This window comes from Semicossyphus pulcher, unplaced genomic scaffold (genome assembly GCF_022749685.1).
Source record: "Semicossyphus pulcher isolate SPU_LCO1_2020_fin unplaced genomic scaffold, fSemPul1.0.p SCAF_3, whole genome shotgun sequence".
Taxonomy (NCBI): domain Eukaryota; kingdom Metazoa; phylum Chordata; class Actinopteri; order Labriformes; family Labridae; genus Semicossyphus; species Semicossyphus pulcher.
In genome coordinates this window covers 22,460,554-22,678,046 of record NW_027211704.1, presented here as the reverse complement: position 1 = coordinate 22,678,046, position 217,493 = coordinate 22,460,554, and the positions used below count along the sequence as shown (strand labels likewise).

At 41.0% G+C, this 217,493-nt stretch overlaps 16 protein-coding genes across 33 annotated transcripts in view; 11 read left to right on the top strand and 5 right to left on the bottom strand.

Annotated features, from left to right (window-relative positions):
* Window positions 1-10,679: 10,679 nt before the first annotated feature.
* On the bottom strand, window positions 10,680-21,502 carry wdr1 (WD repeat domain 1). Its single transcript, XM_069678786.1, has 15 exons — window positions 21,392-21,502; window positions 19,963-20,084; window positions 18,655-18,745; window positions 18,422-18,569; window positions 18,049-18,229; window positions 16,559-16,636; window positions 16,375-16,455; window positions 15,845-16,078; window positions 15,562-15,654; window positions 14,207-14,358; window positions 13,863-13,950; window positions 13,590-13,700; window positions 13,246-13,419; window positions 12,979-13,123; window positions 10,680-11,587 (listed from the first exon to the last, which is right to left on the bottom strand). The coding sequence occupies exons 1-15, from the start codon at window positions 21,405-21,407 to the stop codon at window positions 11,481-11,483; spliced, it is 1,821 nt and encodes a 606-aa protein (XP_069534887.1). The 5' UTR covers window positions 21,408-21,502; the 3' UTR covers window positions 10,680-11,480.
* Window positions 21,503-24,277: 2,775 nt separating this feature from the next.
* idh3b (isocitrate dehydrogenase (NAD(+)) 3 non-catalytic subunit beta) lies at window positions 24,278-32,793 on the top strand. Of its 2 annotated transcripts, none has more exons than XM_069678401.1 (11): window positions 24,278-24,322; window positions 26,707-26,880; window positions 27,126-27,246; window positions 27,357-27,417; window positions 27,504-27,636; window positions 27,906-28,039; window positions 28,164-28,266; window positions 28,372-28,518; window positions 28,729-28,823; window positions 29,722-29,782; window positions 32,257-32,793. In XM_069678401.1, exons 1-11 carry the CDS (start codon window positions 24,281-24,283, stop codon window positions 32,332-32,334), a joined length of 1,149 nt encoding a protein of 382 aa, XP_069534502.1. In that variant the 5' UTR covers window positions 24,278-24,280; the 3' UTR covers window positions 32,335-32,793. The 2 variants fall into 2 exon arrangements, with proteins under 2 accessions (XP_069534502.1, XP_069534501.1); XM_069678400.1 differs by lacking the exon at window positions 32,257-32,793 and adding an exon at window positions 30,575-32,248.
* Window positions 32,794-34,272: 1,479 nt separating this feature from the next.
* Window positions 34,273-62,993, top strand: ptpra (protein tyrosine phosphatase receptor type A). Of its 2 annotated transcripts, none has more exons than XM_069677705.1 (22): window positions 34,273-34,647; window positions 46,253-46,299; window positions 46,564-46,645; window positions 46,752-47,210; window positions 51,574-51,673; window positions 51,881-51,954; window positions 52,452-52,588; window positions 53,255-53,345; window positions 53,589-53,665; window positions 53,767-53,803; window positions 53,901-53,998; window positions 55,016-55,135; window positions 55,355-55,521; window positions 55,627-55,762; window positions 55,905-56,054; window positions 56,227-56,317; window positions 57,166-57,242; window positions 57,397-57,531; window positions 57,824-57,949; window positions 58,101-58,252; window positions 58,626-58,761; window positions 59,485-62,993. In XM_069677705.1, exons 2-22 carry the CDS (start codon window positions 46,279-46,281, stop codon window positions 59,557-59,559), a joined length of 2,541 nt encoding a protein of 846 aa, XP_069533806.1. In that variant the 5' UTR covers window positions 34,273-34,647; window positions 46,253-46,278; the 3' UTR covers window positions 59,560-62,993. The 2 variants fall into 2 exon arrangements, with proteins under 2 accessions (XP_069533806.1, XP_069533804.1); XM_069677703.1 differs by having other exon boundaries at window positions 56,224-56,317.
* Window positions 62,994-66,045: 3,052 nt separating this feature from the next.
* Window positions 66,046-66,519, top strand: gnrh2 (gonadotropin-releasing hormone 2). The gene is made up of 3 exons (XM_069677796.1): window positions 66,046-66,180; window positions 66,270-66,353; window positions 66,481-66,519. Exons 1-3 carry the CDS (start codon window positions 66,046-66,048, stop codon window positions 66,517-66,519), a joined length of 258 nt encoding a protein of 85 aa, XP_069533897.1.
* A 1,047-nt stretch (window positions 66,520-67,566) lies between these two features.
* On the top strand, window positions 67,567-74,262 carry zmat1 (zinc finger matrin-type 1). 3 transcript variants are annotated; one of them, XM_069678187.1, is made up of 7 exons: window positions 67,567-67,705; window positions 70,147-70,253; window positions 70,343-70,426; window positions 70,815-70,950; window positions 71,066-71,359; window positions 72,052-72,142; window positions 72,307-74,262. In XM_069678187.1, the coding sequence occupies exons 1-7, from the start codon at window positions 67,567-67,569 to the stop codon at window positions 73,265-73,267; spliced, it is 1,812 nt and encodes a 603-aa protein (XP_069534288.1). In that variant the 3' UTR covers window positions 73,268-74,262. The 3 variants fall into 3 exon arrangements, with proteins under 3 accessions (XP_069534288.1, XP_069534289.1, XP_069534290.1); XM_069678188.1 differs by lacking the exons at window positions 67,567-67,705; window positions 70,147-70,253 and having other exon boundaries at window positions 70,350-70,426; window positions 70,793-70,950; XM_069678189.1 differs by lacking the exons at window positions 67,567-67,705; window positions 70,147-70,253; window positions 70,343-70,426 and adding an exon at window positions 70,573-70,645.
* Window positions 74,263-77,325: 3,063 nt separating this feature from the next.
* On the top strand, window positions 77,326-81,508 carry cd8b (cd8 beta). Its single transcript, XM_069678792.1, has 7 exons — window positions 77,326-77,512; window positions 78,710-79,069; window positions 80,006-80,089; window positions 80,410-80,499; window positions 80,710-80,743; window positions 80,881-80,931; window positions 81,098-81,508. Exons 1-6 carry the CDS (start codon window positions 77,458-77,460, stop codon window positions 80,888-80,890), a joined length of 633 nt encoding a protein of 210 aa, XP_069534893.1. The 5' UTR covers window positions 77,326-77,457; the 3' UTR covers window positions 80,891-80,931; window positions 81,098-81,508.
* Window positions 81,509-87,408: 5,900 nt separating this feature from the next.
* On the top strand, window positions 87,409-90,205 carry cd8a (CD8a molecule). Its single transcript, XM_069677644.1, has 6 exons — window positions 87,409-87,624; window positions 87,765-88,076; window positions 88,204-88,302; window positions 88,396-88,503; window positions 88,680-88,719; window positions 89,442-90,205. Exons 1-6 carry the CDS (start codon window positions 87,576-87,578, stop codon window positions 89,488-89,490), a joined length of 657 nt encoding a protein of 218 aa, XP_069533745.1. The 5' UTR covers window positions 87,409-87,575; the 3' UTR covers window positions 89,491-90,205.
* Window positions 90,206-90,506: 301 nt separating this feature from the next.
* On the bottom strand, window positions 90,507-129,041 carry cast (calpastatin). 13 transcript variants are annotated; one of them, XM_069677632.1, is made up of 35 exons: window positions 128,131-128,364; window positions 127,364-127,453; window positions 106,108-106,176; window positions 104,035-104,172; window positions 102,660-102,791; window positions 101,921-102,037; window positions 101,533-101,577; window positions 101,345-101,446; window positions 101,165-101,245; window positions 100,602-100,640; window positions 99,741-99,827; window positions 99,503-99,574; window positions 99,318-99,413; window positions 99,094-99,195; window positions 98,086-98,190; window positions 97,842-97,958; window positions 97,601-97,705; window positions 97,363-97,452; window positions 96,781-96,888; window positions 96,576-96,680; window positions 96,324-96,440; window positions 96,082-96,192; window positions 95,840-95,953; window positions 95,442-95,543; window positions 95,063-95,179; window positions 94,863-94,976; window positions 94,613-94,720; window positions 94,408-94,512; window positions 94,201-94,293; window positions 93,750-93,794; window positions 93,477-93,614; window positions 92,671-92,757; window positions 92,032-92,061; window positions 91,668-91,774; window positions 90,507-91,563 (listed from the first exon to the last, which is right to left on the bottom strand). In XM_069677632.1, exons 1-34 carry the CDS (start codon window positions 128,158-128,160, stop codon window positions 91,676-91,678), a joined length of 3,210 nt encoding a protein of 1,069 aa, XP_069533733.1. In that variant the 5' UTR covers window positions 128,161-128,364; the 3' UTR covers window positions 90,507-91,563; window positions 91,668-91,675. The 13 variants fall into 13 exon arrangements, with proteins under 13 accessions (XP_069533733.1, XP_069533732.1, XP_069533731.1 ...); XM_069677631.1 differs by lacking the exons at window positions 127,364-127,453; window positions 128,131-128,364 and adding exons at window positions 113,234-113,284; window positions 124,118-124,233 and having other exon boundaries at window positions 91,663-91,774; XM_069677630.1 differs by lacking the exons at window positions 127,364-127,453; window positions 128,131-128,364 and adding exons at window positions 113,234-113,284; window positions 124,118-124,233.
* A 7,703-nt stretch (window positions 129,042-136,744) lies between these two features.
* Window positions 136,745-150,284, top strand: pcsk1 (proprotein convertase subtilisin/kexin type 1). The gene is made up of 14 exons (XM_069678444.1): window positions 136,745-137,087; window positions 138,089-138,193; window positions 138,288-138,410; window positions 142,597-142,743; window positions 143,749-143,825; window positions 144,315-144,403; window positions 145,105-145,277; window positions 145,572-145,784; window positions 145,908-146,008; window positions 146,132-146,365; window positions 146,962-147,119; window positions 147,211-147,344; window positions 147,472-147,633; window positions 148,196-150,284. The coding sequence occupies exons 1-14, from the start codon at window positions 136,899-136,901 to the stop codon at window positions 148,619-148,621; spliced, it is 2,331 nt and encodes a 776-aa protein (XP_069534545.1). The 5' UTR covers window positions 136,745-136,898; the 3' UTR covers window positions 148,622-150,284.
* A 1,137-nt stretch (window positions 150,285-151,421) lies between these two features.
* On the top strand, window positions 151,422-154,476 carry LOC138606378 (globoside alpha-1,3-N-acetylgalactosaminyltransferase 1-like). Its single transcript, XM_069678844.1, has 3 exons — window positions 151,422-151,711; window positions 152,603-152,665; window positions 152,967-154,476. Exons 1-3 carry the CDS (start codon window positions 151,678-151,680, stop codon window positions 153,923-153,925), a joined length of 1,056 nt encoding a protein of 351 aa, XP_069534945.1. The 5' UTR covers window positions 151,422-151,677; the 3' UTR covers window positions 153,926-154,476.
* Window positions 154,477-158,965: 4,489 nt separating this feature from the next.
* ell2 (elongation factor for RNA polymerase II 2) lies at window positions 158,966-174,603 on the top strand. Its single transcript, XM_069678359.1, has 12 exons — window positions 158,966-159,139; window positions 162,378-162,425; window positions 163,575-163,699; window positions 163,828-163,991; window positions 166,638-166,897; window positions 167,297-167,421; window positions 168,255-168,327; window positions 168,407-169,112; window positions 171,456-171,528; window positions 171,651-171,822; window positions 172,521-172,565; window positions 172,673-174,603. Exons 1-12 carry the CDS (start codon window positions 158,966-158,968, stop codon window positions 172,787-172,789), a joined length of 2,082 nt encoding a protein of 693 aa, XP_069534460.1. The 3' UTR covers window positions 172,790-174,603.
* A 2,527-nt stretch (window positions 174,604-177,130) lies between these two features.
* On the top strand, window positions 177,131-181,863 carry glrx (glutaredoxin (thioltransferase)). Its single transcript, XM_069678909.1, has 3 exons — window positions 177,131-177,399; window positions 178,656-178,787; window positions 181,353-181,863. The coding sequence occupies exons 1-2, from the start codon at window positions 177,193-177,195 to the stop codon at window positions 178,767-178,769; spliced, it is 321 nt and encodes a 106-aa protein (XP_069535010.1). The 5' UTR covers window positions 177,131-177,192; the 3' UTR covers window positions 178,770-178,787; window positions 181,353-181,863.
* rhobtb3 (Rho related BTB domain containing 3) lies at window positions 180,852-203,445 on the bottom strand. The gene is made up of 13 exons (XM_069678908.1): window positions 203,329-203,445; window positions 202,742-202,973; window positions 201,675-201,867; window positions 198,770-198,927; window positions 198,235-198,343; window positions 195,838-196,033; window positions 195,484-195,650; window positions 189,574-189,683; window positions 188,204-188,309; window positions 187,225-187,398; window positions 182,777-182,943; window positions 182,504-182,600; window positions 180,852-181,492 (listed from the first exon to the last, which is right to left on the bottom strand). Coding segments are annotated over exons 1-13 (1,830 nt in total). The 5' UTR covers window positions 203,331-203,445; the 3' UTR covers window positions 180,852-181,373.
* Window positions 203,446-206,140: 2,695 nt separating this feature from the next.
* On the bottom strand, window positions 206,141-208,211 carry rfesd (Rieske (Fe-S) domain containing). Its single transcript, XM_069678078.1, has 4 exons — window positions 208,165-208,211; window positions 207,158-207,318; window positions 206,769-206,803; window positions 206,141-206,484 (listed from the first exon to the last, which is right to left on the bottom strand). The coding sequence occupies exons 2-4, from the start codon at window positions 207,312-207,314 to the stop codon at window positions 206,194-206,196; spliced, it is 483 nt and encodes a 160-aa protein (XP_069534179.1). The 5' UTR covers window positions 207,315-207,318; window positions 208,165-208,211; the 3' UTR covers window positions 206,141-206,193.
* A 751-nt stretch (window positions 208,212-208,962) lies between these two features.
* Window positions 208,963-210,609, top strand: nudt2 (nudix (nucleoside diphosphate linked moiety X)-type motif 2). The gene is made up of 3 exons (XM_069678781.1): window positions 208,963-209,043; window positions 209,734-209,872; window positions 209,988-210,609. Exons 2-3 carry the CDS (start codon window positions 209,749-209,751, stop codon window positions 210,308-210,310), a joined length of 447 nt encoding a protein of 148 aa, XP_069534882.1. The 5' UTR covers window positions 208,963-209,043; window positions 209,734-209,748; the 3' UTR covers window positions 210,311-210,609.
* Window positions 210,610-212,678: 2,069 nt separating this feature from the next.
* ube2r2 (ubiquitin-conjugating enzyme E2R 2) overlaps window positions 212,679-217,493 on the bottom strand; it is a 10,257-nt gene continuing 5,442 nt past the window's right edge. For both annotated transcript variants that reach the window (XM_069678076.1, XM_069678075.1), the window contains exon 6: window positions 212,679-217,493. This exon is cut by the window's right edge and continues 346 nt beyond it. The gene's annotated coding sequence lies outside the window, so the exon portion shown is untranslated.

Sequence of the window (217,493 nt, the reverse complement as noted above, 5' to 3'; positions counted from 1 at the left end):
ATTGTAGTTTTTACCAATATAAAACAATGATCTGGATTTGTTCTGCACCCGTTTATGACTCTACAATGGGGGCCAAGTGTAAAAGATGGGACATGAAAAGCTTCAGTCTGCCACCTAGTGGTTGTAGGAATAGTAACACTCAGAAAAACTGGGCAGCAAACATGATGTGCAGAAATGGAATCAAATTTGATGGTTTCATTCGTGTAATTATGAACTTTTAAACTTTTAATTTGTGTAATTATGAACTTTTAAACTGTTTTAAACTGTTTCTTTTTGGGGTTTTTTTTTGGCCTTTGATGACACACGGCAAAAGGCTGAGGGTGGGAGCGAGCCTGGGGCCGCCACATCGAGGACTATGGCCTCTGTATATGGGCCGCCGATTTTTATCAAACAGGGGTGGTGTAGGGCATTGGACTGTTGGATGTATTTCAAGCTAGAAAAGAAGTCTGTGTGTTATGTCCTTTCTGAAAGTTGAATTTTAAAACAGGGTTTATGGCTGCAAACTAATAAATATCCCAGCAAATAATCCAACATCTGAGCGTTGCACATGTAACAGAAAGGAGATTTCCTGATTTCCTCTCGGGCCCCACTGTTAATAACATTTAATAGCATTGAGTCACCACCCAGAATGTAAATGAGTTTCTGGTTTGATGACTAGAATGTAAACCAGCAGGACTCTGCGTCCTCAGAAACAGGATTCAAAACTGGAGCTGTGGAGTGAATTCATAAGATGCCCGGAGGTGCATGACACATCAGAAAGTTGGAGTCTGACCTTACAAACACTATTTATTCCAACACCAGTTCAAACTAGATCAATTTTATTTTAAGACTATATATCCAAAGCTCTCAGAGATTATTGTGCAGGCACATCAGGTCATAGCGTGTCCTCCTTGTTGATGAATCATATTCAGACCTCTTATCTCCTTGATGATTTTGTCCTGTACATGCTTAAGTGGTGGTTTTTAACAATAAATCTCATCCTGTTTTCTTTAACAGTCTTATGTATCACTCACTTTAAATTTCTGGCCTGGAAAATGTAAACAAAGGCAGCGCGCAGTAAATTGCTTCGTCTGACACCTAACCCCCGCCAGCAGTTTCAGGCTTTAAAAATAACTATATAGAAATACTCAGTGTTGTCGCTGATGGTCTTGTTTGCATTTGAAGGTCATAAAGAGTCATCAGAATTAATTTCAGTCTGTTTCAGTAAAAAACTCCTCACAGGAGCTTTTAGCAAAAATGAAAGGCAGTTGAAAGCCCTTCAAATCAGTAAATGCGACAAGGGCAAGTTTTTTTGTTTGTCATATTTGTCATGATGCAGCCCATGTGTGCTGTGTGCCTGGTGTGCTTTGGTTCTCTCTCTCTCTCTCTCTCTCTCTCTCTCTCTCTCTCAACTGTGTAAACCAGAACTTTGTTTTTGCTATTTTAGTCTCTCTGACTGTCTGTCTGTGTCTCTTTGTGTGTGTGTGTGTGTGTGTGTGTGTGTGTGTGTGTGTGTGTGTGTGTGTGTGTGTGCGTGTGTGTGTGTGTGTGTGTGTGTGTGTGTGTCTCTCTCTCTCTGTGTCTCTCGTTCTGTCTGTCTCTGTCTGACTCTCTGTCTGTGTCTCTTTGTGTGTGTGTGTGTGTGTGTGTGTGTGTGTGTGTGTGTGTGTGTGTGTGTGTGTGTGTGTGTGTGTGTGTGTGTGTGTGTGTCTCTCTCTCTCTGTGTCTCTCGTTCTGTCTGTCTCTGTCTGACTCTCTGTCTCTCTCAATTCAATTTACTTTTTTTTTAATTCAAAGGGCTTTATTGGCACACAATTAAGTAATTAAGTGCACAAAATTCAATCTCTCTCTCTCCCTGTCTCTCTGTCCTTCCCTCTCTGTCTCTTGTCCAAGTGCATATGTGGTTTTCATTGTTGTACACAAGTTATTATTTTTAGACCGTTTTAGCCTCCCTATACATTAGTTTTCAGTAACTTCTGTTGGCACTGAAAGTGATCTCTTTCCTTTGTATTTAGTTTGTATATTGTTTAGTGAAGTTTTTCTCGCATCTCTCTGTGTCTCTGAGTCTGCATCAGGATCCCTCTGCCTCCCTTGTGTCAATTTTAATACTAAAATGAGTCCTTCACCTGTATCACACACCTATACAATATATACAATATATGTCCTACACTGTACATATTACATAGGTAGCAGACACAATGCATGATTTAGGATAAAAAATTAGTTATGCATGAAAGTCAGTTTGACTGACTTTAGAGTGGACGTTTAATAGACTGTCTTTAGGATCCCTAATCATGCAGGAAAAAAAGATGAAGATAAGAAGTTAATTTAATGGTCATTGTTTATCGTCACCTGCCCGTTCCGCGCGCTCGCTGTTTGTCTGTCATGCAGAGGAAACCTGCTTTGGTTGGTGTGTGTATTGACTTTAGGAAACCTCCCTTTAATCTCTGATCAGGTCACGACCCTAACGTTACTTTAAACTTACCTTATCACACATGCACAATAAGACGCACAATAGTAGGTCATTAGCTAATGAATGCAGACAATGATTTGATCCCCTGTCTGTCAAACTGTTTGATTAATGATGTTCTGCCATGTCCAGTCTAAATTAAGCAGCAATAAAGCAATATTAAGTTATATAATGAAACGTACAAAACTCCCAACAGTGACTGTAAGAGTGTACGCAACATAACTCCCGAACACTGCAGCTCTGTTGCCTTTGTCAGAAGTTTCGTCACTGAAAATCTGTTGAAATATTTGCATCTACCTCCTTTGGTAAAACAGCTGCTGCAGCCGGCTTGGATTCACACCAAGAGCAAACAAAGCATCCATTCAAACTTTAAAAAGCACCGCTGCGGTATAATCCAATTGTCTGCTTTTTCGACTTTTCAGAGGCACTTATTTCAAGCTCCTGAAACAATCAAAAAGCAGATTTCCAGCAGCGGATTCTTTCAATGGCACAATCTGTGATTTAGATGCAGACAAAGGAGTCACCCTGCCTCCAAAATCCAAACACAAGACTGGAAATGATGAGCGGCAACGCTGTTAGACTGATGGACAGCTAACAAACAACACCACAAAGTGCATTTTAAGTTATTGCTACTTTTTTAAAAGTCAGAGGTTTATTACTTTAGTTATTTTTGGAAATACAGTAGAAAAAAGTCCTATAATATGAGGTATTAGAAGAATCTGCTTGTCAGTCAATATAAAGTACATTTGAAGACACACGTGGGCGGAATGATAAGGCACATTAAAGATAGGACATTTAAATCATCATCAGAGATTATGATCTGGCGACTGTGCATCACATCCAGTGTGTACATGCAGTGTGCAATAAAGTGCATGAGATTAAACAGATGGATAAGATAATATTTGATTTAGGAAATAAATGCGATGATGATAACAGGATAAGTTCATATTATACAAGCTAAGCGGATATAGCAAAAGTTTCACTTTAAAGTCGAGGTGAAATGAAAGTGTCATTTTAATCCTTTTAGATCACATCCCCGGTAATATTGTGCATCTATTTGACAATATAGGCCAAAAAAAATACAGAAAATCAATTTCTTCGTATTCTTATATCAAAATCCGATCATTTTTTCTTCTGGTAAAACTAAATTTCACTCGTGCTTACGTAAGTTAGCACCAAACAATTTCAACCAATCAATCTGCAACATTTAGCCGCAGAGCACCAAGAACGCTCGGTCAGTTAGCTAGCTACTGCGCTGTGGAGAACGTCTGTCTGCGCCCACTTCTCAACGATCAAATCAAATCCCTCTAATGATCTAATGTCCCGCCTGCACGTCCTGTTTCCCTTGGAAATACGTCACGATACGGAAGCTAGATACTCTCGAAATGCCGTTTTAGCTCGACTTTAACATTTTATTCAAACACACGGACTGAAAAGATTGCTGTAAGGATTTTATCAAGCAACACAGATTTACATAAATGCTGCACTTCCTGTGTCATAAAGATACGTTTTTATTGCAAGCAGGTTGTTACTGATGCTTGCAACAGCCTTTCATACAAACCCTGTTGCCAAAAGTGCATAAATCAGCAGGACAACTAAAGAAGAGATTAAGCCTAATCAACCGAGCTTTTTTAGTTCTGTGGAAAACAGCTGAGAGAAATCCCACAACCTATGTTTCCACTGAAATAGCCACAGTCCTCGACTCGACACAGGTGAAACATGCCTCAAACCGCTGTACTCACAATTACACCAAACTTAGTATCACTGCTGCTATACTCACCCGTGCAAGTCTGTGTGTCCAATGCTCACAATAAGACCACTGACCAAACACTACCCATGCACAATGATCACAACACTGAAGAATCATTAACTATTATGAGCTCCTCCCTTCGTCTCTTATACATCTCTTATCTCTTATGTCACTACAGCGGTCTGAGGTCATCCATACTGCAGGGAGGACAGAAAAAAACGACACATGTGTAACGTTTCATAGAATTTCTGTTCTTTGTAGTGAGGCTGCATTTTACCCAGAAGCTTCCAGCCATGATCCCTTCCGTAATGAACGTAACCAGTCGCATCGCGGCAGCAATTACTAAAATAAAATTAGGTTAAGTTGCAAAAAATGTTCATGTCCTTAAAGGGCACATGGTTCGCATTAATATATAAAAGTAGGACATTGTTTAATCAGTGAGGTAGTCCACAGTCTTATATTTACCAGGAAGTAGTTATGCAGAGACTCCTGCATGATGAGAAGTTGTCCAAAATATGTCCCATGTGATTAAAGAGGGGGTATTATGGTGTTTCACATTTTAAGACATATATAATGTAACAATGTTGGATGCCCAGACTAAACATGGGTGAAGTTTCAAATCTGTAGGTAAAAGTATGTTGGAGTAATCCCCAGGCTTCTCAGCTCAGTCTGCAGGCCGCTGTGAACGCCAGGTTTCACACAGTTTTTTTTCTACATGCTGCACTGTGTGACCTCACAAAGTGCAGCCTCAGCAGGCTTCGGAGAACTGGTCAATCAGAAGAAAGTGAGCTTGTAGGGGCGGGGTTTCTTAAAGGGACAGAGCTGACTAAGTCGTTTCAGGCAGGGGCTGTATGAGGGCCTGCACAGAGCACCAGTGTCAGAAAAACAGTAAATTAACTGTAAATTATGCTAAGCTACTCCACAGTATCACAGAGTGAAATATGAAGCTTGAAATTAGCATAACACCCCCCCCCCCGCCTTTAAAAACCCAGTTAGGACCCTCTGCAAATATTGTGTTTGCTGATCACTAGTCGATAAGACCCATCTACAGTGATGTACATGTGTACTCCAGGACGCTGTGACATCACTGTTGGGTGACGCAACAGGTCCCCCCACGTTAACCAGGCGCTAACCAGGCACAGCAGGTGAAACGCAGCTCAAAACAAACAGAAGCACATAAACACTCCTTTGATAGCATCTCTCTGCTAATGCTAAGACAATGTAATGTTTACCAATGTAACCTCATTAGTTTTTCTTGTTAACATGCTAACATGTGCTAATAAGCACTAAACAAACAAGAAGAGTACAGGCTCATGGGAAAGGCTTTAGTTTTGGAACTATTTGCTCATTAAATTCCATCAATACTTGTCAACACATTTCAGAAACATTGACTGAACCACCAATACATTAGCATTCATCATCTAGGAAACATGGAGTCTGTACAAACATCAGACTGACAGATTCACATTTCTACCCCATGGCACGGTTAAATATTGATACTACATTTTTAATCAACTAAATTAATTAAAGCAAAGTCTGATTTAACTTTGCCACTGCATAAAAGGTCAGACATGTTGTGCATTCAGGTCAGTTACGCAGCAAATATTTACTCCAGCTCTCGGCCTCCATGACGAGTTGCCACTCTATATTTTAGAAGCAATTATTTCTGAAGCAAATAACCCAGGCACTACAAGAAATCATGCAAATCTGTAAATATAAGGGCCTTTATCCAGCAGTCAGGATTAGGGTCAAGTTTCAAATACATAATTAACTCATATGATACATGCACGCAGTTAAAAGGATCAACTTTTCATTCATTGATGTATTTCATGGCTGACTATTAGTAGGAATAAACTCCCGTTAGCAGCACAACAACACTTAGCTTCAGCAGGACTGAATGATGGGAAGAATTAAAGCCCCTTTTGAACAAAGCAGAGTTAATGTAGTCAACAGGCCAGATGTGACCCACATGCAGGCAGACTAAAAACAGTGCACGTATTCCATGTCAGAAAAACTTTCTCCTAACATCTTTGGTTTACAAAGTAGAAAGATACTTTGGAATATTGACCTCTCTGTGTGCTCAAAATGCGGACGCAACTGTTGAGTCACGGGACCCTTATGATGAAATCCAGACTCTTGTCGCCAGAGCAGAGGGAACACTTGAAAGATCAATAAAGCATCTGGTTTCAGCGTGATTCAAAGAATCCAGCTGCAGGGCCTGGCATGATAATCAAAACATATCAAATAACACCAGTATATACCAATAAGTGAATAAATAAATGTGAGATTGAGCCCTTTCCCTCGTTCTGTGCAGGTAAACAAGCAGCCAGTCGTGACGTCATGACCTGATAGAGGTTATTGATTGCATTGATATTCCAGCTCTTACCTTGAATAGCTTTTACAGGATACATCGTGCCGCCGAGGAGTGATCATTATAAAGTTTTGGCCTGCGAATTTATACATGCAATGTTGAAAGAAATGTATTTTGTTTGTCCTTCCATAAAAAGAAATGGAGTGTGCCCCTGCAGCATATCCACGCTCCATTGTTCAGCTGCATTCCTCCACCTCGTGTTCGCATGAGAAACAGCCCTTCATCCCCACAACTGGCTAAAGTCCAGAAAAGACCCCCAGATCGGACGCTCTTTGGATCAACAGAATAGAGCTCTAGTCTATCAGGTGTATTATCCTATAGAAACATGCAGAGTTACAAGCTAACTTCTCTCTACAAGGAGTGAAAACGCCTTAAAGAAGACAAGAGAGAAGTTTTTGCTTCTACAGACAAACAGCAGTTTGTTACAAAAGAGCAGCATGAAAGCTTGGTATTAATACCCCAAAAAGACCAAGACCTCAGGCAGCATCAATGGCTGCTTTATTCTCCCTCGGCCTCACATTAATGATATCGTTGAAAGTCCGTCCTGGCAGCTATCTGTTTTACAAACATGTGAGCCACATGTGAAAGATTACAGTATTGTAAATGAAAAAACATGCCAAGCTTTGAGCACGTGGCCGGAGGGTTGGGCAACTCTTAAGTAAATGTGGTTTGTGGATTAAGCTGAAGACACATGAGGTCGGGAGCTGCCATGGGAAAAAAAAGATATGGCTCAGTAATGAAGCACTTGTAAGATGAGCTCCCCCTTTGGGACATGTTTTCTCAGGCCTGGAGTCTAGGTAACAGAAGGGTTAGGTTTCCCGGGATGTGGAGAGACCTCTGAGTGGGAGAAGAATCCACAGGCAGAGTGCGCCAAAACAACCTGGGATGACACAATATTTATCTTGTACTCATCTGCTCATACTAGACAGGTAAATTAGATATGTGATAGTATTTTCTATCATTACAAAGAGCACAATGTCACTTGCACTTTTCATGTATACACCATCGTCTCTTTGTACACCACATTATGACATGTAACAGCCACTCCAACAATCAATACATTTGTATTTATACAGAGCCAAATCACAACTTAATGTATCCTATGACACTTTACATAAAGAGCAGGTACTCTTTGTAATATTATTCACAGCGGTGGTTCTCCGTGGGTCCGCGAACCATAGCCTGGGGATCCGTGAAATAATTATAATACATTTATAATAAATTATAAAATTGTGCTGTGTCATTAAAAACTGCATGTCTACAGATGAGGACCATTTAGGACCACAGTATGCTGTCAAGTTGAGTCCACAAGCAATTTGAACAATCTGTTTTAAAGTATATAAGTGGTTGATTCAAATTGAAATGTTTTTCTGTTTATCACCATGAAACATGTCTGAAGTATTTAGGTTGATAACTATTACAATACAAATAGTTCCAGTGGCATCTATGGGTGCAAATGGTAGTAAGCATGTGCTTAATTGGTGTTACGATAATGACGGGGTCCCTGGCCCTTAAAAGTTTGAGAAACCCTGTTTTACAGAGACCCAACATTAATCCACCCATGAGCAGGCAACAGTAGCAAGGAAAAACTCCAGACGTCCATCACTGTCTGGATCGGCCACCAAACAGGACAGGAACAAACTGCAGCAGACAGTGAGAACTGCAGAAGAGATCATTGGAACCGACCTGCCCTCAATCCAGGACTTATGCCGGTCCAGGGCCAGGAAACAGGCGGGTAACATCACTGCAGACCCCTCACACCCCGGACACCAACTGTAACACACTTCTTTGCAAATGTAATGATAAGTATTACTGCCCTTGTGTCCAAACTAAGTACACAATTAAAGCCACTTAAATGCTACGTTTGGCAACATTACAAATTTCTCTCCATAGCTCATCAGTTTTATCTCAGAGATCACCTCAGTGAGCCGTGGTGCGCAGCCTCAAACACCGCCGTCAGCAGCTGTGTTAAACATTGACTTCCCCACTGTTTAAGAGGCTATCTGTCAACAAGACCCCACAGAGAACTGATGTGCTGCTGAGACTCTCTACGAGCTACTGAGAGTGGATGAATGGGATAATTGAAAGCCCACAAATATGTACTTGATAGCAGCACTGAATGAAAATCAATTGGAGAAAGAAAACTCACCAACCGCTCCGAGGTCTCCAAATGTCACTACTGAGGCTCCACTAGTAACGTAACTGCAGGCACACAATGAAAAGGCACCGTTATCACACGAGAACTGGCCGGCTAACTTCATTAATTGAGACTGGACATGAACCAAGAAAAGGCAGCTTTTTTTACAGGCCTGTTAATTATCTACTGTACGCAATATGTCTGATAATGAGGCATAATAAACTTCAAAATGATTCAATAACATAACAAGCTTTAGTGCCCATTGAACCTTCACTTTGTTTTTATTATTACAGCAATTATATAATGCGATCAAGTCAGAAGTTATACTGTAGTGTCCTGCTTCACAGTGTGACTGGATAAGGCTAAATAAAACACTTTAAAAGGTACATGACTGTTTATGTCCCACTTACCTTTCTGTCTTCCCTTCCTGCTCTCCTGTCAAACGCCAGCCAAGCTATTATTTATTCCAGAGCCAAGAGCTGCTGCGTCTTTAAATGTAGGTTTAGCAGCATCAGGTTAATATGTATGCTGTGTAGTTATCCACTAACTTGTTTGAATCACAGCCTGACGTGCTTGAGGGGAAGGAGCATCTCCTTTTTTAACCTTGCACCAGATTACTCTTGGCCTTTGGCAGCAAACTGTGAGCATAAACAATGTGAAAGAAATTCAACCTGACTGGATATTTTTCATTTAGATATTTGCCAGATATTTGATGCTCCTCCTTTTTCTCCGGAGCAGCAGGGTTGGAAAGTAAAATCTGACCTTGCGGGCAATGTTTTGCTCTTTTTTGAACGGTGACTGAAAGGCAGTGAATTCTGTCGATGTAAAGAACCAAGAAAGAAAAAGCTTGTTATAATGGTTATTTATGTGAGTATATTTTGGCTTTCATATGTTATTCTTAAAGACCTTTTGATTGTATCTTGTTGCCGAGTCGTCTGAACTTAATTCATAATTGAATCAACCTTTGAAACATACTCTCACCGGTCACTTTATTAGGTATTAGGCGTTTAAACGATGCTCAATTGGTACCAAGGGGCCCAAAGTGCCAAGAAAATATCCCCTACTACACTGTCACACCACCAGCAGCCTGAAGGATGGATCCATGCTTCCATGTTGTCAAATTCTGACCCTGCTATCCGAATGTCGCAGCAGAAATCGAGACTCATCAGACCAGGCGACGTTTTTCAATCTTCATTGAATTGTAGCCTCAGTTTCCTTTGTGGTCTGCTGCTGCTGTAGCCCATCTGCATTCAAAGATGCTCTTCTGCACACTTCGGTTGTAATGAGTGGATATTTGAGTTACTGTCGCCTTTCTATCAGCTCGAACCAGTCTGGCCGTTCTCCTCTGATCTCTGCCATCAACAAGGCATTTTTGCCCAGAGAACAGCTGCTCACTATTTTCTCTTTTCCGGACCATTCTCTGTAAACCCTAGAGATGGTTATGCATGAAAACCCCAGTAGACCAGCCTGTCTGGCACCAACAACCATGCTTCAGACACTTCAGCACCATGTCTTAAGAGGGTAGTATTATACGTAAAATACCACAATATTAAATACTTGTTTATTTCAGGAGAACCATTGTCATTGTAGACATTTTTAATGTAAAAGTAATGTTGTATTTAGTACCGCAGTAATAGCCTCCCAAACTCTGAAGCATGTCAGAGAGGTTCATTTTAAGATACTTGTCAAATATTACTTAGAAAAGGAAATGGAAGACATGAGTTGAAGAGACGATGTTCAATGTTCATTAAAGTGATGTCACTTACGTAATGGCTGAATGACTCATAGAGACACAGGAAGTCCTGTGAAAAAGTGCTGAGACGTTTGTCCACCCTATGAGTAAACCCAGAGTTCAAAGTGCTCCTGAAACTTGCCATAAACTTGTGCTGAAGCTCCTCACTGGACAGCCTGCACATCAATCATGTATTTGACTAATAAAATAAAGAGAGAAAAATCAGCATGAAAGGGAAAATGCATAAAAAGTGTTTTTATTATTATTAATGAATCACTTCTGCTTTGGAAGCAAATGCATAATGACATAAAGAAAAAGAATAAGTGAGACAAGCATAGTGGGCCCAAACAAAAACACAGCAACAACACAGGACCTTCAGCTGAACAGACCGCATCCTGATTGTACACATACTTTGTTCGTTCAGTTCCTATTATTGCTCCCCATTCAGACAGGAACAGCTGTGAATCACACAATGTATGACACCTTAGACAAAGCAAAAAGCAAAAACACACCCACCCTCTTAAACCCTCGAAATAAACATGACCGGCAGCTGCAGTAAGGACCAGTTTCTTCTCATTTCAGGAATGTAACCAAAAGGTTTCATTTCTTTCAAACACAATTTTGCTGATTTAAAAAACAACTTGCTTTTGGTTCATCCGTTCAGTCAGGATGCATTGAGCCCAACCACCGACGACGACTTCAGTTCCAGCTCATTGAAAGCTATTACCTATGGAATGTTGAGCTAACAAAATTTCTCTGGGTCCAAAACGCTCAAAAAGAGATGTAAAAGCACTCATGGTTATATTGTTTGCTTCAACACTTTGTTTCTGTGTAAGTCGAGGTTATTTGCATTAAAGAGACACATCTTGGATCATTTTCATGGGACGATTTCCCAGCCACAATCATTTACAATTCAGATGTTTACAAACAGCATAGACCACTGCTAGACAGTGAAAAAACAGTAAAAACAAAAAAAAAAGAAGGATTGAATTCTACAGTAGTCCTTGTCCCTGGAGAAATGGATGATTAACCGCCTGCAGCTCAGAATGTAATAGTCCACTGCTTGATGCTGGCATCATGGGAGGTGGTGACGAGAGTGTTCTCGTCTACCCAGGCCAGGCCGCTCACGTGGTGCAACCGGTGAGTGTCTGCGGACATCAGAGCATCAAACCATGTTGTTACAAAATGTTTCAACTTAGAGAAAAACATTTGCTAAGTAACAGGGCAAGAAGAGGGAAGTCCAAATTACTATGAGAATGATCTTCATTTTTTTACTTTGCATTATCACTTTTGAGTGGTGGAGGCGAAATGCCAACCTTTATCTAAGGCCCGCGATTGACCCTTCGCTAAGTCCCGCCCCCCTTGGTTATTGTTGCTACGCCTGTCAAGCTTTCGCACCAGCATGTAAATACATTTTCAACTATAACAGAGATGAGAGGTTTTCCAAGGAAAATAATAGCAAATTAATGGAAAAATAGTTCCGGAATATCAGAAAGAAGGACGACAATGCTAATATTTAGTTATGACTCCATATAACTTTCTGTATCTAATATGTTTTAGCCCATTGCTATCAAAACTAAATGATCCCACTTTTTCATTTTGTTTAAAGCGTGTCAGGATATCACTCGCATATCGTGGGCTTGATCCATACACTGGATCTCCTAAAGGCACAACAGGGAAGCTGTTTGCCACAACAATGGCACAAACCAATGGGTGGTAAAATAAAGGCTGTGCCGATATCATCAGTGGTGGTAGCGAAGGCCAGACAGGATCGCAAGCGGAGACCAGTTGACTGACACAATTTCTAATCCATGTCTGACATCTCTCCTCTCGAGTTTTTGGCTTCAGAAAAGCAAAAAATATGTCACCCCCCTCTAAACTTTCAGGACATCTGCTGTCGGACTTGCAGGTTCAATATGCACATTGTTTCAGCATTACTTCTTGACAGGCCTCCCGCGCGCCTGGTTACGGTTGCTAACGTAAGTTTGGACAGTGGCCGTTCAAGGGAGGGGCTCAGCGAAGGGTCGATTGTAGCGAGCGTGTCTCGTTTTGGGATTGTGTCCTCGTTGTTTTTTACCCAGCACAGCTATGTTAAACTTTATGTAGTAGTGTGAGTTTATGTAATATGGTTTAAGTAACATCAACACACTGCAGTAGGCTACACAAGGGATAAAGTTTCTTAGCAATCACAGCTGGTTCTGGCTAATAAATGCTAATAGTATAAAAAAAACTATCAAAACCAAACCATTAAACTACAGTTATTTCCTACTTTTCCTACTGTAATATATACAAATAGAAAACTACATTTGTAGAGGGGATCTCCGTGGTGCATATGTGTTGCAGCAGCCCTCATGGATAATTCTACTAATGGTAAAATAAATTAGTATATAATGATTGCATGTGTGCTGTGTCCTTTGCCTCTCTCTTTGCATGTTATGATATTGTTGCAGAGTGGAGTTACAGAGCTTTTACAGAGCAACCTCTAAGTGCACCCACATAAATCCACGAGTATATGTGTACGTGCGCTTGAATAGCTTACCTGGGAGCTTGATCCTCTTGTCTGAATCACTCAGTGTCCAGATGTACACCATCATGTCCATCCCACCGGTGGCAAAGTGCTCATTGTCAGGTGACCAGGCCAAGGTCACTGGTTTGGCATGGTGTCCGTAAAACTCACTTTTGAGCTGGTTTAAAAAAAAAAAAAAAAAAAGTGAGAAATAATTGTAATGAAAGATAATTAATATTATTTATAGTAAAGGTGACTAATATTGAGGAATGCACAACTGGATGAGAGGGAAAAAATTACCGAGTAGCCGTCAGCCACAGTAAAAACTGAGACAACTTTCCTGTCATCTGTGACAGCCAGAGAGGCTCCATCATTGGAGTAGGCCATGTCTGTGACCGCCCCTTTAACGTCCACAGTTTTACCCTCGTCCTTCAGAGTGTTGCCCTGAACCGAGTACAGGTAGACCTTCCCATCCTGAGCAAAAGAAGAAAAAGTCAGCAGGGTGTCCTGAGCTGGGCGATTGTGACGCAGCAGGACATGTTGCCATTTTCCCCTGAACTCAAAGCATTGTTTGTAAAAGAGCAACCCTGACCAGTATAATGTTTGGCAATCTGTGTGATGTGTGTTCTTAGATGTTCACTTACATTTCCCCCCACCGCAGCAGTGCTGCCACCAGGGTGAAGAGCTCCGACCTCTGGTTCATAGCCGAGACCGTCCAATGTGAAGACTTTCTTGTTGTCCTTGAGCAAGACAACCTGGAAAAGCAAGAGGTTACGAAAGTGGCATCACAATAAGACAAAAAATGTCAATATCAGGTGGATGATGTAAAAACCTTTGAATTGCTAAGTATTTAGTAGTATTATTACAGAGGAAACACTGAGCTTTGCAAAGTGAAGCATTGTTGAATAAGACATTACCTGGCCGATGCACACAGCCAGGGACAGCCCTCCTGATGCTACCGACACACTTTTAGGCTGGAAATCCATCTTCACCACATCAGAGGCACTGAAAACCAACAGCTCAAGTTATTTATAGGATTTTTAAAAAAGGATTGAAACATTTAGGTGGTTACCCTATCGTTGGAGTGCATAGTCATTACATTTAAGGACTTATTTATTACAAAACCAAGCCTGTAACCCTGTCATTTTCAAATGTGTGTAGGCACATCCCGTTTACATCAAAGCTTTATCATCTTCCTGCCCTTCCCAGCCTGACTCCTGACATCATTATAATCCCAGCTGCGACTCGTAACGACCCCTACCTGTACTCCTTCTTGTTGAGGCTGGTGTAGCGCACCGTATCGTCCATGCTGCAGGTCACCAGATTTTCGCTTTCATCCAAAGCCAGCTTGCTCACCTGGTTGCTGTGGCCCTTCCCCGAGAAGCAGTCGTTCTCACCAGTGTTGGCATTCCAGTAATGTGAGGCAGGTGTTAAGGGAAAAAAGTCATCTGGAGATACGGATATTTAATGTCACTGGAAATTTGATAAGAAATTGTGAAGAGGAAGGAAGGAAGTCACTTTTTAACAGGTGAGAATGGGGCAACATGGACTGCAACAGAGAGGTGATCCCTCATCTGAGAACGACACTCAATCAGTAAACTTAAATAATATAACTCTACATTGCTGCATCACTCCACAATGCCTACAGTTGCTTAATACTGTAGGCATTGTACATTTTTAAGTACTACTTTTATAAAATACTCTGTGTATAAATTATAAAGAATAAATTCTGTGAGGTCGAATTTTCAGTCTTCTATTATTGATTGAAATTTTATCCCAGCCTGTTTCAGAGTGTGCGTGTTCAGTCGCCACTTAAGAAGCTAAAATTAGATCCAGACTGTTTGAACTAGTTCTTCAAAAGAATTATTTTGGGCATTTCTGCTTTATGAATTATAGAGACAGACAGGAAAGGTAGTTAAGAGAGAGAGGGGAGAACAGGCGGCAAAGAGCCTGGGTTGGGGTCAAACCCTGCCCCCTGCAGTACGGACTCAGCGCTGATACATGGGTGCAACATATGGGCTACCAGGACGCCCCTGACTGAACTATTTTAGAACAACTTTAAAAACACTGCTTTCTTTAGTAAAATAAAACGCACTTAAGAATAAAAATTCTTTAGAGTCCTTAAGGGCTTCGTGGCCTTTCATTTCACAAAACGTACTTTAGTTTGTAATAAATGTCCTGTGTTCAGCTGCTAACAAAGCCAAACCTTCCATTTCACTTCAGTAGAATTCACGCGTCGTATTTCTGTTTGTGTCCCGCTCTTAGCCGTTGCCTACAGCGAAAAGGTAGTATTTTACTCCAGCGTCTCTCGCTGTTCCTTTCAGAGGGAGGGGCGCAACGCACGCTGGGAATGTAGAATAAGCGAAACCACAAGCTGTTTGTACAACTTTCTCCACAGCTATGGCGCCAATTTCAAATATTATTGCATCCATCAATAACAGAGAACACCAGCTTAGACTGACAGTGTCTTTAAATATTAATCTATGTAGGAGAGTTTACAGTTTGTGGTCTGCCAGAGCAGTTCTAAATGATCACATTTATCTTCAAACAGTCTTTGACTTACGGGCCACAAAGTGACCTTCACCATCATTAATGGCACCATTTGATCCGTGAAAGGATATTGACGTGTCCATCGTGACTGCCCGAGTAGATGTATGGCTGCCCTTCACTTTTATGGACCATCAGACACTGGATGGATTTGCTGTGACCCTGCAGGATGAAAAAGTATGTTTCCAGATAAATGTATAAAGGCACAACTAAAATTTCAAGTTAATTATCTTTAAAATGAAGATGTTTTTCAGAAACTTTTCCTATTTCTCTCCCACAACAAAAAAAGATAAAAATCAACGTCTATTGATAATATCCAGGAACAGCTTCCTTGAGCTCTCAGGAGTCTGACCTTGATGACGCGTATGGGCCGGTCAGGGTTGTTCTTGTCCAGATAGTTGATGTATCCTGACAGGGAGATGCCGAGGAGGTGGTCCTTCTGCCACAGGCAGCCCAGCTGCTGGTCTGTCAAATCAGAGCCCATGTTGAAGGTGGTGACGGCCGTACCTGTACCCACATCCCAGAGCTTCACCGTCTTGTCCCCTGAGGCAGAGATCAGTTGGGAGCTGTCAGGGCTCCAGCTGACCTGGAGGATTTAATGCAAGAGGGATTTAAGAAAACAAGTCGTGATGCTAACATGCATGTAAGCAGAGCGATTGTTTGTTTATTGGCCTTTAAATGGTCGCTAAACAAGAGAAACACCCGTGCTATAAGGAGAACAAAAAAAAAATCAAAGGAAGATTAAAGTTGGTAACATGACGACTAAGAAAAAAGAATCCCTCGTTTCAACAGTGAGAGAAGCATTCTGTGTCCACACACACAAGTTCAAACAAGACAGACTGACAACATATAATCTGAGTGATGTGTGAAAAAACGACTCACCGCATAGATTCCTCCTTTGTGGGCCTTCTCTCCGCCCAGTGAGCTGATGTACTCACCAGTCTTCCCATCATACATAAAAATCTGTGAAGAAATGACACTGCTTAAGAAGACGTTTTCTGCCTATTTAATGCAGCCACTTTCAATTGAGACATCCTTAAATTAAGTTTGATAATCCGTTACTCACCTTGCCGTCAGCTCCGGCTGTGACATAATGTGTTCCATCTGGAGAGTAGCGAACACAGTTGACAAACTGGCTGTGGTCCTTTAGCGGTCACCAGGGAGACGGAGACGGAGAAAAACAGGAAAATTATCCACAAAGAAAGATTCTGCACATTAATACTCCACCTGTTAATCTGTTTTCTACAAGTCTAGCCAGCAAATTACACAAATAAATCTTTTCTTTCAGACTGCAGAAATGTTTGTCCCCTTGTTTTACACCACGGGGGCAGAACCTTGATTTAATTACACAAAAAGTAGGAAAATGCTAATTTAGCACAAAAATGTTCTGCACTTCCCATTACAGGAATAGCAGCAGCCATAACATGCAAACAACGTGACAGATCTCCACAGGCTCACTGTAAAAAGGTACATTTTATAATCAAAGTAGCTCTGGTACTTTAGAAACAAATGAACTGCTGCACATACTGTGCTGTACTGTACAGCCACTCTAAACCCATGTCAGGATATGAGCTGCAAAACAAACTAGTAGTTTGAATTAAATGGTAGCTGTGATTACATTAAAAAAATGATAAGAAATTATTGAATCAATGAGGTAACACGATGTTGATTGAGCCTTTGGCCCACTGATGAAAGCCTTTGCATTTGCAGTATATAGTATTATGGACTGGGTGTCTGTGGCGACTTTGCGGAAAAGTGGCGCCAGGTTAGTGGCGCGTTTTCCATCAGCCAGCAGTGGTTGGTCTGCCAGAGAGGGTAGGCGGAGCTAAGCGGCTGCTTTTCCCGTCTCTGCATGTGTTGCGAGTAAACAGTAATCTACTATGGCTGAACAAACACAGAAAAGATCGATGACTACAGATACAACTTCAAAAATAAGTGAAAATCCAAAGAAAAAGAAGCAAATTTGACGCTCAGATGAACCGCCTGGTTATGTGGGACGTATGCGCCTTTTATTGCCATTAGCTGCCGCCAAATAGAACGAAACTGAGAACTTCGAGATTATATAATATATTAAAAAGTCTGCATCAAAGAATGTATGCCACACTTGTATAGTGAGAAAAGACTATATTCTACAAAAAGAGAGCACAAGGATTTCTAAGAAGAGGACATCATTTTCTGGCTAATTGCTCAAAACGTGTTTCACGTGCCTGCTTTTAGGTCTGTGGCTCTCTCATTCTCAAAGAATGTATGGGGGAAGTGCGTTATGTAATACAGAAAAAGGGAAACAAAGCTACCACTGTCAAAAACCACCAGGTTGAGACAAACTTCAGATGACCAGCGGACATTAAAAAATAAGACAACTGGTGAGGAAAGTCACCGAAAACAGTGTCCAAGATTGATCTTTTGTTACCAACAGACTGAAGGTTGGTCCGACAAGTCCAGCAAAATATACTTAGCATTGACTACTTTGTTTAAACACAAATGACCCTTTCAAAAAGCTGCACAAACACATACAGGGGGGGAAAAAACAAACAAACGTTAACCTCTTAAACTTACATGTTTTGTGTTTTTAAACTTAAAGGGAGGCCCCTCGTAGAAGGACCCAGTGGTGTCATCACTGGCAGTGACAAGGCGGTAGGGGCGGTTCTGCTTTATGTCCACACTGTTGATTAATTTGGAGTGGCCGGAAATATCACCAACTGAGGAGCCAGAGTCCCATAAGATTGCTGCCCCAAACCTGCAAGCAGGAGATGAACATGAACAGGATTGTTCCAGGTTTCTGCCTTACAACAAAGCTCAAGTAGAATTTAGTTTAATTCCAAAAATAACTCTGAAATCTCTAAGTCTAAAAGCTTCTCACAAGTCACTGTGGTGCATTGAGCAACATCCTTTCACTTTTTGAACCTGCATAAAAAGTCCTTAAACTCACTTCTCTCGTCCTTCGCCAACAACAGCAATCCTCTGGTTGTCCCCCGTCCATGCGATGTCCATGATCTTGCCTGAAAAAGGGGTGTACTCGTACTTGAGCAGGTGCTCCTTCTGGGTGGTGTCCCAGATACGGAGCTTTCCAGACACATCTGAAGAATTAAAAACAATTATTTTATTAGGATGTTAAAATGTGATTAGTGCATGCACACATTTGTTCACAGGTAGGTTGCTTACCTCCAGATGCAATGTAGAATCCACTGGGGCAATACTTGGCAACGGTAACGTTGTGTGGATGTTCGGTGTAAATGTCTGCGATAGCTGGGTTCTGTAAAAGACAGGAAAGTATTTATAGGGATCAGACATTAATCAGCGAACCCTAACAATGAAAAACTTGCAAATGCAAATGTTCATTGCTGAACTGAACCGCTGCTGAGTTTTTGTTCACTACACCCTGACATTACTGAACTGGGGCTTCCCTCAACTTGACAATTAAGCCCCTTTCCCACTGGTCAAAAAACCTGGCTTTTTTGCTTAGTGGGAAAGGTTACAATCAGCATTCAGACCTGGGTCAAATGACTGCAGTAGACCTGGGTACGATCGGCATTGATGGGAACACAAAACCTGTGTCGACACGTCTCCGTCCAAGCAGCGCTCGAACATTGTTCCAAATTTGACGCGCCGAGTTTGATACACAGACAGAATGACTAATAGATACAATAAAGACCTAACCACCATAAAATCTTCACTGTTTGCTAACCCTGTCTCCGGCGCGTTTGTGACGACAGATGGTGATGCAGCAGAAAAGAGTATACTTCACTGGCAATGGGAAAAGAGACAATTTATTAGCGGGCGTTTCCAGGTCTAAAAAACCCATGTCAACGCGCTAATCTTGGTGGGGGAATAAAATTTGTTAAATTTAAGGCAGCGCAAACTCTAAGCAGGCTGAACCATTCATGCTGTCATTGCAGCCTGACTACAAAAAAATGTGCATCTACGACATTACAAATGATTGCAAACCTATATTCATTTTGCTTTACAAATAAACGGCACCATTCACACATGGATTTGGATGACAAGTAATGATGAATACATGTGTTGACTATGTCTGCTGTTTCACCATGATGGTTTTACATAGGATGATGGTTTTTTACACAGGATGTCATGAACAATTTCTGCACTAGGCATCAAATCGGCTTGCCATTAAAGGCATACGTTGGCACTGTGCCGGCCAGCTTCTGGAGTGCATCCAGACCACATTCATGACCACTCCTAACGCAAATACCAGGTGTGGTCAGAGGTGCAAGAAACATGAAACTTTTAACAAAAAAAAGGCTAGTGTTATTATAATTCTTAGGTTGGTGTGTACTTACACTATCAGACTCAATTCAGCTAATTAAGTGAAAACAAGCAATTTACAAAAAGGAAGTAAAATGCGATCATGACTGATACCAATAACGGCTTAAACAAGACCCAGGCTGGTACAAACAAACAATCAAGCAAGCTGCACTTGTTAAATATGGTTCTGAAAAAGATGAAAATTACATCAATGTTCCTGATGATGACACACTTCCCGTTGGTATACAGGAAGTTGTTGCCTTTGGGATCCCCGCCGATCACTTTTGCAACTCCCCTCTCCATCTGAGGGAGGCTGGCAAACACATGTTCTAAAAAAGGACAAGAAAGATGATAGGCAGACAGAGAATATAAAGCATTAATACAACTTAAATGTGCATACACTGAAAAAGTAATAACTTAAGTATTACATAAGGAACTGTTTGCAGACAAGTACGGAAACATGAGTACACAACCTGACATCGAATACGTCGCACGGCCTGGGCTATTTTACTGCACCACTACCGTTAGACAGATTAGATAATAGCATGTTATATTAATCAGCAAAACTTTGATTTTGTCCTTTGTTAGCCAGGATTAATGAGGACATAAGATATGATAGCTCTGTCATTATTGGACAACTCAGTACTCAGACCAGTCGTACAGATCTGTCATAGACGTGTTCATTTTCCTCCAAAAGACGATGGGAGAAGATTTGACTGTTCATCACAAATAACTCAATACCAGTAAGACAAATGTGGTTTCATTGAAGCTTATAAACCACTGTCAAAATAAATATTAGGGATATAAATGCCCTTCCTGCCTCTTTTTGTTTAGCACTGTTACTATTTTGTGAAAAGAGTGATCTTTATATGTGATTCCTAATTCCAGATTTATCTTCATTTTACAAATATGTATTGTTCTTATTAATATCTTACTTTATATTAAAAAAAACCTGAAATACAACTATACGGTATCAGTCTTTTAATTATTATAGTTAAGTTGAATATACATAAATGTACTGCATATGTTCAAGAACATACTGTTCAAGAATAGGAGCAGCAATTGAAGACCATAAGATCTTAAGCTGTATCGAGGTTGATGCAATTACAAAGCTTCCGCATTTGTCTCAATAAACAATATTTGCTCCAATCCCCAGCATTAGCGCCACATTAAAATTATTGAACAAAACTTTTAACTTGATGCTGGATCAGCAGAAAAGAACCGAGTGTCCGTGATTTACTTCCTCACTAGATGTTCCTGCTTGTCAGCCAGCCTGTCTGGACGTGTCATAACAAAGCGATGCGAGCTCAACTATTTCCTCACAGTGACGTTAGCTAAACTAGCTAACGCTAACTTAAATAGACGCTCTGCAGGAAACTGCCATTAAGGAAAGAGCATATTCATAACAAACAGTATACATCATGCACAGATTTATATAAAATCTCACTGAAGCCCTGCCTATTTCTAGATTTCGTCTTGCGTGTGTGAAATGTCAGACTCATGCAGCTATGGGCGAGGCTAGCTAGCTACGGGCTACCTGGATGACTAGCTCGTATCTGCTAAATAATATCGCCCAAAAATAAGAGTTGCATTGCTTATTCTCTGCAAAGTTGCCTCTTTAAATAAACAGACTTACTCAGTTCATACGACATGTTCCCTGCTGGTCAGTTGCTAAGCGTTGCTCTTCTAAATGAATGAAATAGTGGAGACAGTGAAGCTCCCCGGCTGCGCACTCCCTGATCACACAAACACGGAAGCGAGTGCAGCTCTGTCTTCGCCTGGCTTTGCCCATATATAGTAAACTCAAATACTACGCTGCTCATGTCAGCCACTAGCCATGCTCTCCTCCCTATGGGATAAATTATCCCTTAATGCTGTCTTTCAGGCCCCAAGGCAGTTAAATCATCTCTTATCTCAAGCAATTGAGATGGCATGGTAAATCCCACTTTGTGCTTCTCATATGCTATCACAGCATCCAGATCTTTCTGAAGTCCTTCGTGCCCTCTGAAAAAAAGTTCTTTACAAACATTTCCAGAAACATTTTAATTGATATCTGGGAAAAAAATGATTGTTTATAACCAAATTGCATCAAGGCTGAACCAGGAATCCAGATACGACAAAGTTATGGAAAGTGAAAATATTATATGATAGATATTTCTCTGAAAGGCTTATTTAAGATTTTTCATTTCTGTTCAAAATGCAAAAATTGATAAGAGACATCTTTAATTTTTCAATTGGATAAGAAAATAAAGCCATCAGGTAAAAGAAAATTATTTTATGGTGCAGAAAATGAAATATCTTTATGTAGACAATATGAGGTTAGTTGTGGATTCGTTTTAGTAGATTGTCATGTCTCAGAGTCTCAAACAGTGTTTGAGACATACGTCATAAGTGTTTCCTTCCTGTGTCTCTTTAAGAGTCAACAGCACTTTGTTGCACTAGCAAAGTTACTGCAGCAAATTACAACACATCAGAAAATTGGAGGACAAAAACTATAACTTTTTTTCACACAAAGAAATATTACATTAGCAGCAATTAATATTTTTTAAATTAATGCTTCAAATTTACTAATAATGTATGAGAGGAACAAAAAGGGAGAGGTCAAACTCAGGGCAGAGTTTCAAACATGTATTTGATTCGCTGCTTTATCTCATGGAAATTCTGCTAGCATGAATAACCAAATTAAGCACAGACTAGGTAAAGGAGAGCAGTTAAACAAATGTCAGGAAGTAGCCTACAGTGTCAGGGTAGTGATTTTAAACCTGATCTCATGCTGTGTGTCAGTCTGTGGCTAGTATCACTTGCCTGGAATAGGATTGGGAACCCCCTAACATATTTAGGGTAGTCTCATTTCAGTGAGTAGGCCACAGCAGCAGCAAAAATGATATTACAACATTCATCAGCATACAGTTTTTAAGTGAATGTCATAAGCAAGAGGCTTATTATAGAAAGACACAAGTGTGTATGAAAATGTGCATTCTCAGCAGTACACATAAAGAGGGACACACTGGGCACCACTAGACATTTTTGGGCCCCCTGAGCTCAGCTCTACAACAGCTTTGACACAATAACTGTAAACCCTGGCATGTTCCAGGGGCCCCGTCTGGCCATGTGCACCCTTAATCATTTAAAGTAAAGCGTATAACCTTCACAAAGTTCAATTGATCATTGAATCGCTTAATATTGTACCATCTAACCTATTTCCTATTTCTTAAACTCTCTCATCTTGTTTAGCTCATTCCTCACTCTATATTTTCATCTTTTTTGTGTGCCATCTCACCTTCAGCTTCAATTTACTATCCTCATGCATTGTAATATATTTATAAACATTTTAAAAAGGGATGTTTTGCTTGTACTTGTACATTATCCAGCCTCTAGCTGCAGATCTCAATAATTTGTCAAACATAACATTATATGGATTGTTTGTTAGTTTGCTTAGTATGTAGCTTCTTAAATGAAATGATAGAAACTATAAAAGCTGTCACAATGTTGAATGAAAGCTTGAGGATAAAATTGCTCTCTAATAAGCTTTTTTATTATTATTCCTCAGGTGTGAGGTAAATGTCTGAATGACCTCCATTTTTAACAACACTCCAAAGACAATCATTATTGACAGATTTTAATACTATAGATAATAATATGTAATGCCCTTTCTGTGGTTGTATACTCTTACATCCTTTTCTTATCTCAGAAGTCTGTTTTCTAGGTCTAAGTACAAGATAGGCTAATAAGCCACCTGTTACAGACTGGTTATGTGAAATGACTGTGTGCTCAAGCCCTTATTCTGACTGCCAATCATCAGGTCTTCTGAAGTGTCCTGGGGCAAAGCAAACCCCATTGGAGGGTGAAGACATTTTTACCTCGTTACATTTGAATATGAATTATTATTTTTGCACAAATTTACAAAACACAAAAAGAAAAGATGACCTGTAACAATATACAGCGCAGGGAGAGACAAAAACCCAATGGGGTTACTTAATGTCTCCACCTAAATAATGTTAAACATTTCACAATTTAACACCAAATTAACACAAGAAAAATAATATAACAACAAAAGAGTGATGGCAAACCAATAACAAAATATACAGTAAATTGACAACAATAATACAAATAGCATCAAATTAAATAAAGTAAAATAGAGAATGTGAGTGTGTAATGTAGCTGTATGTGTGTTAAAGAAAGTTAAACAAAATAAAACATGAATACACGGACAACACTTTATTGGAAGAGTGGTTACAAAACAGCAGTTAAATGGTCTTGAACACATCCAATTCATTTATCATTTTATAGATGAACAGTTCTTTGCCCTGTCGGAAAAGCCAATCCATAATTTGGTACCTTAAAATCGCATTGAAAATTGACCTCTCCAAGTGAGAAATTTAGTTCATGACGTACAATGACAGTTTTGTCTACATGGGGGCACTATAACAAAGAAGTTCTTCTTCTTCTCTTCCTTTGTAGTAGTCAGCGCTCTACCACTGCAGCACCACAGAAGAAGAAGTTTAGTCGCTGCATGCCCGTAACGATGGCGGCCGCCTTGAGAGGAAGCTTGGTAACATTGGTCAAGGTGAGTACATTGATAATGTTCACAAGCCAATTTTAAATATACGTCTGCAGGACGTATGTCTGTGGTTAAAGGTATATTTTGTTAAACACCTGCTACATGTTATCAAAGTGTTAGGAGTCACCGGGTTGTATCACCTGTGTCTTGTTGCTAACCACGAGCCTCCATCATCAACAGTTCTGTTACAGCCCCTGTAGCCTTCAGATACAAAGTGACAGCTAAAGTGCCTTTTGTCAGTGGGTCAAACCTCGGTCGTCGGTAGATACTAGTGATAGAAGTAAATGTCCTAAAAGCAAAGTATTAACATATCTTCTCTTGGGTAACGTTAAGTGAGCTTATGAGCTAAAGTAGCTAGCTAACCTAACCCTGACATTTTAACCTCCGTGTCCTTAGAGAACCGTCCGTTAAATTTACAGTTATAACACATATCTTCTGGGGGCACAAGCTAACTGTCCTCAGAAGAGTCGAGCAGATAAGTCTGTTTGCCTCTTCACGTCCTGCATGCTTGAGATTAGATAACTTTGTTTGAGTCGTCAGTTATCTCCTGCTTCCCCACTTAACAGGTTTTTAACTCAGCAAAAGTCAAAAGAGAAGAGAATTAAGACCCATCGATTTTTGATTGGACAAATCACAGCTTATCATTATTGCTGCTGATACAGTGATTTTTTTGGAGCTGTAATCTAAATGGACCTTTTCTTATAGGATGCTGGACAGCGATTCTACACAGCAGGGTGCTTTATAAAACAAATTACACATATATAGCTGTTGGAGTACGCTCTGCCCCAGAGACTATGTGATGAAACCATTTTAAAATCAGCCCAATTATTGTTTTTTTTCTGCATAATTTGTTATATAAGACAAGTTCTTAATTGGCTTGCATAAGAAAACACATTTGCCCATATATCTAATTGGCAAATAAACGGATGTCAAAATCATCTGACTGATATCAGCTGGGCTCAAAAGTCATGTAGTCTCTCAGGTATCTTAATTTGTAACTTTAAATGCATTTGGGATCCTATTGAAACATGTAGGGTAAAGGTCCCTTTTAGGCCCACCAAAACTTGTTTGCAGACATTTTAAATATATAATATAGATTAAATAAAACATGAATCTCATTTGAAGTTTACATAATTCATTTACACCACTTTTTTGGCCTGTAAATGGTAGGCTATACAGAGATAGCAAGTGACACCTACCACCTCCCCCTTCAGTATTATCTTGACTAATGGGCATCTGTGTGACAATTTTTTTTTTCACAAATGGATAATTATCACATTATGTGTCATTTTATATCATATATCGACACATACTGTGATCTAGACAATTTTCTGCTAAAACAATAAATAAAGTATTTATGCTTAAAATAACCAGACAAGGTTCAGTGGTGCCTTAAAGCAACATTTCTCATGTTATATTGCAGGTTAATTGAAACATTTCCCACTTGGACCAAGCAAATGTTAAATGTTGTTGAAAAATGACTCAAAAGATTATAGATAATCAAAGTAGTTACCAATTGCTTTTTGTAATGATCAAATGTTTCGTTATTGGTTCATTTTTTCGGCTTGTTTCCTGGATGTATTTACCTTTTCAGGCCTTTTAAAATTGAATAGAAAGATTGAAAAAAAAATACCTGGAATTGCTCGCATCTCACAGGCTCTCCAACTGAGAAGAGTGGTCACAGATAGGGATGCACGATATTGGATTTTTTGCCGATATCCGATATGCAGATATTTTACAACTCATTTAGCCGATTACCGATACCGATATTTTTTTCCCGCACATCTAATTACAGAGATCATCAACTCTCTTCTGTATTGGAATTAGCGTACAGTATAATGGTGATACTCTAATCACATTTGTTACAACAGTCGGGTTGACGGGTCTTGAGATGGTTAATCAAGTTTGTAGTGTTGAAAGACTTTGCCTTGGCTCCTCCTCGCATCATCGAAGCTGAGCAGTCATTGCAAATAGCAGTTTTGCTGTCTATTTCGGACACTTTGGAAAACTTCCACACCACGGACATTTTGGCTTCTAACTCTCTCATGCTGCAGGTAGACACACGTGACGTCATCACACTGCACCGCGCAGGTCTTCTTCGCACCAAGGTCGGGCATTTAATCAAGTATGCAGCAGCCCATTATTTTATCGGTTAATTATATTGGCGGATATCAGCGTGTTGGCCGATACCGATAACGTGCCAATAATATCGTGCATCCCTAGTCACAGATACTGCTTTGTTTGAAGGCTGATAATTATAATGGCATCAATATTAAATTAAGAATCATTATAGCCAGAGATATTAAAGATATAACTTCCTTTATACAGCAAAATCACAGAGTTTAAATGTTCATATTTTTCTGTTATTGTGTCTTCTTTCCTTTCCTCAGGGTCTGAGCAGCCCCCGGTGGCAGCAACTGGCCTCTCGCCCTCTGAGTGTGACTGCTGGTCTCTGCAGCCCAGAGGCCCCCCCAGCCCGCGCTGATGCTACCTTTAAGGTCACAATGGTGCCAGGGGATGGAGTGGGACCTGAGCTGATGACCGCTGTCAAGGATGTGTTTAAGGTATATTTTACGACGACAAAAAATAGTTATACTGAAGTTTTTTCTTTTTAAGGGCACAACAGATACGAGTAGAAGAAAATACATTTTAGTAGTAGTCGATTCTTTTCACCATCTGGCAGTTTTATGTTCTTGTTTCATTTGTGTGCTATTCTCTGGTCATTTAAGAGTTATTTATTCGCTATACAGTAGAATCAAGTAGCTTGTATGCTGATCTGAAAGTTGATTTCCTTTTGTCATGTCTCCAGGCAGGAGATGTCCCAGTAGAATTTGAGGAGTTCCACCTGAGCGAGGTACAGAACATGGCTAGTGAGGAGAAGCTGGAGCAAGTGTTGACATCTATGAAGAACAACAAAGTGGCCATGAAAGGTAGTTTTACCCTCTCTTTTGTCTCGCTTTATTTTAACAGAAGTGTATGTGAGATTAAGAAAAAAACAGAATGGACCCTAACATGTGTTTGAATATTCTTTGTCATCCAGGAAAGATTCACACTCCCATGGAGTTCAAAGGGGAGCTGGCTTCGTATGAGATGAGACTGAGGTAAAACAAGTGTATTTTCATGTGTATATTATGTTTCTATTATGTTGTTCTTTTCAAACAACTCAATCTCCCTCTCCATTCCTCAGGCGTAAACTGGACCTGTTTGCTAATGTGGTACATGTGAACAGCCTGCCGGGCTACAGCACTCGCCACAACAACCTGGACCTGGTGATCATCCGCGAACAGACGGAGGGAGAGTACAGCTCCCTGGAGCACGAGGTAAACAACACTCCTCCTCACTGGAGTCATGAAAAGTAGTTTTAGAACCACATTAAGTGGGTTTTTCTTTTAAAGAGGGAGATTTCCTCAGATTTGGCCAGCATTAAATGCAACTGTCAAAACAAGGATGAATCCACTGAACAGCAACAATGAGTCTGCTGTAGTCAGTGAAATGTGTTTTCAGTCTCTTGCAGCCTAGATCATTCATTGCTTAAATATCAGTAAGTATTAAAATGCCTAATTAAATGCCTGTTCTTGTTGCTCTCTAGAGTGTGTCAGGTGTGATTGAATGTTTGAAGATCATCACCAGAGAGAAATCACGGCGCATCGCCAAGTTTGCCTTCGATTATGCCACGAAGAAGGGGCGCAACAAGGTCACTGCTGTTCACAAGGCCAACATCATGTAAGGACGTTGAAAGATCCCTTTTTGCTTTCCGTGTTAGATCTTGGAACAATACCTTTCCATTAATTCCTAAAAAGGTGTTAATTTGGGTCGTCACGTCTTCTCATCCCCGGTCTTATTACAGGAAATTAGCTGATGGCCTGTTTCTGCAGAGCTGTGCGGAGGTGGCACAACTGTACCCCAAAATCAAATATGAGAACATAATCATTGATAACTGTTGCATGCAGGTATAAACATCGTCACACTTCATTCAATCAATAAATGATTTGCAGTTTAGGTTTTAGTTTGCATTTGTATGCAAACGTATCATTGCCTGTGTTACTTTGTTGCAGCTGGTGCAGAACCCATACCAGTTTGACGTGCTGGTGATGCCCAACCTCTACGGTAACATTATTGATAACCTGGCAGCGGGGCTGGTTGGAGGAGCAGGAGTTGTTCCTGGGGAAAGCTACAGTGCAGAGTATGCTGTGTTCGAAACTGTGAGTGTCCACTTTTTTAAATGTTTTACATGAGTTTAGCCAGACAGTCATTCTGTTCAATCTATTTTTAGAGAACAATGTTTGACTCAAAGTGTTAATGGTGCACTGCAGAAAAAAAGCAATAGGTATCAACATAATATTACTATTTATTGAGCTCTAGACTCTTGTCTGGGCTGTGTCCTTCTTGACCCCGTCCCTTTTCTCTTTCAGGGTGCTCGCCACCCCTTTGCTCAAGCTGTCGGAAGGAACATTGCCAACCCCACAGCTATGCTGCTCAGTGCTGCTAACATGCTCAGGCACCTCAAGTGAGTGAACCTCTGAGGTGTCGTTATAAGTAGTACACCACATTTCACACTAGGGCTGCTCGATATATCGTTTAACAATTGCAAGTGCGATGTTCGCATTGCAGGACGTGCCATAGTGTTGCAAATTAACAACAACACGTCAAACTGCTACTTTATTGTTGCTTGGTTCAGAGCATAAACTCGCCAGTTTCTCGTTTTCCATCACTTATCAACAGGAAAAGTCTGTCTGATATCACATTAGTGCAGCTCTTCACCACGGCACAGAGTGAACTTCCCGCTAAGCTGCAGAGTCTGTGTGTCACCTGCCTGTAAACTGTAAACAAGCACGCGATGCCGCTGCTGTCACAGGTCATGTCAGTGGGATGATCGAGGCAGATGCTCCCGTTACGTGAGGTGGCTTGTAAGTGAGTTAATTCCTGGCACATCGTCCTGGTGCTGGTTAACGCTGTGGCCACATAAACGGACCGTTGCAGTGCTGCGGAGTGTTTACTTTTAGCAGTTACACACACACCATGAGGTTGTTCGTGCGAACAGGAAGTAGAGTACGGTGAGCTGTAACGTGTCGCTCCACTCTCTCTATTTTTTCATAAGGGTGTCAGAGTCCCTGAACCAAGTATGTTAAAAGTAGGAGGGGGGTTTTGTTTTGTAAGAAGAACAAATATGATTGTTAATTGTTTATATGTACATACAAACACACTACATCTATCTGGTATAATTTCCTGTATTTTTTTTAAAATCACAATAAATACTGCAGAGCAAGTTGTGACTTCCAGCATCTTGCAGCCCTGTTTCACACTATAACCCTCTCTCCTGGTCAAACACACCCCTCTAGCATTATAAAACATCCAACTGTTAGTCTGAATGAAAACATTTTGATTGTCTCTGTTTTGTGTTGCAGCCTTGAATATCACTCCCAAATGGTGTCAGATGCTGTCAAGAGGGTCATCAAGCAGGGCAAGGTATGTGTGTTTGTTCTACCTGACACCTGACATGACATAAATATGTCTGACAACACTAACAGGATTAACACCGAGAGCGAATGATTTCCTGAACTAAAACCAGTGGGAATATGAAGCCAGCAGGGCTTGTATATCCTACTCATGTCATTGTGTGTTTCCAAATCTATAGTCTGCTCATCAGTTTTGTGGCTCAGGAACTGAAAGCTCAGATACATGGTAAAAAGAAAAATCCTTTATAAATTCAATGACAGGTATCGGCTATCTAAGATGTTTTTTATTGTACATTATTAAGTCAGATGCTAACAATGACACTCGCAGTTCTTGACCTACAAAGCCTACCTATCTAACAACCTGCAAACTATACGTCAGTATGTTAGAGAGCCTTTGAATACTTACTTTTGAGATTGTGTATATACACTGTTTCTCTTGCACTTTTTCTTTCTTTTAATGTGGTATATTTATCTGCTACCAACACAAACTTCCTTGGATTAACGCTCTTTTGCACCTGCTCCATGTTGACACTAACAAACACTGACAGAAACACCAGCATGAAGACGGTGGTTTTATTCCCATATATAAATTCATGGTCAGTTCAGCTCTAAAAATGGTTAACACCTGCTCTTTTAAAGTGGGTGATGTAGTAAAGGCGTCTGTGATTGTGAGGAATATTATTTGCCTGCGTGTTGTCTGAAGTGCCCTTCCTTTCCCTCTTCCCTTTCCTTTAATTTCCTCCTCTCCTTGTACCCCATTACCCTGTGTGTGTGTGTGTGTGTATCTGTGTGCACATCCCAGGTGCGGACACGAGACCTCGGCGGCTATTGTACCACTGGCGACTTTGTGCAGACTGTTGTGGATAACCTGCGACACCGCCCCGTTTACTAAGATGTTTGGTTGCACTCCTCACTGACATTTTCTGGATGTTGCTCTTAACATGACGTGGACGCATGTTAAGGCTCACCTCCCATCTTACTTCCAAATGACAGTGTTGTCCCTTAGTTTTGACCCACCACATCTGTTGCATCCTATTGTATAAGATCTGTGCTGGATTTGCTGATCGATCCAGTGAATTCGACTGTGCCTTGTGCTTTAGTTAACTAAAATAATGAGCAACTCTTGAGGCTTCCTCTCCAGGGCATTTCACATCATCGTTCCTCACATCTACTCCTCATCACTTTCATCTTTAACTTTATCAGTTTTACTGACAGATGAAGATAAATTATTTACTCAACTCACTCCCCCTATTTCCATGTCCCTGTGCTTTCTTAATTGTCTACATGTTACAGCCGTGTTGGCCTTACAGGTTACCTCTCTGCTATCATGAAATTGTCAGAAACGAACCAGAATGCCTTTATCAACAGTTTTACCAGCTAATCCTCCTACTTACCTCACATTTGAAAGATCCAAAGACAGACAGCAAATGTAACTTGGTATACAGAAAATCAACGCAACATCATGACTCACTAATAACACAACATTTCTAACCTACATATTTACCGTATGTCTTAAATACAACTGCTCTGCTGTAGCTTCAGCTAAAACCTGAAATTGTTACTGTGAGTCACTGAATAGCAAAGGCAAACCCGTCCTAATGCAAAATCCATGTTTCCTGCTCTGATATTAAGGATATAGTTAATATTTTAACATTAACATCTCTGCTAAAACTGCCAAAGAAATCTCCTTCAGGAAAACCAAAAATAAGTACTTTCAAGTATGGACTGGTGTAACAACGTGAAAAATATGACAACCAGAGAAAATCTCCTGATTTTTAAGACCACAGTGTTCATACAACTTTTCTTCTTCTACCCTGCTCACTGTTACACTGTAGATTATCTGTTGAGTTTTTAGTCTTGTGACAACAAATGGTCTTGGCAAAGTTTTTATCTATGTACATGGTGCTGTTTGTGCAATTGATGCTCTAAGAACTTAAAACACTGCTCTATCTTATCACTTCATTAGCCATGCTTTCTGTATCTCTGCCCCACTTTTAAACTTCTCAAGTCAGTTGTTTATCATTAATAAAAGATAAAGTAATATATTAGTAACTGCAGTCTTGTTTAAACCTTGGACATAATCATGTCTGGAGAATATTAAAGCTTGTCTAACGTGTGGTGTTATATAAACTTCATTACATTCTGTCTTGCCTTGCTAGCCATAACTATAAATATGAATAACAGACATGAGACCAGATGCATGTTGGACCACGGCATTTCTTAATGTTAACAATTGAAACAACATTTATACTGTATCTGGTTTACAGATGTACACTATTTGACTGATATATATTAATTGGAAAAAAGGAGAGAACATGGTGTATGAAATAAAACTGCTGCTTTGTTAAAGAACACATCTCAGTGATCACACTCTTTGTGTGCAGTTTTTAAAGGCTCTCTAACATGCAGGCCCTGACACTGTATGTGGACATGTGTTGCTGCAGCTGTGAATATAGTAACAAGCTGTCTTTATGTTTGCGACAGGTGCGCACTGGAGACCTGGGGGGCTATGCCACAAGCGACGAGTTCACCCGGGCTGTCATTGCGAACCTGTCAGTCTAAGCATTGTATGTGCATATCTGTCAGCTGCTGAGATGCGCACACGCTGTTTTATTTACCTCCTGTTAACTGATTGTACGCCTACTGAATATTCCAGCCACAGCTTACACACTTCACAACTTTAATGCAGTAAATGTAGATTTAATGCACAGCTACTATATCCATAGACTCTGGTTTACAGTTGAACATAACCCGTTAGCTTGAACATCAAAGGCAGAAAATTTGTGTGTTGAACATGCAAAGTCTTAAAGTCTGTACAAAGTATGTTACCATGCTGCATGCCAGCTTCTCACATTCTGTTCTGTGGCAAGAGCTTGTAATTTCTACTTAATGGTTTTATTTCTGGACATTTAACAGCAGTCAGACCATGATGTATGTATACTTTCATATTATTTATTAACTTCCAATTCCAAGTTCTATTGCTTCATTTATGATGACAGATGAATAAAAAATGAGATGTGACATCTTGTGTGTAAAATCCTTGCATGACTGTTAATAGACGACGGATGTAGGATTTAGTGTGCTCTAGTTGTAGTCATGTCTGCTGCAAGGCCTGTGTTCAAACATGCAAGACAGGGGGACTGGAGAACCTGTACAAATGAAGATGAAAAATTAGAGGTTTCCGGGCTGTGTTAGCGTATGATGAACTTACTATGTGCATGCTGACATATGATCAAATACCCAGAACAATGAAGAAGAAGAAACTGATCAAACCCTTAAAGTTGGCACCGGTCTCTTTTGGTAGGACAGTGTTTATAAAGGCTGCAACTAATAATTAGACCATGTTAGAGAATGGGGAAAAAATGTAAGTCACAATTTTTCTAAACCTTATTCACATATCTTGTAGCCCGAGGTCTTCAGTTTACCTAGAAGTGTCTTAAGTGGCTGGGGAGGAGGGAGCACAGAGAGGGACAGGAAGAGACTGAACAAACTGGTCAGGAGGGCCGGTTCTGTCCTGGACTGTCCTCTGGACTCCACTGAGGAGGTGGATGAGAGGAGGATTTTAGCCAAGCTGACAACTATCATGGACAACCGTTCTCACCCCCTGCATGAGACTGTGTCATATTTTTTATTGCCACCTACTTTTATTTTTTTAATTACTTGAGTACTTTAATTTAATATGTTAACTCGGTATCATTGTAAATGAGGGCTTACCCTCAATGATCTTTCTGAGATATTAATAAAGGTAATAATAATAATCATAATAATAACATTCATAATTTGCCTGTCTCTCGAGCTGCTGCAAAGAGTAAATTTCCCTGTGATCAATAAAGCTTATCTTATCTTAAAATATTAATTTATTTTTAAAATCATTGCCAGTTCATGAAATTATTAATCCTTAGTTTGAGCCCTAAAATAAACATACATTACTCTTCCACATGTGGTAATATTAAAGTAAACTGTAATTACAATATTTACCATTAAATTATGACATCTGGCATTGAAGTAAAATGTTAACATTAAAACTCTTATCTTTCTTTGCAGAGTGAGCTATTATATTGACTTTTATGTTGGTTACATAATTTAAATGTTAAAAGAACTTTAAAGTTCAATATGTTTCTTTTTAACATCCAATCAGTTGGTTTGAATAAAGGCAAAGTATATAACTTAGTAGTTGTTTTATATTAGTGATGCAAAAAGTTATATTTTGTCTTTTCTGGTCAGCTTTTTGTGCATCTTGTTTTTGTGCATCTGTTAATATTAATTGATTGTAAAGCTTTTGTCTTGAGTTAAGTAAAAACCTCAGCCGGCTGCAGTAACAGTGATCTCTATTTACAGACTCTGAGATTGCATTTACAGTGTGGTAGTCACTCTACACTGTGCACAATATAACTCGGCCAGCAGGTGTCGCTGCGGGTTATGGAGAAACCGAGTGGAGAAGAGACTGGGCCTGGCCTGGGAATTTGCTGTTCGCTTCCATTCTTCCTATGCAGACAGACACACAACATGGCGGACTAGAATAGTCGGCCGACGCGCCCGGATACAGCGGATAAACCGTGGGATTTAACAACCAGGAAGGCCAAGAAAGTACACTCGGAAGGAGCCATACGTTTGGGCGAAGTAAGGATTTTTTCGGGGTGCCGTCCTCGCCTGGATTTAGCAGGAAAACTGACTGCGAAGTGTTGGCGGTGTGTCCCAGATCGTGCTTCCCTCCTCTGCTATCACCCAGGTCCCCCCACCCCGCTCTCACTCTCGCTTCGTGGGGTGTGGAGACAGGGGCCGGGGTTGAAAAACGTGGAAGAGAAAGAGAGGATAAATTCCTTCTCGGCTGTTTCCCCCTCCCTCTGGTTTCCTCTGGGCGCTACAGGAGTTGTGGTGAGTTTTCTTGTTTTTGTTGCGCAAAGCCCGAATCCCACTTGTTACAATGTCGCTGTAGCAGCATGTTTCCTCTCGCTGTAACATTGTGTCACCCACAAACAAGCACTTTGTCCCCCACATTCACTCTCACCGGGTACATTACGCGCTACCTGAGTTAATCCCAGGCTCGTGAAATAAGCAGGGTTGTGTTTAACAGTTGTGAGCCTCTTTGTAACGCCTGAACATTTCAGAAGTAGCTCGGAGGCAGGGAGGGATATTTTGGCGAAGGGGGCTCTCAAGAAAAGGGGGCTTACAGATGAGTGCGGCAACATTTTAGAAGTCGTAACTCGGTGTGTTGTGCCAACACGGATGCTGTTGCGCTGGCAGTGGAACAAAGAGGGTCCAGGTCTGTGCTGGCTCGCTGGAAAGTACACTTTATTGATCAACGCTTTGTTATTACACGTTCAGAGAGGGTGGGGAGCTGGCTGGGGTCGGTGGGTGGAGGAGCGGGGGGGCTTCACGCGACCCACAACAGGAATTAGGTCGCCCTAACATTATCATGTAGGGTCTGTCAAATCACAGCGGCTGCTTTGTGTTTCTGCTCTCAAACATGGAGTCTCCGGAGTGTGTATCCCCCCTCACAACCTCTCCCAAAGTTTTTTGTAATGATTAATATTCTCCTCTCTTTCTGGGTGTAACCGAGCATACCATGTCAATGTTGTGGGTGTTGAAGTTCTCTAATGCTTTACTTTTCTTTCACTTTATGTAATGATTTCCCTCATTAGAACATGGAGTATTTCTGTAATGGCTTGTTGGCCACTGGAAATGGTGACACAATTAGATAAGGAATATAAATGAATACAACAGTTGCTTCTCCTACAAGCGCACTGCACCAGGACGGGAGCTTGAATGCATAAAAGTCGCAGAAGAGAGAAGCATCATTCAGGCTGAGGAAGGAGCATGGCAGAGCCGGGTTTGTTATATCTAACACAGCTTCAGATATGTCTGCCTGGAGCTGCTTGACTCATCTTGTCTGGAGCGATTCGCTGAGTAGAAGCAGATATCCTCCATAATGTAAGTGTTGCTGTGCCTTTTGAAAACATGCTTTCCCCTTAAAGGAGGTCATAATGTCAAGTCAGGACCATCAATGTGCAACTAGAGTTGTCAGGATACCGATACAAATATCGGTATAGGCCTCTGATACTGCCTATAATGCGTTACCAGGTATCGGTGAATATGTCAGTCAATGCACCTATGCGATGATTGATACCATATCTAAAAATCAACAGGTTTTAGATAAATTACCATGTGATGATAACAAGTGACAGCAGTGCAGTGCTAGGTGAGGCTATAATGTTTGTTTAAGCTGGCAAAATGTCAGGTATTTTGGAGGGATAATTGGTATCAGCCAAAAAATGCTATCTGATCATCTCTATCTACTGCAACTTGTGTGACTCTCCTTAGTGCTCCAGTATGCCTACCTTGACCTCCGACTGTCAGGCCTGGACACGTCTCTCCCTTTCCCAACATGCTGTTCAACCAGCTCAGGGAAATTTAGACTGTGTGAGGGGGAAAAAAATGCAGAAAACAGGCGGAGCCGTTATCATCTCTGTCCATATCTTCTCCAGCCTATTTTAAGAAAAAGGAGTTATTTCTGTCTTGGGATCCTGAAAGCGTTTCAGCAGAGGAGCCTGAGTGATCCTCACACCACACTTTTCAACATCGGCCTAGTTTCTAAAAATACTCCATATAAAGTATAGCATGAAATCGCCTTGAGGGAACTTTGCGTGAAGTTTCAATGGTTGGATCTTTTGAAGTTACCTCCGCGTTGTGAAATTTCACAGTTTCAGGGTGCTGACACAATATTATGAGCTGTCTCTTTGGGTGGGGCAGGAGGTATATTTTTCTTTCCACCTGTGTGTGCCGACACATTTTGGTGTGGAAGAGTACTGTAACTCTGCCTCTAACAGGATCAGCATGGCTACATTTAGAGGATTATGAGGCATTATGGGGCCTGGTTTCCGCAGCGTTTGATATGTTAGCCTTAATCACAATCATTTCACAATACAGGAAATGAACCTGTGTGATGGTGACTAACCATTCATAACTGAAACCTCTCGCCTGACTTGGCAGAGTGTTCCAGCTTTGTTCTGCCCCTCTGTACATGTTGAGTAGCAATTAGGTAATCCCTTCAAACTAGTGGATAAACCTTTGTTTTACATCCTCCTGATGTGGGATGATTGATGCTTTTGAATCACAACAAATGTAATGGATATGGATAACGGTTTATTTCTTTTATGTGGACTTCAAACACTTTGTAATTAAGATGTGTTTTAGATGTATAAGAAGTTTCTTGTGTAAAGCCCCTTTCCCACTTTCTCACACAAAAAAAACGCTAACGCCCGGCTTTTTTGCGTAATGGGAAAGGCTACAATCGACATTCAGACCCGGGTCACGTGACTCTGCTGGGTATTTAACGTCTAGGCTCCGACCTGGGGACGACATGCTAATCACTGCCCCCTTTCTGGTGCGATGCTATGCTCCGTTGGTAACTTCTGCGACTCCTTGTCATCTCGGCTACAAATTCCGCCTGTTTCCGTCCAAGCAGCGCTCGAACATTGTTCCAAATTTCTCGGCACCAAGTTGAATGAGTAATAAATACGATAAAGACCTAACCGCCGTGACATCTTCACTGTTTACTGACCCTGTTTACGGCGCATTTGTGACGACAGATGGTGACGCAGCAGAAAACAGACCGACAGGAGTATACTTCACTGGCAATGGGAAAAGAGACAATCAGCATTTATTATTGGGTCTTCCTGGGTCTGAAACACCCACGTCAACACACTAATTTTGGTGGGAAAGGGGTATGAGTGTAGGAGATGTGTGTGAATTGGAGCTGTGTATTCTCATTCTTACACATACACTGGGCTCTGTACCAAAACTAGAGCTCCATAAATATTGTCATTGTTATACAGTTCATTTTGGCAACAGAGACAATTATGTTAATGTGACCACTTTTCACTTTTTTTGTGGGTTTAAAATCCATATTTTCTCATTTTGTTAAGAAAAGGCAGAAATTATGAGCGAAACGACACCGTCGATCACTTTGTGTTATTGTCATGCAGTCCATTTTCCTCCCAGAGGAAACTTTGATGTGCTTTTTTAAACAATGCCTTCACGGTGGAGGTCAAATTTAGGTTGGATACAAAACCAGTTGAGAGCTGCAGTTATAAATATTTATATTTGCCCTTGGCATCGGCCTTCGAGCCGGCAAGACCTTTCATGCCCTGCTGTGAAAAATTGTCCAAAGAGCATGTTAGCAAGCTTGACGAGTCTTTGAATGCATCACCTAAGGATGATTCTGGAAGCAGAGGGATTTTGGGAAAGCACTGTCATCATGACTCTGTGAAGTCTCTGAAGATGTTCTCCTTATCTGTCAGAGGAAGAGGAAGAGGGCAGGAGGATGGTCACTTCAGATATGAGGAACTTCACTCATGTAGGGCTGGATATAGAGCCAGTGAAGGAATGTAAAGTGTGCTCACTCGATTACTTTACTTTTTACGTTAGTATTTTCACACATATCAAGAGAATATATAACATGTGGTGTTGTTTTAAATGAACAAAAGGAATCCGATTCACCTTGAAGGGCCAGTTTTTCAACCTCAGTCCTATCATGCTATTATGGTAGGAAAAAATTGCAATTTGGCTCTGTGCCTTTGGAGGACACTTTCCGCTTCTCCAATGGGCCCTGGCTCACTAAACTGCACTTCCTCAATCCGATTTCATGTCTCGTTCTAAATCGTCAGGTTTGAAATGTAGATGTCAGACCTGAAGATTTTTCAGACAAACCACCGGTATATTCTCGTCGTATTTCGGATTCTGTACCGCTCTGAGCCATTGCCTGCAGCGATCAATGTCCTTGACTGGAAATCGGGAGTATTTCACTCCAGCGTCTCTCGCTGAGCCACTCCTTTCAGAAGGAGGGGCGCAAAGCACGCTGGGTGTTTGTAGGAATGTAGAACGGGCGAAACCACGAACTGTTTGTACAACTTTCTCCACAGCTGTGACGCAAATTTCAAATATTATTGCTTCTATTGATTACAAGGGACACCAGCTTTGACTGACAGTGGCTTTTTACAGGGGAGAACTGCTCCTTTAATTGACTAAAATAGAAAGATGCTATGTGTGCCTTTACTGAGCATTTGTAATGTACACCTTTTAAAAAAACTTAAACTGGGGTTTAACAAAATAAGGAAAAATTAAATATTAACTAAGCACTGAGCACCAGCAGCTCTACAAGCCTTAAGTTGATCAAAGAAGACGTAGAAAAGACCGGAGACATGACCAGACATTTGATGCCAACATGCAGGGCTTAAGAGTTTTTGATACTCTGTACCACAGGCAGGTTGTGGACAGTGCCAAAAAAGTATAGAGCCTTAAAGCCGTCATAGCTGCATGTTGGATGTAGATAGCAGTGTTGGAGTGTAGGTTTCAAAGGCAGAAGTGATACTGAGTCAGGTTTCGTTGTGGCCCTTGTGCCGGCCGTTTGGCCCCACACCACACACGCTTCAAGGTCACAGTGGCTTCTGTGGGGAGGCCATGCTTTGCGCCTCCACATCCTCTCTGTGTCCAATGTGGGAAAGCTTGAGAGGCCCCTGGCATGCTCTGTGAGAAACCCCACAACGGAGCAGGCACAGAACAGAGCAGAGCTTCACCGACTCACCGCTTTCACTCATTGAAACAAGTGAGTTTTCTTGATCCTACCAGCCCGGTGGAACCAAATCATCATTACAGGCTTAATAACAGACACAGCGGTCGCTCTTGCCTGTATGATTAGCCAGAATACTAATCCCATGCTTCTCTTCGTCTTTTCATCAACTCACCACCTCATGAATGAAGCCAACAGGAACACAAACCGCACCAGCAGGGAGTAGTATCCCTCAGAAAGGGAAGTCCAGAGGATTGTGGCTGTTGTATGTGGCACAGGGGACGTATAATCTGTGGTCTGTTTCAGAGCAAGAGTCGTAGCGGCCCGGGGTTAGACCTACTGCAGTCTCCTGTGAAGAGAAGCATTCACAGTATTTCTCTTGCCCCAGACCACCCCCCTACTCTCAAGACATAGAAACAGTATTAATATGCCATGAATGGAGACAGACAGACAAGCATTATCTGGCAGTGCAGCAACTAAAGAAGCAGGATGCCTTGTAGGAAGCCAGAGGGAAATATTTCTCTGCATGAATGGTGAAGTTCCCTTGACCACCACCGCTGGTGTCATGTCACTGAGGCCTGCAGGGGTTTGTGTCTGTTTGGTTTCCAGCACACTCACTCGCCTTAGGGAGAGCGGCTGTGAATAATTAATAAGATTTGTTGGTTTTAAAAATAAAACTAAACATAGAGGAGTCCGGAAGTTCTTGTAGTGAAGATCTGGATTAAAAACAAACGTAAAACAACTGATTAAGTAGCTGAAACTAAAAAAAGCTAAGGCTACCAGGCTAAATTATTTTCTTCCACCTTTTGTAAAGTTGGTCTTTATCTTGAGGCGCTCATTACTTCATACCTGTGCAGGCGGAAACGATACTTATTACTACACCTAAGGTCACAGGTAGATAAAAGAGTGCAGTGAAATCCACATACTTGAGCGGGAAACTCTCCATATTAAATGACTACCTTGCAGTGATCTTATGCCTTGGCCTTTGGTTGTCATGGTGATATAATTGGACTTCCTTTATATTCTACCTATAAGTGTTTCTTTCACTGTGTGAATGAAATGGCATGGGAACAGCCCAGCCCTTTCACCACTGTGTGATTGCACTCCTATGAGGTCTGCAGTTGGCCACAGGCACAGAAGAGACTGTCTTCATTAGCTGCTCGGGCTAACCGCCTGCATGCACATTAAGCAGCCCGTTCTGCACAATGGTGGTGACTTTGATGCACAAAGATGTTGAAGTTCAATATCTTGTTTTTCTTGACTTAATATTAGATGTTTAATTTCTAGTGTATTTATGTACATTTCTACTGTTTTAATATATAACACACGCATGTATTGTATATCTTTGTGTTTCAAAGTAAAAAATGCAAATATGCCATTTTTAGTCCTGAGCAAACATTAGCTAATAACCATATTTGATCAAGTGTATTAATAATTGACAACTTAAAAAAGTTGTTCCTCCTACAAAAGTAATGTTCATTTCATGTTCAATTCATAAGAGCTAAAATGCACCTTTGCTTCATTTAACACACACACGTGTTATGCAGCTAAAGCCTAACTGGTTTGGTAGCACAAGTAGCTCATGGTGGCTAATGTTAGCTTATTTGGCATTTGGCAACATTGAATAGATAGAAGCTAGCAAAACTCACTTGTTAACATAACAGCTTCTGACTCTTCTACGTGTACTAACGCTACATGTTAGCATTTACAGCTAAGTAACGTAGCCTCACTGTCACACCAGACGTACTGTGCCGATATACCCATAAGTATGCATAATTAGAGTAAAAGTGAACTATTGTGATAAATTTGATTTATCATTAATTTCAAGCTATGATAGCTATAGCTTTGATTATACTCAGTTTAAAGTTGTAATCGAAGATTTCAGTTTCGTTCTCTTTGACGGCACCTCATGGCGATACACGGTAATTGTGGGAGCACGCTTCAGACAGTGTTGCATGTGTGACGTCCAAGGCTGGCTCCCTTTGTTATGGATGTAACTCTTGGTTTTCCTCGCTGACGGTCGCTTTCATTTTTAGACTGTTTGCCTTCATCTGAGCGTCCAATTTGTTCCTTTTTCTTTGGATTTTCACTCTTTTCTGAAGTTGTATCTGTAGTCATCGATCTTTTCTTTGTTTGTTCAGCCATCGTAGATTACTGTTTACTCGCAACACTTGCAGAGACCGGAAAAGCAGCCGCTTAGCTCCGCCTACCCTCTCTGGCAGACCAACCACTGCTGGGTGATGGAAAACGTGTCACTAACTGGGCGCCGCTTGGGATTTTTCCTGCGAAAGTCACACCAGACACCCAGTCGGTAATACTGCAAATGCAAAGGCTTTCATCAGTGGGCCATGAGCTCAATTACCATTGTGTTACCTCATTTGGGCGATAGATAGTGACTTAACAGACATTTATTTACATGAAAATCTTCAAGATTATTGCTTTAATATACCTTATTTAGAACTGTGATTTGATTATGTTTGCCGTACGGGATGTAACATTAATGTCCTCCTGATGTAAGTTTTACTGGACACTTTCTAGCCAATCAGAAATGAATATTTGCCAAGGCAATGGAATCGGATTTGGTGTACTACTTGTATGACTTGTATTGCTTTTGTTAATCAGGTTAGGTATCAATTGAAAAGGCATTAAAGTCAATAAAATCCTTGTTCGATTTTCTAATCAAACATTTTTTTATTAAAGAAAATGCAATCTACTGAATGCATCACTGTTACATAAAGAGCCATGACAGGATACAATGCAGTCTTAAGTTCAAAAAGTTCTCGATGGCAATCAGGAAACAACTGATCAGAGAAGATATCTTTCAAGCTAATGCGGTTTGTTGTATTAAAAGTATGTGTGTTCTCCTGGGGGGATGAAGGGGTGGAAGGGAAAGGAGCACCACTCATTTTTGATTCCCATCAAAAAGGAAGCAACTGTCCTGTCACATTTGTGTTTTTATTCCCTCCAGTCAAACTATTGATCTTTGCTGCTTGTTTCCCGTCACAGTCTTAAGAAAGCTGTGGCAGTTTTGCACTTGGCCGTAAGGCAGCTGGTCCCAGCGGTGACTGCTGTAAATGGCTGGCTCTATGTGCTCCGCTTTGTCTGAGAAATATTCACATGGCTGCACAAGAGAAGCCCAAAGTCAGGAGAGCATGAGCTGCATGACTACCTTTTAGTTCATTCATTCACTAATAGATGGGCTTGTACATGTTTGACTCTGCGGGGAATAGCGTGATGAAACTGTCGGCAAGGTATTTACTCTCCTTTTTCATTAATCACTGCGACGATTTGAAAAGACAGAAAATGAGATGAAAACTGATGCTTTATCGGTAAAATCCTGGGAAATGGGATTACATTAACAACAGTAGGTATTGAGCCAAAAACACATACAACCTAGTGATTGAATATTTGGAGGGGATGGCTTTTACTTTTTTACTGCATCCTCCAGTGTAAGTGAATTACATAAAGTCATTACCCAGGGTGTCTTTTTATTAGAGACCACTGACAGCACCAGACCTAAAAGTGGCACAAATAGAAGCACTTGCCCAGCACCTCTTAAATTAATAATGTCCTCTACCAACACATAAGTCTCTTAAATAAAAAATCGCCCGCATTTAGACACACACACCCTGTAGGACGACAGGCTCTCAGGAGGCCAGGACACATTAAGATGCATCTCCGGGGAGTTGTAGTCGTGGGTCGACGACAGTCTCTAGATAAAAACCTCTTGGGCTCCTGCAGCATCTGTGAAGTGAAGGTTAGCAACAGGACAGGCTTATATCACTTACACCGACCAGCGCAGTGACACGTCATCCAGCCTCCCTGGATGGCACGCAGAAAGCGGTGACTCATGCTTCATTAAGAAGGAGTGATTAAAAAAATGTTGTTTATGTGAACATACCCATTAGTAACCTTGGTCTACCCCATTAAATTTAACCTAACACACATGGAGACACATGTGTATAACACTAATTTACTGAGAATAATACTAATCACTGAGCTTGTCCATTATAGCTGAGTCACTGCTAATACTGAGGACTGAAGGAGAGGATAGTAGAGGCTTTGGGCTGTGATGTGGTTTTTCGTTTAGGACGAAAGATACACTTGTAGGTAAAAGAAGATAGTACAACTGCTGTATAGATACATACTTTTTTTGCTCACAACCATAGACAGTATAAAAAGATGGATGACATGACAACTCCCTAAAAGTGAAGCCAAAACATTTCTATCGCCCCCTGCTGACTGGCTGCAGTATAGGTGCACAAAATACACGTCAAATAAATGTTTCTCAAACATGGTTTTTGTCCTTATAGTTAGTTCTTATCGTGCTGATTTACGTCCAAGAGTTCATTTTTCGGACAAGTTTATTTTTAATTTATTTGATGCTGTAAAAAGGATGATTGACAGCTTTGTTGACCAATACGGCTCCTGCAGCCGATCTGTTACTGATTAGCAAAATAGAGGAGGAACGCCGAGAGAAAACGTAACTAAAACAATCACTACAGTCACTGAAGTTTACATATCTGCAAACATCTGCTTCAGACCAACACAAGAAGCTGTTCCGCTGTAAAATACGCCGACATGCGGCATCCTTGCTGATTTTTTTTTTTGGTAATTTGACTGTGTTTTGGTTAGCGGAAGTGGCTACAGGCTCTACCTGCCGATCTCTACTGCGCATCTCTGGCTCCAAATGACAGCAGCATCGATTTCGTACAATGAGACCAGATGGAGACGCGTCGTCCATACAGTCATTGCTCACAACTGTCCCTCACTGGTGTAATTTAAGTATCTGCTATTATATTTTAATTTAAAATACAAGTTGGCCAGGATAGCAATATACCTCCTTCTGAGTAAAGAACTGTGTTAAAACTCCTGTGAGGAGTTTTTTGCTGGTTATGAAACGGACTGAAATTAATTCTGATGCCTAAACTTGCTGGCGGGGGGTAGGTGTCAGATGAAGCGATTAACTGTACGCTGTGCGACTGTTTAAAGAAGTTAGGACGCGATTTTTTGTTAAACATTACTTGAGCATGACAAAATCAGCAGAGATAAGAGGTACGGCTTTGTCCACAGGACCAACATCGACACAAACCCAAAGTTCCTCACTGGAGCTTTAAGTGCCATGATGATTTAAAGGCTGTCTGTGGGTTGTATGAGACATTATTGGGGCTGCATGATAGCAACTGATTGACATAAAATTCAGGCAACACATTTTGCAATCATTTAAACATCTTAAGTAAATTTCTTAAGATAAAATACCAAAAAAATCTCTATTCCCGGCTCCTAAGTCATAAATATTTTGGGTGTCATTAGTTATCTAGTATTTACCTTAATATCTGTTCGTCAGCCAAAGCTTCATTTGAAGGCGGCACCTTTGAGAAACAGGCTCTGAGACTATGAAACTATAAACACTACTTGATTCATCACCGATTGAGAAAATAATTAGCAGATCAACCAACAAAGAAAATAAATACTTGCTGCCCTAAAGTTGAATTTAGTCAGTCAGCTGTCAAGTAAAGAATGCGAGACCCTCAGCTGAGCCAAAAAACTTTTCCAACTTTCTCTCACTGTGCTCCAAAATATTTTTATAATTGTACTAAAATCTCTCTAAATGTTCTTGTTGAATTTTTCCATTGTCCGTTTCTCTGAATACGCTCATTGTTTTTCGGAAGCAGGCACTCGCTGGCCAAATGGATGGATGGATGAGCGACAGGGACAGAGGGATAGCAACAATTGGATTTGTAGGTTAATAGCATCCTCATTGACAACATAACTTGCTCATCATGCCCCATTTCAGGCTGCAGGCAGAGCCAAACAGCACTGTGCTAAATCCAGAATGTAAGCACTGCAATGAATGAGCTCAGTTCAAAACACCAGATGATTGGCAACTGGCACTATTAAAGCTTTCAGCACCCAATTTATCCTCTGCCCACTGATGCAATAATCCCTGATGTAAAGCATCAGTTTGTGTGCTGGTGCGCCGCAGCGTTTGGCTCCATGCAGCGCTGAAGTATCTCTTTGAGCACAGCCAGACGGGCTGGATTATTCCTGGGTCAGGACCACAGGATTAGAGCCAGGGATTATCACAGCTCAGTCAGGGAGACAACAGCGTTGTTGGCCTCTGGGATTATACAGAAGACTGTGAGCGAGCCAGGGCGACCACCCGGCCCTCCGTCATGCTTTCTCCAAGTCTGTCTGTGCCCCGGCCTCCTCTCACTCATCCACATGTCAGCGGGTGCGAAGTGCTGATTCACTGCCACTGCAGGAATTTCAGTGTGACACTAATTCTGTTTTGGTCATGCTCCTGGTGATGAATGCGTCAAATGTTCCTTTGGTATGACACATTTTTACGATGGAAAGGGGAAGTATGTGAAGAGCTTGCTGATATTTTTGCATTCAATGTTACAACGACATTTAAACTTCTGTGATTTCTTATGTATGGCTGGGTATCGATAAGGATTTCTCAATTCGATTCGATTTGCAAGGTGCCGATTCGATTCTGATTCACGATTTTTCAAAACTCAGTCCTGTTCTTATGTATGTAATCAAACTTATAATTGACTTTCAATCAGGAATTTGAACAAGAAAACTTGCAAAAATCAAAACATAGGATAAGCATTCATAAATGGTACAATTTCACTAGAAGCCGCCAAGTGATTATATTAGACAATTGCAAAGTCCTGAAATAAAAGTTGAAGGAAAATACTGTGAAACCATTGCACCTGGACACCCCTGTCTCCAAATAGACCCCATGTCTCAGTCTAATGCCGTCCTACTTTATTCACCCTGATGCCGACCTTGCAAAATAATTTTGTAAGATGCAAGTTCTCGTAAATAAATGATATAATTTCCCTCACAAGACGGCAATGAGTTTCCCTGAGTCATGCCAAATGTCCTCTCTTTGCTTTCTAGGACCACGCTGTGCGAATGAGTGATTGATGCCAACTTCGCTTCTTCAGGTAACGAGCGTTAAACAGCACAACCATCATTTCAAATCATTGGAGTGTAGCCTTTAAAAAAAAAAAAAAAAGAACATGTTGGATTAGGATGGCTGATTTAAAATGATATTGTGGATTATAAAATGCATAAATCCTTAATCTCTGTATCTTGATGAAAAAGATCTTTGGCTTAAATAACTTTTGTGATTGTTTCAATGATATTTGTGTTTTGTTTTTTTTAAACTAATACCCTCCTGTCCTTGTTGTTGTGCTTCCTCCATGCAGGGCAGAATGGGTGTGTGTCCCCTGCTCCTGCTGCTCGGCCTAGCCCTCAGGGCTTCAGGCCAGGTTATTGTCCCTGTCACAAGTATGAACCACGTCCACTTACATCTAATTTATTTACTTATTAACATGTGTACATTAAAAATGCTCACTGTAAACATCGCTCAAATCCGCTGTCTTCTTTTCTCCAGGTCCTCCAAATATCACTGCCATACCCACAGACCCCCCTGTCGCACCGTCCCTCAACTTCACAGTTGCTCCCACACAAGCTCCCACCGCCCCACCCACCACCCTCGCCCCACCAGTCATCCCACCAGTAACGACAATAACAACAGCCACCACAGCAACAACCACCACCTCCACTACGAGCCCAGCTGGTAAAGAGGAGGATGCAGAACCTGCAGGTCCCAATGGGTCAGGGCGGTTGTTACCTGTTCCTCCCCAAGCAGCTCCAACCGATGCTCCTCAGGCACCACCTGCCACCCAGCCTCCCCCTCCTCCCATCCCAGCAGAAGGAGACAACGGGACCGCAGCCTCACCTCCAGACACCCCAACTCCATATACCTATATTGATGAGGAGATACTAACTATGGAGACGGAGCCCACCGCAGAACCTGGAATGGACTTCCCCACAGAAGACAGCCCAAAAGGTGAGTGTTTGTGTGAAAGTACATGATCTATTTTAACATCTATGCAGGGAATATTCCCCCCCCTGAAACCCCAGAACTCTACAGTCATACAGGGACAGATCATAGAGACACAGAGATACAGGTAGTCCACCAGCAGTAGCCTGAAACCAGCAGAATACCATGAAGCAACAAGAGATGTCGGGTTGTGATTAGGATGACTCATTTTTGTCTTGAAAGGAAAAACACCCACCTACTATAGTACGAGTTGTTTTATAACTCCGTCTGTGCATAAAACCTGCAGCTGAATGTTAAAAGTTACTTTTCTCACATCCTCTGCAGTTGTACAAACTAATTCAGTGAAGTGTGGCAAATCTCTAAGGCCCAGTTCAGACCCTGTGTCGGTGTTTGCAGAGTCTGTTGTGATAGCTGTTTTTTGGATTCTATTTTTTTGTTCCCATAACTGATTCTGAGACTTCGACATGAGTATTGGAGGTACCAAGTACCCCTCTGACACTAGTGCAATTAATAAGAATATAAATATTATGATGTATATTATTATCTGCTGTATGCGACTAAGCCTGTATGGATGCAATATGATGGCTATAATTCTTGTATAGTCTTGCTCGGTACAATTAAAGAATCCTATCCTTAAAAATAAGCTGAGCTAACTTTAGCAGGCGCCCCTCTCGAATATCTGTTTCCACTGAAGAGCATCAAAGACGCACTGATTTTTAACATGAAACTGCTTTATAGGTGTGTTGCTTTTTTTTTTTTAATTAAGTTTAAAACGGTGGTAGAAGACTGCTGATTGCTGACATTTTGATAATAAGCAATTTTACATGAGAGGGAGTGATCCTGTATATCATCGCAGATAATCACAACCATGATGATATTCAGTACAACATAACGACCTCGCGTGTGACATTGCTTATATGCAACAGTTATACAAGCGGAAAGTAGAAGTAAACAGTAATCATCCAGAAAAGATTAGTTTTTGCTTCAACAACTCAAATAGTTCAACAACTTAACTGAAACTAGACTTTTGTTGCCAAGCAACCCAAACATTCTCCTGCACTCTGTGTCTCCAGGTTACCAGAGATCAGCTGTTTTTGATCATGTACATCCATCTGTTTGTTTTAATTTATCATCAACCAGTGAAATAAGAGTCTGCTGTGTGATCCAGAGGTACCAGCTTGATTAACGGAGACATACACGGTCTGCTGTAATGTTAATTAACAGTATTTAGAACACCTGGCTGAGGCGGAGTGATACACAGAGTGAATGCAGAGCGATGCTCTATATCACCACTCATCGAATGCCTCTTGTCCAGTCAGATTACGTGGTCAGAACTAACTGTTGTACTGTAACTAGCAGTCTTATCTAGCATAACACTGTTGTTGTTAGCTATTGTCCTCTAAAAATAAACCTGAAATCTGTTCTTCTTTGCTGCTCTAAAACAGTTCTTTCTTGTGGCAGCCAAAATATATATTATAGCAGTGTGGGCTATAGTTTTGGAGAATTCAAAACAGTCAATAAGGGGGTAATAAATTATCTTAATACATACATTGTGTAGCATACTTACTCACTGACACTTGATACGGCCTGTTAGTCTGTAAAATAGGCATTCCTGCTATTTGTATTATTTAAACAACTCTAGCCAAGATGGGATTTTCTCTGTTGCTCAGGTTTTATGTTCTCTGTGGCAAACCTGCAGTTGCTGCTAAACATAAAACCTTGGTGACTGTTCTGTAGCTGTTCAGTTTCAGAGTTTCAAACCTTACCCAAGTTGTTTGACACAGTTGTATACATTCGATCTGCCCGTGTCAGAGAGGTTTTTCCTGCTTTACTTACACTATAAAGGTCACCGGGCGGTCATTTTAATGTTTGCTTATGTGTTCCTCCAGAATTTTGTTTGCGCTCCCAATAGATACTCAACACATTATGTTTGCCTGCGAGGCTGCATTTGACCCGCCGCTTTTCATCAGATCATTAAAGACACATTTTAACGCAGCTTTTTTAACAGAGTCTAACTAAAGCAGAAGTGGACTAAAGGTTAATGGGATCAGGATATGACAGGAAAGCACAGACTCTTATATAACCCCTGGAGTACATTAACATCGTAGATAGGTGGTGGACTGTAGAAACACATGAAAGTATCAGGGTGTTTTTTTGTGTTGCTCCATCTGGCTTTGTGTTATTCATGCAGGCTGCCAAAGCAGGAGCAACAGCTAGGAGGAGCGGACAAGTGAGCTCTCTGGTCAGGAGTCGACTTTTAATATTTTAGGTAGTCGAACATTTTTCTGCTCTTAGACTCCATTGTAGCAGTGCTGGAAATAGCAGCTGCATTTGAGCAGTCATCCAGACAGGCACCACAAGATGGATGTTAAATGTTAGAAAAAGGGTTATATATGGAATGCTGCTTTTAATGCTGGCATGTCTGGCTTCTAATGCAATTTCAAGGGTTATTTAGCATATTTTCTAGCAGCTTTGTGTGTGTGTGTATATCTTCCTGAAACATGACTCCCCCCACCCTTCTCTTTCCCATTAATTATTCATATTGCATGATTATAGAGAAATACACATATCACTATCAAATGTCACTAATTGATTTGGTAGGATGTTATTATTATAGAGTATAATAATAGCAGATTTGTTTTGAAGCATCCTGCAGCAGATATGCTGGTACAGAAACGCATGGATGGTGTATTTGAGGACTCGAGGAGAAGTTGTAGAAGTCCAGATAAGCCTTGCACCCTTCTGGTCAGCATAAATACAACAGATGTGCCTGCTCTGCTATATGGTATGTCTATTACATAACAATCACTTTGGGTTGGTAGGCATTATGTAATTGCTCTATTGTCTCTAACTCCTGGCCGCCTGCGAGCCGTGTGTTGGAGAGCTGTGAGCCGCTCTACACGGCATCATGTCCGTCAAGGCTGGGTCAGCTCCGCATGATACCCATAGCCTGTTGCTCTCCTCTCCTCTTCTCTTCAATGTACACATTGTCTGAGAAAGAACGCCAGAAAAAGTCCTGGGAACTGTGCACGAAACTGCAACATGACTGGGCGGTGTTCCAAACTACTTCTTCCAGAAAGAGCATATGGAGCATGAAGTCAAATGACGCATTCTTTGCTGCATATTTTGTCGGCAGTGTTGAGAGCTTTCTTGAATTTTGAGTCGGCCGGTAGAACAGCTGATTTAGTCGTTGCATTGTCCCCACAGCCGTACAGTTTTCTAGAGAAATCTCTCCTTTTGTTGTGGCCAAATGTGTCTTACTGACAGCACACAAATGGCAGCCAGATTTTTGCACACCAAACCCTGGTTGTTGTTCAGGCAAATCTCATGTATTTGTGTTAACTTGCCTTCAAACAGTAACTCGTGTGCGTGGTTGTAACATGTACAAATTGGTCAGCTATTGTCATCTACAGGAGGCATCTCAAACAATAGATTACTCTGTCCATGTAATATCTAATCTGTGATGTTAAGCCTTTTTTCCCTTAGCAGTAGGCCCACATGCCTTATGTGTTTTTACACGAAGAAGGCCTTTCACATTCACACTCTTAATAATTCATAAAGAATTCACACCAAACCTCCTAAAAGTTTCAGTATTTTATGCCATCATGCTGTTTTTGTTGTCATCTTATAGAAGCCAAGGGTCGACCGTCTCAGTTAAACTGTGATTTATCTGCTCACTCCGAAGAACAGCCTGTTGCACCCTCTCCATTTCTGTTTTTTCTTTGAGAAGGCCGATAAAATATTAACACAGAGAACCGTAACGGAGAGGACGCTTGTGTTGAAAGAGGCAGAGGTCACCTTGGCTGTTTTTTAAACCCACATTTTAACATGTTAACAAACTGAAACTCTCTTCTTCTCTGTATGTAAAAAAAAAACATCATTATTAGGACTTTAAAACGCACTTTACTTTTTTTACAGTAACAGCAAGTCCTTTAGCTTAGCTTAGCATTCAGTTGAAGAAGGAAATTGTTAAAACAGAAGTAATCCAGTTTACAGCACCTCTAAAGCTCATTATTTTACATGTTATGTCTTGTTCTGTTGTGGTTTTATGTGTGATTATGTTTGACTATCTGTTATCTGTGCACAGTATGTGCCTTTAGTGATTTTGGTTTTTATTTTGTTTAATATGTTTTATTATTTGTTAAGCTAATGGCTAAGCTTATTAAACATCCACATTAAACATATAACACCCAAAGCTTCTATGGCGTCATGTAACATGAGGATAATCTGGTCATGGCAAAAGAATTTGGCACAACTTTCAAACCAGCACACTGACTCACCTCAATTATTGAGACACTTTTATGATTAAAAAAATAATGATTCATGAGACAAGCCATTAACTCTGACTTTTCCTTCCTCTCTAATGTAGACAACAACCATTCTGATGACATGCCTGTCATAGCCGTCATGGTGGCCCTGTCCTTCCTGCTGGTCATCATCTTCATCATCATCATCCTCTACATGCTCAGGTTAGTCAAGTGTGGTCAATGTTACAGACTACACCCTCGACAGAGACCTGTGGGCGAAGGCCTGAGGCGCTCCTGTTACCATGGCAACGGCTGATTGGCATTCAGCTGTGAGACTAAAGAAAAGTGTTTTTATTGTGTGTGTGTACGTGAGACAGTGTGTGTGTCTCTCTGTGTTAATATGCACTTTGATCTGCGTTTGATTGACAGGTTTAAAAAGTACAAGCAGGCGGGGAGCCATTCGAACTCCTTCAGACTGACCAACGGGAGATCGGATGATACAGGTAAACACCCACACATGCATTAGTGTGTTTGTGTGTGTTTGTACGTGCTTTGTATGCGTCGGCAGATGTGACTGTGCTCTCACTGAGCACTCATTGTCATGTTCTGGGTGGTATCAGCAAATTTGTACAGCCGTCTTGACCAAACTTGTAAGTTTGAGTTGTTTGTGATGAGACCTGATTGATCATGCTCCCCTGACTGATAACATTTCACTGTTTGACTGTTGCCAGAAGGCTTTTGTTCACTGTGATTACCTAACCGACAGGGCTGCAGTTTGCTCTCTCATGCATCACAGTATTGAACCACATCGCCCTCTGGTGGCCATCTTTAGAGACGACACCAACTGATGAAGTCAGAGTAACTTGATTTACTACCAGACAGTTAAACTCTCCTTCTCTTGCCCCCTTCTTCCATGTCTTTATCTCCACCTGTCTCACCCCTCCCGTTCCTTCCCTCCTTTCCTCTCTCCTGCCTCCTCCCTTCCTCCTTGCCGCCGCAGAACTCCAGAGCGTCCCGCTATTGGCCCGTTCCCCCAGCACAAACAGGAAGTACCCGCCTCTTCCCGTCGACAAGCTGGAGGAAGAAATGAACCGCCGCATGGCCGATGACAACAAGCTCTTCAGGGAGGAGTTTAATGTACGGTACACTCAAGCACACACCCTCTGATAACAAACTGAGCCCTGTTTTCACCTTTAACACATATCCCTGTAACGGTATTTCAGATACCAGGGGGTAGAGGAGAAGCTCGACTAATTTGAGGAAATATAAATAATGATCTTATTAAAATATATGTCCATCAAAAATGGTTACAAGTTGGTGTGATGCTGATCTTGTATAACCTTTAAGAAGGCTCAGAGCTCAGCATGTGAGCTGAGACAGTTGTAATAACTTAAAGCCATTTCCTTAGATTAAGACCGTAAGGAAGCTGGCATGGTCGCAGTCAGAGAAAAAATTAAACCAAAAGTAATGGATAATATGGTTGGCTAAAAGTTATAGGTAAGCAGTTAGAATAATAGCAAGTGATGGATAAAAGAGTTATTTGAACTGAGCCAAATCAATCTAAACACAATTAAATTGTATGGAAAAATGATAGAAACAATATGAACTCTTTTAGTGCTACTTAAATCTGTCATATCATATCTATATTGCTCACAGAAAATACATTGATGTTTATTTTTCTCAGTCGCATAGCAGACAAAAGCATGAAACCAACAGGAAGTCATGTACAGAGTCATACAGTGATGTTTGAAACTGTCTGCTCTCTCCCTGTTTTTCTAAAAGTATTTTTTCCTGTGTGTTCAGGCGCTGCCAGTCTGCCCCATCCAGGCATCATGTGACGCTGCCTCCAAGGAAGAGAATAAAGAAAAGAACAGATATGTCAACATCCTGCCATGTGAGCAACAACAGAGCCCCGACACTGTGCCACAAACTGACGCTAACAAAGCAGCACTCAGAGCAACTCGGGTTTTATCTGATGTTTAAAGCTCTTAGAAACATTTATCAATATGATCACAGAATAAATCAGACAGCTGTAGTCAAAGACAGTTTACAAAGATTTACTGAGTTGTACTTTAGTGGTCAGGACATAAAAAATTTTAATGTGTTAAATTTTTGTTTCTCCTGCTTCCTCCCTCAGATGATCACTCCAGGGTGCATCTGTCATCTCTGGAGGGAGTTCCCGACTCTGACTTTATCAACGCATCCTTTATTAATGTTTGTATAAATGCAACTTTTTTTTTTTCATAAAAGAAACAACTCTGCTTTAGGTGTGATGAACTCTTATTTTGTCTCTTCTTCATCTCTTCCTTCTGCAGGGTTACCAAGAGAAGAACAAGTTTATTGCAGCTCAAGGTTTGTGCTTGCATTATAAGCCGAAAAAAAGGTCTAAAAGGGATACAATTATTTTATAACTATTCCTCTGATTAATGTATCCGCCTCGGTCTCTCAGGGCCCAAGGAGGAAACGGTGAATGACTACTGGCGGATGATCTGGGAGCAGAACACGGCAACCATTGTGATGGTGACCAATCTGAAGGAGAGAAAAGAGGTAGGAGAGCCTGAAGTAGAGAGATGATATAGTGTGTGTCTGAGGCTGTTGTATGTAAGGGATAATGTAAAGTGAGCAGGTTGTTATCACAGAGCAGAACCCCGACAGGGTGAGCCCAGCGTGAGTATATACATTATCCCACTTATTACACAGCTACCTACTTACCAAATCAATAATTTGACACAAAATATTGATTTAGAAATGATTATATTTCCGTTTTCTGTTATACTCACACTGAGAGCTGCGTCCATAGCAACAGTTAACTCTAGCCCTCTTAAAATGAGCTAAGCTAGCTTACATTTTCTTTTACATTCCTTCATGCCTTCAGTTTTTGCATCTTTAAACTTTATTGCTTTCTGTCCGCTGTTTTTGTCTCTTCTCTTTTTTCTCGCCGTTTTTCTCTTTTTTTCTCGGACTTCTTTCAGTGGATTCATATGGTTCCAGTTAGTGCTCTGCATTGTGAGCGAATCCCTAGCAACAGTCGGTTCTTCATAGCAACAGTCTGTTTGAGAGAGAGAGAGAGAGAGATAAAGTAATAGCAGACCTCGGAATTCCATAATTAACCAATCAGAATCAAGCCGTCTAAAAAGATTGTATAAAACACAGTTTACTAAGGACGTACTTGTTTTGCATAGAAACTACGTAATGTTGATGTATATAAGACTGGATAACACTGTTTAAAAGCACATGGGGTAAAAGCACCCTGACTGTCTTCATTCATAGGTTTTATGTTTAACGTGGCAATCTGCAGGTTCATTTTTTATCTGTTGGGTTGGTTAAAGAGTTCACTTATCACAGCCGTGTGTGGGTCTCTATGTGACGGCCAGGGCAGACATGAATAGTCTTCAAATCATGACTTTGTATTTTCACTGTATTCAATCTGTCAGAGACAACATTGTTAAATTATATTAAATTTGGGTAACCTAATTGTTGCCCTTTTTTCCACAACTGAAATATAGGCTCTTATTCCCTTGTGTAAACAGTTTTATGAATGTGAAATCACTCCCTGTGTTTCAGTGTAAGTGTGCCCAGTACTGGCCGGACCAGGGCTGTTGGACATACGGGAACATTCGCGTGTCTGTAGAGGACACAATGGTTCTGGTGGACTACACCATCCGCAAATTCTGCATCCAACAGGTAATAACTTAGCAGCGTGGGTACCAGGATATAATTGTTATATTCCGTGTTTACGCTCTCATTTGTTTGTGTCGACTAAAAAAACTGATCTCAATTGTATCTACAGTCAGTAGATCTTTAAAAAAAGTATCACAGACTTTAAAACTTGGGCCGTCACACAAATGGAAACCACCTATTGTGCTGTGGCTTGATCTACGACCTGGTTTGTTTGTGTCTCAGGTGGGAGACGTGTCCGGGAAGAAGCCTCAGAGGCTCGTCACCCAGTTCCACTTCACCAGCTGGCCAGACTTCGGGGTGCCATTCACACCTATTGGCATGCTCAAGTTCCTCAAGAAGGTCAAGAATTGTAACCCCCAGTATGCCGGGCCCATCGTCGTCCACTGCAGGTAAGAAGATCAAGCATTACACTTTTACTTTCGTCTTTTTTTGTTGTGCTTCTTTGTCTGCATGCCACACATGACTCACAACATGCTGTATTTTGTTTCATTCAGCGCTGGCGTCGGGAGGACAGGAACCTTCATCGTGATTGATGCCATGTTAGACATGATGAACACTGAGAGGAAGGTGGACGTGTTTGGCTTTGTCACCAGGATCAGAGCCCAACGCTGTCAGATGGTCCAGACTGATGTAAGTGTAGTGCTGACACACAAAAGGGAATACATCACAGTTTCTATTAACATGAGCTCTGTCTCTCCCATGATGCAGTGTGTTCAGTGCAATGACGTCTTTACTTGCACTCATACTTCCCCTCCTTCTCGCTGCCCCACAGATGCAGTACGTGTTCATCTTCCAGGCGTTGTTAGAGCACTACCTGTACGGAGACACAGAGCTGGAGGTGACCTCTCTGGAGTCCCACCTGGCCAAACTCTACGCCCCCTCACCTGGAGCAGGCTGCAGTGGTCTGGAGGCTGAGTTCAAGGTTTGTAAAGATGCTGTGTTCTAAAGAGACAAATTCCACTCTTTGACTCCTCAGTTATCAGTCCTCTGCAACTTAACCAGTAACGTGAGAACAATTGAAGTAAACGTTTCAATGACATATTTTAACCAAAAGAGTCCCAAGTCTTTAATAATCATCTCGTTGTTTCTAGAAGCTGACATCCATTAAGATTCAGAATGACAAGATGAGGACAGGCAACCTGCCCGCCAACATGAAGAAGAACAGAGTCCTACAGATCATTCCATGTGAGTTCACGGCGAAAAGTCAAATTTCAGTCAAATGAAACATCTTAAATCGTGCTTACTTTTTGTCTGACAATATATTTCTTACCAGTCAGTTTTTATGTTAAAAAATTAATTCTGATTACTCCTTATGACCTACAAAAGTAAACCAGACCATCAGCGAAGAATGATGATTTCTATGTAGTTATTTTTGGCCGACCTCTGGGGTCGGCCCTACACACGGGTCTGTATGTGACAGACTGAGTAACTGAGTAACTGACTGACTGAGTGAGTGACCGTACTTTCAGAGCCGTAGAGAGAGAGAGAGAGAGAGAGAGTTGCGACATCGCAATGGCGGATCATGAAGCATATTGGACCTGCACTGAGGCGACTCTCTGTCTATACGGCTCTGGATACTTTGTTCAGGGAGTAGGCGGGGCTGCTCCTCCGCTGCTCGGCCGCTGTCCTCACCTATGTCCGCAGTGCACACCTGCTTTCAAACACGTTTTCATCGGCCTTATTAGGACAGTCCTTGTAACACATTGCCTACAAAAGCGCACATTGACCTGATGCGGTCAGCCTCATACTAGGTTTTGACTTGCCTGAAACTGCTGGCGTGGAATAGGTGTCAGACAAAGTGATTAACTGCACGCTACCTTTGTTTACATTTTCCAGGGCAAACATTTTCAACACAAACCTGAAGTTCCTCACAGGAGCTTTGAATTCACATTTTCCATTATTAAAAAAACATTGTGAGATTTAGATATTTTAGTTGTTTTAAAAAAAGTTAATTGATAGATAATTGTGAGTTATAAATGTGAGCTGTAGTTTTAAACATTATTATTGTGCATGTTTCTCCTTCCCTCTTACAGATGAGTTCAACAGAGTGATCATTCCAGTCAAACGAGGAGAGGAGAACACAGACTACGTCAATGCCTCATTCATCGATGTGAGTGTAAAAGCCCCCTCGAACAGAGTGGATCATTTCATTTCATTGATGCAAGCAATCGATCAAGTCCTCCTTTCTCCCTCCTAGCAGTCCTTCATTCATCTATTTTTTCCTCCTCTATGGACATCACTTCATTTCCTCTGTCTGCTTTCAGGGTTACCGTCAGAAGGACTCGTACATGGCGAGCCAGGGCCCCCTGCAGCACACCATCGAGGACTTCTGGAGGATGATTTGGGAGTGGAGAAGCTGCTCCATCGTCATGCTCACTGAGCTGGAGGAGAGAGGGCAGGTGTGTGTCTGTGTGGATGTGTGCAGATGCAACCACTAGTGTTAGATGTCGGGTCAATAAGTGGCTAAAATAGAATATTGATAAGAGATGATTTACTCAATGCTAACGTGATGCCACAGGGCTAGTTTAACATCGTAATAATCTGAGCGGAACTCTGTAGACATCTGGTGAAATAAGAAAGCTCCTTGTAGATTATTTAAAAGCTTTAGACATTTTGGCTTTACATGAATATTCAGAATTTAGCATGTCGATTAGCGGGGTAATTTGACCATCACCATTCTGGCTGCTGCAGGAAAAGTGTGCTCAGTACTGGCCCAGTGATGGAGCGGTGGTCCACGGGGACATCTCCATCGAGATAAAAAGGGAGGAGGAGAGTGAGAGCTACACGGTGCGTGACCTCCTGGTCACCAACAACAGGGTAAGAAAGGACTCCGTGAAACATGCAGATAGTTAAATGCAAACGCACAAAAGAGTCTTACAGTCAAAACTATTATAAGTTAATATTGTGCTTTACTGTTTATATCCCATATTTTCAATACTACATTGAAGGCATACTCTTCTTCTTCCAGGAGAACAAGGCCCGAGCAGTGCGTCAGTTCCATTTCCACGGCTGGCCAGAGGTGGGAATCCCCACCGACGGTAAAGGCATGATCAACATAATTGCTGCAGTGCAGAAACAGCAGCAGCAGTCGGGCAACCACCCCATCACAGTGCACTGCAGGTTAGACACACACATACTCAACCATGTGTACTCAGTATGTTGCTGTAACCTGTATGTACAAGTGGAAAAATAATAAGATAATGATGTTGATTGTTTGTAATACTTCTGTAGACGGAAATGCATCTGGCAGCCATGTATGCTTGTGTGTGTCTGGGAAGTAGTTGCAGCTATTAAATCACAGGAAAAAACAGCTCAGAAGAATTGTTCTCTTCTTCCTTGTGACATTTTAACTGCAGACAGAAATGTTGCTGTGCTCCTTTTTTTAGCATGTGCACTCACAGCAAAGCGTCTGTGCGTTTTACTTTTTGTAACGCTTACTGCTGTGTGTGTATTGAAGTTAATTTTTTTCCCGTGTGTGTGTGTGCGTGTACAGTGCTGGTGCTGGCCGGACGGGGACATTCTGTGCGTTGAGTACGGTCCTGGAGAGGGTGAAAGCAGAGGGCATCCTGGATGTCTTCCAGACAGTCAAGAGCCTCAGACTGCAGAGACCACACATGGTGCAGACACTGGTGAGGGGCCATTGAACCTTTTATAGGAAATTACTATTAATTATTCAGTTCTTTGTACAGTTTTTAACCATTGAACCTATAGATTCAAACACTTGATTCCAAAGCCTAAGAGTGTGTTTGCAGGGTTAAAGTAATAGATCCAGATTTTAGAAAATACACTCACTTATCACACAGCAGGTTAGCTTAGCATAAAGACTGGAAGCAACTGGTCCAGTTCTGACAGAGGATAACAAAATCAACATACCACTTATATATATAAGTTGGACTATTTCTTGTCCAAGACCTGTTTCCAGGCAACAAGGGGGAAGTTATTGGTCAAGTTATAGTCTGATTTATAACCCAAAGTAAATTAATGAGCTTTAGAGTTTCTGGATTTGTTTAATTTGATTAGAACCAGTCCAGCTGTTTACCCCTGTTTCCAGTCGTTATGCTAAGCTAAGCTCTCTAGCTGTATAACTTTTATTTAACATAAAAGATACGAGAGTGTTATGGATCCTCTCATCTAAATCTTGGCAGGACAGAGAAGAAAAAAAACTATTACCCAAAGAAATGTGACCTACTCCTTTTAGAGATATAAATGAAGATTTTATATTATTCTTCTGTGTTTGACATGTAGATAAAAAATGGTTTAAGGAACAAAACTCAAACTGCAGCTGAGTGATTTCACAAAATGTAAGCGTCCTCCTGACATGGCTGTGTCTCCCATCCTCTCCCCCTCCTCAGGAGCAGTACGAGTTCTGCTACAAAGTGGTCCAGGAGTACATCGATGCCTTTTCTGACTACGCCAACTTCAAGTAGGGACCTGCCGTGGACGTATGGATGTCCAGACACACTTCATACACGCACCAGAACACACACAGAAACACACACATTACCACGCAGGAAGCTGCATATTTCCATCTGATGGATTTTTTAAAAAGAAAGACTCACAACAGCGTGATCTGTGGATGAGACGAACTGCCCGAAGGAAAAGGGAACAGAGGCCTCGGCCCGGAGGAGGACAGGGCAGCGCAGTCGGACGGAGAAAATAACTGAGATGCCTTCTTGAATATTTTGTAATATTGGTCTTGTTAATACAGCCCTTCACCCCTATTTGCTCCCCATCTCTCCCCCACCCCCCAACATGTATATATACTTACTGTGTTGCATCTTATTACTTTGGTTTCAGACACAGTTTTGAGTTTGGCTGCATTTTCGGGTGGCACCTGTAATGTATTTTATTGGTATATACATATAAATATATAAATATATATGAATATAAATCTAATGCTTTGGAGGCTAGTGTAAAAAAGATCCAGAGTCATGGTAATGATGTTTGGATTTTACTTTTTTTTTTACTTTTTAGGGAGGGACACTTTGAAACATGTTTGGCTTTGCTCGAGCCACGCTGTAGCATCAACGTTCACAGACAAATCCTGGACAAACTCAAGCAGAGCCGATTTCCTGATACAGATTTAATCCCAAAAATTGAGCCAATTACAGCTTCTCCATTGTACGTTTCGGGTGTCAGGGGGCTCAAAAGGTCACTCACTATTGGAGATCAGAATCGCTGTGATGTAGCTCATTGACTCAGGTTGACGCGCACACATGAACACACGCTAAATACCAGGAGCTATTCGTTTTTCCGGAGCATCGGCGTGAGTGTGTGTCTGTTAAAACTGAAGCAGAAGCTGGCAGAGACTACACCGTGTTTCTGACACCACTGTCTGCTGTCTGTCGAGTGCCAAAGTCCTTCACTCACTGGAGTCTGAGACACTCTGCCAACCGTGTTTAGACATCCAGAACAACAAACCTATTTACTCTCTAAGCATCTGTAGCCAACAAAGTCCTGGATTATGGAAGAAAATTATATTGTTGTCTTACTTTCACAAACTATTTTTGCACCCTACTCCGTATATAAATTTAGGGAAATGGAGAAATTGGTCAAGCTTTTACGCAAAATCTGGTCTGTTACAGTATCAACAAGCCAAACAACACAATCAGGACTTGCTCCATTATTGCATCAAACAAATGTTATATACCCAGCATATTTCTTTTCTTGTTTACAGACACACGTCAGTATTTCTTATAGATTGTATCGAGTATTTCTTCCTGTATGGGTTTCCTTGCCTGAATTAACTGTCATTTCTTTTTTTATACACATCGGCCTCACATCGCTACGCTGTGCTGCCACTCTTACAGAATGATCCCCTTTGATTTCCCTCTCTGAACACTGATACTGAAGAATGTTTTCTTTTATTCGAATGCTGTTGCTAACATAGTCCTAAAGAATGGATACATTGTTACTCTAATAGTGGAGGTGTGCCATGCAATGTGTGCTATGATTCTTTTTTTTTTTCGGCTGTCCTTTGAGACATTCAGACTTGAACTACATGGTTTTTTTATAAGGTGAGGTCACAAATGAGGCCGTGCCCTTTTTGATTGTAATGAAAGATGAATAATGTCCGTTAACCGCGGGGCTTCAGGTCAGTCCTGTTTTCAGCTCAGGAAATGAGCGATGCCAGGATTGTTTGAATTTCAAAATTGAACAAATTCAGCAAACAAATCATGTTTAAAAGTTTGATCTCACCCTGATTAAGATTTTAACGCCATGTTATAAGGAATACTTATTTTCGAAGCTATCTTATTTTAACTGAAAACAGTCCTGTTAGTGTACATTACTCACTTAACGCCAACACTCCCACATGTAATTACTTTTATTAGAAGAAGGAGCACAATCAATTTTTAACTTATTGATAGCGGACGCCATTAAAAGAACATGCTGGTATTTCAGGAAAGGTAAATGCTGCGTCAATGTTGATTGTTTGAACACTCATGCACTATTTGCACCAAAATCAAAGCCCTTAAAAATACCCAACCAAATGAGGTCAAAATGATGAAATGGCCTTTGATATCAGAATATATTCAAAATCTATATTTAAACTCTTGAGAAGCTCTTTCAGGTTTCAAAGCCCCGGGTTGAGCCCTCTGTAAGGCCCCCCGCGGGGACTTAAAGTAGCAGATATTTGAATTGACCAGTCACTGAAACCGATCACTGTTTGTGCATCTTCATCGTCATTTCAGGTCTTCTTTCGTTCCAAAGCGTCACAAGTGCCCGCACTATTAGTTTAGGTGCCATTGTGTTCTTCATTTACTTACTTTGTCACTTATTGGGTCTGTACTTATTAGAGGAGGAGATGCTTCTGTCTGTGCTTCAATGACAGGTTTATTGTGTGTGTTTGGATCATGTGATCCTTTTGTCTCACCGCAAAACGTGACACTGTGCCAACCCATAGTGAACTTAGAAAAGTGCCTCACTGGTAGGTTTAAAAAAGCTAATGTTGTGGAATCATTGTCATCCAAGAGCATTTTCCCATCCTGCATTACCTTTCTCAACTATCACCTTGCAGACCGATGACAAACCTCTTTGCATGACGAATCAACAGGGCCAAAATCAACACTAGGTCTATCATCCTTCCTTTTACATTCCCTCGAGTCGCAGACATGTAGACCCCTCGATTGTGCAGATCAAACTAAGAGTGAGCTCACTTTTTAGATAGAGTTGACAGCTTCATTTCATTCCATATCACTTAAACGAGGGGCTCCATGACTAGTAATCGGTTGTGGGTGCCCAAATGTGCGACAAAATTCATGAATTCCCCCTTTAGCTTTATCACCAAGTGAAATCAGTCGTCCCTGTTTTAAGTTCCTTTCTTCCTGCCCCAGTTGAGCATTTTGAATGCCCCAAAAATGAAGACCTCTCTATTTCTAGAGCGTCCAACTCCACTCCTCTCCTCTCCACCTTTTTATATGTCCTTTCTGTCTCCTATCCACTAACACCTGTCCACCTATTGCTTCCTTTTCCAGTTTTACTTTGTCCTTGAACCATTTTCTCCCAGTGGACACTGCCCACTCCCTCTTGTACATAATGTAAGGTTATTTATATTTCATTCCTGTCTGCTGCCTTGCTTATTTTATTTTCTTCTCCCCCTTTTTTTTCCTTTTTAAAAGATGTATATTGAACTGTATCGGGACCATTTTGAAATGTATTAGAGCTGTTTTGTTTTGGCCATTTTTAATTAGGTATAACTGTCTTAAGCAAATCCTATTTTTTAATTTGCCAATGTTTGTTTCTAGTGTTTTGTTATTCAACATTTGAATATATGTATATATAATTATATATATGATAAAATTATATATAATTATATAATGCCAAATGGCCTTTCTAAGCAAGATACTGTTCAAACCTAATAAAGTGCTTGAGATTTTATCATTTGTCCGTATTTATTATGTCTCTAGACGTAATGTTAGGTCACGTGTGTCAAACATTTTAAATGTTCATTTCAGGTCTGAACAACCTGATGCTCATTACAGCTCACTGCTCAATGAAGACTAATGGTACAGTGCTGCAAAATAATTGCCAATCGTTCACGTGATGTATGGATCAGGCAGTCCCTCTGAGTGTTGCTCATGAAGGGTTTTCAATCTGTGTTTAACCTTTGACCCCCCCATCAAATATTAATGTGCTTTTTGCACCATTGAATAATTAATCAGGGAATCATTTAGGCTTACTGTTGAAATGTTTGTGTGGACAGCGAAACCTGGAATCCCCTTTAAGGACACATTATATTTCCATTAAAGCAACATTATTACCCCTGAAGTTTCGGGCATCGCGTCACTGTCTCGCCAACAGGTAATTAGACCAGTCTGAGATTTTATCTTGGCCTCTTGCTCGGCCACTCTCCATTTTCCTCTTTTTCCTCTTAACTTCCCTACCTCTGACATGATGTCTGTGTTGAGAATACCGAGCTAAGACCAGTATCGGTAAGAGTTTCTGCAGGGCTTTCTGCCAGAAAGCTGTGCTGTAAAACTTTCACTTCTTACAGGGAAACTTGTGCTGCATGGTGCAAGAAAAGACAGGCAGGGCAGGGAGTGGGGATGAAAGGGTCATTCTCCCTATAACAAGTCAGTGTACCATCACCAAGTGTTTGAAGCCCTTATTTTGGGATAAAAATGTTAGTTTAAGGCAATTTTATGATTGAATAAACCTGGAATTATTCCGTTTTCTGTACTTTGTTCGAGAAAAGCGGCATTTTAGCAACTCACTGACACTGATGAGAAATACCTTCTTGCTAGTTTACAACACCCGTCCCTAGAAGGGCTTGTAAGAAACTGAGAGGTTAGTAAACAATTACAATTACAATACGATTAAGCACACATTAAAAACATTACATTTCAAAGCTAGACATGAGTGCAGGTTTGTTGTTGAATAATCTGGGATTTGGTAGCTCTCTTAAAAGTGGTGAAGTTTGCAGCAAATTTCAAGTGATCAGGTAGCAAGGTACCATGACATGTTTTGCTGTCTTCCTGCAGTCTTCCTCTGAAAAGTCACGCGATGTTCCTGTGACATGTCTTATCAGCTGTTGTTTATGCAGATTTGAGCATCCTGTCAGATTTGACGCCTGCTGCTGTCCGATCGCTTCTTGAGAACATACAGTATATGCCCTCTCATCCCGGTTCAGTGTCCTTTGGGCCCGTTTCCAGATCTCAATGGCCTACATGATCCAACGGCACTACTTTTTTACGAAGAATTTTAGAGAAGGGCAAATGTAAATTGGTGGAATGTACCTTTAAAATGGAATGACGAATGATCAGGAAAAATGTTGATATGTTCATTTAAATCAATGCTGCAAAAAATCAAATAAAGGTATACTGATGGTAAGATCCAAAGAATATATTAAAGCTACACAGGTTGCACTATTTGCATGACTTTATTGTTTGCATCCTTTGAGTGTGTGCTGGGGCAAATGAACAGTTTTGAAAAGGATGAGTCTGAGAGCAGTGATTGCGTCTCATCTGTGCCGTCATCTTTCTCCAGCCAATCCCCTTCACCAAACAGTCCTGCGTCTGAGTCAACAGCAGCACGTCACACTGTTAGTCACTTCCTGAATAAGAACTGGTTCTGCATCCTAACCTCCGAAAAAGGAAACACCTCTCCTCCTTTAATTGAGAGGGATGTCTTCGGTGGCCTGTGTTTGTTCCGCTTGCCATCGGTTGACCCTGTGTTTCCCCTGACTGAGGGGTCAGAGGGGTCAGAGGGGGGCTGCGAGAAGGGTCACTGTATTCGTAACAGGTGCAAGGAGAGGAAATGGAAAGTATTGAGTTTTACCCTTTGACAAGAAAGTAATGTTTGATTTGAGAAATATGGTTAAATACTGTTAGTCAAAGATCACAGGATCCAGAACCTGTAGAACTTATTGACACATTTAAGATGCTATATAAAGCTTCTCTTGTGTGCACATTTGATTTACTTTTAAGTTTCACACTTTAGAATATATGCAGTGAGGACCACTTTTGAGATATTGTCAATTTCTTTGTCCTGTACTTAAAAAACGAATACATGATGGTGGCAGTATTTACAGGCGGATATGGGTGATGAGCATCCCAGGGGTGTCAGAAGTGTTTGCAGGTGATAATTGGAATTGGCCATGTCTCCTGGACCTTTTGTCCCCAGGGACCCCTCATTTCACCGCTGGGAACAGAGGGACCAAAGGGGTCAGAGATGGGCGGGGCAATCAGGGAATGATAATGGAAATGTCTCTTGGGAGGGGGGCCTTGTAGACTGGTACATATATTGAGGAGGAGGATGAGGCTGAAGAGAATCTCTACAGTAAAACACTTGTGAAAGTGTGAGATAACTTCAGAATCTGACCGACTGAAGAGTAGGCAGAGTGAGCTTCTGGCAGGACGCTGAGGGACACCTGTAGTGATAAAAAGTTCAGACTAAGGTAAGGATCCCTATTTAAACTTTTACAACTTATAATTAACTCTAAAAATAGGCATGGTGGATATGAGAATAAGTATTTAAGGTGAGGTTTAATGGAAGTTTTTCTTTGTTTTTGTTTTAGTGGATTAAAGTTAGGCCTTGAAACTCTATGTTTTGCCTTTCACTATCACATCAGGGGGAAAAGTCTGTTTAAGTTCCAGATGCAATGATGTGTATAGCTGATTGATTGCAAGGAAGCGTTTTTCATTTTTACTACATTCAAATGAGAAAAAAAAAAATATATATATTTTTTTTTTTTATTGGAGCAAAATCATTTAGCCCAAAAATGTTGACTGTTAGCATTATTGTGACTTAGCCTGTGTCTTGATATTATGGAAACATATTCATGTTGCAACTTAGATTAATATTTCAATGTTCTTTTTTAGATTTTCAAAGTGAGATAACACATGATTAAAGATGTTAGCCTCTTATAGTCAGAGCTAATGGAGTGTCAAACTTTGCCATCAGGTGAGAATACAATGTGTGCGTCTCGGTTGGTTTTGCTGCTCGGGCTGCTTCTATGTGTGGGGGCCCAGCTGTCCGACGCCCAGCACTGGTCCCACGGTTGGTACCCTGGAGGCAAAAGGGAGCTGGACTCTTTCAGCACGTCAGAGGTAAGGATCAGTGTTTGTGTGTCAGTGAGCGTATTTTCCTGTCGAGAATAAATACTCATCTCCTCTTTCTTTAATACTCTGTTATTCAGATTTCAGAGGAGATTAAGCTGTGCGAGGCTGGAGAATGCAGCTACTTGAGACCCCAGAGGAGGAGTATCCTAAAAAACATTCTTGTAAGTGCTAATGCCAACCTGTAAAATGCTGCGTAGATGCATGATGTAAACAGATGAAATATAAAGTATAAAGTTAATTGAATATAGTGTGTATCACTCTTATTTTGTGTTGTGTCACCCTTTGCAGCTAGATGCCTTAGCCAGAGAGCTCCAGAAAAGGAAGTGACACTTTCCACCCTCAACTGCTTTTCTACCCTTGGACCCTCTTCTTCAGTGTCCTTGTCGTGATGTGAAAAAACTTTATGTTGCTCCTCTGATCTCATCAAGTCTATTTGTTATATTTGTCAGTAATTTTGTTTTTAAGCATTCTATGGTACTTACTTGTGGCAAACAAATGTTGAAATATGTCCTACAATAAAATATCTATTTTGATATGAACTGTTTTTCATTTTATTGGTGTCCAAAATGTCAATGTCAATGCCAAATAAAACGCAGAGTTTCTACATTTTTGTTTTAAATTGTTATATTATTTGTCTTTTATCAATGTATTTTGTGTTTCTATTTCATTGTGGTTTTCTAAAGGGGACGTCAATAAAAGAGGCTTTTAAAAACTTTCAAGAATATATGCACCTACCGGTGGGCCTATTGAAAACATAACATGCTGTTAAAGCTACTGTGAGGAACTTTCGGTTTGTGTTGATTTGGCTCCCCCTGCAGACAAAGCCTTTCTGCTTATCTCTTTGCTGATTTTGTTTTGTATGCTTTAGTGGTGGTTTTTGACAAAAATCTCACCCTGCTTTCTTTTAACACTCATATGTATCACTCACTTCAAATGTTTGCCCTGAAAAATGTAAACAAAGGCAACGTGCAGTTAATCGCTTCATCTGACACCTAACCCTACCAGCAGCTTCAGGCATTAAAAATAACTACATAGAAATACTCAATCTTGTCACTGATGGTCTGGTTTGCTTTTGTAGGTCATATAGAGCAATCCCAATTAATTTCAGTCTGTTTCATAACCAGCAAAAAAAACTCCTCACAGGAGCATTCAAGAATAGATTTAAGGACAATAGCACATGGAGTAAAGAAAATACGAAATACATAGATTAGACCAGTAAGTTTATAAGCTTGGTATAATTCAGACTAACTACCATTATACGACATTAAAATAATATGTGCAATAATAGTGTAAATGGCTGTAAACTGTCAGCGAGGGATAACGCGTCAAGGGAAACGCCGTCACTGCGCATGCGCTAAACAGATAGGGAAAAAGATGGACGTCGGTAGTGTCTGTACTTCGCTTCTTGCGGAGTCAGACGATCAAAGTATCACTACTAGTACCCCCAACGTTGCTTCTGTGACAGATGCTGACAAAGTAATAAACACTAAAATAGATAGTACCCAGGTTGAAGGTGAGTTTTGTCTAAAAAGTGAAAATTCAGCCGAATGGGGTCCTACCTGCCGAGCTAACGTTAGCTTTATAGCTAACTGGCTAGCCAGCTCAACAGTCGAGTGAGCTAGCTAGCTCCTTAGCTAAATAAGCTAATGTCGACTGTCTAACGTTAACTGTAACGTCAGTTGTTGGTCATGTTTTTTATATCGGTCAGTGCGCACACTACTCGTAAAAGGTATCGTCCACCAAAACACCCGTTTATCCATCTACCGCTTCCCCTCCTGCAGAGTTTAGAGATTACTCGTGTCCCATGTCCGGGGGCGGACGGCAAGTTGCTAATTGTCTTGCTAGCTAGAGTCTGCATATTCAGTCCCCAACCCCAGCCGTCTATTGACCATGTACATTAGCCACATACTAGTGGTTAAGTCAAGATAGTTGATAGGACGTATGAGCTAGCCTACCTTGACATGTATAACCTGTTTTATAAGCGTTTTTCTCATGTAACGTTACGCCGTCAACAACTACACCAAAGATTTTAGCAGTAGATGTTAATTCAACTAATTATGGCAATATAAGCTAACTTGCGTCATTGTCAGTCCGTCTGAATCAATTTACTGCAATGCAATGACACAATACACTTGCGATATGCAAAATGTATTGTCGATAGATAAAGTATTATCAGGGTTGGTTGTGAGTTTAAAGGACCTTAGACCTTAAATAAAGTATAATTTAATTTTCAGAATGACCATCTGTCCCTTGCTGGGAGGACCAGCTCACCAGTAGCAATAAAGTTGTTCTATAATGATTTGAATAGAAAATGCTTAATCCTATTAAACATTGTACACACACTTTAATGATAGAGCACCTACCTCTGTTCTCCTGTTAACTGCCACTGATGTGGTAAGTATAATATTTGAAAATACATACACTGACAATACATACACATGCAATTATAGTGTATAATTGTCTTATTCCATTAACATTTTTTAACATCTTATTCTTCTTAACCTCAGTTTTGCACTTTAAAGGGATGAAATGGTCTTTCACTTTTAATTTATACCTTTTAATAAACATTAAATATTGATTTTACATATATACTGCATATCTTAAAGATTAGGATTGACATATTTGCAGTTTCAAAAAAGTTTTTACCTAAAAAAAGTCACACAAGGTAAATCACTTAAAGTCAGTAATACAATTTTTGTTTTCTGATTTATTGAGTAATTGAGCTTTAGATGCATATTTTCAGTTAAGCTCAATACAGCTTGCCATACAACCCATGGCGTCATTGTTATATTATGATGAGGTATTTATCATCAGGTTGTAACAAAGATTTACTTACCTATTAGTTTCCTAGTTCCTATTGTCGGATGTCTTATTGATTGGTTAAATGTCATTTGATCACAGTTTGAAAACAGACTAAGTATTTTCCCAAACATTTGAGCTATTATTAATACTACTCATCCACACAGTTGTTTCGGGATGTTGCACATTTTTGTGTATTGCTAGATTATCGTGTTTCAAGTTAAAATGAGCAGAACCTGATAACATTTATTGATGCTGTTGGGGCAAAGCAAATATCCCCTCCTAGATTCAAAGGTTGCATGAAAGCAGTAGAAAATATTTGTAAAACATTGAAGTAGCAAGCATGCTGTCCAGGTTTAAACCAGGATTTTCTTTTATGATAGATATATATCCTACAAGCATTAAGAAGTATTGCTGAAAAACACTCTCAAAGGGTTGTTGTTCAATAAAAATAATTAAATTAGGGACCTTTACGTCAATTTAGGCATTTTGTGAAATGTTAAACTGGATAGACATAATATATCACACCACCTTCCCAAGAAATCCTTTTGGTTCATAATATCTTTGTATGTTATACAAAGGGCATTTCCTTGCTTGAATTGAGCCCAAGGAAGTGGTTGCATCTTGGATAAGTGTGGAATTGAGTAAAATTTATAAAGTCCCTCTTAGATTGGCTATTTAATGTATACTGTTTTTACAGTATGTATTGCAGGAAAAACATTAATCACTGTTGTCTTGTACTGTGCAGAATTCCTAGCCTACAGAAAACAAATGATTTTAAGTGTTGCAGGAGTCTTCATCTGATATAGAAGTTTTTAGTTTTACACAAACCAATTTCTCCATATTAATTAAAACTGACCAATGTGGAGACACAAAAGCAACAGTGAGATTTTTTTAAGTAAAGCTCTTGAACAAAGCTTTAGTGATTTATTGTCATCATATAGAAGTTTGTGAAAATGATCGAATCGAAATATGTTTGAAAAATGTTTTCTCACCTGGAGAAAATGTTTTTCCAATTTACTTTGGTCAGAAGTATTTCCAAATGAATGTAATGCAATGATTTAATTACCAGTGAAGTGTTCATTATGCTAAAATAACCTTCCACTTTATTCATGGTGTGTAATTTTGATGGTGACACTATATTCTGACACACAGGAGACAAGAGTGAAGATGAGCTGCTGAAGGGGCTCCTCACTGAAGACTACTGCCACGTGTGTGAGGCTGTGCTGCTCTTTGAATCTCAGCGGCTGTCCCATTATGAGGTGTGTGCTGCTGTCCAGGTACTACTCTAGAAACGGTGGTATTGGTTAATGGTCTTTTTATATGTGTCTTCTTTATCTTCCAACTGCAGGGAAAGAAACATGCTCAGAAACTAAAGATGTACCTGCAGGCTAAGAAAGCTGAGAGGATGAAAAAACACTTCACAGGGCTGCAGGTTTGTACTCATTTAGAGATTTTACCCTTTTTGCATTTAGGTGCAGTATTAATCTGCAATACAAAACGATAAGGGGTAACATCGTCATTACATCGACAGTAGTGCTGCCAACATCCAATGGTGAGAAGTGCAAGGGTCATCAGTCTACTGCCCGACTAATATCCTTCTCACAAACATATGATAAGAAAGTGGTGCCTGGAAAAGAAACCTAAGAACTAGGTGTGTATTATTGGTGCAACATTAAGAACTTACTACAAGCAGTGGTAGAACTTGGATGGTCTAAATATCTTCATGTTGTCCATATTTTGTTCTTATCATTTTACATACTGTGCCTAGAAGATGCATAGATATCTCATAAGAAGTCAGTTTTGTTCCCATTTTTTTGCAGCGGATCATGACTACTAATAAGGACCATTTCTGTGAGCTGTGTAACATGGTGTTTAGTTCCCACGTGGTGGCAAAATCACACTATGAAGGAAAAGTCCATTCAAAAAATCTGCGTAAACAAGGACTTCAGCCTACAGGCAAGTTTGGGTTGTGTGATGGAAAAGTATTATAGTGATGTGAGTTTTTTAACATTTACAGATTAAGTGCAAGTTAAGTTGCTAGTTACTTAAAAATGATCAATCGTTATTGCAGTTGTTTACAGATACACAGAGGGGAGCACTTTACCATGTCTGACTGGAGATCCTGATAATGCAGAGCAGAAATCAGCAGCAGACGGTGAAATGGAGCATCTTCTGGACCCAGCAGCCACCACATCTACCCCCAGCACAGAGGTTGATCTTAAGGATCCCTACAAGTACTGTGCCCTGTGTGCTGCTTCCTTCAACAATCCTCAGATGGCTTTGCAACACTACAATGGACGCAAACACCACAGGAATCAGGCCAGACAGGAGCTGCTCAAAGATCTCGGAGACGATGTTCAACAAGGTAACAAAGGGTCCTGCCTCTCAGCAAAGCAGTATAACACAAAGGGCTTTGACCCTGCTGGATATACAGTGGAATTGTACAGTTGCACATAAAAACATGAATGTATTTTCAGAGGCAATATTCATGTGGCACATTTGTCCGTGTTAGACACATTATACGTCAGATGCAAGGCGACAAATAGCCTAAAGTAAGGTGGCAACAGCACATCAACCCGTTACTAACCCATAAGCAATCAAGAGAATACAATACTAGATTTTGAAACGGCGAATCCGTCAGCCATGAAGATTTCATCTCATCAGAGGTAGCATGAAGGTAGGAGATTAGCAGGTAGGTGTTAGCTTTAACCTTTTGACAACAGACTGCTGTTTGCAAGAGGAAGCCTTTATAATCTGAGGGTTTGTTGAATGATAAAATAACAGAGTTTCAGTTAGTGTCAGTTTGCAGTTTTACCAAATGTTAACTAAATGTGGTTATGGAGTTGATTTTTGACCTAATGTTGTAGGCTATGTAAAATCGGGTTGAATTAGAGACTTTTATCTTGTTAAGACAATATTGTTATTTTGACGTGAGTTAGAATCGCTGGAAGAAAACAACTGAAGCAAAAGATGTGACTGCTTTTATATATGTATTTTTTTTATCCTTGGCTGTCTTTCCCTCCTCATCCACTTGTGCGTTCTGTTTTGTATTTACAGGAAATTCCCTGACGTGTCAGATGTGTAGTGTGAAATTTAACTCTGTGGAGATGTACCAGGCCCACATGCAGGGAAACAAGCACCAGATTAGGTAAGATCTAAAATGTTCTGACAGACCATGACTCATCGCCACCGTGATGTAATTAATAAACCTCTTAAAATGTAATCTCTTTCAAACAGCATTTCAACTTGCTTTTGTTGAACTTATTAAAGTTCATTAAAGCAGTTAATTAAAAATGTTATGTTTTTTTCCAGGGAGAAGAAGGTCATTGACCTTTGCAAATCCCAACAAAAAGTCTACAGCACATTTGCAGATGAACTGTCAGATTATGTTCAGGTCCAGAGGGCTCGTGGAATCGCACCCAAGACCAGTCAAGTCCTCCCACCTGGTGAAACACAAAAGGAGGATGAAGAAGATGAAGTATTAAACATAGAACTGAACAATCCAATGCCCAATCTTCCTCCCTCCTCTAACCCTCCTCACCACTCCCGCCTTGGTTGTTTTAACCCAGGTGAAGGGTGGCATCCTCCATTTCATGGCCCTCCCCGGCCTTCCCATGGCTGGCATTACAACTCCCCCCATCCAGTCTTCCCGGGCTCAGCCTCTGCACAGTTCACTGGTCTTCCTATAAAAAGAAAGAGGCGCAGAAAGCATTCAAGTTCCTCCTCGTATAATAGCTCATCCTCATACTCCTCCTCATATTCTTCCTCCTATAGCAGTGATACAAGTGACAGTGATGACAGAGAATATAAGCACAGAGAAAAGAAGAGGATTAAAAGATCCCGGAGGGAGAAGGACAGAAGAGCAAGGGATGGGGACTCAGATAAAGAGGACAAGAGGAGGAAACGACGGAGGAAGGAAAGAGGCAAGGAGTCAGAGGAGAGGAGAAGAAGGGAATCTGTAGATTCAGAGGAAGAGAGGAGAAGGAAAAAAAAGAAAAATCATGGCAAGCGGGAAAGACGAGAACTGAAATCCCAGGAGGAGGACTTTGAGACGAAGGGAGGGGAAAGGCTAATGGACAGATTAATACCAGAAGAAATAGAAAAAATAAGAGAAGTGCATATTAAGACTGATGTGAATGTCGAGCAGGGGGATGGTGGACAAGATGAGCCAGCCAAACCCAAATGCAGGAAAGAGAAGAAAAAAACAAAAGGGAAAGAAGACACTAGGACAGAGGAGGAGAAGCTGTGGGACGACTCCATCCTGGGCTGTTGAACTCAGACTCAGTTTAACAGCTGACATTTAGGCAAAACGTTGATGGCGTTGAAAAGCTCTAAAAACGGCACAGTAAAATAATGTTCACGGCAGTTAACAAAACAGTTTACAGTATCTGCTCCAACAGCACAAAAGTGTTGTACTCAATAGGTCGCTAGCTGGCTAGCCATTTTTAGTTACTCTGTGTTTGTGAGGAATATATCATTTCGTGTTTCACTTTATTTGGGGGTGGTTCTCACAAATATCCACAACTCTAACGTTATTTTCACTTTGACACTAAATAATGAATTTGATGGACTTTCTTTGCACATTTTCTTGCATATCATTAGAAATTATCAATATGTCCTCTTGACCTCTGAACACATAAGTTAAATAATGTTTATTTTGTGTCAGTGCTTCTGGCAAGGATATGATAGATTGTGATCCCTTCAGCAGCCTGTGGTTGGCAGTGTTGAGCTTCTCTTGGAGCTTCAGTAACGCCAATAAAAGCCAATAGATGATAGAAACGTAGTCATTTCTTTTGAAGTCTTATGTGCCGTCACTCTGAGACACTAAGGCTGGTATAAGGCTATCAGAGAAGTTCAGCGCACATTGGATGTCATAAAATGATAAACATGCAATGAATTCTGTGCACATTGACACTATTTACAAAACAGGAGAGTTCTGAGACGTTGCCCTCATTTTACACTACATTTTCTGTGTGTGTTTTGGATGTATTTGCACAACTAAACAGCACATAAAATGTTTGGGGTCAGACAGGTGCAGAAGTTTAAATGGGGACAGATCTTAACAGACTTCATAATTCATGTTCAGATGCAGGAATTCAACATAGGCAGTTTACTGTGCCTTAAGGTGGCTGTAAATAGGCAAAGTAAATTTCTTTAATCATTCCAATTTCCAACCACCCTGTTGACTCACAAGGATGTACATTAAACAATACAGTTGTTTTCAATTGTTTCTGAACGTAGTCTGAATAACCAACAAGCCTCTGTTAGACATTTTGGGCACAGCGAACTTATTCCTAAAAAACAACTTTGTGGTTCTGTTTTTCAGTTATTTTCTTTAAATATCAACTCACCCAGTTGATATTTAAAACAGGCCCCATTGCAGGCCCCATTGCATAACTTAACAGAGAGTACTACTCAAGCCAGAGTTAATCATCAATCAATTTTTATTTCTATAGCGCCATGTCACAACTTCAGTTATTTCATGACACTGAACATTACGAGCACGTCTATACCATACTCTTGGTTATATTATTTAGAGAGACCCAAAGTTAATCCACCATGAGTAAGCACGTGGCAACAATGGCAAGGAAAAACTTTCCTTTAACAAGTGCAAACCTCGAGCAGAACCAGAAGGCTTGGTGAACAGCAATCTGCTGACACCTGAAGGGGCAGAGAAATTAATAGCGACAGACAGACAGGGAGATGTACAGACAGCTAGAACAAAAATACAGATAATCAAGACTTATATTAGCAATGACAATAAAAATAGAAATGAACTAATATCAGTAATAAACATATTTAAAATGATATGAGTATGACTGAATAATAATTGTAGCAGTTGGAATCGAGCAGGTTCACAGCAGCAGGCGGTTTGCGATAACGATCCACAAGACGGAGGAGCACAAAAAAGTTCTGGTAAATTAAAAACATACATGAAGCAGCTTTAGTGTACTTTAATTTCTAGTGTTTTTCAAGTTAAATAAGTGCTGAAAAGACTAAGATGTCATCTTGATTACTATTGAAAATACTAGTGTTGATAACGGATGTAAATGTGAATGAGAGAAGTTATTGAACAGTTGATATTGTCATCTACAGAATTGGGAAATTACTTTAAGATGAAGTGAAGGGAGGACTTGACTCTAAATCAGATTTGTTTGAGGCACTGCTAATGAGGACATAATGATTACACTGAAGTCGAAAGCCCTGTGCGTTTAGGGTACCTTGTGCATCTTTATAAGACGATAAAGGGGCATGACAAAGTGTCGGTACTTGACAAGATGGGAATGAGAGTGGGCTGCCAAACAATACAGTTATATGGACATGAAGTAACAGTCATGTCTGAAAGTTGTAAACTTTTGAAAGAATTGCCTGAGAGGAGGAGCAGAGAAATTAAATGAGTGGCAAACTTCTCAGCAGGCATCTTCTAACTTTTAAGTGTCAGAGAGAGACGAACAAAAGCTGTATAAGCTTAGCGATGTGTAAAGAACAGCTCTGAAGCCCCCTGAGATCTCCTGTTTTCAAAGAATCCTGTGGTCCCGTTCCCTGTCTCTCTCGAGTCTTCGGCCCCCGTAGAGCTATGGCGTGCCCACATCCTCTCACTTTAAGACCCCCGCCAGGCCCCTCTACACTCTCACCTCCACGCACTCAAAACAATCCACAGCCACCACTCATAGGATTTCAGTGCTCACATTTTAAAGTACATTTTGAGTGCTGGGGGTATATAAGACAATGTCATTTGTCATTTTAGAATGGCTGCCCCAAAGTAATTCAATCGATGGGACATATTACCTTTAATGTGAAGTGACACTTTGTCACTTTCAAATGCAGTGTAGCTCAACAAGTCATTGCTGCGCATATCAATTAGGACAGTCAATGAATTATTCGGGGTCAATGAATAATTAAGTACCTTTTTTTGGGGGGAAATCACAGGTGTGAAAAAAATAAACCTTTTTATTGTGAATTTAGTGCTAAAATGATTCGTTGTTGAATCAAAAAGTGACTTTATATTATTCATCAAGCAATTTGCTATTTATTGTTCCAGCAGGAAATTCAATGACTTGCTGTTTTTCTGTTTTATAGCATCATAAATGAAGTCCATTGTATAGACTTTCCCCCACATTTCCTTCTCCGTACCGAATGCATGGCTTGCAAGGCATAACAGACAATGTTACAATTTCATTTAGCAGACGCTTTTGTCTGAAGCGACGTACATCTGAGAGTTAATACAGCGCAAGCAAGGATCTAGACAGGAGGGAACAACTTGCTCGCAAGTTCCAAAAAACTGCTTCAAGTTTGATGTGACACAGGTGCCGACAGACGCTTCATAGTCCTGTCTTGTACAGACTGTGTAACAGAGGCCATTATGATCAATCACTTCATAGACAAATTATTCAATGCTAGACATAATTGGCAGTTGCAGCCCAAATTGACTCTTTTCTAAGTCCAGTTTTTCTAAAAGTGAACCATTGGTATTGTCTTCTAGTGCGTCATGTCTGTAACTGCCTGATAAAGTTCAACCTGCATGCAAATTGTTAAGCCACCGTTTCGTACAGCCTAAAAACAGTTTGCCACTTTTTATTACATTTTATTTGTAAAGTAAATATACTTTTATGTTATAAGGAAATATGGATTTATCTCAATATTGATGATTTAATCGGCCATATGTAAGAAAGAAGTTGAAGGCATTTAATGTCAAGAGGAGACGTTCAGCAAATCTAAACATGTTTCTACTTTATAACCTTTAAGATCTAAGAACATGCTGAATTAGCTGTATACACACAAACTAATGTTAAACTATAAGTTACAGCATTGTGGATCAGGATTTGTATCACTGATCCTCCGTTTTCGTTAATACCTAAGATAAATGCTCTGTGCATTGGTATTCCCTTGCCGTGCACTGCAGTGAGGCATGAAGCTGGTATGTAGGACTCTGCTGAGCTCTAGGTCATGCACCTGGGGAGAGACCACAGCACTGCAAACTGCTGCTCTGTAAAAAAAAAAAAAAAAAAAAATGTATGCTTGATAAAAGGTATCATGTCAGCTGTATGTCACGATCGCTGTGTGGATTTAGTCTTTGTTGTACCTCTTTCTCCTGTAAAAACCCACACCTCTATGATAAAAGCAAAGCAGATATGTGTTGGGTTTATACTTTTAAAGTGTGGCAGTACTTTTATGTGGCACCATTTTAAACACTAGTTTTTGTTTTATCTAATTTCAAATAAGTATTATTTTCAACAGTGTGAAAGACAGTGTGTTATTCCAAACCCTTTGCCCTGTGTAAGCCCACACTGATAGGCTCTGTGTGTGTCTCATTGGGGTGTTACCCCTAAACTCAGGGCCCTGACATCAGTTCCTCCCATCATCTCTGACAGAAACATAGCAGGAAAAGAAAGTATCAGCACGGTCCCTTTGCTACCAGTCAAGATACAAACACGCGCACACATACACTGGCGACCGGACAAAATGATTCCGCTGCCACTGGCATGGACCCTGTTGATAGTACTGCAGTGGACATCAGGTAAGACCATTATGTTTCTCTGTTTGTCGTTTTCATTTTGTAAGCATCCGGCATTCTCGACATCATAAGTCAATCAGAGGCCTGTAGCAAGAAATATGTTGTCGTGTACTTAAGCTGAACGCTGTTCGTTGTTTGATGTAAGTTATGACTACAATCATCAAAATCAGTCTTAACAATAGTTTGTGCAGAAAGGTGAAATTTGTTTTGATATTCCAACAGATGAGATGGACGGTTTTAACAGACTAAGTGCAACACTGTAACCTTTGGTTCATTTGTTTAAACTGGAAAGGTCAAACTGCAAATGAAGTTACTTAAATTTTATGTCTCAGAATTGCACATTTGTGCTGTTATAAGTTCTTGATAGCATCGTTACATCATTGTAATGTGTTAAACCTTGATTAAGGTACATTAATGTTAAATTATAAGAGTAATACTACACAACCTGTTTGCACTAGCAGAAGGTCTATATTAAAGTCAGTTTTTACTCACATTTATATTTATGATCATACATTAAAACTTTATCAAGGCACTGAAATGAATTGTTTTTGTACTGTATAGTGCAGCTCTTTGGATGAGAATAAATCATTAGCTAAGTTCTTGAACGTCACAGAATTAGAGAATTTTCGGAAGAACACAATTGTCGTTCACTTTGCTGCCAACAATCCTAAACCTTGTCTTCATTCATAAGACTACCAATTGCAACAGTGATCGCTATACCTTTATACTTTTAACTGGTTCTAAAATCAGATCGAATACCTCTTCCAATGAAGACATCCCTTTACGTTGCATAAAGCTTAGTTTGACACCCTGTAAAGCATTTTCAAATGTCACCTCCATGGAGTTCGAAACATAGACCAGGTTTCTTCATAGTGGATTTAATTTCCATTGTTGCAACACTTTTTGTGATATTTGTAGTGATGAACTGCATATTGCCAGGTACGTTTCTTCCAACATGCGTGGAGCACAACTACTTGTATGTTTTTTTACTTTGCAATTAGTAAATACAAAATTAAGGAAAAGTTGGCTTGACAAATCAAAACAATTTTGATGAGTTCTTTTGAGAAAATACATAATTATTTAAAGTTTGGGGCTGACTCTTTTGTCATGTTTAGGAGTGCTAACCTAAATTCTGTCAGGATTTGTTTAATGTACTACAAGTGTGTCTATTGAAATCTCACAACATTACTCCATTTTCAGTCCTAGGTTCGAACACGATCCTGCTACAAGAACCCGTCAAAGTTCTTTATCCTGACATCCTCGGTACGGAGGCCCTGGAGTGTGACTGCTTTAACATCTCCTGTGACAGTGTCTACTGGTTTTACAGTAGTCTGACTTCTGGCGAAGTAAAGTTCCTGGGCAGATGCAACAATGCCAACCGTGCTAACTATGATGCTGGTCTGGAAAAAGAGCGGTTCAAGATAAGCAAGAGAGGCGGTTCGTCCTTTACGCTCCGCATCAGCAATGTGACCGAGGCAGACACAGGAATATATTCTTGTCTTGTGAAGGACAGGAAAAACACAGAAGTGTGGAAACCTGGAGTTCTTCTTCTGCCAGGAGGTTTGTTTGCTCAAAACTTAGGTGCTTAATTTACTGGAGTTAGATATCACATGTTAATGATCAACCTCTGCATTTAAATCTGTTCTAGTATGAAATCTGCAACAACATATAATCATCAAATGTACAGCCAAAATTTTACTTAATAATTTACAACTTGTACTATGACTGTGGCCCAGTTTGAGTTCATACAAGGAACTTTGTCTTACCATCCCTGGTCCACAAGTTTCGTACCTCGAAACTCTCCACTTTATCCTTTAAAGAAGTCATTTATATTTCCCTTTAAACTAAAAAAAATAGTAATGATAGTTTAAAATGAGACGATCATCTGACTGACCTTTTATACTTTTTCTCCAGAGTTATTGGTTCTGGACGAAATCTTCAAATCACGCGTCATATATGTCTTACTTAGCTGGTGGCTGCCATCTAATGTGATTCATAAAGTTAGTGGAAACGCCAAACAACATCAGTAGCACACAGCACAGTTACCGCTGTTGTTGCTTAGTTGAGAGATGTATAAATGTAGCAATGCAAAAGGTATGCATGAGAAATGTGAGTTTCTTGTAAGTGTATGGTTGAACACTTGGCTGGTGCGGCCTGTCTACATCAACATCGATTGAATATATAGTAAAATAAAATGTGATACAGATAACGGCTAAAAGGACAATTGAATCAATACAAAAGGTGTGTATCGTATCTGTTTATTTATGAGTGTTGAATTTGTTCATTGTCATGGGAATGCCTTTGAGCTGAAAAAGAAGAATCAAAATAAAACTATCCACTGGCCTAACGTGTATATACGAGAGAGTACCACAAAGACAAACAACATGCATGGTTTAATTGCAGAGAGAAATTGTTGAAGGGATCCTAGTCATAATCGTGTTTCATTGCTGTTTGCTCATCACTTGTTCTTATGGTTATTTGATCTTTACTTCACAGTGCCTTCTCCAACGCTGACTCCTAAGACGAAACCCAAACTATCGTTCAACCCAGTCTGTCGCTGCCCTGAGAATTTTACACAAGGTAAGTGATTATTCATATATTGAAAAGAAAACTTGTTTACATGTTTGTGGTGGTGTGTGAGTAGTATGATGCTCTTCTGCTTATAAACAAGAATTTATGTGTCTGGTGATGATTAGTCTAAATTATTATAGTGTATTAATCATGTGCCCGCGACAATGATTCATAGAGATGCTCTAAATGCAATAGAAGAGCTAGCTTTGTCCAGAGAAAGTAGTAACCTTCTAATGACTGACTTTATACCACCTGTTTACAATTTAGCAAGCTAATATATGTAGATCCAATTAAAACTATGTACTGTATATTTGCTGTGTTTGTTCCAGATGGCTGCGGCTCCCTGATTCTGTGGCCATTGGTCGGACTTATTGCGATACTGGCTCTAGCTCTCATCTGCATACTGTACTACTTCAGCCGTGAGTAGTCTTCCAGTTAAATAAATAATCTCATAAATGTGAATTCATGAAGCATAAAGCATAACTTTGTGTCAAGTGATGCTGCCGATTATGCTCACAAGTAGTCATTGAATCATTAGAACGACTTCGCAGTGTAAGAGTTTGTGTAAAATATACTATTTATTATGTTTCTAAAGTGTTTTCTTGTGTTTGTCACATTCTTGCTTGTAGGGCTTCCCAAGAAATGTCGGCACCACTTTGTGAAGTAAGTTGATTACTGCAAAGTGATTAAAATAGCTGCTATTTTTCCTTTTTACGCTCCATGTTCAATTTTGCCTCTGCAGTTGTATGTGCTGTAATAACTGATATTTCAACCTCTTTTTGTTTTCTTTCTCCTTTAAGGAAGAGGTAGACGCCCTAAATCACTGCATGTTCAGCCTATATCTGACTCAAGTATGTACCTTATTAGTGCATTTTTATATACCAGTATATACATTTCCATATACATATATTCATTTATGCAAAGGTGTTACAGTATGTGCTCAAATCAGAGGGAGTTGATGCTTTATAAATATTACAAATCCTTTATTCACACTCACACTTGTCTTTGTGTTTGCAGGGGCTGAAGCGTTTCTCTAGAGCCGTCATCAATTGGAGCGGGAAGGGCATAACGACAACATGTCATCTTTATTTACAGTGATATGTGCTCTCAGTCAGAGAAGAGTTCGATTTCAGCAGCAGCAACCATGTAACATGTTGTAATATATTGACCATTTTTTGTTGTGTTCACCGAAAAATTAGCATCTGAACTCCATCAACTTCAATTCTTAGCACTCTGCTTTAACCTTTCAACTCTAAATATCTTAAACCTTTTGTCTAGTTTGATTTGATGTAATCTTCCTGCAGATGACATCATTGTTTATCCAGGTGTTTTGTTTTGTCTTGTTTTTTCAATTCAGCTGATTTCTGATCTGTATCTTTTGGCTATGGATTATTTTGCCCTCATCTGTATTTATTTGTCTTCACCTTTCATCATAAAGTATTTTAAAGAGTTTTGTTTATACATCCATCTTGAAGAAAACAGCTCTTTCAAGTAGATTTTTATGTGAGCATAATTCCCTTTCATAAATAAAATGTATATTTTCAATCATTAGAAGGTGGTGAAGCTCTTCATTTTATATGTGATTAAATGAAGCATACTATCTTTAATTTAATCATCCGGAAGCAGATTTTGTTATCACAGCGATTCAGTGGTTCCCTTACGTACCAGCGTAAGTGCTAAAAGGCAGAAATGTCCAAAGATTAAAGGCATTTTTGCAACGGCAGGTAAAATACAGATAAAAGATAGAAGCCAATCACTGTACGTGTATACAATTAAAGTTATGGCTTGTGTGGTTCAAGTATATTCTAACTTTTCAAAATATGCGGGTGTTGTGTTGTATATCTAAAAGTTTTTTGTGCATGTGTGTGTAAGAGAGGTTTGGAAGTGGGTGTAGATCCATTGTCAATATTATGTTTTGCGGAAGTTGAGTAGGTGAGTGTAGGGTTTGGTTTCTTCCTTTACCTTTTGATGTGTAAACTTGCATCACATTCAGTTTCTGTTGAACTGCCTTGGGTAATGTGCTTAGATAATTTTACTATTATAATTTTAAATTACAGGCGACAAATCTATGAAAAGTCTTTCAGAGATACTTGTGTATCTGTTGCATTCTCTGTCTCGCTCTCTCTCTCTTTCACTCTTTCACACACACACACACACACACACACACACACAGATGCACACCTGTGCGACTGAGGAGAGGAGTGTAAAGAAACGACTAGGTCGGTGGTTGTTCGGGTCTCAGGGGTGCGAGCGACTCTTTCCTGTGTTCTGGAGAGAGAAGAGAGACAGAGCCGTGTTCACTGCGATGCTATCGCCTCTCTTAGCTTTGAGCTCTTCATCTTGTCTCTGAAACAAAAAGACCGCAAATATACCACAGACTGAACCACAAGCACTGACGGAGGTACACAGAAAGATGGAAGAGCATTGCTGTTTGAAATACAGTAAAAAAAAACTAAAACTTTATAGAAAACTCTTGACGCTTCTTGCTGGAGAGTGTTTTATTGTAAGTGATACTTACAAAACAGTTCTATTAAATTCACTCATACACATTGAATTACTATTTTAGATATAGATAAATGTGTGCTTTTAGGTAGAGCAATACATTACTTATAAATTACTACTGTACAAAAAACAGATCAGTAAATGAATATGGAAAAATGACATACAGTTAGCACTGGTTCAGTGAAATAAACAAAATCCAATAAGTGCTGTATCAGCAATACCTTCATTTAATACTGTAACATAGAGAATGAAAGCAAAGTAGAGCAAAATTCGATTTACACTCTTTGGTGGACTAAGGTTCACCAGCACAACATAAGATAATGGAGATAAGTCAAAATCTCTCGACTTTCTCTTGAGAGAAAAGAAGAACAACTGCTGTAAACTTTATGACAGCAGGATTTTACTGTAGGGATGTTGACAATAGGAAATATGAGGTTTAACCAGGTACACCTAATAAACTATAAACAGTATACTTATACAGATGGCAGCAGTACAGTTTGGGGGATGTCAAAAAAATAACAGGACATGTTGCTGCTGTTTTTTCTGATGACAAAAATGGTCACTGAGATACAAAAAGAAATTGTGTGAGAAATACATCTAAAAATAGCAAATTATAGACATGCGTTTTGTAGACCAGTAATGTGTTTTGTATTCTGAGCTTTCTTCTGGTAAATGTATAACACACAATGATAATGTAATTTTTTTACAGTTTGTTTATTGTTATGATAGTCAAATTAAATTATCAGAATTTGAAAGCTTCATAGAGAAACAGGTATTATAAGTGTTTAAAATGTAGTTAATAAACCCTACACTACTTTGATCCACTGTTAAAGTTGCTATGAATTTCATGTAAATCGGTTTCTCTAAGGGTGTCTTGTAACTTTAACTTCAGTTCATCTTAGAGAAACAAACAAACAATACAGAGGGGAATAATATGTGGGTGATGGACAAAAGCATTCTCACGTTACTCGATTTTACTGTCAGCGATTAGATTCTTTATTCTGGTTATAAATTATGACATTCTCTTGTGAACACCATTTTACATAATAAATGTATGTATTCACATATAAAGACACGTAAGAAATATGTAATACACAGTTTACATGTGAAATGTGGGACTTAACACTGAAAAAAGCTACTTTGGAAAGATTTATACATTTGATGATGATTATGAAGAATAATAAAACATTAACAAACAGCATGTTGTTTGTCAGCGATCAGCTCTGTAACATGCAATCGTTTAATTCAAAAGTTTAATGCAAAAGTTAAGTCCTTTACATTTACATTACTACATGCATATTAAGTCAGTCATCAGTGTGAAAAATGTCTCATTCCAATCACGTAAATGTGAAGCAACAATGTCAAATCATACATCAAACATGAAACTAGGCTGTTTGTGATGAAATCCAACACACAACATATTGTGCAATATGTTAGTCTTAAGCTACAGGCACAGGATGCATATACTTCTTAAAGTCAGGTTTGTCATCCACCATCCAATGTAGAAATCAAAGAGACAAACTAAAAATAGTGCACTACACGACTACCCTGTACATCGTATATTCACCTTTTCCATGTCAAGCTTTGTACGTCACACGAAATCATACACATCGACATATCTGAAGATCTGATTTCGGTTCTCTAAGCATGAACGCTACATGCAAACACGGAAAATATTTTCCGCAACCCATCATATACATTGCTAACAGGAAGTCTATCAAATTATGAGCAAACAATTGTTCACAGGTATCAGCATGAGCACATCCTCCATTTTAGAATTTCTACTTACTCCTCTTGTTGCTCTTGGTTTCTTTTTCAGAACTTCATATCCCATAATGCCTGGAACTGCCAGTGCAGCAACAGAGCAGAGACAGGTGTGTTAAAGTGATGAAGAAAAACCAAGAATGATGATGCTGATTTACTGGTGTAGAGGGTGCTGTTATTTCAGAATGGAAAGACGTCTCTGATGACTGATAACATTTCAAGATACTGTATAGGGTGCTCTCTTTCTCACTGGCTTTCCCTGCTCACCCACTACATACACACACACACACACACACACACACACAGATGAAAGTTTCAGGTTGGAGACCCCCAGTGTGACTAATAGGGAAGCCCATGCAGGTGTGTTTGCAAATGACTAAACTCTGAAACCAAGTTATGGAAGGTGAAGTGGGCTAACTGAGAGCATTTTGACTGTGACTTCCCTCTGAGACGAAGCATCAACAGAATCCCCTGCTTACTGAAAACAACGCAATAACCAGAATCTCGTTTCCGTTATGGTTTCATTTGAAAAAAAATGTCAAAAGTAATTTATAAAATACAAAAACAAAAGTAATGTTAAAATGTTCATCACAATTTGGGCTCATAATTTGACAGGGTTAAGGAAATGCTCTAAAGCACTGGTGAATGAGACCTCTGTTACTTATTTAATTTCTCTGTTCTTTCCTCCCACCCACGGAAAAGATAAATCGCCCACAAGAGAGCAAAATGTCAGCGCGTGCTGCCCATTACTAAATTGGAGCATTTACTTTCCATCACTGAACAGGAAATAAGACGACCCCAGGTTGCGCCACAGACGCCATTGCTCTTGCAGTTCATTTGATGGTAGTTTCACTTCTCTCGTCTGTTAAGATTTCACATGAAGTGACAGCTTCATCTAAGTGAAGCTTAAATATTGCAAGGGTAAAATTTAAGCCTAAGCAATCAGGCAAAACGTGTGGTTATATGTACATAGTTATTGAATCAAGTCATGTGAAAGTAAAAAAACAAGTAGCAGTTCTCCAATCTCTTACACTTTCAGTAGTTGTTGAGCAGAGCGGCAGCAGCTTTTGTGTCTCAGGATTTCTTGATTTTCTGTTGTACAAAGGCAGTGCTTCAAGTCATGTTTTTGCTGCCATCTAGCAGTCAAAATCTGTTTCAGTTGCACCATGTGATAACAGTGTTTCTTTGGGTGACTGGTGATGTTGGCCTGGTAACACAAATGTTTAAAGAAAAACTATTTAGCATACCATTGTTGAGTTTTAAGACTTGGATGCTGATGATGCAATTGGACAGGTTTATAACAGTAGTGCCTTTTGTAGTGATGTAATCAGCTAAAATAGATTAGACTATACATTACAAATAGAATAGACTATTTAATACTTAACACACAAAAGAAAAAACCCCAAAAGACTGAGAACTTTAAGCAAGTGGGAAAAACAACTCAAAACGAATTTCAATTCATACTAAAATGGAACATAATATGACATTATTAAAGGGCCGGTCACAGTGAGTGAACTGTGTGTAAACACAAGCAGAGGCCCTGGAAGGAGAGAAAGGGAGGTTAGAAACCTCCCCGGGGTCCGTTTCCCCCCATCCACTTGTCCATGCTTGAAAATGGCTAGGTCCCCTCCATACAGTCTGAAGACTGCCATTGTTTGGCTTGGATAAGATCTGATCACTCTCCTTCCACCAAACCCTCTCAACATGGGCAGTGTAGCTCCAGGTCCAAAACTCCTACCGCAACTCCTAACCATACCCCCCCAACCCACCACCACCAAACCCCAACCTCACCTAACCCTTTCGCCAGTCACCCTCCACATCACAACATGAACATACACACCAACACAGCTTTACAAACATAAACCCCTCTCATACATTTTTCACCTTCTCAGAAGAAGAAAAATGTGTGTTTTTGTATATTTGGTTGTTTGAGTTCTGCTTTTGTTGTGTTTAATCATTTTGTGACTGAGTTTCTCTTCTTCCAGGTTTTGTATGTTTTCTATTATGAAGCCCATTTAACACGTTTCCACAAAATAAAATTAAAAAGAAGAAAACACTTTAAGCTACTCATGTGTAAACCATTTTCTGATGTCCCACCCAAAACCTTGCCTTAGTCCTCTGAACCAGGAAACTGAACCACACACAACAGCAGGAAGGGATGCAGGAACGTCACAGTAAATATAACATCTATCTGCAGACAGAATATGAGATCAGTTCATGATAAAATATATTTTTTTGCGTAATATTGCTTTTACTTCTCTTTTTGTAATTTCCAATTATTTGGGGGCATTTTTTAAACTAGGTTAATCGTTTTATATCAGTATTATATACAATACAAATCTTTGAACGCACTTGTGTACACACATGAGGCATGACAAAAGCAAAAACAAGCCTAAAAATGAGTTAAAGAAGGAAACAAGAAAGAAAAGAGGTCTAGTTTAGTTATTGTCAAATTCCAGTGTCATTCCTTTACGCCTATTACATTGTAATGAATTGAAATGCCACATATTCTCACAAAAATACATTCGATATTTATGGAAACATGCATTACAAAATATATCTTCCACTCACATTCAAATTTAAGGTGTTGTTTTCATAAGGTCTGAGCCTATACTTTTCTATAGTCCAGATCCATTCAATTTGCAGTTTCAGCAGGAAAATCAACTGAAAATGTTGTATGAATTCCAAAAGAGCCTTTCAATCCATCCACAGCTACTCTGTCAAAGAAAAACACAGGAGGGAGGTGAAGGACCAAAGTAAATTACATTCTTGCTCGAGGGAACTTTAGCTGAGCAGATTTCTACCCGAATGTATAAAGTTTTAGTTTTTAAATGTTCTGCCTGATTAGTACAGACATGGTGTAGAGTTGTGTTTGCGTAAAGTGGGCTGCTACAGCACACAGACTTGATAAAATGATCTATGTGTAGTTTCTTCACTTCCTTGGCAGCCCACATAATGTGCACGGCTGCGTTTGTGTGTCAGTATATCGTCAATAAAGATAAAAGCTTCAAACCAAAGTGCAGATTGGGGGGCTTCACTGCAAACATCCGACAGACCACGACAGTGCTGCAGGAGGTCTGTGCAACACTGCTGCAATGATCTCATTTGACACAGCAGAGAAGAAGGTTACAGGTGGGGCGTGGTGTGATATCTTGCAGAATTATCTTCTACCAGGCTCCAACACACCACAGAAACAAGTTTAAGAGCTGTCGTTGTCTGAAGGATTAAAATGGACCAAAAGTGGATACTGATTCTGATGATTCTGGTGTTTTATCAAAGTAAGTTTGACCTACATGACCTTTACTGATAAGCCTGATACTACTATGTGGCAGCCTACAAGTGTTCAATGGTTTTTTTTCTTAGCGTTTCGCTTTTGGGTGGTGAATGATGTTTCTGCTCCCATTTTATCATGTTTCAGAAATTACAACAGGAGCTGCTGAGAATATAAAGGATGGGCAGAGAGTTGAAATCAAGTGTAACCCTACTGAGAAGGGCACCACTGTCATCTGGTTTCGAGTGCTGTCCTCACCTGGCATCGAATTCATTGCATCTTTCGACTTCAAGGGTGCGCCAAAGACATCCCTTGCTCCCATCTTCAGTCACGAAAAGAGTGCACAATTCATCCTCATATTGAAGTCATTCAACAAAGATCGCGACAGTGGTTTTTACAGCTGTGTGTCTCAGAAAAGCAGTGAAGTGAAGTTTGGCCAAGTAACTCAACTGGCCGGAGGTGAGTTTTGTTCGTTAATTTTATTATTATTATTATTATTATTATTATTATTATTAAATTTAGCATAATAAAGATATGATGATGATATTCAGTCACAGGTCCCCTCACATCTTTCTTCTGTCTTAAGAAAAAGTTGAAGTTGCAACAAAGGCACCACTGAGAACCACCACAGCAACTCCATGCACAACTGCCGCACCATGCGTCTGCGGCCATAATATAGAGCAAGGTAAATGTTTCAAATCACAATATTGTGTGTCCTGGGTTCTTATCACCTGCATGTTCACAATGAACAGGCAGTAAATTAATCAATGCTTTGCAGGGGAAACCAGTCTATTGCTGCTTTGTTCTCCCGTCATATTGGGCCCACTCGTCGGCGGCTGTGGCTTTCTTCTCCTACTTCTCGTCGTCACCACTTTGTACTGCAACAGTAAGTCCATCTCAGACCTTAAATTTAAAAGCACAGCCTTCATGAAGGTAGATACATCGCAGTTTTTTGACTATAATAATTCTGCCTTTTATTCCTTGGCTATTTTTACGGCTTGTCCTTATTTAATCTGTGTGTGTATGTTTTTGCAAAGTTTTTGAAACTTTTTTTTTTTTCAGAAATAAGGACACGGAGGTGCCCACACCACTATAACAGAAAGTAAGTTCTATATTTATTTTCTGCGAATCTAATATCATCTTATCATTTAGGGCTGTGGTCAGGATTTTAGAAAAGCTGAAGTAACCAACAATACAAATGTAAATGTTCATTTTGTTCATTTTAATTACTCTGCTTTGATATTTATGTGCCGAGTTAGGTTTTTTTTTTAATTAAAATAAGTCAGTTCTTTTAAGCAAATGACTGAAAGTAAAATTATGCTTAGAAATTCAGCTGTGACTCAGACTACTGTCAGAGGTTGGGTTTCCCTGAAATTAGTACCAAGTTACATTGTTCTTAACAAAATTCTGAGGTCAGTTTAATTAAGTGTTATAGTTTTAATTCTAAGTGCAGATTAAAGGCGTTTCTGTTCCTCCTGGAATACAAGGCTGTTAGAGGAAGATATTGTTTATTAAATTTGTTAAATATTTTATTAAATATATATATATATTTTTTTATTGTTGTCTCACCCCTGTGGTGAATTCGGGGGAAAAAAATCTAAAATCAGCCTGTTAAATTCTATCCATGTATTATTTTAAAACATGGTATATATTAACTATATTAGGTTGCTAAAACCCACAAATTGCTATAAAAAATATATGGAAACATAACCTCAGTGTCCTCAACTGTGGCTACAGCCCTGTTTCAATTTTGCATTGTTTTGTAAGCTAAGTTATCTATTCATTATAATAATTATTTTTTATTACCTTGTTTATCTCCTTTAGACCTCGGGCGATGCCTCTTGGAAAACAAATTACCAACAGGCGTGCATAATCTAAATTGTGCAGTTTCCCAGACATTTCTTCAAACTGAAATAATTTTACATTTTTGTTGAACACAGTTGAACTCCTTTTATGAAATAATGTGATTGAAATGTCTGTTTATGCAACCATCATGAATGATGATATTAGAAAGTCCTGAGAATACTTTTTTAAAATTCAGCAATATGATTCATGTTTAATTTCCTGTCAAATGTAAAGGCAAAATGTAAAGAAGAGATTTTTCTTTTGTATATATTTTATTTTATTTTCATTTACAATTAGTGCACTAATTTACATTAGCTTGACAGTTACTTTTAAACTCGTTACTCAGTATATACTTTCCCTATGTAGATTTTTGAACGTTATTACTGTTACTTTTGCAGTTTTAGCAAGAACTTTTAAAATAAGTTAAAATTAGATATTTGCTCTAATTAAATATGATTAAATCATTTTAGGTTGAAAGATAAAATGTTGAATCTTTTTTTTAATTAATGTGAATCTGCAGTACTCAAAATGGTTGCAAAGTAATGATGAACATGTATGTACCTGTACTTTCGTGTGTAAAATTGTATGTACAGTACAATACAGTACAGTACAGTCAGCACAATTATACAACTTTTTGTAGTTTTCACAAGTTTTTGTAAAATGAAAAAAAAATAATGAAGTAATAAAATGTGAAACCACTCAGACGAGCGCTCTCTCAGCCGCACTGCATATCTTACGTTGTCTATTTTTGGGTTTGTTTTTTACACATCTAAACCACTCCCTCATTCAGGCTCTCAGCATTTGTTTCGTCATAAGCCCCCCACAGTCAGAAGGAAGTGGGCTGTTAGAGCTGTATGCAGAGCGAAAAACCAAGACGACAGAAGAAGAGAAAAATACTCTAAGAGGAGATTTTGTTCCCCTTCATTTTTAATTCACACACATTTATCCTGCAGAATTGAGCCTTTATTACATATCAAAGCCATTTATATTGTTTTTTCCCCCACACAAATCACAGAAACCAAACATTCAGAAACGACACCACTCTGACTTTAACATTCTTTTTATTTAATCAGTACTCCCACAATCTAAAATATCGCTCATCTTTTGACTCCCACACAAAACCTTGACTTTGAAAAAATAATTGGGTAAAGTAAAATGATTTTTGACTTTACCTTTGAAAGCCCTTTGTAAATTATACAGTGTTCATGTAGAGCAAAAATCTTTTTTTTTTTCTTTTTTTTTACAGTATACAAACAAGGACAGTTTACAAAGTCACTAAGTGCACTTTTGGACACCAGTATTTTTATTTTTCTACAAGGCCAAATACATACAAAAGACCCTCAGAAACTATAAGGCATTTGCAAGAAGCTCTCGAATATAGAATTAAGCAGAACACCTCCTGAAAAATCCTCCACATACTCAATAATGTAAACTACGTGTTGTCCAAAATATAAGCAAACTAAGCTGTACACTAGTGTCTTTAAGGCATCTTACCACATCGTGAAAGAAAAGTTGGCTTTTCTGTGTACATCAAGATTGCACAACATCCCGATACTAAACACCCACTGCTACCACCAAAGCTGACAGTCACAACTGCTCCAACCAGTGTTACAACAGCACCAGGCTTAGTTAAGTGGCATGTTGTGATATTAGATATCATTGGAGAAACAGAAACTGTCAGCTGAGGTGATCATGCAAGACTCTGATGAGCATCGCCTCCCTTACCTCAGCCTGTTCTAAACAACAACCAATAAAACATGTCTTTAACTTCTCAGTTGCCCCGCTGAATCCTTCCTTTCTTGTTCTTTCGTCACTCATTTCTCAACCTTTATCTCGTTACCAGACAGAAACCCAAAACTTCTGATCCTTAAATACGTATAAAACCGAGCAAAAAAGGCGCTGCACTCAGATATGTGTGTGTGTGTTTGTGTGTGTGTGTGTGTGTGTGTGTGTGTGTGTGCATTGCAAATGTTATGTGAATGTCTAGGTTTGTCTTCCATCCACACATTCTTGATGTTTTAGAAAAATAGAAACATTATCCAGAGAGCAGCTCCCTCAACAATTCGTCCCTTTGGCCACGAGGACATTTTGCGCCGACAACCTGCAACACATTCATCTGTCAGTGTAAAGGCATGGGCGTTGACCCTCCTCATGTTACATGTTTTATCAGGTAAGAATCATGCAAAAGGTGAGAACAAACCTTACCAAGTGGTCTAGCTCTTGCCGCCCTTCCTTGTAGATGTGGGCACAACGTCTGACTTTGGCTGAGCGGGTAGCTGGTCAGTGTTAGATGGATCCTCTGCATGGTGTTTCTGAAATGAAAGGTTCAAGTTTAAAAAGGTAAAAGGCAAAGAAAAAGCAGCACTTTTGCATGCACTGATCTTACAGATTAACTTTAATTATTTGAGGAAATCAATGAAGTACAGACATGAGAGTGTATCACATGCAGCTTAAGGATGCTCTGCCAAAAGAGATCTGTTTTATTTTCAATCATAAACACACATTTATAGTTCATTATAGTGCATATGCAGCTTGATTTAGGTCTCCATGCAGCAGGCAGTTTGCTTACTTTAGACCTTGACTTTGACTTGCTCTTGCCCTGTAACAAATTTGACACCTTGATTAGGCTCAGCAGCTCCTTCTTGATTCACGAGGTGATCACTGATAGTTAGTGCCTTAAAGCAACCTACAGAGGGCGCCATTCAACACAGAAACTAAAAAGCATGCACCTTATATGAATTGCCATTAGCCAATAGAAGATTTTTACCATAGATATCAGGCTTACTAAGACTCAGATTTAAGTGACATTTTAGACGTATGTAAAGGATAAATGGAAAAACACTTTAACTTCTCAAAAACGTAACAATAAAAGCTACGTATCTATCAATTTGCTTATGACTTCAAATCGCTCATTCATTTATCTTGAGATGCCTCTTAAGTAGATTAAGAGTTGTTCCAGATGACTGCAGCACAATAACAGGTAATTGGGTGCCTGTTTATTTTATTGATTGTAGGCTAAACACTATCAATGGTCATGATGGATAGTGTGTCAGATTAACAATATGTGCCGTTTAATTCAGAAACTTGAGTAAGACATTTGATAAAAGTGTCTTTTTCTTCACTTTTATCAAAGATCTTTCAAGTTCCATTTTCATTAGTTCCATCTGATATGGACCGTTACATCCCGATCTCACACAGATCTTTTTACCTTTGGCTTGTCTGTCTTAGATTTGAACTCTGGGGCGTCTGGGAGCAGGGTGCTGGCCATGGAATCAAGCACAGCACCGGCCATCGGCTGGGAGACAAGAATCAAAAGAATGATTAAATGAGAAACAAATATCGTCAGCTCATGATGAATTCATGTACTTTAGGCAGTAGTTTAGTTGTTAAAGTTAAAATCTGAAACAATCCTGCATAGATAAATGTCCATTCAGTTCAAGGTGGCTGCACACTGCCGAGACAAACAGTGACCAACTCCAACCATCACCAACTGTTGGGTCAGTGTGCGCCAACAGTCTGGGTTTGTCGGATCGAGTTGTTCGAGTTTGACCTGTCCAGATCGTGTTTGGTGGAGTCGTGGAAAGTCGGACCAATGTGCGCCTTTTCCTAACAAACCTCAACATTCTGAGAGTGCGTTCCCTTAACAACTATACTATTCTCGCGAACGAATCACTACTTCGGCCATAGTTAACAAGCCCTCCACTTCGTCCAAGTCTGTCCTGTCAGCTGGTGTCTGGGCAGTGTGGAGCTGGCAGTCGGTTTTCAGAACATTCTAAAGAATGCAACCAGCAACTGCCACCTTCAGAAAGTTGAGGTGAGTTGGGCGTTGTCTGAGCAGTGTGCAGTCACCTTAAAACCTCCATAATAGCAAATCCTTCAAAGCAACATCAGTGTACAGAGTGCATGGCAGAAACAGTGTAGGCTTTTTTCCATGGCAGGAAAAGCACAGGTGCTGTTTAAATAAATTACCATTACTTGTTATCTGTATTTATTTATACAAAATTTTTGTGCTACCTTCAGGGGCTGTGAGTCCAGCACAGGAGGTTCCAGCTTTGTTGTGGCATCACATGATGCAGCCGTTACGTTGGGCAGAGGAGCAGTAGAGAACTCACTGGAAAGCAGGTCCAGGGCTGTTTTATCATCCATACCCTTCTACAAGGCAGACAGAGACACACAATCAAACTCTATCTGCATGTACGTTTGGAATATTTGTAATGGTACGCTGCTCATATATATATATATTCTCTGTGTATGTGTGTGTGTGTGTGTGTCTGTTTGCATCTTTACCTCCTTGGGTGCAGCAGCTGCTTTTGCCTTTGCTTCTGCCATTTTCTTTAATAATTAATTTGAAGAAAATTAGACACACAGTAAAATAACCATTACTACTGCATACTGTAAATAAGCATATCCCTTTAAGAATTTGTCATTTAAGACAATTACCCAACAATGTCTCCTTTCTTTGTTACCATTGAGTCGCTTAAAAATGCTTGACTGTTGTTTTTGCATAAAATAGTGACAAAACATCAAAAATTAGGATCCATTATATTCTTGTAGTTTCTCACAAAACATGCACCAACACGGTGAACCAAGCTTAAATCAGCTACTTGACAAAACTTTAACAAAGCAAATTAATTTAGTCCACTTATATGATCAGTTTTGTCCAGGCTCATACAAGGTAAGCATCCTTTTTTGTTACAACAGTAAAGCCCTGAACGTACAAAAAAAGATGTCAGTTTACCTTCAGGTCTTCCTCGGTTGGTCTGTACTCTGGCGGAAGAGAGTCGTCTCTCTCTCCCATCTTAATCAGCCTCTCTTCAACAGCCTTTTTCTCCTGCAACAACCGTACAAATCAGGACAGATGGAGTGACTGGCGGGCCTTTTTCTGAGCACATAGTGAAAGTACTGTCTTAGATGCTAGCTATGCTGTCGAGGCAATACTGGTTACCTTAACCATGTCTTTGACAGGAACTGGGGCGGGCTGGGGGGTAGGTTTGATATCCTTCAAGGTGTCCGACAGAGCATCCAGGGCATTGTCTGCTCCCGCTAGATGCTGAGTACACAAACACAGACAGAAAGACACTGACATAGCTGCAGGGATTCAGAGAGCATTGATAGTCAAAAAGGATTTAGAGATGTACTTGTGTGTTTACCTGTGGGTCGGTTTCTGTTGGAACACAAGCGGCAGACTTCACAGCCGTAGCAGCAGTGGATGTAACAAAGTCGTCCGCCAAGGCATCCAGAGCCAAATCTGCAGAGGCCTGAGGGAGGGGAAAGGATAAAGTGTATAAAATCTGTGTAGGTTTCACTATCATTACTCCTAAAGGACCTTTCCATTGCAAAGAGATATGTGTGCATGTGTCTTTCACAGCTACAGTAAGCAGTGATGGATTTAAAGTGTACCTTTGCAGGAGGAGCTGAGCAAGAGACAACAGGAGCCTTGACAGCAGGAGCTGCTGAGCTGATCCCAAAGTCTCCAGACAAAATGTCCAGAGCGTCACCGGTGCCCATGGTGGGCTGCAGGAGGAAAGGACGGCAAGTTATTCATTGGACACCGTTTTAAGTTGGAAAAAATACTCATCAGTGAATTTGCCCCGTCTCACCTCAGGTTTGGGAGCAGGCAGTTTTTCTAGTTCCGCCTTGTTAAACCTGTAGTCTGGATGAATTGTGTCCTCTCTCTCTCCTACAAGCACACCCTTCTCCTTCTTGTGTTTCTCCTCCTATGGCAAAAATCCAAAAAGACATTAGCAAATAAAGTTCCCACAAGGTGAAGTGTTCACTCTCATTTTTCAAATCCATTTAGGCCTTCAAAACACACAATAACACATGAACTATACAAACACACATCATCATAACAAAAGACGGGCATTGTGCCAGCCTGGTTCTGTTCTCTTTAAGTGGGCTTATTGTCATGTTGTAAATGAAGACAAACAATGTGTGCTTGGTGTTTAAACCTTTGGTGTGTGTATGTGTGTAACATACTTTGACGATGTCCTCTGGTCTGAGTTTGGGGAGTTCTGGTTTGGGTGCGTCAGCTGGCAACGTGTCGCTTAGAGCGCTGAGAGCATCCAGAGTAGCGCCAGTCTGAGGAGAGGACAGGAGAGGTCGTCTGTCATGTCACAGTTTTAATAGTAAACTTAAAAATTAGAAGAAAAAAATTAGAAGGAAACATTAAACAGGAGGTTACATAACACGACAAACACTTGAACACTGACAAAAGACTTGGGACAGTAAAAATTACAAGGACGGGCACACGCAGCTGAGAGTACAAAAAGGATTTCCAATTATTCTACAAACCTATTATTGAGACAAATGCTTCAAAAAGGACAAAACGTTCCACACGCAGTCACACACAAATTCACACACAACAATAACTTTACCTTTGGTGTCTTCTTGGAAGAAGGAGGGAGGGGAGCGTGAACTCCTGAAGCTTTAGTTTGACCCACAAAATCTCCAGAAAGTAAATCCAGAGCCGACAAATCCTCTACTTTGCTCTGGAACGCAACAGACACAAAGGCTTTTAGTGACAACACAGTGTCCACACTATCATTAGGAAATGATAAAAAAACATTCGTCTGCAAGAATGACTTTTCTGTAGATCAGGCTTTTTTTTTGGCTGTACCTGTGTAGGAGGAGCTGAGGAAGAGACAACAGGAGCCTGGACAGCAGGAGCCGCTGAGTCACCAAAGTCTCCAGACAAAATGTCCAGAGCCTCACCAGTGCCCATGGTGGGCTGCAGGAAGACAGAGGGAAAGATCAATCAGTATCATTGCATTGTAAGTGTTTATATCTCATGTTTTATTATTAGTAAGAGCTAAGCACACTTAATTATAAGAGCCTTAAAATTATTTTCCCCCGTCTCACCTCAGGTTTGGGAGCAGGCAGTTTTTCGAGTTCCTCCTTGTTAAACCTGTAGTTGGGATGAATTGTGTCCTCCCTCTCTCCTACGAGCACACCCTTCTCCTTCTTGTGTTTGTCCTCCTATTAAAATAACAAAAGGTGGAAATGAACGTGTGAGGAGCTGAAATTGCAATGCCAAGGACAGCCAACAGAGCAGCATGAGGGTTTCTGCAATGAAAAGCTGTCGACAAAGCGTGCGAGTGTTTGAGCTCCTACCGAGACGATGTCCTCTGGTCTGAGTTTGGGCAGTTCTGGTTTGGGTGCGTCAGCGGGCAACGTGTCTACAAGAGCACTGAGAGCATCCAGAGACATCGCCGTGGCCTGAGGAGAGGACAAAAGAATAAGTTGATAATCCACACCTGTCAGATGTTGCTTTACTTCAGAATTAATGAGAAGAGGAGGTAGGAACTGTAAATCTCACGTCATCAGTCTTGGGTTTGTCCATTTTTACGGGTTTCTCAATCTTGGCTTTTACACCAGGTGGAGCAGCCATACACCCAGCTGCAGGAGTCCCATGACATTCAACTAGCTGCAGAAACAGACAAACAAATCTGCTAAGAATCTTTAGATACCAGTCTAAGTAGTCTAACTTCTTGAAATGCTACCACTAGCAGGTCAAACCAGCTTCAAACAGCCGTATGTTTTCCAGGGACAGACTGGTAAACATCCTTTACCTGCCTTGTCTACCTGTTCACACCTGTATCAGAAAAAGTGAGAATCTGATGACTTAGAGCCAAGACTCCAGAGTAAGGAGTGCCCTTTTTAATTCTCCATGAAAATTAAAAGCCACCACTGTGAATTCAACTAACTGTAGCAGTCAGCGAGTACTGAATATGAGGAAAAAGTTGGGTGACGTTTACGGCAAATCGTGTAAATTTGAGTGACAGGTTGGTGGGATAAATACCCATATAAAATGTATTGTTGTGTTTGAACAATTCAGTTACATAAGTGTGCAAATAAAGTAGTACGGGACTACATTAGTGGAGTTGTGGGCTTGCTGTACCTTTGTTGTAGAAGGCAAAATTCCCTCCAGAGAGAGATCATCTGCATGAGCAGGCCTACTAACAGCAGGGGCTCCATGGCATACAGCTATCTGCAGAAACAGACAAAAAAAGACACAGGATGAATCACAGGTACTTTCTAAAACAACAGACATTTAAAGAGATTATAGGGACTATATCTCTGCTTGCATTTTATTTTTTGCCTCCTGTAAGCAGTGATGGATCAGTGGAGCAGTGTACCTGTGTAGGAAGAGCCTTAACAACAGGAAACTGGACAGCAGGAGCTGCTGAGTCACTAAACTCTCCAGACAAAATGTCCAGAGCCTCACCAGTGCCCATGGTGGGCTGCAGGAGGACAGAGGGAAAGATCAATCAGTATCATTGCATTGTAAGTGTTTAGCTCTTACTCGTCATTAAAAAAGAGAAATAAACACACTTAAGTATAATTTAAGAGCCTTTAAATTATTTTACCCCATCTTACCTCAGGTTTGGGAGCGGGCAGTTTTTCTAGCTCTTCCTTGTTAAACCTGTAGTTGGGATGAATTGTGTCCTCCCTCTCTCCTACGCGCACACCCTTCTCCTTCTTGTGTTTGTCCTCCTTTAAGATGAAAAAGAGAAGGAAATTAAATATTATTAGGGGGTATATTTTTTAGTCATTACTTCAGGGGAGAGGACAGGTCTCTGAATTGGACGGAACAAAACAATGTGGCTGATTGCGCTCCTACCGAGACGATGTCCTCTGGTCTGAGTTTGGGCAGTTCTGGTTTGGGTGCGTCAGCGGGCAACGTGTCTACAAGAGCACTGAGAGCATCCAGAGACATCGGCGCAGCCTGAGGAGAGGACAAGTTAAAAATAAATTATCTGGTAACCTATCGGTAAAAAACGTTATATTACTTGATTGAAAGGTTGCACTATGGAATCTGATAAGAATCTTTAAATACCGGTATCTCTAAGTAGTCTAACTTCTTACAATACTTAAAGGCTTGTGTTACAATCATTATTGTGATGATGGAACCAAAGTTATCACCTGTAGCTCTGTTTATTCCACAAAAACATCTGTATCCAGATCTTTTCACTGCTGAAAACTATTTAAAACTCTTTGTCACTAGCCATGCTAGCAACATGGCTCTTCAGCCAATGAACTCTCGGGATGTTGGGTGATCCCCTGACGTTATCTAGCCCCACCAGCAGGTCAAAGTTATCATTTATCCTGAGAGATATCTCAGTCTGCACTTGAAAGATTGGAACAATGTCTTGTTTGTCTGCAAACATTTATGGGTTCCAAAAGTTTAACAATTCTTATGACTAATGCTTACTGCTAATTAGCAGATGTTAGTATGCTAACAAGCTGAACCAGCTTGAAACATCAGTTTTTCCAGGGACAGATGAAGCCTGTGTCTGGTAAACATGCTTTAGCTGCCTTGTCTTCCTGTTCACACCTGCATTAAAAAAAACTCCAGTCATATAGAGTGCCCTTTTTAATTCTCCATGGATGTTAAAAGCCACCACAGTGAAGTCAACAAAAGCAGCAGTCTGAGAGTATTGAATATAAGAAAAAGTTGGGTGATGTTTACAGCAAATTGTGTAAATTTGAGTGACAGGTTGGTGGGATAAATACCCAAATTAATATTTGTTTTAATCATTATATAGAGGGCAGCAGAAAAGCTTAATAATCATCTGTTAGATTTAATTCAAATATAAGAAGAAGAGCAGGTAGGACATGTAAACCTTACGTCATCAACCTTGGGCTTGGTGTCCACTTTTACGGGTTTCTCAATCTTGGCTTTTTTATCAACAGGAGCAGCCATGCACCCAGCTGCAGGAGAAGCTGCTGTCTACAATAGCAAACACATACAACTTTTAATATTAACTATATTTCACTTAGTAAACTAAAGAAAACTAAATACAAACATAAGACCAGCCCAGAGCAAAACAAGGAGGTGTGAGCTTGCTGTACCTTGGCTGAAAGAGATGGAAGTCCGGCCTCCAGAGAGAAACCATCTTTCTGCATCGTTTTACCAGCAGGGGGAGCAGCTGCAGGAGTCTGAGATTTCTGTAACAGAGACAAGACATCAACTCCTTCAGTCCGATAGTCCGATACCACTATTAGGACATTGCAGTGACTTGAACATTTTATTTTACCTTCACAGGAGGTGGTGCAAAGTTAGCTGGGCCAGCAGAGGAGGCACTCACGCTTTCAACAGGGACCGTTTTCTATATAGTTCATAAAGAAAACACGAGGTGAGAATTTGTTTGACACATTATGTTTATATTTAAGAGTACATCTGCCAAACTGAGATTGTTAAGAAGGGACGTTTGTCGGGGTTTACAGGCGGAGGATGGACTCGCAGCTGAGTGCTACATGCTTTAAGACTCTGACCTCTTGCTTCTTAGATGCAGCTGGAACAGTTGAAGACATGAATCCTGCTGTAAGAGAATCCAGGGCCTCGTCTGTGCTCAGGGGTTTCTGAGAGGAAAAAAGGATCATCATCAGGTAACAACACAACAAACAGACATGATTATCCAAAACTAGTCCTCTGATTAATAAGTAATGTTCCATATCCGCAACATGATCCTCCACTAGAGGGCATCTCCTCCCAAGTTAAAAGCAAACAAAAGGGCAAAATAATGCAAACCAGACTGCATGTAAAAACAGTGAAGGAAAAGTACAGACACTCCCTTCACATTCCACTGAGACAAGTAAACAAATATAACGCTCTTAAAACCTAAATTTGATACGCAAATCTGTTCAGATTAAGCGAAAATATGATAAAACTCTAAAACTCACACCGGAGGAAAGTATCGGGGTGGAAAGAGATCGTGAGACACTGAACCAGAGCTTCTCGCAAGACAAGCTCACAAAGTGGGAGTCGACTATGATGCAAATGTGGGTGTGTTGAGGCTGAGTAAATAGTAAGATACATATGGGTGGATATCTAAGAGTATAACAAACGCTTCAGTGTGTGTCTTGTGGATACACACACGCACACATCAACATAAGCGTTTGGGTTTGGTCGGACAAGAGCCAACGAGCTCGAACAGAGAAGGTGGACCCTGTGCTGTGCTGTTGGCTGAGACAACACCCACCATGTAATGCAACATTCCCCACTCTAGAGGAACCAGACGATCACACAGAGGAAACACTGCTTCCTGAATGTGTGTGTCATGTTAGTGTATGATCATTACTGGAAAAAAGAGCAATTCAGGTTTTTTAGAGACATTAGCAGAGTTGTTCACTTACCGGGACATCCTTGGGTTTAAAGTCCGCAGGAGCCGGAGCCTAAAAAATAGAAAACAGATTTGTTTAAGACTAGAAGAAAAAAAGTGGACATTGTGAAATTATTTAGTAGGTCAACAAATACTGCCTTAAAGGCTCAGTTCACCGCAATAACAAATTAATCCCCGTATTGATGGCTGCATTTGGTACCTTTCAGGTGTATTGCTAAAGTCACATCACATTTGAGTTGGTACTTAAAACACATGCAGTTGATACTCAGTCCTATTCAGTCCTATTCTAAAAAAATGTACATTTTTGCCAATAAAGATGTGGAATTAATCACTTTATTGTTTTGGTGTATGGGTGTGTGCGGGCCAGGGGGGGCTCCAAGGAAAAATGGTTGGGAACCCCTAATCCAGATCATCCACAAACCTGACAGTGAACTTCCTATTGAAGAAACAGTCTAAGTAAAAAAGTGTTCACACAGCAGTCTGTCCATGGGACAAGAAGACACTCCACTAGCGTTGCAGCAAAGCTACTTATGAATCAAAAGAGGTGATGGAGAGGGAAAGCTGAGCAGGACTGACCATATCTTCAAATCTGTACCCCGGAGGCAGCGTGTCGTCTCTTTCTCCACACCTCTGACCCCTCTCGGAGATGATGTCATGCTGTGACACATGCAACGCACATGGTTACTCAAATCAGCTCCATGCTGCAGCTCAATGCAATTGCTACAGTTACACACACACACTGTGGCTCTGCTGTACCTCTTTGACCTCTGGCCCGGTGTAAACAGGCTGTTGGGGGACGAGAGGATCAGCTGATGGTAGTATGCTGGCCAAGGCGTCAAATGGATCCACTGCTGGTGCCTGCACATGCAACATAACTCAGCACACCAGAGCAAGCAACATGCTAATCAATGCTAACTCATACTGTGGCTACTGTGAGTGTTTACCTGCTTGGCTCCTGCAGCTGCTTTGGGAGGAACCTCCACCTGCACCTGCAACAGAGAGGCAGAATCAGTGCACTGAGCTCCATGACATGAAACACATGGATATCGTTAGTGTGATTGTGCTTTTACTCAAGAAACTGATTGACTGCAAATTGATCACCACACAGCAGCCTAAACCAAACTTGTCTTTATATAATAGAATATAAATTCAATCTAGACCTTTCCCCAAAGTCTGACACCAAAACACACCAGGTCCTGACAGCACAGTATTGATGCGGTCAGAGCACCATAAAAACATTGAATGCAACATATCCATCAACATCCAACAGACACAGAAATACACAGGAAGAAAGTATCAGCCTCCACCGCAGTTGACATCGCAATTATCTACCTTCGTTTGTGCCGCTTTAGCCTGTTCCTTCTTTCCCTGTACAGACACATTTCCAGCCGCAGTCGTGGCTGCTGCTGCTGCTGGCTTTGATGTTGATGTTGTGATGGCAGTGGCACTCTAAAAATATATATAACGCATTTGCTATTATCTATTATAGGCCAGATAACATACAGGTTCGCTGTGCATGCATAAATACAGAACTAGATCCAAAGAATGAAATAATAGACAGCTCATTAAAAGACCAATGTCGGAAAAAAGAAATCCTCAACCAACTTGATGACAGTCATGAGTTCAGAAGTGTCAGCAGGTGTTGTGCAATGAAACTAGCGAAGTCAGAAAACTCTCGGCCTCTACTCTCCATTATGTTTCCTCTGGCTGACTCAGACTTCGACTGTGTGAGGTGTTGCAAGTGGACAGGTGTGCACTATTCATCAATCATGATAACAAGTGTAGGCATGCTGCGCAAAGGGCTTCGTAGAGAGAACAATGGCCCTTTCTACTTCCCAACTGGTCACCTTCAAAGTTAAAAAGAAACAGGCAGTGAGCAATGTCCAGAGAAAGTACCCGAGTGTTCTCAGGCAAAGAAAGAAACAAAAACCTGATGAGATGGTGCAACACAAAGACGGTATTGTAGAAAGAAAGAAAGAAAGCGATGACTGAAGAAAGCCTTGAATGATACACCTCAAGGGAGCCATGGAAGTATAAGAGAATCTGAGAAGCTCTTAGCAGTCGGGTCTACCTTGGCTTTGTCTTTGGGTGACTCTTTAGGTTTGGTCACGGCAGTGGACGCCGCCAAGCCGGCGGATGCGGCCACTCCAGCGGCAGCAGAAGGAACTGAAGCTGGTGTTTTGACTTGGGAGATAGGTGCAGTCTACAAACATGTTGCCAAAGGATAACTCGTGAACACAAATATGAAAGATTCACAGCATGTGTAACATATTGACAGGATATGTGGGCAACCTTTTGACAGTGTTAGTAAAAACAAAGCAGAAGAAAATATACAGTGATCTCTGGTCAGATCTTCCACAAAACTGATCAATCTGACCATGGATCAGTGTGTTTGGTTAAATGCTGGTGCTTTTAGTTAATTTAAACCAAAACGTGTACACTTTACAGTACTTCTGACCTTTGTGCTGACTTTCTAAATCGATTTTTTGCCTCACACGCAGCTCAGAAGAACCAGAATGCTGCTTTAAATGTGTAACAGAAAATGCAGTGTGTGGAGAATCTTTAAAAGAAAAACTTTGGCATATTTGCAAAGTTCTCCAAAATATTAGAGTCAGCTGGCTTGAATTATCTTCACTGGGTGTGTGATTAGATAATCAAATCTAAATGACCTCAAATAAACTGAAGGACAATTACTGGAACAATGAGAATGCAATAAGAAAACAGCATCATGTGAATTTTGTTGTTTGATACAAAGGCTGAAAGCAGCTGACACACAAAACATGGATGTTGGAGCATCTCACAAGCACATGGCTCGACCAACAAGGAAGCATGTTCATGTCAGTCTTTGTTCACAAGACATAATCACCTGACAGCAACACAACCTCAATGAAACCTTAAGTCTAACAAATACTAGAGTGCCTGAACACTTCTCAGCAAGTAGAAATTCAATCTAAACGTCAGGAAAATGGTCAGCAGTAATGTAATAAACAAGAGAGCACTTTCATCAAGATGACACCATTACCTGTGACATCTCTGTCGGACCGCCCCTCAACCCAGCTGATGTAATGTCAAGAACAGTAGCCTCAGTGGACGACATGTCAACAATAGTAGCACCTGCCAGCGTAGTGTTAGTCTACAAACCAAGGAGCATGTGTTTAAAGAAAGTCATCAGAGTGTTATTCATGAAGTCAGCTCCAAAGATCGCGTGAACGTGAACACCCCAAAGCGTGAAGATATGAGAGCTCATTAATGTGAAGTGTTCAGCCTCTGATGCATGTGAAAGGTCAAGATGTTTGAGTGGCTGAGGAAGAGGGACAACGCACACAGAGGTTTGCAAGATATTAAGAAGATGAAGCCAGTGAAGAAGAAGAGATGTGAGCTGCTTCAACCATCCCCAAACAGCCAAAAGCCCTCTCCGCCTTAGTAAGCATCCAGAGTCCGTCTACCTCTGCTTTAAGTGGATCTCTTCCTGATGTCCCAATGGAAGCACTTCCTCCCACTGTGAGGCCACTTCCTGTGGCTCGGCCTGCTGCCGTGGTACCCGGCACAGGCTTTGTAGCCATGGCAGATCCTGATGACCCTTTCTGCAACGCACCAGGTGTGAAAAAGTTGATCACATTGCATCTCTTGGATGTTTGCATTACCAATAAATGTGTTTGTTTGCGCCGATTTCAAAAGCGTTCACTGTTTCATGAGGAAATGAAAACAATAGGAAAAGGGAAATGACCGAAAGTCAGTTTACTTTGCATGAGGAGCAATGCTCAGCTTGAGAGAAAGCTGTGTGAGCTTGTAAAATAACAACTCAAAGCCTTGAATAAAATGACTGTATTGGTATCTTATTGTTAATAAAAAAGTAGAGGAAGAATAACCTGTTGCACACACACAAAGGCCCGATGGCCCCAATGTAGGACTTTGTGGTTTTGGAGTGTGACCTTCGACCCACATTGTATGTGGTGGTGCCATGTCAAATAACCTCCCCATAAATGTGTACATGTATTCTTAACTATGAGAAATGTCTAGTAGGTCCTTTAAACCATCACGATCACAACTTATTACCTGCATTTTGTAAAGCCATCATTAGCAACCATAAGCTAAAAGAATAAGTGTTGGACAGGCAATTTGTTAACTGTAAGAAGCTAAGCTACCAGTTTTTCTACATTAAATGAAGATTTACTAAACTGAAGATAGCCTAGAGATAAATGTAGCAAGCTAAGCTACACGGAGCAACACGACAAAAGTGGCTTACTTCCTCAAAAATATGTTGTTGTTTTTACAATAAACTACTGTGTACTGTATTTGTAAGTTTGTGTCCACATAACGCCTTTTTCTGAGCGCCAGCATCTCTTTTCAGTTTTTCCTTTTCCTTTTTCCGTTTCTGTCTACCCGGAGCTGTACGATATGACAAACATTTGTGGGAGCAGATCGGCCGGATGCTAAATGTTGCTGGTAAGTGTTGTGCGTCATCGCGTGTTGTAAGCTTGTTGTTAGCTGTGTAGAAAGTTAAACTTATTGTAACCGACGAGCAGCGTTTTTTTCTCTCATTGCACAAGCACTTCGTCCCAGTGCTCCCCAGTGCCCTGCCAGCACTTTTCGCTATGTGGACAGGGGGCGTTGCTGCTTTTTATGCCACTACTGCCCAACACTAAATTTGAACATTCCCTTTGTAATTTGTTACTAATCTGTGAGTCCCAGAAAAAAAAGTTAAAAAAAAAGAAGATAGTCCTTTAGAGCTTTATTATAATATACTGCCCACTATGTGCTATATGCTGCCACTGAAACACGAGCAGCTGTACCCCACTATGGCAACATCAACCAAGGGGAATCAAAAGGGCAGTAAGGTCAGCAGCTAACAAGAGCCACTTACAGCTGAAGGTTAATGACCGAGTCATACGAGCTTCGTCATTATAATTCATTGCTATTTTAAATGTTTGTACACCAAGTGCAAATATCCCAACAAAGCCTTTCTCACCAGGCCGAGGCACCAAAATAGACAAAGACAAAGCCCACTGAAAACGCTCCAGGCATGTCCTGTTGATTTGCTCTGTCACAACACTGTTTGCCTTTATATCCAATCTCCCAATAAGGTGAACACACTTCCTAAAGTGCAATTTAAACAAACTTACAATCACTCTAATCAGCAACATCTAGCTGAGCGTGAATGTACAATCACTTTGATGCATTGTTTGAGAGCACCGTTAAAGGGTTAACGTGCTTCCCACTGGCTCTGAAACTGGGTGTTAACTCTCTCGTGCTTGAATGGGAGGAAAAGGAACATTTTCTTTACTGTTTGCTACCATTCAGAGGACACAGCTAAACCTTTTCCCTCACTCTACTTAGAATTAAAGCTGCACCGTACGGGAACAGGAAAGGAAATACTACACATAGTCCAGATAATGGGCAGGTCAAAGGTCAGCCAGGCAGCAATCCAGAGAGGGAACATAGGAAGAGTGAGTACTTTCTTCAGTGAGAGAGGCAGGGAGAGGCAAGGTTAAAGGGTATTACAGAGGAATGTTTGATACCTCAAACTGTGCAGGCTTCACGGTGGAGACCTGAGCTGCCGGTTTGGGCGTGGCCTCGCTGGGCTGCGACTACAGAGAGACACAGAAAGAGAGAGAGAGAAAAGTTATGTTTGAGCAATGACAAATCCATCAAGAAACCATCATAATGATTTCAAGATTGACGAAGAGCAACATCTCGCTTTCACAAGGGCCAGCATTTCAGAAAACAAATAATTCCACGCAGCTTGTTCGTGGATGGGGAGGAAAACTTGCTGAAATGCTCGTCCCAAATTGTATTGAATGTAAACAAAATAAAAAAGGATAAATGAAGGAGAGGAAGAAAAAAACGACAACAGTTTCGTCATGTAATGCAGCAATATGCACACAAACACATCCATCAAAGTGCAGTCAGCGGTGGTGGATTCAAGTGCTACATTCCAGACTGAAGGGTGTGACTGTTGTTTTACAGCAGAGTGCAAAGACACCCAGTATTTTTGTTTTCATTGGTCGCCTCAGCAACTCACAACAAATGTACTCTTCATAATTTACTCATCAGATGATGTCACACGGTGTGAAATGGGCACTGAGATCATTCATGTCAGTCTGTAAAAGACCCAACAGGATTGTAACTTTAACTTCAATGGCTGAAGACGACAATGCAGTCATTCTTTCACACTCACATATAAATAAGCACCGTGCTGCTCTGTGCTTCCTCACACAGGTCAGTGCTGCTGTGATCTTTGTGTTACATTTCCTCTTGACAAGATCAGAGTTTCTGTAGCAGACGCAACAAACTGCTGCCAAAAATGTTAACTACAATAACCCATGTGTGTTACTCATGTCGCGCCCTATTGTGTCTATTGTCTTTTACCTTTTTTTTTTTTTATCTTACCAAAACAAAAGCCCATCACTTCTCCGGTGGTTCGAGGTGTACTTCATACTTCAGCTACTATCAAGAGAAGTGTATGGGCCTATTAACATTATAAGCAGTGATTAAGATGTCGATGTTTCTTTTTAAGGAGTCGATGAGGCATAGTTTAGATTTCTTTAAAATATCACAATGTGGCCCATCTCACAATACTCCTATTTTTAATTCAGTATGAGTTACAAGGAATTAAGTAGGAGTATCTCAAATTTCCGACGAGTTTTAAACCAGCTGAGGTTGCCAAACTACTTGGACAATGATGGTCAATTTAACTACTGTAGTTAAACTATTTAAAACTGTCTAAAAGTAGTGAATTCACCTCGTTTCAGGACTAAGGTCCATTCATTTTAAAGGAAACCTCACAGCTGAACTTATTTCCATGTGTAATACACGTATGTGTTAATTTCTTAACAGTGTAAAGAACAGAGGCAGGGATGGACATAGTATTTAGTAGCTTTTCTATATGGGAACATATCAAAACATAAACAAAAAATAACATACTCCAAGACACACACTAGACCAGTCAGACAAACCTGGTCTAGTCTGTGTTCTATGAGCACTTTAAACTGTATGTATAGTTGCATTTGTCCTATTTATTATAAGCTATGTCCTGACTGATATTTTTGCTGTTAGTTAACTCAAATAACATTATATCACTACATCACTGTACGTTAAATGTATTTCCATCTATTTCTTTACATAAACACTTAGTTTAAACATGGATGACAAGAATCACTTTAATTATTCTAAGTATCAGGCCTGTAATAGGCAAATGTGGGTCAATATACTGACCAGGGTAACATATCTGCCAGGCTCTTTTTAACACTTCTTCATCTGACTGGAGGGCAAGGACACAGCCCTGGACTTCATATTGTGTGGCAACAGTGCAAATTTTACAACAGATTAGAACACAGTCCATACATTTGGAGTAGATCTAAACTACAAATTGGGGAAATTGGGAAACAAAGAAAAAACAGAGAACAGTCATTATATTGTGAAACAACTTTAAAGATGAATCAATAGCAATAGCTCTAACCATTGCACTGCATCCTGTAGAGATTTGACCTCAACGAGAGGACACTGGGTGGGTGTTTTAAGCTCCGCCCTGAACCTAGTTTAAAGCTTTAACATGGGAACAAGAATAACATTACTCGTTCTCTTAAAGTTTTACTGACATGCTACACAAACGCTTCAAAATGGATCAAATCAGAGTGAGTAATTCAACAAGTCTGAGCAGTACTAAATAAACTCCTTTTGAAGGCAGCAGAGCATACAGCTCAGTGTTGTTAATGTGTGCAGCGATCTCCAGGTGGAGCCCAGTATGCTGCAGAGCCCTTCCCAGTTCTTACAGGTGGTGTGAATAAAGAGCACAGAGCCTCCACCCCTCTGACACCAGGTCAGAATTACTGCTTGTACTTTCACATCCAACCCAATCCATTGTGTTGTAACAAAGTACAGTCAGATGTAACCAAGCCTGTTAGTGAACATTACTCTGATTTTTCTTTCTATTTATGGTTGTGAGACAGTTTGGATTTGAACACAAAGACTGTCTGACTGCACTGTGAACATTTACAGATCAGAGTTTATTCATAGCTTGTGTTCTTTTTATGATTCTTGATAGATGCTGTAGAGTCCCAATACAAAAAACTACATCTACCAAATATCATTATCCCATGTCTAAGCACCTAAGTGAGTTAACCTGTCAAGCAAGCTGAGCATCATTTATACAGTGGCTTGCTGGAGGGTAAAGTCAGGTTGAATGTCTGTGAGTGACTGCAGGTAGGACAGGCACATACAGAGGAAACTGTGAGTTGCACCATGTGCAATCTGAGACTTCAGATTCAGAAATGTTTGCAGCTCAGTGCTGTCAGTGATTTCCTCACACACTGGTGTTACATTCAACACAAATAAGGTCACAACCCAGCTCAGGGTTAGCACATGTGAATCATTCTCATTGCTAAATCTAACTTGGCTTCTATATCTAACAAAAATGCAACACTTCTTTTTCTTCCAATTTTCATGAGAAAGAAAAAAAGCATCTAAGATTTCTTTTACACACCAGAAAAAACATAAACTTAAACTCTGTTATGTTGCTATCAAATGTTGTGTGGTATAAACAGAGTCATCTTGTGACCAGCCTAAGACACACCTGTGTAATCATCATGTGGTTTTATCAGCCTCTTGATATGCCACACCTGTCAGCTGGAAGAATAACCTTGGAAAATATTAGTGCTTACTAACATGGATTGAAATATAACTTGTACTGTAAACTTTACAAAACAGATACATTTACAATAAGTGTGAGGAACACTGATATTAAGGAAAGTCAAACAAACCCCACACTTCCTATATCAGTTCCTTTTTTCTCTTTCACATATTTTTCTGTTGAAAAATAATTATCATTATCACTGATTGTTGGAAGAGTCAACATAATGCTTCTTAGATAGTGAATAAGGAGGAAGTGGCAGAAGGGAGGAGGTAAGGTCACAAGCAGTAAGGGTATCACCCTGCTGCAGGGGAAGTCATGTTACCCCTGCCTCTGCAGTAAATATTAACAGTTGCCAAGTTACCACAAAAAACTACAGAGATATGATGGTTGCTGCTGCAGGATGAGTCAGATATTTTTTTGTTTTTTACTAGGGGAGAAATCCAGCAGCTCAGTTCTTTTCTCTGTAAAACTATAAAACTAATGTTGAAGTTTTGAACCATACAAGAAGTCCTTTATTCAAACACTGTGAGATCAAACTCGTCCACGATTGTCATGATAAAAACTTGTTTACAACAAGCCTTTGTCATTACTCAAAGCAATCTTGAGACATTTTGGGAAATGCCAGTTTCCTATTGGCTTTCTGGCCCGGTGTCGGATGACAAGAGTGATACCAGTGATGGTACAGCAAAGCCAGAGCTCACAGCTAACAACAAAGACAACAACACAAGTACATGAAGTCTGACTACTCTCTTTTTAAAGGTTTGAAACTTTTGGAAATATGTGTAGGGTTTTTTTTACGAAGTGTTGTTAATAGGATCCATAATACTCTCATGCCAAACTTAGCAGCTAGTTAGCTTAGCTTAGCTTAGCTTAGCATAAAAAGTGCGAAATGTTAGAAACCGCTAGCCAGGCCCATCATCCCATGTGTAATTTTAATGCTATTTGTTGTTGTTGTTCTTCCTCTTCTTTATTTTTCATTTACAACATGTGTCAAATTTCAATAGAGCCAGGGAAGCGGTTTCCCCTTGCGTTCAGTCTTTATGGAAAGCTAAGTTTACTAGATGCTGTGACTGGCATTAGACTGGTGTTAATTACCTCATCTAACCCCAGGCAAGAAATGAATATACATATTTATACACTTGTCAAGCTTTTCCTATAAAAATTGTCAATGTGTATTTGTGTTGTTGTCTTATTACAAACACTCCGCTTAAACCTGAAATTACCCGATTAAAATAAAGTATAATACAGACGTCATCATGTCTTACATATACATAGAAATTATTCTGCTTTTGATTTTAACTTAAGGTTATTGTAGACACACTTTAGCTGCTTCTCAAGCACTGAGGTTACACATGAGTATAACAGTGACATTATTTAAGAAATAATTACACAAAAAATAAAACAGAAGCCTGAATATCTTCTGATTGAAGGGAAGCTGGTGTTGGCTTTCACTTTTTTAACATGATGTCCCAATGACTGGACGACTGACACAATCACTGTGCTGTACTTTCCCTTACATGAAAGTTGAAGGAACTTTCAAAGAGAAAGTCAGAGCTAAGTTTGGAATAATCTGCAAACCAGCTGAAATCAAAGGAAGCTAGCCAAGAGGATTTGATGACTCATTTGCCTTTAATCATATGAGAGCAGTGCCTTATTTCTGATCTCAAGGTAATGTGACACTGCTTTTTACCCTTTGACCCCTCATACACATTCAATAAGTAATGTTCACTTCCTGGAGGTTATGTGTTACTACACATGCATTTGAATTACCATCACTGAGTCTTTAAAAACCCACATAAACAAAGTAGAAAGACAAGGCTCGGTCTGACATGAAAACCATTTGCACACGTCAACCAACACATCACCTGTGTGTGACAGATGCCACTTAACACAGACAGGTTAGGCCGCACATACAGAGAACCACCCAGATACCTTTCAAACACGCAAACAAACAGGCTACTTGTTTCATTCACAGACTATTAAGGGAAACAATGCATTTAACAGAAGGAGGAGATCTTCTTAGCGTGTTTACAAGATGACTCAAATTAAAGTATCAAAATGATCCATAAATAATGCCTGAAATCACAAGCACAAAAGTCTCTTTCCGGCAAGAAAAAACATTTAACTGTAAGCTAATTTCAGTTATCATCTATTCCCTTACACAGGAGTGTCAGTTGTTTGTCTAAAGCTGTTTGTTGTGTCACCAGAGTGAACTCTCAGAGCTCACCTCAGACCCTCCCAAACACCTAGCAAGCTTTCAGTCTGCTGTGACTCCAAACTGCAGCATTCCTACATTCCTCATGCCTCCTGTACAGAAGACTGCTCTCTGCTCATAGATAACACACTGTCCATCCACAGACACACTGCAAACAAGCTCAAGCTGCTTCGAGCACATGCCTCACACATGGTGAACATGCTTTCATCCTTGTATTTGTGGCCCAGGTGACATCAAGGAGGAAAAACATGGATCCAAGTGGTGTTAGCTTGCATTTATGCTCTAACCGGCGAGCTACAAAAAGCTAAAGTCTGGCTCTGCCTCCAGGTTAGCCACCGCTATGTCACATCATTTTGAAGAGTTTTGGTTTTTCCCGAAAACCTAGAAATTTTATTTTTTTTCTGTCCTTATTCTGTTGTTAACGTAATCTTCTTCTGTGTTTCACAGCCTAATCTGAACCCTCCATAGCCTACTCAAAGCTGAACAATGTTTTCATTACCATTTAACAACTAATGCTAACAACAGCAAAGAGCAAGGGATTAGCTTAAGTTTCAAAGCTGTTGCCTTCTTACTTTTTTTTGATACCTCAATTTCACATGTATAACATTTATAACATTTACGTAATTATAACATTAGCTCCAAACACCTGTTTACACTAGCAAGCTAACATACAGAAGGTAGAATACTAGCTTGTTGAATGTTAAGGCCCTTTTCCACTGGTCAAAATAACTGCTAACACCGGTTAACACTCAGCTTTTTGCTTAGTGGGAAAGGTTTGAATCGGCATTCAATTTCGGGTCAAATGACTCTGCAGTAGACCCGGGTAATTATCACCTCGGCTCTGATCGGCAATGATGGGAAAACAAAACCTGCGTCGACGCGCTCATCTTCGCCCCCTTTCCGGCGCGATGCTACGACACGCATTGAAGTTCCAGCCACTGTCGCGTAAATTCAGAAGAACAACATACAACAGCAAATTTGTTCTTTGTTCCGTGCGAGATGCGGCAACACTGGCAAGACAGCGAGATGAGAGAGCTGCTAACCAAAGAGTATAATGCAAGTTCTTTGTGCGTACTATTGTTTACTAACCCCGTTTCTGGCGCGTTTGTGACATCAGACGGTGACCCAGCAGAAAAGAGACCGAAAGGAGTATACTCCAATGGCAATGGGAAAAGAGACAATCTGCATTTATTAGCGGGGCTTCCCGGGCCTGAAAAACCTGCGTCAACGTGCTAAATTTGATGGGAAAGGGTTATTAACTTGTTAACTAGCACTTGGCATGTCGATTAAAATGAAATGCTAACTGTAGTGTTAGTTTGTCAATTCTAATTAAATTGAGATTATGTTTTTGTTAAAATAGGGACTCAAATCTTGTTGTAACCATAAATAGATAGTATGAGCTGAGCTTTGAATTTAGACAGGAAATCTCTGACTCATTTTAATAACATTTGACAAACAGAAGTCATGGTGGGGAGCAGAAGCTAGTGGAACGCAAGCTAGCTCCAAGTGCTTTATGACTTTGGCTCTGTCAGATAATTTATACAGGACTCTTATCATGCTGTGGCTAACAAAGTAACAGGAACACCTTAATATCAAATGTATCCTTAACGAAAGCCCGGCAGCAATTTTACTACCTTTAATTGTACTGTGACAGTTTCACATTGAAGTCATTTTTTAAGACTGTATTGAGACAACGTTACGCAGCAGTGTACTAAGGTGTTCTCGTTATTTTGTCCAGTTCACGAACAGTACAAAAACAAAAAGGTGTGCAGACAGGAAAAGTTTCATACAGCTGTACCTTATAGAAATTTTGTCTGGGTAGGGGAAGAGGCCGATAGTTGCCATGTATCTGTATTGTAAGGGACATATTGAGGCCATTAAACAACAGTTCAAAACTGGTAAAAAGACTGAATCAATGCAATTGTAGACCTTAACACAACAGTACATAAAAACATCATGATAACGTTGAATACACACACACTAAAACATATATGACACAGACCTTCTGACCAAGAGCGAAGCATGTTAGCATTTGTTTTAACAAATACAGACACAGTTGTTCTAACACAACACACAGTTTTTGTGACCGATACGAGTCATTTTCCCAAAACAGCAGCAATCCAAAGGCCAAACATTGCCTGTGAGCTCTGTGGAACAATGGCCCAAAATCCTGTTAACAAAAAAAGTACTTCACAGGATGGCACTCAGGGGTGCTTGACCATATTTCCTATGGTTAGACGCATGACAGCCACACACTCTTAAACCCTGGCCTGCTTGCGCATACACAAAACCGCAGAGCTTTAATTACTGTAGCAGTAACCAGTGAGGCCAACATTGACTGAAAGGGCACTAACAGCAACGTCATGGTCATTCTGGGAGAGCAGGGCACACTGCCTGCTGAAACCCGAGTGAGTGAGGTCAAAATAGACACAAGACTTTTGAGCGTGGATAACCGCAGCTTAGTGCCAACTGGAACCATTTCTCATTTCAAACTGGCAGTCAGTCTGACACATCATCTTAGAACGTAACTGTCGATGTGCTCGAGGTTTGAGTCTATCCTTTTCCTGTTTCAGAGGATGCCTGCACGCATGTCAAACATCAGACCATCTGCTCTCTGCATGACGTGTGTACCTGTCTCTCGCAGCTCTTCTGTCTCTCAGAAGTGAGGACACAATGCGGTACACCCAGGCCTTACCCAACAACAGCGATCAAAGCTGTGTAGCTTGTGCCTGTAATGAAAACTGATGACTAATGCTGGGCCACACCCGACAAACCACAGACACGCACATGCAAAAAAAGGCTGGAAACTGCTCCTTAGCTAGCTGCTGCCACAACTCCAAAATAGCACCGGCAAGAGCAAAACAGTTTGTCCGAACAGACACTTGTGATAATGTGAATCAGCTCGCGTATAAGGTGTAAAAATGAAAAGCTGCAGTCGGCGTGATGAGGAAAGAATGTGGAGCAGAAGTGACAGTAACAACACAGCTAACTGTTGTTGAAGTTCGAGTGCAGAGCTGCAGGAGGATGAATATTGTTGCTGTAGGGGAGAAAGCAAGCAAACAGCTGGGTAAACTGGGTGAAGTCATTTGTCAAACCTACTTTAATCGGCTTTTTGTGCTGTCATTATGCTGTTAATACACTTTATTTTTACATCAAGGTGACCCAGGAGACGGAAACAAACAGGGCACGTTAACAGCACTCGACTGGCTTCATATATCAGTCTATCAAACTGCACTGTACTTAATTCTCTAAAGGGTGGATATGTTGCTTCTGTTTGATGTTTTAAATGCAGACTTACATGCACAAACTGATCTTGTATTTTGCTGTATTTGTTCTGTTTGTCTATGACATGCACACAGACACGCAAGCAACAAACTATAGTTAACCAAAGACTGAATACTGTGAGATTATTTAGTTTAAAGCCACATTAAGATTTATTGTCCAGCCTTGATGGCATACTAACATAGCATGCAGTGCAGTATACCTCAGTATGCATGTACTGTTGCTCTCGGAGCATAAATGACGATAGCAGCACATTAACCTTTAGTCTTCTGCCAACTTTCCTAAACTTAACGCAGCAAACTTTTTCATCACGCGCTGCTGTTATATCACACAAACACAACATGCTGAGCTGCGAATAGATGAAAACAGGAAAGCTTTAACTGTCTAATTGTAACCACTTCTCTGCTATAAAAGAGCCGTCAAATGTTTCAGCAGGTGTCACTCAAACAGGAAGCCCCTCCACACACACATACAGTTACAAAAGAGCGCACATGAAGGGGAAATCAGTCCAGATACGTACCATAGGTGTGATTGTGAGTGTGTATCCTCTATATATGCTGATCTATATGCTAACAAGAAGTTCTCTTGAGGCTGCTTCACCTTAGATTCCCGCCGTGGAAGATCTCTAATCCACACTGTATGTCAAACATACACACACATGCATGCACACACACACAGAGGCAGACACACACATGTAAACACACACACGCCCAAGCCTGGTGCTCCGCCTATTTCAAAGCTGCACAACAAGCCTGTGCTGCTTGGGCTCCACCTCCTTTAGCCTGAAGGCAGCAGAGCAGGCTCAGTCAGATTGGACAGTCAGACGCAAAAAGCCCCGCCCACTGCTCGCCGCCTGCCAGGAAAAATAAATAAAGTCAGCTCGAGGGAAACTTTAGGCCGGGACAGAGCAGGCTGAGCGAGGAGGGATGTTGCAGCTCGATAACTGACATGCTGGCCTACATCAAGATAAGTGCAGGGAGACTTTTTTTTAATGGAGGAAGAGCTGAGGGATTGAGCAATGATGAGGCAGAAGTGGATTTGCAGCAGCAGTGTTGTTTGGCAGAGGCTGGGTGTGTCTGATACACTCACTGCTTAGGAATCCAGGCTGCAGAGCTGCTCAAGCAACACAGTCACAGAGAGTGTGCGTGTGGTTGGAAAGAAAAGAAGAGAGGGAGGAGGGATCACATCACATGGAGTCTTAACCGCACCCAAAGACAGTCAGGCCAGAGGAAAAGAAAAACTGTGAATTTAAGATAGGAGGAGACTAAATGTGATCAAAAAGTTCAGACATGTTCTCTCTGGACTTTTCAAAGTAGCCTCTAAAAAAAGAAGCAGACAGGAAACACAGCTGCTGGACTCCTGCCAGATGTTGTGTAAGAATTTTAGAAAAACATGGTGGGGATACTTCTCCCCTCTCAGCACACACGCACGCACACACACACACACTCAGCATACAGAGCATTTATTATTTAATAGTTCAGTTAATCCAGAGACCTTAAAAAACTTCTCGGATGAAAAAGTCCACACCAGACCTGTTTGAAAAAGGGGAGGGCTTTGGAGCACAGCACCTCCTTGTGTCTAAAAATAGTCATAGCACTTGAGTGAAAATAAATGGAGGATTGTGTGAGTGGCGTCTGGAGCTGCTGTGTAGGCTCAGTGTGTCTATCAGTGAGTTGTTTTAGGTTGAATGAACACAAGAATGTGTGCCAAGCTTCTGTAGACTCTGCACTATTGTACGGAAATAAACATATCAGGATAATAAAAGATTTTAACCCATAAAAATGAGCTCATCAGCCTCATTTGAATGTTTGAAAGCAAAAAAACAAAGAAAATAAAAAGTTTTAGTTTTGCTTTGATTTATTTGCTCTGTTCTTTTTTGGCCTGGCATTCATTTTGATATTAGAAAGCATTCAAAAAGATGGAGGCATTTTCCAGGCTGCACGGTGGTGCAGTGGTTAGCGCTGTCGCCTCACAACTAGAAGGTTCCTAATTCAAACCCCAGTTCGGCCATAGAGGGCCTTTCTGTGCAGAGTTCCCATGTTCTCCCTGTGCATGTGTGGGTTCCCTCCGTGTACTCCGGCTTCCTCCCACAGCCCAAAGACATGTTTGTTAGGTTCATTGGTGACTCTAAAAGTGCCCGTAGGTGTGAGTGTGAAAGGTTGTCTATGTGTCAGCCCTGTGATTGACTGGCAATCAGTCCAGGGTGTATCCCGCAGCTCGCCCAATGACAGCTGGGATTGGCTGAACAGGATAAGTATAAATGATGGATGGAGGCCATCTTTCTTTTCATATCACTCCGCTGTGACCTTTACCTTCTGTATAAGAAAGTTTTTTTTGTTTGAATTTCTTCCATGAACGTGAATAGACCTGCTTTACCTCAGCCAAAGCTGGGTGATAATTATCTGTATCTGTATTTTCTTCCAAAAAGATCAGTCTGCTTGGTTCCTTTATTCCTCTGACTTCATTCTTTTTTGAAATCTCTAAAGGACACAAAGGCCTTCCAAAAATCCCAGCCCTGGCATCTCCCTGGCAGAAATATTTGCTTCTGTTTTGGGCCCTTTCAAAATAAATCTTCTTTAACAGCTTTGGCCCGACTGACTCCCAAAGCAGAACACAGCCTGCTGCCCTCTGCCTTTGTGACTTTGACTGTGAGTGTTTATGTGTGTGAGAGAAAGAGCTGGTATGTTTCTGTAAGAACACTGGATCTAAACTCCTCCAAACCAAAACCCCTGGTAACACTTATCTTTGCTGACATGTGAGGAGCTGAAGCAGACCACAGGCACACCCATCCAGACGGATTGACCAATCAAGACTATAAAGCTGGATTGCCCATGTTTTTTTATGGTGACAGATCATGGTGACAAACCTTTGACATTGAAAACACACTGGTAGAATTTAGTTGGAGACTCAGCCAGAAAGTGAGGCGGGGGGTTACAAAAGAGTGTGGGAATCTCATGTGTTTTTGAACAGTCGCTGCCAGTAAGAATCTGTGTTCTCTGTGTGAACTTGTTTCAGTGAGCAGTTTAATCTATAAATTGGAAAAACTTATCTCAGAGTGTGCTGACTAACAACCAGGATAAGGTGACAAACCAGACAAATACTCCCTTATGATACAGTGACATGGAATAATGAGCTACAGAGCTGTTTTAGCCTGTTTTAGCTTATTGTTTTGGTTTTACTGTGAGGTTGTGTCTAATGCCTTGTTCCTAGCAGCAGAAAGCAGCTTTATTTCATAAGAATTTGGTTAAAATAACGAATGTTAAGCATTTCAGTTCCCTAACAATATTAAAGTAAAATGATCAAACAGCCAATCAGGGTTAGCTTTCCACATTACTAGTCAATCACAGTGACTCTGTACAAACTAGCGTCATCAGCAGCGCACACGCAGAGGCTATGACAACTTGCTGTAAATGTTCTGTACTGTTCTGTTCTGTATATACATATATATATACGGGTGCAAACTGTGTGTACATGTTTGGTGTAGCAGAGTAATACAGAGAGGCAGAAGGTTTTGTCCATTGAAATGTTCATGTTGCTTACTGCCACTGTAAGAGCCAGATGTTTTCTTCAGAAGTTAGTGGAAACAAAAACAGAGCAAAAAAGGAGAGTAAATATTTGACTTGCGTTTTCTACTTTGCCAGAGACATGACTAAAAATCCATGCTACTGCTGTTTGATTACTCGTTCAGCATATTAACATTATAAGGCCATTATGTGTCTCAGATATGCATCTTTCTTGGTTTTCTGACCCCTTGTGCACTTAAACAAATCAACAAATGGAGCTATTAACATACAACTTCTCTGGCATCAAGAGTCAGACCTTCTTTAGATTTAAATGTGTAGATTTGCCTTAACTTAACCTGTGGGAATCTAACTTTATAAGGCTTAGCTCAACATCCATTAGCTTTCGCTGCACCGTGTCAGCCTCAGAGCCTCTTGTTTTTATCCTGTTTTGACTTTTGGACAGGTGGAAACTGTGGCGATCGATAAAGTCTTTACAATACATATTGAGGGCCTAATCCACAATTGTCATGATATTTCACTCTGATCAAAATGTTGTCTAATAAACTACATCACCACGCCCTGAACCATGCTGCTAGTTTTGACTAAAAACTGGCAGTTATACTCAACATCTGTTACAGTGACACAATATCAGCTACAGGGTATCTGACTGCATATTTTTTCCTTAAAATCCAGTGTACGTTTTCTGTTATACTCCTCACATTCATTTATTGAGTTTTTGAAATGCAATACAGAAATTATAGTTTTTTTTATGTCTTCACTTGAATATTATAACCGTGAAAGATTACATTTTTGGCAAAAGTACATGTGCATTATAAATTATTACTCATAATTAATCAATCAATCATTTTTTATTTATATAGCCAAATCAAAACCAAAGCCATAATAAGTACAGAGAAAGAGAGAGCTGTAGTAAAACAAAAACGTCGTTGTTAAAGACTGCAGAGACAACACGAGTGTGTTACCATTTTTATCACGCTTTCAAAAGTCAACGTGTGAAGACTTTTCAATGACTAATCCACAGGAAAAAGTCACCTCGCATTACTGAGCTTCGTTCATCTCATAGACATTATCTGTGACGGCAGCAGCTCCATTACGCGAGGTGACTTATAAGTGAGAGCATTCCTGTTAACAGCAGCACCTCGTCCCGGTGCTGGTTAACACCAAGGTTACGTAAGCGGACGGTTCTCTGAGCGGACGTGCTGCAGTGTTTACTTTTAGTGGCTACACCTGCAGCACAAACACGGCGTGAGGTTGTGTGTGCCGACAGGAAGCAGGAGACGTGAGTTTCGTTTCATAAAGTTAACGTCATGGTGCTGATCACGCTGATTAAACATACCTTTGAACACTGTTAGAAATGGCATGATGACATACCGTATAAATAACACAACTGCAGCCCACAAGTCTATATGTATTTATTTTATAAAGACATGTGCCCTCTTTGTTTTTTCCAATATCCTGCAGCCCGACTGTTTAGTAATACAAGTACAGGATTGTATGAAAGTCCACTATTGACCTGTGGGTGAGATGCTCAGTAATGTGAGATATGGCAGCTGGCCAGTGTACAGCTCTGCTTGTTTTCACAAAGCTAAAATCAAAGTCAAACCTGGAGAACATACATGGTCACAGTAATAGGAATGATGTACACAGCTTACAGCTCTTTTTACTGCAAAAGCGACAATGCTGAAAAATGTTTTATATTGTTACCTTTGCAAGAAAATTACAAATAGTGACCCCTGTGAAACAGTCCCTCTCTTGCTCCCCTGGCTGCATCCATATTACTCACAGTAATCTATAGATGTCCTTTGCTCAGCTGCATGTCCACATACAGGCTCTAAATTTAGCACTGCTCTTCCCCCCTGGATGTTGACCCACACGTCATCCAACTCTAGGAACACACATGACAAGTAGGACCATTCTCTTCTTACCTGCAGCCTCTACTGTCACTATACATCAGATAAGGCCTATAGCTTACAGCAGAGTTAATACGCCTCACACAGTTTGTCTCACATTACAGGATAGGACAATAACATAAAGATGTAGTCGGGACTTGTCAGCAATTAAATCCAGCTCATACTAATCACAAGCTTTCTAACATATAATCTAAGCTTTCCACTCATGTGTTTGTGTGAAGCAACTCCAAGAATCTCAATCATAATATCACATTACAATTTCCAGTAAGCGTCTAGCTGCTGGATCCTCATAACCCATCCTTACTTGTCCTGACAAACATCACGCGGCTACGTGCAGCAGCTTTTCCTCAAGCATGGCACAAGTAAACAGAAAGCAGAACAGACACTCACAGAGAGTCTCAAGCAGATTCTCAGGTGAGCCCAAAGGCCTGGAGACGCTCTCACTGCTGCTTTTATATAACTGATATGATAAAAAGCCTGAGAGCAACATGTGGATCCGCGGTGAACTCACGCCAAACTGACGGTGAAGTGAGAAATGTGACGAGTCCTGATGAGTGCTGCGAACGACACGTGACAGGAAAATCACAGGCATTTAAAAACACTTGCAACAGGAAATGGAGGGATAGTTTATAGCAGCGCAAGATACATGTCAACAAAATATCTGTGTATTTATGTTCGCTATGCACACAGTGTGCCCCCCCTCCCTTTCTGGCACAAACACACCTGAGGGTTTATTAGAGCGCGCCACGTGCTGAAGCATCCCATCTCTACAGCTGATCCCCTCCTGCCTATTTAAACATTGCACCTTCTTACACGTAGAAACTCTGCAAAGAATCGTCTCCAAACACCAGAAACAGGTGCAGTAAAGGTCTGTTTATGGAATTATGGAACTACTCCTGCTCCTGCTGACCAATCCAGCTGTTCTGTTGTTTATTTCAAGAGATAATAGAGGCAAATTCAAGTCCTGGTTTGGCATTTCCTGACATGGAAAAGTGCACAGGCTTGACCCCAGACTTTCACTTGGTCAATAAGTCAGCAGCGTCTGCCCTGGAGTCCACCTTAAATGCTTTAGGCCAATGCAATAAAAGTCAACAGCGTCCTCAGGCACTGTGCTTAAGTGCAATTTTTAAATACTTGGATATCTCCATTTTATCCACACTTTTTGTTTACTATTTTTCAGGGCAAGTGCAAGTATATAAAGTAGTGAAATGAGTTCCTTCTCTACCAGCATGTCTTACACATTAATATAATAATTATGATATATGTAAGGGATAAAGTATAGTGAGCAGGTTGTTATCGCAGAATGGATAATGGATAGTGTGGTTAGAGCCGAATCCCTAGCAACGGTCTGTTCTTCATAGCAACGGTCTGTTATCAAGAATAGCAGACCTCTGAATGCCTTGATTAAAGAAAATCCAGTGTTTAACCATGTGGTGTTTTCCATGTGCTACAAGACATATCAGGGACAACGTTAGCAGTCATCTCCATGGCTGGGCCTGTCTGCTTTTAAACTGCAGTGTAACAAGGACAGGCTGAACAACACGTTTTCAGATTGGCAGGTTTGAGACGTCACAAACCTGTTTTTGAGACAGAGGGGGCAGTTGAAAATTTGCATAGTGGGCGGGGACTATGCAGATTTGGGAATTTTTTATGAGGGAGAAAGAGGAGATGCCTTGAGAGGGTTTTTACAAGGTTATTAAACAAATTCTGCAGGAACAAGATATCAGACACAATTTATTATTTCAAACAGAGCATTGTATATGTCTTAAAACATGACTGGAGCTGGTCTTTAATCTTATTTATGTAAAGGATAATGTATAGTGAGCAGGTTGTTATCGCGGACTGGATAATGGATAATGGATGGAATGCTATTGCGCAAAATTGGGATTGTGTGGTTAGAGCCAAATCCCTAGAAACAGTCTGTTTTTCATAGCAACGGTCGTTATGGAGAAATAGCAGACCTCAGAATGCTGTGAGTAACCAATCAGAAACAAGTGTTTAGTGTAATAAATAGTCTAAATATCATAAAAAATAGGCCTTTTGTCAGCATAATGACTAATTTATTTTTAGACTTTATATTTTGATGACAATACCTCTGCACATAAACCTGCAACAGCTAATTTATTTGACAATTTGTTGGCAACAAACCACTGACATGTCATCACCTTTTATCTTGATAGGTTGAACGAAACAAACACTATCATTCATTTTGAGTCTTGCTTCAGACACTAAGTCTAATATTCACTTCCTTTAAGCTCTGTTTTTGGTCTCCACCAACTCCTGAGTGACACATCCAGCTCTTTAGCTGCTAAAAGCTGCACTATGTTCAGTAACTAACCGTTTCTGTCTGCAGTTTGGTGCTGGTCAGGTAATGTATGGAGGGTATTTTAAGATTTTACTACTGAAAACAACTGCATAGCAAAAAATGACACAATGAGAACAGTGAGCAAGAGTCAAAACAGGAAAGCTATGGGCCGGGCAGCTAAACAATGCAAGGCTGAAAGTCACTGTAAAGCTCTGTAGAGCTAAGGAGAACTGCAGATTGAGGAGATAATAGTTTCATCCATACAAGCCTGATTTCACACCGTTTTCACATCGTCTTTTTACTCATTGTCATTGATTGTAGACCACTTCTATGAGCTTAAAAGATTTTGAAAAAATAGATGCAGAACAAAGTGTTCTCAGTGGATTTTTATCATGGCTGTAATAGATGATGTAAAGTAGAAAATCAATCATGAATCCAGCGATGTGTTGAAAACAGTTGTCGATCGCAGCACGGCATGCAAACACAAGTGTCAAATGTCATCCCTGATGAGCACAATCTCGCCTCAGCTCGTAACAGATGTGTGTGTTTGACAGTTAGGAAGTGTTCAGGACACGTCTGCAAGTGTTCAGCTATTGTCCTCTTGTCATTTTTAGACTTAGTTCTGAAGGTCCTGTATGTGCAGTCACGATATGATTCCCCAGTGCCCATTTCCTGTCGGTCTGATGATTATGGGTCCAGACGACAGTGGGATGTGTGGGAGGCAGACTGCTGCAGGACAGAGCTGGGAATCTCTGGGCCCAAAACACAACAAAATAAACTCCCACGATAAATATGCAGGCTAGCTGCATGAAGGACACATTAGCTCTTTAACCTTTAACACATAATGTGACTCATAGCAAACTAGCACAGCCCTGATAACAAAGTACTGACATCAGACAGACCTGTCACATATCAGCACGTCGCAGTCGCTGGCTTTCTCTACCAAACATGTCAAAAGGTAACAAAAGATAATGACACTGCAGGACATGACCTACAGTACATGCAATTTTTACTTGTGCAAAGCCAAAAAACAGCACTTGAGCTTGTTTTCTGCTACACACCCTTTCAGATTGCATGATCAGCTGCAGATATTCACAGGAGAATTCTATTCGGGCGACACCTTTAAAACTTAAACCCCCATCCTAAAACACACCAAACTTAATGTTCTTCTTCGATGAAGATGAATAAAACTATTCTCACATTAATCTCATGTAAAGAGCCATCTCTAACAGGGATTTATGCATTTTCCCTGTGGCTGTGTGCGTGGAGCAACTCTCAGCAAACAAAGCAGGCCTTGTCCCAGCCTTTGGTTTAATATCTCACGACTACTAAACTCAAACTTCAGCCTGAAGTCGCAGAAGCTGACCGGCAGACTCACATTCCAGCAGAGAGAGAGATAGCGAGCAAGAGAGGGAGGTCTGGCTTGGCCGGGTGCCAAGATAGTTTTCCTCCTTATGTGTGTTTCCCCTATAAGTCCTCAGTTGCACACGCAGGACAAACCAGACGAGCAAAACTAACAGAACGCGGACCTTTAGACTCGCAGGCTGACTTACTTTAACAAAACAAAACACACGTGGATACTTTTGGATTAGTTGCTCAGCACATACCACAGAACACAAGCACACACACACACACATAGACACACACACATTTGCACACACCTGCTCCTCCACGGCCACATCCTGCAGGGCCGGGCCGTCCCGTGGGCCTCGGATCCAGCTCAGTATCTGGCCCATGTTGGCTTAAAAAGTGCCTCCGAAAGCGTGTGTCAGTGTGTGTGTTTCAGCCTCTGCCTGGTCTGTAGGCTTGCAGCATGTTTCCAGCGCACGGGGAAGGGAACGGGAGGGAGAGAAAGAGGGAGGGAGGAAAAGGAGGAGGGAGCAAAAAGGGGGCGTGGTCTGGGAGAAGTAGGGGGGCTCAGATGTGGAAGTCACAAGAGGCCGGGCCGTAACTCTCTGGGCTATAAAGGGAAGTGAGCTGACCGGGGTCTGACACCCACCTGATGAGGGGCCACATCTGAGCTGCTTCTCAGGGTAACAGATACTACTTTAACACACACACACACACACACACACACACACACACACACACACACACACACACAAACACACACACACACAGAAGGTCGCACACGCTTTAAAAAATACCTGCATGACCTGATGTGTGGAACTATTTCTTGCAGCGTATCTAAAATATTTTTATCTGACACAATATCCCAGCTGCTTATCACCACGCGCACACACCCAGATTTCAGTGATAAACACAGAGCACAGAGGCACACACATGCTTAAGTACACACTTGTTATGTACACGCAGCATTATAATAAAGGCTTGTGCAACCACCCTGGCTCTTTAATTGCCTCTGCGAATAAAGGGCGGGCCCAGACTTCACTGTGTATTACATCTGCGTCAAGTATTTCCAAAAGAAACAACAGCTGAAGTCTTTCACTTATCTTGTGTTTCTCTGGAGGATAATAGGAGGGGAGGACATTGATTAAACCCTGCATGTTTCAACATCTGGTGCCAGGTCGGAAGGTCAAAATCTATAGCAACCTGTCGACCCGATGACGGACAGTAAATGGAGGCGATTGTTGACATCTCAGAAATTTTATTAGAAAACAAGAATGAAGGGAGTGTTTCTGCTGATCTCATGACTAATGGATCCACTAAGGCTTAAGGCATGGGTGTTGGCTTTCTGAACCTTCACCTGCCCTTCTTTTTATTGAAGAGACGTGCTTCACTCTGAGCTTTATTTGAACAACATATTCAGCAAACTAGCAAAGTGGACGGACGGCATTACATTGTATCCACCACCATGAAAACACAAACACAGACTGCGAGGTTTTCTGGTGTATCTGACGCCATCACTTTGCTCCCATTGTGTCGCTGTCATTTACACGAGGAGGCAAAGTGCAATTCCTGTCATAGCTCTGTGAGGCTTTAACTCACCTGTTAATCAATGCCTCCCCATTGAGCAGTTCATGGGTGGGGTGTGCAGATAATATGGTCTTTAAGTGAGTCACTGTGATGGAATCAGTCTGTGGTCTCTCTCTTGTGTTTTAGTAGCACACCTCAGCAGGATATGATTATAATGTCATCTACTGTTAATGACTTTAAACGTGCTGGACGTGAAACTCCTGTTCATGCAGCAATGGTCGTTAAACATTTGTGCCTGGGTGGAGTTTTGAGCGCTTAAGGAAGGCCACTTAGACATTATCAAAGACGCAAAATATATTTCACTGTTATTGCAACCTGTAGCATCACAGTAGCTGCAATATTATACTGAAAAGTGAGTGACATAAACCAAATCCCTACTGTATTTCTTGCTAATTTAAGACGTAAGCATGTGCATTAATATCAGTCAACATGGATGATTAAAGTCTTTTAAACAACACCGGTAGGCCTAACTGTTGCAGTAACAAAATAAGCAAATAGGCCCTCTTAGATCTTAATAATTCAGCTATAGTTTGGCTTTAAACAAATTAAAAACAAATAAATGATTCCAGAGGTTTCCAAACTGTCTGCAGGGAGTAGCATGAGAGCTGGGTGTGAGATGCGAGGGGGTGGGGCTGTGTCCATCTGATCAGCCAGTGTGTTCACACAGTAATGGAATGAAGTCAATCAACTTTGGTTCTCTACCATTTCTCTCTGTGCCTAATGACATGCAGAGCAGGTATATACAGTACGTGGCCCTAAAGGATTTAACATACACTTGTGCAAATGCTCATGCATGCACATGTCTGTGCACAGGCTTCTGCACATGTAACCACAGCACAGGCACACTCCCTGCATGTCAGATGGACACACCTTTACCGATGTGAAGAGCCAAACGACCCAGCCTATAAACAAGCTGGTGCACCATGGGAAACAAAAGTCTTGTTTGGTAAACTCCCAAACACCTATATAATGTTTTATAACTTGTTTGGCGTGTGGTGGTGCTGCTAATTGTTTTTCTTTCTTGGCTTGAGATGATCAGACCTGCACAAACAGTGGAAGCTTAATATTTTAAATACGAGCGCTACCCGGAAGAAAAATCTCAGATTTATGATACCAGTGATGAAATGTATGAGGAAACACCAGATGTTGTCACAAACAAGTTTGCCAGAGCCCCTCAAGTGTACAAATGTAACTGGACTCCTTTGCTAAACTGGCACCCATTTATATTTAGACCCATGTCGTACTACAGTCACTGCTATCCTGACTGTGCTGTCACCACCCCACACACCGGGTCACCTACATATCCAGGAAGTACATGAACATTTACCTACTTTTTTGCGATGTTTCACATCATTTTAAAAAGATTTCAGGGACATGCTTGAGTTGATTGCAGTCGGGAAAGTGTGGGAATAATCTGGCAACACACATAGTTAAAAAGGGGCTGCAGATAAGATTAACAAGATCACACGTGTTTTGATATTTGATGACCGTCAAATAAAAGGGAATCTAAAGTGTGAAGGTCAACTGCTTTCGACAGAGTGCAAACACAGACAGCTTTCCCAGACAGGAGATTCACAGACCAGCAGCTCTTATCTGAGGAATCAGCGTTTACGAGCTCACGGCTTCTCGGGCATCGCTGCATCAGCAGAGGGAGACAAACACACACTGAGAGCTTCCTTCACATACAGAACATACTGACAATCCAGCCTGTCCTTTTACTCAAGAACAATATGCACCCGTCTGCAGCATTATGCAAGTATGCAGTCGTTTTTGACGTGCAAGCCAACACTTTTAGGTCCTCAAATGTTTACGGTAAAGGTTGAAGAGTTATAAGAGCCATGTAGGAAATCAAAACTCCATTATATTAGTCAGTTTATAGAAATTAGACCAAAAATATCCCTTTTTTTCCTGATTTTTTTTTTGTCTTTGGCTATGAAACAGCAGAAACAGAGGAGGAGATGAGTCTGTACCTGGCCATAGTAGTACTTCGCAGTGTAAGAGGAGGGTAAAAACCTGCTACTGTGATGGACTTCAGGTGGGGAAGCAGCTGCTCCTCCCGTCTACACACATACACACACACATATACACAAAAAACAGCTTGTTATTATAGGAGCAAAGCCTTTAAGGGATGAATGAGTTTAGGCAGTGAATTCAATAGAAGGTCTGGACAGGATGCAGTGATCTCAGACTATTGTGTTGGAGTTTATTTATTTAACATCTGACGAATATTTCATGTAAAAGTGCTATTTATGCTTTTTGGGATTATTTGAGAAAAGCTACACAAGTCAACTAGCCTTTAATTATATTACTGTGCTTCTGTAAGCAACCATGATAAATGTAATTCAAATAATAAATTTACAAAAAAGAAGTTTATAGTCGGTAACAACACACTGCAGTTTGTTTCACCATCTGATCTAACCTAGAGCAATAACATCTGAATAAAGCCTGTTATTTTTACAGTCACACACACACCCTCATATATAAACAAAGTGTGTGACAGAATATGGGCAAAGCCCTCACAATTACTTATTGAATTCACTATCTCCTAAAGCCTATGCCAAGTTTTAGACAGCATCCATTCAGCAGAGATTAAATACTTTCACACGAGGTGTGCTGACTTATGTGCAATAAACTCGCAGCGTCGCTACGTGTGCCAACCTTTACCTTAGAGTTATTAAGTTCACTGCCAGAGGGGAGAGGAGATAGAGGGGTTCAAACAAGCAGCAGATGTACTCACCTGGCTCAGATAGAACGCTGCATACGCCATGAGGAAACAGAAGGCGAAGGATTCAACTGTGCACTGCCACTCTCTCCTGCCCTTACCGAAGGATCTTTGCTCTCATGCCACTCCAAACACTGTGCCACTCCCCACACATACACACTTCGATAGTTATCACACACAGATATCTGCACTGGAAGCTTTCATCTGACTCAGAAAGATCACTGTAAAGCCATTTTTCTCCAAATGGGGTCTCTGGCTCTTCCGCGTAACTAAAGAGAAATCAAGCGCTATTCCTTAAAGTACCACCCACCCACACACACTCACAACATGACACACACACACACACTCACAAACAAATTTCCACAGAAGGAACTGGACTGTTTCCAGGTGAACTTCACTTCTCTGCAGGGGGGGTGTTGGCCTTAAAGTTTAATCAGACGCTGTTCTGGTTGCAGTGGGCAAAAAACATCTGAAAACAAGACCAGCCAATCACCAGCTTTGCAGCCATTGACAACAGCTGATAGAGGCTATCGATTGACCGATGATGCAGAAAGGTGAAGCCAACACCCAGTGCTGCCATCCTGCAAAGTTGCATGTCACAGAAAGTCCAAAACATGTAGACTATAGAAGTACTCCATGTGCATACAAGTGGATGACAGCGAATCATCTACAGCAAAATGCGTTAGGAAATCAACCCGAGAACAAATCAACCAGACCTTTTTGGAAACATCCAGAAACACGTTCAGAAGTTGCTCTTCCCTTTGCTCCAAATGTCTTCCATGAATTGAAAGAGAGAAAAAACTTACTTGTTTCTCCCCCTTTGTGTTTTTATGGTGTCCATGGCCTCTCTTTTTAGGTGGCATCTTTAAAACACGGGTGGATGAACTTTCAGAGCTTCCTCCTGCGCCCTCAGTCCTCTGTTGGCAGTCAGAAGTCTGCTGCCTGATCTGCCCCTCTGTGCAAAATAACTTGCCCCTCCCGCATAGATCTTCGTTTCATGATTGATTTAAGATGCTGGCACATAAGCACATTTTTGTTGCAGTGAGCTTTGTGTTGTGGATTGGGAGCCGCAGCAAGTAAGATCTTGTCCTTTATCATTGATGTGCTTCCTACATTAATGTCAGAGGTTTCAGACTGTAACACAATCAAATATACATTTCGCCCTTATTTAGATGGACTTTAAGAGGATAAAAGGGCCGATGTGAACAAGGAAATGCAAACTGCTTTGACTGCGTGATTCGGAGAATTGGGGAAGATCCCAATCTGTCTAATTTTAGGCTCCAAATCTTCATGCAACATTTATTTAGTGCAGGAGGTGCTCAGACTGCATTTTTGGGAGCATGAAGGGACACGCCCAACAGTGCAGGGAAGAGTTGACTCACCGCTGATGTGTTTCTCTTCCTCTCTGTGAGCTCTGGTGTGTTTATTTGTCGCAAGGCTGCCCCGTGGTGGCAGAAGGAGGAACTGCACGAGCCAACACAGTCAGCGCAGGCCTCATGTCTGACCTGAGAGGTATTCAGATATTCTTTCTTATATATAAAACATCATCTAAATAATGAGCTGCATTATTTTAAAAGTACTTAGTTTAAAATGAAGATTTGTACATACAAAAATGACGACCTGTACCTACCAAAAAGGATATAACATTAGATCTTAATTTATCAGTTGAATAAAACATGTTTAGTCAGTTACACAAAAAACTAAACAAGTGTTTTGTAAAACATTGATCCTTAATCAAGTAATTTTTATGTGCAAAAATGCCCATTTGTGTTCTTTTCATGTCTTAAGTTACAGAAAACTGAATAATTTTAAGGTTTAGACTGATGGTCGGACAAAACAAGACAGGTGCCACTTTGAGTTTTAAAATATAGTGATGGGCATTTCTACCTATTATCCAGTTAATAAACAATAAATACATTTATAATAAATAACAAAGCCATTAAAGAAATTAGTTACGCCCAATAGCAATTAAAATTAGTCTTACGACCACTCAAAGTGCTTTTACAGTACATGTCACAGTCACCCATTCACACTCACATTTATACACTGATAGCAGAGGCTGCTATGCAAAACGTGCCCAACTGTGGAATACAGTACGAAGCACATACACACACTGATGATATGCCACCGGTATTGGGTTCACTGTCTTGCCCAAGGACACTTCCACATGTGTCTGTGGCAGCCAGGGATAATACCACCAACCTTCTGATTGAAAGGTGACCAACTCTACCACTGAGCCACAGCCAATGTCTCTTGAATGTTTGGAAATATACAGTGTATCATAGTAAGACTCTGGTGATTTCTTAGCATTGAGTACTTTAACTTTATACTTTATTACATATTCTTCTGGATAATTACAGTGTGGTATTAGTACTTTTACTTACAAAGATCTGGTTATTCCTTCACCACTACAGCCAATAAAAAAACTTAAATCATTAACCATTTATTGAGTTGATCAACTGAATATAAATCAGCTGCTATTTTGTTAGTTTATCGATATTTATGGAACATTTTCAAGCAAATTTTCTCTTGTTTCAACTCCTCAGACAAACGTAATTGTTGCTTTTCTTGCTTTATATCATAGTGGAACATTTCTGACATTTTATAGACCAAGTGAATCATCAAACAATAATCAGCACTTTAATGGAAATATTCATTCGTTACATCCATTAATCTAACTTAGATTTGGTCTTTAAAGCTGCACATCTGCATGCTGCTCCGGTTGTGTTGTTGTTTTATATCTGCCTGGTTTGTTTTCATGTTTGTACTCTGTGATACATTACAATGTTTATGGTAAAAGTGACATATAGGTCTGACATAACATCAGTGTTTTTGTACATGTGTGAGGGAAAGGCCCGGTGCTCTGAGCACAATAATCTACTGAAATTTAACAAACTTCCTTTTCCTTAAGAGTACATTTCTCCCACAGTGACCCAATACTTTTTAGTGTTTTTTTTCTTTAACTTTTCATCTAACTCTTTAAAGGATATATTTTGTACTTCTACAGATGTCTTTGTTCCACACTGATGTTTTTATGTCTCTGCAATATCTGTCTCATCAGTTCCTTTATTACATCTTGGTAACCATGATATTTTAAAACGTATTAACTGCTATCTACTGATTACCATAATTGTTTTATTTTTATTAGCAATATAATGGTGACCTTTAGACCATGTCACATTGGTACGGTGGGCTATGATATATAGACAGGGGCAGATCCAGATCTGATTGGCCACCCCAAAATCCTAAACTATGATTGGCTATTTGCCTTGTCAGAGGCGGGACTTATGATAAAATCAACTATTTGGGCTGTGCTTTGAATTGTTACTCTGGACCTACATCTTCTTTTTGACTCCTTAAAGAATTAAGCTTCGAGGATTTATATGTTGCCACTTAAAACTACTTTTTAAAAATAAAAGAAATATACACAGTAAAATATCATCTTTAAGATACTTTAATGTTATTAGTCAAAGTAGATTAGTAGAGATAGAAAGTGTAAATAAATGCTTTTCATTCATGTGTGTGTTTGTGTGCAGACATACTTAATGCCACCCCTGCATAACATAGTGCCCCAGTTGGGCCACCTCAGTCAAACAAGTCTGGATCTGCCCCTGTATAAAGATCTTTGCAATAAATATTACTAACATAGGGCTGCACAGTGGTGCAGTGGTTAGCGCTGTCCCCTCACAGCGAGAAGGTTCCTAGTTTGGATCCTGGTTCAGACGAAGTGGGCCTTTCTGTGTGGCGTTTGCATGTAATCCCTGTGCATGCATGGTTCCTCTCGGGTACTTTGGCTTTCTCCCACAGTCTAAAGACATGCTCGTCCAGTGTGTACCCCGTCTCTCGCCCAATGACAGCTGGGATAGGCTCCAGCCCCCCAGGACCCTGAAAAAGGATAAGCCATATAGATAATGGATGGATGGATTACTAACATGTGTATGATGTTGTCTATTCAAATAATAAGCTGTCTGGAAAAACAACACTGATCTGACTGACTTGTTGAATTGATGCTGTGTGGGGGTTGATTGAAATAAACCACAAGACACACAAAGAGAAACATGTTGTGATCGGCTCACTTCCTGTCTGCTGTGCCTCCTGCGATCACTCACACTCTTCTTTGTCTGTTATCTGTCTTGTCTGTGCGGCGCGGACAGCTCCGATGTGATACACTGTAGGTGAAATTGTGTCTTGCATGTCTGAGCGTCGTCTGTGTCCACCAGTGTGATGACCTACAGTCCATGTGACCTTCACACACTGATAACATTACATCCCCACATGAAGGAACCGTCTATCAGCTGCAGAGTGAAGCCGATCTGAGTGCCACCAGAGCGACATTTGTACAGAACCTGCTGATAAGAGGTGACATTTATTCTACATTTGATGGACTTTGGCGACATGAATGAGTGAAACAGATGCTTAACCTTTGATCCTCATGTTTCTGGTTTTACTCTGATTCACGACATTATTACAGCAGCGTTGTGGACTGACTGAAGCTTCTGCTGCTTAATGACCCTATAACAGCTGACTTCTTAATGACAGCTGGTGCAAAGACAAACAAAGACAAACAGGCAAGGAGACACTTTTAACACCACAGTTAAACAGAGGCCTTAGATTTTTAATATACTGAATCTATTACTGTGTACTGTGTGTCATGTGTGATCCTTGTTTAGTTATAGATTTGGATGTTTAGTATCATTTCCTGTTTTGTTTTGTCATTCTTTACCCTTGTGTTGCTTTGCTTCCTGCCTCTGTGCATTTCTAATTGTGTGCCCATCCCTTATTATTTTCACCTTTGTCAAATGACCCCGTGTGTACTTCTCAGTGCTCCTTCCCTTCTGTGCCAGCTCATCCTTGCCTATCTTAATGCACCTTCCTCGTGGCTCCCCGAGTGTTTCACCTGCTGATGTTATTTGTTGCCTGGATTTAACAGTAAGCCTTTTGTTTTAGCCTTTTGCCTCTTTGTTCATTAAACGTATTGTTTAAGTCTGCATCTGGGCCCTCTCCCTTTTGTTAAACCTCGAAAGTGACTGTATTTATGATATTCATAAGAATATTCATGTGTTCATATAACATGCTATCTCTTGTGTTAATATTTTAATATTTCACTCCTACATATCTACAGAGGTGACAGTTTTATTCTTGTGTTTACTGATCATAAAGCATGTTTTAACCGTCTCAGGTATAAAAACTGTATATAAAATGTATTGTTATTTCTAACTCAAGCTGCAAAAATCTTCTCTCCAAAATCTCTTTTAAAAACGATACAATTGCAATCAAAATGTATTATTCTAATCACAAAATTAGAAGGAAAATCTATGAAAATGTTCAGATGTTGATCTGCTCAATCCACCTCTTACACAACTTCATACAAAAATGCCTTTAGTGATGGCTATAATATCACAGCCAAGTGAATATTGTTTTTTTATTTAATTTCATTCACATTAATGACCAGAAGTCAAAGCACATTTCATCATGTTTGATGCTTTAGGTGAAAACGGTCACCTGATGAGATTTAAACACACATTTAAGCTCCAGTGCTCTACAGTACATTGTTTCCTTGACGCGTGTTGTGAATCGTGGGTGAAGATTTGTCACACCGTTGCTCTCTGATGACCACGGTGACACCGAAGATGACAAAAGGCGGCGGTCGGCATGGCAACCGTGAGTCCTCATTGATTGTTACAGCGATGGTGGGTGACATGAAGGGAGTGCACGGATCTCATCCACCTTTATGAGCCTCTTTACTTCACTGATGTCTTTCATGATAAGAGTGTCGCTTTAATTTGCCTTTATTATACTTTCAAAATAAAAGCTTTGAAATGTTGTGCCTTTTGTAAGCAGGAAGAGCTCAGGGTGAAATTAATTGGATTTGAAGAAGCACTGAAAACTTATAGTAAAAACTGCCAAATAGCCACAAAATCCTGTAATGGTCTCTGAACCATAAGAGATGAGTGGGAAGTGCAGCTGAAGTCTTCACGTCTATCTGCCTGCCTCATTGATTCTGGATGAACTAGTGTTTGTTGGGGCGGCTGAGGCTTCATCTGCGTCATCTTCCTGCTAAGAGCCGGGGCTTTCCTTTACCGTCCGCCCGTGGAGCTGGAAAAATAATTAGCTGATGAAGCAGCTCATATGATGAAAAATTGTGACTCTGTGTGTGTGTGTGTGTTTGTGTGTGTGTGTGTGTGTGTGTGTGTGTGTGTTTTCTCTGCAATAAGGAAGGCCGGATGAGTGATCTTAGGTCACAGTTGTGAAATAAACGCCCACACAGCTCAGAAATGAGGACAGAGGATGTTTAAAATCAATGGAAATAAAGTCAAAGGTTCACTGTTCTGTAATGAAACCCTGCTCTTTAGATCGTCCCTCCTGCTTACATCTCTCGGTCTGTGTGTTCCTCTGTGCCTGAGTGAGCATCTCACTCAAAGCAAACACTTGTTGCTAGGTAAACGTGGATTATACTGCAGATCTGTTTGCACACGGCCAGACGACCGCGGCTATCAGACATGATCAGCTCTGTGAAGTTTAACTCACAATGACCAACAAGCTGCCTCTGTTTTCAGACACAATATTAAACTGAAGAGTCCTTTTGTTTTCGTCATACTCTTATTGTGTTGTTTGTTTGTGCGTAACTTACACAGCCTGTCGAACATGAACTGCACAAACACGGCCTCCATTGTGTCAGACAGGAAAGAAAAACAGCCACTCAACAGGCAGCACACTGACCCTCAGTTTCCATCAGCAAACATCTCACACAAGGTCTGATGCTGGCAGGAGAATCACCATAAAAACCTCTGAACGACTGCCTGCAAACACTGTTAGGATGACGTTTAACAGCAGGACACATTTTACAATGAAAAAAGGTACACTGAAAGACGTTTTTGTCTTTGAATTGCTCTTATGATGATCTACCAGCATTGTGTTCTGCCTGTTCAATTAAATGTCAGTGGAGATGTGGTAACCTCCTCCCACATTTAGTATGGAGTCATTTTGAACGGCAGTGACATACAACAGTGTTATCTATTGGAAGGAGACACTGATCATCCATTACTCCCAATGCTGCATGATCCCTCCCTGATTTAACACCTGTGTTTATGTGTGACTTTAGCGTGGACTCACAATTATCACTGGTAATTTGCAGAGTACATTTTAACTCACTTTCAATGATCCATGGATCACTGAATGTTACATCAAATGAAAGAGTGTGTGGCATATCAGTATGCATATTGTCTCCAATATATATTTGTCATTTGTAAAATAGTCAACGATAGTTTACATCTATAAATATGTAATATTTATGGTGCATATTGTATCCAAATTGTTCTTCCCCTCTTGGGATCAATAAAGGATTATCTTATAGTCAATACAACTTCTGTAACATGCAAAAATGTTCCCTCCTTCATGTAAGTGTGTCAAAAAGTAGAGCTAGCATAATAGCATATTTCCCTGCATGCATTGTAATGTATTGGATTCTTCAAAACATGTTTTTTTAATGTAGTTTTACATATTAAAAAAAAATCATAATAATGACTTAACATGTGTTTTATGCTTGTATTTATGTGTATGCACCGTATTACAATTTCAACAACTTAAATAGGATGATATAATCATAATGTTGTTGTACATATAATGAAAACAACAATACAGTAATGATCACAAAGCCTACTGGCATGCTTCTTCTAATCCAAACGTCAGGAGGGGAAATGTACTTTCAAAATAAATGCCCTCTTTCTGAAATAAGATTTATTTTTTAGCTTTTTATACAACCAATCCGTTTATGAAGTGGATATATTTTGCTCCACCAATAATGAACTACTTTATTTTTGGAACTATTGGCATATTCAACTGACAATTAGTTTGTAGTTTAAAGACGGTAGTTTCAGTAGGCTGTAGGATGTGGATACTTGCTCCGCCACAGCTTGTTATAAACAACAACATCTTTTTCTATTATTACTGTTGTACACTGACCCATTTCCCTTCTCGTCCCGGTGTTTGGTTTCAGTTTGATCTCCTGATGAGAATCAGCGGTAAGAAAACGAGGAGCTATCCGCGGTGCTGAAACCCTCCTCCTATCTCTCTCTCTCTCTCTCTTTCTGTCAGTCTCTCTCATAGTGACGTCAAAACAGCCATAGGAAACACGGAGGTGTTTCTATTATTGATTGTGACAGGTTTCTTTAAATTCATACATTTTTGCACAAAACAGCAAAAGAGCAGTCGCGCGTTGCTCGTGTCACGCGGATTGTCTCGTGCAGATTAAAAGTGAATGGATTCAGCAAAAAGATGCTGCACGACATCATCAACCGCATAATGATCATCTTATATTATAGGATCACATAGGATTTATTTTACTGTTGTGTTTCTACCTCATTGCTCCTCCTCCTCCTGCTCCTCCAGGGACGAACAGTGGGATATTTTTAGTCAGATAGACCCCCCCCCTCCCCTTCAGACTTTCTCCCTCAGGGACTCGAACTCACATCTTAGCGAAGGTAGACGCCAAACTGACGTCAGAGGACTCGTAATTTGACGTGTATACACCCCTCATCGCGACCACACAGCGATCAAAGCAGCCCTCCCCATCAGCACTATTTCCTCTCTCCTTGGCGGAGCAGTAACGCGCATTTTCTCGTCCCCTCCGTCTCATCCAGCTGTGTCTTAAGGAATAAACAACAAGAGGGGAAGACGACTTCATTATCATTAAAAAATAATCAGATCTCGGAGTTTTTCTGCTTTCTTGGGAGCATCTAAGCTGTGTGTGTTTTTTTTTCTCATCTGGTTGATTTTCCTCTGAGATGGAAGTGAGATGTCGTCCAGCGGTGATGTGTTGTGTTATTGCCGTCCTCTCCTCCATGGTTCCCGGGTCTTTGGAGTCCTCTTACAGGGACAGGCAGTACCTGAACGAATGGGCGGTGGAGATCCCGGGTGGGCTGGGTGCTGCAGAGGCGATCGCCAAAGAGCTGGACTACCAGCTGGTCCGACAGGTAAGCACCTACCAACGGCTCCAACAAGCAAAACACCAGTTTAGACTTCAGTAAAAAAAAGCTTTGCATCATCGTTAAATGCGGTGTGTGCTGGCAGATTTAATGGCTCAGTCTCATTTCAACGAGAGAAAGCATGAAAGCAAAATGAAATGTTTACAGAGCCTAATACACCAGCCGTGCACTGTGCTGTAACAGAGATTGGGTAATAGCTGTATCAATTATTCTGCTTTGCTTGATAAGGCCATTAGCCTGGTGGAAACTCTTTTATGATAGACCCAAAAAGCACACACTGTATCTTCAGCGCAATGCTAAATTAAGGTAGGGTGATTTAATCAATGTATGACTCACTGTTTACTCACTTCTGATAAACCAGAGCTCAAGACTCTGGGTTTTCATTTCCCTGTTCTGTGCATCCCTGGCTGCCTTTAATAATGCCTCCTCCTGTACAAACACATCAGTGCTCGGCCTGATTTGTTTAAAGGAAGCTTCATTAAATTGTATGGAACCTGTAGCTCTGAAAAGAAGCTGCCAATGATTTACTGAGCTGTAAGGTTTAATGGATGCTGAGACACAGCGTATACATTTAATCAGGCATCAGTTCACAGCTTTTTTTAGGGATATTAAATGCTTTAAAAAGATGCATGTGACACAGCCACTTTAAAGCACTGACACCTGTAGGCCCCGTGCATGAAGCCTTGTTTGTTTTCAATTAGAATCAATGGAGGAAAACCCTACTAATATTGTATCTCTGATGGCATTTAAAAACAGATCAAATAAAGGGCAGAAATAAGATGTAACACTGTGGTTATGTGTAATAATTCCCCAGATTGATGGAGCATTCTTTTGTCTTTGTTGCTCCTCAGAAAAAATGAATTCCCGCAGCTTTTAGTGAGGGATAATACCGTTTGTAGACCTGCACGTCAGGCCTCGGCGACCAGATGGCTGGTATTATGTCATTTCCTGTGAAATATTCATCCTATCTCATGAATTCCTCTCTGCAGATTGGGGCCCTGCAAGACCATTTCTTGTTCAAACACCGCAATCATCCTAGCAGAATGAAACGGAGTGCCGGGCACATCACCAGGCGGCTGTCGGAGGATGATCGGGTGAGCTCTCAGCTTTGTGGGCGCACATTTTTGCCCTTTTGTCTCAATATTAAAGATGTAAAGTAACAAGGTGTCTTCACTCGTCCGTGTGCAGGTGCTTTGGGCAGAGCAGCAGTATGAGAAAAACCGCAACAAGCGAGCGTCTATCAGACAGTGCAGGGACTGTCCAGTGGATAAGCTGTTTGATGATCCAATGTGGAACCAGCAGTGGTACCTGGTGAGTCCCCAATAAGACTTGAAGCTCACACAAACATACACAAAACTGAACAAATTCGGTATTTCTAACACAGAATTGGTCGACATGAAACACAATAAATGCAACAAGTGGCTCAACAAAGAATGCAGCTCTTACTGTTTTAAGGACAAAACTATAAATTTTAGGAGAGATCGGAACACTTTTTATTTTCCAGAGCTCCACAAAACACAGACTTGGGTTCATATCCAGTCTACTAATGGCATGTTGTGGCTGAGCCTTCTGTTTGCATGCAGCTGGTCTGCTCTCCCCTGAGACTGTCTGAAACCCTGCGACTGCTGGACAGCTCCACACTGCACTGCTCCGTCCTGCTTCTCATTGGAGGCCATTGAGCGTGTGTGCATATCTGTGTGTCAGTTATATGTGCAGAAATACACTTGTCAAAAATGCAAAACAAAAAGGAAACAGCTTACTTCTTTTCTTTGACTGTTATCCCAAAAAAAGGGGGGAAAACATAAAACTACAGAACAATAGCGCGCGATCAGGCCAAAAGAGCCATTTGCTTAATTGGTAACACAGTGGGTGTGGAGCTGACAGGGGTGGATGATAATCCAGCAGGATGGAGTGGAGCAGAGCATCACGCGTTAAGTCCCAATTTACCCTGAATGTCATGTTTTAGCCCACTGAAGGCGAGCAGTAGCAGAGCACAGTAAACTGCCACAGCTGTGCTTCCCCGTCCACATCCATTACCAACACTTTCACTTTATCCTCCTGACCACAGGCTGACCCCGACATCAACACATCTTTACTGAGTTCGATGCATTAGCTGAGAATGAACTGGGAGAGTCTGTCCCTTTGACCAGCACACACAAACATGCTATGGTACTTGTAATAGTGGTTGAATATGTTTTGGGGTAAATACAATACAAAGTACCTTTGTATGGATTGGTTTAAAATTACAATTATTTTCATTATTTATCAATCAAATCTTTAAAGAGGGGGTATTATGCTGTTTCACATTTTAAGACGTATATATAAAGTTACCATGTTTGATGTCCAGACTAAACGTGGGTGAAGTTTCAAATCTGTAGGTTAAAGTATGTTGGAGTAATCCCCAGGCTTCTCAGCTCAGTCTGCAGGTTGCAGGTTTCACACAGTTTTTTTGCTAAGCTACTGCTCAGATATCACAGAGTTAAATATCAAGCTTGAAAGCATAATACCCCCCCTTCAATTATTTGTTTGATTAACTGACTACCCAGCTAGAAATGTTTTGTTTGAAGAACGTTCTCTGAAAACATTTTCAGAAAGTTACAGTGAGAATGTCCAAATCGCATTTCAGGAACGTTTTATAAATCACGTTCTGATAGTTCAGGCCACACTAACATCAGAATGTTGCAGTCAGCATGTTTTTCCAAATATTTTATGACAGGCATTCTCACATCCCAGGCCTCAATAACATCCTGAAAATATCTTCAGAACGTTGCAGTTAAAAGGTATTAGCTGTGTCCCAATCCACGGGCTGCAGCCTTCAAAGGAGGCTCCATTCATAGCCTGCATAGACCATTAAAGCTGAACTGACCTCATGAGACGGTCTGGTCTACCCTTGCGTCACCAAACGCCGCTCCTGTCGCCTAGCAACAGGTAGCTCGCTGGCTAACTAGCTAGCATAACTAACATCGTGTAAGTTAACCTATTATTTTAAAGATAATTTGTTCCAAGGGCCCTTTAGTTTTCTTAAACATGTGTAAGGCTACTTATTAGATTGAACCAAAAACTTTGACATTCTAAAGTGTTTTCCTCGGCCGTTTAAAAGTCCGACATTTCGTTTGAATTGTCGCGCAATGCATCTCGGGATATGGTGGGCTGCGAAGGATGCACCCGATGGATCCTTCGCGGCCGGGGAAACGGACGCATTTGTCGGCCGCATCTGAAAGAGCCTTCGAATTGGGACAGCCTTCGACGCGCTTCAGAGACACAATCGGCCTTTACATACAGCCTTCGAAGGCTGCAGCCCCTGGATTGGGACACATATTTTGTCTTAGTTTAAGTTTTAACATTACAAGAACTTTATTTTAAATGATAAACATCTGTAAAACGTTCTTTGAATATTAGACTGAAACTTTTTCTTTCAAACGTAATTAGAACTTGTAGGTAATGTTAGCCAGTGTTAGGGGAACATTCCCTGCTAGCTGGCTAATCATTTGGTCAAAAACAAGACAGATATGCTATTTTTTTCTGACCAAGAGTCCAAAACTCAAACAAATTTAGCTTAAAATTTAATTAAAGCATTAAACATTATAGATCATCCCGCATCAGAGGGATCAATGGGTTAATCAGAGCAGCCTGATCGATTGTTACATTGAAGCAGGGTTATTGGTATGCCTTACACTCAGTAAACATCAAATGTTGGCTCCTGGTTTGACAGAAAAGGAGTAGGAGGGCATAAATGTGTTGCGTCAGAGAGAGTGTGTGCTCTCTGGTAAAGAGAGGGCGACTCATGTTACGCTCTCTCAGCTTCTCCACACCTGCTCTAACCCAGCATGAGTCACACGCTTATGGGGAATAAGAAAACAAATTGAGATGAATCATTTCTGCCGGTGAGGGATGATGACTCTAATGGAATTGGCTTTAAAGTGCCCGTTTAGTGTATTTCCACATCAGCCCGGCTCTGTGTCACTCTGCAGGCCACACTATCTGGAGAGATTCAGTCTCAGTGTCAGCGCAGCGAAAGGAAAAATGTCTAAGCTGTTGCATTTTTACATCCGCCACTATGCTGATGATGTTATTTTCTACCTCCATAACTGTAAACATGTCAAATGAGGGAAAGGGGGTAGAGGTTAGAACACAGTGACGTTTTTAGCCCTGCTGATGACGGAGGAGGTGGGGCTTTGTGACGGGGATACAGGCTGGGGGCTGATAGAAAGAGCCGAGCCTGAGGACAGGATGAGAGTCTTTATCTCTCACGAGTGAGTGACTGCCTGATAATTTAATCAGGGAGTGACTCATACTTGTAGCTTGAAATTCCTCCTGCCTGCCCGGCTGTATGTATGTGTGTGTGTATGTGTGTGTGTGTGTGAGAGAGAGAGAGAGAGCGAGAGAGAGAGAGTGTGTATCATTGGCTCTTCAAGTGCCAGTTGTACATCGAGGGATCTATTTGTTAGTGTGTCCACTCACTCGTTTTATATGCGATGGTGCAGAGAGCCTTGCATAAGCTGCTGTTTGTGTTTACTGTGTATCATTAAAATCTATGCATGACAGTCCATTGAACACCCTGGGCTGCTAAAAGCATCAACAAGTGAGTCATTCGGTTTTACACCAAAACAAGCTAACTGTAGATAATAGCTGGCCGGGAGTGAAAAAACCTCTCTTGCAAATTGCTATTGAAACACATTGTGTGTAAACAAGACAATCTGCTCCGCATTAACAGCGAGATTTGTGATGTGTTCACTGTCTGCCGGATGCACCACCGTCCAAAGAGACACAGAGGTGAAGAGAGGATGCTGGTGACAGGACGGGGGGTAAAAACTGGGAATCAAAGTGGGAGCTGAGGAGAGAGAAAAAGGCGATACATCACAGGGATGAGTCACGTCTTAGGGTGGCATTCTGCAGTGTCTGTGCATAATGCGCAAAGAGCAAAGTGAGTGCTTTTTTTAGTCTTAGCTGTCTCCAGCTCAGAATCATTTTCTTCCAAGGCTTTAGCCCGAATGGCTCCTCCTCGCCGCCCGCTTAATTTCCATTTAAAACAGTCCCTGAATCCCCCCCCCCCCATCTCTCACTGCGCATGATATTCTTTGGCATCAGAGAAGGATTTCTAAATAATCCGACAGGGGGATTGAATGTGAGTCGAGCTAGAAGAACTGTTGGCTAAAACGCAATATTTCCTGAGGACCTGTAAGGCATCTTGCGGGTTAAATTTGTGAGGAAAACTGCTGTATGAGAAACACAAAAGATTGTGTCTGTGACCCTCTGAGACCAATCTGCCTACAAGTGGCCACAGGAGTAGACTCGAGCCAGACAAAAGAGACGCAGACAATCCAGTAATGAATTTCTGTAAAGGTCATTTCAGTGAGAAGACTTTACTCTGCATGGCTGACCTTTTTTACATAGATGATAGTGCTTAAAGAGCCTGTTTAGATAAGGTACTTAGAGATAATTAACACAATTTATTTTTTATATTAACAATATGATATTTTGTGTTTTTATTTTCCAGCAAGACACGCGTACGTCCTCCTCGCTGCCGAAGCTGGACCTGCACGTGATCCCCGTGTGGCAGAAAGGCATCACAGGGAAAGGAGTGGTCATCACCGTGCTGGATGACGGCCTCGAGTGGAACCACACAGACATCTACTCCAACTACGTAAGACACCGTTTCCATGGAGACAGCCTCCATCGTCTGGGCCTGCCGTTGCCTTAGTTACGCTGCTGGTGACACCTTGCGAGGCGGTCCATGAAGATGGTGATAAATCTTCTGTATGATCCCGTCTGCCTCCATAGATCCTTTATTAGATGCAAACTGGGCATTTAGCTGAGATTGACTCGACTCCTGGCATTTAGGGAGGCAGAATTTGGAAAATAATTCCAGATCCAAGAATGTTTTGAAGGAGGATGCAGATAATTACCAGCTAATGGAAGAGGGCATGACTGAATGGGAGCTCTCAAAGGCCTTTAAAAAGCCACATCTGTGGTTTGGTTTCAAACAGAGCTGCTGCTCTCAGAAGCCAGTCGCCAGAGCAAAACGAGGAAAGAGGGGGTTGGGGGAGGGAGAGAAGGAAATAATGTATGACAACAGTGCTGATGAAAGCAACTCCCACTGTAATTAAGTTAACTCTGATTAATCAAAGAGGCTCAATCAGCCATGACGTTCAGCCTTAACAATCAAGGCGTATGAGCTGCGTGCATCTGCATAACTTAAGAGGAGTAACAGTCACAGGTGTGTGATTATATCGGGTATTAAAGCAAATACTGTGAACCAGAAACTGACAGGAAGCTGTGGAATAACTAATAATTCATATTTGATATTCAATAAGAACGTAATATGTACATTTTGTCATCTTTTCCTGTGTGGGGATGGGAAAGACTTAAACAGAGGACATGTAGCACCTGCAGTTTGTCAGACTAAGACCAAACTAACCAGAACTAACCAGGCAACATATTTCCAACAATAAGAATGTTTTCAAAGCTGTTTAAAGTCATTAATTAAATCTGTTGTTTCAATATTTTGTCATACTCCCATACGTCTATGTCTCCATGACAGCAGACTGGCCCTGACAAATCCCTGTTCAAAGCCTTCGTCACTGTCACACACTGACATCAGCTCAGCTTTAAACAGAAACTGATCGTTACTGTCTGTTCTTTTTTAAAGGATGCAGCAGCCAGCTACGATTTCAACGACAACGACCCCGACCCTTTCCCCAGATACGACTCCACTAATGAGAACAAGTGAGTAAACTGCTGAGATGCAACATTCAGACATTACCTGACCTTCATATTTTATTCTGTTGCTTCGGCTTGCACCAGAGGTCTCACTGTAAGAATAAATGAGCTTAAAGTGGGCACAAATTGTCTGAACAGAGCAGAGGAGATTCTGCCGCACACTCTCCTCTCCGCCAACAGCCCCGCGCTCTTTTGTTATCTGAATACTCCACAGTTCAATGCCTCCCAGATGAATGATTGCAGATGCACACACTGTCATCATAATCAGGATGCTCTGCTCTAAATAGTCGTGTAATAAAACGTTATAGTGGCTTCATCGAATGAGTCACATTCTCTGAAATAAAAAGTGCAGGTAAAACAGTTTACATCGGGGAGTTTTAATGTCATGCAAAATTCCTGCCGAAAAGAAAAAGATGATGAACATTTGCAGAGTCAGTGAATTTACGTTTGTTTGAATTAAGCATCTATTGAACATGTGATTTTGTGGTTTTATAGACATGGGACGAGGTGTGCTGGTGAGATCGCCATGCAGGCAGACAACAACAAATGTGGCGTTGGAGTCGCGTACAACTCCAAGGTTGGAGGTGAGAGCTCAGTTTGTGTATTTTAGCATGCTACATCACATGGTATGGTACTTCTGTGTCTGTGTGCGCGTCGTGTGTTGTCAAACAGAGACTTGTGCCACAAAGATTGATTGATTTATTTACACAAAGGGCCTTAATGAAGCGAAGACAACACAGTAGCAACACTGCTTTGTCGGGATCACACACCAGGCGGTCTTTGGATGCCAGATCTAAAGAGTACTACTGTCACGTACCATCACGTTATGGGCTCATTGCATTACACTAAAAACCAAATCAGAATCCAAAGCACACTGTAGGATTTGTGCAAAATTTAATTTACAATGTAGAGCTGCATGTCACTGGATTCTTATTTATTTCATTATTTTATAGCCAGTAGAGGAGGAAGACTTCCTGAACGCAGCCTGATTTTCCCACCAGATGGTTACATAACGTCACTCTCCAAAATAACTGAGCTCTGATCCACCTAAACAATGGCTTACAATATCAGAGCTGCAGCATCTGAAGGGCCGGGGTAGTAAGCTGCTTCTTAGTGCTCCGGCAGCACCTTCATCTTTAAATACCAACATCACAAATCTGCCTGACCTAAAACAAAATGTGTCGGAATGAAAGTTATTTAAGCCATTAATTACAATTACATCCATTAAATTCCACTACATGATAAATAGCCGGTGACTGTAACGTTTCCGTCTCTTCCCGCTCAGGGATCCGTATGCTTGATGGGATTGTGACCGATGCCATCGAGGCCAGCTCTATCGGCTTCAATCCAGACCACGTGGACATCTACAGCGCCAGCTGGGGGCCCAACGATGACGGCAAGACGGTGGAGGGCCCCGGCCGCCTGGCCCAGAAGGCCTTTGAGTACGGTATCCAGAAGGTAAAGGATGAGACTATTAAAATAGTTCTTACTCACATTCAGCTGCTGTGATCTCAGACTGAGGTTTGTAATGGGAGATTATATCTGCAGCAGTGATGGGAATCAGATAGAACAAAATCAATAGGGGTGATGTGTTCAGCTGCTCGGAATAAAGCTCCTAATTACTAAATGCTATTAGTGAGTTTGTTTCTATTATATCCTGGAGCTACAGGTAATATATTACAATATTCCACAAATATGTAATATATATAAGACAGTATTTAACATACTCTCTGTCCGTCATGTCCTCTGCAGGGCCGCGGTGGGAAAGGCTCTATCTTTGTTTGGGCATCAGGTAATGGAGGCCGGCAGGGCGATAACTGTGACTGTGACGGTTACACCGACAGCATCTACACCATCTCCATCAGCAGCGCCTCCCAGCAGGGCCTGTCCCCCTGGTACGCCGAGAAGTGTTCATCCACTCTGGCTACGGCTTACAGCAGCGGAGACTACACCGACCAGAGGATTGTAAGCAAACACACCTGTTATGTTACGTCATGTCAACTAACGTCAAAGGGGTTTTGTTAGAGGGACATGTTATTCAAGTTAATCCTCAAACAGGCATTTGTTTTTTATGTTGCTTGTTTTCAGACAAGTGCTGATTTGCACAACGAGTGCACTCAGACTCACACAGGAACATCTGCCTCTGCCCCCCTGGCTGCTGGAATATTTGCCCTGGCACTGGAGCAAAAGTAAAAACACCTGTTCCTCACAATCTGCATCTGATATTTTAATGCTAATTACAATGTTTTAATTCCATTTCATAGTTCTTCATCAATCAATAAATGCCTCCCTGTCCATCTTTCCTCCCTCAGTCCAGATCTGACCTGGCGAGACCTGCAGCACATCGTGGTCTGGACCTCAGAGTTCGATCCTTTGGCCAATAATCCAGGCTGGAAGAGGAACGGAGCGGGGCTGATGGTTAACAGCCGCTTCGGCTTCGGCCTGCTCAACGCCAAGGCCCTGGTGGACCTGGCTGACCCGGCCACCTGGAAGCACGTGCCAGAGAAGAAGCAGTGTATCGTCAGGGATGACTCTTTCCAGCCCAGGTAAGTGAATCTCTTACAGTGACTCTCGTCTCCATCCTGTTTGGACTGATGACCCTCCAAAATAAAGCGAAGCTGCTATACTACACCCTCAAAACTAGCAGCAGCTATATGGCCGAGTTCTGCGCTCCTTTAAGTGTCTATTTAACAATTTGCTTTGGATTATGAGACTCAATAGCACCCACAACCAGTTTGCCCATTACCCTGCTACATCCCGGTCTAATCCCGAGGATTTGGCTCTATGTTTCCGTCAATGCTTAGTGGTCTACAACCCCCCTTCAGCTTTATGCCAGCTTGAACACAGAAATCCTTTCATTCATTCCTGGGAGAGATGGGGATTAACTGTCTGCAAATGAATGACCAGAGGCATCCAAATCTGCCAGTGCATCTTTTGCATCCTTTTGGTGTGCCGAGTATCTCCCAAAATTAGGATTGTTGTCGAACCATCACACATATTATATGTAATTTGTACGTCAGGCGTAGCTGTAATGTGTTTTTTTGCGCCCTGCTGATCCACGTGTAGTAATGAGAAGATGACAGGAACCCACAGGGAGAGCTGTTTGTGAGTCTCATTCCTGCTATTTTAATGCGTCCCACAGGGAGCTGAAGGCAGCAGGGGAGATCACTATAGAGATTCCAACCAAAGCCTGTGCAGGCCAGGAGAACGCAGTCCTTTCATTGGAGCATGTGCAGGTGGAGGCCAGCATTGAATATACCAGGAGAGGAGACCTGCACATCACACTCACCTCCCCATCAGGTAAGATGTGGGCACATACACACAAAAACATACGTATGTAGGTCAAATAATCAAGTCCTAAGCTAATCTATACCTCTGGATGTGCGATCAGGTACCAGTACAGTGCTGCTGGCCGAGCGAGAGAGAGACACGTCCTCTAACGGCTTCAGAAACTGGGACTTTATGTCTGTGCATACATGGGGAGAAGATCCAGCCGGGACATGGACCCTAAAAATTACAGATACAGTGAGTTACACACATTTTTCACCTTGGTTTTAAATATCTCTTATTATAAACATCTGCAACAAATGTTTTGGGTGTTCTGTTGTCAGTTCCTTTTAATATTTAACTGAGATTTTTTTCCCCCTTACAGTCGGGCCGTATGGAGAATGAGGGCCGGATTCTGAACTGGAAGCTGATTCTTCACGGGATGTCGGAGAAGCCAGAGCACATGAAGAAACCTAGAGTGTACATCCCCTACAACGCTGTGCAGAATGACCGCCGCGGTGTGGAGCATATGGATGACATGATGGAGGTGAGGACATGCACAGAATGTAGCTGATCCAGCCAGCTGTGAAGAAACAAGCCCTTTAACTTTAGGGACTGAAACTAAACGTACACCTGATCACAAAAGGTAAAGCTAAGTGATATTACAACACTAAGAGTCTGCAGTCATGCTAGCAGCTCTATGAGGCTGTACTTAAGCAGAGTCTGGTTTGAAGCTAAATGCTAATGGTTAACATGCTAAAAACCTCGCATAGACAATGCTGGTTTAGAGCAAATATAATGATGACCATGATCACCATCCTAGTTTAGCGTGTTAGCATGAGAACATTGGCCAGTTAGCACATATAAAACTACACCAAAGACTGATAAGGAAGTCATTATTTGGGGGTGTCAGGTAATTCTTTTCAAAAAGGTGATATTTTGACGTCTTGTTGGTGCAGAAAAAATCACGGCAATTTATCTAGAGAAATCTCAGCTTAGCAGACCAACCTAAAAATGTGAGTGAACACAATCGTTAAAGAGCACAAGAGCACCCGAACACCCACTTAAAACGCAATAACATTTCTCCTGTCTGTCTGTCTCTGCCACAGGAGCCCACACAGGCCAACCCACCTCCAAAGACTGAGACAGCACAATCCCTTCCTTCCAACCCAGAGAAGGACCTCAAAAAGCCCATAACTTCACCTTACTCCCCCTCCCTGGCTCTGCTGCGTCTCCTTCAAACAGCCTTCAACAGGCAGACACCTGCCCTGCTGCCGCCCCAGTCTGTACCCAAGACCTCCTCCTCTGTCTGGAGGAAGCAGCAGCAGCCGGGTCGGAGCCTCTCTCCTCCTGCAACAAGACTCCCCCCTAAGACGTTGTACCAGGCTCTGGACATGATCAACAAGTACCGGGGCCCAGAGGACAGTGTCTACAGTGACTACACTGACGGCTTCTACAGCACCAAGCCGTACAGGCACAGAGATGACCGACTGCTGCAGGCCCTGTTTGAGATGATAGATGATGCCAGCAAGTGAAGGCCCAGAGGAGAGGAGAGGAGGATAGAGGACAGGAGAGGAGAAGAAAGTGATAAGATAAGGGGGAGGCATGTTTATGTGTTGGTTGGGGAGCAGAGGAACAAGGCAAAGAGGAGAGAAAGAGCAGAGGGATGAAAGAAAGAGAAGGAGAACTGTCCTGTTTCCCCCCAAAATGCTGCAAATCTGAATTTACCTTCATTTTCCAATCACCATTTATTTATTCATTATTTCATTCAGTTAGCAATATTTGCAGCACACACATACTTCAAAACATGGACTTCTTATGACACAAACTATACCTCCATATAGTGAAAGTGAAAGCATTTAAATCATCAGAAAGGAGGGGAAGGCCTTGTCTCTCTTCTCTTCACCGCCTGCTCAAGCATGCCACCTTTAGAATATAAGTTTTGTATTAGTATCTATATATTATCTCTATATTATACAAAGACAATGATTGTAATATGGTTTTAAAAAAGACTTGATAGCCAAAATCTTCACTGTCAAAACTCCTGTTTCTATTTATTTTGGGGGTTTTTTTGCCATTTTTCAACCGTTTCTGACTCCTACTAACTTTATTCACTTGAGAGGTTAAACTGATCCTTAAAAAAACGGACATAAAGTCATTAAAATTGAGTAAGTAAACATTCAAAAAGGGTTGACAAAAGATTTATTCTCAGGGTGTCGACAAAGCTCAAAGTATAAGGAGAAATCTATTAAGTGTAATGTGCTCAAAGATTTAAAGGATACCAATACACTATTAAATAAGAAACCCTAATGAATGACAGGTGGAGCAGTCTATCAGTTGGTGTAGCGATATATTGAAAGTAAAAAAAAAAAACAGATTAATCTTCTTTATGTGCAATTTATTTAATTTTGTATAAGTACAATGCTGCATTAAATGAAATATTTTTCTAAGGATCCTTATAGTTTATGGAAATAATATATACAGTATCAAACCCTGGCACAGGTTTATTTTCTTGTGGGGTGGTTCACTCCATAACTGCAAGGTCCGTGTAGTTATCAACACTACAAATGAACACTGCCAAAATCTTCTCTGTCAAAGAGTTTCTATGTATTTCAGTGATTAAGCAAATAGCTGGCATGTTGTTTGTTCATCATCTGCAATATGCCAATAACAAACAGTTCTTTAAATCCTGGACAGGTTATTGCTTTAATATTACTTCTCTGGTATTGTTTATTTTGGTGTTAATGGACCTATCACGCTTCAGAAACTGACCAGAAACTGTAGAATACAGGCTCTGCAACGAAACCTTCAAGCACATTCGTCTCTAACGCCTTAATATATGAAATAATACATGTGCATACTCTCCACATGGTGTAGATCAATTTACTGATGCTAGTGAGTGTTTATGACATAAATTTCCCAATGCAGAGTCTTTATTCTCCAGCCTGGAACTGCCTGCCCCTCTTCTCTGCCGACAAGGTGACAGGAAAAATCTGATGTTTGGACAAAGCTTTACAGGCACAGTGTAATTTATCCTTCCTCTCTTAATTGTAGCCCGTGCTGTTTTCTCCATGTTTTTTTTTTGTTTCTGACTGATGATTCAGTCCAGAGTTGTTTACACAAACCAATATTACGTTGCAATTTCTGTATGGATGTACAAAAAAAATATGAGATTTATCGTAATAAACTGCAAAGTGACCTCTTGAGTCTTGTTTGGCAGCGAACAAAGAATATTTCAAGTGAAATACCTTGAGAACTTTTTTCTCTCAACCTAGCCTTCCTTAGCTAACTGTAAACTGTTTTCATTAAGTGGCACCATCAGGTAAAAATGTATATCTTCCCATAGACCTACAATTTACAAAACCTTCTGTATTATTCCTATTAGCAAATGTTTGTAAGCTGAAATGCTACAAACTAGTAAAACATTAGCTTGCTAGCATTGTCATTGCACTTTAGCATGTGTTAGCAGTTAGCTAAAAGCACTGTTGTGTAAAGTAAATACTCACAGAGCTGCTAGCATGACTGTTGACTTTTTCCTTTTTTTTGATATGCCTAAGAACATGTCAGTCGTTTTTTTCCTCAGCATTAATGGAGAAAATTATAATTGTTTTAGTAGTGAAGTGAAGAAAAATATATATATATTTTTAAATTAGGCCAATATTTATCGACGCTTCACGGACAAACTTTTATTTTGAAGTTGTATCATGAAACGGAAAACTCACAACAACTTCATGGTAAGGATCCTTTGAGAGCGTTTTAATCATAAAAGACATATCTTTAACAGTGTGTGTATGTGTGTGTGTTTCCCAGTTTTTCAATATTTCTTTTTAACCCAGTGTTTCGTCGAAAAGTAGCTTAGTAATAGATATTACAGCGAAATGTGTTGTCTCTTGATGTTTACTTGACATGCAACAGCGTCTTCGTATTTCCTGTTAAATGCCGCCACCTTGTGGACAGAAAGAATACAACACCCCTGTGACGTGGTCTAAAACGCAGTATGTCTGTCTCTCTCATACTAACACTACTTTATAAAGGATTATACAACACTATTTTTGAGTATTGAGCCATTTTCTGTAAGGAGAATGAGTTTAAGACAAGTATAAACATTTACTGAGGATTTCCCAAGAGTTTGTGAGTGGCTACCCAAGTCTATTGTTTACGGTCAAACTTCTTACATCAGTGGGAGTTAAGAATGTGTCTTCCTTGTGTACGCATTTTTTTTTTACACTTTTCTTCCTTTCTGTATATTATTCTTCTCTCTCCAGCTCCTCCCATTTGCCCAGATTCCCCACGCATCTGGTTGCTTTGGTTTTTCTCCAAAAATGAATACTGCAAAAGCCTGAGGGCGAGTGAGACTGGGAGCGAGGGAGAAGGTATGTGGAGACAAGGGAGTGGAAAATATAAAAGCAAGGCGAAAAGTAAGAACGAGGGGGTTTAGTTTTGAAAACAATCCCTGGTGGAAAAGAGCGAGTTAAACAGCACAATTCCAGGAAGAAAGAGAGAGAAGAGTGGGGGAGGCAGAGATTTATTTTTTGGCAGAACAGTCTCGTCAGACAAAAGTTTGTGTGTTTATCCACCAGCAGGTCACAGTATGGCGCTGTTCCCATTCTGCAGGACGCCCTCAGGTCAGTACAACCTCAGCCACTGCTCCACCTCTTCAGCTCATGTCATGTCTGATTGTTTCCCCTCACTTGTCATTGATTTTTGCAACCGTTCACAGTTAAATTTGAGATACTTTAAAGGCAAGAAGATTAGATGCCATAAGGGCAAGGATCGAGCAATAAAAAGCTGAAGTGCAATCAAAAAAAGGTTTCCTATGACGTTTTCAATGAGCAAAAACTTCCTGAAAATACGTCCACGAAGGCAAAATAAGCCCTTGATTAATTCAAGAACTTCTGTGTAGAAGCGTAAACCTCTTGGCTTGTGACAGAGCGTGCACTACAGGGAAATGTACGTGGAGAATGAAAATAAACATGTACACTCACTAACATGTGCTTCGATTTATCTATCGCATGCATCATGCTCACGTTCAACGACTGGATACAGATCGCTTTACATATATCTCTAACACCCATCAGTCTAGTCTGCTTTCTGCTTTATCTCTTTGCTCAGCATGCATGCTTGTAGATGACTTGGTTTTACTATGTTGTATAACCTAGTTGGAGTGGTACCTCAAACATTTAATGCATCATAGACATTATTTGGCTTTTTTTAAACATCAAGTAAGTAATATCCTGTTTGTATACAGCCTTTAGAAATGACTACTAAAGTGTAAAACTAGAAATAGTGCATACACTTTTAAGATTACATTATTCGTGCAATCATGTGTTGCTACACTTCCAGAGGCAGATATTTCTTAAGCAGCACATTCTTTTCATTCCTATGAGCTCGGGTCTTTTCACCTGTCAGGATTTAAAGGATCATTCATAAGCTAAATGTGCTGACTAGTAGATTATAGCAACTTGTAGTGGTTTTATTTAACTGTGTTTGCATCTGTGTGTTTGTCCTTCCAACAGGCCCAGTCAGAGCGACCAGACTACAATTTGTCCTGTACTGTTTTCTGCTGTCTCTTATCATTTGTAAGTGCAGGGGAGAATTTGTTCTACTCTAAGACTTTGAGCTGGGACAATAAATGCAAATAGAAAAATTTGCCTGTCACACAGTAAATGTAAAACAGAACCTCTCTGTCAAGTTTAAAACCATTCAGAAAGGTGTATTTTTGCAGTTTGACTTGACTGTTTGAGAATATTGATTTGGTTCCAAAAATAGACGAATGGTGAAAAGTTACATAAATTGTCACTGCCAGTCATTTCTCACACAGAAATAAAAGTTTAGTTTGGTGTTGAAATAAAATAAAATAAAAATGTTTCCCCCCTTTAGACTTCCTCCAAGGTCGCAAAACCACAGTCAGTGTGAAGTCTCCTCATCCCTTCTTTCAAGCCTTGGGTGCAGACAAGGGACAAGTAATGACGGACATCACGCTTATCAAGGAAGCAGCACTACAAACTCCTCTGCAAACACCATGGGGGGCTCCTTTAGTGTGGGGTGACGCCCGTAACTCGGCTAGGCGTAGGGCTAAATTCGCGCAAAGGGGAATCCATACCGGTCTCTTGGTCCTCATGGTGGGACCTTACGGGCAGTTCTTCCGACGTTTCCTCTCTTCAGCTGAAACCTACTTCCTCCCAGGTAACATGGTCACCTACTACATTCTCACAGACAATCCCCACTCTCTGGAGCCTCACATCAAGCTGGGGCCTGAGCGAGAGCTGAAGGTGGTTCCTGTTGCAGAGCTCCCAGGGTGGGACAGATTGGCCTACCGTCGGATGGCCCTGCTTGTCGATGCCATTAGGAACCATATTGGCAGGGAGGTTGAATACATCTTCTGCGCTGACATCGATCAGGAGTTTGTGGCCCCTATTGGAGAGGAAATCCTTGGCGACCTCGTGGCCACGCTGCACCCAGAGCTCTATGGGATGCCACGAAATGCATTCCCTTACGAAGTGGAAGAAGTCTCATCGGCTTGCGTGGAGGAGGATGAAGGAGACTACTACTACACCTCTGAGTTGTACGGAGGCTTGGTTTCTGAGGTGTACAGACTGGCTCGAGCCTGTTCTTTGCTCATTCTGCAGGACCAGGCTAACAAGATAAAGGCCAGGGGCCTCGAGGAGAGCTACCTGAACCGCTACCTGATCGACCACCGGCCCACCTGTGTGCTTTCACCAGAGTACAGCTGCTGGGACTCAGCCCTGGTTGCTGATGTGCCTGTACAAAGGCTCATTTCCTTGGGAAGGCAATGTGATGCGCCTGATATGCAGATGAAAGAGCAGCACAAATGTTGAGGGTTCTGAAAGCCAAACACATCGAAGTTTGGATGTACAGCTTAATCAAATATGAAGAACTATTGCTTTTGGTGTTACATTTTCTCTTACAGATCTGCTCAAGCAAATTGTGTTATGGAAATTCGGGATATAAAGAGAAATGACTTAGAGAAACTTTTCTTTTAATTTTCTGTCCTATCTCTGCATCTCTGCATGCCTGCTATCTCTTTCACAGCAGACAAATAATAAATTGACCTGTCTCTTTAAACCAAGCACTGTCCTCTCCATTAATGTCAGCCTCGGAGATACTGCTCCAGTGGCTTTGTGGTCAACAGCGATAAGAGTCAACAGTGTAAGTGCACACTTTCCCCACAGTGGCCAATGATTAACTGGAAGAGCTGCTGTTTCAAGGTCTTTAAATACCAGGTGGGTGGAAAATGGATACAACAGGATGCTGCTGCTCCAGGTTACACGTGTATAGGAGCTACCGTGTTTAAGCTTTAGCAAAAGGTGAAATAGTTTTGAGTCAGTGAAACTGGTTCAGAATGTATTGAAGTGAGTTTCCATTAAAAGCTGTTCTCTGAGATCGAGTGACGGTGAACTCAAAATACACGATGTTTCATTTGATTTTGTTTTTTTATCGTTCTTCCACAAACTCACACACAAATACACTCCCACATTCACACTCTTCTTTCTCTTCCTTGTGCGCTGTGTTTTAATGGGAGGGTTAAACAGCAGCAGATGGCTCTTTCTCACTGCCAACAGAATTTGTCCTCAGGGCCAGATCGCCACGTGGAGAGAAGTTGGAGGTAAACTCCAGATAATCTTTTGAAACTAATTTTTGTTTCCAAAAGTTCCACTGCTTGCCACACAGCTGTGTTTAGGTAGGCCCATTTGAACTATTCACATGTCAATTCAGATTATTTAAATCGACTCTAATTTGAACTAAATTGCCCGATATACTGTTGCTTTCTGCCCAATAACACCCTGCTTACACTTAACAACATGCACATTTAGCACAATATGATCTGCAGATGCTCCTAAACATTTGCAACATCACCTAAAGGCCTATAGGCAGGCTTTTTTCATAGGCTACCAAATTCCTGCTGAGGACCCCTTTTCATGCAATAAAGCAAAGCAGTTTAAAGAATATTGGTTTAATCCCTGTCATGTGGTTTACTGGTGGTCAAGGAGCCTTTTTGCCGCAGCATGAACTTAAGAAGAGGAAGAGGAGGTGTGGAAATCCTTAAACCTATTTGCATGTAATCCTGTTTCTATGTTTACTAACTATTAAATCCAGCAAAAACATATATAACAAACCGCTAGTATGGACAAAGGGACTAAAAAGGCCATTAAAAGATCTGAGCCTCATTTTCTCTGTTTACACCTTTTTACTGTTTGAACCAATGACTGTATATAAAGCTGGAAGACGCGTCTCCTTCTACTCTCATTGTACATTACTGATGCCAAAATAGCCCCCATGATAGGCGCTGCCGTCATGCGATGGTGACGTCATTTGGAGCTAGAGTTGCACAGTAGAGATCGGCGGGTGGAGCCTCTATAGCCACTTCCACTAACCAAAACATGCACTTAAATTAACGAAATAAACAGTGAGGATCCCGCATGTGGCGTATTCAACAGGAGAACTATTTGGTTAACAGAGCTGTCAATCATGCTTTTTACAGCATCAAATAACTAATTAGAAATAAACTTGTCAGACAAATGAACACTTGGACGAAAATCAGAATAAGAACTAACTATAATGACAGAAACCATGTTTGAGAAAAATGTCTTTGGCATGTTTTTTGATTTTATAGTTTGACTCATGTCCCATCTATTAACATGAAGGAGGCGGGCTTTATGACCTATACTGCAGCCAGTCGGCAGGGGGCTCTCGAAACGTTTTGGCTTCACTTTTTGGGCGTAGTCTTTTTATACAGTCTGTGGTGTGAACAAATGTAGACATGATTCTGCTTTAACCAACTATTTAAACTATGTTTAAGGCTGGTTGTGAAGCTGTTTTCACTCTGCTATTTCTACAATAACAATGATGTGTACATTGTTACACTATATGTAGCTAAAAAGCCAAAAAAAACAATTACATTGCTCATATCCTTGTTGAAGTTTTTTTCCCCTTTTTTGGAAACTGCTTGTTGGTTTTATATAATTGTCATGGAACAAAACTCTTAGCCTGTCAGCTAGCTAACCGTTAGCTTTGCCTATGCCTCAGAGATGGGCGCAAACCTTTCCACCCTTTTTAGCTTTGTGTTTCATGTGAATGTGTCTGATATTGGTGATAAGTTTGCATGTTTATTTTTCTAAAAACACAGACATTATTTACAGCCCTTGGTCATTAGCTGCAATGTTAACATGGCAATATGACGTGCTAGCTGCTGTACGTTAGCTGATATAATATGATAATAGCTAACATTATTACATTTGGAATATTTATAGGAATGTTTGTGCGACTGTGTTAGCAAAGCAGTTTGAATTGCCCAACAGTTGTCTAGTATAAGGTGATGCTAGTAAAACATTTTGGCTAATGGGCTGCTCTGATAGACAGTCAGACTGTAAGTTTATAGCCATACAGGCTAGTAGGTAGAGTGACTGTTCCACGATGGAGTACAGGACGGATGATACCATAAAGGTTTATGAATTGTACATAGCAAGGGGGCATGCATCTGCGTATATACAAACAGTAGCTAAGGACGAATTAAGGCTAGATCAATCTTCCCTGTACACTTTAAGCCAATAAATATGTGGACTAGTAATGATCATTCATTCAAAAATAAACAATGAATCAGTGCCTAGTTGTCTAGCACATATTAGATTTAAAAAAGATTCATAGCTGACATTCACATTCAAACCGAGAGGCATTTTGAAGTCACCAGCTCACCTGTTCAGCATGTGTTTGTCCTGAAGGAAGAAAGTGGAGCATCTGGATAAAATCCAACCCAAGATGTTTCTGTGAGGCAACAGTGCTAGCTAATGAGCCACTGTGCAACTGCCATGCCTGCTTATTAGTGTCAATGACAGGTCACACACAGATAACTTAAAATGCTAGAAACTTTGTGATGAGGGTGCAATTACTCAGTCACGATGAGTAGGTTGATTTAATTCCTCTTTACTTTTGTGAGTTTAAATGTACACAATAATCAGGCTATGTTTCAGCATTGTAAATAATTAACATAAGGTGAACTCAAATGAATCAATTGATATTCTACTCATGCATAAACACCTATTTTTGGTTTCTTATCGGCTAAATCAATCCCACTTCTCAATGCAGAGAGACAGCAGCTTTACATGTAAATGATTTTATCTATAACAGAAAAGAGGCATCTTTATCCCTGTTACTGATTTCAGGTTCCAGGCTCCTGTCCTTAAAACATGTGCCTCTGAGTAGCACCAACATTGGTACCTGGCCAAATAATACAAATGTTAATGATTAACCTCTGTAGATGCTGAGAATAGGTAAAAGGATATTCCAGGTTTTACACAGAACAATGATGAGGAGTAATAAAATAGCAGTGGATGACAAATAAACATGTAACATTTCTGCTATTATGAACACAAAACTACTCAATAAGTTCAGACAATTTAAAAGATAATTGCCAATGGTCACTCTACGACTATATACTTAAGTAGTCTTTACTCTTCCTTTGCTTAATGATTAGCTTCAAACAAAGGGTGTGTAATTTTAACGTATTCTTCACACTGGTTAACACTTCGGTAAACACAGAAGCTCTAAAATCAATGAGTCCTATCCTCCCCAAAGGCTTTATTTAATTGTTTGCACAGCAGGCAACCTGTCAGACAGAGCAGAGCACCTTTGGAAATAAACAGACTTAGTGTGTTGAATTTGCATGATTTTAATCCAAGAGAGGTTACAATACATAAAGCGCCATGATCATTAAATTATTTTTCAGAAGTTACATCCCAAACATGTATTTGTCTTTAAATTTATCTGTGTGAGGCTGTTTACTTGGAGAGGATCTTATTTGTTGTTGGGCTAGTGTTAAAGAAGTCTTCAGTGTCTCTTTTAAGGTGTCCGTGTGTGACTCTTTGGGTGGGGTGAGAAACTATGGTAATCTGCTGGATTCACACAGGCCTTTCCCCACCCTGCCTGAGGCGACTCCACACCAAAACATGCTGCCCTAATCACCAGGTCAAGGGGAGTGACGCTGGGAGATAGTGGAGGTGCAGCTCATGGGGGACAAACTTGTGCCCATTGTGCTGATGTCACATTATTCTCCATATCATTAAGGGAACCTCCTGAAGGCCAACATATATGCAAATTGACTCACAAAGTAGTTATTCAAGTTGCTGACATTTTGAGAATCTAGTCTACATTAAAGTGTATGCTTCCAAAAGTAGTAAAAATACAAGTTTAAAACCATACAGCTTAGTTTGTGTAATGAGCACTAGCCTACTTAGTTTATTAACCTTATAGCTCCTAATGTCAGTATAAGCCAATATAGGCAAAGTAGTCAGTAATCAGATTTTGTTTTTAGGTTGTACTGATCTTTATTAAAATTCCTGCTAAACTGTTTAGAAAACAGAGCTGAGTTCACACCACTGCAGTAGACCTACAGTCTACTACCTTTAACAGTTTCTGTGGGCTAGAATTAGTTCTACCATGTCAGCAAAACACAGCAGGCAGAGTCAGTTTAGTCAAGAGGTCACTCCATGTGTGTTTGAGAGAGGTGCTATGGGCTTCAAGAAAAAGGGAGACTAGTTAAGAAACAACTTTTCCTCTATTGAGGTTTTAAAAGACCAGATAGGACCCTGTGCAGTCTTTGTTCTGTTCATGGATAGGAAAACCCAGTTTTGTAAGTAAAACAATTTATGGTAGGCTATAGGCTATTTCATATGCTCAGTAATAACTTCTAAACACAACAATACAAACTTTACTATTTAACTGTAAGTTTACTGTGGCTGGAAAGTGAAAGACTAGCAAGCTAGCAAGTTAAGACCAATCCACTACTGTCAGCCCTGTAGGCAGCAGCTGTAGTCCCTCCCCGGGCCACAGTGAGCACAGGGACAGGGAGCTCGGGCTGCTAAATGCTCCAGCCTCAAAGGGACGATGGTGGAGGGCTGGTAAAGATGGCGGCGCTCTCCGAGGATGGGAGATACGGATTAAATTGTGGCCCAGAGAGCGCAGACAGAGTCACCGTTTTACACGTCAAATTGACCGAGACAGCACTGAGAGCGATAGAGAGCCATCAAAACTGTATGGTGAGTGGAACGACCGTTAATTCCAGTTAAAAATCAGTTGGGACCGACGGGCTGACACAGCTCGTCTCAGCTGGGAAGCTCAACTGCCACGCATAGCTAAAGCTACAGAGTTAGCTAAGCTGTTGACAGAGCGAGTTTATGCTTGTTTTTTGTATTAAATTAGTCTTGTGTCATTTAAATAATCAACTGGAGACAGTAAATGAGGCCTTGACCTTATGTTCTGGCCGGGTTTTACGAACTGACAAATGTTATTTAATCAAAAAAACCTGTTGGTAAAGTTGGATACTCTGATTAGCAACCGTTAGCTCACTTTAAACTGAACCCCCCTGTGCTGTGCTGGCCAAGTCCATTTTTTCTTGCCAAACAAACGTTACTTTGACCAAATTAGGAAAGAGGTGATTTAATGTCGACGAATTAACGCTTAGTCACCAGACAATTCATAAACCTAGCGTTAAACTTAAACGCTTAACTAGTTATTATTAACCAGCTTGAACTTTCACTCGACGGTGTTGCGTTTGTGGACAGGGTAGAAATGTAGGGTAAATTAAATGTAACTTGATAACTAGTTAGTGGCGTTTCAAGCATGTCGGTGACTGGTCAGTTTACCATATGGTTACAAGTTTAGGCCAGCAACAAACCCCAAGTTAACACCACAAACTTGCACGGAGCTCTTAGCCAGGCTCTTCCCTTTAATAGGTATTTAAATTAATCATAAAATGTTGCAGTCGAATGATCTGCCAAACTATACAGGAAGTTATTTATACGAGAAAGTACCTTATAGGTTTACGTGGAACAAATATTTAATCTGTGCTTGTTTTACCAAATTGTTCAAAACTTTCTGTTCACTCCTATTCACAGCTGTAGGGGAAGGGTACTGTTAGGCCAGCAGTTACAGATATATGATATCAGATAGTAGTGACACCTATTTTTTTTCAAAGATAATATGATACATGCCATCTTATCCGTTTAACCTTGTTCAAATTTATTTTCATTTTAGCTGTCAAACGAATCCATTACATGTACTGCCTTTACCCCTGAGCTTGACAACACTAAGAATTGAGAAGCCTTTGCAACTGAGTGTGCTAATAGGGCACTGCATAACTGTGCAGATTAAATATAACTTGTTAATCTTGAACTGTGCAAATGGTGTAATCTTGTTGAGGTGCTACACAGGTGAACTAATCTGTAGAGACTTGCAGTCTTGGGTTGCAGAGGCCCGAAGCCAAGTTACCTGACGGAACCTAGGCCATTACATAACACTGGGCCCATGTCTCTGCTCAGGGTTGATGCACTGTAGCCTAGCATGGGGCTTGTAGTGTTCAGAGGTCTCTGTCACAGCTTTTTATGGCACATGGTTTGTGTGTGTATGGTTAGTCTTACACTACCCACAACCCTGTATGTGAAACCTTTGCTCGCTGTGAGCTCCATATAATAAAAAGATTGCCTTTAAGAGTCTTTGAAATGCGGATTAAGGGCTCAATTTAAAATGATAATTTAGTCTCTTTCAGACAACTGGCAAAGGGAATTTGAATGAATTCTTTTGTGACAGCCCATGCTACAACCTTATTGGATGTGGTAATGTTGGTCTGTACGCTGCATTGAACGGCAGCCTGCCATCTCTTGCTGACTGAGCAGCCAAAACTGCCTGCTTTTTGTTTCTCTCTCCCTCTCAGTAATGTGTGCTGTAGCTCAACCAGTCATCGAACTATGGAAGCTAGCTATCTTTGTCTTTCTGTGGTGATGTGAAATGTGATCAGAACTGTGTGTGAGTGAGTGAGTGAGTGAGTGAGTGTATGGATGGTGGGGGAGGGAGGCCGACAGTGGCTTGAAGTAGCTTAGCTTCAACACCCATGTCATGGTTCTTTCAGTCTGACTAAAGTATACATTTCATCCTTACTTATCTGCATCTTGTTTCATGTATGACTAAGCAAGAATATTTTAATGTCCAGGAATGCAGGGAGGCTGTTGTTGATAAAATGCACATTCCTCTAAAACCAGTTGACGCAACATTTCAGAAGTACAGCCAACTGGTTCTTCTGCTGGCTTCAGCTGTGTGTAGAAGCAAAGAGTCCTGTACTTTCCTCCTCCTAACCTGTGCTGCACCCGAGCAGCCACTGCATATTTGTGGCTGTCGCTTCAGTTTCAAGTAGCCTCCAACACAAACCTGCAAACCTACAAAGACACTTCAGAAATACCATCTTCAGAATATCTGAACTATTTTAGTGCTGTCCAAGTTCCACTGCTGCCATTCACATAAAGGCAAACAATTTTGACCTACCACCTACCTCTCAACCACTGAAAAGACCGTACTGGTGAAGTTGACTCACATAGTTTCTCTGTAGATTTAAGAGCTCAGACACAACAAGCTAAAATTTAGCTGCCAGTGGACTGTCATCAAGTAGGACCTATTTGTGGAGGACAGTCACCTATAGCCTCTGCAGCACATAACACATTTAAACTAACTATTTTCATAATTGATTAAATGCACAGGGTTTTTTTTAATAGCCAAAAAAACAAAAATAAATGTCATTGGTCAAGCCTCTCCAATATGAGGATATGCTGCTTTTTTGTTTGATGTGACTTGTGAACTAACAATTTGACATCACTGTGAGCTATAGCAAATTATGATGGGCCCTTTGTGAAGCTATTGTATGACATTTTATTGACCAAAAAATAAATAAATTGATTATATGAGCTACAGATTATTCAGTAATTAAAAATGATCTTTAGTTGCAGCCCTGCATCAGACATAGGCTATATTTAACTAATCTTCTTGCTGTAACTCCACACTGTTGGCATACTCACAGCTGCATTAAAATGAGGATTTATCTGTCTGCAAAGCTAGCTCTTCAGGTTTTGTCTTTTGCATTTTGAGTGCAGATTACAACCTTGTTATTTTCTCTCACGCAAACACAGAAAGCATATGTAAAGGCAACATTTAACAGCAGATGTAAGGTCAGTGTTTCTCTGTTAGCCCACGCAGTGTAAAGGTATGAGGTTTGCTTGGTGTGACAGGACCCCAAGGCTCTGCTGTTTCTACAAACAAAAGTTTTGCGTTCTGAAGTGGCATTCAAATAATGTAACACCACTGCTGCTGGTTCTAGACCAGTATTATATAGACTTGGAAATGCTGTTCATTTTTATATACCCAGCTGATATAACCCACACAATAATGCTTTATATTTCCAAAGTGTTTTTAGGGGTTAAACTCTCTCTCTTCAACTCTCTTCACTTTCAGAATGTATCTTCTGCGCGGCCAACGATACAATTCAAGGGACTCCAAGGGGTAAGTTCTGTTTTTTTCTCCTTAAGATCGGGTTCAGATGAGTGATTGCATCCATATTGTGCTTGCGAAATGAAAACAACCCTTGTTCTTTGTCAGGTCGCTAGAGGCAAGCTTAATTTTGCATCCATTGAACACAAGTTATTTATCTATTGACATGTTTGTTTGCTTGCTGAGTCGTACTCTCTTTCTGACTGGGTCAAGTTAATCAGCTACTTACACTTATGTGTCTCACCAGTATTTGATCATGTGTGCATCAGTTTGTTTATTGAGTGATTAGATTGTACATTAATCATTGTATAAGACACCAAACACTGTTATGCCCTGCTTGTCCATGGTGCACAGGACTCTAATACAGTCCCACTTACCTACTGAGACCTCAGAGACCTTTCTTTAGCCGCTTTCCCACTGGTCAAAAAACCTGCTTACACCTGGCTTTTTTGCTTAATGGGAAAGGTTATAATCGGCATTCAGACCGGGTCAAATGACTCTGCAGTAGACCCGGGTAATTATCGCCTCTGTTCTGATCGGCATTGATGGGAACACAAAACCAGTGTCGACACGCTAATCTCCGCCCCCTTTCCAGCGCGATGCTATGCTCTGTTGGTAACTTCTGCGACTCCTTATCATCTCGGCTACAAATTCCGCCCGTCTCCGTCCAACATCGTTCCAAATTTGTCGGTGCCAAGTTTGATACACAGACTGAATGAGTAACGGATACAATAAAGACCTGACCACCGTAACACCGTCACTGTTTACTAACCCTGTTTCGGGCGCGTTTGTGACGTCAGACGATGACGCAGCAGAAAGAGACCGACAGAAGTATACATCACTGGCAATGGGAACGGAGACAATCTGCATCTATAAGCAGGTCTTCCCGGGTCCAAAAAAAACCACGTCAACGCGCTAAATTTAGATGGGAAATGGGTATTACTCTTGCTGGCACCTCTGTTGTTTACCTCAAAAGCCATAGCTCTGACGTAGACACTGCATCTCTATAGTATTTGCATACATACTGAACTGCAAGGACAAAACCCTGGCAGGACTTAAAGGTGTCTAATCACATGGTTCAGTACAACATATGGCAGTTTTATGAATATATATCAACAACTTGTATTTAATTAAACGTCTAACCTGTGTGAATTTTTACAGCGCATTAAAATCCCCAAGAATGATTCCTCCTCTGACACCTTCCACAATTTTGATTTCTACCTGTCTAATGTGGGCAAGGACAACCCTCAGGGAAGCTTTGACTGCATCCATCAGTATGTGTCCAGGTAACAACAATCCCTGGTCAGCTGTATCGCCTGTTGCTGTATCGCCTGTTACTGTCTTACCACACGTTGCTAGAAGGTAATCCCTCTCTGCCTCACTTTTCTTTCTCTTCCTCCCTCTTTGTCTCCAGCTCAGGGGCCTCACACCTGGCATTGTTGGCAACAGTACAGGACAAGGTCACAGTGTGTGCTACTAATGACTCCTACCAGGTGACCCGGGACCGCATGGCCCAGGCTGCTGAAGACACACGTGAACGTGGGACCAAAGTCATCAAGCCGGGGGGCCGGTACAGAGGTAAGACCCTCACTACAGTCTCACTCATGTTTTCAGATGCCAGGTTTGAGCCCCCGGGACACCAGCAGTGCTCTGCGGCCTATCATCATCTCTCCTCTCTTTTCAAGCTTGGCCTCTTTTGAGAGACTGAATAGGTAAAAGCTGACAGCCTGGCTCCATACAAAGCCATTATTGCAACTGACTAAGCCATTTTGTCGTCTCAGTATTTTCCAGATAAGCAGTCTGACTGATAAGGGCTAAAGGTGGCAGGTGAAGCTATTTCTGTTTTATTGACACATAGCCTGCCAAAGTAATACACAAAGTTTCACAGTGCTGGAATCAAGTGCTGCCTGTGTTTAGCACTTAGCACGTGCGACCTGTGAGGACTTACCTTTCACGTTTCCCACACATGCAATGAACATAGCTTGGAGCCACGTTTCCTGTCGACAGTGCTTCCCCATTGCCTTGTTCATACTCAAAATCAGAAAGTGATCTTTTAAAGTCTAATTTCGGAGTGTTACACTCTGAAGCTTTACTCATATGTCTTATCCAACTCAGAGCAGGTCGGGCAAAGGATGTGCAACTTAAGATCTTGCTGACGTAATGTCTCGGACAAATGTGTTGTTTTTTTTAACCTTAGCTAACTTCCAACAACAACACAAATACAGGCTGAAGGCACGGACAAACTAGACACCAACAGACAGGAAAGACAAGCCTGCTTTGCCGAGGAATATACATGCACTTAATGAATGACAGTGTCATAATGCTAAAAATAAAAAGAGAGCATGCCAGTAAAGGAAACTGCAAAGGATAGCTCCATGTTTTTTTATGATAAGAGACTGACAGGCCACAGAGCAACACTGGATTCAAAATATTTTGATGGTCCGTTAATATCACCTGGCGTGGATTATAAAATTAAGTTAATAGGTAACTACTAATTACAAGAGATTAGTTATTAATTATTGTGCATCTATAAAAAGCGAAGTACTGTACAAACTCAATGTTTGTGTCAAGGGTCATTATTATACCTGAGGGATAAAACGTTCTTTCACAGTTGATATAAATTATGAAATTCCTATTTATAAACGTATGCAACCAGCATATTGACGTTCATACAGTAATCTCTGTGAAAATATGACATGAAACTGAAATCTAACTCTATTTGAATATGTGCTAGAGCAGAAAAAATGCTGAGCAGATTCTCTCTACTTAAGAGACAGGTGACAGGTGTCTCTATCTATCCTTATATCCCAAGCTTGTCTGATACTGTCTACATAAGCATTGTGATTTGTAATTAAGTAATATAAATATTTTATTTAATATTTGTTTCCCAAGAAAAACAATACAGAAACCTGTAAAATAATATGTTATAGATATTCTGCATTTCCCTTCATTAATGATCAGTACTTCTAATGGCTTTATGTTTTTTGTTTAAGTGCCATGACGACAGGCATGTTTGAGGTCTGACAGGCATGTTTTTTTCTGTAGGACTGGTGTCACTTTTTATCCAAAATCCAAAATGAGCTATCTTTATAAACCTGCGTGTTGGATCCAAACCCTTGTGAAAGATTTGCTTACCAGAATTAAACGTCTCGTTCAGTTCACAGAATTTCTTAATGTGTGAAATCCTCCTCAGGTCTGTTTTTCTGGGCCCTGGGGATGAATTTTGCATGCCCTGGCCCAGATAGAAACTGGGAAACGAGAGGAGCAGCACAGTAAAAGGGGTGGGGACAGGAGCCTGTAGCAGCTGGTTTGGAGTTAGCACCCTATTTACTAATGCAAAAGACGCCTTCAGTTTCTTGTTTTCACAGGCTGTTAATTTCAGGTAACCGTCTCAAACTAGTGTTTTTATATATGGCTGTAGCCTCTGTCTTTTAGGGAGAACTGCACGGCCCCTGTCATTTTGAATTCAGTAATATTTCATGTTCTATAGGTTCCTTCACTATTCTTCTGTTTTTGTTCCCAATGTAAAGAATGATTATTTCTGTAGGAGGAAACTATTACATAAGGTTGTCACCTGCAGCAGTCTGCCATTAGCCTGTTAGACAACACAAAGTCCGTAAGCTTACAGCTCCTCCATTGCTCCTTGTCTCTGCTTTTTGACAAGGAGGGGAGGGGAGGAGTTTTTCCTTTCTCTCCCTCTGTCTAACCTTAATCTTTTAAAGAGCTTTAGAATTTCATAACAGCCATGAAGCAGTATAGGTAGATGTGCGGGCACCCTGACTGCAAACATGGCTCAACAACACAAAGCAGAGGTGTCTTGGTTTTTACACTTAATTTTGTAACCTTGTCTTAGTCGATAGTCGCTCTCTGAGCACAGCGCTGAAGTTATTAATAGCAGGTTGGTGTTTTCCTGAAGTTACTTAATCTGACATATGAGGAAACTCTTAAAACTTCACCCCTTGTAACCTTTAGAACAAGCTTCCAGTCTTCATTTGTAATTTGGTTTGACTTAGCTTTTTTCTCTTCCTCATTCTATAAAAACAGTGCATTTTCTTGCAGTTTTTGTGGTCATGTAAAACTGGCAGTAGGGCATTTGGTGCCAGAGTTAACAGGCGTAATATATATTTTATTGTCATAGGATGGGTGGTGATATTTGTAGCCATGTGTATGACTCGCTTCAGTGCTGTTAAGACTTTTAATATTGTCTTTTCCTTCTGTCTCTAGGAAAACAAGTGCATATCCGTAAGCCAGCGCTATCGGCCCCCGACGTGGTCCCCGAGCGCAAACGCTCCACACCCATCAACCCAGCCAACACTATTCGTAAGTGCCTTTCCAATAACCCCGTGTCTCAACGGCCGTTCCGGGACCGCATCATCCACCTGCTGGCGCTGAGGTCCTACAAGAAGCTGGAAGTGCTCGCCCGTTTGCAGCGGGACGGTATCAACCAGAAGGACCGGAACTCATTGGGGACCACCCTGCAACAGGTACTGTCCGGTTTTGTTTTTTTCTAGCTTTTTTAATGCTAAAATGTTCCTGTCAATATTGAGACGGCAACTTGAAATGGAAATTAATATTGAAAACATGTCATTTTTTATGCAGAAAGTATTGTACATCAAGACATTGTTCATCAAGTTTCGAATTTGATCCTGAAACCTTTTACTGTTTTTAAACATGACATAAATCTGCCTGAGGAAATCCGGTTCACACGATAAAGACTTCATTCACTTCGACATGAAACAAAACCACATTATTGTTTGCATGCACAGATGCTAGACCTGCACAGGAAATGTGAAGTTTCTTTACATGTTTCTAATGTAGTCAGAGTTTAAAACTGTGATGTAAAACTTCTTGTGTGTTTGTGTGTGTGTGTTACATGCATACAGGTGGCCAACCTGAACCCCAAAGACAACACATACTCATTGAAGGACTTTATATATCGTGATGTCCAGCGAGACTGGCCTGGCTACTCAGAGGATGAGAAGACCCAGGTTGACCGGATCCTGGCTCGGTACAGAAATGGCCTTTTTCTTACTCTCCGAATTTAAATACATAAAAAGCAATTAAAGTACCATTTTTAAAGTGTAACATTCTTTTCTTCCTCACACAGTGCAGTGACGTTTTTAACATTGAAATATTATAAATATTATTATGCGACAGTGGATCCCAATGTTTAATTTTTGTGTTTTAAAGAAGCATTTGCTGCGTTTTTCTGTTGTCTTTGCACAGGACCTGCAAGTTCTGGAAAACATTGTCTCTGACATAAATTAATTGAGACCACAGTTGTATTGCTCTCTGTGGAAAATACTGTTATCTTTTAACTGCCATCTTTCAAATGTGCAAGGAGTGATTACTTAATGATCGTGTTTCTGGAATAGAGAAGCGTTTTCATCCTATAAGCAGCTAAACTGTGACACACAGGCTTTGGTTTTTACAGTAAGAAATCCTTGTACTTACTTTAGACGTGAGATGGGGTGGTCAAAATAACAGAATTAACTGCACCTTTAACAGCTCCCAAAACTGTTTATATATTTCAATGTGGTAAAACATAAAACATTTGTGATGCAGATTCTTCAGAACATTTTAAGTCAAACATTGTTTACAAACATGTCTCCCCTTTCGTGGCACAAGCTTCAGCTGCTGTCTGTAAAAAGACACTTTTTAATGAGTTCCTGTCGTGCATCAGCTTTAAGTTTGATACGTTGCAAACAATGGATTTAATATAAGGTTGATTTCTTCAGCAGGTCCTCTGTCATAATGTTTGAGCAATAGACCCTAATGTGCACTTTCCTTGCTCTTACCATTCTCCAATGTTCACCACTTTTTCTTTTCTGCTAATTTCAGCAAATTAGGTCTTCCTACTGAGACCCCATCAACAAGCAGTTCTCCCAAAGACAATGTCCCCACATCCCCCCAGGTATCTAAACAAATACACACTCACCCACTCCCATCGACTTAAGCAACTTCTTTAGCTAATTTCTTGTTGTTTCTTCCAGAAACGCCCGCCCGACTTTGACTTCATTGATCCTTTGGCGCCCAAGAAAGCCCGCATCTCCCACCTCAGTAATCGAGGGCCAGCCGCATCTTCATCCTCATCGTCCTCTGACCGCCGGGAGGACGAGGGCAGCCCCAACTCTAAGCGCTCGTCCCTACCCTCCAACATCACCTCAGGCCCTCCCACCCATCTCCCCGTCTCGTCCCACCCTCCTGCCCCCTCTCACCAGCAGCCCAGCCCAGCCTCCCACTCCAACTCACCCAGCACCCCTGAGGGCTGCGGCACCCAGGACCTGCCCATGGACCAGAGTTCCTCCTGCAGAGACCCTTCACCCAGCCCTTTCCCCTCTGATAGGAACCTGCAGGACCGCTATCGACACCCTGTCCCTGTCCCTGTCCCCAGGCCAGCTGCCTCCCCCAGCCCTCCTCCTCCTCCTCCTCCTCCTGCTACTTGCACGTCACTCACAGTTACCTCCACTGTCATCAGCAGCCCTCCCTTGTCCAGCATCACCACCAAGAAGTTTAAAAAGAAATCTAAGAAGCACAAAGATAAGGATCGAGAGAAGGAGAAAGGGAAACGTAAAGAAAAAGGCAGCAGAAGTCCTCCCAGTGTAGCAGAGCCAGCTGAGGACTCTCGAAAAGCAAAAAAGAGGCGCAGTGCTGAAGAGGAGAGCAGAGTTATCGACAAGATTCCTCACAAAGATCAAGGTATGTTTCTGTCTTGTCTCTGAACCAAGTGTTTCAAGACTGACATGACTCCACCAGGTTTGTCATAGCATGTTTAGCCCAGTTAGTGTCTTATAAGTGCCTTAAAATGTTCTACTGAAAATCACACTCACGGAGAAAAAGAGCGACATTATCTTGTGTTATGCTGATTGTGGTGTAGTTGCTCCTATTTAATGTAGCACATCAATGTCGATGAATTCCTTTTCCAATATTTTCAATAGGGATGTGTATCAAGAATGAATTGCTGTGGTCTCCTGCTGGAGAAAGACTAGTAGGTCTATATGGCAGGCAAAGCGTTCGAAAGTTTGGGCTCAAATTTAACTCCTCTGCATCTCCGTACAATTTATGTAAAAAGGGGTTAACACCAGCCACTTTACGAAACACAAACAAGTTCAACACTAACTAGCGTTACTGCTAGTATGTCCTCAGTGCAGCCTCCGAGTCCTTGTGGCTCTGATAGCACTGCTCTAGATGGGATTATCCAAACTAAAAATGCTGTTAAAAGACATGGTTCTTATAGATAAGCCTGTAGTTATTCAGTCACTGTTGATAACTAGCTTCGGTTATTAGCACTTTTAAGTTATGTTCCAATGAAATCCATAGACAGCGCCAGTAAAGGAGCAGTCCCAGCTTCATCTGCAGTGGGTAACGTCAGCAGAAGTCAGACACTCGAGTTAAACCCATTCTCCAAACGAGGGAAAACGACACAGGAACAAACTCCAGAAAGTCACAGAGCTGTCGTCAACTTTGTCGTAAAGATTTACGTCACTACAGTGGAGTCCAGCTGGATTTGGTACTCTAGTAACTGAAGTGTGAATTATTCCTAAGTATGAACTATTTTAGTATTGCTTATGATTGTTACTGTGTAAATGTTAACTGTTGTTACTGTAGGGAGAGGACCACAGATCCTTAACCCCAGTTACAACCCCCCTTACTGAGGCACATTATCAGACACCCTCATAAAGACATGTCTTTATTTTTTGCACCAAATAAAGAGAGTAGTATCGATAAAAGTATGTTTATTGATAAGCAGTATTGGTCACGATACGGTATAAAATCCTAACGATACCCAGTCCTAATTTTCAATTAAAAAAATGTCTGGTTGTCCCAGCCACATTTACACTTTCTGTGGGAAACTCTGATGTATGTAAACTGAAACTTGACTGTTTGGCAGAGGCATACAACCCCCAAGGCTTTTTATAAAGTTGCCAAAGAATAGCTCAATGCATATTGAAATAATTTTTTTTCGTTGGCTGGAAAAACAACTCCCAATAGTATTTTTTTCTAAGAGTACATTTTGAAATGTCTCCTTAGGAAAGCACAGGTTTAGATAATGAAACAAACACTGGCTGAATGACATTCAGCTGTTTTTCCTCCTGTGACAAGTCAGAGTGGGTGCTGTACGAGATTAGCTACAATATGTCAGGCCCCTTTCAGCACGTTTTTGAGGACCTCTGCCCCCTAGTGGCTGTAAATTAGAGCAGCTCTAGGTTAGCAAACTTGCTTGTTTGCTTCCCTTATTTTTAAAATTCAATGGAGCTTATGTTTTTGTTTCAGATAGTTTTAAGATAGAGTTTTAAGATGGTCTCTTCAGAGTAACAACATGGCTTGTTTTGTTTATCCATCGGAGGATTGGCTGGTTCAAATGTGAGCGAATTTGAGAGCAAAACACAGAATATTTAGGGAAATACAGCGTACTTGAAAACAAAGCCAAAGAACTTTTCTTCATTGTTTGGGTGTGACTCACTCAAGCAGCATTGATGTGTCATGTGACTGACATGCGTCCTCTTTCCATGTATTCAGTCCAGTTTATCTTTCAGACTTTGGATTGTTTATCAATATGTGTATCTCTGTACTGTCTTACAGCGCCCCAATCACATACAGTTTGATTGTTGATTATGCTGATTCACTGGACGTTGTCTGCACATGTTGTGGCATTGATCTGAGCTCGTCTTTAGTTTGTGTTGGAGTCCTTCTCACGAATATGCTTTAACAGGTTTAAATACGGATCATCTGCAGGTTCACATTTAATACATTTCCAGCACAGGTACGAATAATGTACTGCCTTTAACTTTTTGTGTGTGTGTATGTGGCAAAAATAGCAGACCCCACCCCCGTCGTTCAGTTGTAAGTAGTCGTACAGAGTACAAAAACATCAAAGGACAACGCAGTCTTTTCTCATAGCTCACTTATGCTACTTGAAAACGGATAACTCTGCATTCTGTACTTGGCCCTTATTAACCATGCTAGATCCATGCAGAAATGCTGATTCTGTGTATTATAGATGATCAATATTATATTTACTCTTTTCTTATTCTCCTCCAGTTTCTTCGGATAAAGAAAAGCCAGTCCAATCCACTGAATTCTCCTCCACAATTGAGGTGCCGGACTATGTAGTGTGAGTAACCTTGATACACCTCGAAGTTTCTATAGTGTGACCCTTTTTACCCTGTAGCTCTCTGATTTCATACATGGACCACTTTAGATAATTCAGTTAAAACTTCCTTCCCATGTTTACAGGAAGTACATGCCGTTGGCATCCATGGACCAGAGACAAAGCTACAAGGACGACTTCAATGCAGAGTATGATGAGTATCGCCTGCTACACGCCCGCGTGGAGAACATCAACCGCCGGTTCACCCAGCTGGACGGCCAGTGCCGCAAGCTGGCTCCTGGCACCAAAGAATACCAGGTCATACATGGAAACAGCATGAATACACTAAACCTATGTTGAATCTGCCATTTCCACATGACAGTTTTCAGCATTTGTGGAGGATTTGTAATTTTAGTTCCATCATTTTTAGGAAGACAGAAAAAATAGCTGGTTAAAAATCATCATAATGGACCAGAAGGATTACAGCGGTACAATCATAGCGCCTCTAAAGTGTTCATACCATCTTGTCCATAGCAGATAATACAGAGTACAGACAATTAAGCTCTATGTAAAGACTTCATCATAATCTTACCTCCTGCTGTAGTAGATTTCTACCGAATGTAATGAAGCGTTTGACTTCAGACTGTTCAGAGTTGTCTTTAAGTAAACTAGAGCAGAGTTGCGATGCTACACAGGAAGCAGGAAGGCATGTGTTTTTTATTTAGAGTTAATATAAATTATTAATGTTCTCGACATTCCACATCTGCTTGTTAATCCACTGAGATGTGCAGCCACCAGGAAGAACAATTTGTGTTGTGTTTAAAGTCATCAGACATTCACAGCTTCTTCTCGGGGTGCTGCTGTTGTGCCACATAGTAATCACACAGAGATCTGAAGCTAGTATTTCTGTTTAAGCTAAATGTAGCATGTATCTACATCTTCAGCCATACTGGCTCAACATGTTTCTTACATAGATGATGTGCAGTGCATTAAACGTGGTTTTTCTAATTTAACAGAAGGTGCAAGAAGAAGTTTTGAAAGAGTACAAAAAGATGAAACAAGTAAGTAGTAACATAGACTTAAATCTGTTCAAGATATAAGTAACCGTGTCCACTTGTTTGCTGGTTTATAGCTGTTGTCTGATATTATGCGTGTGTTTGTTTTACAGCGCAGCCCCAACTACCACGTGGAGAAGCAGCGCTGCGAGTACCTGCACAACAAGTTGGCCCACATCAAGCGGCTAATAGCTGATTTTGACCAGCGCAGAGCCCAGGCCTGGTGCTGAGAGCACAGCACACAACATCCTCACTAATCAGTATTGAGAGCGGAATGTCGAACCAGGAGGGGGTGTCCAACTGGCTGTTATTTAACCCCCCTTCAGTTACTGCCTCCCCCCACACACCTCTCTTCCTTTCCTTCTCCCATCATCCTTCTTCATTCCTTCCTTCTTTTTCGATTGGAATTCCACTGGCTTCATTGTTGCCTGCGATCTTGAAAATCTCTCTTTGACTTCTTCACCCCCATCTTTTGCTTTCTTGATTTATTATTTTTTTTCTCAAGGAGCTCCTGTGGATTTTCAAACCACTGGACCAGTGGACGGAGCTGCCTGCATGTGTGAAGGGGTTTGAGGAAATACTTCAACTCTTCTTACCTTTTTGAAGGACTTTATCTTCAGGCAAAAAAAAAGAACAAAAAAAGTATTTTTGAGTATCAGAGAAAATATTAACATGTATTTAAGTAAAAAAAAAAAAGAGGGAGAACTATTTATTTTGGGACTCGTAGTGCAAAAGAAGAGTCCGCAGATGATATATTGTTTAACTTTTGAAAACAATGCAAAAAAAATTTACCGCGGGCCTTATGTGTTTTGACTTTGTGAAGCCATTTTGCACGCAAGATCCATTCTGTCATCTCATTTGGCAAAGATGTCTCTCCTGCTTCATTTCCTCTCTCTTCATAATAACTGTACTGGATGACCTTGCTGCAGCACGCCGCTGTCGTTGCTGTCTGAGGCTGAAGAGGAAGGAAATGAGACAGGCAGGAGGAATCACATTGAGAAGCAACAACAGTATGTGTGCATGGATTGTAAATTTAGTTGTAATGGCATCATGGGGATGTGAGGGTGGGGTAACTAAAGGAGTATGACCCCCCTGTCAATAGGGGGCAGTATTCCCTGCACCAACAGTGTTTAGCGTTCATGGTGCATTATGGGTGCCTTAAGGTGTTTACACTCGAAATGTCGAGTCGGGCCGACCCGTAGGGTCCACAGGCTACACAAAGGAACTATAACTGCCTGGAAACAGGTTGTGTGTGTGTATGAGTGTGTGCTTGTGCATGTCGGAGTGGTGGAGCAAGGAAAGGATGTTCAGTCTGGAAGGAGTGTTACAAATTGTGAGTGTGTGAGTTTGTATGTCTGTGCATTACGTGGAGTGAGCGATGAAAGAGAGAAAAACAGAAATGTGGAGAAAAAAGTGAGAAATATGAAAAACAAATAAAAAAAGCTGCTACAGTGTTTGACCAGCCGGAGCACTCAGGATCAACCCGGCTGGGAGTAACAGTACCTGATCTTAATTGAAGAGATGAAGAGGCTCTTCAGATTTATCCAGCGGCAAACAGTCTTTTGTGTTTTTTGTTTTAGAAAGAAGCCAAAACGTGTCATCCACCAGAGGACGAACCTGTATCACCATGTCAAATGTATTTGATTCTCAGTTTGAGTTCTGCAGAGCAGTGAAAGGTTTCAGAGTAGCATTCTTTTTTTTCAACATTGATACCAATTTGAGTTCACTGGATGGATGAGTGGCTTCTATGGAAAGTCTTTATTTCAACAAGGGAAAAATTGTTTACAAACCTGTGTTAGAATGTTTGCCAAAAATTAAATTCTTTCTGGTACTGCATCCGTGGAGTAACATCTCTGACTGGGGGCTTGATTTTAGGAGACAGTATTGGTGACGTACAGTTTGTGTCTCATTCAATGAGGAGAAAGTATAACACCTTTTAAAACACTTGGGGATGAACATAGGAACAGAAAGGTGTTGATCCAAAACTTTCATTGTGGTCGACCCCATGATTTATAATCACCTAGTGTGGACTTGTAACAGTCTGTGTCCTGTATTTTCCCCCCAAGAAAAAAAGATTCAAGTGCATTCTGGCCACACATATTTTGGTTTTGGCGTTCTGTCAAGCAGTCAGTCTCTGCAGCAGACTGGCTGTTCTGTTCGGCTGTCAGAATCATTTAAGCATATTTACAAACTCGGCTTAACCTGCTTGTTGTGACTCGAGTTATTTTGGACAGAAAATCAGCATTTGTTTCCTGGATGTGTCACAACAGCTGATGAAAAACAATTCCACAAGAGTTCAGGCTCCCTTCAAGACTTATGGTTTTTTTTTTCCTATTTTCCCTTGCAATGGTCATTTCCAATCCCAAGAACCACTTCCACAAATTTATGTTGAAGCCGAGGCTCCATGTGCAGCCCCCGAGATGTCATCCACCACCTATGTCCTCTCAGCCTTCCAAAACTGTCTGTCTTTATGAAAAACAGGTTAAATTGGCTCTGATCAACGTGAATGAGCTGTACGTGAGTCGTCTTGGTGGGAGGAGGGAGGGGAGAAATTTTGATCAAGAGTCTTAATGAGGAAGTGACCATTTAAAATGCCCTGGCAATGTTTAGACATGAAAAACCGCTGAAAATCAAGTGTGAAATCTGATCCTGCCCACATGAAAATGTACAAGACATTTCAATAAAAATCAACTTAGTTTTACCTGGAAAATGTCTTCTGTTGTATGTCCTTTTATGTCATGCCAGTAAAATGTCTGTTTTTAGGTTTGTTACTAATGAATAGATGGTGTTATCAAAGGTGTCACATGCAACATTTTTAAGGCCTTGTTATGTTCACAGTTAGCTTGAGGCTAATAACATCTGAATTGGGTGTGCTTGGTGCTAAAATACCCAACACGTTGAGTTTAAAAAAGTCCTGATTGTGCTGTAACTATTACAGTCTATTACAGACACTTTAAGGCTATTTGACTACTCATCTCATACTAAGACCAAAAATGTTAAGAACTTATTAGATTAATTTACATTTACAAATGGTATTGCAGTATAGGCTATGTCACAGTAAACAGCACAAGAAAATGAAAAAAACTGAACTATCAGTAAACTAAAAAACAACGTATAACCCCAGCTGGAAATAAAACTTCACTGCACCAGACCAGGAAAAGGTGACCAGATAGCAGGGTACCCATTACGTGCAGGTTCCTTGTGGTTTACCTCTGTGACTGATGAAAACAGGTGAGACTGGTTCAAATAAGCCACTGTAGAGCTTTTCTGACTTTCGAAACAAATCTTTTGTTGTCATAATGCTGAGTCACTATTAAATGTATTGCTAAATGAAGTAACCGTCAGCTGGCCCTCTGCATCACTGACAGTAAGATTAATGATGTTTCAATTATAGCACGTGGTAGAGTTGTGGAGGATGGGTTTGTATTTCCCAGCTTGAGTCAACAACTGCAAAACATGTTAGATTAAAAGTGTGATACTGCTGGGCTGTCTAAATGCAAAACAGTTTGTATTGCAATCTTCAAGCGTGACTTAACATGGAAATCTAGTCAAGACTCAGTAACTTACCTGAGCTGGCATCAATACAAGCTTAAAGGTATAATATGAAACATTAGGTATCAAAATCTATATGAACCTATAGAGCTTTGTCACATTATTCTAGATGTTTCTGACAAAGTTCCCAACCAGAGAAATCAATTTTCTTTCCAGATAAAGGAGTGTTTTGTTGCCTATCTTCCAGGAAACACATGATGCCAGCTGTTTACAGGAATAAAATTGAGTGATTGCTGCCTGAGTCACATCAGATGGATTTTCATTGGGTACTGTGGTTGTTAAGCAATGAAGACAACAACTTCCTTAATAGCTAACTTAATCATAACTTCTTTCTGATATCATCATACTTCTTATTTACATGCTTTGTGTTCCAGCTGCAAAAAACAATGAGACCTTTACTTCTCAAGGCTTGATTGCCAATTTGACAAAGCGGCCCCAGACCTAAACTTTCCCAGGTTCACTGTATGCTAATCAGCTTTGGTCCTACCATTCATTTAAAAATATTCAAGATAATTTTGTCATGTCATTATGATATCAACAAAAGCAATTTCTGTATTATTAGCTCATCCTGTAACCTTGCCGTGTAAAGCGGCCTTGTGTCAAATGTTAAGGCCTTAATCATTTTAGCTAAGGTTCAGCTCACAATTACCACAAATTTAAATACAGAAAACTCATTGTCAGAAAGTATCATTCCAGCATATGTGCCTACTTTAGCTGTCTGTGGTCAAATAATAAATCTATCTTGCACAATGTATTTTATAGAGACCTTGTTGTCTTAGGGTCCTACACAACAATTGGGAGGGAGGGGATGTGGGGGTAACTAGGGGTCCAACAGTATCACTGCGTATTAAGCAGTATATCTGCTCTAATCACTTAGTCTTAAACACTTACTATTTTACACCATTACTATTGTAAAAACAAAAATCATTAACTTGTGCGTGAGTGTGTATTGTCTCTTTAAAAATGGGCGGCGCTTCCACGTTACGTCATCCAGATTGACATAATTGACAAAGCACTCTCAGAGCGATCATATACAGCTTTCGCCCTTTTATCTTCTGACAACTCCACGGACCGACCCAAAATGGCGCAGCAGTTTGTTCAAACTAAGATTAAAGGAGACAAAGTGGTGCTGTTCATCAAGCCCACATGCTCTTACTGTATTACGGCCAAAGATGTTTTGTCAAAATACAAGTTTAAGCCCGGACATCTGGAGTTCATTGACATCAGTGGACGCAGCGACATGGGCAGCATGCAGGACTATTTCCTGGAGCTCACCGGAGCCCGCACGGTAAACAGAAAGCTGCTTTGTCATACTGTTAACAATGGAAGAGTTTTTACTTTAAACTGCGTGGACTTAAAGACTTAACATGTTTTTATTGAATCACTTTCATGTCTAGCTATTAGAGGAAAGGGTGACTTCAGTTTAATAACAAGCTGTGTAGCTTGTTCATCTTTTTATAACGTCCTTGCCACATAAACTACGATTAGAAGATGTAAACATTTCTGATTAAAACGCTGTTTATTAGGAGTTCAGTTTCCCAGGAAAGCCATATATAAGAATAAATCATGATGAAATAAATCGGGGATTTCCCTAAGAGGAAATGGACAACCAGAAGCAATAACATCCCAATGATCTAATATTAACATTCACATTAAACTAACATTATCATTTAATATTGGATTTCTTTTTTATTCGAGTATCATTGGAGTATATAGACCTATGTGTAGTATGACATAAAGTACTACAAATAATGAAAATTAGCTATTCTTCTCATTTGATCAGTTGGAACCAGAAGATGTTTGATAATTTTGCATTGAAAATGATATAAATGATATTTAAAGCTCCTGTGAGGAGTTTTTCACTGGTTATGAAACAGACTGAAATTAATTCTGATTACTCTATGTGAGCTACAAAAGCAAACCAGACCATCAGCGACAAGATTGATTATTTCTATATAGTTATTTTTAATGCCTGAACCTGCTAGGTGTCAGACGAAGCGATGGACTGCACGCTGCCTTTGTTTACATTTTCCAGGGCAAAAATTTAAAGTGACAAATAGTGCGTTAAAGAAAGCAGGATGATATTTTTTGTTCAAAACCATCACCTAAGCTCATATAGAACTAAATCAGCAAAGAGATAAGAGGTACGGCTTTGTCCACAGGGGGTGCCAAAATCAACACAAACAGAAAGTTCATCACAGTTGCTTTAAATCTGCCTTTTAATTTCCTGTAAAATGACTGCATGATTCATAGACCTTTTATTTCATCTGAACTAGTGTATATTGTTGGGTAGTTTTATTCATGACAAAAACAATTGTAGAAGCTCCCCAAATGATTTGTATGTAAAAAATCTTTATTTGTAAGTAACTTGTAACTAAAGCTGTCAAATAATTGTGGAAGAGAATGAAAGTTAAACGTGGCACCAAAAGAAATGACTCAAGCACAGGACAAATGGCTTACATATGCACTTAACTTAGGACACTGAAAAAATCAATGGCTGCACATTTTCCAATTGCTTCTGTTCTTGTATTGATTTGATTGCAGGTCCCACGGGTGTTCATCGGGGAGGAGTGCGTTGGAGGCGGCAGCGATGTGGCGGCACTGCATAAGAGTGGTAAACTAGAGACCATGCTGCAGTCTATTGGAGCCCTGCAGTGACCCACTGCAGACCCTCAGGTACTGAACAACAAACAGGCTGACACACTCAAATAAAGTAAAAGGCAGAGTGAAAAAGCTGTGGAAAGAAGGAGGAGGGGTAGTATGGGGAAGCATCTGCAAAAACAGGTGAGAAAAGGAGGTGGGTGTTGCCCTGCAGAAGACCCAGAGCAAGTCATTAAGTGCATGAATTAGTAACAGTAAGCTCTCATTAGTGCAGGAATAAATAAATGAAGGGATGTAAGATGCCCGAGGTGGTGCTCAAAGAGATAAAAAGTAATTGCTGCTCAGTGGTAATATGGGGGGGGAATTAGCTCGAGGCCCACACAGATGGATGCCAAATTGGAGGAAACACCTCAATAACTGTGTAAAGAAATCTAATGAATGCAGACGCCTCCGCACAGGGCCCGAGGGGTTCCTGACAGATTTGATGAGCATGAAAATAATGTTAATTGTATGTTATTGCCTTCACAGTTAGCAGATCTTAACCCAAGTTAGCTCCCTTACAAAAATTTGACGGCACACAGGAAGAAGAAACTTTTGGTGTAAAAATGATTGCTGTCAAAATCCACACAAACCTGCACACTCGACTGAACCTCTACAAGCACAGCAGGGTGCAGACACACATCGAGTCATTCTAAAACATGTCTTTATTTAAAGTCAGACCTCATGTTATCTACAGTCTGTACAGTCACAACCCAGTGGAGCCACGTGTGCGTCTCCACACACTGGGTTTAAATGCAGCACTGGAGTACACTTTGTTTTACAGTCCAGCTTTTCATCTGTTATTTACTGAGTGGGAATTAGTGGAGGATTTCTCAGCAGACACACTTTGATTTCTGTGCTGCAGCAGCAGGTTGAATATACACCAGGTGTCATCTGATATCACCTGCAAACATCCAGGATCTCACAGTGGCAGCTGTTTTATCGTGTATATGTGCATCCTGCTGCTGCAACCCTGATTCAAGTACTGCAAATACCGAATACTATAAACTGAAACAAAATGAGCCAACAAAAAATAAACCTGCTAAATGTCAAATTTAATGTTCAATTTTGCTTAATATTTACCCGACAAATTCTGCTGTAGTGTCATCTTGTATTGGCTCTTTGTGTAAATCGCAGTGAAACTGTAGACTGTAAAATAGTGCGACCCAGTTGTCTCTACTCTGAATGTAAAAAAAAATAATGTCATAATCATGTCCACATACAGTTTACAACAGTTTACAAAAATAATTGCAGCACCAATAAATCATAATCTAGTTATGATTAAAAACAACCATCTTAAATTAAAAAATAGGATAAATAAATATTGTGTACCCATCCAGAGGCATTGTGGTTTTTAGTGTACCAACCTATTTTCATGATATTTCTTTTTTTTTTCCTGAATCTTTACACGTTTCTGTACACGTAAATGCTACAAAAGGCTTTTACCCTTTCACGTGAAAGACAGAGACAGAGCTTTATTTGTTATTGCAGATAAATCAGGAATAGTTTCAACGTAATTTCATGTCAACCTGCAAAGAAAATGTGGTGTGAAAGACCAGCTTTAAATGAAATTCAATACTGAGTAATAATTGTATTGGATTTGGTGCACAGAGCACTGGATTTTAATACAGGCTATGTGTAGTTTATTTTGAAGGCTTTGAGATTAGTTTGACACAGACTAGGACTGAAATATATTCAATCTCGCATGGTAATTCAATCTGTCCTGGTGTAGCATCACAGACAGAGAAGTAATGTAATAAAAGAACTGTAATTAAATTGGTCCTGCTTGTCAGTTAATCTGAGTTTCTGTCAGACTACAGATGAAAATGAGCATGACTGCGCTACCAGAAGAATTATTACTCAGCACTCGGTGTTCATGTGGGTCAACACTCGGCTGAAATACTGATCGTGCCACTTACAAGTTTGAGGCTCAAGAGTTATTTCAGGTTATGAAAGGCTGCATGTGCACACATTTTTTAGATCCAACACAGATGCATCATGACGGACGGATCAGTCCTGTGACCAGCTGTCACAAGACTCCTCTGGCGCCGGGTAGAAAACACTTAATCGCAGTTTCCTTCCTGCTTTCGCAACCTGAAGTCAAAATACCCGTCATTGTAGCTTGAAGCAGTTTTCACATGATCCTGGTCTATGTTCCGACAGATGTGTGGTCTTTGATATATCTGTCTCGTTATGGAGCTATTTTATGTCACTGCTCCTCTTTGAAATTCTCCATTTTGCACCCCCAATAGAAACTTAATCTCCACAGAGCCTGTGGCCAGTGTCCAGACAGTCATTTAAATTCATATTGGATTTTAAGGAATAGTCATTTTGTATTGCCTGTGATGAAATAGTCATTAAACTAAGGACGCACAGTTATTCCTCTGGGGGGGAGAGAGGCCCGTCAGTGCAGTGTAAGTCACTGCTCAAGGAGTCTAATGACGCTTTCCTCTGCGACAGTGTCCGTCCCAATCAGCCCGTCATCCAGCAGGACTAACAGAAAAAGAACATATATTCTTTCTGTTTCTTCAGGTGTTCCATCGTCTCCCTCTGTGTCATTATTTTCTCCCTCCTCTGCTCCCCCTGCCCTGTCATCCACAGGTTGTTGGCGTCCAGGTGAGGTCACATGACTATGCAGCGGGACTTGCGTAGTTTGCGTCGCCGCTGCTGGTACTCGCTGAGCTCCTGCAGGTAGCCTCTGGACGGCCAACGTAGCCTCTCCACCTGCTCCCGCTCCTCCTCTGCAACACACACTAACGCAAATCACAACTGTGTTCTGCTGCAAACGCAACTATGGCATTTTATTCTGATAAACTGTTACACTAAGATTTATTGCACTTGGCACGCGGTCACACAAACGCATACAGCAGTAACCCCCTGGGACTGTTGCCATGAACGCAGCCAACAAGACTGAAATATCTGATAAGATGTTGTTTACAACACCAAGCAGCTAAAGACCAATGATGATCGATCATGTGCTGTATATTTATTCTGGCCTTTGACTTCACTTGTGCCCTTCAGTACCCGTCCAATGACCTTTAATGATTCTTGTCTATATGAAAAATGATGTCAATAAAACAAGCTCCTGCTACTAACCGGTGCAATGCTGCAATTAGTCTTTGTAATTAGTGTTTAAGTGTGCTTATATTGCCTATTAAATGCATATGACCATATTAACTATGCGCTTGAACTTATAGTATTAAGAATACTATAATGAGGCATTAATTTGAGGGGCTAACAAAGCCTTATATAAATGCTGCCATACTGTGCTTAAATGCAGGATAACATCGGATACAGATGGTTTCACAGGTCTCAAAGAGCATATTTGATACATAAAGCTCAGAAAAACATCAAATTAGTCTCATTCAATAGTCCAAATCTGTCAAAGTGACATCATGGTTACGAGTGACTCATTTTAATTGACAGCAGATGGCTGGTCACCTTGATGACACCTTATGTGTTTTCCATCTAGTTGGCCATTTGACAAGAATGAGAACTCCATTCACAGTAAATATCAGAGAGAGGGGCAGCCTAACCTTCATGCTCTGTGAGGAAACATACAGCACATCCACAAAACACTGGAGGCACTCTGACTTTATTATTTTTAGAATGAAGTCTGAAGCCCGCTCACAAGCTGAAACCAGCAGTTTAATTGTGCTTTCACAGTGCAGCCCATGTGACATTTGCATCACAATCATTGCATGAGAATATGTCGGGACATTTACTCTGTGTTTAGATATCCACACACTGACCTGAGAGCTCCAGGAAGTCAGGTTTGTGACTGAAGATCAGGTAGTTGTTGGCGATGAAGTGAAGGAGCCAGATATACAGCTGCTCTGCGTTGTGGCACTGAGAATTTAAAGAGATATCATGTCAAATAAGAAGGATAATAATGAGGATTAATGCTTTTTAACAGATAAAATGATTGCAGATAGCCTCGGGCTATTGCAAGGTAAAATATGCTAAACGCAGCATTTTTAAATAATCCTTCTTGCCGCTTTTTATCCACACAAAGTTGTACTGACCTTTGCCCTGCGGAGTAGTCGAATCACGCTGATACCCGTCGATGACAGCTCTCTACTGGGCATGCTCTGAAGGTAAGCGCACACGCACACTTCACACAGGTGCTGCAGACGTTTCACCTGGTACATCTCGGCACAGACCAGCACGGCCATGGCCTGCAGCACGCTGGCTGGACACACAAACACACACGGCACAGTGTCATTTACTGTTCACGCACAAGGTACTGTTATAACATCATGTAGATTACATTTTATGACAGATTGGTACAACTGCTGGACATATTTGTAAACAGGGATGGCCTTCAGAAAATCTAAATGCTGATTTATAATTACAGGTGTTAAAATCTGTTTGGACGTCAGAATTGTCCTATGACACTCAAAACAGCCATCTAATAAAATTAAGGCATTTTTGTCTATTTTGCATGTCATGAGCAATTTAAAACCAAACATTACAAAAATAAGAAAAAAGTTAGGTTATTTGCACAGGAAACAGCAGTGACATGGTTTTGTATGAAAATGTAATATCTTACAGGAAAAAAATATACCACCCTAAGCACCCTAAGCTACCCCTCATAGCAGTGTAGCGTCTTTCAGCACACTGTTTTGGCTTTACGGCCTTCAACTTTACAGTTTTCCTTCACTCTAACCACTTTCACCAACTTTTTTCTGCAGTGTGCTGCTGTTTTCAGAAAAAACGCTCTAGAAACCCACTCTACACAAACTCAAACACCACACAAACTGTGAATCACTTCTAAAAACAGTGGAGAATTAAAAGAGTGCTAACTGGCTTGAGAGCAGATATTTCCTTCAAGAGTTGGAGGAGACCAAAACAGAACAAAAAGGAGAGTACATATTGAACTGGTTTTAACAGGTGAGTAGACATGCAACTCGTCGGCTGGATTAATTTTTAAAGGGAGATTCAATTTACACCTCTCTTTTCATTTTTTACTCTAAACCTAGATTTAATTTAATTCTGTTGCACCAAAACTTTGAACTCCAACTTAAAACGTGATCCGGTGTTAACTTTAAACTTACACTTGAGGAGGTTTCTTTTAAAACGGCAGTTTTTATAAGGTGGATTGGGGAAAATAATGACGTTCCTCGAAGGAAATTGAAGGACAGACTCGACCCAACTGAGTTATACAATGCTGCTGAATTTCAATCAAGATACCTATTGACAAAGGAAACTATTATCAAGCTGAACAGGAAGGTTGGCCCGACTATCAAACATGGTGGTGAAAGAAAAGCAGCAGTACCACCAATGCTCCAATTTTTATGCCACATCTGGTTTATGCCACCAGCCCCCCCTCATACTTCCTAGGTCCCGACAGCACATGGATATATTTATTTTTATTCATTTATTTATTAACCTTTTTATTTATTTATCATTGGGTTGCACCAACAATTAATCCTTGTTGGTGCAACTCATTCCAGCACTCTTCTTTAATATTGTTTTCAAAGACCTTCAAAGAAATATCAGAACCTCGTCTGTTAGAATAAAGCCCTAAAACAACACTGACAGACTTTCAATCTGAAACCAAAAATACAAACATCATTTATTTATGACTTCCTCATTTGTCCTCACTGTCCTATTTTTAAGCCAGACTGAGCACAGCACTGTCTACAGAGTTTCAGTTTTATTGGATGTCCAACAGATTTCATTTAACTCTTTTTCTAAGACCACACGATTTCTATGATTACAACACACATCATCCTCACATGGACTAAAGCTCAGCGCGGTGCTTTAAATAAAATCTCTTAGACTGGAACTTATCAATAATTTACCGCTGCTCTTTCCAGGCTGTTGAATTACATCCTTACATGCACATGTGCAACAAGCATCAAATAAGTGGAGTCGGTCCTGTTACGTAATGTCAAAATGTCAAAACAAATAACTCCTGATGTAACTTGATTTCTGCCATTTCTGTCCATCACTCTCAGCATCCTCCACTCCCTCCCAGAACACTGAATGTCTGCGTTCGTCTCTTACAAGGTGAGCAGCACAGTTATCTAAAAACATAAGTAACAACACATACTACTCATACTGTAACTGAAATCCTCCTTTGATTTGACACCTCATCTTTTAGTTGGTACGAGTGCAGTTACCTTGCTTTGACCTTGAGTGCTGAGCTCTTACATAACAGTGCAGCGGCTTCAGCCTCTGGAGCTGTTGTTGTTAATTTCCTGTTCCCATGACTCAACCTGGAGCTGTATCTGTGGAAACTGCTGCCTGCTTACACTCCTTGTACCTAAGCTGCATCTTAAAGGTGCTTGTTGAGGCTTTTCATCCAAACATCTCATGCCACAAAATAAGGAGATTCTCAGCTCTCAGTAGCTGCTTATTCAGGACGGATTATTCTAAACTCTACATTCAGCAGATTCATTATGTAACGATACTGGAAAGGAAGATGACAGCCAACGATATAATTAACTCCAAGTGTTGATTTTACTTTTATGGCTTTTTTTCTTGAAATTTAGGCTCACTGCATTTTGTCTGTTGTGCTTTCTGAATCTGTAATTATCAGTAGTTGAAAGGCCGGATCAATTGAGATTACAGTTACTTGTCATGTCACGATGAAAATACAAAAACACACACACACACACACACACACACACATGCACACACTCACAATACTACTAAAGCCCCTTTGGACATGACTGCGTCAGCTTGACATTCAAAGCAGCATTATGTCATCTTTTAGCACTAGGGGGCAGAAAAACTCAAAAATAAACACAGCAAGAAGCCTTTAAGATGTTTCTGCTCATGCACTTGTTTTTGCTAACCTGTTTGCAAAACATTTCTCACTTACACATGGTGCAGAGGAAAAAGAAACACAGTATTGAACAGAGTTCTGACCATCTGTAAAAAGGTAAAAGGAGCAATTCGCCCCTGGAAAAAGCTACTGTCGGTCAAAGCTGGTGTTCTCTGTAATCGATAGAAGCAGTAATAAAAAATCTTCGGGTCTGCAGTCCACATTTCAGACCTGACGATTTTGAACGAGACATGACTCAGTTATCAATGTGGAATATCTGAAGACAGGAGAGCAGGCAGAGTTTCAAGGCACCTCACGGAACAAATTATTACATTTTACGGTATGTGGTTTTTACAACTAAACACTGCAGATATTGGAGGAGGGCGTCCATGATTGAGGAAGTGTAGCGTAGCGAGCTCCCTGGCCTCCGCCAGATGACAGGTTTTCCAGGGCCCATTGGGGGAGGGGACAGTGTCCTCCAAAGGCACAGTGCAAAACTGCATTTTTTTCTACCATAATGGCATTAGCTCCCCATTATAGCATGATAGGACTGAGGTTGAACTGGCCCTTTAAACCTAATATCAATTTGTATATCTGGTATAGTAAAACTCTTTTGACATAAGTATTTGGGTCTTTTTTTTCTATTTTTACTTCATTTTTAGTCGACTCTGAGCTTTTATGTCACTAAAAAGGTAACATGCCTTCGGTGGGTACAAGCCTGTCGACCGAGAACAGCCCACAGTTATGAGTGAACTACCTTTTTATGGTTTGTCCGAGCAAAAAGCAAACTGAAGTGGCTATAGATGCTCAGAGCTGCAGGCTGAGTGTTCAGTCCTAGACGGATCAACTGTATAAGCTAAGCCTACATATTACACTTGAGTCACTTGATGTAGAGGTTAATTAAAAATGTGCACCTTCAAGGTTGTACACACAGTTTAAAAAATGTAATGCGCTAGAGCTCACTGTCCTCACTACCAGCGCTAATTACTTTGAGAACGCAGCTCGCAGTGTGACAGATAGTGACAGAGGGAAACCAAAACAACAACAACACGTCTGCGGCTGTGAGATGGCACCGTTAAAAGCAGATGAAGCAGTGATGCCACGGGTTGATTTTGTCATCTCTAAATCTAATTTAATTTTAAGCCCAGTGCTTTTCTCTGCGCTACCCCTGAGACTCACACTGGCAGCATGTCGCAGTCACACAGATGGTTGACGGCACTTGTCATCTGCGCTTTTGTTTTGGGGCTGTGTAGTGAGCGAGGCCTTGCAGGAAAATACCACAGTGCCTCTCTCAAGTGTGTTATTTCTGTGGACCATTAAAATGAAATCAAAGGTCCATTGTCCTTCTGTAACAGACTGTTTCATTTCATTGGTCAGATCCATGGCATCTTAAGTTATTTTCATCTCAGTCAACAGTCTATTTATACCTATAATTCTTTCTTAAACAAAGCAATATCTATTTTTATTAGCTTTAAGGAGAAGTGATAGAATCACACACTGACTGAGGGATTCCCAGTGCGATCGCTCCCAGCTACTGGGTTTGATTAATCCACAAGATGTGTTACTATATTTAGGCCTGTAATTAGAGGAGTGTTTGCTGTTTGAGGTGCCGCCTCACAGTCGTTAATCTTAAGGCATACAGCAGTAGTCTCAAATGTATACTTGAGTACACGTCAGGGTTATGTGCAGTTAACTCACCAGGACAGCAGGAGTCAGTGTAGAGGTACTCCAGGAATGACAGGAAGGTATCCGACGAGACACCGTGGATGGGAACCACTCGGCTCCGGGCCTCTGCATACTTCCCACTGAACATGGCCGCCATGACATCACAGCGCGCCACTAGCACAGCTCTGTGGGCTGGCAATACACTCCCTTGAACACACACGGACATGCATAATTAACATTGAGGTTTGGAATTTGAGAGTAGCTTTTATGGAAGTCCTAAAGAGCAGTGAAGGGAAATTACTGAGCGTGGACTGTTTATAATTAATGTGGTGACTCTTTAATATGAAAACGTTTGGAGATGACAAACATACAAATTTTGTTTCAACACTTGCAATATCACTATCATATGAGCCACATCACAGCAGTGTTAAGGCCAAACATAATTAATGGTGGCTTGTTGTGATCTCTCATAATGGGTCATTTAAATTAACAGGAAACAAATGACATGAAGAGCCTGGGAACAAGTCCTGACATAATCGCTGTGATTAAATGCCATTAACAGTAAGTGACAGCTCTCTGACGCTCCATCAGCGCTTTCGCATAATTAAAATAAATAAAATGTTATAATATATTATAGTGGAATTTACACCGTGACCTCCAAGAGTTGAACTCGCAAGGACCAGAAAAGCTGGCTGCACTTTTGATGGGATAAATATTGATTGAGGCGCGGCTACGAGGCATTCATCTGGATTTATCAGTTTGATCCTTTAATAGCAAATTGGCTAAATGCAGCTCACAGAGGAGCTTCTGCTGAGATGAGACATGACAGGAGCGGAAGGCGGCTCGTCCGTCGGACCGCTTTATCTTATTTAGCGACCAAATGGATGACCAGGCCGGGAACTGAGATCATAATTCAATCACGGCTATAAAATGTGACCTTCCTCTGATGTGTGACGATGCATTCATTTTGTCAATGTGTGGACGTCAAAACCGCATATTAGCATGGACCCACCTTGCACCATGAAAATGACATCAGAGTAAAGAGGGGAATTGAAGAGGTTGACAAGAGTCTGGGGGCCGAGCTGGGCTGCCCGCGCGCTGGGGGTGTCCCTGGGGCCCTGCAGGCACACACACACACACACACACACACAGAGTAGAGAAGCAGGCAAAGGAAAAACGGAAAGAGAGAGTTAAAATTCCTCCGCAGGATGTCAGCAACTAGTTACCAGCACAATTGCCATTCTGTGAATCTCCCTCACCTCCCCTGTGGAATATAAATGACCTCTGCCAGTCTTACTTAGCGCAGCCCAAACATACTTGAACAGCAATGCCAAGAACAACATGACAGAGCTGGCCAACACACTGAGAACCAGTTGGTCTTCCAAACTGTGCTCTTCTTACCACATTCCTTCCCATTTTAGGCATTTAAAGGGTGCTAATGCTAAACATGTATGAACAGTTCACTGCAGTGCACAGAAGACGAAATGAGTAGTGTGAAACCGGCTGTCTTGAGTGTGTGCACCACTTGTAAGTTAAGTCCGCAAACGAGTGCCGTCAAGCATCCCATTACCATTACGTGACCTTTCCCAGTCAAGCGGAGCACAAAGAACTCCATATTCTTGCACTGCTCTGCTGCAGAGGGAGCGTTCAGCAAACACACAGCGTTCAGCAGAGGCAGCAACAGAATCAAGACTCTTTGATTTTCTAAATCAATGGAAAGCTCCTGGAAGCAAATTCGAGCCTGCCTCGCAGAGCGAGATGACCCGAAGGTGTTTGCTGAAGACGAGATCAAACCCTGACAGGACATTAGGGCGTCTCATCGCGTTAAAGTGGCCCAGCTGTCAGCTCATCTCAACACTGCCCCAGGTGGAACACTTAGGTCCATCCAGATGCGTTCGCAGACCATGCAAGGTGCCGAAGGCTTGTCAGACATGTCAAATCTCTTGACTATGATCTGAATGCTGATGTCTGCTACCTATAACATGGAGAGATGTTTTTATAGACACAGAGAGATAAAGCTGCAGTTTTTAACATGTAGGGTTTCATCCGGTGTGAACTCTTCAGTTCTTGTGATGTGTTTTATGTCCTTTGAGAGCATCTCTTGTTTATTTGGTGCTAATTCCCACAGCAACTGAGAGGTAATAGGTGCAGTAATTATACAAATATGCTAATTATGGCCAAATTATCACAGTGCTGTTTCTTAAGAAGGTCTCGCTAATGAAGGCGCTGTTAGTCTGCAACTACAAAAACGTGTTAATACAGTCAAAGAGTAGATTTGACACATTATAGACATTTAACCTTTCGTGAGGGAGGGCTGTAAGATAATGCAATCTTAAATAACACTGAGTGATTTTTACGAGATTTCCAAGTTAAAAAGCTCACCCTGTCTCTGCCGATGAGGGATCGTATGCGCTCCATAAGTTGAGCCACAGCGATTGAATTCTTCAGCTTCTCCTCCAGGGCCTCCTGGAGGTGGTCCCACTCCCACGCTCCTACAAAACATCCACAATAGTACAGTTTACAAAAAGACACACAGACAAACTCTTTTTTTTTCTCCAGCTGGCACTGAGCTCTCACCACCCACATACCCTACGTCGAGCACTCAGGACCTGTTTTTGACAAAGTTGGCTTGTTCTAAAATATGTCTGCTTATATAATTCATGTCGGAGATGGGTGGGACACCCAGCCAAGTTTGCAGGAGAGTCAGAAAGACAGTTAAAAGGAAAGACCCTGTGCAAATAATTAATGTGCCTCTGAGTCATCATGTCAATGAATATTTCATTTATTTCATTCAGATCTGATTTTTGAACAGCTTCAGCTAACACCAACATAGGATTTCAGGTTGATAGCCAGCTAAACATACCATTCAATCCATATTTCACCATTTAAATTACGGGTGTTGTCACAATGCTCGAGTGTAGCGGGTCATTTTAAACATGTTTAGCATTGTAGTGAAGCTTTTGCTAATTAGCACTCGACACACAGTACAGCTGAGGCTCTTGGGAATGTCTTCTTTTTTTTTTTTTCTTAGATGCATGAGTCGACGCCTGCGAGCTACTTCAGGCAGGCAACTCGAGCTGCCGTGATTTCACACTTGACATGCGTCACTTTCCACAGTCACCTGACAGACACTTTCTCCCAACTGGCGGTCTCTTTAAGCTGCAACTGTTCCAGTCTCTCCCTCTGCTCTGTCATTGCCACCGCTGTCCTGCACCAGTACTGTGCTCATACTATCAGCCCCACCACCACCCCAGCATCCACCTGCAGACTCCAGCTAGGGGGGTTTAAGATATTAGTGAGGAGGAGGAGCCTAGACGCCAAACACAAGCTATGTTCTGCTGCAATAAACACAAACTATTACAAACGTGGTTAAAACCAAATTGACAAATTGAAATTGAAATTTTGATCTGATGATGCACATGGCAGCCTCTCGCCCAATGACAGCTGGGATAGGCTCCAGCCCCCCAGCGACCCTGAACAGGCTAAGCAGTATAGATAGTGGATGGATGGATGCACATTGCAATAAAAAACGGGAGGTTCAGGTGGGTCAAAGTGATTAAAATTCAACAGCTGTTAAGACATTTCACTACAAACAACATATGCGTACCTCATGGTGGGGCAACAGAGATTAAGTCGAGGGGGATTCATCCTCTGCAGACCTTGGTTTGCATGAATAATAATAACAAACCTTCTAAAAGTTGTCAAGACATTTCACTCTTGACCTTGCAAAGTGTCGATCAAACAACAGACAATCATGCATCCCTTGTAAGCCATGCAAAAAACCATGTATATAAATAAAGATATCAATAACTAGTAAGACAGCAAGACAAGTATTAACACAACTCTTTGTCCCGAATTATCATGTGGAAAACATCCATGCTGCATTGATTTAATTCAGAGGTAAACTCCTTCATGAAGCCTGCACAGCCCTGCAGCTTGATTAGGGTGATGCACTCGGTCGCACTGGGACGTAAACAGACAGCCGAGGGAAGGAGGGAGCTGGACAGGGCAGGATTTATCTCATCATTAGTTCATTATGACAGTATTTGGCCTGATAGAGGGATTACCTCAATACGCCATGTCGGATAATAACACTGCACGGTGCAGACACCACATAGGCGGGGTGACAGATTAGCTCAGGAGATGTACTGCAGACAAATCAAGTCGCCAGAAACTGATGGATACTGGATACAGTGGTAGATGTTTTCATATGTGGGACAGAAAACCTAACTCAATTCCCAACAAGGTCATGAAGCAGATCAGTTTGCTCTTGTTTGTCCATAAAATAACCAGACTGTAGTCTAACATCTGACTGTAAATCAGGCCAGAATGACCACTACACACAGTTATTCCTCTGTGTCATACATTTAAATACATGTGCTAAGCATGCACATACACAGCAGCCACCAAGTGACAAATTCAATGAATCAGCAGCACAACACACAAGGAGACAGAGTCCAACAGTGTTAACATCACACAGGATAAGTCACGGCCTCTGTGACTGTCCACACACACCCGAGTGACAAAAAAACCCCGAGCGTGGAGCGCGAGTGTGACGCTGTGTGTTTACAGAGACATGATATTGTTATGGAAATGTGTTCTGTCAAGCCAATAAATTGAGCTTCAACAGACAATTGAATGGAGTTGAATTGCTGGCAGGAGATTTTTGTCCCTTCTCTCGGAAAGCAAAGTACAGCTTGTTGTGGATTTGCTGCGAACATTGGCTCGCTGTGCTCCGAATGTTTCTCTGAGCACGGAGGGCAACCGCTCACATCTGATTAGTCCATTCAAGAAAAACCCGCTAATACAGGAACGCACACGCTGCATCTGAGGTCAGCCGCTTTAAACATATCGCCAGACCCACCATGTTGAAGGTTACCATTACATTACATCACACAAGGCTTCACACCGACTCCCTGCAGTGTTTTGTGAGTAGAAACGTGACATTCGCATTCTCCTCGGCACATGCCCGCATGTTCCTCCACACACACACACTTACACACGCATGCACACACACATATTAACAGCATGCTCGAGTGCTCGGCTCTCCCACCATCCAAACACTTTCTCTCTGTCTTCTTCCCTCACATCCCGCCACCTTTCTTCACCCGCAATTTTCCGCTCCTCACTTTCACATATTCCTCCTCTCTGACTCAAAAAGAAAAATCTACACACGGACTAATAGACGTGTGCGCGAACATAAACACTGCACTCTGCGTCTTTCAAACTCTGGCTCTCTTATTCTTATTCATACCGTCACTCACAGAGACTCAGTCTAACCCTATAATCTTCTTCCCTTCACCGCTCAGCCTTCTTTAGCACACATACACTCTCGGCTTATGTGTTTGTGTGTATGCCTCTGGTGAATATGTGTGAGTGTGCACATTAGTGTTTCCTTCAGACCATCAGTGCTGCTCACATACATGTAAAGAGGCAGCCGTGAATCAGATGTGAGCACAGCTTCTTGCCATAAGGACTCCTGCACGATATGCAGCCTATGATGAAAGCTCTTGCATGCACCAGGAGCTGCGATCTAACATGCGGCAGGCACAGCGCTGCAGACTGCGAGAGGGTTTTTATTAAGGCTCTGAAGTCGCAGAGGATGTCACACTGCTCTTTAACTAGGCTTCATACACGACTGGAGAACACGCTTGATGCGAGTGCCACAATATGCAACATCTGCAAAAACATCTGTTTTCATTGCATCTCTTCATGCGTCCTGAGGAGAGGTTAATATAAGATGCTGTTTATCTTACATGACAGTTTCATCACAGAGATCATCAACTCTTTATGTCAATACGAGGCCACTGTTACAGGCAGCAGATTCTTTCATCTAACCCCATCAGCCATTAAAATGATTTACGTTCATTCTTCATTTAAAGACATCAAAAGCGCAGCAATCCATCCAAGTGTCCATAATGGTAAATAAAAGTGAGCCGAGATGAGATGAAGGCACTTAATTGGCCTGAGGCATCTAAGTGTAAATGTGGGTTAGAAAGCAGTCAGAGATCACAGTATTACACCACGAATGATCAGGTCCCAGATTAAAATACTACAGTTGCTTAGGATCAAGCACTTTCAATTTGACTGATTCTGTTCCTCACCATAAAGGAACATTGGACAAAACCCAATAGCTGGAAAACTGCCCTCTGCTGCCAGGAGACATTAATCATCACATCTGAATTACTGGAAAAAGCACAACTGCTTTGGGTGAATGGAGCTCCCATGCTGTGAATGTCAGTCCACCTCTCTTAGATGTATTTAAGCTCCAGTTGTAATATGTGGGATGTGTCCAATATGGCAACAACAAAAAAGACTGAAGCACCAAGAGGAGGTATCATCAAGACTAGGTTATTAATAATGGATTCATTTCACCACACAGAGCAGTTCGTAGCAGGAGATAACTCCACAAATTCATCCATCCAGAAATCAGCAAGCGTGATGGGAGTATACCAACTCAGACATCCAGATTTGTCTCGACAAAGTGCTCGCTGGCCGCTGTTTTGGAGGCAGATTTGTATTCTGATCTCTACTTGCTATCTGGCACTTCCTCCGTATCTGATCCTGGTGCCAGCATGTCAGTTTGTGCTACTTCCCTCTGGTGAAATCAGAGGGTTTTAATGAGTGGGGTTTGGATGCTCCATTGTGGTGTTGTGATTTAAGTTGGTGCAACTTTTAATACCAAAATCATTTAGCAGCATTGACTATAATTCATTTCCTTTAATACACTAAAAGAAATGCAAGTAATTATCTAAGTCATTGCATGACTCTATGGAAGGCAATGTGGGTCGGTCCATTACTACAGATCAGAATTCAATGTCTCAACAACAAGATAATGGATTGGCAGGAAAATTGTACAGACATCCACAGTGTCCAAAGGATGAACCCTGAAGACTTTGGTCATCACAAGTTGACATTTTTTAATCCAAGTTAAATATATTGAACAGTTAGATGGATTGCAACACAATTTGAAACAGACCCCCTGATGATGAACTGACCCTTCGCTAAACCCCTTCCTTGAACAGCCACTGTCCCTTTCTACGTTAGCAACCGTAACCAGGCGTTAAACAGGTTAAGCTTCCAGAACAAGGAGAAATGCCGAAGGTCCTTCGTTTCCTCCAAGGTAAGACGCTAACTAACTTGGCTAATACTGGGCTAAAACATTTTAGATAATAAAAGTTATAGGGAGTCATAACTAAACATTAGCTTACAACAAAACAATATATTGATTTACCCTCCTGTGCAAGAACATTGTTGTTCCTGTGTGATTGTCCTAAACATGAATTGTCAAGACGTGGGGCCCCTGGTGCTTGCATTGGGACCGGTGAGCTTTTGCCTCGATTTTTATGTCGTCTTCATTCTCAACACTCCGCTGACAAATTATATTCTGGATGTAGCTTATAAATGCGTATTGTCGTCCTTTCTGTCGACTTCTCTCTCTGATATTTGGGAACTATTTCTATTTTTCCAGAAATTTGCAATATTTTGCCTTGGAACATCTCTCACTGTTATAGTATATATAGAAAGATTGACAGGCGTAGCAACAGTAACCAAGGGGGGGCTGGACTCAGCGATGGGTCAATTGCTATCACTCAACATTCTGATGCCGACATGAGATCAAAATTTTACTTTGCCCTATACCGTGGTTTAGGACTGAATACCTGCAAAACTAATGACCTTCCCTTCAGCCTCTGCTGTACTTGATTTATGCTAATTAGCAAATGTTAGCATGCTAACACACTAAGATGGCATCACTTAACTAAGATGGTAAACATGGTAATCCTTTAACCTCTGCACAGAGGCGTTAGCATTTAGCTCAAAGCACTGTTGTACCTTAATACTGTCAGCATAGCCCGAGTGCTTTTGACTATGACTTCTATTACAGCAAATTTAATATCTTTGGCTTTTGATCATCTGATTTGAACAATGCTTCTCAATGTGTCATGTCAGGTTTTTTTGACATCCATCCCATCCATCCATTGTCTATACTAATTATCCTGTTCAGCCTTTCCCAACTGTCATTGATCAACGGACTGGGTACAACCCCGACTGGACGCCAGTCAATCACAGGGCTGACAAACAGACAGACCATCAGTCACGATCACATTCACACCAAGAGTCACCAATGAACCTAACGAGCCTTTTCGGCATATTAGTCTAATTTATGAAGTAATAGGGGAACTAATTTACATGTTAAGTGTTCATATTTGTGAACTTATTATAGTATCAGCAGTCAGTAAAAGTTCTACATAGTGCTACAGATAAAAAGGTTAAATTGAAAGAAGATTTTACCTCTGTATATGAACATGAGAGTCTCCCACAAGCACATGCACAGGAGGGGGTCCTTCACCACGAGTCGAGAGAGGCGTCCTGTCAGGTGCCCTTCTGATCTCGGCATGTCATCAATAATCCCCCCGTCCCAGGTGGAGAGCAGCGAATGTGGGCCTCCATCCCGCTCTCTGCAAACACACCGCGACTGAGGACGTTCCCTGTCCAACCACAGATGAAATTCAGCATAATTTCCGTCACAGTCACACCAAAAACGAGTGTGCAGAGAGAGAGAGATGAGCTCCTGCTGGCTACAGGCTCAGGTGGTGAAATAGCTTGTTAAGCTCAATCCTGTGAGCGAGGTAATATCTCTCCTACCTGGTCTTGGGCCCCAGGAGCAGCTGTCTGAAGTACGGGCTGACAGCACACAGCACAGCAGCGTGCGCCCACCCCAGCTCTTTGCCAGAGTCTCCTGCGTAGAAAGCCACATCGGCGAACTGCACGCCACGCTCCAACAACCACTGCATGTCCTGGGAGAAGCTGGACTCCTCTACTCGGATAGGGGGAAGACGGGCTGAGAGGGAGGAAGAGGGAGCACGGAGGGTGAGACAGAGGAAGATAAGAAGGATGTGTGTTGAATCTCTGTTGTGCCACATTTGTCATGTTCAAAGCACCCTATTCCCCCTTTATCTACTGCCCTGTCTAGTCTTAGGCAATGAATTTGTCAAAGTGAGACCGTTAAGCCAAGAAAGGCTAGGCTTTGCGATGCATGTTTTCATAAATTCACTGTGTAAAAGGTGACAAAGCACCGAGGAAGACAGAGCAGGAAGTGGGAGGGAGATGAGCTTCACAAATCAATGTCCTATTATATTTTTATTCATGCTTAATACACACTGCTCCTCTGAGGACCTCGTCTCCGTTTTTTTATGGCAGCTCAGATCTGACTGTGCAAATTGTGCTGTTCCTGAGTCAGTGCACTTCATATTTAATGCAAGCTACACCATAAGTAGGGCTAAGTAGAGTTGGACGGGCACCAATAAATTCACTGTCACCTCTTTGGCTGGAAGAAGGGCCATCAGTCACTGCGTCAAATTTAGACACACACAGCAGCAAAGCGGTCAGATCATTATTCAGAAGTAGTTTAACAGTGTAGTTTGTGTTAAATATTTTCAGGTGTTTTATTTCACGTGGACACAATCTAAAGTGGCAGAAGGAGGAGCTGTAGGGGAAGCAGACAGGAGAACACTTTTAATCCCATCTTGTAAATAAAATATGCAACTTAGTGTACTTGTGGTCTGTGAGTTTTGCTTCAAGCCAAGTTCATTTCTAATTGTGTAATTTCGACACACGGAGCATACAAGCTTTTAATTTGTAGCAGCATCCAACAGTTAGGAACAGCAGCCGTGTGCAGATTTAATCAGGCTGTCTATAAGCCAATTAGGTGAAATAGTTCCACAGACTAAAACATTACGACATTAGGATAAAGGAAAAGCAGCAGCGTGCTCCAGCTTGGCTCCATTCTTTTAATCTTTGAAACAATAATTAAGGTTTCTGTGTCTCTGCTGCGCGCTGTGTATTAAAATGTGTGTGTGTGTGTGTGCGTGTTTCAGGGTCTTTTGATCGTGATTAGCGTGGTCATTTATCTCTTCTCGCTATAAGCCTTTTGTGTTTATAGAATCTGATTTGCCTTATAGGCAGTTTGATAAAGTTTTTATCAAACACACAGTCTGCTACAACTAAAAAGTTTTGAGTTCAGTGTTTTAAACTGATATCTGAAGGAACAAACAATGTAAAACTGATAAAAATAATTAGATGTTGTACCCTTAATTGAATCTTCCAAAACTGAGATATGAAGTTAATGTATTAACTTAGGTTAGGGAGCAGGACCACACCTAAAACCACACCTACAATCATCTGACAAGCCTACTTATACCCAGTCATCCCTCTCAGATTATTCGACCCACCCTCCCTTCCCTTCCTCTCATCCATCTACCCGCCTTCCTCATCCCTTCCTATTCAACTTCAAGTATCCTCCTCTCATGTCTCTGTCCAACTCTAGGTTCGGGTAGATTATGCCTGAGACGCAACCCCCACTCCGAGTCTCCCTCCCTGACCAGCCCATCGCCTTCACAGAAATTTGTCTCAACATTTATAATTCCAAAACTTGCATTAAATATTCAAACGCATATTATCGTGGTGTGGTCCTTGCTAGTGAATTACATTTTAACACAAAAGTTAAAAACCTACAACAAAGAACTGAACCAGGGATGTTACTGACTGGGTTTCCATCTACTTAAGTACCTGAACTGGTTAAAGAAAGAAGTGGTAAATGATCAAGTTACCGAGTAATCCTCTCCAGTCGCACATCTGCAATCCCTGAGCTGCTTCAGAACGAGCCACTAAACGCTCTGTGTCTGCTGCTGAATAGAGCTCGGCCTTAAATTGATTTAAACGTCACTAAATAAAAGTAGTCTACCTAGCTCTTTGTCTCTCTTCTTATAACCAGTGTGGAACAGAGAATATTGATCGCAATAAAACCTTTGTGCTCAGCTCTTTTTGTGGCTATGTAAGCTGCAAGGAGAAACAATCCAGTCAGTCCATTCAAGTGATCTCTGTGCACTATAAAAAATCAACAATCATTTCTTAATAACATAAATGTAAATGACTTAATAAAAAACTGCCAGGATTGAAATAAAAATGGGGTTAAAAACCTATAAAAAATGGCCTCTTAAAGAAATCATGATTAGTATTTAGGTACCATCGTATTCCTCTGACCTGGTTGCTCTAAGTGAGGGGGGCGAAGCTCGTTCACTTTATTTCCTCTCCTCTTCTCTGGCCTCTCTTTGGCTTTGTGTTTCAGACACTGAATCATGAAGTACTCCAGCTGAACAATACAAACATACACATGTTAGTACCAACGCAACGTACAGAAATAGTCATGTTACATCAGCGCTTCTTAGATTTGGAAAGAACTTCCTGAGAACAACAGCATAGCTCCCTGTCCTTCACTTCTCTACTACTACTAGCATTGTACGTCTGAAACTAAGAGTTCATTGAGTTTAACAGACAGGAAGAGAGTGCAAACGGAAGAATCTATCTATCTTCATTTTCAGAAAAGATGCGTGTCCCTGGGTAATTTTATCAGGGATGCTGGTTCAAAAAACTCACTTCATCATTGATCATATTAACTTTCATTTTTATCTTATTCAAATGCAGCAACTCTTAAATGAATTCAGTCAGTAGTCTTAACGTTACATCTGATTCCATTTTCGTCATTTTGGCCCCTTTCTCTTGTGACATGTCCACTCACCACGCTGCCGAAGTAGCGGCCCACAAACACATGGTTGAGAGAGGGCAACTCCAGGTAGGTGGCCCCCAGGTCCCGGGACAGCTGCAGACCTTCGCTGTGGGGCACACAGCTGCTCCAGTCAGACGCGCACAACGGACACGTACACGGTGGACCTTCATCTGAACACAGAGACGGGGGATTTCAGTCATTCCAACTGTAAATAAGTGAATCTAAATGAACATTACATGAGGGTACATGAAGAGCGATACAGATGTGATGTTTTGTAATTACATTATTCTTTTTAGGATGGCTGAACCCAGTGTGAACTGAAGTCCATAGAAAGGGCAACCATGCTATTAAAGGAGCAATTCGCCCCTGGAAAAAGCCACTGTCAGTCAAAGCTGGTGTTCTCTGTAATCGATAGAAGCAATAATATTTGAAATTTGCGGCATAGCTGTGGAGAAAGTTGCAGCTTGTGGTTTCGCCCCCTCCTACATTCCTACAACACCCATGCATTGCGCACCTCCCTCTGAAAGGAACGGCCCAGTGAGAGACACTGGAGAGAAATACTACCGTTTTCCAGTCAAGGACATTGATCGCTGCAGGCAATGGCTCAGAGCGGTACAGAATCCGAAATACGACAAGAAACTGGTGGATCGTCTCAAAAATCTTCAGGTCTGCAGTCTACATTTCAAACCTGACAAACGAGACATGACATCGGAGGCGGGTTGCCGAAATTGACGAAGTGTGGTTTAGCGAGCTCCCTGGCCTCTGCCAGATGACGAGAGTTTATGTAGTCTGGCGGAGCTTTTCCAGGGTCCATTGGAGAAGCGGATAGGGTCACAGGCACAGAGCGAAACTGCATTTCTTTCCTACCATAATGGCATTAGCTCCCAATAATAGCATGATAGGGCTGAGGTTGAACTGGCCCTTTAAACCTAATATCCATTGATATATCTGGTATAGATATCCTTTAATGCTGTTCATTGTAAAAAAATATTCCTCTTAAACAAGAAATTGGTCATATTTGACTTAAGGCACAAGATTTTGATCCTGAATGTTACTTGCCCTTACCTGGTTTAAAACAAGACAGACAAAAGACAAAAAGTCTGCACACTGGACTTAAATAGCTCTCAGTAGATTTAAAGGTTCAGTTTAAGAGGGACCTTTGTGTGTCACAGTGTCATGTTCACACTACAGAGGAGAACATGGGGGTAATTGTTTGTAGTCATAAACAAAGCCATGACTCTGGTGGTTGTGATCTGCATGACTTAGAGTCAATACACTTGTAGACTGGACCAATCAGAGCAACGCTGGGAGATGACACAGTAAAAGGGAGATAGGCGTATGTACATTTTACATTCTGAGGAGGATGATTGTTTCCCCGAAATTCCATAAGATCTTTGTTTTTCTTCAATTTAACACTGAGAGTTATGTAACGTATATCTTCACCGTTTTACAACAAGAGAAAAGACATGTCATCTAAATGCACGAAGTGTGCAATGGCGCGTGCACTAGGACCAGCCGTCCTGTGGCATGTGTGCATGGGGACCACAGAGACAGAATCAGACAGGAAATTTGGAGGGATTAGCTTGAAGGAGAAAAAAGACTGCACAAAGGAGGAGAGAGCCAGAGAGAAAGAGAGAATGAGCGGGACATGCAGCTAAGTGCCGAGGCATTTGATAAATCATACTGCTAATAACCTACAGGCATGACACAGAGAGGGAGCTAGACAGTGTGTGTGTGTGTGTGTGTGTGTGTGTGTGAGAGAGAGAGAGAGGCAGAAAGCGAAGCAGAGTGTGTATGATCGTCTGACAGGCGGTGACTTGGCATATCAGTGCTATGTTTGTGTGTGTGAGGGCGCGTGCAAGCCCTTGGATGAATCTGTGCTCCTGGTTTAATGGCTGCATTAATGCACGTACAGCAGCGCTCTCTCTGCCACCGCTGTGCCTAAGGTGGTCTAAAGTCAAGCGGCAGGCAGCGCTCTGAGCTCTACCATCATACTCTGCAGTCATGAGGGGATAGTATGAAAATACTCACAGCAGTCATACACTAAACACAAACAAAGCTTCTGGTCTACAGGTACCTACTGTCTCCCCTCCTCTGTCTCTCTCTGTGTGTGTCTCTCCCTGGCACAGACTTGATTCGCACTGTGATCATTCTGCAGCGCAGCTCTGACAGGTTCTCAAAGTATGTCGAGCAGACAAGCTAAAAATACAACATGGTGCATTTGATGAGCTTGTTTACTGCATCTGGATTCAACAAGGGTCAGTGTTTGTGCAAAAATACAACATGGTGCATTTGATGAGCTTGTTTACTGCATCTGGATTCAACAAGGGTCAGTGTTTGTGCAAAAATACACCCAGAGTAGGAGCCGGAAAACATGTGTGTCAATTCTTGATGTGTCAAGCAGCTTCTATTAAGGCTAAAACAAAGTCCTGCTGAAGGGGCAACTCATGTTGTGGTGCGCTTTTAAGCCATTCTTAGAGTCTATTTAAGCGCTGTGCAAGGGCTTGCCTAATTGCAAAGCTTAGAATGACAAAAATAAACTTAATGTCTTGATTTGTTGGGTTTTCTGCAGGGAGCATGTGAGCTGACAGCCTGAAGGCAGCCAGGGGAGATAATCATGAGCATCCTCCTTGGGGCTGGGAGGACACACTAGAGGACACAGGACAGACGGTGATCTCACTGGCCAAACAAGGAGATCATGGTATTGTCCAAAAATCAAACTAAACTAAACCGGGGCAACAGTTCAATAACCCTAAGCTTTAAGGACGTAAAGTCCAAAGGCTGAAAATAAGACATTTTGTATTTGTTCCCTCTAAAGCTCCATTGTTCGTGCACAACAATGACAAACCGCTAGAGGAACCATCAGTTGTCACTGCACTCTGGTCTAACAAAATCACAAAGCAAAAAGCGTCCTCACCGTTCAGCCGCGCTCCGACAGCGACCAGGATGACAGGCACACCCCAGTGCCTCAGGAGCGGGCGGAGTCTCGGGGCGTAGCCGTTCCTCACCTGCTGGAAGGCCAGCTTATCAGTGACTGAATATTTGATGACCAGAATGTCCGCCTGCTCGAGAACTTTCCGTACGCTGGCCCAATCGCTGTCCAACAAGTCCTGGAGAGTCAACAAAAGGACAATAAATATAAATAGAAGGTTAGAGGACAGGCATGAGAAACGCAATGCACAGGATTCCTACCTCAGATAACCCTCACCCTTCCCCTCTGAGTCTCTGTAAGAATAATTAACACAGTGTGGCTCTTGGGACTTTACCCCCTGAGGACCTGTGCAGGACTACTTGCCCAATCCAAACCAACCTGATTCAACTCATTAGGCCAGAAAAACAACACTTCAGAAAGCTGTGAGCAATTTGAATAAAAAAAGGACAAAGAGACATGGAATTAGACTGACAGTCTTTCCCCAGCGCCAGCCCTGACAGGGTGAGACAGCCCTATAATAGGACGCATACAGTGCTGCAACAAAACCATAACAGTGCTTTCATTTCATATTCATTGGCGATTAAGAACAAAAGTTCTTTCATCAGGTTCTTTTTGTGCGGTGCATTTTAAAATAGAGTCCTCCTAAGAATAGAGACATTTTTTTAAGCCTGCAATCAGCGCTGGAAGGCAAGTGGCCTTGGAATTTAAATTGTTGTACTTCTTGTTCGTAACAGAAGCAGAGTGAAAAGTAAACAGCATATTGGTGAAGTGACGCACACTCTTTCACAATGCCAGTGCTCTGGCAAATTTTCACCTCTTTTCAAGTATGTTTGCCATCTTGGCCTGCTCTAACCTTCATCTGCAGGTCAAGTCTCAGTATCACACAGGCAGGAAGGTGTAGGAGAAAGAAGCCAAAGCAGGCTACTTTTAATCATGCAAATTATCAATGGAGCAATGAATGAGCAAAGAAGATATCAATGTTGTATGAACCCCATTCAGCTCTATGTTTGCCTCATTCTCTCCTGCACACAAACACCCCACCAGTCTCTCACCCAGCTGGGACAATCCCGAACTACCACAGTGACATCTCCAAACACACGTGACGTATACTCCATAAAGGCCGGGTTGTGCAGGCTGCTCTCCAGGTCGCAGGGTCCCACCAGCGCTCCGTGACCCAGGTAGCTCCACAGCAGGCCTCCCTGCAGCTGCCCCTGGCCCATGATCTCCTCCCCGGGCCCGACTCCTCCAGGGCACTCGCTGCCCAGAGCCACAATGTGGATAGACCTGTAAGCCAGACAAGTCGTGGTTCAGAGTGACTGAAATGAAGCAGATGATGCTCCAGAGGTAGCACACTGAGGGAGAGGTGGTACCTCTCTTTGCTTTGGTCCTTATTATTCATGTCTATCACGGAGACAGTGCATCACCGCTATGTCACTGAAAATGACTGAGAAGAAGCTTGCCAAGGCCTTTATTACACCTGAGAGGGTAGCCTTCAATGAACCACACACTTTGATCAATATTTTCGGTGCTGTAATTATATTTTTCGAGCAGAGATAGAGACAAAAATTAAGCATGCAACCATGCCAGGAGCCCCTTCTCCTCTCATCCCTTAATGAGTTGCAGCTGCGGAGCAACTTACATTGTGGTCACCGCGGTTTTGTTCCGCTGCTGTTCGCTATGGAGCCCGTTTCCCTCACGGTGCGTCTCCACGCCAGTCTGCAGTCGGCTTTTCCGCAATGAGCCGCGGCTCGGCTCCGTCGTTAATCCCTCTCATCGGTGGTTGCCCCCCCCGGGAGCCCGGCTGCTGGGGAGTTTTGCAGTCACTCGCATTTCCCCGTCTCGTTAGTCATTCATAAAAGCGGAGCCCGATACCGTCCCGAACCGACCGCAGAGGCGCACCGGACAGCCCAGCCGGCGGAGCAGCAGAGGGTGTAAACAGCAGCGCCCATGGGCGGCTGATGTGCTAACAGACAAACAAGTTGTCAGGCGGTAGGAAACACAATTAACGTCGAGGAGAGAGCCGCCTCGCGCCTCGGTGTCCAGACCATATGAATGACGTCGGTGGATAAAACAAAGTCTCACTGGCACAAAACAACTGGAGAGAGAGAGAGAGATAGAGAGGGAGGGAGAAAGAGAGAGAGAGAGAGAGAGAGAGAGAGAGAGAGAGAGCGCAACGGGCTGAACAGAGAGCGCTCGCGCCTGACTCAGCAACACGCACGCGAGCATGAAAGCGTTGAAGCAGCGCGCGCCAAACACACGAAACTGCCTCACGTTTACCATGCCGTCGGCGTGCTGGGAATGACAGTGTTGTTTTAATGACTTTAACATAGTTTTACGCCTTATTACGCCTTGTAATCTATTAGCAGTTAGCAGTTTTTCACCTCTAAACATTACTTTACCCTCTGCGATACAAAGCACTTTTGGGCTAATAACTTCTTTTCTCTCACATGAACAGACACAAAAGAAATTGCCATGAGATTTATGGCCATGGGGTGTAATGTCAATGACAGTGATAATAATGTCAGCCATAATGAGTAGCCTGACCGTTGGAGGACTAGCTTTTGCTGATACAGCAAGTAACTATAAGATCCTTTAACTGACTTTGCTGTGAGAGTCGGATGTAAATAAAAGAGGAAAATTAGATCTAGTGTGTCTTGGACAAACTCCAGGGATTGTAGAAAGATAATAGCTCAAGCCTTAAAGGTCTAATCAGAGCCTCTTGTGTCATTCACCACTGTAATGAATAATGCAAGATATAAAACCCACAAAGGGTATAAAGGCCTTGGGTTTGTATGTCCTGCAACACTATTATTTCATGCTGTTTACACACTCTCCCTCTGGTATAACATGAACTAGACCTGCTGAGCAGTTTCCCCAGATAGTCTTCTGCTCTTTCTCCTGACAAACAGCCCTCCACTTGCACCATTGCAAATGACCACCTGCTCAAAATGGTCTCTGATTCAAGACTCTCAATTTCACTATAATCGTATTTTAATATTTAATCTGAAGTTACTGTAAAGCACCATTGCTCAGCCCCCTGTTCTGTGTGACCCCGTGGCCCTGTGCATCTCCTGATTGTATTCGAAGCGTCACATAGGCCAAGGCCTCAGACTGCGCTGTGAGTTCGCTGTAGGCCAGCTGAAGAGATCATTCATGAGGAACATCATACCCCATAGCCTGTGTGATCTCAACCCATGGCATTTGCAGTTCTAGTTTGCAGTTCATGTCACAGTTAGCCTGCACTACGGGTACAGAGACAGAGAAGGAACCTGAATGCGACAGGCTGTCTCCACTCTTTACATCAAATGGTTAACAAATGATAGAACCTTTTCTTGCACAGGATGACCATACTATAAATCACGACAGACACATAAACAACCATAATTATATCAGATTAATGACAGACTGGTTAATTAAGACTTTAAATGTAAACTTGAGGTGTTAAGTTTTTGACATACATGTTTGTTTTTCAGGCAGGAAGGCTCTGAAAGAAGATGCTATCAAGATGCATTATGGGAATTGTATGAACCTGGGTTTTTAGGCAAACCCTTACAAATAAAAGTCAAGATATCTCAGCCGCTACTTGAACAATTTTGATTCTTTTTCCTATTTATATCTTGCAGGTCCCCTAGTTTTCTGAAAGTGCAGTGCTTATCGACAAGAGGAACCTTTTAACTACAATAATGCTGCACTATATCAACAAACCAACATATAGAATAAATGTAACAAAGTGTGGTTTTTAGATACTGGTGACATCATAAACTTTAAAGGAAAAGTTTGACATTTTGTGAGATACACGTATTTATTTTCTTAACCAGTTAGAAGAAAAGATGTTGAATATTGAAAATAAAACCCACAATTTATACATAGACTATGCACCACGGGCGCCTTGACTGGAGAACAGTGTGTTCTAGCCAGCTATGGTACCTGTCTGAAGCTGCTGTCAACATACCTTTCAACAACTTCAGGGATTAACTTAACGTATTCAGCAAGGTTTGTTTTTTAGGGGCTGAATAGACAATAAACATGTTACATTCGAGATGCTGGAATCAGTGCAGCCCTCATATTTGTGGATATGACAAAAAAGGGGCCAATACTGTGGAATGATCCTTTAATTTTACATTAATGATTTTCCTCTTTGGGACTTTAACGATCAGTTTAAACCCTTTTATCGCATTGATTAATTCGTTGTATGCATAATGCATGAGGAATATTAAAATGCAAGGGGATACACTAGAGTGGGCACACATTAATCTATCTTATGCCACTGCCCTATTTGGAAACAGAATCAAAATTTATTTTTAGTTTATTTATTGATGATGATTTTTAGATGACATATTTTGAAGCATTTTAACATATACAGCTATTTAAAATTCTAAATTGTCCAGAAATCTTAAAGAAAAGAACAATTATTAAAGCCACTGAAGCCTACATGATTACTTGTGGTACAAACTGTGAGAAGAGACTATACAGATGCCATCCTCATCCATCTGCTACACAAAGATCAAGATTTCTTCTTCTCAGCCGCCGCAGCCTTCTCCCTTTCTATCTTGCCCTTCTCTCCCTGGTAGAAGTCTGATTCAACCCAGCCTGCTGCGTCAGAGAGCTTGACATAGACATCCCCGTTGTTGTTCTCAGTGACAGTGTGGATCCGCTGCTTCACACCCTTGGAGTACCATCTGGGCACAGGCTTCTCCTCCCTGGGATTGCTTGACTTGTATATGCACTCCCCTTGGGCCAGAGTGATCTTGTACTTGTGGTTCGGACAAATTATGCACAGCTTGCCGTCAAGTTCCTGTAAGTGTGTTGGAAAAGAAGCAGGTCAACAAACATCATGTGGGATAAGTGTAGGTCATTTAGGCCATTGGACATTAGCATAACATTATTATAATATTATTCAGAGTGGATCCTGGAAAGCAGTTGCTTTTGAGGATTTTAGTGCAGCATCAATGTGACATAAAGACAAACACAGTCCAGTGTTTTTAACTGAAATGGCATTTTGGCTTCTTTCCTCCTAGTCAAAGAAAAACAACACAAAAAAACTGACCTCTAATCTCTTAAATCGAAAGTTAACCTCACCTCAATGTCTCCATTCTGCAGTTCTCCTCCAGCATCTGTCGAGGAGGGAAGAGGATCAGTGTATTGCAGAATAAGCAAACAGTTCACAGCACACTAACCTTTTGCTGACTGGACAAACTTTGCAGGAGATATGTGCTAAAATGCTCTATGGTTAACAAAGCAAGGCATCTTTAAATTGTCCCATGACAGGATTGCATTTTTTTATTGGTTCCGTGAAAGTAAGCATTTGTAATCACACCTTTTATCCAGACAAACATACATGTTGTTAAACTCCGACATACTTTCATAAATGACCAGATCTGTCGTGAAAGAAAAGCTCAGCAGTCACACTTTCCCCCTCTTATAAGTAGCAGCTTTTTAAAGTTCATCACAAGAAGAGCAGTACTCACGATAACAGTAAGAATCTATAGCATAAAAGCCTCCCTGGTGGTGGATGATCAGGATATCCCGACCTCCTAATGTCCTGAAAGAGCGCTTTGCTTGGATGAGTTCATCCTTCTTCCCCACAAAATAAGGCCCTCCTATGGGCTGCTCCTTCTCCTCCATGGCTCTGTGAGGAGGAATTTTTAGGATTTATCTTAAAGAAGTGTGTTATCTTTCTTTACAGAATCAAAGCTATGCTGTGTCATTTACGGAAGAACTTCAGTTTCCACATGAAAAGTGTGTCTTTTGGATTTGTCACTGGGATTATCATGTTGGCACCACCCATCACAGTTGTCAGCTTAAATTAAGTCTCCAACACCTCCAGAACATTCGGCTGGAAGAAACCAAGCATGTCTTGGCACTGATCATATCCCTCCAATCATACTCAGACCTGCAATACTAATCCCTTTTATCTGTCTCATATTCACTAGTTTCACAAGATTAAGGATTTATGTGTTCCCTAGAAACAAATCAACTGCCCAAAGATTGCAGTATATATGACCTACAGAAAGTGACACAAGTGGGCCAAATACAATGACATTTTTAGTTGTCATCATTGTACGAAAGCATTCGTCATCTACAGACCACAGCTCTTCATCCACGTGAAATCACTATGACAGGACCAAAAATATCTAGATGAAGGGGAACCTGATCCTCAGCGTGATTCATGTATAGCGGAGTGGAATAATGAGCACTTCAGTGCAGGCTGAGTAAGCATGGTAGTAGCAGCAACGAGACTCACATGTCCTGAGGCCTCTGGCTAAACTACAGACAGCAACATGCTGTGAAGGAAGGAGCAACAGAAGAGCAAAATAATTGTTTCTGACTGGAAAACCATCTTTAACTGAGACTTTAAGGACAATATGCAAAATGTTTACAATCCCTTGAGTAGATAAAGATAAGCATCCTGTCTTTTTCTGTATCTCTCTCTCTTCATATACATTTTACTTTAAAATTAAGTTTTTGTCTTTACCTTGAAACTCAGCAGATGTGTCCCCCCTGTCAAGCTGAATAACTGTACTGCTGACAGCTCTGCCTGCGTGGGTAGGAAGCCCTGTCTCTACTATCTTCAGATACAAGCTGTCTTCAGTTGGTCCTATCTGCACTCCGAACATTTCTTATCTGTCTCCCAGAGGCATAGCAGATATTCAGTTGTGTAGAAATATGTACATTTATCACAAAACCATTTAGAAATATGCCATTGGAGGAGATTTCCGTAAGAATGATCCCACTATAACATTAATTATTATCTATTTTAACATTTAGTCAGTTATGTTTCAAATTGGACTAAAACTACTGTACCTAAGTACAATTGCAGTGGTCTACTTGTACTTCGCTTGAGTATTTTAATTTTGGGGGGTGTTTTATACATCTACTAAACTGCATATGGGAAATCGCTTTGCTGCATCTTTTAGTCGTAATGATTTTGTAACTTGTCAGTTTTAACATACAAAAACTACAATTTATGAAGGAATACATCATTGTAGTTAAAAAAAATTAAAACGCTGTTACGTTGTTACACTTATAACGACAATAATGTATGATACTAACAACAATGAATGTATAATGGGCCTATTTCAACAATTTTACATCACAATATCATTACAAAGCAATTCTGCGTAATGAGCATTTTTGACTTGATTTGACTTTGTTTAAGTAAGTAGGGAATAATAATACCTCTCACCAATTACAGTCGTATATTACCAGTACCATAGGCATATGACCAGCACCGTCAAAGCGGAACCTTTGTGCCCGTCTTCAAAGAGGACCGGACTCATTTGCTAGTGCACCGCGTGCACTGCTGTGCTCACTGCTGGTGGGAAACAAAATACGCCTAATCTTGTCATAGACCGTAAGTTTCCGACATTATTTTAAAGATTGAATCAATATGTTGCTACTTCTTTTAATCCGTAAGTACAAGCAGAGATGTGAGGTTGCTAACATGCCACAACATTAGCAGGTTTCTCTGCTCTGGTTAATAATGCTACTTTTGCAGCAGGGTTTTACACGGGTCTGCATTTACAGTCACAGAATCCGCACAAGTTGCAGTGTGCAGCTGTGGCAGTCATAATATACGTTTGTGTGTGTGTTTATACCAGTCCTGTTTTATAACTGTTAATATTTGCCTCTCAGGCTAAATCAAGTCAAAAGTAAACTGCTGGACTGATTGGACTGGTTGACTTTGTATAGTTACACTTATCTTTAAATGTTACCCACTTAACTGTTAATTTTTGTTTGTAGCTAAACACACACGCATATTCACTTAACATTTAAGGAATGGTATCATCTATGTCTGCCTGAACATGGCCTTTACCTATTTAATAAACATATAACTGTCCTGCTGTTATTTGTAAACATGTAGAACCCTGTCCTACATGTACCCTTCATGTGGAAACCAAGTGGTGAAAAAGTAGTAATAAAAAACTACTGAAAAAAAAGCTTTATATTTACTGTGATTACTTTTTCGTGTAACTTTACTTTTGGATCCAGGGTTGTTGAGTCCTGGAGAACAACATAATGCAGAATGTGTTTGTGTGTGCAGTTGTTGACAGGGGAGATGGCGCTGCGTGCTTGTGGCTTCATAGTGTTTCGTCTGGCCAGTTGTGTCCCACCACCAGACAACATCGAGTACCTCCTCTTGCAGACCTCTTATGGGGAACACCACTGGACCCCACCCAAAGGTGTTTACAAGACCAACAACAGCACATTTATCATGAAGTTGAGAACTTATGAGGTACTCGTCATATTGCTTTGAATATTTTTTGTGACACTTACAACTAAATTCTTCACCAACAGGTCATGTGGACCCAGGTGAGGATGACCTCACCACAGCTCTGAGAGAGACCAAGGAGGAGGCGGGGCTGGGAGCGGAGCACCTGCGGGTTGTTGACAACTTTGTGCAGGAGTTGCGCTACGAGGTGCGAGGCAGACCCAAAGAGGTGTTGTACTGGCTGGCCGAGCTAAGGGACCCTGAGACAGCGGTGATTCTGTCTGACGAACACCAGGACTATCGCTGGGCCCCCCTGGAGGAGGCGTGCACTCTGGCTCGGTACAAAGACCTGCAGGACACACTGAGAGCAGCACACAGACACCTGGAGGCTCCACAGGACAAACAGTGATGAACTAGAGTGTAGACTGTGTAGACTGTGTGATTAAAGAAGGAAAATAACATTTGAGACCCTCACACCTTAGTTTGCAAAAGCACCCTATGTGACAATGTGTCTGCAATGCATATTGTTCGAGAATCCTGTCTCAGTCAGATTTAAATACTGTTGAATCTCTTTAAATACTTTGTCTTCACTGTACTGTATGAGGTAAATCTGAGTAGTTTCCCCCCCAAAACATGATTGCCCATGTCCTTAAATTAGCTAAATTATATGTAATGATATTAAATATTAAATGTTTTTAATGTAAATAAACAAAATGTCACTCATGTCACTAGTGCCCCAGTGAACACAGGTGGAACAGTCAGTGTAAACCTGAAGAAGGGGATAGTTTAAACACTGTTTCCATGTGTCGGCAGCTGGAATCAAATGTATTCTGAATAAATGTAACAAGTCTTGTGTACCTTGATAAATCTAAAATCTTATTTTAAAATGTAAACAATAAAAATGAGGGGAACTCTTGCATATAAAAGTGGACAACTGGTAACTGGATAAAAAAGTTGTAGGCAGTAGATGCTGCCACAAGGTGGCGACAAACTCAATACTTTCTCAACATAGGCGCTCATTCATAGATTATAAAATATAGCAAACTGTCGAAGTATCCGTTCTCAGGCTTTTTTCCAGCTCTCAACCAAATAAAAATGAGTTACAACTTTCACTTTTGCAAATTAGTTTCTGTCAGGACATTCAGAGCCAGTAATGGAGATATTTTATTATGTTAGGAACTGTGTTCATAAAATTTAAGAGAGACCAAGAATCATTGCATTAAAGAGCTCAGAATGCAGTGATTCTGGGTGATTGTAAACATTATCATAAATGCCATAAATAGTTTTCAGGCATAATATGCTAAACTATATTTTATGTAGCTTGTAATGAAACCATTTTCAAAAATCTATACCATGTCTATTCGCTCTTTGCAGTGCCTGTCCTTGATAGAAGAGGGGTTAGTTAAACGCCCTCAGCGTTGGAAACCCATCCTAACTTTTAGATGAAATGGTTTTGCAGTGTTTATGTACAGTCAGCATGGATACTGTTTATATTCTTAAAAAAACAGGATCCAATCTGGCTTTTTTTAACCAATCAACTAATCTACAATCTAACATTATTTTCAAATTATGTGATTCTTTATTAATCTAAAACTTAAAAAGCTGAAAGTGACAAGCAGTTCACAAGCAAATATTTTAAATTCCTGTAGGACTTAAAATGACCCTGGTCACTGGTACTATTACATTGTACTTTATGCAGGAACATGTTCTGCTCTCATCGTCATGCTGCAGCAGGATGACATTAATGTCCTCCGCTGAAGAGATGAATAAGTATCATTAAATAAACAAATGTATTCTTTCCACTTTGGAAGCACTCACTTAAGTTAACGTCCATTTTTGTTCTGGGTATTTAAAGGACACACAGTGCGGAGTGTAACCTGTGTCTTTCTATTTTCATTAGGTACACACAGTATATCATAAAGTCACACTGCGTGCAGCAAAAGCAGAATTAGTGCTTTTAGTCGAGTGGGATGTCATTGAACCATCTTATTAATTTCATGCCTGGCAGAGCATAAAAGCTCTTCACTAAATGATAAAAGATAACAGATTTTTCTGAATTGAAATCACAGTACTCTTTATAATTCCACATTTAGTCTGCATCTCAGTACCAATACATTTTAAGGTATGGAATAATCTCACTGTCAATGTCAAAATAAACTTCTTAAAGGGCCAGTTCACCAAACACATTTTAAAAAAGCACTCCCTTAGTACTGTACTTGTAGTATTTTGATAGTTTGGTTTCATTTGCTCAGGATGTGAGGTTTTCAGATTTGCAGTTTCTGATTGCACCTCAATACTACAGAGAACAGAGTTTGGTTTGTGATGTTCAAAGCATTAAAACATTGTATAACAAGCATTGAGCAGCAACATGGCTTTCATAGAACAATGCTACACCATCAACAGATTTCTCTATTTCTAAGATTTTTAAATGTAATTTTTACCATATGTGCGTAGTTTATGTTATTCCAATTCAGTATTGGTGTATAGGCAAGCTATTGGTAAAGATACCCCTATTACATTTTTAAGATAACATACTTAAATCTATGTAGGTAGCAGTGACCAGTCTTCAATGGCAAAATGAGGTAAAAATCTTAAGCAGCCTTTCGTGACATTGTTTTATTTTGAAAGATTTTCCAACTTAACCACAATAATGGTATGTCTCCATTTGCAAATCGCTCCTAATTTTACTCCAAAAACTAGCTCACTGTTTTTGTCTGTTCTCCATGACAAGTGGGCTTAGCAACAGATATCAAAGCTACATTGCAAACAAACCCAACAATGTTTTATTCATTTATTTTTTTTTTTTTACAATAAAATCTTTATGAGTGACATCTGCATCCTCACAAACGCAAAATGATGAGGGCAAAAAAAAGACATAAAATCAATGAAGAAACCAACAAGAACAGCATTAACATCAATAGGTGTGGACACGTTGTGGGAGCATTGTGGACACGCAGGTCAGTCCATTAAGTGTGCGACCATGTGGCAGTCCACACTTCAAAAAACACTCTTGTGCACACACGTACACAGATTAAATAAACTCAATAATTTCATTCAGTCTCCTCTGTGTATAGTTTGTTAGGAATAACATCCCAAAACTTCAGATTGTAGACTTTTAGGTGAGTCATTTTATCTGTGGCCTTTTGGAATTCTCCTTCTGTCCTTATTATAAAAACAAGGCAAACACTTCAGTATAAAAAGGAGAATTTTAAGATTGAAGAACTCTAAACTGATCATTGAATTGCTATTATAGGGGCTACACTACGCCAACACTTTGCTCTAACAAAAACAATAAAGCTGATTACAATTTCTAAATTTCTGATTCGGGGACAAAAGAAATCTTTCAACTTTTTGGGGACACATTTTTTACTTTCTAATGTTGAGAGATAGCTGCAGAAAATGGTTGCCACTCTCATGTGTCGGTTAAACATGAAGCTTATGTGGACAGCTGGTTAGCTTAGTTTAGCACAAAGACTGAAAACAAAGGGAAACAATTAGCTTGACTTTGTCCAAAGGTAGACTTCAGGAGTCATTGCTTCCAGCCAAGAAATAAGTCAAACACATAACTTCTGGCATAATTTCGCTTTTCGCAGGAACATGGATTTTAGGGATGGCAAGTGTTCTGGTTTCCGTTTGTACTACACTTGTAGTCCAAGTAATATTGACCAATCACGTATCAGCAGGCCGCGGTGTATTAAGGAAAAACTGTCTGTGTGAAGAGCAAAAAGCAGGCAGAACATAATGCGCCGTAATGACATCCAGACTTCCATCAGCGGTCATCTGATGACGATTTAGCTTCCTATTTATCTCTATAAACAGACATCTGCATGCTAACAGCTAACAATCTGTTCTAGATCTAAAATTCAACTTGAGATAAATTCCCTTGACGCGGTGTCACGAAAGTTGTTCAGCGTTCACATTTCCCGACTTCCCCGAATGCATCAGGAATGATCGATGCGTCCTCCGTTCAACAAACGAGCATTTTTAAGTAGTTTTCTTCTCCTCTTGACGACGGACCTGACAAAGCTTCATTTTACTTTACAAATCTGCATCATGATGTTGAAATTTGGCCAAAGGCAAGACTCGTTAATAAAAGTAAATGACAAGAAAATAGCTTTCTTTTTCTGTAATCAAGGCAGCACGCGGAAAAGGAAGTCTGGACTGGAAATCGTTTATCACGAACCACTGGCTACACGCCCGGCATGTTCACCGTTGTCCCCAGAAGCTATATCGTCATCAGACTATAGCCGATGGGATCCGAGATTGCTTCTGCTCTGACCAATCCATATTTTTCACAATTATTAATACTCAATTTATTAAACAAAACATCTTTAAATCTCAAAATATGTTAATTTTGAGGTTTAAAGGTGTAGGTCAACAAATGTTGTCACTTGAACTCGAGGCAGGCTAGTTGTTTTCTCTGTCCCTCTTTTCTCTGTTCTATGCTAAGCTAACCAGCTATCTTCATATTAAAAGAACCAGTTTGACATTTTGTGGAACGTTAGAGTTAGATGAGAAGATTTTTACAACTCCAGCATCTAGCTGTTAAATATGTGGTCACACCCAGCAACTGGTTAGCTTAGCTAAGGATAAAGACTGGACATAGGGGGGAATCAGCTAGCTTGGCCCCATCCGATTGCACAAACGTTAGCCAAGTAGAACAAATAGTTGTAATCCCTTAAAATGACAGTCTTTTTTACACCCGGCTTTTGGATAAATTAAACAGACAGAATATACATAATGGTGTTAATTAGCAAGCTAAAGAGATGCTAGTACATGCTAGTTGTTTAAATTATTTCCACTATTTGTGCAAAGCTTTACTAACTAGCTGCTTGCCATGGTCTTATATTTAAGGATCAGACATTAGAGCTGTATCATTCTTCTCATCATACTCTACCCCACAAAGCAAATAATTGTATTACCCAATATATCAATCTAGTCCATCATCAGACATACATGACACTGGTACATTTCAATAGAAGGATTTCACTTTGTCTCTTTATGATGAGGGATGGGCTAAAAATGGAGACCACATCAAGAAAAGTTCATAATCTCTGGCATCTATCTTCCTCCGCGTGTGCCTCGTTATCAAATCTGTTACAGATCCGGTGCAAGAGTGGATTTCCCCTCCCCGTCCTTGACAGAATCCAGTCACTGTCGGCCTCCACACACAGGGCCAGGAGGAAATGTTTCACTCCTTTGGCTTCACATTAAAATCCAAAAGGTATCTCTTGAAGAGTTTGTTCAAACAATTCAAATTCACTACATGCATCCAATGCTCCATAGTCTTTAAAATGAACGGTCGTGGCGCCTCACTTAAGTTTCCTTGGCATAAAATCCATCCATTTGAATAAAAAGTTTGTGCAGCGCTCTGTTGTGTCGAAAAGGGCAACAGATTCAAACCCAGAACCATAAAACACAGCTCAAAATGTGTCCACACTTGATGCCTCACAAGCAATATCAGTCACATTTTGCCCTCCAGTGTGTTCAAAGGTTTAATACTCAGAGGGTGTTTTCTGTTTCATTCAAAGCCACGGCCCATTCAGGCCTCAAAAACATCCCTGGAACACAGTGCAAACACACTGAATGTTTTCTCAACTGGACAAAGTCCAAAAGGTCACCTGGGCTAACTCACTCGTGTGACTGAAGTCTGCACCGGTTCCAAAGAGACAGGAACGAGAAAACCCTGACATTGTAGTCGATTGATGAAAAGTAAATGTAAATACACGCACACAAACACACCCACACAAAAAACAACTGCCAATCAGTGTCATATTCATTCGAATTCATATGTGTAGCAAGGCTGCATGAAGATTAACAGACTCAGGATGTGGTGTAGCACTGTAACAATGTCCAAACCTCCCTAAGTTGCCTTTAAGCGTAAGCTGGAGTCACGGCGCAAAAATGTAACATTTTCACATCTATCGCAACATAATGTGAGCATCATCTTCAGGAGAAAGTCCCTACAGGTGCATTTGAGCTTTTCAAATTTTGACTCTAGCCTATCAGTGAGAAAACAACTTAAAGGACCCAAATCAGGACCAACAGCAACACTCAGTCATGTGTTCACACGCTGGCGGTGGGATTGGAGACTTACAGTTCACTCTCTGCCCTCGAGACCCATCCAGTGACGCAGAACGTAAGAAAAGGAGGTGGAGGTGAGGAGCAGTTTGTGTCCGGTTTTTCTCTCTCAGTGAAAGTCTTTTGAGGCCCTGAGGTTTAAGAGGCAGAGAGAGGTGTAGGAGGCGACTTGAGAAAAGGTCATAACCTTGTTCACCCCCAACAAAATGACGTTGGGATCATGAGGGAGCAGTTACGATGGACACGACTGAAGTCCCCGCAGAGCCTGCGTTTGCAAGTTTTAAGTTGATTGCATCAAAGTTGAGCAGACAGGCGTGAGAGGGACAGAGGACACAAGCTGTCCAGCTCATCGGCCATTTAATGAGCCAGACAGCAACATGTCCGTTAGCCAGACTGTCTGAGCAGCCCCAGGAGATACAAGGGAAAGTCAGGGAGGACTGAATGTCAACCAACTAAACCAAAGAGGTACAAAAAAACAGCAACAAGTAAAGACGTGGTGGATGGAGCCAAAACCATACAATCTGACACAGACCAGCCAGGCGAAGGGCAGGCCAGCTACAGTGGAGTCCGAGAGACCACCACGAGGACAGTTTGTTTTCATCATTTATTAAAACTAAGACACTTCTTTTACTTTGAAGAAGGCGTTCAAGTTAAGAGGACTGTATTTCAAATTTACAGTGAAATTTTATCTTTGGATAATGCCTGTAAGTAACTGGAATACTGGCATTTTTGTCTCGCTATGTGTATAATGCAGTAAAATATTAATATAAGAATGTTACCATTACGATTAATAATGTCTAAAAATGAATAAAGGACTTGGATTAAGAGGTTGAATCCGGGAAACAGCTGCTGCGATATAGCAGTTGACAAACTTGGTTAATCAATACTGAAATTTCATTGCTCAGGACTTTCAACCAAACAACTTAAAGTACTGTGTGTGTGTGGAGGTGGTTGCATGGAGGAGTAAGACAAAGGGTTATAATAACTAGATCTGAACTAATGATGGAAATGTTCAAGTGTGGGGATGTTTGTCTCGTCTGGAGCCAGTAACTTGAACATGATTAATCACACACTGACCACAGAGTGATACCATCGTCATTTGTAGTCTAAAGAGGTGTACGCAGATCCTTAAACTCCTCAATGGGATGATTTAAAAGTGTGAAACATAACGCAACACCCAGTAAGATTCGGGGGTGCTCTCGAAACTCTCAAACAGTGCTGGAATAATTTAACTCCTCTGAAACGCTGCAAACATCTGATACCGGACAGAGTGCAAGCTGGAATTAAGGCAAACGGTGCAAACACCAAATTCTAACGTTCAGTGAAAACAGAAACCAACCAACTTATTCAATAGCATCTGAGAACTTCCATACTATTTTGCCATTTATTTGTATTAGTTTCATAAATGATGAAAAGTTTTTTGGCAGTAGACCTTTGACCCCACTGTACACACACACACACACACACACACACACACACACACACACACACACTGAAAATTGTAACAAAAC

What these genes read in the sequence shown, in the direction of transcription:
- nudt2 (XM_069678781.1), top strand. Translation starts at nt 209,749, where the DNA reads ATGGCGCTGCGTGCTTGTGGCTTCATAGTGTTTCGTCTGGCCAGTTGT. An exon ending in CCACTGGACCCCACCCAAAG is followed by an intron (nt 209,873 to 209,987) that starts GTGTTTACAAGA and finishes CTTCACCAACAG; the next exon opens with GTCATGTGGACCCAGGTGAG.
- rfesd (XM_069678078.1), bottom strand. Translation starts at nt 207,314, where the DNA reads ATGGAGGAGAAGGAGCAGCCCATAGGAGGGCCTTATTTTGTGGGGAAG. An exon ending in TATAGATTCTTACTGTTATC is followed by an intron (nt 206,804 to 207,157) that starts GTGAGTACTGCT and finishes CCTCCTCGACAG; the next exon opens with ATGCTGGAGGAGAACTGCAG. An exon ending in TGCAGAATGGAGACATTGAG is followed by an intron (nt 206,485 to 206,768) that starts GTGAGGTTAACT and finishes ACACACTTACAG; the next exon opens with GAACTTGACGGCAAGCTGTG.
- pcsk1 (XM_069678444.1), top strand. Translation starts at nt 136,899, where the DNA reads ATGGAAGTGAGATGTCGTCCAGCGGTGATGTGTTGTGTTATTGCCGTC. An exon ending in GACTCCACTAATGAGAACAA is followed by an intron (nt 143,826 to 144,314) that starts GTGAGTAAACTG and finishes GTGGTTTTATAG; the next exon opens with ACATGGGACGAGGTGTGCTG. An exon ending in GTACAACTCCAAGGTTGGAG is followed by an intron (nt 144,404 to 145,104) that starts GTGAGAGCTCAG and finishes CTTCCCGCTCAG; the next exon opens with GGATCCGTATGCTTGATGGG.
- cast (XM_069677631.1), bottom strand. Translation starts at nt 124,192, where the DNA reads ATGGGCCAGATACTGAGCTGGATCCGAGGCCCACGGGACGGCCCGGCC. An exon ending in GAGATCCACTTAAAGCAGAG is followed by an intron (nt 102,792 to 104,034) that starts GTAGACGGACTC and finishes ACATGTTTGTAG; the next exon opens with ACTGCACCTATCTCCCAAGT. An exon ending in ACAAACCCAAGACTGATGAC is followed by an intron (nt 96,681 to 96,780) that starts GTGAGATTTACA and finishes TCCTCTCCTCAG; the next exon opens with GCCACGGCGATGTCTCTGGA.
- ell2 (XM_069678359.1), top strand. Translation starts at nt 158,966, where the DNA reads ATGCTCCAGCCTCAAAGGGACGATGGTGGAGGGCTGGTAAAGATGGCG. An exon ending in GTTGACCGGATCCTGGCTCG is followed by an intron (nt 167,422 to 168,254) that starts GTACAGAAATGG and finishes TGCTAATTTCAG; the next exon opens with CAAATTAGGTCTTCCTACTG. An exon ending in GATTCCTCACAAAGATCAAG is followed by an intron (nt 169,113 to 171,455) that starts GTATGTTTCTGT and finishes ATTCTCCTCCAG; the next exon opens with TTTCTTCGGATAAAGAAAAG.
- ptpra (XM_069677703.1), top strand. Translation starts at nt 46,279, where the DNA reads ATGCCAACTTCGCTTCTTCAG. An exon ending in TGCCAACTTCGCTTCTTCAG is followed by an intron (nt 46,300 to 46,563) that starts GTAACGAGCGTT and finishes TCCTCCATGCAG; the next exon opens with GGCAGAATGGGTGTGTGTCC. An exon ending in CCCATCACAGTGCACTGCAG is followed by an intron (nt 58,253 to 58,625) that starts GTTAGACACACA and finishes GTGCGTGTACAG; the next exon opens with TGCTGGTGCTGGCCGGACGG.
- cd8b (XM_069678792.1), top strand. Translation starts at nt 77,458, where the DNA reads ATGATTCCGCTGCCACTGGCATGGACCCTGTTGATAGTACTGCAGTGG. An exon ending in AGTACTGCAGTGGACATCAG is followed by an intron (nt 77,513 to 78,709) that starts GTAAGACCATTA and finishes CTCCATTTTCAG; the next exon opens with TCCTAGGTTCGAACACGATC. An exon ending in CATACTGTACTACTTCAGCC is followed by an intron (nt 80,500 to 80,709) that starts GTGAGTAGTCTT and finishes TCTTGCTTGTAG; the next exon opens with GGCTTCCCAAGAAATGTCGG.
- wdr1 (XM_069678786.1), bottom strand. An exon ending in TGGCTGTGTGCATCGGCCAG is followed by an intron (nt 13,701 to 13,862) that starts GTAATGTCTTAT and finishes TTGCTTTTCCAG; the next exon opens with GTTGTCTTGCTCAAGGACAA. An exon ending in CTGCTGCGGTGGGGGGAAAT is followed by an intron (nt 13,420 to 13,589) that starts GTAAGTGAACAT and finishes TCTTTTGCTCAG; the next exon opens with GATGGGAAGGTCTACCTGTA.
- zmat1 (XM_069678187.1), top strand. Translation starts at nt 67,567, where the DNA reads ATGGACGTCGGTAGTGTCTGTACTTCGCTTCTTGCGGAGTCAGACGAT. An exon ending in AGATAGTACCCAGGTTGAAG is followed by an intron (nt 67,706 to 70,146) that starts GTGAGTTTTGTC and finishes TCTGACACACAG; the next exon opens with GAGACAAGAGTGAAGATGAG. An exon ending in AGCGGCTGTCCCATTATGAG is followed by an intron (nt 70,254 to 70,342) that starts GTGTGTGCTGCT and finishes TTCCAACTGCAG; the next exon opens with GGAAAGAAACATGCTCAGAA.
- idh3b (XM_069678400.1), top strand. Translation starts at nt 24,281, where the DNA reads ATGGCGGCCGCCTTGAGAGGAAGCTTGGTAACATTGGTCAAG. An exon ending in TCGTATGAGATGAGACTGAG is followed by an intron (nt 27,418 to 27,503) that starts GTAAAACAAGTG and finishes TCCATTCCTCAG; the next exon opens with GCGTAAACTGGACCTGTTTG. An exon ending in TTGATAACTGTTGCATGCAG is followed by an intron (nt 28,267 to 28,371) that starts GTATAAACATCG and finishes ACTTTGTTGCAG; the next exon opens with CTGGTGCAGAACCCATACCA.
- cd8a (XM_069677644.1), top strand. Translation starts at nt 87,576, where the DNA reads ATGGACCAAAAGTGGATACTGATTCTGATGATTCTGGTGTTTTATCAA. An exon ending in GATTCTGGTGTTTTATCAAA is followed by an intron (nt 87,625 to 87,764) that starts GTAAGTTTGACC and finishes ATCATGTTTCAG; the next exon opens with AAATTACAACAGGAGCTGCT. An exon ending in CCACACCACTATAACAGAAA is followed by an intron (nt 88,720 to 89,441) that starts GTAAGTTCTATA and finishes TATCTCCTTTAG; the next exon opens with ACCTCGGGCGATGCCTCTTG.
- LOC138606378 (XM_069678844.1), top strand. Translation starts at nt 151,678, where the DNA reads ATGGCGCTGTTCCCATTCTGCAGGACGCCCTCAG. An exon ending in ATTCTGCAGGACGCCCTCAG is followed by an intron (nt 151,712 to 152,602) that starts GTCAGTACAACC and finishes TCCTTCCAACAG; the next exon opens with GCCCAGTCAGAGCGACCAGA. An exon ending in TCTGCTGTCTCTTATCATTT is followed by an intron (nt 152,666 to 152,966) that starts GTAAGTGCAGGG and finishes TCCCCCCTTTAG; the next exon opens with ACTTCCTCCAAGGTCGCAAA.
- gnrh2 (XM_069677796.1), top strand. Translation starts at nt 66,046, where the DNA reads ATGTGTGCGTCTCGGTTGGTTTTGCTGCTCGGGCTGCTTCTATGTGTG. An exon ending in ACTCTTTCAGCACGTCAGAG is followed by an intron (nt 66,181 to 66,269) that starts GTAAGGATCAGT and finishes TCTGTTATTCAG; the next exon opens with ATTTCAGAGGAGATTAAGCT. An exon ending in GTATCCTAAAAAACATTCTT is followed by an intron (nt 66,354 to 66,480) that starts GTAAGTGCTAAT and finishes CACCCTTTGCAG; the next exon opens with CTAGATGCCTTAGCCAGAGA.
- rhobtb3 (XM_069678908.1), bottom strand. An exon ending in CTCCTGGGGCCCAAGACCAG is followed by an intron (nt 195,651 to 195,837) that starts GTAGGAGAGATA and finishes GTGTGTTTGCAG; the next exon opens with AGAGCGGGATGGAGGCCCAC. An exon ending in CCCTCATCGGCAGAGACAGG is followed by an intron (nt 188,310 to 189,573) that starts GTGAGCTTTTTA and finishes GTGTGCCTGCAG; the next exon opens with GGCCCCAGGGACACCCCCAG.
- glrx (XM_069678909.1), top strand. Translation starts at nt 177,193, where the DNA reads ATGGCGCAGCAGTTTGTTCAAACTAAGATTAAAGGAGACAAAGTGGTG. An exon ending in AGCTCACCGGAGCCCGCACG is followed by an intron (nt 177,400 to 178,655) that starts GTAAACAGAAAG and finishes ATTTGATTGCAG; the next exon opens with GTCCCACGGGTGTTCATCGG.